This window comes from Phoca vitulina, unplaced genomic scaffold, assembly GCF_004348235.1.
Source record: "Phoca vitulina isolate PV1807 unplaced genomic scaffold, GSC_HSeal_1.0 scaffold9, whole genome shotgun sequence".
Classification (NCBI taxonomy): Eukaryota; Metazoa; Chordata; class Mammalia; order Carnivora; family Phocidae; genus Phoca; species Phoca vitulina.
Window position 1 is genome coordinate 39,914,953 of NW_022589712.1, and position 210,314 is coordinate 40,125,266.

At 37.1% G+C, this 210,314-nt stretch overlaps 1 protein-coding gene and 1 pseudogene across 7 annotated transcripts; one reads left to right on the plus strand and one right to left on the minus strand.

Moving 5' to 3' along the window:
- Positions 1 to 15,895: 15,895 nt before the first annotated feature.
- PKIB (cAMP-dependent protein kinase inhibitor beta) lies at positions 15,896 to 155,694 on the minus strand. Of its 7 annotated transcripts, XM_032407964.1 has the most exons (6): positions 155,346 to 155,694; positions 92,539 to 92,636; positions 56,242 to 56,309; positions 38,871 to 38,975; positions 21,741 to 21,917; positions 15,896 to 17,185 (listed from the first exon to the last, which is right to left on the minus strand). In XM_032407964.1, the coding sequence occupies exons 4-6, from the start codon at positions 38,953 to 38,955 to the stop codon at positions 17,118 to 17,120; spliced, it is 330 nt and encodes a 109-aa protein (XP_032263855.1). In that variant the 5' UTR covers positions 38,956 to 38,975; positions 56,242 to 56,309; positions 92,539 to 92,636; positions 155,346 to 155,694; the 3' UTR covers positions 15,896 to 17,117. The 7 variants fall into 7 exon arrangements, with proteins under 7 accessions (XP_032263855.1, XP_032263857.1, XP_032263859.1 ...); XM_032407966.1 differs by lacking the exon at positions 38,871 to 38,975; XM_032407968.1 differs by lacking the exons at positions 38,871 to 38,975; positions 155,346 to 155,694 and adding an exon at positions 115,011 to 115,121.
- Positions 134,396 to 134,833, plus strand: LOC116634534 (annotated as a pseudogene).
- Positions 155,695 to 210,314: the final 54,620 nt, after the last annotated feature.

The following is a 210,314-nucleotide window of genomic DNA, read 5'->3' on the forward strand; positions in this document are numbered from 1 at the left end:
TAAGCAAGTCCAGAGAACAAGGGAGTGGAAGTTTCTTTTATAGTGGAAAAGGAGGTGAAGAGGGGCTGTTTGGAATGAAGCGGTGTTCAAGATTGTGGCAACTTATTGGCTGAAATGTGGCAGTTTCTCATTGGCTGGGTTGTTGCTGGGCAAGGAGCAAAATCTCCCTTCCTCCTCTTGGGGTAGTAAACTAAGCTGCTTCCTGTTGGGTAAAATAAACTGCAACAAATAAGTGGTGCATGGGTGAAGGCTCTCCATCCAGAGCTTCCCAGCCCCATTTTGAATGAGGTTTTCCTTCACACCTTTTCACAAGGCTATAAAGTATTTCTCCACCACAGGCAACTGCTGTGAATGCTGTTACAATTTATAGGTAAAACTGGAACCACAAATTGCAGTACGAAAAGAAGCAAGAGACAGTATGTCTGGGATTGTGGGAAATGATATTTCGTAATGCAAGAATCTACTGCATTCTTACTACCTGTGAGAAACAATTTGACCAATTTGGTTTTTATCTTGGCTAAATGTTTCTCCTGCTCAAATCTTCCCTGCCCTTGAAGCATTGTTCGTCTCTGACAGAGGCAAAGGAACAGCCCACAAATATTCATGGCCATTAGACATAGTTGCCTTTCATTTCAAGTCTTTAATTTCCAATAGGCACAAAAAGAAGTGGTTCCCTGGGGCCTTTATGGTATTAGTCATGAGAGAGGATATGTGGGGTTATAAGTCATGCTTCTCCATTTAGGAGCACCAGATCCCTAAAAACAGACATGCACTTCTTTCCCCTAAGTAATATGGAAATGTTCACATGAACACCAATATAGAGAGAATATGAATCATCACTTTGCTTCCACTGTTACCACCATGGTCACACATTCTTTAAAAATGTGTGCAGTATCACAAAATATTTTCAAAACTCAGGAAAATAAGGTGTTTGCCCTTTGCTGATTTGCTCCTTTAATAAGTATAGGTATCAAAGTCTTCTCCTTCTATTGAATTTCACTGGGTTCATATGGGGCCAACCCTCTTTGTTCCTTGCCACAGTGGGGAGAACCAATACCCATCCAAGTACCTTCTTTCTAGAGCTAAAAGGTTCAGTAGAGGAGCATATCTCCAGTCAAACTGACGCAGTATCCCAGAAATTATTTGCTAGAACTGTTGGGGAACAACAGTCTCTTTCCTCTGTGAGATCTTTAAGGTGGGAGTCAGGAGTTTGGGATTGTTGGTGGCTTTCTTGTCAGTCACATGTCTAGTCCTAGAAAAATCAAGCCAGAGATAAGCAAAAGCAAGGGAGAGGGGCAGATCCCTGGTGACACAGCTAGAGCCCCTGAACACAGCCATTAATACACCAGACACAGAGGGCTAGGAAATATAGACAGAGAACAACAGCACTCTTGAAGGCTCTGGACTTCTTTTTTTCAGAAGTCATACCTCTGGACTCTAGTTACGTGAATCAATAAATTCTTTTTGTTTAAATTCAGATTGAGTGTCTGCATCTTGGAGTCAAAGAGCCCTATGAGTAATTTAAGTTCATCTACAATAACTTGATTAAGATAGTTAAATACAGAGTCATACAACAGATACAATGTAGAGATGACAAGCAGGGGCTGGAGGAAGGCAGACAGGAGAGTGTCTGTACTCGGTGGCGATCGGAGTGATACAAATCGCCCCATCATAAAAAGTCGGCATTGAAGATCCTTTCCCAACTAGTTTAGTAGTACTGAGTATCTGTGCAGCGAAGATTTATTGGTTTAGTGTCCTCAAATAAGAGACATTTTGAGGTTTGAAAACAGTGAAAGTATTCAAGGTGTGAATGATGTTTTGGGACATGAGGAAGAAAGTCTCCATGTCAATATCTCCACCTCCCCTGCCTGCTCGCTCCTGTTGGTGTATGTCTTCCAGAGAACTGAAAATCTGGAACCTGTGGGTCAAGTTGCAATGTTTCAGTTATTTTATTTTGAGAGATGGAGATTTTTTAAAAATCGTAAGAAAAATTGAGAAATTAATCATTGTTATGAAAAATAAAAATGGAATACTTGGGAAAATCCATGTTAATTTACCCATTTCTGTGACATAAGCATATATGAAAGAAATAGTAAAACAGGGTTAAAATAAAGCTTTTTCTCTCTTTTTTAAAAACATACTTGACTAAAAATAGGAAATTTAGAATAACAAATCATTAAGTTTTAAAATCCCAATAATCAAGTTGCCTAAGAAACCATGTAATCCCAACAATAAAGTTGAATTAGCTCATCACCAAAGAGCCATAAAAAAAGTACTGATTTGACTAAAGTCTTTTGTGACAGTATACTGAAAATCAAGATTAACATCTTTTCATTACCGTAAAGGAATTAAGAACCACCATAAGCAAAAGGTTTTACATTTAAGAGCATTATGATAGCCATCTTTTAAAAGATATGAGGTCATTTTCACCAAATATTAAAAACTATGGTCAAACTTAAGCTTGGTGTATCTTAATTACTGGCCATTTTTCATTCTGAATATATTCTCAAAAACTGTAGGATACTATGAAATGTATAGCTATTATAGATAATATAAATGCATTTATTCATTATCAATGGAGTTTTGTTTTATTATGTGTAATTCAATGAATAGAAAAGGTACTTTCTTAGCTAAAAAAACATGTTCTATGCTTAATACTGCCATACTTCTTGGAGATTAAGTAGTCTATAAGTTGTTACAGATTTATTGTAAATATATTAAAATAGAAGAATCTCTTAAGAATCTTTTATGAAAAATATGCAATGTGGTTAAATAATTCAGTTGAGTAGTGAAACATATCAGTACTTTTGCAAATAATTAAGTTTATTTAATTTAAGCATAAACTTGCAAGTGGTTGGGTTTTTAAAACTGTACAGCTAAGAATTTTAGAGACCTCTGGGCATTTTTTTTTATAAATTTTTTTTATAAATTAATATACCTGTGGAAAATACACCTGAAATAAATTCTTAACTTCAGTAGAATTTTATGTTCTAATTTGCAAAATAAGATACAGAATTTATTACACAGTGATGATAAAATTACACCCTTTAAACAACATTGATGAGTTTATAGATTTTTGTTGTTCTTATATATTTATATGCACATATAAATACATACATACAAACATATATCTGTGTGTGTGAGTATGTGTGCATGCATTTTCTTCTCATAAAATGAGGTGCTGAAACAAAACAGCTTAGAAGTGAAACAGTCTTTGTTAAAAGGACCATCTAGGAACATTTAATTCATCGTGGTTCCCAAACTAAGATTGCTAGATCCACTTTGTGGTGTTATTAAAAACTATTTAAAGCATGTTAAGGACTACTTAATATTTCATCAATACATCATCCAATTGCTTATTAAAATGTCTGTGCCACTGCACATTTCCACCAGCATGAGAGACACAATAACTTATTAAGATTAAACTCTTAACATATACTAGGAACTGTGCTGAGCACATTAAGCTCATTTAAATCATCACTCACCACTCTAGGAAGTCACTGCTATTGTTATTCTCAATTTGCTGTAAGAAGATGGAGACTTGCCCAGGGCTGGTAATCACAGAGGCATAACAGCCATTGTCTCGGGTCTGTTGGCCTCAGACCCAGGCTCTTAACCACCACACCATATTGCTTTATTTTGGCTAATTCAATAGTCGGAAAAAACAAAATATGTATTTTATTCACATTCTCTTATTATTTTGTCAAACATTTGTTTTTCCTTCTTTGTGCACTATTTTCTGGTATTGATGTGGGAAGCAAAGGCAGAAGAAAAATTATGAAATTTCTTTACTACTTACGGCCCTTTGACAAGTCCTTGGAACAGGCACCGTGACATTCCCCTAGGGACTCAACTGCCTGGATGTTGACACTTTGCTAAGGGCAAAAGGCAATCTTAGCCCGACCCCTAGGTTCCTGTAAGTCTGCTTTAACATATAAAAATTCTTTTGGAAACTTTCTTTATCTCTACCCCTCAAGATACATGTTGGCAATCATTTTCCAAGCATATGACCCACTGATATACACCTGAAGGGTCTCATTAAGTAAGGGACAGGCAGGGCTAGGTAAGGAGAGATAGGTAGGGGGCTACCTGATCAGCCTCACAGAAATTCCAGAAATGCTGAGGTCTAACTAAATCAGAGATATGGGAACAAACCAGACCACCCTGGTTTGTTCAGAGGTGGGGTCTTTTTATGGCAGTCACATTGTGACCAACAAAGAATAACTAGACCCCAAAGAAGAAGCCATCAAAGTGTTATCACCAGTCCTTACTCAAACCAAGATGTCACAAGAATGTTAAGGCCACAAGCTCCCTGGTCAGTTCTAAATAAAAGACTGTCAGTGGAGGCCCACATTGGCAACCCTGTCAGGATCCCTCTCACTCCTGAGAACTTTCTCTGTATCCCTGCTTAATAAAACTCTATCGCTTTACTCACTCACCTTTGTCGGCGAGATTCATTCTTCGACTCCGTGAGACAAGAACTTTGCTCTCCCACTTCAGTATCATCCCTTATTTATTTTTTAATTTGAATACTAATGCTTTTCATACTGTTTTGAGTTCTTTTATATTGTCTTAGGAATTATATTTTGCTCAATTTTTATCTTTCTTTTGTTTTATATAATGAATTCTTTCTTAAATAGTAAAACCTAGAGAATTTTTTCAGAATAGAATTTGTAAAAGAACTTCTGGGTCAGTTCCCTCATGTAATATTTGAGGAGACTGAAGGTCACAGACTCAGCTAATTGCTAATCTCTGAGTATAATCTGGATGGCAGCAGGTAAGAAATATACTATGTTAACATTATATAATACCAGAATAGATTAGAACTTCCAAAATTATTTATTTTATTACAATCATTATTTTTGAATTAGACGTCTTTTTTACCCTTTTATAAGATTTGCTTAGAATTGAAGTATGTGGCGGGGCTCCTGCGTGGCTCAGTGGATTAAGCAGCTGACTCTTGGTTTCGGCTCAGGTCATGATGATCTCAGAGCCTGTGGATGGAGGTGGGGCCCTGGGATGGAGGTCAGGCTCCCTGCTCAGCAGGGAGTCTGCTTGTGGATATTCTCTCTCCTGCTCTCTGCCCCTCCCCCTGCTGTCACATGCACTCTCTCTCTCTCTCTCTCTCAAATAAATAAATAAATAAATAGATCTTTAAAAAAGGAATTAAAATATGTGGCTATCTTGCTCAACTAAAACATAAAAAGACTTAAAAAATGTATGCAGAAATGATATAAAATATGCAGAGATGTAATATATCTGCTTGACTTTCTTTTCAGTGTTACCTAGATCCAGGAAAATAAATACAACTGAGAAAAATCCACCAGGCTTTTCTTGGCTTTCTCTACTTCATTCCTAGTTTGGAAAAAATCTTGACCTTAATCCAAATAGGTGGCCAAGGGTTGAGTATTACATTTGCTTTGCTACTGGTCCTGCTGTGAACTTAGATTTTGCTTTTTTCTCTGCTAGACGAAAGTGAAGAGTAAATGATTGACAAAGTGATTCCCAAGGAGGAAATTCAAACATTTGCCAAAAGCCAAAGATAATTTTATTTCATGCTATGCCTTTCTAATTTGTTGTCTATAAGCAGAAATGTTTATGATCTAGGATTCATTCTATCTCACAAGATAGCATATGATTTTGTAAGTTTTCTTTATAGAAACCTGTGTTCATATAAAGGCAAAATAGGATGACATAAGCAAAGTATGTTTCCAAACAACTGCAAAAATTCTCACACTCTTTATTCCTGTTTTTGCTTTAAAGAAAGAGATAGCATGAGTCATTATGGAAAACAACCGCTCTTATTATTCCTGTTACCCCAACCCCCTTCCCACACTACTGCAAACACACACACACACACACACACACACACACACACACACACACCAAGAATTCAGCTCCCAAAATACAAGGACAACTTTGTAGAGATGGGTTTATTTATAACAATGTAATATTAACATTTTCTGGAAAACACAGTAAACTGTAGGAAAGACAAATTCAAATAGGGGGTGTAAAGCATTTTAAAATATTCTTGTTCTTTATAATTATTTGATTAAACAGAAAACAGTGATAACAGGATCTGTAGAAGCTTCATGTTAATGGAAGACAAAAAATTGTCTTGTAAAATGTGACATTTTTTTGTCTCTACACTAAATGGCTTCAAGTGTACCAAACCCTTTACATGGAAAAATGCTTTTCAACAGCATCCTTGGCAATCTGTAAAGATGATCTCGCATTGCCAAATGGGCTTTGAGCTGCTTCCTAATTTACTTTTTTCTCAGTTTGTTACTTGATGTTACACATACTAATGTGCCATCCTAGGCTAATTTGACTTCCAAACCCTCACCATGTCTGTGTTTCAATGCTCCTGTTCTTCTTCTATTACCCTCCAAAATCACTGAAATCAACCACTGCTATTATTAGGAGAAAAGCATAATATAGAAAATATGGTGCCCATAACTAAGATGCCTGAAACATGTTTGTTTTCCAGCTGATGCTCGTGGAGCAGAAATTCGGGGCGTCTTTTAACAACTATTCAGTAGAGAGAGAACCACTCCTAGTTAAGTTGCCTAGGCAACCATTTGGAGCAAAATCTGCAGTTAAATTTTTTTCTCTCATGTTCTATTTTTCTAGACATGGCTAATTTTTTCCCCTTATTTTCCAATATCTATTTCTCCTCACATTTTTCTTTATACATTATTTTCAGCATTTCTTCTCCTCTTGCTTTTTTTCCTCTTATTCTTTTCTTCTACTAATTATCCAAACTTTCTTTCCCTTAGGAAAGAGATCAACAAATATTTGCCTTTAAAGTTGGCCAGTCAACTACCATCCGGTTACTATTTTGTTCCTTTTTAGAAAATCAACTGTAGACCTTTCATAAAAATGGAAATTCTGCTCACTTATGCCAAAAATCAACTGTAGACCTTTCGTAAATTTGGAAATTCTACTCATTTACACTAAAAATAAACTGTAGACCCTTCATAAATATGGGAATTCTGCTCACACTACCAGAGCGTGGTTGAGTACCAGCTTATTAAAATGCAGAAGTCCCCGTTTTAGAGACAACAGTGGTTCAGACTCTGATTTCCACATCATCCTGCTTTCTCTGAAGGCTGAGGGCATTTGAAGTGCTATTTCTTAAGCAACACCAAGAACAAACAAAGGGTGAAGAACCTTTGATCTGAGGAGAGATTGCTTTTGTTAGCAGACTGCTAGCTAGGGTGAGTTAGATTTGTAAGAATTAGATTGTTCAGGGAGGGGAATACGTGACTGCTGAGCAGTCATTTGTATGGACTGAGGTTTCTTACAGCTTCCCAGATCTGGCTCTGATATGGAGATCTTTTTGACAGATTCAGCTAGTTTGGGTTAATTGCCACCCATTTCTCATTTGACTGAGAATAGAGCATAAATATTTTCATTTAGATAATTTAAAATAAAGGTGTTTGATAACTTTCATTTTACTGCTTCACTACTCAAAACAACAAACAAAAAACACTTCTTAAAGTGAGTTGCTATTGCCTACAGCGTAGGGTCCAGATGCCTTGGCCTGCCTTTCCCAAGTATCTAGAATCTGTTCTGAATCTCATTTCCGATCTTATTTCCCATATCTTCCACCACTCTCTGCACCTCAATACCACCGCACCAGCCCATTTCTCTCCAAATACACCATGTCATTTCTGTCTCCTCTCAGCCTTTGGTCATAACTGAAATGTTCTTCCCATTCCACCAATCACATTGTCCATCATTTGCAGCTGGGCCCATATTCAGGGAGGCAGGAGATACTCTGAAAAGAGCATCCAGAAAGGCAGCTGGTGAGGTTTTCCCTCTTCTCTTTTCTGACGGTTGTTGCCAAAGACCTCAAATTCCAGAGCCATCTAAGAATAAGGACCAGATGAGGTGAGGAGTCATAGATTATTTCAAGGGGTGAAAGTCTTAAGAAAGAGAGAAGAATGTCCTTATGGTCACTGGCCACTCAGATGAGGTGGGTTCCTTCCCAAGTGTAACATGGTGTCTCAGGACATAAGGAAGTCAGACATGTATTAGTGGAGAGCTACCAATTTCTATATCTTGAAGAAGCAGGGAGGGGAAGTGAGGATAGCTTTAGAAAGGCACTCAATGTAATTAAATTGAATAAATGAAAGTTTTATATAGTATTACTTGTTAGGGAAACTCTGATCATTTCTTCAATTAATACTGAGAATTTATGTTTTCACTCCTTTGTTGAATATGTGGACACATAATGTCTGGTCTGCCTCCTCTTAGCTGGAAAAGTGAAATAAGTAGCCAGAAAAAAATTTTAAACAAACAAAATATGAATTTGTTTGCAAGCTAAAAGTATATATTCTACTATTGCTGATAGCCAGTTTCATTTCTCAAAGTATCTCTTAAAATGAGCTTGAAAATCAGAAACTATCAGATAAGATTTAGAGGACTTCTAAACAACTTCATTCTACATAGAAGAAAACTGAACTTCCAAGAAATAAAGAATGCTTGTATTTGAAAAGAACCTGCCAATGGAAAAGAACCATTCTCTTTTGGATTTTCTGTCTCTCCTGGTGACAGAATCATCCAGCCCACTGGTGCTCACTTTCTGCTAGTAGGTGAAGTAACTACTAAGCTATCTCCTTGGGTCTACAGCCTCCGATGGAACACCCTCCCCTGCAACAAAACCTCACAGAATTTCCTGAGCAACCACCTACATCCATTGCTGCAAGCTGTTCTCACCTGCAGAGTGGGGCCATTCGTTTTGTCAATTACCAGTGGGGGGGGACAAACATTTGGGGAGGGGACCCAAGGCCATCTTGGCTGTGGGGGGCAAGGGGAAGACTGGTAGGAAGATGGCATGTATGGAGGGCCGGCTGGAGGTGGGAGGAAGGTAAGCTTCTAGGAAGTTGCCCCAGAACCTTGGTGCGAAAGCAGCACTCCCTCAGCACGTACCGCTCAGCAAAGGAAATCAGTGTTTCTTGTTCTCCCTATTGAGGGTCATTGTTTTTTGGAAAACCCCAGCGGTGACAAGAAGCATGAAAAGAAGAAACTCATCCCCATGCCTAGACCAAAACTACCAAAGAGAGGCAATGGGACTTGGGGACAGCCTGGAGGCGGTAACATAATGGAGGTAAGAGAACCCCAGGAGAAAGGAGCTCAGGGCTCAATTCTGCAGCTGCTGAGTTGTCTTGAAATGGACTTTGTTTAATCTTGCCTTTAAGCACACCCTTGACCTCAATCATTATCTTAAACATTTTACTGGCCCATGCCTCAGTTTCTTCAGTTGTAAAATGGGGACGATAATGCCTACATTAGGATTATGAGAATTTAGAGAGCATATGTGGGCAAAGCACTTAGAAAAGTACCTGGCATATAGTAAACACTGGGTTTACTCTCCTTCGAGAAGATGGTATAAGTTAGTGGTTACAAGCACAGATTCTGTTTCCGATCTGCTTTGGTTTGAAACTTGACTTTGCCATTTACTAGTGTGATCTTGGGCAAGGACTTCTCTGGCCTGTTTTTTCATATGTTGTGCTGTTAAGGGAAATAAATGAACACACATAAAGCCCTAGTACATTAAGTGTTAATTGTTAATGCATATTAAGCATTATCTCTCCCTTCCCCTCCTCACTCACCCACATGTGGCCTGTCACTGAATCTGGAACTTGTGTCCAGTGACAACACTTCAGAGGTATCAAGAAGCTGTGCTCAGAACCTCTTACCTCCCACAGGGACCTTGCCAAAACTACTCGGCCAGCATCCCCTTTGTGCACTCAACTTTCCCACACAACGTGCAAGGGAAGTTATGGGAAAAGGTTTCCCTGTTTCCCTTCCTGCCCTTGGGAGACCAGGAATAATCACTTAGTTAACCCACATTCTATTTTCATGAGACCCATCTTTCTCCTAAGTGGAGGAGAAACTCTGAAGTGATAGAAGATATTTTTAATTAAATCAAGAATAAAGCCACATAGTCATATGCTATTTACTTGGGCTCAAGCTGCCAGGGGCTTTTCAAAGTCTCAAAGTCACAACTGAAAATAGTACTTCTAACTTTAAAAAACATCAAAGGCCAGTTCTGAATCTAAGACTGTAGAGAATTCAGAACTGTTTTTAACTTGATTTTAATGAATAAGGCATTTGTGCATAACCATCTTAAATTTTAAAAAAGAAAGAAATCCAGTTGACCCTGTTGTACAGAAAAAAGAACTCTTTGTTGCATGGAAGAAAAAGTTGTAGCCTTATTTCTAAGAAGTGTATTTTTAAGATGTATTAGAGCACCCTCTTTTGGTACCTAAGAACATAGGGTGTCTTAAAAATTCAATAGCCAGAGATTAGCGCACTTTCTTAGCCCATAATTTCCTTTCTAAACTATCTCAGAAAAATTGTGTCTGAAATACTGTAATTGTTGTTGTTGTTTTATTTTTGCAATAATCCTGAACAACACAAAGAGCAGAATTGGTAAAAACCAAACAAATCAAAACAAGACAAATTGGAAACCTTAGGAAAAGGGATTAAATTTGACCCATGTGAAATCAGTAAGAAATGTGGTGCTAGCGCCACCTAGTGTCGATTTTGAGTAATTCTTGCACATAAAAAAAAAAAAATTTACCCCAAAGACTATAATTTAGGTTACAATTAGGCCACAATTCTGCAACCAAATTCACATTTATTGACTGACATTCCCCTTCTTTTTTTTCTATTGTTTTCCACAATCTTTATAATATCAAATAACGGAAGTATTTTAAAAGTAAATTTTTTCTACTAATAGAAATCCAATTTAGGTGAAATTTTTTTTATAAAACTGGAATATTTGGATGTCTAATATGTCTAAAGCACCATGAGATCCTTCAAAGAGCTATTAAAGTACATTCCATACATTCTAAGGTGGGGCAAGACTTTTTCTCTAATCTCTTGCACTGAGAATGGTTCCCTGAGGCCTCCATAGCGATCCCCACCTGTTGCTTCAGGTGCTTCTCGGCCATCGGCGCGGCCAAATATTATTCAACCCCCGAAATAGATCTGCATGGAACAAAGGCGACCATTTCATTTGCCTGTGTGGCCCTACCTTTAAGATATTTATGGTTAGTTCATGACAGATTATTTTTGGGATTCCCACAGATTATCAGTGTGCCCTTTCCAGTCAGAGGCAGCCCCAGGACAAATGTAAAATGAGGCAAGTTTGGGTCTCCTTTTCAGGGGAGCCTGTATGCCCCTGCCTCATTTCCAGGGTACTACCTCCCGCCCGAAAGAGCCACAAGCTCCTCACCAGTTTCCGTTCCGCAGAGTCTGGCAAGTTAATACGAATTAAACCGCAATTGCACTTGCCATATAGAATCTTTTCTGCAATAAGATAAAATATAAATGAATGAATGAATAAATGCCAAACAAATAAATAAAATTCCTGGTGCTGAGACATAAATGCCTCATGATGGCTAATGGGCTACGCTGCCTATATACAACTTTTCAATTTTTTTTAGGAATCCTGAGTGGAATTCAGAAAAACTTAGTAAGACTGGCAGATGAGATGGTTTGTACAAAGGGCCTTTTTGTGCCAGAGAGGCAATGCATATCCTGGCTCTGAGAGCCTCATCGCAGGTCACTGTTGTTACTTTCTTATGTGTGTGAATTCCCAAAGGCACTTCCTGAATCCATTTTTTTCATCTGTGAAATGAGGAACATTAGCAACTATTTTGTATGATCATTATTCTGAAGCTTCAGGGGGATCTACTATGGTACTTAGTAAGCACCACTCAAAGAATGGCTATATAATAATAGTAATTATTATTATATAGTATATATACATATTATTATCATTATTCCTATTGGTATGTGCTCCATAAGAAATCTGTCCTAGAATTCTAACAGGGAGCAACAATACTTTTCCAGCCTTTTGTTTGAGCCAATGCTTCCATTTTTAAATAGCTGCAGATTTCCAGTGTTCAGTAAGAATTGTCATCAATAACTCTGGAAAAAAATGGAATCCACTCTGATTAATCAGTCCTGGTTTTAGCTAAAGAAGTGCTGCTCATGGAAAGAAAAGAGAGCAAAGAAATAGGAGGAAAATGTACTTTGGCAAATAACATAGAAAAGAACAGACATTCACCTTAAAGTCTCTGTCACTTTTTATGCTCAGGAAATTATTAATAATAATTGCTAATAATAATAACAGCTTTTCTATGTATCAGGCACTTTCCTTAGCACTTTACTAGTATCCACCATTTGATTCGCATAATTCACCATTTTACACATTGAGGAAATTGCAGCACAGAGACTAAAATAACAAAGCCATGATAGCAAATGGCAGAACTGTAATTTGAATTTGAGGTGTCAGATAAGGCAATAGGCTAGTGTGCTTTGGTAGCTCTTCCTCTCTCTCTCTCTCTCTCCCTCTCTCTCTACCACCATCATCTGCCCAAACTGGCCAAAGCCAACTGAGCTAGCAAAACTGAAGCTAATGCACCATTTCCTTTTGCAAATAGGACACCTTGCTCTGTAGTCACTCACATTCTAAGACAGTTCTAACCTCTCCAGCCCAGATCACAAAAGGATCTCTTGGCACACGGCATAGAATTTTTTGTTGTTGGTGTTCTGCTTTCTCCTCCTTTATAGTCAAGTTTCCAAATAACCACTTTATAGCTTTATCATTCCCTCTTGTCCTGGTTTATCTGACAGTACTAATTAAGACTTTACAGCTATTGACTAAAGCAAGTGGCTTATAAATAGACAATGGCAAAATGGGCTTGGAGACTTTCTTTAATGAGCCCCAACTAGATAGTTTTGTTGACACTGTCTTTGACAAAACAGCAAAGGTTCTCCCAAAAGAACCTGATTTTTTCAAAAAGTTGGTAGGCAAATTCAATTTTGCATTTAAACTACAATTGAACTCTCATTCTCCTTTGTCTGGAGTCCATTTTAGCAAAAAAATAAAAAATAAAAATAAAAATAATAAAAAATAAATCCTTTCATTAGTAAATATTCAACAAGCCTGATACCTTCTGTAACACAAAATACTTATAAATATGTGTATAATGGGGAACGCCTGAGTGGCTCAGTCAGTTAAGCACCTGCCTTCGGCTCAGGTCATGATCCCAGGGTCCTGGGATCGAGTCCCACATCGGGCTCCCTGCTCAGCGGGGAGCCTGCTTCTCCCTTTCCCTCTGCCTGCTTCTCCCCCTGCTTGTGCTCTCAATCTCTCTCTGGCAAATAAATAAATAAATAAAATCTTTTAAATATGTATACAATGGGACATGTATGAGTGCATTGTGATTAATAAGTGATTTAGGATATACATTTGGAATGTGTGTCATTATCAGCAATAGTGAGGAAGGACATGGCTTCATTTCTCATCTTCTAATTTTAGATGAGAAGTAAATACCATATATAATACTATGACCCAAGAGTTGTTAATTTTTTTTCTTCTACATTTTCATGGAATGAGTTACTCATTTAAATACTCAAAATTCGGTTTTGTTGCAGTAACTGTCATAAAACATTAGCGAGGTGACTCATTGTTAAAGGATAATACTCATCACCTATCAGCAGCTCATTAGCGTGTCTGAATTGGCACTAATGTGGTAATTACTATGAATCATCCACTTCCATTATAGTGTCTTCTCCCAGCACCAAGAACAGGGGATGTTTGTGAAATCATACAGGAAGGCAGAATATAGCCAAATTAACGAGTTCAGTTGCCCACTACCTCCACTACCAGAGAATAATGGCAAAGCATCTGGAATAAAAATGATGATGATGTTAGCCAATATTTATTGAATAAGTATTCTTTGCCAGCCATTCGTCAACTGTTTTACGTATACTATCTCATTTGCTACTTCCACTCACCCTACAAGGTATGTACTATTCTTAATACCATTCTACAGAGGACAAAGCTGAGACTTGGAAACGATGTAAATTGCCCAAAATCATGCAGCAAGTGAGTAGCAGAGATAGAATTCAAACTCAAGTCATATGGATCCAAAATCCACATGCTTATAAAACTCAACACTCAAAACAAATAATCCAACGTAAAAATGGGCAGAAGACATGAATAGAAATTTTTCCGAAGAAGACATACAGATGGCCAACAGACACATGAAAAGATGCTCAACATCACTGATCATCAGGGAAATCAAAACTACAATGAGATAGCACCTCACATCGGTCAGAATGGCTAAAATCAACAATGTTGGTGAGGATGTGGAGAAATGGGAACCCTCTTGCACTGTTGGTGGGAATGTACGAATGTAGAAAACAGTATGGAGTTTCCTCAAAAAGTTAAAAATAGAACTACCCTTTGATCAGCCATTGCACCACTAGGTATTTACTCGAAGAATACAAAAATACTAATTCAAAGGGATACATGCACCCCAATGTTTATAGCAGTGTTCTCTAAATAGCCACATTATGGAAACAGCCCAAGTGTCCATCGACTGATGAATGGATAAAGAAGACATGGTGTATACACACACACACACACACACACACGCGCACACACTATTTAATATATAATGGAATATGACTCAGCCATAAAAAAGAATGAAATCTTGCCATTTGCAATGACATGGATGGAGCTAGAAAGTATTATGCTAAACAAAATAAGTCAAAGAAAGACAAATACCATATTATTTCACTCATATTTAGAATTTAAGATACAAAAAAATGAGCAAAGGGAAAAAAAGAGAGGGAAGCAAACCAAGAAACAGGCTCTTTTTTTTTTTTTTAATTTTATTTATTTAATTGACAGAGAGAGAGAGAGACAGTGAGAGAGGGAACACAAGCAGGGGGAGTGGGAGAGGGAGAAGCAGGCTTCCCACCGAGCAGGGAGCCCGATGCGGGGCTCGATCCCAGGACCCTGGGATCATGACCAGAGCCGAAGGCAGTCGCTTAACCAACTGAGCCACCCAGGTGCCCCAAGAAACAGACTCTTGGCTATAGAGAACGAACTGATGATTACCAGAGGGGATGTGGGTGGGGGATGGGTCAAATAGGTCATGGGGATAAAGGAGGACACTTGTGATGAGCATGGGGTATAAAGAAGCGTTAAATCACTATATTGTACACCAGAAACTAATACTATACTGTATGTTAACTAGAATTTAAATAAAAACTTAAAAAAAAGAATGAGGCAAAAAATAACTATTTCAGAAAGTGAGCCTTTATAAATGTAAGAAAACAGGGGAGCTATGAAGATTCAATTTGATGGTTGGCCACCATGTTTTTATAATGAATCCAATGTGTATAATTCCTTCACCCAGATCAAAAAAAAGAAATTATTGTATAAATACTAAACATTTGGACAATAGGAATGATCTGACAATTCGTTGACAATAAAGTATTAATGCTTAATAAAAAAAAATCCACGTGCTTAACAGTTTAATTCTAATCCAGCGTTTCTTAAACTTAGCACTACTGACCCCCATAGCCAGATAATTCTTTGCCGTCAGGGTCTCCTGGTAGGACTGCAGGATGCTTGGCAGCTTGGCAGCATCCCTAGTCTCTGCCCACTAGATGGCAGTAACGCTTTCTCTCCCCAGCCCCCACCCTAGTCGCGTCAAAAATGTCTCCAGATACTGCCAAATGTCCTCTCTGAGGCCAAATTGTCACTCTCCCGCAAGTTAAAAACTACTGTTCTACTCTAATACTCTTTATACTCTTTACATAATAGCATGTCATTCAATAATTCTCTGAAATATAGTTTTAATGGCTATAATACATTTTATTGAATATTAATTTAGTGCTACACCTAAGATACTAATTTAGATTCTTCTATTAAAAAAAATTGTATTTGAGAAAACAATCGGGTTCTTTGAAATCTACCCCTCTGGTATATGTAAGATACTAAGTTAGACTTTGTCGATGAAATAATACATAGGAAGTGATTTATACTGTAAAGTTTATTAACTTCCTCCTTTAAAATGTGTCGCCCTTTTTCAGTTGGTATAGCTAAGATGATAAAAATAAGACTTGTACCAGTAACAACTTCCTTGAACAGTGAAGAGTTTATTTGATTACTGTATACAGACATGACCTAAGTCAACAATCAAATAAAATATAAGAGCATGCATATATATCTGAAAATGAAAATAAATTCATTAGTCCATTTTTTAAAAATTCAGAATTTTATTATTTTCCTAAAATGTCTAATAAATCAAAATTTACTAAAACTTTGGTTTTGTTTTTGTTCCTTTTAAAATATATGCTTAAATATATATTAAAAGCAAGTATTTTGCTATTTCTACCTACAACATTCACTAAATATTTATGTGTTATGTTAGCTACTTTAGGAAAGATATAAAAATTAAGGTCTGCATTCCTGAGGAAATCATTTTAGAAACAGGTCACAAGACACAAAAGCCCTAAGAATAAGAAAAGACAGTATAAAGCAATTATACAAAACAAGTGTTTTGTATAATTCATATTAAAGAAAAACATATGCACACACGTACGCCAAAGTTAAGGAAGATAGCGAAATTCATTTAATAGGCATGTTCCACATAAACGATTTGTCACAAATTTTGTGTTCTGAGAGTCCACATGAAAAATCACAATATGCATAGACTAGAAGCAAAATGAATCAAACAAAAACATCCTGGAGATACTTAGGTTGTCAAACTTTTGTAATTTTTCCAAATCCTTTTAGGGTTTGGGGAAAAGTGTGCATGTTTGGTTAAAAATAAATATTCTCTGTTTTTGACTATTATTCCTTCCCATCAAAAAAAAAATGCCCTACAAATTCCATAAAGTTTTAAATGAATAGTGTTTGCTTTATATTTACCAAGAAACGGGTTATCTGTTACCATAAAAATGGAATTAAAAATACATCTGGCCACGTAAATCCAAAAGAGAGCAGTGGATTTTGTTGGGTTTATAGATAATGGTATGTATTTAAGTGACCATACATTCTTAACCTTTTCCTTGGGTGCAATTTGGAAGTAATATGCCTTTTAATAACCTACATTGGACATCAATGGTTGCATTCCAAGTGAGTAGCATCACAACACAATTGTCTAATACACACATGTTGCTTAGGGCTGCAATGTTACCATAGTTACTACCAGATCAAACATCTCAGGAAAGCAGAGCCATTAAGTCTTTCAATGTACAGAAATTCAGTACTTTTGATAGTTTTTGAGCCTTCATTTTTCTTCTTTCTTTGGCTTTTCCAATTGCCTTTGTGTTGTTTCTTCATTTTTCTTTTTTACATCTAAAAAAAAATAAATATTTTCATTCACTTATAGAATATAGTGAAATATACTTCATATTATACTGGAATGAAACAGTTGGGATTTCCTTTATGCACCCTAATCATTTTCTCCTTGGTTTGACACGCTTTGCCCTCAATCTAGATATGGACACTACACAAAGGAAAGAAATACGGGTCGGTTTGGCAATCTACATTCTGCTAGTTACCTTTCTCTCCTATTCTCCAGAAGTATTACAAGCCAGGCAGTCTCCTGAGGTATTATTACAATCTCCATTTATAGACTAGTCCATCAAAGCATACACAGGTTAAGTGACCTGCTCCAAGTCACAGAGCTAGTAAATGACAGAGACACAATTTGGTTCCATAGCCCCACCCCCTTAATGATTTCCCCAGAGGCATCACACTCTCTCCGACTTCCTCACACTTTCTACCTCCTCTGCTCTTAGGAGATGATCTTTCTACTTCACAGGAAAAAAAAAAAAAAAATCAAAGCCATCAGATAAAAGCTCCCTCAACTTTCTGCCACCAAACCTCTAAAACTCCAGCATCTGTATTTATTCCTACTACCTTCCCTCCTATTACAGTGGAAAATGTGCCCCTCAGGACCGGCTGCACAATTTACTGGAGCCCAGTGCAAAATGAAAATGCAGCACCTCTTGTTCAAAAAATATGGAAAACTTCAAGACAGCAACAGTAGTGCCTGACACCGAGTGCAAACCTCTTCTGAGCCCAAGGGCCCTGTGCAGCCACACTCACCCAGACCTTTGGAGCCGGGCCTGGTGCTGCTCAGACTTTCCAGGTCTATTCCTTCATGATCAGGGATCCTATCTGTTTCTGCCTCATCAGGAAGCTGACTCTTAACAATCTTCTTCCACCTCCCTTTCACCTGACTTTTCCTCAAGTCACCACCACCTTCACACTAACAAAGGCCTTCTTTCAACCACAAATCTTCCACATACTGTCTTGTCTTTTATCCTTTCAAGTGTATCATCCTTTGCTGTCTCCATTTTAAATGAGAACTATTAAGTCTCTACTGCTTCCCCAAAAGTGCTTACTGAAATCATCACTGGCATCTCTGAAGTTAAATCTGATGGACTCTATTCAGTTCTTCAACTTTCATTCAGGAAATATGTATTAAGCGTGTATTATGTACCAAGCGGTGGAAAAAAAAAAAAAATTCCAGCTCTCAGGAGACTTTTAATGAGGGATGTGGGGAAGAAGCAGAACAAGTAAAATATGTGGTATGTGCGGAGTCCTAAGTGCTATGGAGGAAATAAAAGAATAGGAGTTGTCAAGAAGTCTTGGGGCCTGGAGGTTGTGGTTTTAGATAGGATTTGCTGGGGAGAAGGGGCATGCGAGTGAAGCCCTGAGAAGGGGCGGGGTGAGCTATGCCGGTAGCAGGGAGAGAGCATCCCAAGCAGAGGGAACAGCAAGGTCAAAGGCATCAATGTGCAGGAAGGAACTGCAAGTGGGAAAGAAGGGAGAAAAAAAAAGATTGGAAAATGGAGTCAGAGAGATACCAAGAGACCAGATCTTTTAGGTGAAAAATGGCAGCTATCTGGACAAATGTGAAAGCAGAGCTGACAATTTTTGCTGATAGATTAGATGTAAAGATGAGAGAAAGAGGGGAAGACAAGGATGACTCCAAGATTTTGGCTCTAGCCACTGGAAGTGTGAAACTGCCATTCACCAAGATGGAGAAGAGGCAGGAAGAGCAGGTGTCAGGAAGAATATCTGGAGTTCTCCCTATTACCCATTAAGTTTGAGATTCCTGTAAGATAGCCAAGCAGAGAGGTCAAGTAGGCAGACGGATTTATGAGTGTGAAGTCAGAGGAGCTTCTGGCTAGAGATAACAAATCTGTGAGTGATCAGGAAGATTATATTATCCCAGTGAAATTGGACGATATCTCAAGAGGAGGGAATGTTGATAGAGAAGAAGTCAAAAGACAGTTCTGGTACCATCTAATTCATTAAGAGATAGGGGACATTAAGAAACAACAGCAGGGGAAGGAACAGCGAGGGAAGCAGGAAGAAAACCAGGAGAGTGGAGTGTCCAGGAAGCCCAGGGAAGAACGGTGTTGAGGGGAAGGGGCACGATCCACAAAGACACAACTGCCAAGAGATCACGTAGGGTGGAGACTAAGAATGGACCACTGATTTCATCAGAGACAATGTCATTTGTGATCTTGAAATAGAGGGGTGGTGTGGTGAGGATCAGAGAAAGAGAGACAAAGGATTTGGAGGCATGTCCATTCTAAGAGCTTTTTACTAGCTGCTCCTTCTGCAAAGACCATGTTTACCTCTGATCTTCGTGTGCCTCCTGCTTTCTTCAGCTGCCACTCAAAACACACCATCGTCATTCAGGTCTCAGGAAGGGTTGCCCTAATTTCTCGGTCTAGAGTCACGCTGTAACTCTACCACAACATCCTATTTAATTCTCTGATAGAACATATCACTGTTGACATATATTTACTTGTTTATAATTTAACTCTCCCATTGGAGATAGAAGATCCATGACAGCAAGACTTTGTCTGATTCACCACTACGCTACTGGTTTTTAGAATGGTGCTTAGCACCTAGTGGGCACTAAACTGAACGATGGATCAAATAGTGACAGAGGGAGTTAAGAAAAGGCCCTATTGACATTTACCACTGCCACCCTCTGTCATTTCTTGCTGATATGTTACCAGGCATCATTGTCCTCCCTATCATGGTTATTAATTTATAAGAGATAGATTAAAACAGAGTATGAACCAGGCAAATTTCAGGCAGGTTAATTTTATGCAGAACGCAAGGCATTTGAGATCCTAGAGTTCTTCCCGCCTAAAAATACTTATCAAAAACAACGACAACAAAAACCAAAGAGGACAAATCTGAGGGAAACTACCTAAAAACCACTTAATAATCCACCTAATAATCCCTTTGCCCTTCCCTCTAAGGGAATGTGATCTTGCTTGGAACAATCCTTTTTCTTTTGCTAGTAAATTCCTTGGCTCACCCTCCTCATAAAAACCTTTCATTTTGTACAACTCCTCAGGGCTCCCCTCTAACTTGTTAGATAGGATGTTGCCTGATTCATGAATCCCTTAATAAAGTCAATTATATCTTCAAATTTACTTAGTTGGATTTTTGTTATTTAACGATATAAAAATAGTAACAATATTCTTTCAGATAACAGTCTCTCTAGTGACCAAAATAAAATGGTGAAGACTACTAATTCTCCTACAGTGTATTTTTTCTCTTTCATTTAGGTAACGTCAACAAGCATTAAGGTTTTGTGTGTGTGTGTGTGTGTGTGTGTGTGTGTGTGTTTGGGGCATGTAAACTTTAATTAGGCCTGTCAGGCTAATAAGTAACTTAGCTTCTCCACCTCTCTGGTTGAGGATGGCCCTTCAACAGCAATATCATGTTCTGGTAACCATATTCCATTTTCAAACTGAAAAGGCCGAAACCATTACACACATTTTTATTTATTTTCTTTCTTTCCCTTTTCCCATCTTATAATAGTTTGTATGTACATATGTACTTTTTTGCTATTATTTGTAGTGTCTCATATGAGAAATGCAATGACCTCTGGGACAGGTGAGGTGTCCCTGGCCAAACAAAGATATACTTATTTCATAGGGATCAAACCAGGAACATTTGTAACTTTACCAGGTAACAAATAATGTCCTGAGGCAGAGGACCAAGAGCCTTCTTCTGGGACTTGCATGAATAGGGCGGATGTGTAGAAGCTGCTAGCCTCTTGCCTCCTTGGCAGCAGGAATAAATTTATACACACATACTAAAGTCTACCTTGACATCTAAAATGGGGCACAAGGTACAGGTATCCTGGTAATGACTTGGAACTGAAATTTTCTTTAACCTTCATGAATGTTTTTTAAATAAAAAGACTTCTTTAAAAATTTACTGACGGTATGATTATATTTATTTCCAGAAGACCAAACTCCGGAAGCTAGATGAACTGTATGTAAGCAACGGGGAGACAAACCTAAGTTTTCCTTCATTGGTTTGACAGCTCCCCTTTGCCCTTAATTCAACTTTTTCCACTGAAGAATGGTTACCTTTTATACAAATACTCACCTTACAGATCTCATCTTCAACTGATAATAAACTGCTTTTTAGATATGAGAAATAGAAGGGCTTATAGAATACTAGAGTGAAGCACAAGCTTCCAAAGTGGTTTGCTAATGGATGACAGGAGGAAAACTATTCTATTTCTGAGTGTTTCTCGATAAATTTTTAAGTTTATTGAGGGAAGGGATTATATTTGTTCACATTTTATTCCCAATAATGAGCACTATGAGTGACTCTACATGTCCACCAAATACATAAATGTTCAGCTTGCACATACACATTGGGAGAGAAAAAGATGAAGCTGTTCACTTTCAGAAAGCCTAAAAACAATGTACTTAGCCTTCAACAAAAACTGAGAGATCTTAGTCAACACGTAAGAAAAAAGAGCACTTATAACTAGTTAAAAGTGACACTGTTCCAGAGGCAAGGATTGATTAAGAAGAGAGGGCTGCTAATTCGAAGGGAATTTGTGCGTTACCTTCCTTCATGGAGAGGGCCTCCAGTTTGAGGGGCAACTCTGAGGGCCCACCTGTCCCGGCTGAGCCCTGGATGTCTGGCACAGCATTCCGGCGGCCGGTCCTGGCCGAAGATGCAAAATTATTGACCACAGACTCCACATCAGTCATTTCTGATGGATCTGTCCTCATAACAACATCTGCAAATAGAACGTGCACATGAAGAAGAGGATGAGCCTATTTTGAGGTAAATGTTCACGGTGGCGGTGAAAGGCATGGCCAGATCAGAACCACGACAGGCTTGAGAATGGAATCACTGATCACACCTTGCATCTCTGTCTACTGTTACAGTCCTGCAGCTTCCATTCGCACATTCGCAGCAGCACTCAGTGTGAGCCAGCGTGCTATAAATAACCCCTGAGCCGAATAAGCCACTTGGATGCTTTAGGGTGCAGTAATCTCTTGCCTTTTGTTCTATTTTTCTGTGGATGGATCAGCCGAACCAGGGCTTGGAAGGAAATGAAAACTGACTTGTTCGGCCCCTCCTGTGGGGACCCTGCCTGCCAGGATTTGTTTGTGGTGCTTGTTCAGGCTGAAACCAAATCACTATAATTTGTAGGGCCCACACGAAACACACTTGGCTCTTACTCTTTAGAAATTCAACTTTATCTCAGAGGCGTTTTGCCCCAGTGACAGCTGTGTATTGCAGTCTGCTCGGGCCTCAGACCTAATTTTCAACAGCCTCATGTTCGTGTTTAGGAGAGGAGAACCTGTATTGCCTCTTCTTGCCTTTAAGTGGACCTGGTAATTCCTAGCGCTTTTCAAAGCATTCTTTATTGTCCTTGTAATTGTCTCTACGAAAGAATTCTCAGGAAATCATTTACCGTACAGGGAGGCAGGGAGGCAGCCGATACTGTTTGTTCTAAAACTAACCCTCTTTCATATGATGTTTTCTAATGAATCTTCCCAGGAAGTCAAAGCTGAGTAGGATCTCAAAAGCCGTGGTGGCAGCAAACATTTATTGAGAACCTATTAAGTCCTAGGCCCTCAGCTGGGCAACTGAGAGTACAAAGGAGTAATACACTCTCCGTTTTTAGGGGACTTTTACTCTCAAAGGGGAGAAAGAAGGTATACATGCGAGGACAGATAACATCATACCACAGAATGTGCTGAGTATCAACCAAGGGAGGGAGGCAATCAATTGTGGTACTTGAGGGCAGAAATATGTGAGTCTTGACCTACCCAAAGCAAACCAAGCTTTTCACTGTTGTTGGAAGGGGGCCCTTTCCAATCGGTTAACTTCAATTCAGGAAATGCTAAAAATAAAGTGAAACAGTCACAAAACACAGTGCGTTTCGTATTCGAAACACAACTCCTTTGGTTCAGCGGACCCAAGAAACGGCACGCTGAGCTTAGCGTGGGCCTCGGGAGTCCAGGAGTAGGCGAGGCTCCTTCCCCAAATAGGCTCATCTTTGCAGGAATCGTGGAAAATTTGAGAACGAGGCTAGATTTTCAGACACAACTTTGGAATCAATTAGACTTCTCACTGTTTAGTATTTGCCAACTGTCTGGCATTGACGGACAGCATAGAGTAATCTAAAGGGCACCGGGCTGTTAAGACAAAAAGAACTTCACCACATTATAGGCTTGTAGGTGATATTGGCTAATTCATTTAAGTTCTCTGAGTCACAGTTCCTCCCTGTGTAAGGGGTATAAAAATATTAGCCTGACTGATTCGCAGTATTCTTGGGAAGAACTAATGAGATAGAGGATATAGAAACTCCTCATAACTCTAAAACCATATGTTTGTTTATTGGCATCATCGTTCACAGCTCACAAAGTTTTATTTACTCCACCGCCCCTCTATGTATCCCTTTAATCCTACCAAGAAACATCTTCCTACTGGAAGAAGAAGCTTCCTAAGAGGGAAACTAGATTTATTCAATACAACATGAACATTTTCATATCTATTATCTCACTTTAAACCTCCCAATAATCTTATGAGGTAGTAAGGAATAACCCCCACTAGATGGATGTGGAGACCAGGGCTCAGGGAGTTTAAATGATTTATTTAGTCACACAGCTGCTCACATAGCAGAAAGCAAGCAAATCCAGTTTCCGTTCACTCTTAAGGCACGATGATATGGATTACCAAAAAATTACCTTCCCAAATCCCTGTGATATGTATAGACAGACATACAATAGTTACTTTCAACTCTGCCCTTCATTACTTTTTAAATAGGGAAAATTATATATATACGTATGTATGTATGTGTGTGTGTTTGTGAGGGAGAGAGGAAGAGAGGAAGAGGTTCCCTACCATTTCACAGGTGTTCTTTTCTGGCTTAAATGTTTGGTTATCTTGTGAGCCTCCTCCTTGTGCCCCCAGCCCCATGATACATGAATGTTAATTAGAGATCTCTTCTCTATAGCTTGTGAGATGTGACTGACACCAAGTTTGGAAAAAGACCCCATTTGCAGGCTTCTACTCTGTCCTCAGCCAGTTAACAGCGCATCAGAAGCTATGGGCATGATCAAGTGTTTATTTCTGTGGAGGATCTTCCTATGTCACGCAAATAAGTTAACTATACTAAGATTGGAGGACCAGTTCTATGAATACCTTGATTATTCCTGGCCTGATAGTCCAAAATCTTAAAATTGAAGATAACGATACATATAAAAATATTAAGATATGCTATTTAGAATATTTAAATGCTATATATTTTATGTTAAAGGTGTGAGTAAACTTCTTTAGTAAGATGCTCTATGTTAAAAGAAGTATTGAATTAGAATTTGTATATTATTGAAAGGGAACTTCCAAAAGGTGGCCTATAGAGTAGGCGGTCAACATGGAAGAAGAAATTCTGGTCTCCAAGTTTATTTCAAGGCTTCTTTGCTGTTGGCTGCTATTTTGGAAGTTTTTGCTTTTGCCTTTACATTATTATTTCAGACATAGGCTTTCTAAATGAACCCTTTCTTGTCAATTAGTGTTAGAAAACAAGATCATCACAAAACTCTCAAAAAGTTTGTCAAGTTATACTCATTAACTACCATTTTAAGATCAGAAACAGAACTGGATGTGAAGGGAGGCCAAGCCAAAACAGGCTGCTTTACTCGGGAGCTTTACTTAGTCATTTCCAAGCTCTCTCTCTTCCCGGGACCATCTTCCTTTCAGAGCCTGCCACCGACACCAGTGCTGAGTGACCAGGATGCCAAGCTCCTCCGCAAAACAGCAGTTCACCCAGCCCGGCCCTCCAGGGCTGTGGCGAGAGGGAGTTCTCTACTGTCAAAAGTCATCTCATCTTCCTGACAGAAGGTGTCGGTGACTTAGAGCTCACTGGGGGGTAGGAACACTGGAACCCACAGGGTGATTCTCAAATGGGCTCTTTTCATTCTCTGGCAAGGAGATTTATTGCAGCATTGGAAATAATCTGAAAGTCTGTGAGGGAAGAATGGTCGAATAAACTATATATATTATATTATGGAACATTATACAGCTACTATAAAGAATGTGCTAAATCCAGTTAGATCTACCTACAGAAATGTGTCCATGACACATTGTAAAATAAAGCAAATTTTAAAAGTAATACTTACAGTGTGGGGGAGGGGAAGTAATGAATATAATATGATCTCAACTTTGTAAAAAGAATAAAAAATGCTAGCTGAAAATATAAGAAAGAACAAGGAGAATATTAACCATTTGGTGGTACTTCCTTATGTATGTTAACTTGTAATAATGAGCATGTATTACCATTGTAATTTAAAAGTACTGAAAGACATTCACCTGGCAAAACTAAGAATACACAGATATTCTAGCACAGAAAGTCTCTAAAAGTCACACTTTGACAATTTAGCCAAAAATAGCGTATCTTTAAGTGTAAGCTTCTCCCTGTCCAAAGAGTCATCTTACGTGCCTGTCGTTATTGTCTTCTGCAACATTGATTGCATATGTCTGATTTTTTTTTTTAGAGGGATGATTATATACATAGTAAAAGAAGATCAAAATGGAGCAACCAAGTCTAGCTAAAAGAGTCTCCTTTAAAATAGGGTTGGGAGGCCATGAGGGAAGAGGAATTTATGCACATCCTCAACAGAGAAACTATGAACTTTTTTTTTTTTTTTAAAGATTTTATTTATTTATTTGAGACAGAGAGAATGAGAGAGAGAGCACGTGAGAAGGGGGAGGGTCAGAGGGAGAAGCAGGCTCCCTGCCGAGCAGGGAGCCCGATGCGGGACTCGATCCAGGGACTCCAGGATCATGACCTGAGCCGAAGGCAGTCGCTTAACCAACTGAGCCACCCAGGCGCCCGAAACTATGAACTTTTTGAACTTTTAAGCCAGCCGCAAGCCCTCAGCCTGGACTTAACTTCCTCCTCACCGTGGCAACTGGATCACCCATGGTCTTCGCTTCTAAAGGAGCCAATTTGGTTTAACAAGCTTCAATCCTTCGTTTGCATACACAACCAATCCCAGTTAACCCAACTTCAATCCCTCTTTCTCACACAGAGGACCTGAAAACTACACTCCTAACCTTCCACCTTTATAACTCTGCCCGCCCCCCCCACCCGCCTTTGTCTTCCTTGGAACACAATATGGGTGTCTACCTAAATCTGTGTTTCCCTAACTGCAATTCCAATTGCCCAAATAAATGTCTATCCGCTTTAATTTTCAGTGAATCCTTTCTTGGTCAACATTATAGAGAGAGAGAACTGCTCTCTTCAAATGCTTTGTGACATTTAAAAAATATATAAACCCACAGAAAGAGGAGGAAATAGTACTAATAAATAAAAACAGAAGAGAGATTAACATCCAAGTTCTTTTAATTTTCTGGGCTTAAAAAGCTAATTAGGTTTATGTTTGCTAACCAAGGCAGCTGACTCACTAGCAACTCTTCCTCTTCTTCTACAGAATTAGGTGGGGAATCTGGGTGAGTTCTGCTTTGTCAACTGCGGGTGATTACAGGAGCTGAAACCATTTGGACATTTGGAGATTTCACAGATGTCCTCGCATGCCCCCAAGAAGTTGATGTAATTTTCATCTCTTTTGAAAACACACCATTTTCAGGGTGCCTTAATCAAAGCCCGTCCCCCAGTCACATATACACACATGCCGGCATTTGCAGCGATGCAATATCGAAAATGCAACATCAGCACAACTGAAGAGGACAAAGATGTTCAAGCTAAATGGAGGAAGACATATATATATGTAATATATATGTACTTTACATATGTATGTACACATGTGTATTTGTATATAAAATCACTAGTCAGCTCCCAGTGGACTCAAAAGAGCCTGCTAAGAAAGGAGTGTGTTAGTACGTTTTAAGTATAATCAGAAACAAAAGTTTTTGCAACTTCTTTCTCTCCCAATGGAGATGGCCCACCCTCTTAGCTCACACTCATTCTTTTCTCAAGTTTCCTTACTTGAAGCCAAGATGGCAAGAAGGTGGTTACCTTCTCTCTAATCTCTGGATCCATATCACTCACTTCATCCCCCACAGTGAAACTCATTCTGCATGTAAGACTTGAAATACACTTCTTACCTGCTAAATTAGTTCTCTGGGGGTATGAGTCAGGCTATCTGAAAAAAAAAAACTTAAAGTAACAAAGAAGAACATATATTTTGGAAAATTAGTGCTTTTCCTGGTCAAAAGAAAGAGAGGATGAGATAGAGCGAGACATGGACTGGTCTCAGTTGATAAATTCCTCATCTGTCTCTCTCCCGCTTTCAGCACCTTAATACCTTATGCTAGATTTCTTCAATTCTCTGCCCACAGCTCGTATTTTGCAAGATTTTCTGTTCTGGAGTGCAAAAACTTCTTCCAAACAAGGTGAGAGAACTATAATAATTGCCTCTTAATGTGGACCAACAAAAACAGATGATTATTTATTCATCCAGTCGACATTTATCAAGCTCCTACTAAATTATTAAGTGCCAGGCCCTGTGCTAGGCCCACAAGCTACAAAGAGGAATCCACAGTCTGGTGAGATCAAACACATTTTGATCTTTTCAGTAGCTTTCTTGTCCTCAAATCCTGTTCTTTGGAAATAAAGTGTCCACCTCTAAAAATGGGAATCCTAACACAGCTATTCACCTAAGTACCAAGACCATTTTAGGCTAAACAGAGTTTACATGAAATGTATACCTATATAAAAACTATTTTTTTTTAACTTAGAGATCTTCCCTTTTTTTTTTTTTTTTTTGGTAATTCCTCCACATATGGAGTTTCTGTGCCTCAAGTACAAGCCAGAGGAAATTCTACCTCTTGTCTGTTGACACACATATTATTTTTCATGCTTAAATTCTTGCCTGATAATGATTTAAACAGACCCTTCAACATATATTGGTAGGCACATGAAAGCTATTTTTACCACCAGAATTTTTGACAACTTAAACCTAAAAATTCTAAATATAAAGTCAAATTGATTTTCCTATAATCTTCCAGATAAAGCAGTGAGCAAATCTGAAAACCTTTCTGGCGCAATAACATTCTTATACTAAGATAGGGTCACTTAGAATAACAATATGGACTGATGTGGATAAAGATAAGAACATCGAATTCATTAAGCATGTAATCTCCTTGAGTGTAGGGGTCACATTTAACTGGTCATCCTACTTTTTCTTTTCCTGCTAGAAAAACTTACCCAAAACACGTCCTCCATAAAGGATTGTGGGGAGTTAGTTTGCCACAGGCTGACCCCTACCCCTTGCAGCTTCCCCAAATAGTCAGTGATACAGACCCAGACAGCAGTGATGCATTAACGTGATACAGCCAGTTTGTGTTTGTTTGTGTGTGTTTTCTAAGTTCAGACAGTATTCTTTCTGCCATTATCATGACTCCCCCTGCTCCTCTCCAAAACAAATTTCCCTAATTATTAGTACGTTATCTTGAGCAGCACATACGTGTGTGCGGGCATTATGCATGATGGGTGGTATCCAGCACACACAGTGATATTTTCAGTTCTCCTTTAGATGAACGTAATTCTAAATGGTTTTAAGTTGTTGCAGAGTATCCCTCTTATTTTACATCTGACATAGTTTTGGCCTTTTACTTCCCACCTTTTTATTTCTATCTTTCTGAGTGATCAGAATTGAGAGCACTTAGCTTGAATTAGAAGGAACCATTCTCATTTTTTTTTCCCCCCGCTTTACCTCAAGCCCTACCTGTACGCCTTCATTCTCACGTATTCCTCACATTTTCCTTTCTATTCAAGGGACTCAAATATCATTGTTTTCTTATTTTATTAAGGTTCTGGAGCCTACTTAAGGAAGTATGTGGATTCAATTCAAAAAGTATTTATTTAACACCGACTGTGTGTAAAGCACTGTGCTATTTACCACAGTAAGTAAAGACTTCTCCTGCCTCAACTGGAGACCTGGAAAGGCTGCATGCCAGGCAGCTCCCCGACATGCACAGAGGAAGGAGCGGTTAGTTCCAAAAGAGAAGATGGGGCAGAGCTGCAGAGGGGGGTCCCAGGGAAAGAGCGAGCAAATTCCAGAGAGAGACTGCTCTCAGATCATTCACTTCTCATCTTTGCCTTTTCCAACCATTTTCGGACACAAAGTGTTCTTAGATTTCAAAAAAGGCACAAAGACTCTCCAAGCTCACAAAAGCCCAAGAACTGAATTTGCACAAAAATGAAATAATTTTGAGGATCCCATGATTTGCTTGCACCATTTCCAGAGTGAACACAACCTGTCTGTGCAGGGGGGGGGGGGTCAATGCAAGTCCTAAGAAGTCAGTTCCTTTTTTTAATGAGACGGTGGTTTTAAAATGTCAAGTGACTTTTGATGACATCAGTAGGAAGGAGAAAAAGGGAAGCTAATCTGACCAACATGGTCATGCTAGAAATGACTTTGTATCCCTCTAAATAGTACATGGGCTGGCACATAGTTGCCCAATAAATTCAATAAATAAATATTGAATTAATAGCTGATATCTATAAATTATGGGCAGGCAAACATAGCTAGTGAAGGTGCTTTTAATTATTAATATTCTCAATAAAGACTGACGTTCAATTAATCAAATATTAAAATGAATTTTATGACATTACCAATAAAGTAGGGCAGGATGTAAGCTAGTGGCAAATACAATGCCTTGGAGGTGTGGGTAACATCAATTGTCATATGCAGAGCAGAAGTTAATGCAAAAACTCTTATGGAATCACCCTCACCCAAGGCATCTGAATAGTTACACTCTTCAGACATCAGGTCTCTGGAAGGGATTCATAAACATTAAACTGTGAACAGACTGCACTACCTAAAGTCAGTTAACACACAATTCTATCCACTTTCCCTTGTGCAAATATGAAGTCCTCTAACACTTTAAATAGCCCAGATCCTATAGTTTTAACTCATTCAACTAATTCTCTTTCACCATTTTCATTCTCAACAAGGGGAAAAAATAGAGCCTTTAGCCTCTGGGCTTATTTTCTTTGCCTAAGATTATCATTGAGAGTGATACATCTATGACAAAAAATAGTCCCATAATTACTACTCCAGTATAAAGGTAATCTAAAGCAATAGCTTAAGCTTGGACACTTTAAACTGCCTGCTTTTATTTCCGAAAACTTTTATAACTTATATATGCTCATCTGTCTTCAAAAGGAAAAATGCAGTGATACAAAACAAAAGAACTATTTTTACTAACGTACACAAATTTATATATATAAATGTGTACCGTATTCATCAAAGCCATTACTTTAGGAAGCTACATTTGTATTCCACCTCTCAAAATATTTTTGTGATTTCATCAGTGCAACCCACTTTATACTCCTATATAATATAATGGAAGAATAATGCTACATTTAAAATATAACGTTATATTTTATAGTGAACAGTTTTTAATTAAAAACTATCCCAATTGATCACCCATTTCTTTGTACTGAAATGACTTCAGGTTTTCTTCAAAGCTTCCTTAAGTAATTTAGATTTGCATATATTCAGAAGAATTCTATTTCAATATTTCAGAGCAGAGCTTTGAGCAAAGACAGCATTACTGAACTACCTTAATACACCCTTGGAATGACTGCCCTTAAATTAGTCCTCATATTTATTAAGCAGTCCAAATGGAGCAATGGAAAGTTTGGTCACCTAAAAGTGAGCATGTAGCGGAATCTTGCATTGCCTTCTAATAAACTAGCAACTTTCTTTCCTTTTTTTTTTTTAATTTTATTTATTTATTTGACAGAGAGAGACACAGTGAGAGAGGGTACACAAGCAGGGGGAGTGAGAGAGGGAGAAGCAGGCTTCCCGCTGAGCAGGGAGCCCGACGCAGGGCTCAGGGCTCGATCCCAGGACCCTGGGATCATGACCTGAGCTGAAGGCAGACGCTTAACAACTGAGCCACCCAGGTGCCCCTAAACTTGCAACTTTCAACAAGACATTTAACTTCTCTGTTAATTAAGTTTCCACATTTATCAAAAGTAGAATTAATATTATCTATTTTACTACCTTGGAACCCAACAAACTAATGGATATAAATGTGCTTGGTTAATGACCACACAAATGAAATTTGTTTAGAAATCAATCATATTAATTTATAGGCACTATAATAGATTATCATTATAAACATTGATTATCCTGTTAAAGAAGGCTTTTCCTTTGGCTCTAGAGACAGCCTCTGACACTGTAAGTTACAAAGACAAGAAAAGATTAACACAGAGATATTTCCAGAAATTTGGTGTTTAGGAGGAAAACAAGAACATAAAAAATTTACATTCTGCACCCCGAAACCCCTCCAAGTTGGCTACCTTTCTGCAACATCTCTTCCAGATAAGCCACCTGTCACAGAAGACCGCATCTCCCTTACACCATTCATCATGGTTTCTTCCTAAGGGTAAACCGTTTGTATACTTTCAGCAACAAACCATGTTTGAGTGTTTCATTACTAGCTAAAATGGGATTGGAATTCTCAATTTCTTCATGAAACCTGAAAAATAATTCTTAATCTGAGTAATAGCATAACGACATTATATGGTGAGGAAAGAAGGATCACAAAATTCGTGAGAGAATTCTGCCTCCTCAGTAAGGCTCCTCACCCCGTTTAAAACAATGTCTTCTCCCGGTCGCTCCTAACCTCCCTTAACTTGCTCTACTCTCCCTTAGCACTTAGTAGCTATAACACATATTATAACTTACTATGATTGCACTGCTGTTTACTATCTCCCTATACTACAATGTAAGCTCCACAAAGGCATAGGTTTTTGTAGGCACAGGTTTTTATAGGTTTTTCACTGATGTATCCATAGCACTAAGTCATGCCTGGCACTCACTCAGTAGGTACTCTGATCAGAGTTTGTTTACTGAATGAAACAATTATCCTTCCACATCTCTTTCAAAATGAATTCTTTTCTTTTTGCATATGAAAATAATACATGCTCATTGTTGGAAAAAAAATGACAATTCTTCTGGAAGAAAAAAAAGGAAATTTCCTTTTACCCATTACCCAGTGATAGTACTATTATAATTCTGGTGCATATCCTACCAGAATTTTTTCAGTGTTCACATACACAGATGCACACAAACATCTTACATGTCTGTATTTTGAAGTTAGATTATATTTATTTAATATCATTTTGTCGTATCTTTTATAAATCATTTGATCATATCTTTTAAAATATAATTGTTTTCAGGCCAACACAATTCTGAATTTTTAATGAAAGTTTGAAAAAAGAAAATTTTCTAGCAAGCCAACATTTCAGGGCTTATACCAACTATGTAAAATAGACAGAGCCAAAAGCTCAAACATGAAAAACATGACTGAGGACTGAAATCATTCACAAACCTTTCCTTAATTAAATTGAATAAAGTTGATTTATAGGTAAGATGCTTTTAAAAATGTACACAATTTTAAAAGTTCCAGTAATGTCTTTTTCTCCTATTTCATCAAAGTAAAAAAAAATTCTTCGGGTTGTCTTTTAGTCTCTTTTTGAATAGATTTAATTTTCATTTTTTTTCTTCCAACTGAGAAAAATGAGGAAATGATTGAGACTTTTCAAGCTCTGATTTGTTTCCTAAGTTCTCTTTAGTATTTTATTTTTCTTTGCAGAAGAAGAAATCATTTTAGTGTTTCATTAAGCAAAAAATTCAATCAAAATCACAGTAGCAAAAATTTTAAAGTTGTTTTGAGGATTTTCTGGGTCATATAGGCAAAAAAAAAAAAAAAAATTCCCAAGCAAATAGCAAGTAACTTCAGAAAGAAAAGTCCTACCATTGAAATATTTTTGTTCTTCAAATTATGTGTATTTATGTTTGTCTACAATTAAGTTAATAGAAATGAAATTATTTATATGGATGCATCTAACTTTTTACAAAAGCCTTTTGTAAAAATAATACAGTCTGTTACTATGTTTCTTTAATATTATATAAGTTCATTAGAAAAAAATCTTCATGAAAAATGGTATCTAAAATATATTCAACAGACATAATAAAAAAACTCAAAGCCAGTATATATAATAATTTTCAAAACAGATGCTCAGAAAAGCATGATAAGGGAAATATCCAAAATTTTAACAGTAGTTCTTTGTGAGTGGTGTTATTATACATGATTTCTATTCTCAGAACTTTGTGCTTTCTAAATTATCTATGATGAAGATTTTCATTATGTGAAAAAAGGTGTAAACATGGGTTGAACACACACCATTTTAAATCACTTTAGTGAAATTCAGTGCATGTGATTCTGTACTGTAGGGTGATCATTACTATCTTCATTTTAAAGGTGAGAAAACTGAGGATCATAAAAATGAAATGATTTGGCTAAGCAATGGAGCTAGTGAATGGCAGAGGCAAGCCCAGAAACCATTTCATCTGACACCTCATACATTGCTCCTTCTATTACGTCTCACCCAATATTTGTTGAACAGAGACTCAGCCTTCATTCAGCCAACTGTTATTGAGCATCCTCATTCAGGACAAGATTCTAGAGAAATAAGACCAAACACTGTAATTACCAGAGTGGGGACACACAAAAAAAGCATAATGCATGGTCTTTACTCTGAAAAAGTATGTGACCTAATTGTACAGATGAAATACATGCACATTAAAGGGAATGTAAAAATAGAAGTCAACATATGATATATCCATGTAAGTGGTATAAATGAAAAATGCTATAGTAGTGTAAAAGGGAAATGGCTATTGAATTTTGGGGTGATTAAAAGAGACTTCATAGAAGCTATAGAACACACATTGGGCCCTAATATTTGGGAGGGATTCATACAGATAAAAAAGACATGAAAAGGCTTACCAAGCCAGGGAAATAATTCAAGCTAACACATGAAGTGAGTGTAAAAGGCAATTTCCAAGTAAAGGAAAAGGAAACATCTAGCTCTCATGGAATGTTAAGCCACGTAGAGTTGGAAAAATAAGTTGGATCATAGTCGTCACTGTAACCCAAATTGCAAAGAAAATGAATGCCATTAAAAGGAGATTGTGGGGGCACCTGGTGCTAAGTAGGTTAAGTATCCCCCACTCTTGATTTCAGCTCAGGTTTTGATCCCAGGGTCATGAGTTCAAGCCCGGTGTTAGGCTCCACACTCAGCAGAGTCTGCTTCTCTCTCTCTCTCTCTCCCTCTCCTTCTGCCCCCCCACCCCTCCTCGTGCACACAAGCTCTCTCTCTCTCTCCCTCAAATAAATAAATAAATCTTAAAAAAAAAAAAAAAAAAGGAGATTGTGTTCCTCACTCTGAGCACCGGGGAACCATGAACACTTCTAAGTCACATAATAAAAGTGTGCATAAGATGCATTGTCTGCAAATAGAGACTGATGTGAAGGAGTATTGTTAAAAGGCTATTAAAAATGGAAGTTCTGTAAGCAAATCCACCGTAACAGTGATATGCTGATCACAGAATTTATATGTAAATGCAACATACCCAAGAATAACTTCTTATTTAAAAAGGAAGGAAAAAGGTAGAAGGATTTACAATGAGAACTCATTATAAAGTTTAAGGACTTAGATCATCAGATATAAAGATTGATTACAAAGTTTTAGGTATTAAGATAGTGTGACATTCTTCAAGGATAGACAGAATAATAGAATAAAATAGAGATTCCAGAAATAGACGCATATACATATGGTCTTTGATTTGTGAAAAGGGCAAAGCTGGTGATGTGGTCACTGAAGCATTGCTGGTGATCTTGGAGGATTCATAGAGAGGAAACACCAGAAAACTAGGTATTGACATTGATGGGAAGATTGTTGATGATGGAAAAAACAGATGGGGCTTATAATAATTTGTGACAAAATTCTAAGATTATTAAATAAGTGACTTCAAGTTATGGTTTCTTCCCTTGAATTTTGTATTTAAATATTGTCATACAGATAAATTGAAAGAACAGTGTGTAACCTCCATTTGATTTCAACAACTGGTAACAGCTATATTTACTCTCTGTAAACATACAATTTTTGTCAGTCATTTGAAAGGAAGCTTCTGATACCATAACACTTCACATCAAATAGTTCAGCATGTATTTAAGAACTACATTCCTCTTTATGTCCATAATACTAATTTTTTTTTTTTTTGCACATTGCAATTCTGAGATAATTCCCCCTTTCCCTTAAAGTACAGCTTTTAGAAATTCCTTTGGGAAATTAGTGGGTTTTTATGTCTGAAAAGATCTCTTTTATCCTCATCTTGGTACACTACTCTAGGTTGAAGTTACCTTCTACAAGCACTTCACAATACTAACCTACTTTATTCCATTTTTGCTGTTAAGAAGTTTGTTGAATATAATAATTTTATGTGGCAACTTGGCTGAACCATAGGGTGCCCAGTGTGCCCAGTATTTGTTTAAACAATATTCTGGGTGCGTCTGTGAGGGTGTTTCTGGAATTAACATTTGGATCAATGGACTGAGTAAAGAAGATTGCCTTCTCCGATCCACTGAAGTCCTCAATATAATAAAAGACTAAGGAAGGAAGAATTTGCCCTCTCTGCCTGACTGTCTCACAGCTGGGGCACCAGTCTCTCCCCTGCCTTCAGATTCAGACTGGGACTGAAACTTAAACCATCGCTCTTCTGCTTCTCAGGCCCTCAGAGTTGGAAGGGAACTATACATTGTCTCTCCTGGGTCTCCTGTTTGCTGACTACAGATCTTGGAATTTCTCAATCTCCGTAATAGCATGAGCCAATTATTTATAATAAATATATACCCTATTGGTTCTGTTTTTCTAGAGAACCCTGATTAATACGCCGATGGTATAATTGTCATACTTGGTGGTTTGTGGAGTCTTTTTTTCTGGCTTATTTTGAGGGTTTATCTCTTTGATGTTCTGAAATGTCATACAAGGTGCCTAGGTACCTTTTTGTTTATCCTTCTTAAGATTTGTTAGTATTCCTGAATTTAAGACTTTCACCAATTCTGGAAAATTCTCAGGTGGTGTTTATTTAAATATTACTTCTTTTCTTTATTATTTCTTTGGGAATTCCAATTAGACACATGAGATAGACACTCTATTAACCATGTCTCTCAACCTTTCATAGTTTCCCTTTCTTTTGTTTCTCTGTGTTATATTCTGCATGTATTCAGATCTATCTTCCCATTCACTAGTTATCTCTTCACCTGTGTCTAATCTGCTACATAAACTACATATCAAGTTTTAATTTATATTTTCCATTACTAAACTATCTGTTTTGCTCTTTTTCAAGTCTGCTTCACTGTATTATAGTATTTTGTTCTTTATTTATAACTTAAATATCCACATTTATCTTTTCAAATATATGAAGCCTATTTTTTAAAATTCTGTATGAATAATCCTAATATCTGAATTCTTTATACTGTGATTATGTTATTTGTTTCTGTATAATCTATCTCATGGTGGCTTATTTCCTTGCATGTTTTATGATTTATGGTTGTAAACTTATATTTTTTTAAACTTTTTCCTTGAAATAACCTGAGACCCTAATTAAAGTGTTTTCCTTTATATAGGCTCTGAATTTGCCTCTACTGGGGTCTGGGAGCACTACCAAATTGGTTAGCTTTAAATTCTCAGCATGAAATTTTTCACACTACAAAGTTGCAAACCTGTGTGATTTCCACTTATAATAAATGATCAGGAGAATTCCCCCCCCTTTTCCACCTAAGTCAAGGACAACACTGGCAAGTGTCCTCACTGTCTTCCTTTGAAGGTTAGGGTTTTGCCACATTATCCTTGGACTGAGCATGTCACTCTTCAATAGCCTAAGCCTTACGCTGGGGACCCAATTTCATTTTCCAATTTGAGTGGTTCCTAAGTTTCTTTCCTTGTCCCCAGAACAGGGCTTTTTAAAACAGAAATTGTGAATTACTGGGGAACTCAGAGAAGTGAGTACACCGCTCACATGCCTCTAGATTTGTGATTTCTCATTGTTCTGGGCTTATGAAGAATTCTCTTATTTGACAACATGAGCATTAATTTTAAAAAATTTTTGTAAAGGGGACACAGGGGTGGCTCAGTCAGTTAAATGTCTAATTCTTGATTTTGGCTCTGGTCATGATATCAGGGTCGTGAGCTCAAGCTCTGCATAGGGCTTCATGATGGGCATGGAGCCTGCTTAAGATTCTTTCTCTCTCTCTCTCTCTCTCCTTCTGCCCCTCTCCCCAATGCATGTGTGCACATGCTCTAAATAAATAAATAAATAAATAAAATCTTAAAAAAATTTTTTTGAAAATACATCCTACATTGTAGAGTGTTGTGTACTAGGGCTTTCTGAAGGACATTAAGTCTTCCATTATTTTATAAAAAGAAGTTCTAGTTAAGTTTCAATAATTTTTTTTTAAATAATGCTCACTGTTTTGTTTCATGGTATAGTGGTGGAGACAAAGGAGTTTTGTTTTATTTTTATATTTTAAGTGATTTTTACATCCAACATGGGGCTCAGACTTACAACCCTGTGATTTAGAGTTGGATTCTCTACCAACTGAGCCAGCCAGGTACCCCTCAATAATTTTTTATCCAAGTAACAGCAAGATATTCATTTTAGTCAGTCAAAAAAAACAGATGTGCAATGATGTAAATGCATTATTCTTTAACAGAACTTATTTTAACTCACAGATCCCCATTTTTCCTTCAGAGAAGAAAATAGTTTTGTGATTTCAAGTATAATCATTCACTTCCACATTAAAATTTATTCTCTCTGGGGTAAATTTCCAACCAAGTCACAATCATACACAGAATTCATTTCTCCATGTGGTGTAAGGCCTAAAATTAAGGCTCAATATTATATGCTGCCTTGACATCTGGGAGGGCTTCAAATGGCCTAAATATAAGTTTCCCTCCCCACTCTGTTCTCATGGATAAGGTACGCTAGCCAAACAAAGGGACCAGGCACAGTTCCTACTTATCCATAAGTTGTGGTTTTTGCAAGCCTGTGGAATTATTCAAACAAACCAATCATATCATCTTGTAAGAACGAGGAGGCACCACACACTCGTGTTACTACAAAGTCTGCCTCCTATAGTCTCCTTGGTTGTTCACTCTGTTCCTGAGTACAATCCCTATGAAGCCCTGCATGGCCTTCAGTACCCTTCTTCCTGAGCTGTAAATATATGTGACTAATAATTTGCTGTCAATCGTATCTGTTCAGTGGCAAGTGCTGAATGTTTAGCTATTCCCATAGCCCCAGGGCAGGAATCTCTCCCTTACCAATGGGGTGAATAAGACGCAATAGAAACCACTGTGTCCCAAACCACATGATAAGCTCCACCATGACTGAGGACACCTGGTCAGCCTTAATTAATTGCTCTTGGTTAACTAACCTGATTCTGTGATATGGTAAGGCTGCCTGAGATGGAACAGCTAATTGCTGGCAGGCTTGGGCTATGTCCTGTGTGATATTCTGTTGTCTTTGCCAGGTGTTGCCATCACTTTCCACCCTAAAACTCTCTTGCCCCCAAGATGAGAATTGTTATTTCACTGTATCCTGCTATAACCTGGTGACGTCAGGTTTAGTCTGTTTGGCAGGTGGTCTCTGCTTACCAAGGATCAGCCTACGTCACTGTGTCTGGCCTGGTGACTATCAGCAGCTGCTTGGGGAAGCTATACAGACATTGTTTGTAATTGTGCACCTCAGGGACAGGCCCACAGATATCCTTTTGTGAGGTTTGTGGAAAGAAAGGAGATCACCCTGTAGAGAATTGAGCATAGCATCCCAGTTGTTCATGCAAGGGTAGTGACCTTGCTGGTTTCCTGTGCCGTTGCTTCCCTTGCCACTGTTGCTTGCGCTCTCCTGACCCTCAGAAGTATCGAGGTGCACATCCATCGTGGCCCGTGGCCCAGGGGCTGGTGAAAAAAAAAAGGTAGGGGGAGGAAGGAACATTGGTACTCAACTGTTCTCCCAAAACAAAACTCATAGCCAATGTACCTAGGCTTTGCTCAGTATTGCTGGCTACCAGCACACCAAAGGGCTAATCTTACAATCATTGGCCTTATGGTCTCCATCCAAGCCATAGACAAAATGACTTTACTGGATATGGACCTTGATCCCAGGAAGACTGGCATTCTCTGGACGAAGAGGCAACCCCCTACAAAGGAGGCTACCAAGGTCCTGAACCTTTCCCCATAAATACCTAAAGGTCTGCAGTACAGGTGATTGTGCAGACAGAAACTGAAAGCTACAACTTTATGTGGCTAAAAACCTAAAATATTTTCAGCGATTCTGAACAGAGAGAGAGAGAAAAAAAAAAGGAAGTCCACATGACAGAAGAGGTGGGGACACAGCAGAGGAGGGTTTTGATCCAACAAATCTGGTGGTAGGCCCACAACTCTTCCACTGCACCACTCTGCTCCCCATGTCTCCATTGCAACAAACATCCTAATCCTCAACAAAACAATTGTGGCACCCTTGTGGCATCATGAAGGGGTTAATTCAAATGGAACATAAGCCCATGGTCTATAAACCAACTACTGCTATTGGGGATACCCCCAACCATGATGATACTGATTTGAGGTTCTCTGGGGGAAGAAACTTATAAATATGGTAGGAGTGGAGAGCACCATTCCCCACCCCCACCTCAAGTATATCCAGTCACCAAACAACAATAATAAGATAAAGAAAAAAAGAAAAAGAATGAACCCTGAACACAGAAAGAGAAAACCAACAAGAAACAACTTAAAACAAAGGCCTATAATTTGACCTAATTGAAAATCCAAAATTTACTAGAAACATTTATATAGCAAAAGATAAAAGGACACTGATTGTCTTGTGTGCCTTTATAATCTAGATTCTGAATTAATTTTTTTTTAAGATTTATTTATTTATTTAAGAGAGAGAAAGAGAGAGAGGTGAGGGAGGGGCAGAAGGAGAGAATCTTTAAGCAGACCCCCCGCTGAGCAGGGAGCCCAACATGGGGTTCGATCCCATGACCCATGAGATCATGACCTGAACTGAAACCAAGAGTTAGAGACTTAAATGACAGAGCCACCCAGGCATCCCTGAATTAATTTTAGTATCTGCAGAAATTCACCAATTGAGCTTAATGAATACTAAGGCTAAAATTACAGTTATACCTTGAATCCCACTAAAGGTAAACATGGTATCCCCTATAATGAGGGATTTACTTAAGGGAGTTACTGAATATAAGGTAGAAGACAAATAGGTATGACTCTCCTTAACTATAGGAAATTTTGTCTAGCTTAAATTCCCTATGATTATGGCACTCATTGCCCTAAAACATCCCATAGTGAGTATGGACACTCTGATCCAATAAAAAATAAATGAAAATTACTGGCTTAACAAAATAAGAACTCACGACCCATCCCCCACTCCCTACCCTCCCCAACCCCATTAAATAGTTAACACGACTCAATGTAATTTAAAACAATGTCCTCAAGGATTAAAATCTTGTTATTTAACAGGTAATGAGTAAATTCTTCCCTGATCCCACTGCTATTCCATTTAACAGCCTTATTTGGCCTGCTCTTTAAATCTGGAACAAATGAATGGTGGCCTATAGTGGATTGCCGCAACTGTAATGCCATGGTCCCATTCCATTAAAGCCTCTATACCCAACGACCTAATTACTGAAATTGCTGACTCCATCCAATCAGCACTGGGCTCTATGTTCAGTGAGGAGTCTGCTTGGGATTCTCTCCCTCCCTCTCTCCCTCTCTCCCTGCCCCTCCCCACTCTTGTGCTCTGTAAATAAATAAATAAAATCTTTAAAAAGAATAAAAAGAAACAGGTATTGACCATTTCAGCACTCACATGGTTAAGACAACTTCAACATTTTTAGTCCCTTTTGGGTTCTGCAGGTAACATATTCTTCAATTACAAATTTTACTTAATGTTACTAATGTTGTTATTAACAAATTAGCCCACTTTGAAAGGGGATCCCACCAATAAAAGGCTCTAAAAATCTGTCCAAATTGAAATCAACAAGTACTCCAGTTTGTGCCCTCAGAAACCTCTTCACCATAGAGGCTTCAGTAACCATCTTTCATGGCTCCTAGAGTTTCTGGACCACCTATGCTGGCCATAACTTGCCCGTGGACTTCTGATGCAAGAAACTGCCTTTCTTGGCTTGGCACTATATACCATTAGAATAGCAATTACTGGCCATATAGTGGGTTTTTCTGGAAATAAAGCTCTCACAAACCTTGAGCCTGTGACCCCTTGTACCTGGCTAGCCGTTATGCCTTGAGTTATTAAAGCAGCACCCCAAAAGCTCAGCATAGCTTCTGAGCCTTCCATGCTACTGGATAAAGTCAAAGCTGGGCCCTCTGATATGATCCACCTGCAGAGGGGGTGGCTCTTCAGTTTCTCGACAGATGCCACAGTCCTGGTGGAGGCCATGCCTTTCCCAGAGCCTTCATCTACTTGGGGGGCCCATTAGAATCAAATGAATGACGAGCAGTGGGAGTTCATACATTTTACTGATGATATCATCACCATCATACATGATGGGACTCAGTGGAGAGCTGCTGTTTTTCATCCCTTAAGCAGAATGTCCCTGATAAAGGAGAAAACCCAAGGGTCAGCATGATTGGCACACTTCAGGCGATAACAATTGGCCCCATCTGTATATTTTTGTACATTGCCTAAGAGTTGCCTCCTTTGGGGTAAAGAACTCTGGGAATCTCTTCACAGATACCCAAAATAAAAATCAAGGTAACAGATTTCTCTACACGTACTAAGACTACAATACAAAGCTTCACTAGGATAACTCTTATCCCCTTTGGAGTTCTAGATACACTAATGGTGACCAAAGCACTCATTTCACTTGTCAGAATACACAATACTGTACCTCTGAAACAAATAATACATTATATGTTAAAAAAAAAAAAAGAAGAAGAAGATAGCAGGAGGGGAAGAATGAAGGGGGGGAAGTCGGAGGAAGAGACGAACCACGAGAGACTATGGACTCTGAGAAACAAACTGAGGGTTCTAGAGGGGAGGGGAGTGGGGGGATGGGTTAGCCTGGTGATGGGTATTAAAGAGGGCACGTTCTGCATGGAACACTGGGTGTTATACTCAAACAATGAATCATGCAACACTACATCAAAAACTAATGATGTAATGTACGGTGATTAACATAACATAATAATAAAAAAATATATACAATACTGGGATCTTGAAGAAAGCATTCAAACTTTCAGCTCCTCTATAGGACCCAGGCAGCCATCCCCAGGCAGCAAGTTTAATTGAGCGTCTATTTAAACCACCCTGTGCCCTTCTTGAGTTCATTTCAGTCTTTCTCCTGCACCCCTCTGGGTGGGGGTCTGGGAACTCCACATGGCCCATCTGCTGAGGCACTTCTCCTCACAATTGCTTCTCTATCTTCCTAGGGTTCTGCTAAATATGAAGCTTCTTTAAGATGCTATGTTTCCCTGAGAATAAAGTCATAGTTCTGTCTATACTTGGGTTTCCTAACCTCATTCAAATTTCTATTGCTTAATTCCCCTCCAGCTCAACCCAGAGAACTGGGGTTCTGGGCACCTTCCCAGAGACTCAGATAATACCTAGGACCTCGTCACATCTTGAATTCCTCTCTCACCAGCTAGTGAATGATTCAATTCTCTTCCCAGAAACAAAAACTAACTTTTATGTTGTCATATACTCTTTCCCACTCTAAAGTCTGTTCTCAATTTTCTAGTTACAGATAACTTAAAAAATCCTTTCTCTCAAAAAGTCAGGTTATTTCCAGAGACAACTTCGACTTTCAAGACTATGGCTCTTTGTTCACATTTTAAAAAACTAATGAGGGGTGCCTGGGTGGTCCAGTTGGTCAGTCAGGTTATGCATCTGACTCTTTGTTTTGGCTCAGGTCATGATCGCAGGGTCATGAGATCGAGTTCTATGTCAGGTTTTCATGCTCAGTGTGGAGTCTGTTTAGGATTCTCTCTCCCTCTCCCTCTACCCCTCCTGCTTATGCTCTCTCTCTAAAATAAATAAATAAATCTTAAAAAAAAACTAATCAGAAACTTAAGTGAACATGTATCATTGCACAACAAACAATGTCTCTGGAAAGCATGAAAGGAAGTGTAAAGGAGTAATTATTTTAATTATCAGCTAGACACATTTAAAACAGCTACTCTTAATTGAGCCTTTACTTACCTAGGTATAATGGATTGCTTTATATACATTATTTTATTTAATCTTTACCACAAATGTTAGAGATACAGGGTCAGGTGAGATAGGGTGGGAATTATACCCATAGTTCAAATGAGACAAACAAAATTGAATCTTCCAGATATTAGGAACTTGTTCCAAATTAGGATTTAAGCCTTGTTACATATGATTCCAAAACATGGTTTTTCATTTCATTTTATTGCCTCCCTTCTAGATTCATTGTCCCTTATAAGTTTAGAAGAGATTAGATAGCATAGAAATGCCCAGAATTATAAAGTTAGGGACCAGACACCACCTAAAATTCACCTCTATGCCATCTACCATACACATGAATCACCTTATCAAGAATATTTTCTTGATTTGAACCTCATATTCTCCATAGTGTTGAACCAAACTCACAACATTTTCAAGCAATTCATCTAATATGAAAACTTTCATTCAATTTTGAATCTTAAAAATAAAGATCATTGTAATAATATGCACAACTTTGAATAAAAATTAATTTTTTGTTCTCTTTATACTTCTAATTAACTATTACATGATATATATATACACACACAGTATAATTATATAATCTGTGAACACACACATTCAGATGTCTTAAAATTCTTTCCCAGAGTAAAATGAAAGCAAATTCCTACTGCTGGTGGTATAATCTTCTCTATAATTTAATTACTGTTATTTTCAGGTTGTTACTTTTACTTTCCAACTTATCTTACATCACAATTACCAGAATTCAATGAAAATAGTAAGAGGTCAATATAAACTTTTATGTAAAGACCATAAAACATTTTTTGGGGGGGTAATTTTAGACTATTTATTTATTTGTTTATTTTTCCTGTATGCTATCTTTGTGGTTCTAGTTTGCATTTTGTGGAAAGACATTTTCTGATTACAAAGGAGAGGAGGCCCCAATGAATGCAACAAAGGAAATTAGATTTCCTGGGGGTAACTGACCATTGACTGCAATGTATTTACCAGGCTTTTTAGTCATTTTTATACCGTAAGACAAATAAATATGCATTTTACTGTAAAATTCTGAACTTTCCCCTTGAAAGCTATAACTATGATTTGGTGACCTTCTCCAAGCTGCCCCACCCATAAACACCTTGGCTCGAAGATCCTTTAGCTCAGTAGCTGCTAAATGATCAGGCACTCTGTTTCATCCATCTGCTCTAACAGGGACCTCTTTGGAATTTTTTAATAAGCTTTGGATACTTTCTTTTTATAGCTTTGCCAACATAATCATAATGCATCCTGACACCAGGCAGTATAAATTAATTCCTTTTCCGTCTTATGAGCCACTTCACAGAGAAGAAGCAGATTTTTCACCTTAACACTTGATTAAATTGCGGAAAAAAGACGACCAAAAAATAGGTCTCTGGGAAAATTGTATCTCACTTATGCCAGCCTGGAGACTAAAAGTAAATTTAAAGCAAATTAGCTCTTCCTAAGATTTTTTTTTTTTTTTAAGTCTTGATAGGGGAGAGGGAGAAAAATAGATAGAGGAAGAGAGGGGGCAAGGGTATGGTAAAAAGCCTATTTACTTAAAATTAATCTTATCCCAGATGAACTAGAGCTTCCCAAATCTGCCTGCTCATAAGGATCACCCGGGTAGTCTGTTAACAGTACAGACCAGAGCCTCCAATTCAGTGAGTTTGACACCATGTGCATTGTAAGCACCCAAGGAGATTCATGTTGTCACACAAATTTGGGAATGGCTGAATTGGAGTAAAGGTTTGAGGTCAGATTCTCTAATAATGCATTGAAAAAAACCCCACAAACAAAAGTAAGTCTATAACTTATTGGGCTTCAGGGTCTAACAGCACGTATCACCCCAAAGAATGGTTGTTTTAGCAAAGTATAACAACGCACATGCCCAACCTTAGAGATGTATTCATCCAATTTCCAAGGTTAAATAAATCACAAAATTAACTTTTTCCATAGCTGTTCTATCAGGCTCTATCAGTCATCCCCTAGGCTTTTTCACCATTCACTCGAACAGTCAACCCTAAAGTCCACCTCTAAGTAAGTTTAATATATTTTTCATGAAAAGTTCTGTGTGGGTGACTTGTTTTGCCCCTTAGAAGACCCTACCTCCTGGGAGGCAAGAACAAATAAGTTCTACATGTGGACAGTGGATAGTAGTTGTTCAATGAGTGCTTTCCAAATGAACCTCACATCAATCTGATTTTGCAATCCACATCATCTGTAGATCCTGTCTGAGCAGATAGGAAGCTCAGGTTATTAAACCTAAAAGCACTCTTTGGCATTTCAAGTATTAGTACATTTAAACTCTAGGCCTGGCAATATTTCTGAACCAAGAAAGACATTTCAAGTCAACCTGCCACTGATCCATTTCACATTAGATTTCTTTTTATTTTTTTTTTAAGATTTTATTTATTTATTTGAGAGAGAGAGAGAGAGAGCACAAGCAGGGGGAGTGGCAGAAGCAGAGGGAGAAGCAGACTCCTCACTGAGCGAAGATCCCAATGCGGGACTCGATCCCAGGACTCTGGGATCATGACTGGAGCCAAACGCAGACACTTAACCGACTGAGCCACCCAGGCGCCCCAATTTCACATCAGATTCCTCATTGTTATCCTTTGACATTTGATTAAGCATGCTGAAGAATTTTAGTATAGAAAAATTCCCCCAAATCCATCATAATTAAAATAACCGAAGAAAATACTAAAAAGCTGACTCATTTGCAATAATCTGAAAATTAGTGTATCTATAGACAGTTCTAAAGATCTTCACTAGCAGGGGAAGCCAAGGAGGAAGGAAGCATGGAAACATGGATACATTGAATAGGGCAGAAACAATTGCTCACCAAAGCTTGTTTACCTTGGAAAGTCAGCCTGAGGGACCAGGACATTCTGGATGATATTGACCAAGATATCTTTGGGTCTTTCAAAGAGATTGTAAAAAACAATGGACTAAGAAAAAGGCAAGGTTGAAGAAGATTTCACTTAATTCAACTAATATTTGGAGAGCATCATTTATAGATGTGCATCTTCTGAATTAAAAAATCAGAAACAATCTTTTGAGATGTGATGAATGTAAAACAGCTGTTTGTAAGAGGACAAATACTGAGAATGAATATATGAAGACAGTGAAGTAAGGGAAACAAACATTACATGATTACATTAAAACACATTTAGAGCACAATTTCATTACAACAGTCAGTACAGCCTCTAGTCAATTGCAGTCTCTCCCAGACCAACTGCTTTGCACCCTTCATAGTCTTCTTTCATCAATTTTCTCTTGTTTTCCCCAGCCCCCACTCCTGCCATAGACCTTCCAGTGTCCTCTTCCTCTTCATCCTATTCAGACCAGCTTTTGGAAAATATTTGCTTAATTCATTCACAGAAATATGCTGTATGTGTTGTTCCCTACAAGAAAAACTCCAGACAAAGTCTTAGACCAAAGAAGCAAATCGTTAATGGTGGCACTTCTGCAAATTAGCTAATAGAAAAGAAGTGTTATTTGGGAAAGATGGGGGAAAGACTTTCCTGAATTATCAGCATTTTATCTTCTGCCCATGTTTAAGGTTGGGGCAGGGAGGTTGGAGTTGGATCTGTGTTTTTAGCAGCACCAATTACATAACATCAGGCAGATTCCTCAACCTCTTTCAGCCTCAGTTTCCCTTGACGCTGTCTTGTTATGTTTCCTCAATGAGTAAATCCCTTCATTTTCCATTTGCAGTGAGGGCAGTAGAACCTAGATCTTTAGAGTTTTCTTTAATTAAGTAGCTTTTAGCTGTCACCTCTTTCACTCCTCTTACCTTCACACAAATCTGCTTAAACCCACTAAACTTCCTAATCACTCATCAAAAATAACCAGAAACTAAAGAGGAAAGTAGTCATTAAATCATATTCTAATTATAAGCATTTATAAACCAATTTGTTTCACTTTTAAGACCTATGGACTAGATGCATTTATTGCAATAACCTCAAAATTTGTAATTTTTTGAACTAGATGGAATAACTTTACTAAAAATATATTTTATTTGTACTAAAAAGTGTGAGCTTAAAGAAAAACTAATCACTATGTACACGATAGCTCTTGTTTCATTTGAACGAGGAATGTTCTTGTTCAAGTCACTCTTGTGTCACCAGGAGACTGTCCCTGGCTCTTTCAGTCTCAGAAGAGATGACTCAAGTTCTAAGCTACATACTCCACCCTGGAGTAGTAAGGTTTCTGAAAACCATGAAGCCTTGCATGTTGGGGACTGCAGGACAGTGACAATAATCATACATCACATTGTGTGGAGAGAGGAATATTCTGGCATTTTCAGAAGCCCCTATTAAGAAATAATGAAAACAATACAGATGTTCATGGATTTTTTTTTTATACCTACCTGTGTGTGTGACTTTCCCCAGCAAATCATCCATGAGACATGGAGGGAAAGCAGAGCTGCCTATCTTCTGTTAACTTAAATAGTCTTCATATTTTATTTTTTTATTTTATTTTATTTTTTTAAAGATTTTATTTATTTATTTGACAGAGAGAGAGACAGCGAGAGCAGGAACACAAGCAGGGGGAGCGGGAGAGGGAGAAGCAGGCTTCCCGCGGAGCAGGGAGCCCGATGTGGAGCTCGATCCCAGGACCCTGGGATCATGACCTGAGCCGAAGGCAGACGCTTAATGACTGAGCCACCCAGGCGCCCCTAGTCTTCATATTTTAAAATATTAATTGCCAAAATTAAAATTCAAAACCTTCTATATCAGAAGGCTTTCTGTAGTCTGAAAACATCATGTTTCTTTGATGTGTTTTTAATTTAAGCTGGCCCAGTCATAACAATATTTTCACTGAGTATTTTTTTTCCATAGGCACTTACTCAACTGAGGCCAAGTTGAGTGGCCATTTTGCTGCTAGTTAATGCATGCAGTAAACTCTTTGGAGCCTAAGAATCTTCTTTTTCTTTTAATACTTTCTGTAATTTACCTCGGGAATTATCTGGGGAACATATATTGAGATTTTCTCATCTTTGTTTCCCATATACATAGTAGTAATTATAACTGTAAATAGAATTTTTGGTCTTTTTAAAATTGCATTTTTAAAATATTATCTGCACTCTGACACAGTCTCTTCCTTTAAATTATTTTAGTGGTAACTCTCATTTTTAAAATTAAGGGTAGTGATGGAAACATATGATTCAACTCCTAATTCTATCACCATCTATAACTGGGAGCAAGTGACTAATTTTTCATAACACATTTTTAATGACCTGTGAAGTTCAGTAGCTGAGTGAAAATAATAAGTGTGTTTTCTGCTTTTAAGGATATATAGAAATATTTCAATAGGCTAATTTTAAAAATTGAGATGTAACATTTGCACAAGGCACTCAAATGTCTATCTGACCTTGACCATAGCACACTTAATCCAGTTTTTTTTTCCTATTTTACCATGTCTTCTTTTTTTTTAAGACTTTATTTATTTGAAAGAGAGAGCGAGACAGCACGAGCAGGGAGAGAGGCAGAGGGAGAAGACCAGGGAGCCTGATGCGGGGCTCAATTCCAGGACCCTGGGATCAGGATCTGAGCCGAAAGCAGACACTTAACTGACTGAGCCACCGAGACGACCCCTATTTTACAATTTCATAGAGTTGATGCAAAGCCAAACTAATCAATGCTACTGAAAACAGCCAAGAGAAAAACAAAACAATAGACATTCCATAAGTAACTTGGAGATATCTGAGAGTTTTGGAGCTGGAAGGAGCTTTAATCATCAGCAAATAATAAACAAAAATTAAATTAACAAGAAAGGAATCCTGATTTCAAAGATGAGAAAAAGGAGACCAGATTGCTGGTATGACAGAGATCTCATTAATTTCAGAATCAAGTCTAGACAGCATGTCACTGGACATCCGGGCCGGTATTTACCTCACAATAATGATGGTTTCTAATTTTTTCAAGGATAAAACAATTTTGTAAACATCAGATCACCTATGGACATGGTGGATGTAATTTGCAATAGGAAAAGACCAAGCCTTTGGGTGTGTGCGGGAGAGGAAGGTAGACCTTTTGCTACCCCTTTCTATGAAGGTCATGCCTTCAAGTGCTTAGGGGAAGGTTTCTGATTCTAAAGTCTCTTAGGGAAAGACATGTCCATATCCTGACCCTGTGCCGTGCTTAGAAGTCAATCTATGTTCTTCTAAGGTTTTGTGAAAATAATCATTCACTCCTTTGATTGGAGAGCCCTCTTGCTTGGGAGTAGATTGTTGGGAAAGAGCCCTCATTAAATGATAATACTACCTGGGAATGATAATATTCAGACAATAACAGTTACTTATTGTTGTAATTTTAAAGTTGTATTCATTGGGGTCTGAATTGCATAATAACTTCTAGGATGTAAAATCACAACATATACTGATTTCTTTATGTGCAGGGAGAGGGATTCTAGCTTAGGGTCCAGGGAGGCAAGACAATATTGAAGCAACTTCGCCTGTGGAAGGAGGGTAGAAACCTGAAACAAAGCTGGACACTAAGGACACAGCCAACCAGTAGGGACCCCCCCCATGAATGGGCATAATTAATGGACTCTTGTAGTAAATGATGTTGAATATCTAATGCTAGGTTTCCCATCTCTGCACTATAATTCTCTCATATTATACTCCAATCTTGGGTAAAGTTTACTATGCACCACAACCATCTTAACGATATCTTTGCTTTGGGCAACAAAGAGAGGACCCTGAGGACAATCCTAGTCTAATTTCAACTAGAGAGAGTTGCAGCAGCATCAGAAAAGTTGTAGGAAACAGTAGAAAGTGGGGATCAGAAAGACCAGAGCATCAGATGAGAAAAGTAAAGGTAGCACTCAGGATGGAGTCCTGGAATCTGAAGATTCTCAGAAATACTAGATGTGGGGGAAAAATAGTTTGTACATCCCGTAGTATGGCAGATACAACTTGTTCATTGAGATTTAATGCAAAATGATGCCTCAGGATTGAAGAATTTAGATATCTGACTGAGAAAATACATAACAGATGAAAAGGTACTATGAAATAAATATTTTAAACCAACAAATTCTCATTTTTATAACAACAATCTATATACATTTGGAAAATGGTAATATATACGGTATATGACAGTATTTATTTAGACACATATGCATACATGGCTTGTGGACCCCTCTATCAATTCTGTAGAATCCTAGGAGACCAGGATCCCCATGTTGGTAAACACTGGACTATATCATAAATCGTCATCCTAGTGGCCAACAACCTGTCTCCTGTAACAACTGGAACTTTAATCTCTAGTATGTAAGCTCTCTTCCACCTACCTTTAATTCACCCCTTCCTCCATGTAGAATTACAGGCTATTCAAGCTAAAGAACTTTGTTCTTTCTTGAGCTCATGTAATCTAATCCTTTCAGTTGGCTCTCCAAGACTGAAAGGCTAGATAATCATAGTCAATGTTCATAGACAATTCCAGGGGGTCTCAGCAATGTATCTGTAGAATAGATTGCAAAAATCTCTTATGCTAGATTCCACCCCAATACAGCCCAATCATTTGTTCAGTCCAGAGTCCTGGTAGACTATTTTGAGCACTGAAAGCCCACCACCACTTAAGGGCCAAGGGCTCACACATTAGTGGCATTCTTCACTAGGCCTTATCCAAGCCTTATTTGTTAGACTATGATTGTCACATGGCAAAATATCATTCTTGTGTGAAAAAAGTAAAACGTCACTCCTGAAAATTCCAAATTATTTTCAGCAAGCCTGGGATGGAAAAGTCTCATTTAATTAGCAAGTGCAATAAAGATGTGACATTTACAAACTAATTATAACACATTTCCATTCTTCATTGGTACACTGAATGATGACATATTGTTCTTTTATAGTTGCCATTTCCAAGTTTTAATTGCTTTGGTTTAATTGGTTTAATCCCAAAAATGTCAATTCAGTAAATACCACTATGCTGTTGGAATTAGCTTCATTTATTGTGCAAAAGAAAATTGACTTCAGAAAGGGAAAAACAATTATAATATAATACCAGGGGAAATACTATATCATTAAGATATTAAAAAACAATGTTGTATATAACTGAAACTAGTTTATTTTATGGGGATAAAGAAAACGTTCTTTTTTCAATTCTAAATAATAATATACCAAATAAATAATCAAATATAACTTTTTTTTAATAATCAAATATAAGTTAACTAATCCAGAATCACATTCGTTCTTTTATAAATTTATTAATTTGCTTGGAAAATATCTATTGAGTGCCAATTATATGACTGGCAAAACAGTTATATAACTACTTTCATGGAATCTAATGAGAAAAAAATAATGAACACAAATCCATGTATAAATACAAACTGTGGTCTTAGGTGAAAAAATAGTTTATTTTGTGAGTGTATCAGAACCTGATTCATTGACAAGATAAGCTGAGATATTAAGAAAAGGAGCTAGCTGGTTGATATAGAGGCAGAAGAAGAATATTTCATGCAGAGGAGAAGAACATAGCACATTTCAGAAGCTGAGGGAAGGCCAGTGTGGCCTAAGCACAGAGAAGAAGGTGGAAAATGGCACAAGATGAAGTGGATCAGTTAACAGGGTCTACATCATTGGGGCATGTTAAGGATTTGTTCTAACAGCAATGGAAAGTCATCGACATTTTTGAAGCAATAGCATGGGATGATCAAAATTGAACTTCAAAAAGATCACTTCGGCGCAGATTGGAAAAGAAGAGTGTATTCAAGAGATGAGTTTGGAGACAATTGCAGTATCCCAGGTGAGAGATAATGACCAGTAAGAAGGTAGAGTTTATGCCTTCAATTTAACAATCTGTAAAGTCTAAAGTTATTCGTGTTCTACAAGTGACCTATTTTCACAGAATTACACGTATCAGACTCAAAGGGAAAAGGGAGTGATAAAATAGAAGCTGTGCCTGCTTTAGAATGAAATACACCTGGTTTGGCTCTGGTCTGAACTTTTGGCTCCACTACTTATTAGCTAAGGGACCTTATACAAGGCATTAAGCTCTCTGAGCCTCAGCTTTCACATCTTTTGAGCACAGAATACTACCTCCCACAGCTGAGAAGACTAAGTGTGACAACGTGTGTGATATTCTCAGCATGTGGAAGGTCAGTTAGTATGAAGAGCCCTGGGACGGATTGGCTGGTTTCCTCCCCTCATGTTAGAGATTCTCGAATTCCTTTTGAAACCGGTTCCTCCTCCTGGGTTTCTTTCTCCATAAACAGCACTAAAATCCACCCAGTTGCACAGGTCAGAAGCCTAGCAGGCATCCTTTTCCCTCACCTCCATGACCGTCAAGTCATATAAACTCTATTCTCTAAATAGCTCTTTAGTTGATGGACCAACTACTGCTCTGCTCACTTTTTTACTAACATAGTTAAGGGCACCACATCTCCAGATTGGATTATCCCCTTCACTATTTATCCTGCTTCAGTTTTCTTTTCCTCTTCCATTCTTAAATTCAGCCACACAAATCTTAAATCTCAGCTCTTCGACCATTCTCCTTAAGCCAAGAAAAAGTCACCCAGGTCCTTAGCATGACTAACAACACCCTGTATGATCTACATTCTGCTTATATTCCAGCCTTGCCTCTTGCTTCTCCTCCCCTGTGGTCCAGAAGCTGAGAGAAACTGTTCCCCACTGAGGATTTGTAGCTCTCAGAAATACTCCCTTCACGCCCAGACACAGGCCAATGGATGGACGCAGTTCCTCCTGGCTGAAGCATTCTCCTTCCAAAGCTTCTCTTTACCCAATCAATACCTACTCAAAACTGAGGCTTTGGCTCAGATAGCACTTCATCTGGGAGGTACTTTTCCTCCACCCGACTGTATCTCAGGAATGTAGGACAGCCTATAACTTGAATTTCATTATTTGAATGAACTGAGTGAACACTCAAGTGGGGCCTGAAGAGTCTCGCTGGATTGGCACAAGTCACATAGGTTGGGGTTGGTAGTGTGAGTAGAAGACCCCGGTCTCCTGCTACACGTTGCAGTGTCCCTTTCTCACCATCATGCCAACACCCACCTTATTCATCTCTGATTGCATTAGCTCTCTTCATTAAACCTTAGAAACATTCGCTTCATGCGGTTGCAAAAGGTTGTGTACTTATCCTATGGGTTATGGTTTTTTCACTTGAAACAGACTGATGTCACTTCCTTTCCCAATATTTCTTTGACTCTCCTGACATGGTGGCTACTGTAACACTCTCAAGCACTCCTGCAGATTTGTTATACTGATCTCCTTCCCCATGACACTGTAAACTCTTCTGAAACTAGGACCATGCTAGCTTCATTTTACATCTCTGGTACCCAAGACTATTCTTGGGACACAGTAGTATTTAATATCTGTTGAACTTAATGGCACTCCAGAGCTAAATGGTGTCCAAAGGAGGGCAACTAACATGATGTAAAGAATGCTAAGAGAAAATGATGCAAGAGTAAAATGACAGACAAAAGCAATGATGCCTTTGCCATCCAGAGATAGTTGGAGAAAAAGCAGATGACTCTGGCTAAGATAAAGAATCAGGAAGGTAACTGAGAAGATGGTACCCCTGCTGGAACAGGCTGCCTCTCCTGGGGAGTACCTTCAGTCCCTCAGTGGCCTTCCTGCCTCTTTGTTATTCAAGATAGAGAACTGGAGATGGAGAGGAAGAAGCTGTCACTTTCAGACAGCTGAACAGTTAAGTAGGAAAGCTGACTCATACAGCACTTTCTATGCCTGCTGGGAAGCCTACAGCCAGCACAAGAGTAGCTGGTTTCACAGGTTGCACGTTATTGAAATGGCAGAATCAAAGTCAACCGACTGCAATGGAAATGGAACTGAGCTGGGAACAGAAATTCAAAAGTTAGTTCTGGTCTTGTCCTGTGGCCTTCATCAGACCTCTGAGACTCATTTTCCTCCTCTGTGAGAAAAGGGTTTAAACTAGATGGTTTCTAACAGTCCTTTCTCACTCAGGGGTTCCACAATTTATGGGCTTGACTTGATTTACTTAAAGCAGTTACCCAACCAAGGTAGAGAAGACTGCCAATCTGGTTAATGTACACAAATGCAGACATCCAAGCTCATCACCCCTGGAACTTGAACTGGACTAGTTGAAGCATTGACAAATAATGATATCCCCTCATCTACTTATGGGAAGCACAGCTATAAGCTTTATCAATTAAAAGGCAGAGATATGTTGAGGTTGTAGAGCAGTGGTTTGCAAAAATCAAAATCAGCATGGCAACTTGTTTAAAACACAAGTTGCAAAGCCTTGCTCCAGATCTGCCAAATTGGAATCTCCAAGATGGTGCCCTAGGAATATGTATTTTGTACAAAGTTCCCTTGTGATTTGATAAATCAACCACTTTGAGGCTCATTTTTAAAAGAAAATTTGTGTTTCTCAAAGAGTAGCCTGTAGGTCATTTTCAGGTGACTTATCTGAGATGCTCTTTAAAAATATCTGGGAATTTGGCCAAAAATCTCCATTCTCACAATTCTTTCAGTGATTTTATAAATAATTTATATACACAGACAAATGAAATCATTATGTGGGCAAAACCTCAAAGTCTATGAAACAATATAGTAAAGATAGGAAATTTTGATTGCAGTAGGTTATTTCAGTATTATTATTTATATTGTATTGTTTCATCATTTCACTTAATCCCCATACAAGCCTATAATATAAGCATTTTTAACTTCATTTTACTGATAAATTGAAGCATTAAAGAATTCAGGTAACTTGCTCAAACACACAAGATTCAAATATGGATGCATTGGAACTAAAAATTAATGTCACGTGGCTAGGAAACCACCTATATTGTGACAGAATGTGTAATTAAGATTTCAGTACACCTTTTAATTCAACAATTTGCTGAGATCTTATCTGATGAAGCAAGCAAGAAATATGTCTTAGTTCCTGTTGGTTGGTTTTATTAGCTACTACACAAGTGTTAATTCCATTATAATAATCATAGATTACCCAAGATAAAATGACTATTAACTACTAAGCAACAAAGTTTCAGGGATGTCCTAGAATCATAAAATGATCTAAGGTAGTCATCAATTCTAGTCAACAATCTTCAAACACAAGTATTTACAGTTGAGAAGCCCAGAAGTATGCTAAGCTCTTACCACCTAGTGAAGAACCCACTCAGCTCCAGACCTTAGTTACCTGACTTCTTCATTAATCTCCCTTTACTCCATGGGCTCTAGACTCTGCTCTTAACTCAGTATGACAACTATTTGTCTTAGTGCTAAATAGGACTACATTAGATTTCAAATGTCTTTCAGGGAATAAAATATTAAATGCTGTTGCTACAGATACACTTTTAGGACAAAGCTTTTTTTTTTTTCCTTCTCATTGAGTCTTCTCAACTTATCTGATAAAATACATGCTTGTAAAAAGATGTGCTTGTCTTGACTTCTTGCTAAATTGAAGCAGGAAGGGTCTCCCTGATTCTCTGAGTTGGCCAGTTTGGGATCTAGCAGAGTAAAAGACATCTCAAAAATATGATGAAACTGACTGAACCTTAGCTATTATGAGACCTACCTTTGATCTTGTAAAAACTTTCACTGAAAGTGTAATTGGAAAATACAAAGTCGTCCGAAGCCATGTAACTTTTAACAGAATACAAATTCTTCCCTTTCCTGTGTTCACACCCTACCCTTTTCCTCTTCCTTCTCATTGATGTTACAGACTTCCCAAAATATGTGGCCACACAGATATTTTCACAAAGGGGAAAAAATAATGAAAATGACATCAAGAAATAGAAATTGCCAAAAAATAAGTCAAACATTCACTAGGTGTAGATAGATTTGATGACGGTTTTCTGACCGAGGTTTTGTTTTCTTTGTTTTTTGAGAGGTGATTTTCTGTGTGTTTTACTCTCACTCAAATTTTGCATGCCAACTCAGATTGTATAGCTATATCCTGTCAAGTGTATTCCTGAAGGAGCCAATTTTTCCATAAAATCAATATCTAATTTTCTAAATAAAGAAAAAAGGATACTTACAAGTCTCTGATTAAAATATGCTGTTATTTCTAAGAGGTTTAGGAAGAAATTCTGATAAACTTTCTTTCCTGTAAATTAATTAAAAAAAAAAAAGCTATTAAGAACCAGAAAAGGAATAAATTCAGTTAGATTAACAAATTTTATTTATTTTTTTGAAAGATTTTATTTATTTATTTGAGAGAGAGAGCATGAGCGGGGGGAAGGGCAGAAGGAGAAGCAGACTCCACGCTGAGCAGGGAGCCTGGGATCATGACCTGAGCTGAAGGCAGACACTTAACTGACTGAGCCACCCAGACGCCCCTAGATTAACAAATTTTAATCATTTTGTTTTTATAGAGTTACAACTGGTAAATACCATGACTTGACTTTCTTAAGAAAAGCAAAACCTCCAATTCTACAATAAAACTTTCTGTTAAAAGTCAAAAGGCTTTCATTTCAAATAACAGGTGTTAGTACTCTTCTAGGACTATTGCAGCAACATCTTAAATGACTCTTCTTCTTAGCATTCTTGCTTCCTGCAACTCCATTCTTTACTCAGATGTCAGATGGAATTATTTCAAAGTAAATGTGCTCATAGTCATTCTATACTTAATCCTTCACAGCCTTCCCATCACCTACAGGATCAAGTCTAAGCCCTTTTACAGCATGTATGGTGCCCTCCAGGAGTTGACCCCAATCCACCTCTCCTTCATTTTCACCCATGCCCAGCCTGCATTAATCCTAAAGTTCTGAGGTCATACCCAGCTAATGGCACCCCTTTGCCTTATTTATATTGCCCCTGTGACTGAGGTTCTTGACCTCGATCCCCTCCCTATCCCCTGGCTACCATGTATTTATCCATTCAGGGTTAACTTGGGCACCCCTTTCCCAGAAGACTTCTATGCCCCTCGGGCTAGTACATTCCCTCCCCTGTGCTCTGAAACACTGGTGTGTCTCCATTATTGAACTTATAAATTTCTGATTACTGTCTTCCCATCTCCACCTCACACAATTTTCAAAGCCTTTTGAGGACATTGGCTGTGACTCATTCCTCTTGCACAACATTTTGTACATGGTAGGAGAAATAAAATAAATATCTGTTGAATGTCAAGGTGCATGAGGTATTTTTCAGACTCAGTGCTGCCTGAATGCATACTTTATCACTGTGAAAGAATTTTAAAATCCAAAATGGACATCTTTTAACTTTGTTCCTGTACCCAGCTTCCCATATGGTTTGCACTGTTCCTCTTACTCTGTATCTGGGACTATTTCCCTTCCATTGAGTCTAATTTGTTCACGCCAAATATAAGGAACTGAGAAGAGGAAGAGAAAAATAAATGAAAACACGATCATGGGGGAAGTTGTAATAAAATAAAAATTTATAAGCTTCAAAATTTATGTAATATAATGTAAATATTCACCCCTAAAAACAAGATTACAAAAACATACTTTTGTAGTCCTAGTTTTTTTCAAACATCTGCATACAGCTCTTGGCAAAGATCTAATAGAAACTGTAAACAGGCACCCAATTTAAAGTCAGTTTGATAAAACTAAACATTGTTATTTGTGTCTTTCAAATGCACGTTTTAAAAAATCCCTATTGTATACCTTTACCAAATTAGTGTTTTCATTTTATGAATTTCCACTATTTCTGCCCATTGTAATAGAACCAAGAAACAAAAAAAGAAATAGTATGCTGACATAATTATTTTTCCCTCTCTACCTCTTTGCAGCTTATGTTACGTCCAAGTATACTTATGGGATGGACTTTGAAAATAATATTCCATACATATTTTTGATAACTCACACTCATCAAAATTTAGATTTATGAGCGATATGCTAAAGATTAAGAGACTGGGAGAGTCTCTACTTATCCTTAGTTATCAACTATCAACAATTTTACTAACAAAAGAGCAGTAATTTCTGAAAAGGTTTCAAGAACAGTGGCATGCCCCTAACAACAACAAAATTGTTTTGAGTATACATCTCCTATTTATGAATATTTCTTTTCATAAATTATAAGTATCACTCTACTAATAGACTAATATGTTATATGTTATATTATAAATTATCATATATATTAGATACATTGACAGAAATTTAAAATGAAATAAAAATAATATAACTGGGTATTCGACTATGTTCTTCCTGAACTTCAGTATAAGAGGCACAATCTGTAGGACATTGCTATTGCACAAGGTCTAATTCTCTCTCCTACCTCTCTTAGAACTACTATTAAATCTAGAGAAAACACAGTGTTATACACGAAGGCTAGGAGATATTCAAGGCAGTCTCACCAAAGGGTGTTTGTTGCATGCCTGACAAAGAGTAGCAGATCAAGGTGTGGGTAGATCAGCAGAAATCCATCATATCAGAACTACAGGTACACTCAGAATTGTGAATCATCTAGTCCAGTGATTCTCAAACTATTTTTTTTTTTTTTAAAGATTTTATTTATTTATTAGACACAGAGAGAGAGAAGCAGAGGGAGAAGCAGGCTCCCAAGGAGCAGGGAGCCCGATGCGGGACTCGATCCCAGGACCCTGAGATCATGACCTGAGCCGAAGGCAGACGCTTAACCATCTGAGCCACCCAGGCGCCCTCAAACTATTTTTTAAATATTTTTTTTCCAAATGAACTCTTTAGCAGATGGCCAATATGTAAGACAGATACACGCAGAACTGCTCCGGTTAAAGCAGCTCCCAGGCTCTACCCACTCTCTCCTCTTCCTCCTCTCCTCCTCCTCCAAAGATGTAGTCTGAAAATGACATAACCACTCTGCCATTAGAGATGAGGCTACCAGGCTAGAGATGGAACGAGAGCAGCCATTTCAAGACAGAATGTAATAAAGCAGCTAAAATTACTCAAACTGGCCACTTGTTCATCCTCCCATTTAATGCCCCTGCCTTGTTTTCATGGAGTGGTTTCCTTATGTATCCTGATCTGATCTCAGTTGTAAATGTAAATACTTAAAACTATGATGATCTGATGGCATTTAAGATAATTTTTGCTTCTAGTGTTTGGTAAAATAATGAGTATTTATTTTCTCTTTGAAATATATATCCTCACTTGAAAGTTTTAATGACTCAAGCAGCCAGCCATGTCGATATACAAATAATTTACATAAAGAAGAAGGATCCAGCGCACTTCAAACACAAGATTTCAGGAGGTCCCTGAATCCTCAGAAATCAAGATAAATAATATTTAACGCAATTTTTTAAAAAAATCAAAATTAGTGACTAAAACTAATTAGAAACTCTATGATGAAAAAAAGAAACATCAAAAATCTAAATAAAGATTTGACCCTGTATTTGTACAACTCAGCTTCATATACCTTGCCCTAGATCTGGACCTGGTCCAGCATCTTCTCTGAAAGAATAAAGAACTAAATATAAAAATAATGTCAGATTAGTTGTATTAAGTAAATGTCTGTCTCTATATTACCTAGGATTATAGAAAAGAAGAAAACGCAGTCTGGAAGACAAAGTCCAAACAAGGTGTGTTCTGTGATATACATCTTCACACCTCAGTCTGCAGGACTAAGCATGAGGTTAATGTGTTTGGGAACAAAGAAGCAACTGGACAATTGTTAACACATGAGGTAATCTTTAGTTCATGCTTGCATTTGAGCAATTTTACAATTTCAATGAGCTACTAAATCTAGTTATAGCTGCTTCAATAAGCATTCTTCTATTTTCATTTTGTTTTTAAAAGCAAATCATAGTTTTAAATGCATAAAAACCTGAAAGTTGAAAAATGTCAAGTGAACATCATCTGATTCCTAAAAGCAAATTAACCACTTCGACTGCAAGACCTCATTTCAAAAGGCTGTTCTTAAAATGTATTTAACCTCTCAATCATGACAATGGTGAAAACAAGCTTCAAAGAAATGAATCATTGTGACATTAGCAAGTATGTACATTCATGAAGATGTTTCCATCCACAGCACCAGTTTAGGAAAATAAATGACTCCGTGTCTGACACAGAGTCGGCACTCAACACATATTTACTGGATAAATAAATGAATCAATGAACTTTGAAAAAAAGATTAGAAACAGGTAGAATAGGACCAGATTACAAAGAGCTTTGAAGGTTAAGAGCAAAGTTTAAACAAGAGGGAAAAAAAAAGTGGCTCTTTAAAGAAAGAATGAGTGGCTTGATAATGAGCCATCAGTAAACCCAGCTAAAAGTCACCAAAAGTAATCTTGGCAATGGGCAATAAAGACCCGCCAAAAGGTAAAGACAATAGAATTGGAGTAAGGAAGGTGTAGCAGATGCTGCTGGTTGGCTCCCGAAGTTCTTCTCCTTGTCTTCTGTAGAAATAGGAAGTTTAGCTGGGCACATAGCTAAGGACCATATAACCAAGTCTCCCATGCTGCTAGATAAGGCCATGCAACTGGATTTTGCCATTTAAAGATGGGCTCTGAGAAGAAGTAAAGTATTTCATTTCTAGGTTATACCCTGAAAGAGAGGAGAATGTGGCTTCTGCCTCCTCTTGTCCCCTTTTTGAACATTGGTATGTACCTGTGGTGCTGAGCCATCGTTAATCAAGCAGACTAGGACAATCAAGACTTTGGGGATGACAAAGCAACAGAATCGAAGGAGCCTGCATTCCTAACACGGCCATGCCTCTCTTCCACCCCTGTACCAGCGACCTGAGCTGTACACAACACAAAACTACATTTACGTTGTGTTTAATCCAGCTAGTTTGGCTCTTTGTGATAACTGGTAAACTGATCTCTTAACTGATAAAGATGAATCTAAAAAACATTTCAAAATGGAAAAATCCGTGGAACGTGGGGATAGCTATAGTGAATGAAGGAAAGCAGTAAGCTGAAACAATTCCAAGGTTTTATGTTTGGGGAACCAGGAGAGTGGAACCACTAACAAAATAACAGGTGAGGAGGAGAGCTGGTGACATTTAAATGGTCCCAAAGGAGCCCAGGGGACGTGAACGGTAAGTCACTAGAACTATGAGCCTGGGACTCAGGCAAGAGGAGAAAACTGAAAATGGGAATTTCAGCAATTTTGTGTAGAATATAGTTGAAAAGATGAGAATTGATAGAATCTCAGGCTCAGAGAGATCAATGTGTCAAAAACTGAGCAACAGGTGTTCTCCCAGAAGGCAGGAAGAAGAAGCAGTAATCAGCAAAGGTAAAAAAAAAAAAAAAAAAAAAAAAGTTTGTTCTTATCTTAATAAGAGAAGGGTAATGATTTGAAATCATGGAATAACAGAATTAACCTTAATCCAAGAAGACAAACAAATTTAAGAGGGATTTGATGTAGCCTATACTTCTTAAATCCGTTTAAAGTTCTCATGAAAAATTAAAGCAAACATTTCTTGAAATAAAAAAGCATTAATCAGGGTTCTGAACAAGCCAGGTCTCAATCGTGCTTTAGTTTCCATTTAAACGTCCAGAATCCCAAGACAGAAAAGAACAAGCGACAGGTATGTATACCATTTTCTCTTTTCCTTATTCTCACAGTAGAGGAAGGAAGGAGATGAGAGGAGTAAAGGGAGTGGAAGCAGAAGTTTTGCTACTGTTCTCATCCTTTCTACGAGGCTGATGTTTGGAAATGACAAAATGAAACAAAAGCCTCCTCCCCAACTTTTACTAAGTTACATTCAAAGACGCAGTGGACCTCAATTTCACTTTGGATCTAAATTTAATTCACAGAGGATCTAAATTTATGCTTTGAAATTAATACAAGGTTGGCGACAGGCAAGGCAACTGTGACATCTAAGAGTCTGGGAATCTGTACCACTTGCCACATGCATTCCAATTACTGGAAGATCACCAGCATTCCAGAATATTCAGGCAGCGTTGTGTGCCACACTCTTAGTTAGTGCTTCCTCCCCACCTGGCCACTGCCACCCACCCAGGAGGACATTTTTTAGGGAGCCGTCGGACCAGAGATTCTGTTCTTCATTCCACTGTCCAGCACTATCCACTTCAGACCGATGACAATAACTATATTAGGTTTTCTTAAGATTTTTCTTAAAAAAAAAAAATTTTCTCCCTAGCTTTAGGCTGCAGAGTGTACATTGTAGTTACCCAAGGACATCAAAATTCCAGGATTCTTTACCATTATATTTTCACTGAAACCAATCATACGAATTCACTTTGTATGAAGAATTGATATTCCCCTCCTTTCCTTTGAAGAGAAGTCTGTTAGTAATCTCTTCCTCTTTTCCTCTTCACATACTGACGGCATTATCCATGGTCTTTACATGGGGGTTAGTTTTTGTCCTTATTGTTTCTAGCATTATACTTGAGTTTCATAATCTTTTTCAAAGTTCTTAATACTGGCTCGAACTGAGGGATTCTACCCTCCCCCCTTTTTAAATGTAACAACCAGACATTACTATTTATTCCTCTAAGTAAATCAGGGTAGAAAGGCTTGCCCTAAAATGACCTCTCTTTTATAAATGGTTGCAAAATACCTGAAGAAAAGTTACTGTACACCATCAAATTAGCTTGAGGCAAAAAAAAAAAAAAAAAAAGCTTTCTTTTAATCTTGAGCTGATAGAAGGGAAGAATGTGTGTGTGTATCAGGGGCGGGGGCAGGAAGGAGGATTGTGTTTAGTTGCATACAACATGCAAAATTGTTTCGCTCCCATCTGTCCTGCACATCTCCTCAGGTGTGGCTTGTGTGGTTCAAAAATTCCTGGCATCGAACATATAAACCGAAAGCCACTCTGCTCACTCAGGAAAGCCCCTTTCTCTACCTCCTTATCATATGTCATAGAAAAACCACCTCGCTAAAGCACCAGTTGCACATTTATTATAAACTACTCACTGTTTCTTAATTTTGCTTGCCACGCTTCAGTAAAGGAAGTTATGTTTTAAATTTTTCCAACAATATTAAACTTCTTAGCCTGTATTACTTTCTTGCTTCTGTCACAGTCCTCGAACACCAGGAAATAATTTCATAAGTCTCAGATGTGTTCCAAATGATTTACAACATCTTAATAGGTATAACTGGGGCTAAAGAGAACACTGTTAGGCATCACAGTTAAGAATGTAATTTCAATGTTAATTAAAAAAAATAGACTTAAAATTTTAAGTACTAACCCCAATACTCTTATATTCATACTAGCATATTTAGATCTGGCATTTATGTTCACAAAGAAAGCCAATGAAAATGATGTTATATATGAAAGTGAATATACCAACGCGGGAGGGAAGGCAGTTAACAATTGTGGAGTGTTCGTGATTTTCCAGATGTCTTAAACATTCTCACACTGAATCCTTACAAAAGCCCTCGAAAGTAGATATTAATACTATTGGATGCCTGAAAGAACCTGTGGTTATAATAGAGCCAGTACCAAGCAGTGTCAAGATTGGAACCCACGTCTGCCTGACACCAAGTCATACTGTCTCAAGGACAGCGGTGTCACTTGATTAATTCAACCCACAGGAGCAGCGAAAAGTAAGTATGTGGAAAATATGCCACATTTTTTTCAAAGTGGTTTTTATAGGACATTCTATTAGCATTGTATTTTAATACCAGATGCTCCACCCTCACCTTGATGAGATCAGTAACCTATTCAAAGGAGTCAGCTCTGTTTTTTTAGAAGCATAGCAATATCCTTGAAAGCAGTCAGGACAGCACTGGATGATGGACATGAAGGAGGGCATGTGATGCAATGAGCACTGGGTATTATATAAGACTGATGAATCACTGAACTCTACCTCTGAAACTAATAATACACTATATATTAATTAATTGAATTTAAATTAAAAATAAAGACAAATTAACCAACATAAAAAAAAAAAAAAGCAAAAAAACCCATGTTGCCATCCTCCCATATCTACCAGAAAGTGATTTCACAGACTCTTAGAGTAAGGGGTGCGAAGTGGATGAGGAGTACCAAGAAATAGATCCTCAATTTTAAATAATATATATTATTAAATATATATATTTAATAATATAATATATAAATATTATAAATAAATATAATATAATAATATAATATATAAATATTATAAATAAATATATATATTTAATAATATAATATATAAATATAAAAATTATAATAATATATAAATATATATTATTCTATATAAATACATTTATTATTATTTATTATTATTATTATTATTATTTAGTGCCTTTTTGGGTAAGACAAGATGCTTTCATGAAATGGACATAATGACCTCTTACAAAATAGTAAAGCCTTCGGACTGCAGTTTCTCTATCTGCATAGATAGCCTGTGGCAGCTTTAAGGGTTTTTGCAAAGTAACCCTTCTTGAAACTCGTTGAGAGGCAGTGTCAAAGGCGGGAACACTGGGCCAAGGAAGTCAGACCGTCCAAAAGGCTTGGTCAGAGAAGGCTAAAGCTGGGACAGATTCTAGTACTAAAGACAGTATAATGCTATGCACATGAGCTTTGGAGCCAGACTGTCTCTAGAACTTAATAGCTATAACTTGGATAACTTCGGCCCAACTTTCTTTATTTATAATGTGGAAAGAAAACTTCTGCCTCACAGAATATGTTATGAACATTAAATGAGACAATGTCTGAAAAGTACTCAGTATAATGCCTAACACATAGGAAGTGCTTAAGAAATGATAGTTATTATTAGGAAGTTCCTAGTACCCAAGGAGAAACTGTACTTTAGAAGGTTAAGTGACTAGTACAAGATCATAGGCCATTTCTTTATTGTGGGGGGAAGGGAATATAAACTCAGCTTCATCTAAAACCAAATTGCTTCTAAATAACCAATTACCAGGGCACCTGGGTGGCTGTCAGTTAGGCGGCCGACTCTTGGCTTACAGGTCAGGTCATGATCTCATGGGTCTTGCGATCAAGCCTTGGCTGGTGGTCGGCGCTCAGCAGGGAGTCTGCTTGAAGACCCTCTCCCTCTGCCCCTCTCCACATGCTCACCTGCTCCCTTGCTCTCTCTCTCTTTCTCTAAATAAATAAATCTTTAAAAAAATTTTTTAAATAAATAACCAATTACCAACATAGGACCAGAAAAGTTCTGAGAAAGTTTCAAATGAACTTTAATTATTTTTTTCACTAACAAAACTGACTTTACAGCTAACTCTTTTTTTTCTCTTCCTGACCTCCATTTCCTTTCAAATCTAACTGTGTGAATTCCTGTGTGATTTTGATTCTGTTAGTTCTTGGGCTAAAAAGGTCTCCTTCTTGCATCTACTTTGTCCTGATATTCTTAGTTATGGCTATTTCTTTCTCCTACAGTCTAGGAAAAACACACATGAAAGAGAAATATACAGAGGAACATTATTCAAAAGGCATTTATCTCTGCTCACTATTTAACGTGCTGCAGATTTAGATGTTTCTATCTAAATAAGATACAGAATGTCAGTCTCAGATTTTAGAATAATACTAAGAAAAAAACCCTGAAATAGCATTTTGAGATAAATCCATTCCTAAAGGGTCTTTCAAGAGTTACTCTTAAGCACCAACTGTAAAAACAGTCTCTGAAAAGCAAACTGACCAGGTAAAGACTTCATACTCAGTTCATCAGTAAAGAGACTTAGGCCATAATGCTCATTTCTGGTTTTCCTATTTATCTTTGCTAGGGGATGCAACCTAGTCTTTCTTGTTTCTTTTTGATATTGCTGTTGCTTGTTGTCGTTGTCATTTTAAAGATTTTTCTTTAACTCAGGTATGTGGGTCAACTAAAAAAAAACTTCACTTTTCTAATTTATGATCTGGCTAGAACTGGAGAGGTATTCGGAGCAGGCCTCTGCATTAAATGGCTATGTAGCCGGCGCTTCATGACTACCACTCACACAGTAGTCCCACACTCACAGCTGAATTTAAATTGAATTGAATTTAAAATTAAATTTAAATTTAATTGATGCCATTGAAGTATAAATTTATAACAAAGGAAAATCTTAATACACGTTTTTAAAGATTTATTTTTCCCCCCAAGTGTTGTCTACTAGACCCACACAATTCTTTATATTAAATACATTTGCTTTTTAGAAGATGAATTAACTTATTCACATATGCTTCACTTTAACTGATTTAGATATGCTTCACATTAAGACATTAAATTCAATGCACGGTTGTGGAAAGGACAAGAAAAGAGGCAAAACTCAACAAAAATATATTAAATGTCAAAATCATCCCCTTCCTTGCATTTGCGAGTGACTACATGTCTCAGACTTAGGCCAGTGACATTTAGTACTAGCTGCATTTACATCTCCAATAACAGCACCTCATTCATGTCAGGATTTATCTGGCTCAGAGAAAAATGGCAGCTGCAGTGGTGATTCACTAAAACCAATTCTCAGTGAAGCACCTGCTGCCAAAAGCTGCGCTTCTCACATCAGTCATTTGCTGATTGTCACAGCTCGTTGAGTCACATCATCTGCTCCATCTATTGATTTCATGGTTGTTGATATTTGCGCTGCATTGCGGTACTACTGTTGTCATATCGTGCTGCACTAGTTGAAATAACATCAGCTTGGGGACCCTTCAAATATGAGAAAATTCACATCATCATGAAAATACAACCATTTGGGGAAGGAGTTGGTGAAAGAGCAATCATTCTAACTGCTAAGAGACTAACTTATTTTTAGTAGAATGAGTCCCCCCACTTCTGGACTTCTCTGAGGGATTGGCCTCAATCAGTGACACTTCAGCAGTGTCACAAATACCAGATTTGGTGTCACAGGTTGAATTGTGTCTCTTAAAGAGACATGTTGAAGTCCTAACCTCAGTACCTATGAATGTGATCTTATTTGGAAATAGAATCTCTGTAGATATAACCAAGTTGAGATGAGGTTATATTGAATTAGGATAGGCCCTTAATCCAATATGACTGTGTATCCTTATAAAAAGAGGGAAGACAATGTGAAGATGCAGAGATACAGGGAAAATGTCATGGAAGGATGGAGGCAGAAATTGGAGTAATGCACCTACAAGCCAAGGAGTACCTGGTGTTACCAGAAGCTGGAAGAGACAAGGAAGGATCCTCCCCTAGAGGCTTTGGAGGGAGCATAGCCATGCCAACACTTTAGTTTCAGACTTCTGGCTTCTAGACTGCGAAAAAAATAAATTTCTGTTCCTTTTTTTTTTTTTTAAGATTTTATTTATTTATTTGACAGAGAGAGACACCACAAGAGAGGGAACAGAAGCAAGGGGAGTGGGAGAGGGCGAAGCAGGCTTCCCGCTGAGCAGAGAACCCAACGCGGGGCTCGATCCCAGGACCTTGGGATTATTACCTGAGCTGAAAGCAGATGCTTAAAGACTGAGCCACCCAGGCGCCCCAATTTCTGTTCTTTTTAAGCCATTCAGTTTTTGATACTTTGTTATGGCAGCCCTTCTGGGGCATGGATCTGGGGATGGTGAAAGAATCTCAGCTGCTCCCAGAGGGCATGGGTATAAACAGTGTTGACCCAGGGAACCATAGTGCCTACACAGACTTTTCTTACTGGCCACATTTACTCAGATTAGAGACTTTTCTCAAGTTAAAGCATCCTTAAGATTATAGATAACTCTGAGGATAAACAAAATCAGGACACGACTAACAGATCTTAGATTTTAAAATATGTAAAAATAGCTTGAGATGAACCAACTATCCCACAACACCTTATGCTTCTAGTGCTTCCTGGTGTTAATCTCATGACCTGTCAGTATTAACAGATGTCAAGCTGTCACCACATTTACTCATGCCTAAAAGTTCCAACACACTCAAAAAAATGAACAGATGTATTAGAATCACTAGAGTACCTATTTCCATGAAGTTTTTCAAAGCAAAGGAAGTGCAGAAGAAATGGCACATTGAGGATAAGGAAGACAGAAATACACTTAAGGGATTGAGCCATTAAATTAAATCTTCATAATTCTTAAGTTTTTCTCTTGGAAGGTAGAAAAACATAGCAGCTAGATTCAGACACCCTTGAGTTATGCTAGCCCCACCACTAATGAGTTCTGTGTCTTTGGGTGAGTTACATATCCTCTCTAAACTTCAATTCACTCATTAGTAAATGAGACTAATAATCCTACCAACTTTATAAAGAAAGCATTTGGTAATTATAGCAATTATTATTATTATTATTAATCTCCATGTTAAGTTGCCACTTCACTCACAGAGGAGATGTGCCTCCACACCTCTGCCTTCTATTTTTAATCCAGAAAGAAATAAAGCTAGCTGCAAAATGGGTCGACTCTAAAAAGTATCCATAGTGCCATAGCCTCACTTGGACTACATGCAATTGCACAGAAAGAGAAAATCTTTTGCAAATCTATTGTTAAGAATTTTTCTAAAATATTCTAATCCCTTCTCCTGTTTGGTAAATGGAAGATACTGGACTTGACACTATCTTTTTAATCACTGAGCCTCTTGCAGTTTTTGATGGTCAGTATGTATTCTGAATATCAAATATCATTAGGATGATCTTTTTTACATAATATTTTAATAAATATATCAAAATGGCCTACTATAATGTACAAAGCATGCTCACTGTGCTAAATCTATCCCCTTATAATGTTATCCTATTCTTTTGCTTCGTTTTGTTTCATCTTCCATAGGTAGAATTTCAGATATCTAAAAAGCCAGTTATCATGCCCTAACTCTTTTCTTCTCAAACTAAAATAAATATCAACTATATATAACTTGTTATTTTTAAAACCTCTTCCAACCTGTTGTTAAACAGTTACGTTTTTGAACCTAAATATAGTTATTTACTTTTAAGGCTGACAACTTTAATATTGTTGATTTCAGTTCACCAATCTGGTCGGAAATAAGTATCAATTCCACCAAATGCTGCCCCTTCCAATCTTGTGTCATCAACTAAGATGAAAAAGAAATGCCTTCTAATATTAAACAGAGCTCACCCAAAAACAGTGCTAAGGAGAATATCACTAGAGATTTTTCTCCACCTTGAAATGGGTCCATCCAAGAAAGGAACATAGAGTTTATAGATAGATTTTGGATCTGAAGACTTAAGATGGCTAAGATGGCAGTACTCCCCAAACTGACCTACAGATTCAAATATAAGCAACATTAAAATCCCAGCTTGCTTTTTTGCAGAAATTGACAAACTGATTCTAAAATTCAGCTGAAAAGTAGGAAGTGTAAAACAGCCAAAACAATCTTGAAAAAGAACAAAGTTGGAGGACTTCACATCTTGATTTCAAAACTTAACACAAAGCTTTAGTAACTAAGACAGTGTGATGCTGACATAAGGATAGACATGTAGATCAATGGAACAGAATTGAGAGCCTAGGAAAAAAAACACACGTTATGGTCACTTGATTTTCCACAAGAGTGTCAAGACAATTAAACGGGGAAAAAACAGTCTTTTCAACAAATGGTGCTGGGACACTGGATATCCAGGTGCAAAAGAATGAAGTTGGACCCATCTCACCATACGCAAGAATTAATTCAAAATGGATCAGAGAGCTAAATATAAGAGCTAAAACTATAAAACTTTTAGAAGAAAAATAAGTAAATCTTCATGACCTTGCGTTAGGCAATAGTTTCCTAGATGTAACACCAAAAGTGCAAGTAACAAAAGAAAAAAAAATAGATAAACTGAACTTCACTAAAATTAAAAACTTTTGTGCATTAAAGGATACCCTCAAAAAGTGAAAAGTTTATCCACAGAATTGAAGAAACTATTTGCCAACCATATATCTGATTAGCAACTTGCACCTAGAATATATGTGAACTATTACAATTAAATAATAAAAGATAAATAACCCAATTTAGAAAACGGGCAACAGGCATTAATAGGCACTTCTCCAAAGAAAGTATGCAAATAGCCAAAAGGCACATGAAAAGATGTGCAACATCATCATCCAATTGGGAAATGCAAATTAAAACCACAATGAAATACCACTTTATACCAGGATGGCTGTGGACAATGACAAGTATTGGCAAGGATATGGAGAAACTGAAAGCCTCATCCAGTGCTGGTTAGAATGTGAACTGGTGCAGCCTCTTTGGGAAATAGTTTGCCAATTCCTCAAATTGTTAAACATAGTTACTTTATGACCCAGCCATTCTACTCCTAGGTATACACCCAAGAGAAATAAAAGCATATACTCATGTGAAAACTTACACAGGCATAACATTTTAACATTGCTTCACAGCAATGTCATTCATAATAACCAAAAAGTGGGAACGATGCAAATATCTATCAATTGATGTACACATAAACAAAATGTAGTCTGTCCTTACCATTTAATATTACTCAGCAATGAAAAGGAATGAAGTACTGATACATGCTATAACATGGATGAAACCTGAAAACATTATGCTAAATGAAACAAAACACATGTATGTTTCCATTTATATAAAATGCCCCAAATATGCTAATTTATAGAAACAAAGTAGATTTGTGGCTTCCTAGGGCTGGTGTGGAGGGAATGGTTTGGGGAGAACTGAGGAGTCACACTGATGGCTTTAGAATTTCTCTTCATGGTGATGAAAATGATCTAAAGCTGTTTTTGGTGACACATGAATATACTAGAAACCATTGAACTATATACTTTAAATGGATCACTTTTATGGTATGTGAATTATATGTCAACAAAGATTTTTTTTTAAGTTAAATACATTTATCGGGGCACCTGGGTGGCTCAATTGGTTAAGTGTCCGACTTGATTTCGGCTCAGGTCATGATCTCAGGGTCGTGGGATCCAGCCCCACATGGCGTTCCACACTGAGCATGGAGCCTGCTTAAGATTCTTTCCCTCCCTTTCCCTCTGCCCCTCCCCTGCCTCTCTCCCTCCTTCTCTAAAAAAAAAAAAAAAAAAAAAAAGTTAAAATTACTGCAAAACATCCTCCAGGATGGTAATGTTCAGTGTGAATACTAATATGAGGGAGGATTTATGTGCAATGTGCAAGTTTATCCATACAGCCATTTATTCTTAAAGAATTTTGAAAAACAAATCTCAACTTGAACTTGATTCTTTTTTCAAAAAAGAGAATGTAGAATTAGGATGCCCACTTGTTACATTTAACATATCTTGTATATGTTCTCTACTTTTTGATTATTTTTCTAAAATAGTAAGAAATATCTAATATGAATATTCAATCTACGAGTATAAATGTTTGTATATAGAAAGGTTTATTTTTTTTTATTTTTTTATTGTTATGTTAATCCCCATACATTACATCATTAGTTTTAGATATAGTGTTCCATGATTCATTGTTTGTGCATAACACCCAGTGCTCCATGCAGAACGTGCCCTCCTCAATACCCATCACCAGGCTAACCCATCCTCCCAACCCCCTCCCCTCTAGAACCCTCAGTTTGTTTTTCAGAGTCCATTGTCTCTCATGGTTATAGAAAGGTTTATTAAAGGAGCAAGTGTTTTAGGTAAGTGGTAATATTGATTTCAGAAATGCACAAATCACTGAGATTTTCTCCTCTATTTACAAATCAGTTCCAAATCTGTTTTCCTGAAGAAGCCACACATTTCCATACAAAAGCATGCTCTCTTTGGTCTCTTAATCATAGACATAATCATCCTTTTGACCGTAAAATAGTATGGGGCCCTCCCATACTATTTGCCTTATCTTATTTTGATCAAGAATTTGCGCTTGATGGAACAGGAAATTTTTGGTGTAAATAACCATGTGCTTATTTAATTCCAAGATATTCAAGCCTTTCTTTCTCTTTTTTTAAATTTTATTTTATTATGTTAGTGCTTTCCAGTGATTACCGTTTTAAACATACAGCAAGCTCTTTTTGCCATGAAGCCTATGCAAGGAGGAAGTGACTACGTCTATGGTTTAGCTTCTAAGAGAACAACTGATCACAAAGCTACGGAATGCTAGAGTTGGAAGGAGCCTTAGAGAAGAATATATTTAACTCTTTAATCTCAATCCTCTAATTTCAGAACAGAGGCCCTCTATGCCTTAATTCCTGAACGAGTTGCCAAAATATGGAGCAGAGGCAGAGTTAGATCAGGTCTTCTGAGCGCCTCCCCAGTGTTCTTTTTACCACATCAGACTGTCTTTCAGTGCATAACACAATATGGGCTTCTTTGCGCTTGACCATGTTGTCAACAACAATGTGCATACAAGTATGATAAACCCGCCAATTTTTGTGGGACTTTTCTTACGCACGTCAGAATCCTCTGGGTTCTGCTGTGTTCAGAAAACACCTGCAAATGAGTCAGTGTTTAGCTTTCTCATTCATCCAGAAATTTGACATTTCTAACTCATTTGTAAAAAGCAAACTGAAGTACATAATTAATTTTCATGTTCTTTCAGAATATTTTAATATCATGCTGCGCAGCATAAATGTTTTTCTTTTTTTTCTTTTTCTTTTGTGCAGTGCTTTCTATTGTTGACTGTCATTCTCTGTGTCTTTTTATATAAAAGGTTCTTGTGTCTTACTTCTTTCCTTATTTGTGTCCTCTAAAAACAGTCTGAGCAGAAATCTCTCAGCTAATAGATTTTCAAATTACTTCACTTTTGCATTTACAGATTCTCCTCTTGCTATTTTATTTAATCAATGCCAGTCCATACATAGACAACTTTACCCAAAAAAAGTTTGAGACAGAGTGTTCACTAAATTAGAATTTTAGATGCTAGTTAAGAATATGACTTCTTTCAAACAGTGAAATTCTTGTCATGAGCCGTAAGGATGACAGGAGAATATTCTCTTCTACTAAGTTGAAGCTTACTCAGTGCTTATATGGAAAAAAAATAAGCCAAGTACCTATAGATAAATCATATAACAGTCAAATGGTCTTGAAGAATGATTTAACACTTTGTTTGATTTATCAAAAGATTCATGATTTACAATGTCTTTTAAAACCATAATTTAAATTTTGCATCATCTCTGAGGGAAACAGCATAGTAAGGGCTGAATATTCTTCATGCCAACAATTTTGAAAATATGTAATAACTCTATGGCTTGAAATTTAAAACTGCATTCAAGTATATTTTATGTGTATATATAAAGTCTCATTAATTTTGCTATGTACATTTATGGAGTAAATAAAATTCTAATGAAAAGTAGAGATCTTCAAACTTGTCAAGAAAACAAATTATTTTAAAGTATTGAGAAGTATCTATTTCCATGTAAATAATATGCAAATAAAAACATTTTTTCATTTAAACAGTCCGTATGACTTGTATTTGGTGAAGCCTAGTTTTTGTTCCTCATGAAAAAAATTGGTTTGATTAAAAATATTAAATGGAGCTTACTGTTTAATATTATTATAAAATGTTAGTAACACTAGGCTATGATTCTATTGTATTCAACACTATGTTCCCAGTATTTAGAAGAGTGCCTGGCAGATGGTAAGTAGGTGCTTAATAAAAATTTGTCAGAGTGCTAAATAAATGAACAAATATCATTGTTAATATAAACATCTAACATTACCAAGTGCTCTGAATGTGCCAGGAACTGTGCTAAGCTTGATTTTATTGCTTTCATCCGCTAACAGACCAACTGGAGACAAACTACTGTCATCTCCATTTTATAGGTTAGGATAAGTTCAGAATGCAAAGTCCATCCCCAGGGTTGCCCATTGAGCAAGTTTAAGGATCTAAACCCAGTTCTCCCTGACTGCAGAGCCTGACCTTCATCCCTACTCTGTAGTAACAATAATAGTACTAATAATATTAGCAATGCTGTAATAATAATAATAATAATATTGTTGAGCCATTCCTGTGTGTGTTACACATGGTTTTAAGCCTTTACACATGTTAATTCATCTAACCCTTATACATTCTTATAAATCAGATACTACAATTCTCACCTTTTGGATAAGCAGACAGAGTGTGTTATTCTGGTTTCCCCTCAATTATTTCCAATTATTAGGCTTGTTTTTATTATGGCTTTTTTGAGTAATAAGGCAAAGAAGAAAAGTATAGTTTTGGTCTTTCCATACTTTGTTCCAAGGCCTGTTTTTGGTGGGACTCTGGCTAAGGCATAAACATATAATAAAAATAACTTCTACTGAGCAACTAAAATATGCTAGGTAACTAATGTGACTTATTATCACAGTCCTCCTAACATCCTGAAGATAAATATGATTATCCTCATTTCATTCATGAGAAAACTGAGGCTAGGAGAGGTTGCCCAAACCACAAGCTGGTTAGTACCATGGTCAAGATCCAACCTCAGGTCTTGAGTCTAATCCAAACACACTGACCAAATATTGGTACTTCTCATCTTCTGGGGATAAAAACTTTCCTAGAACTTTGGCGAACTAAAATTGACCCATTCCTACCTTGCCCCCCAAAAGCAGCCTCTTCTCTATGAGCTTCACCACTGTGATTTCAATGATACATCAAAGCAATAAAGACAGTGTTAGGCTAGTGTGGTTGGTTTGGAGTCAATACTAACATATTTCTGGAATTCTTTTCCATAGTGGACCCACAGCAGTTCCTGGACAAGAAATACACTGATGGTAACCTGATTTGTTTTCACTCCACCGTCTCATGGAATATAAACTCTTCCATTTGTCTTTAATAATGTTAATGCCTTATGCTTGTAATACTACATTTTTCATGTTTTATTACATTCAAAGCTGACCAAATCCATTCATAAAAATATCTCATTAAGGGGCACCTGGGTGGCTCAGTGAGTTAAGCATCTGACTCGTGATTTCAGCTCATGTCATGATCTCAGGATTGTGAGATGGAGCCCCATGTCAGTTCTGCTCTCAGTGGGGAGTCTGCTTGAGATTCTTTCCCTCTCCCTCTCCCCCTGCCCCTCCCCCCACCTCTCTCTCTCTCCCTTTCTAAAAAAAAAATAGAATTATATATAGGGGCGCCTGGGTGGCTCAGTCATTAAGCATCTGCCTTTGGCTCAGGTCATGATCCCAGGGTCCTGGGATCGAGCCCTGCATTGGGCTCCCTGCTCCGCGGGAAGCCTGCTTCTCCCTCTCCCACTCCCCCTGCTTGTGTTCCCTCTCTCTCTGTGTCTCTCTCTGTCAAATAAATAAAATCTTAAAAAAAAAAAAGAATTATATACATATCATTAATTCTAACAGTTTTTCTGAGATAACAATACAATCTTTATTTTGTGATATAGAGGCAAATGCACAATTAGAATGAATGCTGAGAATTTCCCTATTGAAGAGACCCACAGTTTTTTCGCATACCTGTCTTCAGTGACCCCTGGTTCAGATTTAAGGCAAAAAGATGTAGGAACTAGTGATGGTCCTGAATCAGGTCTGCTCTTGCCAAAAACATGAGGCTCTCCCATGGCCCTAATTTAGAAAGAGCTCTGCACAGAGGTTCCCCATTACTAAGGAAAAGTCAAGCTTGAACTCCAACGTTGTTATACTTCTACAGTAATGTGTACATTACATCATAATGAGAGCAGTAATTGCAAGCTTGAAAAAAGAACAAATTAGTATATAAATGAATGAAGGCAATTAATGAAAAGTTAAAAGTCAGGCAATTGGATTTATTGCACCTCAAGGGATAGTATTTATGTCATAATCTTAAAGGATTCGGCAACCTAAACCAATACATTTCCTACTCTATGAGTAATATGTAACCAAAAATTTATAAATGTATATAAATATATATTATAATTATATTAATTATATTATAATTCTATAAATAAATAAATAATATATACATAAATATATATGAGTAATCACTTTTCTGAATTTGTAAGTCAAATCTGACTCATCATTTACTAAGGATTATTCAATTCTCATAATTATATAACTAATCCAGTGCCCATATTTGCAGGTGTCATCAAGGCACCATAGAAATGTCTTCACCCAAACCACTTCTGCAAATATAAGTTATATTTAATATTTCCTACTAATTACTCCAGAACCAGCATAAAACTAACATCTTCCAAAAATATTTTAGAGACCCCCAGAAAATTAAAAGTATATAATATTTCTAATTAGTCTTACTTCACAAACTAAGGTTCCAGGCCCATTTTTCTTTGAAGTTTTCATGCGATATTAGTAAATTTAATGCATATCCCAATCAACAGGATGTAAAGAACTTAATCTAGAGATTCAGGACAACATCAAAGAATTAGGATTTGTGAGGGGCACCTTGGTGGTACAGTTGGTTAAGCGACCAACTCTTGGTTTCTTCTGAGGTTATGATCTCAGGGTGGTGAGATCAAGCCCCATGCAGAGTCTGCTTGAGTTTCTCTCTCCCTCTCCCCCTCCTCCCTGCTCTCTCTCTCTCTCTCTCAAATAAATAAATAAATAAATATTTTTTAGAAAAGGATTTGTAAGTATTTCTTTAGGGTTATCATATATATCACCACAAATCTGATAATTGACAAGTCTCTTATCTTTAGTCATGTCCCTTAATTGCTCTAGCAAGAGCTGCAGATTCTGGCCTCTGTGAAGCTGGACTGAGAGAACTTATATTGGTTGTTTGAGTACATTGAGATGTGGCTGAAAGTTAGTGTTTAAGTTGAATTACTCCTTAATCTTTCAAAGCTTAGAAACACACAGCTGGAAAAAAAAAGAGCTCAATAAATATCAATACAGTTTGTTGAAAACATCAGTGTAAGAAAGATCCCAAGAAGCTCTTGCTTAACTATGAAGAAGGAGGAAGCAGCATGCAGATATCCCCAAAACAAGAGACAATCCAAATACTTCTGTAATCGTTCACTCATAAATTCCTTTCACTAAAAACTCTACATATTACCCTCAAAGCAAAGCTAAATTAGCTGCAAAATTACATTACTTTTATTAGCACTGTATTAAGTCTATTCTGTCTAGCAACTTACATTTTTTTCCATAATACTCGTCACAATTAGTAGCTGTATATTTGCCTGCTTGTCTATCTTCTCTGCTAGACTATTACTCCCTCCATGAAGGCGGGTACCATTTCCACTTTTGTTCCATGTCCTTAGGCCCCAGTAGGCCCTCAACATATTTTTATCAAATATATGGTATTTAGCTATAAGAATTTAAAATTCCTGAGTGAAATGAAGGAAAGGAAACATGGAGACCAAAAATTATTTAAATTTCTGACCATATTAGCAGTATAAACAAAAGGTAAACTGACATAAGACATATTTTTCTTGTACGTGAGAAAAATAAATTTAGATGTCAAAATTTCCTTTCCCAATACTAAATTATAAAACTTTTAAAAAGACAATGGTAATATATTCCAATATGTTATGAGTAAATCAACACAGAAAAACACAACACTAATAACTGGGAACAAGGCTTACATCTGTTTTTAGAGTTTGAGGATAAAATACCAAATGTAGGTTCCATTCTTAAAATCTACAATCACACAATAATGCCAGTTGGTATTTATGGTTCTCCTTAGCCTTGGTTAACAACCCTGAACATAGTAGACTTTCAATAAATGTCTGTTAATACAAATAACATCCTAGCGGTAAAAGGTAATGATTACGGGTTTACCTTTGGAATATAAATTATGGAGGCACAGCTGAAGGACTGGAGGAAATGTCTGGAATGACAACTCTCATCTCCACCCTTTGCGTATATATTTGTGTCCACACTTTCATGTTCAGAAGGTAGAGAGGGGGGTAGCAGCAAGAAAAACACATTCTGTTAACTGCCTATCTTGTACCACGCACTTCTCACACACATGATCTTATTCCAACATAATGTTCTGAATTATCTCCATTTTTCTTTACAAGGAAGCCACAATTTAGAAAATTTAACCTCTTAAGATATAAAGAATTCCAACCCTGGTGTAACTAGTTAGTCCCCAGAGCTTAAATTCCTCATACTACATCCCACTGCCAGAGCAGAACATCAGGAGTCAAGCTTGGGCAAGACTGGGAGAGGCGACAGAGGGAATCTGGTTGTCCTTAAGCACTAAAATAATCTGGTCTAAATTAAAGCACAGGTAATGTCCTGCTGATCATAAATAGAGATGGGGAAAGGCACCCAGTGGAAGAGAGGGCTGCTGATTATTACCAGGAAGCACCCCCCACCCCAACTGTTTTTCTTCAAACAATCCTTTTCAGTTGTACTAAACGGAACAGGGAGTTTAATATAGAGGGAAAAGTACATGTTTTGGAACCAGACTCCTCCTACTCCCATTCCCTCCCACTCCCCTGCTGCCTCCCCTGCCATCCCCCAGTTTGAACTGTAATGCATCAGATAAGCTGCCTTAAAAGTTTCCTACAAAAATCTCACAGCCATAGATTGCACCTGAAATCCTGTCAGAGCAATTTACGTATTACCTTTTGGGTACCAGAGCATATGCAAGAGCCCAGAATAGCCTAACACACATCATTATTCCAATAAACAAGTCATATGAGCTTGGCTAGAAGGTGGTAGTCACCTGGGAAAAATAATCCAGGAGGAGCTGCCACTTTGTTTTGTGATTGATAACCAAATGTTTTCTCAGGAATATGTGCCCCTTTCTCTCAGAAGAGATATCATTTTAGTCACATGTCAACCTTCTTTTTCTGAAGTACATTTTAGACATTTTAAACAACATACCAAGAAAGCTCAACTATCCATGGGCTACCAAATTGCCATGAGACCTGAGTTGCTTATCACAAACTGATTGCTGTCTGACCCAGCAAGCCATAAAGCTGGGCATGCACAGCAGCACTCCAGAATCAACTGGAAGACGTCTGTATGAGATTAGGTTCAAGCAGGCCCTAAAGGCATAAATAAATTACAGGATGAAGTGACGCAAATGCCCATGGCCCGTACTCCTGCTACATTACCTAATCTCTACCCACCCATACCTATTGTCTCAGGAGGACTTCCCTAAAGCTAGTTGATTGCGGAAAAGAAAAGTTGGGCCTGGTTTTCAGGTGGTTCTGTGCAGTATGCAGGTCCCACCTGAACGCGGACAGCTGTTGCAAGGCAGCCCCTTTCTCAGATATCTTGGAGGCACAATGGCGAAGGGAAATCCTCCCAGGGGGGCAGAACTTTGAACAGTGCTGCCAGGTGTCCATATTGCTTGGAAGGAGAAAAGGCCAGAGGTATAAAACTGTCCTGACTTCTGGGCTGTGGCAAATATTTTGAATGGTCAGTAATTTGGAAAGAAAATGTTCAGAAAATTGGTGACAAGGAAATTAGGGGAAGAGGTATATTGGTACTCAGACCACTCTGAATGGGCAGCAAACATGAAGATATTTGCATCCCCTGTGAATGTTTACCAAAGGCTGCCCTCAGCAGAGGAAGATTTTAATAATCAAATGGATTGAATGACCCTTTGTGTGGATACTGAGCCTCTTTCCCCAGCCACTGCTGTCATTGCCCAGTGGACTCATGAACAGTGGCTATGGTAGCAGAAGTGATGATGATACACGGGCTCAGCAACACAAGATTGTACTCACTAGGCCAACCTGGCTACAGCCACCGCTGAGTGCCCAATCGGCCAGCAGCAGATACACACTGAGTCCCCAATATGGCACCATTCCCCAGGAGCTTCTTTCCCTAGGGACCATATTTCTCCCAAAATTACCATCCATGGATTTATAGAATGTTTTCTCTACTATCATGATATTCCACACAACATCGTGGCTGATCAAGGAGTTCACAGCAAATGAAGACCAACAATACTCACTCACTGGTAACACCATGTCCTCCATCACTCTGAAGCAGAGGGCATGATACAACAGTGGAATGGCCCTTGAAGACTCTGTCACCATGCTAGTGAGGTGGCAGCACCTGGCTGGGCTCTGGCAATATCCTCCAAGAGGCTACATATGCTCTAAATACATATGCTCTAAATCAACATTTAATTTGGGTGCCTGGGTGGCTCAGTTGGTTAAGCGACTGCCTTCAGCTCAGGTCATGATCCTGGAGTCCCAGGATCGAGTCCCGCATCAGGGTCCCTGCTTGGCAGGGAGTCTGTTTCTCCCTCTGACCCTCCCCTCTCTCATGTGCTCTACCTCTCTCTCTCTCTCTCTCATTCTCTCTCTCAAAAAAATAAATAAAATCTTAAAAAAGATAAATCAATCAATCAACATTTAATTTATAATACTCTGTCTCCCACAGCTAGGATTCATGAATAGGAATCAAGGGGTGGAAATGGGAGGGGCATCACTCCCTGTTACCAATCACTCACAATTAGCAATCAACTAGCAATCTCATTTGATAAATAAATGCAAGGTTTCTCTAGACAATATTCATGATTAAAAAGAAAATCTTTTAGAAAGAACCATGGAGGGCGCCTGGGTGGCTCAGTTGGTTAAGCGACTGCCTTCGGCTCAGGTCATGATCCTGGAGTCCCTGGATCGAGTCCCGCATCGGGCTCCCTGCTCTGCAGGGAGCCTGCTTCTCCCTCTGACCCTCCCCCTTCTCATGTGCTCTCTCTCTCATTCTCTCTGTCTCAAATAAATAAATAAAATCTTTAAAAAAAAAAAAAAAAAAAAGAAAGAACCATGGATTTCCTTCTATTGAAAACAGTACTTGGGGAAATAATGACTGAAGCTTTGGAATTTCATAATAGCCGAGTTAACAAAAAAATAAAAAGTGAACATCAATGTGAGATTTAATTCAAAATCTAAGGAACAGGAAACTTTAACAGAAAGCTGTGAAAAGCTAAGACACAGACAAAAGACTCAATTTCCAATTTTCTCTTTTAGTCCTTGGAGGTAGACATCTTAGTTGGATGCCGAACATTTCCAAGTAACATAAGTTGGCCTGAATTCCCCTAAATGATGATTGCCAGGGAAAGGCCAGTGAACACTCTATGTCATTGTAAGGAAATTAATTTCAGCAACCTCTACGCTATTTTATCCTCCATTTTAAGTAAGTTTAGCCAAAAACAACCACCTACTTGCTAATCCTGTCATTTTTACACTCTCTTCTCTAATATATGACCTCTTAGAATAAATCCAAGGAGAGGAAGGAATAACAACACCTCTCTATTGTATGTTTCACTTAACCTAGGCCCCATGTGAGCAGTTCCAACTGCATGGAATTCAATCTTAACAGAAGGTTACTGCAAGCCTTAAAACAAAACAAAAACAAAAAACAACAATGGCAAGGTTCATTACATCAAAGTTGCCTTCTAATCTAACTCATTAGAAATAAAGCACAGTTTAGTAATTAACATGCTTGAGTTTTTCAGTTTTCAAAAGACAGTCACATGAGTCTATACTGAGGGCTATCAAAGTCAGCATCTGTAAAGACCTGCCTGGCTCCCTGCTCCAGCTTCCCTCCAAGCCATGCAACTCCCAGACTGAGGATGTCACAAGTCCTCTTTACTCTGAGGCCTCTCTCCCCTTCCCCCATAACAGTCTCTGCTTTAATGCCCTGCATAGTACCCTATTCCCTACAAAATGGGCCTGTACACTAGTCTACCCAGTTTTCCCAGGGCCTGAATTTCAGGCCCCAGCCCCAGCGCTAACCCTGGGGCCCCACTATCTGTGATCAGACCTCTCTGTTTATCTGCCTGGATATCACCTGCTTCCAGACTCTGTGTCATCATGGCACGCCCACCTGCTGGGACACCATCTGCTGCCCCTGGCTGGTCTTCCTGGACTCTGACCCCCTGCCTGTCAGGACAGCCTCCTGTAGCTGTCATCATCCTCCCTAGATAGTAAGCCCACTAGCTTGACTGGATTTTCTCCCATCAACTGAAACAAATTCCAATTTTAACAGCCTCTTTTACTCTGGTAGGCATTGCTGTCCTGTTAAAAAAAGAAACTAATCCATCCCTCTACCAACAAGCTCTTATTCTGATGTTAGACTGCTCTATGCCTATAAAATATTTCAATTTAATAAATTTCAAGCTTAATTAAAAGATAATGCAAGTTCTTTAACAAAGAGTTATGTATGTGTGAGAAGCTTAAAAAGATAGAAGCCATATACCAACCTGTACTAAAGAAACCTGAGAGATGGTGGAATATTTTCACTGATACTACAGAGGTGAAAAGCAATCATCAAATTCAGTTTTCCAAACAGCTTGCCATCTGCTAGCACATTTATAAAGACAGAAATTGAAAAATGAAATAAATGACATTAACCCTTTAGAAGGTAAACAAAATGTCTACACAATGCAAAAAACAAATTCTAAGCCCAGTTATAGAGGTGTCACCGTGTATACCACTATGAGATGGATAAGTACTTTGCCTAGATTTTAAAACAATTCTTTAGGTATGCATACGTGCTTTAATTTAAAACAAAGAACAGGGGCACCTGGCTGGCTCAGTTGGTGGAGTGTATGACTCTTGATCTCGGGGTTGCAGGTTCGAGCCTCACATTGGGTGTAGAGATTACTTAAAAATAAACTCTTCAAAAAATTTTTTTAATTTACTTTTTTTAAAAGATTTTATTTATTTATATTTAATTTTTTTAAAGAGAGAGAGCACATGCAAGTGGGGGGAGGGACAGAGGCCAAGGGAGAGAGAAAACTTAAAGCAGACTCCCTGCTGAGCATGGAGCCTGAGGTGGGGTTCGATCTCACAACCCTGAGGTCATGATCTGAGCCGAAATCAATAGTCGGACACTCAACCGACTAAGCCAACCAGGTGCCCCTAAAAAAATTTTTTAAATGACAAAAAAAAAAAAAATCAATGTTCAACCATGTAGCCACTAATACTCTGTACACAATGTTTTCAATAGCATAAGTTTAATGAGTTGAAGGTGTGTTGAAAACAAAGACAAGAAACAGAAACTTAAAATGATACAATCTTCCAATTGGAGATACTCTCATAGAAATCAAACCCAATGAAGTCCAATCACATTAAAATTTTATTAAATAGTCATATAGGCACTTAGACTTTTTATAAATACCAGTTAATCTTCTTAATAACTGTATAGGATAGGTACTATTGTCAGTTCCATTTTATAGATGACAACCCTCAAACAGAAAGGTTAAGTAACCTGCCCTAGAACAAACAGCCAATAAATGGCACAAGCAGGACTGAAATTTGGCAATCAATGATTTGATCCACTGCACGTGCTCTATCTCTGAATGACTTACTAAGACTCATGCAGCTAGAAAGTGGCAAAGCAAGGTATAGAATAAAGATTTCACTTCCAACGTTCAGTGCGCTTTCCACCAAATCTTTTGTGGTGTTCAAATGTTTGCCTAGCGTCAGAGAGACCTGAAATGACATATGGTAGGCTAGTAAATTGCCACAAGCAAAACAGCCAAAGAGTATTATAAAGTGTTGTTGAAATTACAATTGATATGATGAGATTACGTTATGATAGGCATTTAAATACTAACAACAGACTCTTCAAACTAACATATAGCAATATTAAGTGAAGTGGCTCCTTTTGGGGGCAGTCAGCTCACAAAGTTGAGCCATGTTCCACATAATCTACAAATAACATATAACCACAAATCAGACTAAACCAAAGAGGAGCTTTCATAGGTCGGCAGTGTGGATATGACTGAGAGACAGTGTCCTTTCAGCCACCCTGCAGCCGCCATGCCCACACATATGGAACTGTTATACACTGAAGACTTTAATAATACTCAGCAGCTACAATATTCATGATGTCTTCCAGCAATGTGAAGATACGTCATCTGAGACAAGTAACAATAATCAGCTCGTGTGCAGCTCCTGGACAATGATTTCATCTTTTTAAAAGTTATATCCCTGACCTTTTAGGGTTGTGTTTTAAAACAACCACAAGCACTTCCCTACTAATGGATTTTTTCATGACTATAGTTACAATTTCTATGCTATTCACAAGGTAGGATAATAGATTGATGTTAAATTAATAAAAAAAATAGTATGTGTTCTCAAGCATCTGTAAATTAGAATTTTACAGGCTGAACTTATTTGTAAAATAATCAAATTACCATAATTTTATTAAAAACCACTTAGGTGAAACTTGATACTTAACACATGATAAATCTTCACTTTCAGAATACCATATAATTTATATAGAGGACATTAGCAATTGAATTTTATTTCCAGCAGGTAGTCAAGAATACTGGTTTTATTTATCTTACGATTGTATAAAACATCTTGGAACAAGAAAAACAAATTTGAAACAAGTAAAATTTAAAAACTATTTGCAAGCCTTTAATCCAAGCTTGCATTAGAAGTTTAAAATAAAAATGAAATGATGACTTATTTCTCCTAACTCCATGTACTATAAATTATCCAATTCAATACCACCTTACTACGAAGAACGCCGGAGATGGAGCCTGTTTAAAGGGAACTGCAGACCTGAGTTGGAACTGAAAACCCTTGGCTAATTGGGGAATGAGTTCTCTGTTTCCCGTACAATCTTGGCACACCCAAACCTTGCAGCAACAGACATGTCATGTTCATTAACTTGCCAGTTGTTAACAAGAAAACTACAGGGTAAAGCAAAGCTGACAAGTAACTGGAAAATAAGTGACCTCTGATCACCAGTGAAACCTGATTTACCTGATCACATTCTGCTACCTATTGGGACAAATGGGACAGAGTGCTAACCCAGTGGAAAGAGGCAATAATGAGGTTTACCTGGGCAGGGGAGAGAGCAATCATAGGGAAAAAATGATGGATTAAAGCCATACTGTAACCAGCTATTCTGAAGGCAGGGTATCAGGCATTTTCCTGATGAGGTGGCCCTAAGAATCCATTACCTTCTTTCTTAAACATAAGAAAACATGATGAAAAGAACAATGGACTGGAAAGCTTTGTCTATTTTACCCCATCTTGTTTGAATTTGAGATTTGGGCTGGGTATTTTGAGGGCTTCCATTAACCATCTGTGTAACCCAGAAAGTCATTCTACCTCCCAGAGCCTGGTTTTGTTGCTGTTGTTGTTTTGTTTTGTTCTTCATTTGTGAGCTAATTCTCCATTGTGATTTACCTGGGAAAGTCTTAGTTTATTTACATTTTCCTGACTTCCCATCCGGCTTAGGTTTTGTCATTTTCAAAAGGTCTTAGTGCTGACAACATATAAAGACGTAAGTTAGAATGATGTTTTCTCCTAACTCATCCAGCAATAACATCCTGTCATCCATGAGCCCGATTTAGGAGCAAGGGAAGCCAGTAGATGTGAATAGCAAATGTCTTATCAAGGAAAACACAAATTTCACCAGGGAGAACAGAGCTAGAACTATATATAACTACATGGATCTCAAAAACATAGTGTTGGGAAAAGCACTCTGATATTATTTTTGTAAATTTTAAAAACACAAACCAGGACTAAATATTGAAATGGTTGCATAAATACATGAGTAAAGTATAAAGTGGATTGGAACAATAGACACTAATGCATAAGATGCTTCTGAAAGGAGATTGAAATAACTGTGGTTTTTTTAATTTCTTTAAAAAGAAAGATTAAGCAAATATTATAAAATGAGATGTGATAATTCTGAAGAGAGAGGAGGGATTTTATTCTTTGCTGATTTTATTCTCTGCTGATTTTATTCTCTGCATTACTTAAATGTCTCAATATATAAATTACATATATAAATTACAGAACATGGGCTACCAAAACAAAAGAAGCTAATCAAAGGCAGGCCTGGAAAAGCAAGCATACAGAATGGCTTGTTAATTGCAGCTGGTAAACAGAACTTGCAGTCAACCGGTCTGCTGAGTTGATGTTACAGGCAATCACTAATTGCTTTATTGGCTCATGTTGGCAGGACCTGACTGTAGGATAACCACCTGAGGTTCTTTTGGCCTTCTTAATGGGTAATTCAAATTATTCAGTGGTTGATACCAAGCACATAACTGTAACACAGAAACTGACTGCAACACAGATATAGATATGACAACCAAAGCCCCCGCAACTTTCAAAGTCATCCATTGTGCATAAGCAGGCTCTCCTTGAACAGGTCATAACACATTGTCCAAGGGCCTTTTTGATATAACAGAGGTTGACCATACGGGTCCCTTAGCATAATTCAGAGAGCTAGAGACTGAGCTAAAAAAGGAATCTTTCCAGCATCTAAGAACAGATAAATAATATTCAAATGCTAACAAAATGTAACAACTGACCCAACCTGTTTTATAATGTTGTATGTGTTTACCATTTTTCACTGCACATTTTAGAAAGATTTTGTTTTTATAAATCCCAGTATAGGGCAAGAGGGACTTTCTACATTAATGGGTATCCTTTTTATTTTCTGGATTGTTTAAGGCAGTCCAAGTGTTTCCCAAGATAAGACTCTAGGTTCCCATTATAACAGTACCATTTATCAGTGTCTATTACAGGCTAAACATTTTAAATTAGTTCATTTACACTTATTTTATTCAATTCTCACCACTGTCCTGTGAGACAAATACTAACATTATCCCCATCTGTCTGATGTAGGCATTAAGGCCCAGAGATGGGAAATTTGGCCAAGGTCTAGGAGTTAAGCACAAAGCTGGTGTGCCTGATTCCAAAGCAGTCTTAGAGTCTCTCACTGAGTTGTCTTCAGGGGAGCCCTTATTATATCAACGATCTCAATAACAGATCCTAGAACTTTCATCAGAGATAAGTTAACTAACAACCCTCCATCCCCAGCCCCTTACCATCCTATATATATATATTTATATATATATTTTTTTTTTTTTTTTTTTTAAGATTTTTATTTATTTATTTGAGAGAGAGAGAATGAGAGAGAGCACATGAGAGGGGTTAGGGTCAGAGAGAGAAGCAGACTCCCCGCCGAGCAGGGAGCCCGATGCGGGACTCGATCCAGGGACTCCAGGATCATGACCTGAGCCGAAGGCAGTCGCTCAACCAACTGAGCCACCCAGGCGCCCTTACCATCCTATATATTAATTCCTTGTGCCACATTCTTTCCTAGTGGTGGAACCATCTCAATGAGCAGAGTAGCTTATTATTAACTTCAGGGAGCTTTTACTTTGATTAAATAAAAATGGGTCTTCCTCTGATTCCCACCCACTCAACCTAGTTTTCCTTCTCAATCACGCAGAACAGATGATATTCCTCACATAACTGAAGAAAGTTAGCATGTCCTCCGCAAGACCTCCCCAAACTACTAAATAAATGTCAGCCTCTCCTCACAGTTCTGGCAGTTCACAGACCCTGGGGAATTGCAAAGTGTCTTCTGCTGTGTATCCTCAGCGCTCACAACAGAGCCTGGCACAGGGTAAATGGGGTAAGTGCTCAGTAAATACTCACTGAACCAAGAAATGAGAAAATGAGTTTTGCGAACACCACGAACATTAAATGACTATTATTTTGATCGCTAACAATTAGTGCTAAACTGTCAATGACCACCTCCATTCTATGAATGTGTTCCCTTTTCTCCCCCATTACGGGGGTGTCTGTGTGCTCTGCTCTTTTGTTGGTTGGTTGTTACTTGTTTGGTTGCCCATTTTCCCCTCCAGAACTAACCGCTTACAAATAGTTTTCTAACAATCTTCAAAGATGACAGTCCGGCTAGCATGAAAATCAACAAGATTTATTTCTCTGTCTTTAGGGCTGTGCTTGTTTGGGTTTTTTTACTCTTAACACAAAATGGTGAAGCTTCTCTTTTGCTTTTATTATGGGAAGAAAAAGTTCTATACATTTCTTTTGGCTAGTTCCAGGCCTTTTTCTGAGGATGGTCAATAATGTATACATACTAAGTGTATATCTATGAACAAATAAAATACATGCATAAACAAATATTTGTTTAGCAGGGTTATTAGAGCTAGGGTCTAAGCGGGATTATTTCTTTTAAGATTCAGACATTTCCAGGCATGTCTCATGAGCCAGCAGGATGAATGGATAAATCTGCCAAGGATATAACTTCATGAATACTTAAAAGTTTTTATAGGAAGGACACTGATAATGGCTTTTAGCCAATCCCCAAACCAAGACCTCTAAGAGAAAAAGCCACCTATTAACAGCCCCACTCTTATGTCAGAGAAGGAGAAACATCTTTAGAGTTGGTAGCTGAAGAGAGTCGAAGAAACAAACCTGATCCAAGGGCAATGGTCAGGTTAGAAAGGAGGGGAAAGTGGCTGAGTGTAGAACATTGGGCAATTTGACCCTGGAGTCAAAAAGCCATCACAGATGGGGAAGAGACGGCAGGAGGGGAGGGTGTCCATGTCAGCTGAGGAACCACTACAGAAAGGCATGGGGCAGGGGGAGTGACCTCTGGAGGAAGAGCAGTGGCCAGGTATCTACACACTGACCAGAGACACTGAGAAGGACTGGATGTGAACAGAAAAAAAGACCCTAGGAAGTTCATGAGCCTACTGCTTCCTCTTTCTCATGAGACATTTGGGACTCGGAGTTTAGCAATTTTTCTAACAGGTTCCAGGATAGAAAATTACTGTTTTGTTAGTATTAGTGTGAATTGTCATAGTCCAAGCTGATATCACCTGGGATATTTAAAATAAAGTAAAACTTTTTTTCTTTATTTCATTGTCCATTGATGACAATGAATTTTGCTTTCCCACTTGCTCTAGGGCCTCAGCATTGATAGAGCAAAGCTACTCTGGAGGGAGAGGAAGAAAACAATCTTTCTTGCACCATACTCTACAATAAAACAGGAAATACTTCTCTCCAAATTTGATCATTGTGACACCCCTCTGCAATTATCAACTATACCACAATCCAAGCAGGAAACTATAATGATTTCAGTTTTATTAGAGATAACATATTTTAACACATTATATAAATTCAAACATTACTCAGTGATGTTGTAAATTACTTCTATTGAAAGTAATTCTTAACATATTGGCATATGTTAAGAATTATAAAACTGTCTAGCTGAAATCCCTTACTCTCCTGGAATGTATAACTCAAATTTAGTTGACCTTTTTAGCTGGAATAATTCTAATTTCTATGTCACTATTTGGTCATCTCTGGAATCCCATCTTTATTTTTAGCTCAGACATACTGTATATTCCCTCTACAAAAATGTCGGTAATGCTCTGTGCCTACAGCGGGTACGATACCAAATGACTACTATTCCAGGATGGGTTCCGCTTTATTAAGCCTCCAGACAGTAGTGTATTTGGAATATTAGTCAGAACTTGCTGATCTATTAATTCCCAAAAAATCAAGAAAAAAGAATTTTCAAATTTCACATTGTTAAGCATGCTGCTTGAGTCTTTTTTCTCCTTATATGTACAGAAGTTTTGATATGTTCATATTCAAGTCTATCAAGCTTCAAGTATGGTTTCTACCTTTGATGTCATATTAGACAAGATTATAAAAGTATTCACCAATCTATTTTCTTCCAGTTATGTCTCACTGTTTTTTTTTTCTTCTTTAATCTGATAGATATTTGTATATTGTATGAATAAAAGATCCAACTTCAGAGTTTTTCCTAACATTAACCAACTATTGGAACTGTGTTCAGGTAATAGTATTTTCTCCACCAACATGAAATGCTGTCTTTATTAAACATCATCTTATATGCTGAAATCTGTTTGGGGAATTTTCAAGCTTAGTTCCTCTGAGTCTCTATTTTAGTAAAAAGTGCTATACCATCTTAGTAGTTGCAACTTTATAATCTTTTTTAATACTTGGAAATGAAATTCCTTCTTCATTATTCTTTCTCAAAAATGTGTTTTCCCTTTCTTCCACATGAATTTTAAAAATCATTTTGCGAAAATTTCGCTAAAAATCTCTTTGTTTTTAAATGGAATTGCACTAATTTTTGTAAATTAATTTGGGGAATCCAACACCATTACAATATTTGCTATTCTCATCCAGGAATACAATGTAAATCTCCATTACTGCTAATCTTATTTTGTGTTTCTCAATAAAATGTTATTATTGTCTTCATTTAAGTCTTACACATTTCTTATACAGTTTACTGATAGATTGTAATATTTCATTGCTGTTATAAATGGGATTTCTTCATCATGTTTCAGCTGTTATAGAAAAGTCAACGGATTTATTCACACTTATCTTTTGTATGGCCACTTAACAAAGTTTCTTATTCTAATAGTTCTTCAGTTAATTTTCTTGGGCTTTTTAGTAAAAAAATGTAAACATTTTTAAGCGAAAAAGATGTCTCCTCTTTTCTAATAATTATAACCTTTGAGAGACACATGAGTTAAACTGCTTTAGTTCTAATCAGTTCTACCACTTACTAGCTGTGTGACCTTGGCCAAGTTACTTAGCTTCTCTGGGCCTTGGCTTCTTGATTTATAAAATGAAGATGATAATAGTTCATATCCTAGGATTGTGAAGGTTAAATGAGTTAATATTTGTAAAGTATTTAGAATAGTTTCTAGCATATATAATAAGAACTTTAAAAATGTTAGTCATTTTTAAAATTTGTTGTATTGGCTAGAATTTATAGAGTGATGTTAACTGTAAATGATGAAATCGGACACCCAGTAAGCCTCTAACATTTTTCTGTTTTCTTGAAATTGCATTTTCACAATTTAATAATATCTCATTATTTCTAAATTACTATGTTGTATGTATGTGTGTCTTATTAAAAGAAATACAGTTGCATTTTATCAAATGTTATTTGGAATTCTATTAGGTAATAAAAAGGAGGAGTTCTATTCTTTAGCCTATGACTATGAAATTATTTTAATAAATTTCCCAATATTGAACCACTTTTACATTCCCAGAATAAACATCATTTGTTGTATTATTCTATTTTGTTGATTTCTACATTCCTATATCCAGTTGAATCAATGAATTTCTGTGATTCTCTTTTTTGTCCTACTTTTATTAGTGTTTGGGGGAGGTTTTTTTGTTTTTGTTTTTTTTTAGTGTTATGCTTTTTATTAAATGAATCAGAAAAATGTTCATCTCTTTTGTAGAGTTCATAGAGAATGGGATAATGTGTTCCTGAAAAAAAATGTGTATTTTCAACCACTGATTATAAATACCTGATGAAAACAAGATACTTTGCTCATCTAAACAGGATATTTTAGCTCCTGCCAAATTTTCCTACCCAAGCTGGTCAAGAACATAGGCTTAAGCATCAGACAAAATTAGGCTCAAATCCTAACTTCACCACCCACTGGCTAAATGTGTGCACTTGGCAAGGTGCATTTTTATCACAGGGAAAAATCATACTTTCCTTACCTTCCTCACATGGAGTTTTTTATGAGAATTACAGGAGATTATGTTTATAAACCACTACACACTCCACCCACAATAAAGACTCAATAAATTATTTTATGTTAGTCTCAATTTTTCTGAAATACAAAATTAAAGTTTACAACTTTATTTGCTATTTTTTCTTAGTATGGAAATTTTAGTTATATATATATATTTTAGTTATATATATATAAATTTAGTTATATATATATAAATTTTAGTTATATATATATATAGAAAGAGAAATGTTTTTGATAAAGTTATTGGTATAAATTGCTTCCTAATAAAAGGTACATTTCAATTAAGACATGTTACTCTCTGCAGTAATAAATTTAAAGGTGGACATGAAAGTAAAAATGCTCTGATAACACATGAAAATGAACATATTGCCACTGTCTACATGAAATTACTATGGGTTATTAAAAAAAAAAAGTTGTACTGGTTTTGAGAAAAACAAGCAATGAGCCTAAACCAAATTTAATGTCTTCCACTCTTTCCTGTTCCCTTGGAGCTTCTTGTTCTCATGGGAATCTGAGAGTGGGAGGAGAATGTTAGAACCTTCACAAAGGCTGAGGCTTACTCCATGTTTTCTGATCAGCCATCTGAACGGCAACAGGGCGGTCAGTCTCTCTCTCTGGCTGGCAGAACGCAGCACTAAGAGATTGAAGTGGCCTCAAATATAAGTCCTACCAACATAACAGAATTTTCGTGAAATATTAAGATTGCAACATGAATGTAGCCTCATTTTTAAAGGGCCTGTGATAGATGAATATAAGCATATACAGATATAAATATAGATACATACAATATATATACTATATATACATATGAGTATATGCAGAGATCTATATATATATTCATAGTCACCTGCACAAATGGGTGTCATATATATATATATATATATATATATATATACATCATTGTCATATATATGTTATTTATAAATATGAAATATGTGATATACATGGATATATAGACACATATCACCAGCACAAATAAATCTGTTTCTCAAAAAAAGAGTATTTCAGATTTATGTATACCAATCAGTGTCATCAAGAAATATTTGCTTGTATTTACTATGGTCTCTGAGGAGATTAAAATTGACCCAATAGGTAATATAATGACTTTCTCTTCTGTTTTAAAGGCTATAAATTTAAAACATTATTTTGGTTTGCTGACTTCCTCTGCTAAGAACAACTTAAATAAGCACAGCTAAGAATGTAAATATCAAACCAAGCTCGGTCTCTGTACTAATCACTGGTCTCTGGCAAACACAAGATGAAAATGTCTATCTCAAATTCTCAGCATGCATTATTTGCTATTAATTTGACAATAACAATAGATTCTATTAAGCTGCGATTAAACTGTATTGATTTGTTTTCTAAAATAAAGACCTACCACCATACCTCTTGTTGGCTGTCCTCTGACTTTATAGTAACAAAGATATTTTTAGGGACATCCTCAACAGCAGGATTGATGGATCAAAAGCCTACCTACCTCTGTCTTTCTGCCCCCTGTGTGGCCTCAATAACTTGATGGTTCCCAGCTTCCCCCGGAGTTCTCTTGATCGAGTGCCTTTCAGTATACTGTGATCCCTGAAAGAAACAAAGGGGAAAAAAGATTTATTAAGATTAACATCTCTCATTCCTTGTCTCTTTTGGAAAAGAATAAATGGTCCCTGAGGCAATAACACTGTCTAATTTAACAACACAATGCCACACAATTTTAAAACAACATTCATTGTTATTTTTTCATTCCTCATCCTGATTTCTTTTTTATACTCTTCTGATTTATAGCAGGAAGTGGATAAATTTCCTTGAGTAAGCAGTTCAATACTCCCTTATAAATGTGGAGTGTTTTTCTTCTTATTTGTTCACTGTTCAAACTCATCAACTGTATTCTGAGCAATCTGTCTTCTGTTTTGCTTCTAAGACTGGGTAACAAGAGCAGTCACACACATTCTTACTAAATGGTAAAATCAACAATACAGGAAGATATATATTTTTATTCAGCTTTTCAAATTTCCATTGAAAATAGATTCATGAGCTGAGTGACAACCTTTCTCAAATGTGTGATTTTTTTTTTTACTTTTTTTTTTTTTTTTTAAAGATTTTATTTATTAGACAGAGAGACACAGCGAGAGAGGGAACACAAGCAGGGGGAGTGGGAGAGAGAGAAGCAGACTCCACGCTGAGCAGGGAGCCAGACGCGGGGCTCGATCCCAGGACCCTGAGATCATGACCTGAGCCGAAGGCAGACGCTTAACGACTGAGCCACCCAGGCGCCCCTCAAATGTGTGATTTTAAAAGCAATAAATCCCCACAGCAGTCCATCTTTGAATTCCAATGCCAAGGAGCAAGGACATTGTCTTTCCCATAATATTTGGAATTCTGGAAGAGAAAACAAACCCCATAAAATTCAGCCTGCATGTAATGCCTTGAAATCAAGAGGTAACTTGAAAACTTGCTGTGAATAGGCATCCAACCCACTTGCTTGGTTTTCCTGTTCATATCCTTTTCAGTACTTATATATCAAAAACCCCTATTTTACAACTAATAATACAGAAAACAACTTGGTTATTTTCATTTCCACATATATTCCTGATGGAGGTGGCTACAACTGATCACTGGGTGAACCAGATCCCCTTTTGCCTGGGCAGTCTACATATGTGAGCACATGGTAAATGCCTAGTTGTCCTAGATGAGAGCACCATGTTTCATGTTACAGAGATTTATCTGTTCCTTTTTCTACAAAATGTGGGGCCAGGAGCATCAATATTCCTATGCTTGTATGTGCCGCCTAACTTGACGAGGGTTATTCAGGGCAGGAAAGAGTCCAGGGCTGTCTGCTGTTTTCTCCTCTCCCCTCTTCCTCATAAACCACCAAGTTCTGTCTACTTCAGGCTCAGAATGATCCTCAGCTCACCCTTCCAATTCCATTCCCACAGGCCCACACCTTCCTCCACCCGATCAGTTCTTAGAGATGTTAAGACACCTCTCACTAGGTTCCCTCGTTTGACACATGCCCCTTCCAGTCCATATTGCACAGATCATTCATGTTGGGACACTCACTGAACTTTTCATTTGTATGAACCCCAAGAATTACACATAGTGGAAATACTGAATCATTATTCTCAAATAAAGTATCTTGTCTCCCAAATGCCAACAGCATTATGCTAGCCATCTATTAAGGTAGTTTTCAAATAATTTCACTATTCTTCTCTTTCCTTTGCTTTCCATATTTCCTCACAGCTTACAAGTAACCCAGCACAAGAAAGCACTAAGGCATTGTAATAAAGAGGCAGAAGCAGTGACCTTAGTTCTAGTTCCAGCTCATCCATTTATCAGCTGTGGACTGTGACGAGTCATCTCCTTTCTTGTTAAGTAAATGGCAGAGCCTTGTTTATCAAATGGGGATGGAGATATTCATCCTGCTTATCTCTCTAGGTTGTTCTGGGAATCAAGGGTGATCCCATACAATAAAATACCAAATGTGCAATACTGCTATTACCCTCCCTGAAGAACTGCAGAGATAAAAACTGTGCTTCTTGTGTGTTAACTCTAGATTCAGATTGGGATCCCAGAAAAGGTAGCTGTGATCACACTTTTAAGTCTTGCAGCTTCCCTTTGGGACTGTGATGTTCTAAAGAGTTTTGTTTTGGCTTCCAAAGGGGGAAAAATACCAAAGGAATCATACTCTAACATATTTGGATTTCCAAGACACGCTGAATCTAAAGAGGAAAGAAAGGGAGAAGGGGCTCAAAACAGTGACAAATTTTAATTGGCTAAAACTACCGGAACTAAAATAACCCAACTCTCATTTGTGGCACAAATGTTCATGCAATCTCCTTAAAACCCAGGTAATTCCTCCAGACATTACTGGACCCTTTCCAATATGAAATATTTGCCTATTCTCTATCATTGTGTTGTAGGTTTTAACTGGAGAATGTGGAATGTGTATAACAGGATGAGTTTGTTTGGCTTCTAAAGAGGAAATACAAAATATCAACCCAAACACCACTTCATATATAAACAGCACTGCAGCCTCAGTTCAAGGATGTTTTTATTTTAGACTAAAAAAAAAAAAAAAAAGGAGGGGGGAATATATTTGAACTCATACACCTAAACAAACCAAAGAAAGTGTAGAAATTAAGTATATAGAGAGAAGTGCAGAGTGATAGGAATAAAGACCACAGCTTTATTTTCCTAAAATTTGGTGAGATGAATATTAATCAGAGTTTACAAAGTTTAAATTTTCCTTTGAATTGCATAGATATAATCAGGTAAAGAAAATAACCCTCCACGAAGTATAATTTTTCTTGAAATTATTGTTGCATATTAAGAAGGATCTATAAGTGTGTTCATTTATTCATTCAGATACTCAAAACCAACATTTACTGAGTGCCTTCCATGCATGAGACTTTGCACAAGATGTGGTAAGATGTGCTGGTTTGAACCCCTTGGCCATATTGGGCTAGCAACAAATGACAAAAGAACGGCACAAATAGGACATATAAAAAACACCCTGCTCTTCTGCCTAGAATGCATATCATCCTTTGCTCTCAGTAGCAGACTCTGGGCCATCTTTAAAGGATCCCAACTCAAACGCTGCTCCTTTTGTAAAGCTCTTTGGAATTGCTCTAGTTTGATACTAATCATAAGCCCTGACACTAAATCACTTCGTTCAAAACTCTCTGGTGTGCTAACCATGGTCAGCTTTGCATTAACAGCACTGTGTGTGACAATCTTCCCTAGCAGCCTGTGAACATCTTGAGTGGCAATGTTTTATTCATCCATCCACAGGACTTAGCACGACATACTGTAAGTACTCAATTAGTGATTACTGAATGGAAAATTCATACATCTTTACTTGCATAAGAAAAAGATACATCATAACTTTAAAATAAAGCTTTGCAAATGTTTTATGTTCACTCTTGCTCTATTTCTAAAAAGATGAATTTATACATGAATGTGAAAATATGGAAAACTTGTATATTCATTTATAAACATCTTTACAATAAAATTAGCATTATTCTATTCAAATTCCTTTATTTACTTATTCTTATAAGTTTCCCTCTCATTAACTCAACCTATTCTCTCCTATTTTTCCTACTATATATGCTTGATTTCCTTTTTTTTAAGATTTTATTTATTTGAGAGAGAAAGAGAGAGAGCGTGAGAGAGAGAGCACGAGAGGGGTGAGGATCAGAGGAAGAAGCGGACTCCCCACTGAGCAGGGAGCCTGATGCGGGACTGGATCCTGGGACTCCAGGATCATGACCTGAGCCAAAGGCAATCGCTTAACTGACTGAGCCACCCAGGCGCCTTATATGCTTTATTTCTATAACAGCTTTATTTTATTTTATTTATTTATTTAAGATAGGGACAGAGAGACAGAGATAGCAAAAGAGAGGATGAGCGGGTAGGAGAGGGAGAAGCAGGCTTCCAGCCGAGCAGGGAGCCCAATGCGGGGCTCTATCCCAGGACCCTGGGATCATGACCTGGGCCGAAGGCAGATGCTTAACTGACTGAGCCACCCAGGCGCCCCTCTATAACAGTTTTTAAACCAACCTGCTAACCAAATCCTTGGCAACTGCTGTACCTTCAAAAGCTTTAGTAGCTATTGTACATACATAAAATTCTAAATAACCTGTTTCATCCACTCATTCAGTCAACAAACATTGTTGTCTACTATGTGGGAGATACCACAGAAGAAACACAGACCCTTTCAGGAGAGAGAAGGTTACAGCTAGAGTAGTTGATAAGAAATATCCACCAATGACCAAAATCAAAATGCTACCTAAATGTCATATTTTTAATTTATCTGAAATTATTAAACATTTTTTGAATGAAGCCTTGGTAGCTGAAGAATGAATTAAGAGGAACGGATGAAAATTACTAAGAATCAGAGATCTACTCATGTTTCCCTCTCAGTTAAGACAAATAGTTAAACAGCCAGCTGTCCTCTTAGATTCAAGTCAATGTTATAAACATTTTTAATAGGCAAAGTAAAACCAAGTTTTCTAATTAGAAATGTACTGCCTGCATTGTACAACTGCTTTTATATAGGAATTTGGCAAAGTTGATCAACTTTGTCTTAAAAATGTTGACACACTCTGCCCCCATAATCCCACTGTGAAATTCCCTTGACCCTTCTGGTTCCCAGGATAACTCTCTTTTCATTTCATTGTCAATGTCACTGCTGCTGGGAGGAAGAGGAGACAAAGGGATTTTAACATTTAATAAACACGTGTTCTGTGTCATAAGCCTTGCTAGACACTTAGCATTTTATTCCATTTCATCATCACAATTAATCTACCACCTAGCGGACTTTTTTCAAAGCTTAGAAATGGCGAGATACCTCCCCCCAAGGTCTCATAGCTAATAAGTTACGGAGACAGGATTCAAATTCAGTTCTATCTGACTCTAAAGCCTATGATGGATCCACTGTGCACCATGATGCCTCACAATATTCTTGGGATATTTTCTTTGGGGACTTTTTCCCTATATTATTTTTCTCTTATGGCTGAACAGTAGTTCCAAAATAAAATAAAATAAAATAAACAGTAGTTCTTTAACACTTATTGTTTTGCTTCAAAGCTCTAGGAAATACGAATTTTTTTGGAGAATTGATCCAAAAACAATTCACTTATTCATTTCCTTTCATTTTTCTTTTAACCACTTCCCAGTCCTGCACATCTCGTACACACACACACACACACACACACACAAAATATATATATATACCTCACATCTCATACTGAAGAGAAACAACCTCAATGCCAAGTGCCTGCTGAATTTATCTTACACATTCACAGAATTTGGGTGGATGTAAAGAAGCATGATTAAAAAGGCTCCCTTCTGTGGACTATAGGCCCATAGCACAAAATAAGCAAACTTAGTTATATAAATGATTTCATAGTTTGCGCTCTCTTGCATTCTCTCATCATATCATTAGAACCTGAAACAAGTCTGTTGTGAATACTGACTGAGTTGCCCTCATGAAATAACATGGAACTTAAAGTATTCTGTAATGATCGAGAGCACAGATTCTAAAGAAAAACTTTCTGATCATAAATCTTCACTGTGTACATTTGGCCCCATTACTTAACCTTCCTGGGCAGGCCTACACTTCCCCACAGGTAAAATAATCTTAATAATAATACCCATCACATACAGTTACTGGGAGGTTTAAATGGCATGGGTACTTAATTGAAGTTAAGAAGAATAAAGCCGGGTACATACTGTGCTTAATGTTTTAGATTTATTACCACTCTTCTATAACTTTGTATAAAAATAAATAGAATGCTCCTACCAATGATACATATGATAAAAAGAGCAAAATGATCACATATAAATGGTAAGTAGCTATAAATAAGGCATCTTAGAAAGACATTAAAATTTTCTATGTAGTATTGATATAAATATCCAAGTAGTCCTCTAATTGACTGGCTTAGATACATTAGTGAGTGTGCATTATGAGTGTAAAACAAAAATCTGTGTGAAATTCTTGAGAGGAATTTTTAAGCTTTTAAGTTTTTGTTGTTGTTGTCGTCATTGTTGTTTTTAAAGAATATAGTTCCCTGAAGGAATATAGACCTAATGCCACAAAGAAGCTTCCCCTTTGTCCCCACGGCAGCAGGCAGTTACAGCCCAAGGCCAGAAGCACTAGATGGAAACGAAGTGGGACGAAGGGACATAAGGTTCATACCACTTGCCTCTAGCTGGTCAGTGTTAATTATTTCTCAAATCTGACAGCTGCACGTTCCGTTGCTTCACACTTTAGCCTTTGATGCGACCATGTGCTATTCCAAGATATTGAAAGGGCTCAATTCTGGCCTTCAAAATATGTGCCTGGATCCTCAGGAGAAGCCGGTGTTCAACACAGGCAACTTTAAATCCTAAAAGCAGAACTCAGCCTTCTTAGGAAAGCTGATTAGTTTTGACATTTTATTAACTCTCCTGAAGAGTCATTTATGGACTGTGTCAAATATTAAAAATAAAATAAGATGTGGGCCTGGTGAATGATCTTCTGACTCGACCAGACCAGAGTCAGCTTGCTGATTTTTCTCAAATGTAAGTATTTGCTTTGGCTAAATAATGTTAATAGGGAAAATTACATATTCCACGAGGCATAAAGAAAAATTATTTTTCCATTACCCAGAAACTTACCTGGCAACTAAGCCTGAAGGAGGAAAAAAACTGGAAAGAACGTATTTGGAATGAGAACTCTAGCTGCGACAGCTACCGGACTTGCTCCCAGTTCATGTTTAATTAAATTTACATCAATAATTCCATAAATTGCTTGCATGTTCATAGAACATAAATTATCATCTTTGATTCTAAGGTCAAATACTTACTGCTAACAACCCTTGTGCCTCTTAGGGAGGCTTGGCCCCCTGCCAAACTGTACTACTTCGTCCATGGGGGCGGGCCCACTACTGTAAAACTCCATGGGGGCTGATGCACCACCATGGCCCCCAGGTTGCTCGGCAACAACCCCTTATGACTGCTCCACGGGGACTGCTAGGCAATAGTAGGGCTGAGTCTGACCCAGCTGCTCCCAGAGCACTGCTTCTCGAGAGGGCAGGGTAACAGGAGGCCAGGGGCCCTAAGTGACTAATTACATAATCTACACATTTCTCAGAATGCTCTCCAACTGTCGCTAAATAAAAATCAGAGCAGAGCTAGTTCCTCCCCTGAAGGGTACTCTTGAATGTATCCTTAATTTAAACTCTATCCCTGGATCTTTAGAGAAGCTGACAGAAAACTAATGCATCAGAGCCAAAATCTGTGGCCAAAAAAGTCTATTTAAAAAAGCGCACACACGCATAAAGGAGGTCATTCTTTTTTCAACCACATTTAAAATATGGCTTTCAAAGCTTTCATAATTTCAAAGAATTTTGCTATTTAGATATCGTCTGTTAACAGACCAAAAAATGGGAAAAACATAAGAATTTTACAAGTCTGTTCCTAACATATTTTAACACATAACTCAAAGTACAGCAATTTCTAGGAAAGACTTTCAATTATAATCAATAGTTAAACCCACATTTACATCTTCAGTTTCAGTGTCTCCTTCTACATTCAACAAATCTAAACTGTCGTATTTTTCCATCTATATCCAACCTACCTCTTAGGACAAAGGCCTAATCAATCTAAAAACCTTAGGACAAAAGCCTAACCAATCTAAAAACTTACACATCAGTGCATGAGTACAGCTTTGCCCCAATCTTCCCTACTGTCCCTTACATCTCTATTGTAGAGGAAGAGGTAGGTGCTCCGAAAGACATGGGCTTGCAACCAGGACACTATAGATACAAATAGGATTCTGCTACTCCACTAATTCAAAACCATCAGTCAAGTCCAAGCTATTTAGCATGATATGTAAGGCATTTCTGAATCTACTTCCCATCACACTTCCAGCCACATCTGCTTAGTCCACCATGTGATTTAATTGTAGTTCCCTGAACACCTCACGCACTCTTAAGTCTCTTTCCTCTTCCCAGGACACATTCCCCTTTGCCTGGCAAACTACTGGTTATCTGTCAAGATGTAACAATAACATCACCTCCTTTGAGAAACTGTCTCTGATTTTAGCATGACTCATAACCACCTCTGAGCATCTTTATTCCTGATTCACACTGCTATGATGGCATTGGTCATACTGTTTCACAGTTATTTACCTACTTCACATTAGCCCGTTGTTCAAAGGCTAGAACCTTATTCTATTCAACCTGCTTTCCTCAGTGCCTGGCATATTCCTTAGCATTAAGAATGAGTTTATAATATAGTTTAATAATGAGAAAATTGTGCTCCTGGGCAAAATGGTAAAATACATGAGGATTAGGCATTTTTAACCTGTTAATTAAACAATTTACTAAAAACCAAAAATAAACTAGTCTCCTGACTTTTGGGCTAGTCTTTTTCTCCCTAAACTATGATGAATCATTGAAGGTAAATAAGCAGATACCTCTGCATTGATACAATCCATCCAGTATTATGGCTAAAATAATCAGATTGCATGTGCCCCTTTTGTTATAATTATAATAACATGAAACTCAGTGGAGCTACATGGTCTGGCAACCAAATCACTAAAAGCTGGTCTGGAGCTGGTCTCTGGGAAGATAATTTCCCATTCAGATTAGAGACTCTTAAAACAGCTTTCGCAGAGGGGCACCTGGGTGGCTCAGTCGGTTAAGCATCCAACTCTTGATTTCAGCTCAGGTCATGATCTCAGGGTCATGATCTCAGGGTTCTGAGATTGAGCCCAGCGTTAGGCTCCACACTCAGTGGGGAGTCTGCTGGAGATTCTCTCTCTTCCTCTCCCTCTACCCCTCTCCCCACTCATGCGTGCTCTCTCTTTCTCTCTCTCTCAAATAAATAAATAAATTTTTAAAAAAGTTTTCACAGAAATCTTGGAACTAAAATACAGAAGAGAGTATAAAAGAAATTAACTAACTAAAGGACAAATAAAAAGCAAGGAAAAGTTATTCTAATTTTAAAATTTCCTAAATAATAATTCACAAAATTTTATTTATTCAACATCTCTGTTTATCAAAGCACTAATTTTAAAAATAGGAACATGACCAAACAAAACACAAAAGCTCACAAATGTTGCAACCAGTGTAGTATCTCAAAGCCTCTCAACCTCTTACCTCAGCACCACCAGAGATACAGGCCTCCATTTTCGAATATAACAATGCTTTTATGATTTTTCCATAATAAGTTCACATATATGTTTATGCAACCATATTGCCAAATACTTTGATATTAGCAGTAACATGACTGTCTAGGTTAACCCATGCAACACAAACTCTAATCAATGGAAATCTGAATTGTGAGCCTATGAATTCTTAGTCTATTAAAAGTTTGTGGGTTCCACACACTGCTAAGGCTGTGCACTTCTGAAACTAGGAAACTTGTATTCTTGGAAGTATTTATGTGTCAGAAAGTACTCACAACCACGTGATAAATTTTGTATATCAAAGCAGTCTTACTTGATAGTATATATATTAAAGCATATTTATATATTAAAACAAAATAAACACATTATGAAGTAGAATGTGAAATTAATACTTGTCAGATGAGTATAAAACTTCAGAGAAACTGCCCTTTTCTATGGAGCACTTTGAGTTATGCCTCTAGATTTCTGGGAATTTTTTGGTGGAGAAGAAGGAGAACAATTTGACCATGGCAGAGCAGAGTTGGGCCATCACTTCCTTTGTTCTGGATAAGACACTGCTATTAATACAACTTACGAATATATTAGTTTTGTTGGACAAACACTTGACAATACCAATTCATATTGAATTGGCTATAAACCAGAATCCTTTAGTATTTTTTAAACCAATTCTACTAATAACCATTTTTTCTCTATCTGGTTTCTTTTAAAAAATGCACACCACTCTTGTATTTATCCTCATCTAAAGAAACTGTCAAAATAATTTTTGACTCAGAGTGCAGCACTGATTATATGACTCCCTACTCAAAAACTTGTGAGAATGCAAATTAACTATAAATTTAAGTCCAAAGTCTTCATGCCAGCATTTAAGATTTTTCACCATAGCTCCAATGTATCTTTCCACCCTTATCTTCTCCCAGTCCCTAAATAATTCTACATAGCTCTGTCCCACTCTTTTCTGTATTTGTACCTTTGTTTATGCTGTTTTCTCAATCAGGGATATCTTGCCCATTCGTTGAAATTCCATCAGTCTTTCAAGGACCATCCCAATTACTACATATTCTATAAAGTCTTTCTGATTAATCTTAAAGTTTATCTTTCTCTTCTTTGAAACCCCACAGCAATTTTTAGTTCTTTTGTGGTCCTTACTACTGTCTGCCTTGCAGGAAAGTTGTGTATATTATCTTCCCCCACCTCCTCAAAACAGATGTAATTCTAAGCTTCTTTAGAAAGGATGGAGTCTCATTCATTCCTGTATGCACTATATCACTAACCACAAGTACCTGAATCCAAGAGGGTACTTTTTAATAGATACTTGTTTATTTGAATTTAGTTAAGTATTCATATCAGAGATGCATGTGATGGGTTCCAAAATTCGTTAAAAGCTTTTTCTATTATTATTTATTTTACTTTATTTGAAGATTTTATTTATTTATTTGACAGAGAGAGAGCACAAGCAGGGGGAACAGCAGAGGGAGAAGGAGAAGCAGTTTCCCCCACTGAGCAGGGAGCCTGACTCGGGACTCGATCTCAGGACCCTGGGATCATGACCTGAGCTGAAGGCAGATACTTAACCAACTGAGCCACCCAGTCACCCAAAAGCTTTTTTTTTTTTCTTTTTTAAATACCATAACACTTTATTTATTTATTATTTTTAAGTAATCTCTACACCCAATGTGGGGCTTGAACTCATGACCCTGATTGAGAATCATATGCTTCACCAGCTGAGCCAGTCAGGTGCCCCCATAAAAAGCTTTAATGAAGGACATCCATAAGCATCCAGAGAAATGAACCTGAAAATGAATGGGCACATGCAGCACTAAAATATGGAACTATAGACTCTAATAGAATAATTCAGGTACTTTTTTCAATATACTGATTTCATGATGAAGAACTGAAATCATATTATTCATATTAGTATAATCAAGTTGACAAAAAACTGAAATCTGAAAAGATTAAGAGACTTCTTCAGGGTCACATGACTAATTAAAATCTGAGTTGGCCTTACAATCAAGCTTTTTAATTTCTAGTTTAGTTATAAATTCTACTGTTATCTCCCAAATCATGTGTCAATATGTTTTCTTTTTTTGTTGTTAATATGTCTTCTTAAATGTTAGCTGCAAAAATATTTGTGTAAAGAAGGATTCCCTTATTTATTATTTATCTTCAAAATATTATTTTAACAGGCAGAATTTAAAATAAAATCCATTAGTGATGATTAAAGAGGATTACAACAAACAAAATTTATTTATACAAAGCTTAATTATTTTGTAACTTAACTACAAAGAATAAAGAATGAGGATATTAAAAATGCTGCTAAATAAATGTCATAAAATCTATGCACTAATAACATTTACAGTCTTTATTCACAAGACAGTCTTACAAGTTTAATCAGCACCCGTTTGTGCTTCTGTTTTGTTTTAACCTGTGTGTCACCAGTTTGACGGATAGTAAAAATTTCATCTTCTCAACATCCATTTCCACTTTGAGAAGCTTTCCCTCCTATATTTACTCCATGTGATTCAGTTGTTTCCAAGAATAAAGTTGAGACTCAGATCTTACAAATCTGAGCTCCAGATGCACCTAGCCACAGTGATTCGTTCAGAAGTGGTACATGACTCAAACCTGCCCCAGAAGACTTACTACATTTTTCCAACCCAGCAATGCTTAAAGAGTGAGTTCATGATACAAGTTAGTCCATCTTAGGACTGGTGCCAAAGCTACTAGGTAAAAATACTTTTTTCTCCTTGAATTTAAACTTGAGAATTTAGGCCAGGAGCTGTTGATAACTATTTTGTCACCAAGCAGAGCATGAAGATGAAGACAGGTGATATATAAAAAGAAACTAAGGGATTTCAAAAATTTCAAAAGTGTAGACTCTTTAAAGTCATTGACTTACTCTACATAGATAGCATAGATAGCATCCTGGGAAACCTCTCAGGTCCAGAAAAGCCAGGAAATTTGCTCATGTTTTTTGGGAGTATAAGGATCCCTCCAGTAATTTGCATAAACAAGAAGATAGGAGGACATTAGGTCATGAAGGACTCAAAATAGATGAGGCTGTGAAGTTGCTGTAGTTATAGGGGAGAAGGTGGTCAGGGACTAGCCAGAACCACACAGAGTTCTTAGGTTCTTCACTGACTTGTGCTGATGGAAACATGGAATCCACTGCAAAACATCTTACTCCAAGCAGTAAGAGTATGGAGCGTGAAAATAGATGGGTCAAAAATCAGCCATCCCAGTGAAGCCACAGGACAAATGTAGGTATAAATCTTTGGATTGGTGTTTAAAAAAAAAAAAGGAATATAGGGTGCTATGCCCAGAGAGTTTCTGAATTTAAAGTTGTAGGAAGGAATAATTTCATATGATAACAAGTCCAGGGTGTGGCTACAGAAATGGTTGGGTGAGAAGTAGTAAAGAAAAGATTACTGATTGGGTTGTAGAGATCAAAAACTGAGAGGTCGTGGTGTTAGATGTAGATATGAAGTCACCCAGATTGAGGACAGAAGGCTGGGAAAAGATGACCAGTCACTAGAGTGTTCAGTGAAGGAAGGGTTTGTTCAAGTGGAGAGTTGATGATAGGAATGAGCAATGGTAGAGGGCAGTATAGCCAGATGGCTCAAAGAAATTGGGATGAGTAAAAGAGGGTGGAGAAATAATGGTTTAGAGGTGGGATATGGATAGATGGAGGGCATGTGACCCACCTCTCTACCCTGAGATTCATGAACTTTGGAATAATAAACAGTCTCCAACAGAAAGAGCTCAGAGGAAGTGAGATACCAAGTTTCATGGACAGGGCAAAAAGTGGAGGTAAAGAGGAGTTTACTGTGATGGAATAGGTGTTCCAGAGGGCATGATCAAATGGTTTTGAAGAAGAAAAATAGCAGAGATTAGGTTAAGGAGAGACAGCACAAAGCATAATAAAGTTTCAAGGCAGAGAGAAAAAATGAGTAGACAAAAGATAAAAACAGAGGTTTGAAGCATTAGAAAATTATTTGTCTTTCAGGACAAAAAAAAATTTTATGTTCCAAAACTGGTAATATGGGAATTTAGTAAGAGCTAGCAATTATGATATGGGGCGTGGAATTCCTTTTCCTTCTGGGGTGAGGTGGTGAGTGACAGATGTGGATCAAGGCATCTTAGGGAGACAATCAAAGAGCCTGCAGTCATGTGCAGGAACAGTGGCAAAAAAAAGTGTGTGAGTAGAAAGTCTGTGGGACTTCACAATAGTAGGGACAGCTATAAGGAAGGTGGGCTCCAAGGAGGTACAGGAACGAGGAGCCATGGGATGGAATTCAAATCAGTGGAGAAGGAATCAGTTATAGAACAAATGGATTCAAGACAAGACTGGCCATTAAAAAAAAATAATAATAATAAAGGCATTTCCCCTAGTTCAGTACCTACTAAAATAAATTCCAAAGGATTAAAAATTTAAATTAAAAAAAAAATCCAAAGTACTATAAAAAAGTAGGTGAATATTTTATAAGTGGGAAGGTTCTTCTCAAGCTTAACAAAACAAGAAACTATACAAGAAGAAATGATAGCTTTGACATCCATAAAATGTTTAGTATTCTACAAAGCAATGTTCCCTAAATAACTAATGGCAAAAAAAAAAAAAAAAAAAAGAAACTGATTTAAAAATTTCAGTGTAAGGGGCGCCTGGGTGGCTCAGTTGGTTAAGCATCTGCCTTCGGCTCAGGTCATGGTCCTGGGATGGAACCCCGCGTTGGGCTCCCTAGGAGCTCAGTGGAGAGCCTGCTTCTCCCTCTCCCTTTGCCCCTCCCCCCCGCTCATGCTTTCTCATTTGCTCTCGCTCTATCTCAAATAAATAAATAAATAATTTAAAAAAATAATAAAAATAAAAATTGCAGTGTAACAGACACACAAGGAGTTAATAATCTTATCAATAAAAAGTTCAAAACAAACAAAAAAGGATTAAAGGTAGGCAAAAAATATAAAAAAACAACTCAGAAAAATTAAATTAAAATATCCAATAAACATATTAACTAACTAAAAATAGTCAAAGAAATTTGATCAAAGAAATACAAATATGAGCTATCTTTTCCCACTGGTTTCTAAATTTTAAATTTTTGAAACACTATTAGTATATTAGTAAAAATGTTATTTAGAGTATAAAACCTATAGGCCCTCTGAAATTTTGCGAAATGTATCAAGTCTTTAAAAAGTGAATATGTTATGACCTACCAATTTTATGTCTAGAAATTTATCCAAAGGAATTAATCAAACAGGTATGTAAAGTGTGTAAAAATTATGAACAAAGTTATTTACTATGATATTGTTAATAAAACCAAACTTGGAGACATTCTGCATATTTACCAATAAGGATTATTTAAAAATGTAACAGAACACTATGCAGCCATTAAAAATATAATTTGTTGCCTAGGAAACATATATTGAGATGATATATTAAGTGAGAGATAGGGTGTCTGTTACATCAGTTTTGGTTTTTTAAAGCTACATATGTGCAAAGGATTTTATAATTCTTGGTGGAAATACCGGTAGAGACTATTTTCTTCTTAATGCAATTCTGAAATTTCTTGATTTTCACTGCAATGTATATTACCTCAAAAACACTTTAAAAATTTTAAAGTTTAAAACTTAGTAGTATTTTAAGTGGCAAACATCACCTGATCTGGAAATAACATGCACAATAACTCATTATAATATAACAAGGGATAATTGACAAAAAAAGATAAGATTGAGTAAGAATCTGTGATTCTTGGTAAAGAATTTACAATAGCAAGCACATATTGTTCTTGGAAAAACTGAATTCTACATTTGAACATTGCTAATATTTAAAGCAATGTATTGTAATGGATTGGGTATGTTTTTCTTTTGTTTTCTCAATTCTCAAATCAATGATTACCACAGGATAGAGCAGAATTAGAATGTACCCATTTGGTAAACTGGAAAGTGAACTATAAGTTCACCTAGCCAAAAACTATTTCATGGGTCACTTTACATAAGAAGGAAAAAATGCTAGTTTTTAAAAAATTTGCAATAGGTTACAATCCGTATCCCATTATATATAAAAATATAACCTTATAAATGTACCAAGACTGGAAGATAATCAGTATTGAATATTAAAACTTAAATTTAAAAATCTTTAAATGTTCTTAATTACATAATGGCTTTATGATAAATAATATCTGAAAGAAGTTAACAAATAAAGTAAACTTTTAACAATCTTTTTGTAAGATAATTTGAGATGTTTTTAGATAAAACCTAAACTGTTGTCATTATACAAAATCCTGATTTCATTAATCCATATTTCAAGTGGATCATATTGAGATAAAACCAACAAACTGAAGAAATGAACCCATTGACTATTAAGACCAATAATAATTATTGATACATATTATAAAAAGTTTTCAGCAAATTAGGATAAAATAGGGTACTTATTTAAAGTTGGTAAAAATAAACATCTATGAGGAAAAAAGTGCTTTGTTTCCCCCATTTTGCAGTTAAAACTGAAAGGTTTATATGTCTTTTCAAAAGATTCAAACTAGAACCCAAAACACGGACTCCTCAGAGTTGGAACAACTTATCCTGGGTTTTACCTGAATCTTAATATTTTTTGGCAAAATTCCACAAACATCTCAGGGAGCGGACCCATATCTACCCTGTGAGGAAAATATGTCTCACTTCCCCCTGAAAACCTGCTCCCTCTCTCCCTGAAGCAAACAAATAAAAATTTCACCCCCCCCACCATGTTGTAGACTGGTCCCATTTCTGCACTGTCAAATCCATATGGTACAAATGAATGGAAAACCTGAAATGACCTGGTGTAGACCAAACCTGGTTCAGTGGTACAGGACTTTGACTATGTCAGGATACAGTGGATACACTGCCGAAGTTATCACATTGCTTTTTTGTAACCATCTTAACAACTAATACTGAGGAGGGGCACAGGACATGTGTCATATTCAGCAGTGACAGTTAAGAATGTCCAATATGGAAAAAAAAAAAAAAAGAATGTCCAATATGAGGGGCACCTGGCTGGCACATGTGACTTTTGATCTTGGGGTCACGAGTTAGAGCCCCACATTGGGTTTAGAGCTTACATTAAAACAACAACAACAATTAAAAAAGAAAACTAATAGGGGGCTAATTTAGGAAGATTGTAAAATGAATAATATATTAATGAAAAAATAAATGTTTTAAAAAAAGAATGTCCAATATGAGTGAATGAGCTGAGTATTTCAAGTTAGAATGGCAGGCTGTGAATCTAGGCACCAGTCAAACCTGGCTTTTTATCTCAACTCTGCCACTTTCTTCACCTACTTATTTAGAAAATAGAGCCATAAAGCCAACTCCACAGGTTGGAGAATAAATGAAATATGTGAAAGCACCTAGCCTGGGCCTGGTAAGCTGCTCAGTAAATAGAAGTTTCCGTCCCCGGTGGGCGCCTGGGTGGCAAAGGCAGTTATGCATTGTTGGTTGTTTGCAACTCTTGGTTTCGCCTTAGATCGTGATCTCTGAGTCGTGAGATTGAGCCTGCATGGGGCTCTGCACTCTGAATGGATTCTGCCTAAGACTCTCCCTCTTCCTCTGCCTCTCCCCACTGTGCTCTCCCTCTCTCTCTAAAATAAATAAAATAAATCTTTAAAAAAGAAGTTTCCATTCCCTTAACGTGTATAATCATTTCCACTGAAAGAAAATATAATTATGGTCCCTTAGAAAAATTTCAAGCTTGTGTTACAAATTGAAAAATACATGTTGAAGGCCTCTACTTTTGTTCTAATCCCATTACCTCCTTTGGAAATCCGCTCCATGAATTATCTTTTCTGTACCTTCAGCCTCTTCCACACTAATTACTTCTTCATGGCTTCTAAAGAGAGAACCAAGGCTCTCCTTGAAACGGTAACTAAAAATTAATTTGACCCTATGTCCTCACCCCCACTACCCACCCACTTTTTTCTTCCGTCTTTTGGCTATAATCCTAGGATGAGTACTCAACACTGGCTGACCCCATTCCCTTACTTTCCATTTCTTGCCCAATAAAATCTGGCTTCCACCTCCCGATCATAAAACTGTTCCTCTGCCTTTCTACTTGTCAAATAAAAAATCCTTTCAGCCCTTCTTCTACTGGGTCATCTCATGAGTATGACCTATTGATCATGCCACACATTTTGACGCTCTACATACCCTTGTTGCTATGACAATGCCCTTTCCAGTTTCTCTTTTGGGCTCCCAGGAGGTAGCTGCAAGGGACTTGCCAGCCACCACCAGAAGCAGGAGAGAGTCATGGAACAGATCTCCTCAGAACTAGAAGAGTATCTATAGCCACAAATACACAGTTTCATGGCATATTAGAAAGATGTAGATTATTGTAGATCTCTTTCTGAGTCCCCCCAGAAAGAATCAGCCTTGTTGACACAAGATGTAGAGTTGCTTTTTATTTTTGTTACTTCTTCTGTACTGCAATGAACACAATTATGATAGATATCCTTTTTCAGGGATGTAGAAACTGAGGCAGAGTGGTTTCTGTGGAAGCCTTGGACTTTATAACATCTTTTGGTTTGATGGACCCTTTATAAACCTTTAGAATGTGAAAAAATCCATCATATCTACAATCTAGCTTTTTATTAGATTTCAAGGCCTCTTTGGGAAAGGCAGACAAGAGGGGTTTATTTCAGTGTTTTGAAATTTAATAGTGTATCTGGCTTCAGAGACTCCATGAGAGAAACACTTATTTTCATCTTTTAAATAAATAAACATAATAAACTAATATAATTGCATGAGTTGTAAGACATCCTTAGTTACACGTGCACATGTGTGTGCACACACATACACACACTGATTTCTAAAATATTGTTTTCAGGGCACCTGGGTGGCTCAATCGGTTAAGTCAAATCAACTCTCGATTTCAGCTCAGTCATGATCTCAGGGTTGTGAGATCAAGTCCCGCATCAGGCTCTGTGCTGAGCATGGAGTCTGCTTAAGAGTCTCTCTCCCTTTCCCTCTGCTCCTCCCCCCACTCACACTTGCCCTCTCTCAAAAAAAAAAATAAAATAAAATATATATATAGTTTAATATATATGTAGTTTATATATATATATATATATATATATATATAGCTTTCTTTTGAGACATATTAGCCCAGCCCATAAAGATTAGTCTAGAAGTCTAGAAGTAAAGAACGATATAGTCATTTAAGTAGACGCATGTTTGGGAAAATTGCTTAACTCTTCCCTGTTTTCCATGGTTTTATTCCTAAAACTATCACACTCGACCTCAGTTTCCTCCTTTATTTCACTCAAAAAAAATGAAAGCCTTAGAGTTAACCATGATGACTTCCATATTCCCAAATGGGGACTCTTTTTCATCAACGTGGTAGATATTAGGGCTTAGCAGAAAGTAGGGACTGTGGGAAGGAAGAATTTAAGAGGTAAAAGAAAAAATTTAGCTCCATTTATTTTCCCTGTACATTCTCCTAACAGTTTTCGAGCACTCTTGGCTCCAAGACTACATAATCTCAAAGTGTCTCCATATCCTTGACCTTCCTTGCAGTCTGAGAAATCCTATTCTAACTGATCCAGGATTCTAGGTGAGATTACCTCCTCCTGTTCAGGAATATATACAAATCCAAATTATTTTATTCTTATTTAGACAGCTCTGAAATTCTTTTCTAACTAAACATTCCAACTCTTGGACACCATCATATTTTAAAAATAGGAGTGAATGGAGGACACAAATCCTCTCTGACTTATAAAGCCTACAACATACACCATTCCTGGGCATAACACTGCTTTTGCCATTGAGAACTGAAATAATTTATCTTACTTCAGTGAAAAGTAGACTATTTGATTTCTCAAAATCAATTGTATTTCCAATAAAAAAAATTAATAATAACCACTTTTGGCTTTCTGAGTATGTTCAAATTCTTAACCTGAATTCTTTTTATGGAATGTCACTAACTGATAATGACTTATAAAAAGTACATACAGCATATTAACATGAAAATTTCTGAGACCAACAAGATTCAGAAGAGCACTGTACTAATGGCAGCTTTGTTTTGTTTTGTTTTGTTTCGGCGGGGGGCGGGGAGGCAAAGGAGAGGGACAGAAAGTCTTAAGCAGACTCCACACTGAGTGCAGAGCCTGATGCAGGGCTGGATCTCATGAACCTGAGCTGAAACCAAGAATTGGACACTTAACCAATGCCACCCAGGCACCCCAATGGCAGAAGTTTTAAAACAGGAATACAGGAGCCCTAGATTTATCCTTAATACATGATTTTTGTACATATCACAAATCAATCATGGGCCTTAGATCTCTATATCTAAGAATAGACTATGTTTAATTATTATTTAAAAGAATTATGAGGCATCATGGCTAAGGAAGCTTATTTTATTACAGGATTTATAGGGGTTTTTTTTATATTCAGAAAGAAATGATCTTTTACTCAATTAAAATCTTGTATTGAAGGAATAGAAAACCATTGAATTTACTACCAAGCCATTCAGGTCTGAGTCTCATCAACATTTAAAATGCAATTTTCAAATTGCTTTCTTTTCCATTTTCAATGGACACTAAAGGAAATTTAGTCTTCATTAAGCCTGATTTACACTCCTTAAGCATTAAAACAAAAGAAATCGGGGAGAGGTATGAATAGGCAGAGAACAGAGGATTTTTAGGGCAATGAAAATACTCTGTATGATATTATAATGATGGATGCCTGTCATTGCCTGTCATTACACATTTGTCCAATCCCATAGAATGTACAAGAGTGAATCCTCAGGTAAACTATGGATTTTGAATGATTACAATGTGTCGATGTAGGTTCATCCATTGTAACAAATGTACCACTCTAGTGGGGGATTTTGATAATGGGGAAGGCTATGCATGTCTGGGGGCTCAGAGTATATAGGAAATCTCTATACCTTCCTTTCAATTTTGCTATGAATCTAAAACTGCTCTAAAACAACTGTCCTTAAAATATTTTATTTCTGAAAAATACTACTTCTTTTTCAAAATTACTTGAGCTCTAAATTTGAAAGGAAACAAAGTGTTTCCTCTCCCAAACTTCTCTCTACATATGTATCAAATAATATATGATCTAGTAAGAAACACTTATTTCTCCAGAATTTTCTACATTTCATAAATACATAACTTCTACATAAAAATCATTCTATAATGCTCTTTCAAAGTTAGACATGTTTATCATACAACCCAGCAATTTCAAGTCTAAATATCTACCCAAGAGAAATGAAAACATATATATCCACTAAGATTTGCATGTAAATGTCATTAGCATCATGGTTCATAATAGCCTCAAACTGAAAACAATCCAAATGTGCACTCACTGATGAATAGATAGACAGAATGTGGTATATCCATACAATGGAAAACTATTAAATAAAGAGGAATGAAATACTGCTACATGCTACAACCTAGAGGAATCTCAAAAACATTATGCTAAGTGAAAGAAGCCGTAAACAAAACACCTCATATTGTATGACTCCATTTATATGAAATGTCCAGGAAAGGCAAATCTATAGAGACTGAAAAGAGATTAATGGTTGCCTGAATCTGGTGTGAGAACAGAGATTAACTATAAATGGACATGAGGGACCTCTTGGGTGTGATGAAAATGTTAAAACTGAATCATGGTGATGTTTTTACAACTTGGTAACTTTTCCTTAAAAATCACTGAAAGGGGTAAATTTCTAAATATCTAAATTTCTAGTTTAAAATTGACTAAAGAGGAGAAAATTTGTTTAACACAAATGAAATGTGACACATTTTTAAATATCCTGCATAAAGCATTCCATTAGCCTTCGATATTTTGCTATAGAAAGATGTGGTAAAGATAAGACTAAAATCAACTACTGAAGACTTTCCTCCCTCCAAAAAATCATACTTTACTTCAAAATTCAATCATTTTATCTTCCAGAATATCTTTTTAGAAAATGAACTCTTTTGAGATAGTGTGAACAGAGAGGCATTGACCAGTATGGCTTATATTAGCAGGAAACAAAAAAAGATTTTCAAAAATGCTGGTCTAACCAACCTTGATCCAGAATCTATCTATTCCATTACACTACTTTCTGTGAGCTATGTGGCCATCACATCTCATTTTAATAACCCAAATTCTGAGCTTTCTGAATACTAAATCCCAGAAGGATTTTTTAAATGTGTAGCAATGTCAGTATGAAGAAAGGCATCTTGTAAAGAGTGGAGAGATGGATTTTGAATCTACATGAACACAAAGAGAAATGCAGTGCTCATAGTAATTCTTATCCAATACTTTTTCGGTATCCAAACCATTAATTGTTTTTAGTTTTTGATTATTTTCTAAGTGGATGTTTAAGTGGTCTTCCGCCTTGGATCTCCACTTTCCAGTCCTGCAGACTCTGACTAATAATACCTGCTGGGTTGAGGAGGGGGGTTGTTTTTGGCTTTTGTGGGTTTTTTTAAGTGTGTTTCCCGTTTGTCCCGCTCATGCCAAGCGCTTTCCAAAGGAACCGAGTTCCGCTGAGCTTCCTGGGATGAGTTCTACGAGGATGGGCCTGGCCTGTCTCAGCCTCACTCAGCAGAGAGCCGGCAGCGGCAGCTGGGCCATCTTCCCCAGAAGACACTTCCAGGTGCTTCCCCAAGGGATTGCAGCAGCAGCAACGAGGACCCACGCCCTCCATCTCCTAAGCCCCTGAGACCACTTTACACTCGGGTCCCTCGCGGGCAGGGGTCCTAGGCTTGGGGAAATCCCAATAGCTGCAGGGGACCCTCAGGATCATCCGGTCTAATCAGTCCCATATTTTGCCAAAGAATGAACGGAGACTAGTGGAGTGAGGCAAGTTGGCTAAAGCACAGAGCTCGACGCTGGCAGAGCGGGTTAGGGCTCGGGTCTCTGCCGAGCGAGTGGCCGCGAGTTTGGAACGCGCAGCCCAGGGAAAACGACGTGGCGTTGCGGGTAGAGAGACTAAGGGCTCAACAACTTATGACAGGAGGTCACTAATGTCCACCTTCAGAGCAGAGCCGGCAAAAAGCAGGTGACCCGACCTCCCTAGTTACCCCTGTTGACCTAAGCACCCACTTCCACTCTAAAGGTACCTTAGTTTGCATAGTAATGATGTGGTCGCTCTAGCCTACGGGGCACCTGCTTTGAACTCCCCCGTGTTTGTGCAGACTGAGAGGCAAATGGGAAAGTTGCACTTACCACATCTTCTCTCATCCAGTCTCCCCCCCCGACTCCCCAAGTCCTTTCCCTCCTTCCTCGCACCAGCCACACTCACGCCCGCTACCCCTCCACCTGGTACGTACCACCGGCTCGCAGAGCTTCCCGCCGAGCCTGGGCCAGGTGTCTTCGCGCTCCGGCTCGCCCAGCCTCCCTGTGGCCGAGAACAGTGACGCGGGCTCCAGCTCGCTGCCGCCTCTACAGTCCACGGGGATGCGGCCGCGTCTGAGCTGCCGAGCTGGGGCGCAGCCAGGAGGTGGCAGCGACTCGGGGGCGGAGGGTGCGGCCGCCGGGACCCGCCCCCAGAGCAGAGCGCGCACTCCCTCACCCCCCCTCACCCTTTTCTGTGTCCACTTGCGGTGCAGCCCCGGGCGACTTGGGGCTCGAGGGCTAGCGCAACGGAGGCTCTTCCTTGTTGGCTCTCCTGCGTGCACGTTAACAGACAATTAATCGTCGGGGATCGTCACAGCACCGATGTCCTCCCCGCCTGCCACTCTCAGTTCCCTGGGTGACTGTTCAGGTTCTAAGAATTCGCTTGATGTAAGTGCAGGAATTTCGCTTCTCTCTCTCTTCCCGGACGCTACAACTTGTCGGTTGACCCATCTGTGCGCGCCCGGAGGGTTTGTGCTCCAAGTGTCATAAGGTTGCCTTTTGATCTAATCGCGGCTGTTTGGAGAAGGTAGGAATGTGCATAGTTTTCTTATCTGCACCTGGAATTTGGGTCTTCGTGTTTATTAGCAGATTATTTTAACAGATTGGGAAGCAACATGCAATAGCCGACCACTTTTGGACAAAGTAAAACAGAAAACAATGCATATCCAGTTTCATCTAAAGGTTCTCACTAAGGAAAATGAGGTCTGTATTATTAGGGTTTCATTGTGTCCTTTAAAAGCCATATTAAATGGATGACAATACTGCTGAAAAAAATTAAGGTACAGTTCTCTGCTTCCTGAGAAGGTAGTTTGTCCTCACTGAAGTCCTGAGATCACCTCTGTTTTCCTGAAAGTCATTTTTAGTGCTCAAATCTTAATACTTTTTAGTTTTTAGGAAGGTACTGTGCTCTGGTTTCCTACCCAGGCCTATGATACCTGCCACTTCACTACTGACTACTTCTAAATTCCCTTTCTAGGCAAAGGCTATATGAGATATGAAAATATAATCGGGGAAATAATTCATTTAAAGTATCTACTAATGGTGCTACAATCAGGCCCTTTAAATTATGTATTTCTACCTCCACAATGTAGTAATAATCATTGCTTGCCATTTTCACTTAATAAGCTGAGGCCCAGCAAGGTGAGATAAGGTTTGAATGAAGTGAAATAGCTAACAAGACTGCAAATCAGTTTTTGAACTTAGATCTTTCTGCCTTTAAGGTTGATCAACTTTTGGGGCACCTGGGTGGCTCAGTCAGTTAAGTGTCCAACTCTTGATTTCAACCCATGTCATGATCTCAGGATTGTGAGATTGAGACCCAGGTGGAGCCTGGGCTTTGGGCTCCACAATGGGCGTGGAGCCTGCTTAAGATTCTCTTGCTCTCCCTACCCCCCTTAAAAAAAAAAAAAAAAGGTTGCTTGACTTTTTTTTAAACCTACACTCTTGTTAATAAAGCTTGTGATTTTGCTAGAAGCCAACCTGTACATTTTATTTTCTAAAAACATAGTTACTTGTGTGGTCATACAAATATTAATTAAAGAGATTCAGAGTTATTTATATTTTTAATGTAACTTCAAAACTTACTATTTGACATTATCAAATATATTTGTATATCAAATATATTATAAATATTATTACTAAGGGAAATTATTCTAAGTTTTAATTATTTTGGATAACCTATAATAGAGAATGATACTAAAATGTTTAGATATGTGAGTTACACTACCATGATTGGATTTTTATGATTCTGCATCTGTATTCCTTATACTCATAAAATTTGTTTTGTAAAACCTGTATTTTCAGTTAAATTTGATAAAGTGATTAGTCCTCATTGATATACTTTTAAATTATATATTTGAAATAATTAGAACAACTTGAATGTATGTTCCATGAACACTGTATCTTTAGTAGCTCGAATAATACCTGTACAAAACAAGTGCTTAAAAGCAGTTTTTAAATGAAAAAATGTAATCTCATTTCCTTCAATTAAGACAAAATAATGACTTAAGAAAATGCTATTTATAGAATGCTTTGGTCTACTTATAGTGGATTGAAGATTTTTGGTAGTCTCTCACTTCTATCAGGTAAGTAAGGGAGATGATGCAATCGTAAACAGCCTAAAGGTTTGTCGTAGCTATTGCTAGGAATGGTGGAGAGAAGCTGACCATAAGCCCAAAGAAATACTTTTGAGTCGAGAAATTGGTGGAAGTAGTAGCACATCATTATGTGAATTTGAATAAAATATATGACTCTAAATGCAGAAAGGTTAATCAACTTTGGGGTTTTACCAAGTGATCTGATGAAAAAACAAGGAGAAAACTTGACTGCCATTACTAAGAGAGTAGTTGAAGGACAGAGCTATGAGATTAATGTAATATGACATAGGAGAATAGGTGAAGACATAAATAAGGAGAGAAAAAGAAGTCAAGGAACTACAGATATAAATCAAATGAAGGAGAGAGAAAAATAAATTGTAGTCAAGGTGGGATAGTTTTCTTGAAAGTTCTAGTAGTAGTGATGACATGGTTTATGGAAGAAAAGTGGGTGAGGTTAGCTGACATAGAATGAAGATCAAGAAATTGGAGACTAAGGTACTGAAAAGGCCATCCACGTGGACACGGCAGCCACCCACAGTGATAAGAAGCCATGAGATAGAGAAGGAGTGAGTCAGATACCAAAGATTCCCATGAATGTGGTGGAATGATCTGGAACTGAGTGGATGACAGTGCAGAGTTGGGGCAGGAGGTACACATACAGGGAGCAAGAAGCTAAACAGATCAAGGGCTGGTATAAGAGGTGGAACACTGTTCAAAAGCAATACTAGGGAGCTACAAGGATGCCAATGCTGCCTCCCATTGGGGTCCTGGAGAGTTAAAATAATGAGTATTTTATACTGAGGGAAGATCTATGGGAAACTATTCTCAGAAAAAAAGCTGATTTTTCACATGAAGCAAGAAAATGGATAAAGCATAGTGTGAATAAGTTATGAAGGTAGTGGGATTTATCAGTATTGAACAAAGACTCTGCCAAGCCAGAGTGGATAAATTTAGGAGGCAGAGCTGGCCCCATGGGTATACAACCTGTGCAGTAGCACAGGGCTCTACTTTTAAGAAGGCCCCATGCTTGGCTCTTCTGTTCTTGTCTTGAAATTCTTAATTTTAAAATGAGCCCACATTTCCATTTTCAATGGTTCCCTCAAATTATGTAGCCAGTCCTGTTTGTAGGAAGTAGAGAAGTGGAAGCGTGGTGAAGCAAGAAGCAGTGCAATCCCACTGAAGATTAAAGTATAGAAGAGACTAAATCAAGAGATTGTATTTTGAGGGGAAACCAAGAATGGTGGAGGAAGAGGTGGGGCTTCAAGGTTTCATATGACTTCAGGTTTTGCTGTCTTCAGGGCCAGGCTAGCTGAGACTTGGGCAGGAAAGGCACACAGCAGTCCCTAACAGCCTGCTTTATGTTGCCATCGGCTAGTGTGCTCATTTCCTAGGGCTGCTATAACACACCTCCACAAACTTGGTGACGAACCAGCAGAATTTTATTTTCTGACGGTCTGGAAGCCAAAGTTCAAAATCAAGGTGTTGGCAGGACAATGCTCCCTCTGAAGGCTCTAGGGGAGAATCCTTTTTTGCCTCCTTAGCTTTTGGTGGCTATAGGTCATCATTGGTGCTCCTTGGCATGTAGCTGCATAACTCCAATCTCTGCCTCCACCTTCACATATTCTCTGTGTTTCTTCTCTGCTGTCTGTATTTTTCTAAGATAGTCATCTGATTTAGGGTCCACCTGGTTAAACCTGGATGATCACGTCTGGAGCTCCTGATCTTAATTACATCTTCAAAGACCCCTTGTCCAAATAAGGTTACATTCACAAGTACTGGGATTAGGACTTAAACATATCTTTTCGGAGACTGGCATCCAGTCCACACAGTGAGGTTGGCTGAGGCCACAGGAATAGCCAGTCTGAATGACACTGGGAGCTGATAGTTTTTCAGGTCTATTTGGAAAACCAAGATATCTATAATAATGTGAAGTTTATCAATGTTTCTAAAGCTTTCCAACCATGAAATTTAATACATATGAACCAGAAGATTAAAACTGTCTAGAGAGACTTTACATCCCTAGGAGTGGCTATCTATCCTTCGGAACAAAATGCACTGAGGAGAGAAGTCATGTACTTGGTTCAGTATCCTGACTGGTTATAGAGAATTGAGCAAATGGTACCTTCCACTCCTCCTCTTCAGCCGTCTTCCATTCTGGAGGACATATGTGGTCCCCTGGTACTAAGGAGAGCCTACAGGATGACTGCATTTCATCCCTCCCTGAAAAAATAAGATTTAGAAGGACTGGAAGAGTGATCTTGTGAATCTGTAGCAGAGGCTGAGCTAGCGTCCCAAACCATGACTTATAAAGAACAACCTTAAAAATTCCTAGGGGAGGAAGAAAGAAATGTTGAAACTGATTCTAACTGTGCTACCCCATCCTCCTCCTCCAGCTGACAGGCACTCTGAGAAATGGTTGAGTAGCTATCAAAATCAAATGGACTCCCCTTAAAAGGAGTCACACTCTTCTGCTTAAAATAGAACAGGAGCCATAAATCCCATCAAAGGTCCCACCCATTATATTCTGGGTGAAAACAGTGAGAGGATCCCAAGTTGTGGCAGGAGGGCATCAACATAACTGGGCCGAGATTCGCAGCAGGTTAGAGGAGCATCCATCTTTGGTTGACCTTGAAGGAAGTTGCCCTGAGACAGAGCTTGGATGACATAGTGGCCTTGTTAGAAGGGAGTGGAGCCTGAACTGCCCAGTGGTGACTCTGCTCCTATTGTGTGGAAGAAATGGTATCACAGACCCACATACATCAAGGGCTGGTAATCCATCCATCTGAGGCTATAGAGTAAGGCAGAGGGAAGAGGAAGAGAGTGCTTTCATTATAGTATTTAGAGTAGAAATTTCCTAACAAAGTATTCCCAATGATCATTATAGTCATATGTTTCTCTTGCTCCTAGTCAAAGGAGCATCATTTCACAATGTAGTGGGGTATATGAAAACAACAAACACTGAAAACAAGAAATCTTGGATTCTGATCCAAAGTGGCAATGCCACTAATAGTTGTGTACTCTCACTAACATAAGTTTTCTCTGAAGGGACATGGAAGGTATATGATCAAATGATTGTCCTGCTCTAAAATTCTATAAAAGTCTGAATTGGCTTTCTTATTCATTCCAAACTCCTCCACTCAACATTTAGAACACCGTATGGACCCATCTCCATCTCACTTCAATTCTTAACATTTCCCAACACAAATCCTTTTTCCAGATAAGCTAGTCAACTTACCAGTCCCTGTGACTGACTTTTGTGTTCCAGGATTTATAATTGGTGCAGGGAATATGCTTATTTTCACCACCTTCTACTCTTAGGCAATGTCATTTAATTTCTTTAGACTCCTGTTCACAAATAATCTACTTATGGAGACCTACTGATGAATTTTTTCCATCTCTGATCATTTGTTCAAACATATGCTATGTGTTGGGGAGTATAGCAATTTTAAATGAAAAGAAAAATAGTATTTTTCTTAAGTTTTTGGCACCTCCTTAAAACACTTTCATATGTATTAAGTCTTCTAATTATACTGCAAGTTTCTTAGCAGGAAGTTCTTATATTCTGTAATAGTATTTTCCAACTTCATCCAGTAAACAAGACAATGTTTTAGGACTAATAAAAATAAAATTGCTAACCATGGAGCCATCCACTGGTACAGCGTCAACAAAGTTCTTGGCCCAGAGTTGGCATTCCATAAATATTTTTATGTAAATATATAAGTAAATCAATCAACACCTTTCTACTCAACCATGATTTTATACACACACACAAGCGCACATTAAAAACACCAACCATTCTTCCTCTTTTCAATATGATGACATTTCCCCAGTATGTGGTAGTTTATTTGGCCAAATTAGCTTTATTTTTAACAACATATTTTAGAAATAGTTAAAACATTTTAATAGACTTTTAGTTGAATTGCTTCTGTGTACATTCATAAAATCAGAGATGAGAGCTTTAAGAATAGATGATCATAATTTTAAAAAATTAATTAATAACTTCTAACACAGGGGATCTCAGCATCTCTAGAATTTTCTTTGTCTCTGTCTCTCTCTCTCTTTTTTTTAAGTAAGCGCTACACCCAATGTGGGACTTGAACTCATGACTCTGAGATAGACAGTCACGCGTTGTACCAACTGAGCCAGCCAGGCCCTCTAGAATTTTCTCTTATTACACATTTTATCAGAAGTCCAATAACATTTGCATGATACTTATTATATTATTCATAGTAAATATTATTTATTATGGCCCTGAATTACTCAATAACTGTAGATAACTATATTCAATCTAAGTTATCTTATAAAATGATTTGGGTCTTTTTTGATTTGGGGCAAACTGTAACATAACTTAAATGTCACTGATGGAAGTTAGGATGGGTGGGGCCTCCTAAAAAGGGAGGCCTCTGAGATGTTCCTGGGGCATTGGACTTGAATGCTACCCTCTTAAAAATTTCCTTGGAAACAATTTAAACAACTCAATTGCAGCCCTCTTTTTTTTTTTTTTTAATTTTCCTTACACAATACAGGAGTTAGAAAAGCTGTAAAAATTAACATTAGCCCATAAATCTCAGGCAAATGCGATATTGTGATTTATAAGAAATAATATATTTTGGTCATTCAGATGAATGGTGACCAAAATATATTTCTCATTTGTATTTGGTTTCCTTCCATGGTTTCTGGCTCACAGTTCCTAAAACCTTTGGAACTTCCTGTGCTGTGTGATAAAGGTATCTTTTGTTATGTTAATGAATCACTTTTGGAAAGCTCTTTAGGTGACCTAAGGACAGGGAGCTGATTTCTAGAAGAACCAACCATGCAATTAGAGGTTTGGAACATTCAGTCCCAGCCCCAGACTTCTGGGGATGGGAGAGGAGCTGGAGGTTGAATCAGCCAATGCCAATGACTTAGTCAATCATGACTGCAATGAAGCCTCCATAAAACCCCGTAAGTACAGGGTTGGGAGAACTCCCAGGTGGGTGAACACATGGAGACACCTGGAGAGGTCATAGATGCTCCTCACCCTTTCCCCATACTTCATCCTATGTATCTCTTCATCTGGCTGTTGACTCATATCCTTTTTCATATCCTTAATAAACTGGTAAATATGTTTCCCTGAGTTCTGTGAGTCACTCTGGCAAATTAAAAGAACCTAAGGAGGAGGTCACTGGAACCTCCAATCCATAGCTGGTAGGTCAGAAGTATAGGTAACAGCCTGGGGTTTGCAACCGGGGTCTGAAGTTGAAGAAGGATAGTTGGAAGAAAGCCAGGCAGGACAAGGGGGGCACCCCACCCTAAGAGGAAACCACCCTTAAAAGGATTTTACATCACCCTGGAAGGAGCCTTCCACCCCTTCCCACATGATAGATGATAAAAACCTGATGGGATGGGAGGGTTAATCAGATTAAAACAGTCCACCAACTAGCCCATAAAAATTCCCAGACTTAGAAACTCCAGTGGCAAACCTCTTGGGTCCCCTCCCTTTTTGGGACCTTTGTACTCTATCATTCAATATACTTTACTATCGCTCAATATAAAACCTTGCTTTGCTGTCCACCACTCTGTCTGGTCTACCTCTTCATTCTTCAGAGTGGCATGACCAAGAACTGTGGGCACCCAAGGAGAAGGAAATCTTGTAACAAATTGGGGGTGGAGAATAATCTTGTAGGACAGAGCCCTTATCCCGTGGAATCTGATGCTACCTTCAGGTAGACAGTGTCAGAATTGTGTTGAATTCATGGACACCTTACTGGTGTCTGAGAATTGCTTGGTGTTGTGGTGGGAGACCCCCTCACCACATTGGAATTGGGTCCAGGAACCCAAAAGAGTTATTGTCAGCAGAGCAAATAACAACAGAAAATTGTATGCCTTAATTTAAAGTATCTTAACAGTTGAAATATAATCTTTAGCAGTAACGTTTGTCTGGGTTTCTTGGATTAGATGCATCTTATCCATGATTCTCCTTATTAGTTGTAGCCCTAGACAAAAATTTAAGTAAGTAAAGCTTGTCCCCTTTCTACATCTTTTTCATCTTCTCCTTCCCAACTATTTAAGTTCTCCTATGAGCCATGAGTGGGTTTATAAACATACTGGCCCCCTCAGTAGCTTTTTGTGCAACACTCTTTGAGGTCAGCAGTGAAGGAGTAGAGCAGAGTAATTGACATTGCAGAAGAGAACTTTAGAGAAATAGTAATATCTGAGAACAAATACTTGATTTCCAAAGGTTAGAGTTTAAGCACCGCTCTGATACCTATGAGGGGACATCTTCCTTTACAAATGAGAACTTAGCATTACTAATTAATAGATATGCATAAGATAAATCTTTTCTCCAACCTTGTATTGATTTAAAAAAAAAAGAGGGGTGGGGGGGAAAGGTTTGGAAGGAATAAGGAGTGACTACAATCAATCCCCTTGAGGACTTATCAGATAAGGCCCATACTTTCCTGATTCTAAGCTATTTAATGAAGATTCCTTTTCTTAAGTAATAAGGAAAATTTTGATATAGAATTCTATATTGGTCGATATGTTCTTTTTCCCAATACTTTTTAAAAGTTGTTATACTTTGTCCTACATACAAAATATGTTTTTATTCTGTTTTTAAGATTTTCTCTTTGCCAGTGGTTTTAAGAAATTTTATTATGAGGTCTTTGGTGTAGGTTTCTCCATGTTTCATGCACTTGAGGTCCATTGCATGTCTTGGGTTGGAAACGTTTCAATAATTTCTTCAAATAATCTTTCTGCCTGCGCCCCCTACCCCCTGCACCTTGAGGATTATAAATAACACATATGCTTAAGCTAGTTAAAGTTTTGCCACAGACCACAGTTACTCTGTTCATTTGTTTTTGGTCTTTTTCCTCTCTGTGTTTTATTTTGAATAGTCCTTTTGCTATCTTCAAGTTCACTGATTTGTTTTATTCTGTAGGTTTACTCTACTGTGAATTTTATACAAGTGTCCATTTCATCTCAGATATTGTATTTTACATCTCTAGAAGTTTGATCTGGGTCTTTTACATATCTTCCGTGCCTCTACTTACTGTGCTCCATCTCTCCTCTACATGGGATGTAGCTGCAATAACTTCTATAATGTCATCACCTACTAATTCCATAGTCTGTGTCAATTTTGGATTGTTTCTATTGATGGCTTTTTCTCTTCATTTTAGGTCATATTTCCCTGCTTCTTTACATGTGTGGTAATTTCTTATTAGATGCCAGACATTGTGATTTTTGTCTTGTCAGGTGGGTGATGGATAGTTCTGCATTCCTATTAGAATTCTTGAATTTTGTTCTTGGCCATAGTTAAGTTACTTGGGAGGAGTTTATCCTTTTGAGGCTCTCCATTAAATTTTATGAGGTAGGATTAGAGAGATTTCTTTAGTTTAAGGCTAATTTTGCTCCACTACTGAGGTAATAACTTTTTTGAGTACTCCATCTAATATGTTTTGAATTATGACTAAAATTCTGTGTAAGAACATGAACTACTCTCAGCTCTGTTTGAACTTTGGTGATTGGTCTTTATGTTTCTTCATGTGGTTCTTGTTTCCTTACATGCATAAACTGATTTGTACTCAACTGAAGACTTGGGGGTATCTTCTGGAGATTTCAAGAGTTATTGGTCTGTGAAGTTCTCTCTGTGCAGGGACTCTGCCCTGCAACCTCTAACAATGCCTTTCGCCCCAGATGACCAGTTTCATCTCTTCAACTCTGAGATAAGACCAGATTTAGCCTGGGTTCCCCCTCCCTGAACTATTACCAGGAAATCCTCTTCAAACACTGAGCTGAGGCAATCATAGCGCTTACCTCATTTGTTTCCTCTTTCTCAGGAATCACTATCCTGTGCTGTCTGATGTTCAATATCTGCAAACATTGTTTTATCTGCTTTTATAATTGTTTCAGACAGAAGGGTAAATCTGGCCTCTATTACCCCATCTTCACTAGAAGCAGAAGTCCATATAGTAATTTGTTTTTGCTTTTTAGTTTTAGTGTTTTCTTTGTTTTTTCATATAAATCCTTTCCATAAAACATTTAGTAATAGTTCACTGCACAAAATGGACTTTTTATAAATGTTTTAGAGTGAATGAAATAAATATTAAAGAGAAAGGAGAAATTCTATTCACTTACGTGTTGCTCAGAGAAAAATTTATCTGGAGAATTCAGTGAGGGACATGATTCCAAGAGGACAGTTCTGTTCTCAGCTCTATTTGTAACAACTTCTCTGGCCTTAACTTTTTATGCCTACATTTTCATATAAAATGGTAATGGATGTTGACACTCCTCTCTAAAATTAAAAAGGTTTTTCTACATTATATTGAAACAAAGACGGTCTTAACTAGGATTATATTGAAATTCTATCTATATTGCCTCTGAAGTACTTTAACAATTGCGAATGTTATCTGTTTATAAGTTATTCATTATCAACAAGGGAGCTGACTCCAAGTCATGCTCTGGAAATCATCTGATAAAGTCACCATTAATAGCAACATTGATGATATATCTTAAGGAGGGGGAAAAATAAAAATTATTTCTCATTTCAACAGTGATAATATTCTCAGCTTTCACATTAACTGAATGACTTAATGGGTCTTTATTAATAAATGTCCCCATTTTTCCACAAAACATCTCTATGATGGTTATATAAAAGCAGCTTATGCAAATTTCTGCTGTATTTCAAAAGTAAAAGCATTAAACTTGCCGCATCCAGCTCTTTTCCCATCATTCCTCCTGGTTCATATCAAGCCATATCAGGCATTCAAAATAAAGAAAATTAAATAGCACAAATACATGGAAGTATTCTGTATCTACCCCGAAACCCATGTGTGCAGATCTATAGACACATTTGACCTAATGTGTTAGAAGATTTAATTTCATTCCAATAAACAGTAAAGGGACAATTTATGGCTGAATATGTTAGTTTGGCAGCACACACCTTTACCATCAATGATATTTTTAGTCTGAAAGTTCATGACGGAAAGTGACCTCCAAACATTCTTAGATTTCAAATCAAAAATATTAACCTTACCTGACCCTAAATATCAGAGTTATGTAAGTCATTGTTATGCAAGATCCCCAGACCAGTAGAATTCATATCAGCAAGGAGCTTGTTAGAAACATAGGATCTCAGACATCACCCCAGACCTAATGAGTCACAATATGCATTTAATAAGACCCCCAACTGATTTGTACTCACATTAAATTTGAGAAGCACTGGTGTACATCACTTTGCATCCCTAACTCAGTGGCTAAACTCAGGGTTTTACTCTAGATAAACTATATTTTTCTTACTCTAAGAAAGGCCATGCCTCTCACCATTGTACAATAATCCTGGTGTTGAATTCAAATTCTGTAATGACAAATGCAACTTACAGGCAAAGGTTCAGGTGCATGAGTGAGGTGTTGCAGAAAATCATTCAAGAAAGCAAGGATCTTTCTTTCCTGAAAATATGTCCCAGATCTCTTGATTCTGAACTATAAGACACTGCATATAACTATAAAATATTAAAAATGCAAATCCTTCATGATTCTTTTAATGATTAGAATTTTCCAGAATTTACTCAAGCCCCTAATTTAAAATAAAAACCAATTTTCATTGTTCTTATAGAAAGGTTGGATATAGTTGTTCAAAAACCCAATCATAATAATAGAAATTTAGATCAAGAAAGTATACTAGAGGTTATTTAGTTCTCCTATTTTAGACCACCTCCTGTTATTTAAAGGTAAGTAATCTTCAATAAAAAATTGCAGAACTTGTTAATTATCCTCTATATAACTGACCCTGCCAACTTCCAAAAAGAACTTATTATTATAAAATACCACTATGGGGCACCTGGGTGGCTCAGTAGGTTAGGGCTCCCACTCTGGGTTTCCTCTTAGGTAGTGATCTCAGTGTCCTGGTATCAAGCTCCATGCTCAAAAAGGAGTCTCTTGAAGACTCTCTCCCCTTGCCCCTCTTCCTCCTCCCCCATATGCATGTACTCTCTATCTCAAATAAATAAATCAATCTTTTAAAAAATAAAGGAAAATACCACTATATGAAATAAAACTGTTAAACTAGATTTATTTTTAAAACTGTATAAAGGAATGAAATAAATATATCAACCACCTGGCCTGTGTTTACTGAGATTAAACATTAAATTTGGCTCTCCACTTCCTGGAAATTAAGTCAAAAAAGGGACGCAAAACAGAATATATAACCAGTTAGCATTTGCAATCCCATGTATAGAATCTCAGTTGAGGATATTAATAACCACATAGTTCATTTTGCTTTTTAAAACCTTCTATACAGATGATCAATTTTTTGAACCAGACTTTTATCTGAAGAGTTATATTTCTACAGTAAATGAAAGATGGCTATATTTGGTTCCATGTCATTCTAACTGTTCAAATACTATCTTGAATAAGTTCAGATCTATGAGAAGTTATTTTACAAAGGATAGTAAATGGATATTTTTCATTTCTAGTAAAGGAAGCAGTAGAAATCAGTCTATTGAAGAAGAAAAAGGGCAAAGCAAAGCATTAATTTCCAGTAGTCATTCAGTTATTCAGAGGAAAAGCATATAGTCATTAAAAGTTTTTCTACCCTGGCAATGTGTGTGTACGTGGCAGGGTGGCGGGTGGTGGTGTGGGTGTGTACGTGGCAGGGTGGTGGGTGGTTGTGGTATGTGTGTGTACGTGGCAGGGTGGTGGTGGAGGGTGGTGTGTGTGTGTGTTGAGAAACAGAAATTAGATGAAATACCTTCCTAACTATAGAATTATTTAACAAGGAAAAAGTGGAGCATGTGGATTTCCCACCCACTTTAGTTATCTCTAAAGTTAGGGATAACTTAGATAAACCATAACCTGCTCATATAGCTGAGATCTACATGTTTGTTTTGTTTTTTGCTTGTTGTGTTTTTGTTTTTTTTCTTAAAGTAAAGCTTGTGCTAGATATGCCCATGAAGGGAAGAATCAATTCTAAAAGAACCATGCAGCTGGGGAGTAGTTTAGCATTGGCAGACCATCTCCATGCTTTTATCTACTTCCATCTACTCCCCCAATCCTTGTCAATTGAAGTCAGTTATCATCTGTGTGCAGAGGACAGCCCTGTAGGCAGAACACTGAGCAGCTTCATCTCCCCACTATCACTTTTATCTCCAGCCTCTCCCTGGCCATGTTCTGACCTACTGTCCCTTCCCCTTTGGCCACACTAAACCAAGAAAAATGGCTGATTGTTCCGTCCTTACGAAAACCCTGAAAAGCTTGCCACAGGGTTTAAACTATCATATCTGTAAGATGTGTGTCTATATTCATCAAATTAACTAAAAAGCTAAATAATCTATACTTTTTTGTAGAACACTGATAAAAAGCTATCATTTTTAAAAAAATTAAAAAAAAAAAAAAAAAGCTATCATTTTACTGTCTGCCTACATTTATAAACTTCTACTGGAAGGAGAAAAAAGTAATTCCTCTCCAGCTTACTGAATACTCCTAAGCTAAGTGCTTTTCTTTCATTACATCATTTATTACCTCCTTAAAACAACATGTGAGGTATACAGTATCATTGCCTTTAACAAAAGAGTAAACTGAGGCATAGATAGATTAAGTAACTTACACAAGATATTACAACCTGTAAGTAGCAGAATCAAGTTTCAAAACTTAGGTATGTCTAAACATTAGGCCCGTGATCTTCACCTCCTTACTACCTAATTTTCCATCAACAAACCTCACAGAGTTTTGTTGTGAATCATCTTTGATATAAAATAGCTATTCATGAAGTTCTTCTACCTAAATAATGCTTTAAGATGACATATTTCTAGCAGCTGGGTCATATCTCAGAAAGATAAATATTTTAATGGATACCATTCTTCCTTAGCAATAATTTAGCATTTTTATATAATTCACTGTTTCTTCTCTAAATATATGTTTAAATATCCCCCTTTTTCTTCTCCTTATCCTGATTTTTACTCATTTCTTCTGATATCCATTGATGTCAAAACATATGTAATAATTAAGTGCAGAAGCAACAAAAGATAAAATATTTCAGAATAGCTAAACCCTGAAAATTCTGATCTTTTTCAGAGACTATGACGTAGTGAATACTTGAGTATCTGGACTTGAAAAAATTGGTTTCTTATTACTAATGAAATGAATTCTGTTAACAAAAACATGATCAGTTTCACTATCTTTTTTTCACTACTGCTCCCTATTCTTTGTGATTTTCCTCATTTTCTATAATAATTAGATACCAGTAACTCATTTATCTCTTTTATAGAACACTAGCTGGCCTAGAATGACAACCTCCTCCTGCACATCTGCATATTCTCTCCCAGCCCCTGGTGTAAGGTGAGGTCAAAATAGAGGCATACTGAGTTTTTATTGGATCCTGTGATTTTAAAAACTTTTCTTATATTACACAAATAATTCATGAATACATTCTATTTTTTACAAATTAAACATGGAGATGAAATCAAGCCACCTTTGAAAGCCACCTTCAACTTTTATTTTTTTATTTATTTATTTTTAAAGATTTTTTATTTATTTATTTGACAGAGAGAGACACAGCGAGAGAAGGAACACAAGCAGGGGGAGTGGGAGAGGGAGAAGCAGACTTCCCGCTGAGCAGGGAGCCCAATGCGGGGCTCGATCCCAGGACCCTGGGACCTGACCTGAGCCGAAGGCAGAAGCTTTAATGACTGAGCCACCCAGGCGCCCTGCCACCTTCAACTTTTAGTCCTACCTTCCCCGTAGGTAACTGTCTCTATCACAAATTTAATATATTTATTTCCCATCTTTTCTTAATTCTTTTATATACATGTCATGTAGATCTGGAACTACTTTATATATTGTTTTTTTACATGTTTGTGGTGTTTTACATACTGTAGATATTCTGCAACTTTTATTTTTATTGTACAATGTCTTAGAATTCTGTTGCTATTACCAAACATAAGTATGACTCATTCTTTTTAACTGTTGCAAAGTAACAATTTTATTTCATAGAATAAAAATATTAAGATTCATTTAACCACTCCCCATACAGAAACATTTAGGTTTTTTCCAGGATTTTATTATTATAAACATTACTGGAATAAACATTTGTTTTTATGAATCCTTATATACATGTATTATTCTAGAGTAGTTACTGAGAAATAGGATTTCTGACTACATCTTACTCTAAGAGATATTTCTGTGGTAGGAAGTTATACTAGGATCATAAAGACTCAGACACTAAAGTAAGAACCTCCTCAATCCTGGAGTCAAGAGTTCTAAAAAGTCTAGCAACTTAGCAGCAGTTATATTTTTACAATGGAAAACACAATGTAGTGGGAATCAAAGGAAATGGACACTAACCACTCCTTCTGCTAATTAGAAGTTCTGCAGCCTCTCCAGACTTCCATATTCTCATTTATAGTACTAGTGGATGGGACTAGATGATTTATTTCTCAGAAATGTTCCAGATCTATTAGGTATATTTCTGTTCTTCCTTTATTCATTCAACAAGCATAAACAATGCATATATAAGAATCTACAGTGTTTCCATAAGGACAGAAAAAGAAATAATACCAGGAAACAAAGCAATGTATAAACAGATGTTCCTTAAACAAATTTATCTAGGCCACAAAATATGTGCTTTCTAAAAGAAAAAAAAAAAGTACAAAAGATAAACACTTCTCATTTATTTAGTTTGCTCTATTTGTCTGAATAAAGCAGCTGCTTGGTATACCTTTATCTGCAAACAATAAAATCTGGAGGAAAGTTATTGCCCTCTCCTCCCATCCTACTCAGGTGGAAGCATAAGAAGATTTGTTCTAACAGGCGCTTAAATGTTTCCTGTGGCCCCAAAGTGGTAATTGCCCAGAAGAGCTATGGCCAATACTGAGACATGGAGTTCTGGGGGCTGTTTCTTGTGTTCTCTAGATTTGTAGCTGTCCAAATTCAACTCAAGGTCCATCTACTGGATTGTTCTCCTAAACACAAGGCCTCCCATCTGCTATATCATAAATTGCACATAGCATGCACACACACTGATTTAAAAAAGGGGGTCAAGAAGGGGAAATATGGGGCAAGGACTTCTCAAGAGAGACTATTGAATTTAATACTTATGAAAAATGAAAAAGAAAAATATAACCACTTTTTATCCAGGTTTTTAAGATTCCTCTCCTTGAGCATTGAGTCTATACGTCTCTTCATTTATTTAAGTTTCTTTGAAGTTACAGTAGCTTCAAAGGCAAAAGGACTATGTGAGGACACAAAAAAAGATGAATCACAATAGACAGTGTAGAGTAAATAATGACACTGAATTATCAGTATGCTGAGAAGACAGCCAAAAGTGAATTATTATAAAGTGTAGCTATATTAAAATGAGGAAAACACACGACATATCAAGACTGCATCTAACAATTACAACATAAATAATGAAAAACCTAACTAGGAAAGCACCATAAGCAAGTTCCTGTTTGTCAATGCCATCCTTGGTTAAATAGATCAGTTTATTTTCAACATAGACAGTGTCTACCCATACAAAGTGGGAAATTGAAACACTCTCTGAGTAAGTGACTTCAAAGCATGACTTCACTAATCCTTGGTCGATTACATCAATTTCATTAAGCTTAATTCAGTTCAGAGAACATTTATTATGCACCAGACATTCTATTAATTGCTAGGAACATAAACATGACAATGTGATTCCTACAAAAAAGAGTTTAACTTCCATTGGAAGTATTTCAAAGTTCTCAAATCTCAAAACCAAATTAATCTCAAAGTGTGTCATCTTTAAACAAAGAGAAGGAAAACAAAGAAGAAGAGAAACAGGTTACATATGTATTTTGCAAGGACTCAGCATGATTAACATCCTAAGGAAGTAATAACTCCAAAAACACTAGGAATCACTATTCCGGATAATTCAAGAAAATATATTTTTGCCCAATTTTAATGGGAAGCAGGATAGTAGGGAAGTAGTAGGATAGTAGGGAAGCAGGATAGTAGCATGGAAAGAACACTGGACTAGAAGCTAAGAAACTAGGTTTTAGCTATGCTCTTTCATTAACTGGCAGTGTGTGCTTACATTATTTAATTTCACTTGTATATTCTTACATTTCTTTAGCTGTGAGAGAGGGAGGAAATTAAATAATGTATGGACACTTTCAGCTTTAGCCAGCTATTAGGCTTCCAGTTGTTTGTGTAGGAAAGTAGCAAATAAAGATAGGTCAGATAGGTGAGTTCAACGAAAGCCAAGTAAAGTTGAAAGGTATTCAATTATTCAGTAGACCATCTGCTGCTCTTTGTATATCTTACCTCACTGTATTGGATAAATATTCTTCCATTGATCATAATACTTTGCGATTAAGGTATTTACTGAATTTAATATTTTGAAACAACGGTAAGTTCATCAGACAGCTCATACTTAGTCTCAACCTTCCATTTTAAAATCCTTTCTTAGTAGACTAAGGCCACTTTTCTGACTATGAATAAATAATGTGGTAAATATAATGTAACATTTCCTTGGTTCTGTTCACTTTTTAAAATTATACTTAAATCTCTGTGATGTAAAAGTTAATAATATCTGAGATAGGAGATATTTTTACCTAATATTTTTAATCTTTCCTCTAAATGTGGAACGTAAGGGGAAAAATCCACTAGATTGTTAATCAGTGTATCACAGGCCTCTCTAACTTGTTGCTATGTGATTTACTTATTAAATTCATTTATGCAAAAATAAAACACCTGGTTAGAATTCTATTCATGGTTGAGTTAATCTAGAATTTATTATAATTTCCAAATGATATTTCACTTTTGTACAGACATATTTAAACCCTGATTTGTAGATGTAAATTTTAATTTAACTTATGCATTTGCTGTTCTCCTGAGATAAGAAAAAGTGGTTCTAATTTGGGGAACTATGTACCAAAAAGGTAGGGAATTGTCCTAAAATCTTGTACATATAACCATTCTTACATTCTTCCCATTCCTGATATGTTTTCTTAATGATGAACTGTAAGCATTTTGATTAGATCTTCTTTATACTAATTGTCAACCTATGCTTTAAATAGCCATTTACCTCATTCATAATTATTAATGATGTATAATCTCTTATAGGTAAGATTAGGTCCTTCAGTTCTATATATACTTTGTATGCTAAGTGGTTCCTCATATACCAAACCTTACAAAGAATTCCACTCAAATCATCTTTCATCTCTTCCAAGTCCAGGACTGGGCCCAGCATTGTGCATTCGAGTGAGTGCTGTACACTCATCATCCAAAAGCTCATCTCAGGTAGACAAGTAAATGTAGCACGTATAATTCAAGGCATAAATGCAATCTGATGTCTGGCAGGGGCAGGACTGGTGACAGCAGTCTTCTTAGATCTATTCCAGCAGCACTGCCATCTCTTCTCTCATTTCTCAAACTTCCCAACAATCCTCTAACAAAAGACATTCCAAAATGGCTGTGGAAAAGCTATGAAAGGTTTAAACTTAGCTGACACTCGCCCTAATGTCAGATAGGATACACTCATACATTTCAAAAGAGTGGGGCAGGGTATCAGGAGGCCACCAGAAGAATAATAGGTAATACGATCCTCCCTTCATTCCTCTGTGGCTTCCCAAGTTAGACTCTCCCAGAGTGCAAAGACACAAAATACTAACTCTCCAGCTCTCCATCCACATGAAACATTCATCTTACATCCAAATGAAAGTCTGATAATCCTAACCGCTGGCCTTTCTGCTCTATACTCCCGGGTCTCAGAGGATCTGAAGGAACTGTTTACCTCTCAAGTTGAAAAAATAATTTAAATTTAAGTTTGTGAAAATAAATAAATAAATAAACTAATCCAGAATGGTTTATTCCTATTGTTATTAATATGATCAGCATCATTGTAACTAGAATAAAACTAAAAAGACACATTAGGATTATAGTGGCAGAATGCATATGTGTGTGATACTGTGTGTGTGTGTGTGTGTTTTAATTAAGTAAATGGTGGGAAGGGGTGTAGGGCTAAACTAGCATCCTAAAGTAATAGCAGTAAAGATTTAATGGAATAATCTGGTAAACAAAGGAAAATGTTAAAGAGGCATTTCAGGGAATCATTTGTGAACAATTGTATTCTCCAAGATGAATTATGAGTCAAATCTTTAATATATGTCATACTGGTTTATTACCCATGTCATTATTAGAATAAAAATTCTCAATTCTAAGAATAATTGAAAATTGCTATTAAGAATGTGTAAGTCTGTCTTTTCCTCCCCGGCTGCTTGAAGCTTGGCCGCCATCATGAACGACACAGTAACTATCTGGACCAGGAAGTTCATGACTAACCGACTACTTCAGCAGAAACAGATGGTCATTGATGTTCTTCACCCTGGAGAGGCAACAGTACCTAAGACAGAAATTCGGGAAAAACTAGCCAAAATGTACAAGACCACACCAGATGTCATATTTGTGTTTGGATTCAGAACCCATTTTGGTGGTGGCAAGAACCGGCTTTGGCATGATATATGATTCCTTGGATTATGCAAAGAAAAATGAACCCAAACACAGACTTGCAAGACATGGCCTGTATGAGAAGAAAAAGACATCAAGAAAACAGCGAAAGGAACGCAAGAACAGAATGAAGAAAGTCAGGGGGACTGCAAAAGCCAATGTTGGTGCTGGCAAAAAGTGAGCTGGAGATTGGACAACAGGAGTAAAGATGCTGCAGTGGCTTTATCTGTGGAGGTTGTGCAGATTTTTCATGAGAGGATCAATAAACTAAGAATGTTAAAAAAAAAAAAAAGAATGTGTAAGTCCTTCCACAGAAGTGCTTTAGCACTCTTGTCTCACCCTTTGTTGTCTGCATAATGTAGAAGATACTATTAATATTTCTGTTTTAAGGCTAGTAATAAAATGTTCTGAAATATATTCTCAAAATTATTAAATACTCTATTAATTTGTTCAAAATAATCTTCACCAAAGCTTAGTTTGTTTGATTCCTAAAGTGTATTATGCAATGAAATCAAACAGCAACCCATATAATCAACCCATTTGAGAAAAATAGCCAAAAAGAAAAGAAAAATATTAATGATGGGAGTATTTTTCTGTCATGATTGCTAAGACTATTCCATATCTTAGTCTCTCCATATTATCTAGTATTAATACTAGTAGATGATTATGAAGTCAGGAAAACAAAACACAACTTGCATAGTGAAAGATGACAAAACACAAGAATAAGGTGTCCAAATTTCTACTACTTTATTCAATAACTGTCTCTTTCATAACTACTGTGTGTTAAGTACCATTTTAAGTCTTAGGATATATAAAAACAAAACATGAAAATCTCTGACCTTGTGGAGCCTATATTCCAGTTCTATTTGAAGATATTTATATAGAATGTTATGTTAATAGGACCATCATTGCCTTTATCACAGAGATACAAAGATATTGCACCTTCTACAAATACCATCCATCACCATAAAGAAGGCAGCTATCATCCCAGGCACATAGGGTAGAAAACACGTCTGGTCATATATTTCTCTGTCTAGCCCCTACAGCAGGTAACACATCCCTAGCTTCAACTTCTTTGAAAGACATATTTACAAACACTAGTAAGAGTGACATTTGAGGGGGAAAGAAAACAGACTTTATATTCAGAATCTGTTTGTTTAATAATATACTGTGGTATAAAACTGCCTTTTGGCCTTTGGAATCATTCCCACTCATTCGCATCTGAATGAAAGCCAAAGTCAACAACTGAGTGAGCTGTTGGAAGGTAACCACATCTCCTTATTCCTCTGTTAATGTTCTCTTATTCACCTCTTTTTTTTCATGGCAAATAGAAGAAAGTAAAGAGAAGCCCAGTGGCATGACTGGTAAGTTCTGTTTGCTGAAGAACATGTACTGAGGAGAGACAGTAAGGCTCAAGGATGACCTGGAAGACTGTAGGACTTTAACTTTTTTTGTATAGAATGTTAACTATTATAGTATTAGTTCCATGGAGGTGACAGAAAATAAACAATTATAGAGTCCTATCATCTATCATCAAGAGGCACCAACATTTTTGAGCATCCACTGTGTATTACCCATGAAACATATATTGTATGGTTCATAGTGTAAAAGACAATCTCTGCACTCAAAGAAAGAAAACCCTCTCTCTCCATATATGTGTGTGTGTGTGTGTATATATATATATATATATATATATATATATATATATTCTCTCTCCATATATATATATATATATGGACATATATCTATCTATATGTATCTATCTATATAGATGGATATCTATCACCTATCATCTATCTATTACCACCATGAACAATGGATGATTCATAGTTCACATGTATATATTCATATATATAAATGTATGCATATGTACACATACATATATCCTCATGTATCTGTATGGTTCATATGTAAAAGGAGGGCATAAACATTTTTAAAATACAGAATGATGGGGCCACCTGGGTGGCTCAGTTGTTAAGCGTCTGCCTTTGGCTTAGGTCATGATCCCAGGGTCCTGGGATCAAGCCCCACATCGGGCTCTCCACTCAGCGAGAAGCCTGCTTCTCCCTCTCCCACTCCTCCTGCTTGGGTTCCCTCTCTGGCTGTCTGTCTCTGTCAAATAAATAAATAAAATCTTTAAAAAAAAGTACAGAATGATGTCATATTTTACATTTCACACCCACTACCTGCCCTATATGCAGACCATTCTTGCCCATAAAGATAGAAAGCTAGAACAAAAACTTCGTAATTGTGATGTATAGAAAGATGCAATCATGCAAACATATCCTCATGGCTCAATCAACTAATATTTACTCAGCAGTCAGAGACATCTGGCACAATCAAAGATCTGCAAGGATCTCTGCCCACAAAAAGAGATTAAGATGTAATAAGGAAGAAGAACAAAAAGTATGATAAAATGCAAACGCACATGGATAAATCACAGAATTGTAAGAACAAACACATTAAAAGGAGGATTAAGTTTGTGTAAGAGAGAAAATGAGTTTTTTTTAAGCCTTTAATCTTGATCTCGAAATTTTAAAGATTTGGCCATTGTTTTTCAACATTTATTTGGCGAGTCAGTTACACTTAAAGTCTTGCATCTTCCATTCCTGATCTAAGTCCTTTGAGAGACTCTCTGACCAAACAATTTGCATTACTTCTTTTCTGTTCAGTTTTTCCTGGTCATTGCCTGATTTTGATAATAACTAGCAATCATAGGTCAAGATGGAAAGGAGTATCTTCCACTGTTAAGGAAATGTTATAATAAAAACAACTCTGACATGACTGATAGGGGGAGGAAATTCTCTAAGCAGAAATCTGCATTTCCTAGGAGACCTTAAATTTCAATACCAAGAAATTGCTTGAGACCTGAAAAGTCTATTCTATCTTTTGTATAGAAAAATTATGATAGGATTATAATGGTTCAATTCTTCTGAATCAATGTGATATAGTAGTTAAATTTGTATTTCCACAAAATTACTAGTTCTATTTGAGGAATGAGTTGATATCCTGGCTGTGTGATCTCCAATGGTCTTTGGCTCTAGTGCGATCCTAGGTATGTCTCAAGCCTGTGATTAATGGACGATCCTCAACATTTGGCAACCTAGAGTCTGTAATATAGATCAGCGGCACCCACCTAGTGGTAGCCAAGACAAGAATTGATGATAATGATTGTTTCTCCATCAGCTACGGTTCACATGTTTTCTCGAGGGAGTAAAAAAGCAGATTTACCACAGGTAGTGTCAGACAAGCTATTGCGCACAATCCAGTCATAAGTAAACCTTACTATTCCACTTATCCTTTATTTTTTTGGTAAAGATTTTATTTATTTATTTGACAGAGAGAGAGAGAGACAGCGAGAGAGGGAACACAAGCAGGGGGAGTGGGAGAGGAAGAAGCAGGCTTCCTGCCGAGCAGGGAGCCCGATGTGGGGCTCGATCCCAGGACCCCAGGATCATGACCTGAGCCGAAGGCAGACGCTTAATGACTGAGCCACCCAGGTGCCCCTCCACTTATCCTTTAATTTTTCATTTTGGAAGCTCACTAAAACAGATTCAATTGAAAAAAAGAAAGAAAATGCTGGTGTGCTAGGAACCAGACCAAATAATATCTTCTGCTTCTTGTATGATACATGCAGATATGATGCAGGAAAATTCCAGTGCCAATGTTGCAGCAGCATGAAAACCCTCGTGTTCAGGGAGACCTAACTATCAGTGTGAAGCTGGGCAAACCCTGCCCAGGCAAACAATTCACTTCATTAAAGGACTAACAAAGAAATTAATTTTTAAGAAAGAAAAAGAGAATGAGGAAAAATGTGATGTAGGAGAGCTATATTTCTAATTCACTTAATAAATAACATACTAATGGCAATAGGTTTAATAATGATTTTCATTTAATCAAAGAGATGAAAACAGATAATGATACATGCCAAAAATATTTTCCAGAGATCCCAGTTTCCCATCAAAATCAACCAAATTCTAATTTCTAAAGTTTGGTTTTCTGTAGTTCATAATTTAAGATACTACGAGAATGCTTTTCCATGCTTAGATTCCACTTGAAACATTTCAGGCTATAGAAGAATCTTTAAGAAAATGATTTTAGTGTTTGAATTTAAATGCATTCACATAAAATCCCTATTCTCAAAGAGGGAAAACAAATTTTAAAACCTTTAACACATTGGACTAGTAACACTGGTCAAATATAAAATAGTTGTTACATAATTTCAGTATAAAGTCACTGAAAAATATTTTTGTATTATAAAAATTAAAATAAAAATGTGTTAATTTTACTGAATAGAAAGCACTTTAAACCGACTTTTAATAATTTCAGGACAAAGCTGACGACATTCTGTCTATACATGCTGTCTTTGCACTTGAATCTCTCTAAATGGGAAGCATCTGGTTGTGCTTAACATGTATCATTTATTCAGTGGGGGTCCTTGTGTAAGAACAATTCCAATTTCCCCAAGCTGAACTACAGAGAGGTTGACACTTTATTATCAGCAATAACATTCATTATTTACAAGCTGATCTTGACATAGGGGGCCCAGAGAAAACACCAGAAGATAACTCTTATTGTGTGGTATAATACTTTTAATTAAGAGATGATATGTCTCAAATTTTAAAATTTGAATGAATAAATGATCAAATACTCAAATACATCATATTTTTGTAAATAGTACTTTGCTTTGTTACTAATTATTGATTGATACTCATTCACTTCAAGAAATATGTACTGAGTGCCTAATTTGCTCTAGAGCCATAAAGATGAGTAATACACAAATCCTGCTCTGTAAAAGGCTATAATCTAGTACAGGAAATAAAAATAACTCATATATTCTTATAAGAGAATTTTGAGTAAAGGAAGTGGCACAAAAAATAATAGGAAGAGAATTTAAACAAGAAAACAACTCCAAGGAATTTGATGTACCAGGAAAATCTTCATAATGGGATATAAAGATGGCTTTTGAAGAACAGGTTAAGGCCTATGGACTAGAAGGAGAAAAGGAGGATATCCCATGCAGGGAAAGCACAAATACAAAGATATAGAGATGAAAAAGCATGGGTTGTGTCAGTGCATCAGTGAAAAGTCCAATTTCATTAGAATATAAGATGTCTATAAGGAAATAATTGGAAATAAACCTGAGAAAGTAGGTTGTAGATCAATTGTGGCAGTCTTGAACTCCTGACTATATTCTGAAGTAACAAATCATGGAAGGGGTTTGAGCAGGTGGAGTGATGTGATCAGATCTGGCCAGCAGATTACATCATCAACCATGTACGTTGTAGGAAAGAGACGGCAGGCTCTGAGAGCCCAGGCAGGAAGTAATAGAGACCAAGATTAGGGTAGTGACCTTGGAAATGGAAGGAAGTAAAGATTCATTAGAGAGAGGGACCCTGGACAACTAGGCATATAACTGAATGTAGGAAATGGAAAAGACAAAGTAACAGTCTGGCATCTCAGTGACTACAAAATCAGTGTTGTAATTGATAGTAACAGCTAAGGCCAGATGAAAATGGATTTTGCATGAGGAATTGATGGGTTCCATTTTGAACGAGCAGAATTCAAGACTTTAGAAAGATGTCAAGAGAGAGAGGTCAAAAACTATATTACCCTTTTTTCCCCACATAAATAGCAACCTTGCGAGCATGAAGGATCATACGTGATGCTAATTCATTTGCCAGATCCTCTGAAAATATCTTGCTTGAATCCTGATTTTATTTTTGTCCATATCTCCCTAGTCTCCTTTCACTCGCATTTGAAGTAGAATCGATCTTCCTGGCTCTTATTATTACTATTCACATTTCCTTCTAACTCAAGCAGTATTTGTTAATTTCTCACCAAGCACATTTCTCCTCTCTTTTAACACCATCCTAAAATAATTCGTGCCCACAAAGTTTTATACCTTTACACTAAATTTAAAATAAAGAAATTATATTTTCCCCTGAACTATGCTCTTTTTTGTTTCACTTCAGTTAATGCATTTTAAATAAATGTATGGCTTCCCCATTTAAAATAAATGCATAAATGCAATATGTTAAATATATCTTTTTAAATCAGTGTTGTCAGCAATGTTTCTTATAATGCACTTATGTTTACATATAAATTAAATTGTATTCCTTTCCATCATATTACCTTTTGTGATTTTTTATGTTTATGAAAGTAGTGCTGTTCGTGGTGGAAAACTTGGGAAATACCAAAAAGCATAAAGAAGGGAAAAAGTCATTCATAATTCTACAGCCTAGAAATACTACTGTTAATTTGGGGTGCACTTTCTGCATGTTTTGATACATGGGATTATAATTTATGTACAGCTTTATGTCCTGCTCTATTTTTTTTTTGTTTAACATATTGTGAGTACATTCTTTGTCTTTAAACATTTTTAGAAAATATCTTTAATGGCCACATACTGTTCTCTCTGAGAACAGTACCATATTTTTGCCTATCCTTCTATATATTAGGCCTTTGGATAATGTCTAAATTTTTAGGATTATATATATTGCAAAGAAACAGTGCTATCATAAAAGAGCTATCAAGTAAATAACTCTAAATGTTCAGCCCTACATCATGTTGTTAATTGCATTATTTAATTTAATCTTCATGATTTTCTATTAGATATAATTATCCACATTTACAGTTGAGGAAATAGGTTTAGTGAAAAAATAAATAAATAACTTACACTAAGTCACACAACCAGTAAGAAGTAGAGGAGTTATTTGAACCAAAACTTTTCTGATGCACAGCTTCTCTCTGACCAGGAAAACCACAGCTTTGATTGGACCTTTAAAATTAAATCCAAGAAGACAATATTGAGGCAAAGGGACCAACATTCTAAAATGCTGCGAACACATTTGAGAATGTGTGTATCTCCTAATGGGCATTAAGAGTAATTAAGTTTTAAACCCTTGCCATTTTTAGAGATGAATATTTTAACTCTTATTTATTACCCTTTTCTTTGATTACTAGTGAAGTTAGCTAAAAACTGATCAACTTGTTTCTTATGACTTCCAGCCATTTTTGTCTCCTGTTGGAGAATTGCATGTTCATATACTTTTGCTATTTTTCTATCAGGCCTTTGTGTTTTTCATATTGATTTGTATAACCTCTATATACTAAGGATATCATATTTTTCATATTTGTGGTAGTTTCCTAGTTCAGACAATTTTGTTTCAATTTTTTGGCATATAAAAATTCACTCATTTTTTGGTTCATTTTAGTATACAAACTTTTATAGCAGTTTTAGATTCACAGCAAAATTGAGTAGAAGGTACAGAGATTTCCCATATTCCTCCTTCCCCCACACATGCAAAGCCTCCCCCATTATCAACATTCCCCACCAGACTGGTACATTTGTTACAAATGATGAGCCTACACTTACATATCATTATCACCCAAATACCATAGTTGATATTAGGGCTCTCTTAGTGATGTACATTCTATCGGTTTGGACAAATGCATAATGACATGTATCCACCATTATAGTATCTTAACATTTACATTTTTAAAAGTCAATTCTATCAGACTTAAATTTATTTGTCTTTTATACTTTGTAAAGGTTTAATTAACTATTAGATGAACATTTCTTTACAACTATTAGGTGAATTTTCTTTACAAATTTTTTTTGTTTTACTTTATTATAGTTTGCATAATCATTTTTATAATAACTTATTTTAGACATACAAAAAACACATGGAATGATGTAAATACACAGAGCTACAATATAGCTTAAAAAATAGAACATTACTGAGCCTATGTAACCCTCCCAGTAACATTCCCTTTCCTTCTCTCTAGAGGTTTTTGCAATTCTGATTTTGACTTTATCTTTCCCAAGAATTTTTTCTTATATATTTTGTTACATATTTTGTATCATTTTGCATTTATGCAATTTTTGCATATATGATATTGCTTTGTGTGCATAAAATTATTTTGAATATGCTATGGTTTCACAATATTACCCTACTTACGAATTCTCTAAAAATTGCTTCTTTGATTTAATAATATGTTTCAGATTTACCTATATTGATTCAAACAATCAGTAACTGATTTCCTATTAAGTTAGCCAATTTAAAAATTAAGTGAACAATTCACAGTGCTCACCATAGCTGTGAATTGTGCAAGACTGTTGAATCACAGATCTGTACCTCTGAAACAAATAATACATTATATGTTAAAGAAAAAGAAGAAGAAGAAGATAGCAGGAGGGGAAGAATGAAGGGGGGGAATTCGGAGGGGGAGATGAACCATGAGAGACGATGGACTCTGAAAAACAAACTGAGGGTTCTAGAGGGGAGGGGGGTGGGAGGATGGGTTAGCCTGGTGATGGGTATTAAAGAGGGCACGTTCTGCATGGAGCACTGGTGTTATATGCAAATAATGAATCATGGAACACTACATCAAAAACTAATGATGTAATGTATGGTGATTAACATACCATAATAAAAAAAATGCAAAAAAAAAATTAAGTGAAGATAACCAATCTTAGTGTTTTATCTTGGGTCCTTCCAAAAGTAGACTCTTGAGATGAGGCTTCAAGTGTAAGAAATTTATCTGTATAGTACAAAGAAACTTGGCAGAGTGGGGAAACAAGACAGGGAAGAGAAGACAGCAGATTAAGAGTGTGTTATATAAGTTGGTGCAGCCACTATGGAAAACAGAATGGAGATTCCTCAATAAATTAAAATTAGAACTACCATATGATCCAGCAATCCCCCTTCCTGATATATATCTGAAGGAAATGAAATCACTATCTCAAAGAGATATCTGCACTCCTGTGTTCATTGTGGCATTATTTACAATAGTCATAGCATGGAAACAACCTAAGTGTCCAATAGTGAATGGATTAAAAAAATGTTGTATATATATATATGATAAATATTATTCAGTCATAAAAAAGAATGAAATCCTGTCATTTGTGACAACATGGATGAACCTGGAGGGCATTATGCTACTTGAAGTAAGACAGTATGATCTCATTTTTTTTTAAGATTTTATTTGTTTATTTATTTATTTATTTATTTGAGAGATAGAACACAAGCAGGGGGAGCAGCAGAGAGAAAGGGAGAAGCAGGCTCCCTGCTCAGGAGAGGACCCGTCACCAGGCTCCATCTTAGGACGCTGAGATCATGACCTGAGCCAAAGACAGACTTAACTGACTAAGCCATCCAGGTGCCCCTGTATGATCTCGTTTATATGTGCAATCTAAAAAAACTGAACTCATAAAAACAGAGTTAAATTGGTGGTTGCCAGGGGTGAGAAGGTGGAGGAAATGGGCAAAGGTGGTCAAAGGGTACAAATTTCCAGTTATAGGATGAATAAGTTCTAGGAATCTAATGTACAGCATGTTGACTATAGTTAATATTGTCTTGTATACTTGAAAATTGCTAAGAGAGTAAATCTTAAAAGTTCTCATCATACACACAATAAAAGGTAACTGTGAGGTGATAGATGTGTTAACTAATCTTTTGTGGTAATCATTTTGCAATATATTCCTATATCAAATCATCATGCTATACACCTTAAACTTATATGTTCAAGGTATATGTCAATTATATCTCAATAAAAATGTGGAAATGAAAGACTGTGTATGAAGCCAGCTACCACCAGTGGGTGGGTGACTGGAGCATCATTCTGTAGATACGGGCATAAAACAAGATGCCTGAAAGGATAGTTATTCATCAGCTCCCATCAGTCATCATTTAAGGGCTGTTCCTGGGATATGCTAATTCCCCACCATTTCTGATCTGCAGCACTCACTTGGACAGAAATCCAGGCAGAGAAATACAGATGTCACCCACTGGAAGTCACCTGAGTACACCAAAATGGTACAATCCAAGGCAGATAAGGAAGACAACTGTAGCATCTACTATAGCCAGGGAGGGCACAGTGAAACTTACATCTCTGTTCCTTTCTAGGAATGATGTAATTTGCCACAATTCTTTTAGAAAGATGGCTGACTATCTATATATCAAGAGCCTTAGAAATGTTGGTACTAAGGTCAACTCCATAAAAATAATATAATTACATATATACACATATATATGTAATATATAATTACATATAATTACATACATATATATTCATCACAGCGTTACTTATAATGTTAAAAAATAAGAAATAATTTAAATGTCCAACAATAAAAGAATGGTTAGGAAAATTATGTATGTCTAATGGATGAAATTTTGCCATTAAAGCTGAGAATTATGAAGATTATATAGCTATATGAGAAAATGTTTTTGAGGGAGAAAGAAAGCAAGAAAAAGAAAGAAGAAAAATGAGGATGTAATATTTAAGAATGATAATAACACAATTGTGCTGGGGGTTGGGCTTATGTAGTTATTTTTATGCTGAAAATAACATGTTTTTAAAGCAATATAAGTATTGCTATAAAGATCATCCCAAAATATTTTAATATGTGCTTTCTATCTATAACTTCTGAGGTTCTATATACAATCTCATCTTGCCATCACAAAAATTTTATGAAATAATTCAACTTAGTATTAGTGTCCTTTATTTTACAGATGAGGAAATTAAATCTCAGAAATGGCCAAATGGCTAGAAAGTGATGGAACTGTGATTAGACCATATTTCTTCTGACTCCTGGCCCCGTGCTCTTTATGACAGTGGTACATATCTGTTATGTTTGCTTGCCCAGCACCCTTTTATAGTAACTGGATTTCTTGTTTTATTTTCAAGAACCTTCTCATCTTCCCATCTTCAAGGGTGGGTAGTAGACCTAAGCCTGACTAGTGGGAGTGAACAGTGATTGGTGAAGAATTGGGCATGTGACCCAAGTTAGGCCAATCAAGGACAGCCCAGGACTTTTGATGGTTTCTTCCACTGACCTTACTACACTGCTAGAAAATGGAAAGCTTGGAGTCGCCCATGCTTTGTCAGCTCATGAGAGAGTCTGCCTGAAAGTGAAGGAAAACAGAGCTAGAAATGGAGAGAGACCGATTTCTTATGCAATTGTTAAAGCACCTGGATATTCAGATCTGGCCATGCCTCGAGCCAAGGTCTACCCTTGGCTTGAGGCATATAGAGATCACTTGTTGTTACTGACAAATCTTAATAATGTTGAGTTGGCCAAGTCCAGATAGGCTGCAAGGTAATGAATGTTCCCCTCATACTAGCTAGAATGTGGTCCACCTGTGCTATGCAGTAGTAAAGCAGATGGTTAAACTGTTACCTGTCACACCTTTGGACTCAGGTTCTGTGTCTACTGAGGTTAGAACTTGAGAGAACTTGGTAAACACATGTCAGGATCCTGGAATATTATAGCCAATTCTCAATACTTTAATCTTGACTGTTTAAAAGCAAAAAAAAGAAGAAAACACAGTCTTGCTCTATGGCTACATCTAACAATCCAAGACAGCTGAGATTCAAATAAGCCCTGTGCTTTAAAAATTGAAAAAGCCAAATTCCCCATCCTAAGAAAAACTTAGTGCATGGAAAGCCAAGGAATCTGACAACAACATTGCAGATAAGAAGAGGATCTAGGAGAAGCTACAATATGATTCTCTAGGCCCTTTCCAAGAACCTCAACTGCTACTCCCTGCCTGAAGAAGGTGTTAGGTAGAAGTTTTTCAGGTGGAAATGACAGAAACTCCAATCCAATGATCTTAATTAAAAGACAGTGGAAAGCACTTTCCCTGTCATGCCACCTAGAGATATGGAGAGGATTAGTTATGACTTCCAATCCCAACCAATTGTTCTTTACCATTATAAACCTTTAAGCTAAGAGTTGGAAGGTGGGTAGAGCATTGAGGCCTACTGCTAAGAAACAGAAACTACAGTCTCAGATTTCTCTTGAAACTGATTCAACATGATCTCAGTTTCCACTTACTAGTTACTAATCTATAGCATTAACCAAATGCAAATTAACTGGATGCCTATCAAGGTTTTAATGATGTTTTCCTTCCAGAAAAACTCCAATCCTGGCAAGCAAATGCTCATGAGTACTTAACCCCTAAGCATTCCCTCCACCATCAAAACTTCACCAATAGGAAGTATGTTGCTAACATATGGCAGCCACCAAAAACACATATCAAATATATCCACAAGAAGATAACTGCCAAGTAAAATCCACCATAATGCAGATTCCTTACCAAGGGACTCACTGTCCTTCCAGGGTAGTAAGAACTTACGATCTCTAATGAGTAGAACAACTGTTTATTTACTTTTTCCCTCTTCCCATTTCCAAATGAGAATTTTATTGAATTTATCTTTTATTTACTCCATCATTGTCTATTACATTTGCTGTAGGTGGTTAAACAAATATATCATTAGTCATGGACTGCCAGGCAATAAGAAGGTATATCTGAGACTGACAGGCACAAAGCAAAGATCCTGATCTAGAGGTAATACGGTAACTGTACAACATTCATTTTTACTCTTTAGACAGGAGGTGAATGTAGTATTTGTTGTGCATAAAATAGTTGTTTTGTGTTACATAGGAGCAATGTATGTATAAAAATAAATTTTGAAGTATATGAATTAAAAGAAAGTGTATGTGTTTGCTGGAAAACTATGTGTGCTATAATAGAGATGTATTGATTTTACCTATCAAGCATCCTTGGCAATAGAACCCTTCTTTTTCTTACAGACCCCTCTATTTTTCAATGCATGATATTTGGATGAGCTGCTCCAGATCCAGGAGTATACTCTGACCTTATCATTCACAATCAGATTCAATAATTACTTCTTAAGAGATGGCACATGACCCAAGGCAGGTCAATCAAATTAGCCTGAAGATTTTTGCTGGGAATGCCTGGGTGGCTCAGTTGGTTAAGCATCTGCCTTTGGCTCAGGTCATGATCCCAGGTCTTGGGATAGAACCCTGCATCTGGCTCTGGGCTCAGTGGGGAGTCTGCTTCTCTCTCTCCCTCTCCCTCTGCACCCCCCCTCACACTCTCTCTCTCAAATAAATAAATAAAATCTTTTTAAAAAAAAAAGATTTTTGCTAAAAAGTATTGGGAAAAGAGCCCTCCTATTCTATTGGTATTGGCAGGTTGGTAGAATATAAGCCTGGAACTACCAATGCTCATCTTTGCTAACACTTAGAAAGCTTTTTGGGGTGGGGGGGGCATAGGGAGAGGGAGAGAGAGAATATTAAGCAGGCTCCATGCCCACTGCAAAGCCTGATGCAGGGCTCGATCTCACAACCCTGTGAGATCATGACCTGAGCTGAAATCAAGAGTCAGACGGTTAACTGACTGAGCCACCCAGGTGCCCACCATTTAGAAAGCTTTTGAGGTGGAAACCACCCAAGAAAGCAGCTTTAAGAGGTGCAGATAAAAAGGGAGACTTTTGATAATGTGTGAGCACCTAAATTTGGCCATGGCCAAAGCCCATATATACAACCTGCATTTCTCAGTTATTTGAGCCATTAAATTCCATTCTCTGCTTCAGTAAGTTCAAGGTGTATTTCTGAAACTTGGAAGTTGTAATAAGCATAAATATATTTCTTGTCTTACCCTCCACTTCAGCAATCAAACTTTTAATTCCTAAATCTTTCTGACATATAATATTTATTAAATTTCTCAAGAAAGAACACTTGTACAGAAAAACTTCCTAATTCCTTAAAATTCACTTAGTCAGTTGTCTTAAGATTATGAAGATTTGAAGAAAATCATGGGCTTGGAGGACATGTGTGGTTCAGTCACAGAAGTAGAGTCACAATGAGTGCTGCAGGATAAGTGATATATTGTAGGAAGTAAAGCTTATACAGTTGTGGGAAGAGCTAGGGAATTGACAATGCAGAGGGGGAAAGTAGGAGGATCAGAGAAGGAGTCTCTAATGAGTCCTCCTGAAGCACCGGTGGAAGTAAAAATGTCCATAATTTCAGGGAATTCTGAAAAGACCAGCACATCTAGCCACCAAAGTGGGACTATGGGGTTGGGGGAAGGTCTATGAAAAGCTTCCATCAAAGTACAGCCACACATCTGGTGATAAGCCTGGAACTGTTCTTTTTTTTTTTTTTTAAGATTTTAAAATTTATTTTAGAGAGAGAGAAAGGGCAGAGGGAAAGAAAGAACCCTGAAGCAGATTCCACACTGGGCGTGGAACCTGACATGGGGCTTGATCCCAGGATCCCAAGATCATGACCTGAGCCAAAATCAAGAGTTGGCTGCTTAAGCAACTGAGCCACCCAGGCTCCCCCTGGAACTGCTCTTAATCATGAGAGCCAAGACTTGGGAAGAAGAGCTCCTCTCTGTCACTTTATCTGACCACAAAGACCTCCAGAGTATAAAGGTTGCTGTTTCACACTTGTGCCTTCCAGATCTGATGCATGTTCTCTTTTGGTCAACTTTAACTTGTAATCTCACAGGGGATAGGATTCTGGGAAATGTGGTTCTTAGCTTAACCAAGTTGACACAGCACAATCCAAAACCATTCTCTCCTAGTCAACTTGTCATCAATGCATACCTTTTTAAACCATATTCCATCTAAAGCAAAAGAAAAACCATGCTTCTGCCTAACATCATGCAACTATCTCTTGCTTAACTGAAAACACATTATTCTTCCCCCCCCAAAGAAGAATATGCAAAATACCATCTTAGAGTGATTTCTTCTCCACATTCACTTTTTGATATCCTATAACTAAATACTGAGCCATCAGTTTAACCACTATCTTACTTATATAGTAGGGAAATAGAAAAAGGAAAGAAGAAAGAAAAATGATCAGTTAGTATAGTTAAAAATAAGTTCATGTCATAATAAAGAAGAAATACTCATAACTACAACACTCCTTATTTCACCAACTGGTCATATAATTATAGGTGATATTTATGACCTTCTTTACCAGCCATTCCATAATCTCTTTGTTCTCAGCAAGCTTCTCAGTTGGTGGTAGTTTCTTCATAGAGAGATCATCAAAATTTTCATTTTGAAATAGTCTATACCTTTACCAGTCCTGCCTCTATTGATTAGTTATAATTCTCCCCCCCCCATTCCAAATATAATCCTAGTTCTCCATTGTATAGGAGTAACCCAATTTCCCCTCCATAGTCGGGAACAATCACTCCAATAATATAATAACCCCCCTTCTTACCAATTGGTAAGGTGACATGAGGAGCCCACAGTGGCCAGTTAGTCTCAACAATCAGTTTAGTGAAACCCTTGCTATGTCCCCTAGGGGAAGTATCTCTCCCTTGGGAACTAAGACCTTCAAACCAGTAGAGTCAAAAGTTCCAGAAATAAGAGGGAAATACTGATAGATAGACACTCCCATTTCTGCCCCCTTGAATCTTGGCTGTGGGGAAAACACCACCATCTTTTGGTCTCCAGATTCAGATAATATAACTAACCCTGGAAGACATCACTTCAGCCCCCAAAGGTGTTACTGTCCAACGGGCACCACAGCTGAGTTTTCACACAGCTCTATCAGGCCAGCTGCTCCAGGGAGATAGGGAGCATGCTAAGTTCAGTGAATTCTATGAACACAAACCCATTGCCACACTTCATTTGTTGTAAAATACGTTTATTAGTCAAGGGTAATTCGGTGGAAATCTATGATGTTAAACAAGGCATTCCATAAGTCCAAGGGTGATGGTTTTGGCAGAATTTACAGATAGGGAAGGCAAATCCATATCCAAAGAAGTATCTACTCCAGTGAAAATAAAGCAGCATGATGGAAGAGTTCAATGTAATCATCCTGCCAGCACGTGGCTCGCAAGACTACCAGGGGAATAATGCCATATTAGATTTTGTCTATTGGCGGGTTGGACATTCAGCACTGGCTGTGGCCAGATCAACCTTGTGTTGCTGAGTCCATACAAAACCTCCATCCTTGTTTCCCTGGCCACTTTCTGTGTTTATTTGGCGAAGACAGCAGTAGCCAGGGATAGACTCTCACTGACAGCCACAGAATAGCAACTTTTCAAGTGATTATTAGAATCCTCCTTTGCTGATGTCATTCTTTGTTCACCCTTAACATAGATCACAAATATCTTCATATGTGTAGACATAGTCAGAGGTCTATCTATATATCTCTTCCCTAGATTATCTTGTAACCAATTTTCTGATTGTGTTCCTTCCAAGTCCCTGACTATTATTCCAAACATTAAGCACTGTATATGGATCAGGGTAGACCCATGTCTCTGGCCAACTCTTCTTCTAGGAAGAAATGAACAACCATATGCACTGCTCTGAGTGCTGCCCATTGGAAGGATTTCCCTCACCACTGCCCCTTAGGGCTATCACTCAGTGGAGCTATAGTCCTGCAGCTTTCCTCCTTAGAGTCCTGCCAGCATATTGTGCAGTACCACATGTAAACCAAACCACAAATTTTGTTCTTCCTTAGTAGGTTGGTCATAGGGGGCTCCCTATCAGGCCATAGGTACAGGTTGAGATAGAGGAAGCAACGTAGGCAGAAATAGGAGTCATGAGCATCTGTGACACTTGCTCTGCACTAACTTTTGCCTTCAAGACCTGCTTGATCTTGATCTTCTATATACTAGTTTCATTTGATGAAGTGCTACCCAATATACATGCTTAATATTTTAGCTTAGTGCCAAATACCTGGTTCATGGTAGACAGCTCAGATGATTTGGTGACTTAAAGGCCCAGGATCCAGCTTTTAGTTTGATCCTACTACTTATGACTTGCCCAGTAACAAGTCAGAAGCTGCTTTTCAAAAAGGGGAGAGTTCTCTGCAGAGAATGCAAAGCTTTGTTCCAAAACTATTAAAGCTCTGTGCTATTACTCACTTGTAGGGACTGCCAAAGGTTCCATTCAGCATTCCAGTCCACCTCTGACCCTTCAAGAGCCATCAGATCTACACAGTATGGCAGCCCGGACCTGATACAGAGATTTCTCTTTCTCTGGTTCTACTCAAAACTGGCACCCTTTGGAAATATTTAGTAAATAAGTTGGAATAGCATACACATTGTCTCCAAAAATCCAAAGAGGCCTACAAGGGGTTTGTCTCTTTCTTAGTGTTAAATGAGGCAGGTGCGGTAGCTTGCCCTTCATCCTCAAAGGGATGTATCAACATGCCTCAGACCACCAGATCTCCAGATATTTCGCAAAGGGGACAAGCCCCTGAACTTTCATGTGGTATTTCTATATCATACAAGGGCTTACATTTCCAAGGTGGTGAGTTTTTCTCTTGTATGTTATGATAAGATTAGCCTTCCGAAAAGTATCATTACTAATAAGGAAGAGCTAAGTGATAGGGAACAGGATCTTCAAACCAACCATAAGTAATGTTCTGAAAGAAAGCAGAACACTAAGATAAGAGGGGCGCCTGGGTGGCTCAGTCGTTAAACGTCTGCCTTCGGCTCAGGTCATGATCCTGGGGTCCTGGGATCGAGTCCCACATCGGGCTCCCTGCTCGTCGGGAAGCCTGCTTCTCCCTCTCCCACTCCCCCTGCTTGTGTTCCCTCTCTCGCTGTCTCTCTCTGTCAAATAAATAAATAAAATCTTTAAAAAAAAAAAAAGAACACTAAGATAAGAAATGAAACCAAAGACTAAATCCTAATAGCAATTTGGAAAAAAAAAAAAAAAAGAGGGCCTACAGGGTAGGAAGTCACAAAATTAGAATATGAAATTACTCCTCTCCTACCATCAAAAAGAGAATGTCATATTCAAGAGGAATTCTGCAGGTCCTTATCTTCTTTATATTTTGTCCTTGCTTTAAGCATTTGGTATCTCTTTTACTCTCAACCTAATGCTGAGTTCTATCAATTATCCCTACCATAATCTATCAGTTTCCAATGCCTCCTTGCTGCCTATAAGATAAAATGCTAAAAAAACTCATAGCCAAAGGCTCCTTCAAATATGACCCTATGTATCCTTCCAGCCTCAGCTGCCCACACAATCTATTCTCAAACCATGCTGAATTCTTCACCTTTCCTAGAATACATTGTATGTTTTCACAACTACCAGTCTTTGTGTGTACTGGTAGCTCTCCTAGAAATGACCTCCCTCTTCTTCTCCTGGATTGCTCAATTCAACCTCAAGATTCAACTCAAATATCATTTCTTCTCTGATTTTCCTTACTTCCTGGATTCCCCCCAAAAAAGTGAATCAGTCAGTCTTTTCTCTGGGTTCCCCACAGCATTTGGATCATAATTGTTAGAGTGCTCACCACAAGAAATTGTTGTTTTTCTATCTATATATGCCTATTTCAGTGAATAGAAAAAAGAAGGAGCATAATAAACATTTGCTCAACAAATGAATGGATGGATTTATTACCTTCTGGTTTGCCAAGATCCTCCACTGTAGAGCCCCATCTACTCACCTGCAATTTGCTGTTGATTTTATTTTAAATCTTTAAAAGGAAAGTTATTTTTCCAAAACAGCTATGTAAGCAATTATCTAAAGTCATTAACAGAATGTTCCTTTGAAATAATTTGTTTAGAGGTCATTTAGAAGTCTGCTATTCAATGTCTAATTTGTTGATATTTTTGGTGGTCAACCTTTGCATGAATCTCTATATAAGAAAGAGAATTGACCAGGTATTTAAAAATTTGATCTTTTTATAGTTTACTCTAAGTTACATACTTATCTCAGCCAGAATAGTGGACAGAGACCGTTATCAAAGTCCTTGTTTTCCAATATACTGTGACATTTGACAGATAATCCCTCTACTGCTCAGTTATCTTTCCACTGCAAAATGAAGATAATTCTTGCCCATCTTACAGATTTCTTGAAAATGACAGTTTATTAAGTGAGTACAAACACTAGTCAAATGCAAGCATTATGAGTATTTTTTGTGCCTAATAAACATATTGGTACATTTAGTGAGTACCAATGATTTGTGTACTCTATGATTTATTTATTTATTTTTTATTTTTTTTTTTTTTAAAGATTTTATTTATTTATTTGAGAGAGAGAATGAGATAGAGACAGAGAGAGCATGAGAGGGGGGAGCATCAGAGGGAGAAGCAGACTTCCTGCTGAGCAGGGAGCCCGATGTGGGACTCGATCCCGGGACTCCAGGATCATGACCTGAGCTGAAGGCAGTCGCTTAACCAACTGAGCCACCCAGGCGCCCCACTCTATGATTTATTTAATATTATATCTCTACCAACCTGCACAATGTCTGAGCAAAATAGAAACCCAATTAACATATATTTAAATATCTGCATTTCAAAGAAAATCATTGAGACAGTACCTGGAAAATTCAGAATTTTTTTTCAAATTTTTCAAAATTTTTTCAAATTTGCTTCGTAGTTGGAGTTAATAATTTTTTTTGTCACTATTGTCACTAAAATCTTACTTTCACCAGAAAGAAACAAGTAATTTGTAGTCATACTAGTCTGGTATAGTAGTCCTTGTGTCTAGTTCAAATTCCAGCCCAGGTAAATCCCAACACAGTGGTATAGAGTTTTAAATTGGTAAATTTAAGGAATCTATGAAATGCTAACTTCTGAATTTTTTTTTTGAGAACTATAGATTTTCAGTCATTCCTCCTGACCTATAAATGCAAATATCCACCAGAATACCGAAATACACTGATAATTTGTTTTACCTAAATGAGAAGTGTTACTTTGCTCCAACTAAGTTAGAAGCACCTGTGTCACTTTGCACCAGTCCTGTGAGTTGTGAAGAGCACCAAGCTCAAGCTGGTCTGCCAGCTGCTTTGAAAACAGTGGGGGTGCCTGGGGGGCTCAGTCAGTTAAGCATCCGACTCCTGATTTTGGCTCAGGTCATGGTCTCAAGATTGTGAGATTGAGCTCCGAGTTGGGGCTCCTCTCTGGGCATGGAACCTGCTTAGGATTCTCTCTCTCCCACTCCCTTTGCCCCTCCCCCACCCCTCTCTAAAAAAACCCCAACCAACCAAAAAAATGAAATAGCAGGTTAGTACAGCTGTAATTGTGACAACAGCAGTGGAAGTAGGGCTACACACCAAGGAAGAATCATCCTACCAGGTACTAACTATTTTTCCCTCTCCTGAAATTTCACCTTGATTTTGCTTTACATTCGTAGTTCAGCTCTCTATGGAAGAAATTCTAAATTAGATTCCTTACAAATTCAACACATTGATTCATTCCGCATAGATTTATTAAGTTTTTACTATGTGACAAAATGGCAACGTGCTAGGTCTGGTAACAGAAAGAAAGATAAAGGGTTCACTGTAAACTCAGGAGTTCATACCTATGAACAGCTTGTGCCGTAAGGGAACAAGAGATAAAAACAAACAAACAAACAAAAAAAACAAACAAAAACAAATCTCAAGAGAGAGAAAAGATCAGGGAAGTCTTTCAGAAAAGGTGGCATTGAACAATCTTGTGAGATGACTGCTGCTGAGTTAAGGTAGGTCTAAAGTAAGGGAATTGCACACACTTAAGGCCCAGGAATATTAATCTGCTTTGTGAATTGTGAAACCTCGAGTAATTTAGCATTCTTAGAAAGAAAAAAAAAAAAAAAGGAGTATTTAGAGATGGGGAGCAAAGTACAGGGCATTCAAAGATAGCCAGGGGGTATATGCATAGATAGATGGTCAGGGCAGATACCATGCCATTCCCCTGTAGGTGATAGACAGTCTCTTAGGAGGCTTGAAGAGCAGGCTCACAGTGACGGTAGCAGTCAGGACTGAATCAGAGTAATTTGAACAGGGATGGGTAATTTAAAGAATTACTAACTAGAACAGGAGGTTACTAACTATAATACCCAGGGATTACCTAGTAAGAAGTAAAAAGAACTCTAGAGAATATAGGAATAGCAGCTATAAGAAGCAGCTACTACCTCTTAGGATGAGATAGAGCCCAAGGACAAGCCTACCTCTGTTCCCAAAGGCTCCGATCCAGACCTTGTTGGAGAGGGCACGGAAGTGGCTCACTGAATGCAGAGAGGATGCTGTGATGCTGCACTGGTGGAACTTGCTGGAAATATACACACCAGGGTGCCAGTGAAAACTATTCACAGAGAGATGACTCACTGGAGGCCTCTTGTTATAAAACTGCCTTAGGGTGGAGATGCTGAGGAAGCTGCCGGCTGCTGGATTCTGCTGCCCAACGTGAACTGCAAAGCTGGGTACTGAGAGGCTGCCTGGTCTGGAAAAGTCTGGGGCTGCAGAAGCCCCCCAAGCTGCAGGAGCCAGACAAAAGGAACACACTGGAACTAGGAAGGAAAGCCCCTTCCTCCTTAAATGTCTTTCCAGCACCCTCTAGTGACAAAGCTGAACGTTGTGCTACCTGCAAAGAAAATATTTCATTGGGCCATCTCCATTTTCACAGAGCAGGTGAAAAGGGTGAATTTAGAGTGAGAGAAAGCAGTGGAGAAAGCATAGAACCAACATGATTTTGTATCAGGAATGCACAAAAGGCTTAGCAATGGGTCCACCTCTAGAACTGGCAGGGAAGACAGAGGCTAAAAATGGAGGATTGGTGGAATACTGTTTAAGTAGTCAGATCCACTGATTCCTTCCATCACCCTCTGCAGCAGGCTGAATGCCTTCCTTCAACCCAGAAGGAAGACCGGAGTTTTAGTCTTTGAAGACAAACAGAAGGTCTCTGGGCTGGGACATGCCAGGCACAGTGTGAAAACTAAGTGAAAAAATGAATACAGAATGCTGAATGCTGAATGTTGAGACCACTGTGTTTTCCTTCCTGGTTTCCAGAAGCTGGCTCAATGTTGATAACTTTTAGTTCCAAACCCTTAAAATGAGAAGATAAGACCAATAGGACATCTGAGGAAGCCTCTATCATGAAGGATAGAGACAAAAACAGTAATTGGAACAAAGACCTTAAAAGGAGAAGAAAGCAAAAAAAAGGGGAGGGGGGAGAGAAAGCTCAAATATTCTCAAATAAATCAGAAAACATTGCAAGACTTAAAGAACATTTGGTGGGACGGCTGGGTGGCTCAGTCAGATAAGCGCCTGCCTTGGGCTCAGGTCATGATCCCAGGGTTCTGGGATCGAGTCCCACATCGGGCTCCTTGCTCAGTGGGGAGCCTGCTTCCCCCTCTGCCTGCAGCTCCCCATGCTTATGTGCTCTCTCTCTCTCTCTCTGACAAATAAATAAATGAAATCTTAAAAAAAAAAAAGAACATTTGGGAAACGAAGGACATGATAAAAAGTAGGAGATGAAAAACCCAATAGTAGTGATGAAAGATTATGTCAAGGAAGTGATCCAGAAGTTGGAGGACAAAGATAAAGAGATGGGAAATGACAGAAAGATGAGAAAATAAGAAGATGGTTCGGGAGGCAAAATATTTGCATCATGGATGTTTCAAAAAGGGAAATCAGGTAAACAGTAGCCAGGGAATCACCAATATTATTTTAAGTAATAATAATAATTTAAGAAACTTTCTCAGTACTGAAAGACATGAGTTCCCAGATTAAAAGGGCCCACTACGTGATAGGGGGAAAAAAAAAGATGAAAAATAGATCCAACTAAGGCCCATAAGTACAATTTCAGGATAATGAGATACGTTTCAAGAGAGAAAAAAAGAACTGTAGTATGTCATGCAAAAATAAGGAATAATACTGTTCTCTAAAAGGAGTGGAGCAGCACTTTCAAAATTAAGAAGAAATAATCATTTCAGTATAGAAATTGATGCCCAACCTTCTAGCGTTATGTTAAAATAAAGATATTTTCATGTATGCAAATTTTTAAAATTGTATTTCCCATGCCATGCAGCCTTTCTCAAGAAATAACTGGAAGATGTGCTCCAATAAAACAAGGGAGTAAAAAAGAAAGATGAAAGAAGATATCAACAAAACAGGACACTTGGGGCACCTGGGTGCTCAATCAGTTAAGCCCCTGCCTTCAGCTCAGGTCATGATCCCGGATTCCTGGGATCGAGCCCCACACTGGGCTCTCTGCTCACAGGGAACCTGCTTCTCCCTCTCCTCCCTGCTCATGCTCAATCTCTCGCGCGCTCTCTCTCTCTCTCTCAAAGAAAGAAAACAGGACACTTATATCAGAAGAAAATCAAGGGTATTCTCAGCATAGCAAGGAAGAGAAATTCCTGGACAAGTGCTTCGCAGTATCCCTAAAAAGAATAGAGGTCTTCAGATGGATGACTCCATAAAAAAATAATTGGAACTGATGGATTACCTAAGAATGATCTTGGGGAAATGGCCCTAAAAGGTTATTGTGAAAAGTTAACAAAAGTTTAAATGAAATCAATCTAATGAAAAATCAAGGCTATTATTTTCAAGAAAGATAAAAGCATAAAAGGAGATATAACTTCAGTAAATTCCTAAAATGATCAACTATAAATATTGACACAGTCATAATAATGTCAGCAATTAATTAAATCTAAACAAAACTTTTAATGTAACTTTATTGTGAGAAGTGGGGAGGGAAAGCAAGGAGATGAAAATGTTGGAGAGAATTAATTGTTTTCTTCCCTTCAACCTCCTTCTAGCTGGACTAAGAATCAAATTGACATGAGACAGATTAACAGGAGAAAATCAAATTCAGTTTTGTATGAACGGGAAATCCACACAGACATGACATTCCGAAGACAGTCAAGCAAAATGAGATACATATGTCATCCTGAACTAAGGAGAATGGGGTAGGGGTTTGGGACTTCAAAGGGAAGGAATGCAATTCATAGGGCAATAAGAAGAAGAATAGAGGTTTGATAATTAGATTTTTGTCCCACCATACAGATGGGTCACTCAGATAAAATTTATCTCTGGTAATAACCCCTATTCTGGAAAAGACTCTCAATTTAGATTCTCCTATATAGTTAGGGGAGGAACAGAAGTTTCTCTTGAGCCGTCAGGGTCTTGATTGCCTTCAACTCAAAATAGTCCACAGGCCAAAGTGGTGTATTTTGGGGTGGGCCTTGGGCCCTACAGAAGTTTCAGGGAGCTAAATCCTCAACAACCATATAAAAATTCAATAGATAACATCTAAAATTGAATGATAAAAATATAAGAGTATAGGCATATTATTTAGAAATATAGATATGTATGAATCCGAGAACAATTTGACAGAAAATTATAATATTTTGTTACATATATTTGACTTATAAACTGTGTAAATATTACATTTTCAAAAATGACATTAGCCTAAAAAGGAAAAAAGAATATATTAGTTAAAAATGTTTTCATATTCACACTCATGGAACAAATTTGTGCTGAGAATTCATTGTGTGCCCAGCTCAATGTTCTGCACTGGGGATTAAACTGAAATAAGATAGAGTCCCTAAGCTCAAGGAGCTGACAAGTTTAGACAGGCTAGAGGGGTGGCGAGAGAAACATGAAACAAAGAAATTAGAAGACATTGCCATCAGTGCTAATTGTAGGGTATGAACTGTAGCATGGAGAATTTAATTATCTAAGAGAAATATGAAAAAAAAGTCTTGAAAATAAATATTTTCCACTTAAAACAAGATTACTGTATCATCTCATTAATAATAATCATAGCTGCTTTTTTTTTTCTCTTTTACAGCCTCATATGTATGAGATACTCATACGAGGTCTTTTACCTACACCTTTTGACTTAATCCTAATTCTAATGGGGCAAATCTTATTAGCCTCATTTTACAGATGAGCTGAATCATAGTAGCTTTAAGAATAGAAGAGATTCATATCTGTGCTGATGGCTGACACATGATTCAGACTCAAAGGGAGGGAACGAACTAAATTATCTTCTTGGCTTACTTCAAGTACCGTGATTTTACAGCGTATTTCTTTCTGTGTGTTGTAGTTGAGAAAGTGGAAAGTCACTGCCGTAGGTTATCAGAAGCTCATAATAGTATTGAAATGGACCTGGTGCTAGAACATGGAGAGGTCTTTGTTATGCAAAACATTCCTTTAAAATTCAACGTTAACTATTTAACTATATATATATATATATATATACATATAATATATAGTTACCTAAGAAAGTATTTTGTCTTTCTCTTTAAGTAAATTTCTTAAAATTTCCATGTGAATGAATTCAAAGTACAATCAAAATATGCCTAAATGTTCTCTTCTTTTGTAACTCCCAAAATGCTAATATTGTTAATTGTACTCTAATATATTCTGAATAATATAATTTAAACTCTAGCTACTTCATTTTTCTGCCAATTTAGTCATTGTTCACCTGCCATATTTGTCTCTCTTTGTAACCAAAAATAAAAGATGAAAACTGAATAATAAATAAAATGCTTCATTCTATTTTGTATTCATTCTGCCATCCTATTACTGAAACTCTTTGAATAATATCTACAGATGACCCGTATAACTATCACAATACTGTATTCTAAATTGAAATTAAATAATAATATTTGATGTCTTTTCCTCCTATTATTCTCTATGTATGCTTTCTATCTTGATGTCAGATGTCCATTCTAAAAAGAGTAGGATGAAATTTCATATTTGCTAAGAGATTTCTTTGTTTATGTTTCAGAAATGCTTGTAAACTCAAGAGTTCAGCTGTTGAAAGTCTATATACCTTTGAGAAATTATAGAAGCTTTTAAAATCCTTCTCATAAAAGTCTCATAAGAGGTTATTTTCACATTTAAAATGCACTGTGGATTTCTTTTTTGACCAGAAAATGAGTTGAGAGTTGTCTGTAAGCTACTGTAACTCCCAGGTGTGTTTTCAATTAATTAGAGTCATGTCAAAACAGGTCTGTTGAAATTAAATTACCTTTGTTCTTCCTTTACAACACATTTCCAAGTCCGGGAGGAAAGAGATTCAATAAACTAGCAACCAGGTTCCTATTCTCTGAAATATGAATGGTAAATAAAATGTTCTAAAGTTACACAGAGATTTATTTTATGGATTTAGCTTCATTATTCACTGATCTAAAGCTGACCTGTATGAATTAAATGGTAAATAAAAAATGACACCAGGCAGCAGTCATAATCCCTTCTGTCCCTTCCTCTGTGTGGCGCTTATTCTGAGCCCTTGTTAACACATGCCGCCTTCTACCTCACATTGTGTTGTGTATGTCTCATCCCCCTACTACAATATAGCGTGTTAAGAAAGCCACCTTTTCTTATTTAACTTCTTATTCCCACTGTACCTAGCTCTGATTTTGTACATATTTAGCACTCAATACATTATTTTTATTAGTGCTTTTAAAAAAATACGATTAAAGAGTATTTGAAGAATACAGTAAAGCAAAAAAAAAAAAAAAAGAAAAGAAAAAGAAAAAAGAAATCAAATGAACAGAGTTTCTTCCTCTAAATATACAGAGATAATGTTTTAAAATATCCCTCCCCTTACTTTTTTCCTGTTTGTGGCCATTTTTATATGGTTATAAGCATGATAGCCACTTAATTTGTACATAAAGTTAGACAATGACGATGAGCAGTCTCCATGTTATTTTAAAATCATAAAACAGTTCAATAGCTACATAGTATTTCACCTAGAGGGTATTAAAACATAAAATTATTCCACATTCTTCTATTGTGAAACATAAAGGTTGTTGCAAACTAAGCTGAGTCTCTAAACGCCCAGTGTTTCTGAAATGCATCATTTTGAGGATAGAAGTGGGGCCAGTGATCTGGTGATAAGATCACATCTTAAAGTATAGGTTTTAGGATGAATTGTATCCAACTAAGGGATCCTTGTATTAGCCACAGCTCTGATGTATGACATACTGGGGTCATCAGACATTATTGGCAATTTTGTCCCCCTACTTTTCTACCTTGGCCACTCAAAAAACTGACCTTCTCAAGAAGAGAAAACTGTTTGTAGCTTCCAGCAGCTGAGGACCTTGTTTCTAGTGGACACTAAGTTACCCCATATTTATACTGCTAATTAGAATGCTTCCATTAGGGGTGCCTAAGTGGCTCAGTTGGTTAAGCATTTGCCTTTGGCTCTGGTCATGATCTCAGGGTCCTGGGATCCAGCTTCGCATCAGGCTCCCTGCTCAGTGGGGAGTCTGCTTCTCCCTCTCCCTCTGCCCCTCCCTGCCACTCATGTTCTGTCTCTCTCTCTCTCAAATAAATAAATAAAATCTTTAAAAAAAAAAAAAAAGAATGCTTCCATTAAAGAGAAATGAGCCTTTAATCTGAGAAGACTCCTGTTCCTGGGACTTCACCACACATTAACAAAACCTCTTGACTCTATTCACGGACCCCCAGGGCAATCTCTCTGGGCTCTACCTCTTACCCACACACTTAATCCCAGTAACTACTCTGTTGTCCCAGATACCAGTCTCTGCTCTATACTTATATTCACCTCTCTGTTTGGTCTTTTTAAAGCTGGTGGTCCATTCAGATAATTTTTTTTTTATTTAGGAAAGAGTGGGAAACCTCCACTAAGTTCTACTATGGACCCTCCCTTTTCTGGCATACTCTGTTCCTACAGCCAGGCCCAGATCTCAAAAGCCCCTTCCAAATTAGATCCCTGCACCATCTTCTTGTTCAAGGGAAAAATCAGTATCTGGTTTTTTGAAAGATTATTTTCACATTTCAAAAGTTTGTAGGTTTTACTTAATATGCTATGTTCAGACCTGAATATTTGGCCTGAATATTTTTAAGGTTTATAAAAATTTATTGATATATTTTCTTTAGAGCCAAGATTAGTTAAGAACTTTTCTCAAAGTGACACCACTAATATGCAACTCTTGCATATGCATGCAACTCTTGATCTCAGGGTTGTGAGTTCAAGACCCATGCTGGGTGTAGAGATTACTTAAAAATAAAATCTTTAGTTATATATAAGTGATGAACCACTAAAGTCTACTTCTGAAACCAATATTACACTATATGTTAACTAACTAGAATTTAAATAAAAAATTTTAAAAATAAGGAACACCTGGGTGGCTCAGTCAGTTAAATGGCTGCCTTTGGCTCAGGTCATGATCCTAGGAGTCCAGGAATCGAGCCCCACATTGAGCTCTCTCCTTAGCAGGGAACCTGCTTCTCCCTCTCCCTCTGCCTGCTGCTCTGCCTACTTGTGCTCTCTTTCTCTCTCAAATAAATAAATAAATAAAATCTTAAAAAAAAAAGTTTAAAAATAAAATAAATCTTAAAAAAAAAGACTGAAAAGTAAGTGCTAAAACCATAAAAGTCTTAGAAGAAAATATAGGAGAAAAACTTCATGACATTGGATTTGGTGATGATTTATTTGATGTGACACCAAACGCGTAGGGACAAAAGCAAACATAGACAAATAGGACTACATTAAATTTAAAAACTTCTGTGCAAAGAACACTATAAAGAAAATAAAAAGGTAACCCATGGAATGGGAGAAAATAACTGCAAATCATTTATCTGATAAGGAGTTTTTATCCAGAATGTATAAAGAACTCCCCAAACTCAACAACAATAAAAAACAAACAAGGGGTGCCTGGGTGACACAGTCAGTTAAGCCTCAGACTCCTGGTTTCAGCTCAGGTTGTGATCTCAGGGTCATGAGATAGAGCCCCGAGTTGGGCTTCACACTCAGTGTACAGCCTGCTTGAGATTCTCTCTTTCCCTTTCCCTCTGCCCCTCCCCACCCTTGCATATATGTGCACACTCTGTCTCTCTCTATTTTTTTTAAATGGGCATAGGACATGAATAGATAGTTCTCCAAATAAGATATACAAATGGCCAATAAACACATGAAAAGATGCTCAACATTATTAATTGTTAGGGAAATTCAAAGCAAAACTACAATGAGAGATACCTCATGTGCATTAGGATGGCTACTATTAAAAAAAAAAAAACAAAACAGAGAATAACAAGTGTTGGTAAGGATGTAGAGAATTTGGGATCCTTGTACACTGTTGGTAGGATTGTAAAATGGCACAACCACTATGGAAACCAGTATAGAGTTTCCTCAAAAAATTAAAAGTAAAACTACCACATGATCCAGCAATCTCACTTTCAAACAAACTAAAAATAGGGTCTCAAAGAGATATTTGCACACTCATGTTCAAAGCAGCACTACTCATAATAGCTTACAGGTGGAAGAAATCCAAATGTCCATCAGTGGATAAGGGGGGGGTGGTGGAATGTGGCATATACATGCAGTAGAATGTTATTCAGCCTAAAAAGGGAAGGAAATTGTGTCATTTGGTACAACATGGGATGAACCTTGAAGACATTATGCTAAGTTAAATAAGCCAGTCACAAAAAGATAAATCCTGTATTATTCCATTTATATGAGGTACCTACATTATACAAATTCATAGAAATAAAAAGTAGAATGGTCATTACTGGGGGTATAAGGAAGAGGAAAAGGGGAGTTGTTTTTTAATGGGTATAAAATTTCAAATTTGCAAGATGGAAAAGTTCTGGAGATCTGATCTACAACATAAATGTACTTACCACTACTGAACTATACATTTAAAAATTACTAAGATGATAAATTTATATTATGTATTTTTACCACAATAAAAAAATAATGTATTCCTATCCTGTACAGTAATGTGTATACTTCCAATAATGCTTCCTTGAAGGTAAAAGATGATGGTAAGAAAAATTAAGTCCTGTGTCTGAGGACAGAGATAAATTTTATTTCAGATTCAAACAAGGAAGGGAGAAGAAACTTGTGATTATAGTACATCAACTTTCTAACAAAGAATTAACTGTTGAAAGATGTTTTGAAACTGAATATGGAATTCATGGGAAAGAACTCTGATGGGAGAGCTTATGTTATAATTATCCACTTGTAAAACGCTATGCAACAACACTGTTGATACTTAATGAAGAAATTCTTAAAGATAAATGCATGACAGTAGATAGTAGCCATGGCAGAGATAGGTCCTGTGTGCTTCCTCCTGTGGAAATAAGTATGTTCAGTTTCAGCAGAAAGATTTTGACACTTTCCTCATGAACTTAGATCAGTTTGAAGAAAAAAGGCCAGATTATGCTGAGGAAGCAACAAAGGAAGTCATATATCTACAAAGAGTCTGAGAAGAAACAATCACTTCTACTAGAGAAGAGGTCTAGCATCAATGCAGGAGGAAAAACCGGATGAGAAAACCATGTGCACACTTAGATACACGCTAAAGATCTGAATTTTAAACTTATAAAGTATCATAAACACTTAGTGGACATTAACTATTCTAAGTGTCAGGGACATGATGATTAACAAAAAGACATCACTCTTTTCCTTTAAGAGCTTGAAGAAACTAACCCATACATCAATAATTTCAATGTAATATAACAAATGCTATAATAAGGTATGAGTAGAGTGTCAGGAAAGCAAACTAAAAAGGCACTTGGACCTGCCTGACATTTAGGAAAGGTGTCTTGGAATTGATGCCTGACCTTGGTCACCATGGATGAGTATGACATAGCTGGGAATATTAAATTGCTTTGGTAATGAATGGTATTGCAGGGAGAAATTTTTGAGAGGTAGGAAACTGCATGATAAATGTGGAAAATGCAAATAGTTCAGCACAAGGGTGGAGAGAGGAGATTAGCATGTCATATCTGGGCTATGGTGGACCTTAAAAGCCTTGCTAGTGTGATGTCTTCTGCTTCCATCTAGGGCTGGTATAAGAAATGTTGCTTCCTCCTGCTTCGAAGGCATCTCCTGCAGTTCTCCAACTGCTGCTCTGTCTCAGTCTTTAGTTCTCGGCTTCAAATGATTCCCCCTCAGAGATGTCCTGACAACCTCTGATTAAAGCAGAGCCTTACTCCCTCAATTTCTCTGATGAAATCTCCCCGAACATACTTGAGCAGTTAGTTCCTCTCACTGCTAAAAGACCTGCATATGCTACTCTAAAAGACTGTATTAAAATAAGAGTATCTGTTTATTTTCTTCTATCTCCTTCTAGATTGTGAACTCTTAAAGCAGGGTTGGTAACATAGCCCCACAGGTCAAATCCAGCCCACTCCCTGTTTTCTACAGCCAACAAACTAAGAATGGTTTTCATATTTTTTAATGGTTGGGAAAAAACTCAAAAGAAGAATATTTCATGACATGCAGATTATATAGAATTCAAATTTCCATATCCATAAAGTTTTATTGGAATACAACCGTGCTCATTCATTTTTTATGGTTGTTTTGCACAACAGCAGAGTTGAGTAATTGTGAGACAGAGACCATGTTATCCTGCAAAGCCAAAAATATTTACTCTTTTGTCCTTTACAGAAAAAGCTGGCCAATTCCTATTTTAGAGGGCAAAGTTGGTATTTTATTCTTTTTTAAATCCCTGTTGCTTAGTGTATAGTAAGTGTTTAGTGAACATTTGTTTAATATTTGGACATTTTCTAGAAAGTGTTAAAAAAGAAAATATTTTAAAAAATTTTTTTAATAAAAGTCAGAACAGTGGTTACTTTGGGTGTTGACTGATGCCTGGGACTGAGTACAAGGGAAGTTTCTGGGGTTCTAGAAATATTCTATAACTTGATTTGGATGGCCATTAGGATGTGCTCATTCTGTAAAAATTCTAAGAAATATGCACTTACTTGTGTGCTTTTCTGAATATATATGCTATGTTTCAATAAAAAGTCAACAACAACAGCAAAAAAACCAAAACCTCTGAGTGATTGGAAATATTTCCAACGACCTTTTTACTTCTAAAAATTCTGAGATTCTAAGACAAAATCCACCAAATAAATATTCAGATGATCCATATGGCCAGGTACCTATATCATTCTGGGCCATGGGTAGGAACAGGGTATCAGCACAGAGTAAGCTAGGATGGAAATTAGAATCAGGTATCTGTTCATGCCCATTCCTTAATAGACACATCTTTCAGATGTCCCTGGAAGAACTTAAAGGACAGACCAGGAAAGAGCATTCCTTGTTCTAATATTCAATGGGGATCTCTCATTCTTCCACTACTCCTTGTCTCTTCTCCCTAATTTCATTCCTTGGCTACTCCCATTCACAATACATGTTTCAATATTGCCTTATTGGGTGGAACTTCTTCACCTGTTTTCTGATACTGTTCTGTCTTACTTGATTCTAAATATTCTATATCCCCTCAATTTCAGTCAACTTGGTTCTTACTACAAGCTAGGTCTAAGTGAAAGATGATGCAGCTGCAAACTAGGACACATAGCAGCTAGAGAGGCCTTCCCCAGCACACACACTAATGGAGGGATCTGGGACACAGGAAACTACATATGGATTACAAACATGAAAGCAGGCCAGGCCTGGGGTCTGTAGCAGAACAATCAGAATTGGGAATTCAGACAAAGGTTATGGAACCAGTTACCTATAACATATTAAAATGGAAAACATATTCATAATCCAAGAGTCTATCTTAGCAGTAGGCACAAAGAGACTTGGAAGTTGAAGGCAAGAACGTGGGCAAGTGACTGGACATAGTGATCAGAATCATGAGTGATGAATGTGTTAAAAGGCACAGGGAACTGAAAGTCAGCTTTTTTTTTTTTTTAAGATTTTATTTTTAAGTAATCTCTAGAGCCAATATGGGACTTGAACTCACAACCCAGATATCAAGAGTCACATGCTCTACCAACTGAGCCACCAGGCACTGAGAAAGTCAATTTTTTGATTCATCTTGAGATCTCTTATGGGGTTATATGAAAGCAAAACCAGTCCTCAGAGAAGTTGGTCTGAAGCCTGAAGGTGAGGATGAGTGGAATCACCTAGATGATATGAAGACCAAATGACCAGAAAAGAAGATGGCTCAATATTTACACTATGTCCTCCAGGGGGCCAGATACAGGTTTGCTCCTTAACCATAAGTAGTTACGTTTGTGCTCTTTGAGATTTATACTTTCTGTTGCAGGACACCAAAATTTTATTATACTAGATTCTACAGGGAATTCACTAGTCATTATACCTCCTTTAATTAACAGTGATTTTAAATATGAGCCAGGAATCATAAAAACTTCTGAGGAAACAGTTAACTAAAATTTTAATTAATAAACAAGATCTCCAGTGAAGATTTTTGACTTATTTAAATGAACAAATGAACAAACATGTAGATGGCACTCATTTATATGTGGTAACTGATAATCTGTCATTTGTTCTTAAAGCAACTTCTTAAGGGCATCTATTAGAAAATAATTTGTTCTTCAAGTTTCTGTGTTGTATATCAAACTATGAAAAGACCTTGTTCTTATTCTCAAGTATTATTTAATTCCAACTTTATCTTGTTTAGATTAACTTGATCTTCCCATGAATCTGAATTAATAAAATTTTTCTAATGAAAATTAGCTGTTTTGTCCTATGAGTTATAAAGTATTTAAAAATACTTTATAAAATAAAAGTAGTAATTTGAAAATCTTTTATTCTCTGTAAGTGACAACCGTTGATGCTTACTGAGCTCAAAGAGGTCAGAAATCAAAAACTAAATATAAAAGACATTTTTTATATTTTATTGTTTGGCTTTCAAAATAAGATGTTATGCCTGGAACAAATAGTTCAAATCCAGAGATTTATCATGAAATGATAATTCTGTGAATAGAAAACAATTTAGCATTGCGTATTAGGGTTGAATTTTTGATGAGTTCGTTAACGTCCATTTAAAGTTTTTTTCTTCACAAAGAAGAATGTAAATTTATAAGAAACTACATTAATACCAATTATAAGATTAAAATACTTTTACAGTTGGGTTCTCTCTATAAGCATACCACGAGAGAAGGAATTGTTCAAAAACTTTACCATTTACTTTTGCAAAGACCTCAGTCACAGAACCATAGAATAAATGTGATACCAAGGCTGAATAAAACTACTCTCTAAAGCAGGATTTCTTATCTTGGTATCCACAGAAAGAAGATTGGTAAGGACTCTGAAACTGTCTTCTTTAAGTCCATTAGAGATAATAAACACTTACATTGCAGCTTTCAACATCCGTATGTGTGCCAGCTTTGTGAGCCTGACTCTTCATTTTATTGTTCTGCTGCATTTTGCTAAAGGTAGCTTGTTTTTCCAAGTGTGTTTTAAATATTCTTATGAGCTCCTTAAGGTTTTATGGAACTTTATCAGTGGGACTTCTTTGAGGCCTGGATAAGATAGTTCATCCCCTTAACATGTTCCCTTTGGGATACCTGGATTGGCCTCTGCATCTCATTCCAATCTCTCAAACTGCAGTGTTCCTGACTTTAATAATCTACCCACTAAAATAAAATCTAAACTGCCGGGGAGCAACACAGACCCTCAGTACAAATGTTGACTCTAACACTGACCTAGAGAGAGACTTATGTCTTACTGTTTTTGGTCTTTGAGGATTCCACCACTTTCCTTACTTACACATTTTATTTTTTAAATATTTTATCCAGCAGTTTAATTGTTTTTTACTTTCACTCCAACACCAGGTGGAAGGAGAATACCACCTCTGTAATTTGTTTTTCTCAACGTACAGAGTTAAGAGCTGGTGAAACTACACATTGCAAATGCTTCTGCTCTTACAGGTATGCCGTCACTTTTCTTCACATTTCACTGGCCAGAATGTCATATGGCTGAGCCGAGTCTAAATGCTGTGGGAAGGTATGTTCTATCCAAGGAAAGCACTATGAGCACATGGCAGCTGATGGAGGTATATTATTCTCTTAGAGGGTAGGAGAGAATGAATAATTGGAAACAATAATACAATCTGCCACAACAGAGATCACAGGTGGAAGAGTGAATGTGGGGAGTGAGATGATGTGTTCACATGAGACATGTTACGCTTGAAATATCTGTGAGACATTCAAGCACAGATGGTGAGCAAGCAATGGAATATATGGGTCAGAAGTTGAGGGAAAAAATCCGAATGGGGGATATATAGTTTCGAATCATTTATATTAAAAATGGTAGCTGCAATCTTACGGAAATAAATGAAAATTTCCAGAGATAAGAGAGTAGACTTGCTGTTTGGACATTAACATTTGCATTCTTCCACTTTTCCTTAAAACACAAAGCTCTCTTGGTCTTTCATTTTCCAATTTTTTTATGGAAACACAGAAATCAAGAAATATTTCTCTATTATAAGAAAAATAACAGTCCATGTGATAAGCAACAACCGAAGCTTAGACTCAGTGCATTAAGAATATCAAAGACAGTGGTTGGTGGAGGAGATTGTGCATGTTTTGTCCAAAGGGGCCATCCAGCACACAGCTCCAGCTAACTATCACCAGGTGGAAATACTAGCTTGGGTTGTCCAGACAGTCCAGTTTTCCAGGAAAAGCTGAAAACAGATTTCGTATGTAATCCCCCAATTTTTAAATTGGATACATTTCAAAATATTTCCAAGGTCAAATTATTGTTATTATTACTATTATTTTTATTAAGCTTTTTCTTTTAATTCCAGTATAGTTACTGTACGGTGTTATATTAATTTCAGGTGTACAGTACAGTGATGCAACAATTCTATACATTACTCAGTGCTCGTCACGAAAAGTGTACTCATTAATCCCTGTCACCTATTTCACCCATTCTGGTAACCATTAGTTTGTTCTCTAGTGTTAAGAGTATGTTCCTTGGGTTTGTTTCTCTTTTTCTTCGTTCATTTGTTTTGTTTCTGAAATTCCACATATAAATATTGAAATCATACGGTATTTGTCTTTCTCCGACTTATTTTGCTTAGCATTATATTCTCTAGCTCCATCCATGTTGTTACAAATGGCAAAATTTCAATTTTTATGGCTGAATAATATTCCATTGCATATATACCACATGTTCCTTATCCTTCATCTATCAATGGACACTTGGGCTACTTCCATAATTTGACTATTATAAATAATGCTGGGAAAATAGAGGTACATGTATCCCTTTGAATTAGTGTTTTTGTATTTTGGGGGTAAATACCTAGTGATTACTCAGTCATAGGGTGGTTGTATTTTTAACTTTTTGAGGAACCTCCATTCTTTTTTCCACAGTGGCTGCACCAGTTTGCATTCCCACCAACAGTTCAAGATGGTTGCTTTTTCTCCACATCTTCACCAACACCTACTGTTTCTTGTGTTGTTGATTTTATCCATTCTGACAGGTGTGAGGTGATATCTCATTGTGGTTTTGATTTGAATTTCCCTTTTGAGCATCTTTTCAGGTGTCTCTTGGCCAGCTGTGTCGTCTTTGTAGAACTGTCTGTTCATATCTTCTGTCCACTTTTTAATTGGATTATTTGCCTTTTGGGTGTTGAATTGTGTTAGTTCTTTATATATTTGGATACTAATTTATCAGATACGTCATTTACAAAAATCTTCTCACATTTACTAGGTTGTCTTTTAGTTTTATTGATTGTTTCCTTCACTGTGCAGAAGCTTTCTATTATTATTAACTATTTGTAGGCAGATTTGGCCTATAGAGTCACTAATTTCCAATCTCTGATAGAGACTGACAAGAGGACAAAGAGAGAAACTTGAGAACACTTAAGGAATGAACAGAAAGAGAAAATGCCACTGAGAAGAGGACTGGGGAGTAACATAACCCAGAGGAAAAGAATGTTTCAAGAAGACTCTGATTATTTTAAGGCATTGATGCTTTCCTATTTCTCAAAAATGCACAAAATAAAATGTATCTTACATTGCTTGAAGTAAAGATAGAATCCTGAAGTGCTAGTGTGTTAGGATACCACCACATTTTTAAAGAGGTTAAGACATGCCCTGAAAAGTGTCTGCAATGCAAATCTTTACATATTTCTAAACCAATACATTTATTACCTTTATGTAAAATGTCCTTCAGTGGATAAAATATGTAATTATGTCTATACCAAAATATGAGAGATGTGAAAAATATTATATAACATGGCAAATATTTAGTTTTCAAAAAATTTTTATTTAAATTCAATTTAATTAACATATACTGTATTATTAGTTTCAGAGGTACAGTTTAGTGATTCACCAGTTGCATACAACACCCAGTGCTCATTACTTCAAGTGCCCTCCTTAATGCCCATCACTCAATTACCCCATCCCCCCACCTACCTCCCCTCCAGCAACCCTCAGTTTGTTTCCTATAGTTAAGAGTCTCTTATGATTTGCCTCCCTCTCTGTTTTCATCTTATTTTATTTTTTCTTCCCTTCCCCTATGTTCACCTATAGTACAGTTTGTTGGAAATGTGCTAAAATCATTTTTCATGCTATGGGAAATAACTCTCTGTGCATCCATGTGTCTCTAACAAACATACTGAAATTAGACAGAAAATGCATTCAGAGAAACTAACATCAACTTTCAAGGAATTTTAAATGAAGGGCAGCATTGTTTGATTCAACTGCTGGACACTGATCACTTAATGGCTTGAAAATTATTTGAACCATAGTAAATAAAGCAGTGTTTCATTAGCCTCACATGTATTCCAAGTTGTTGAGGCCCATACTCCTCAAGACAAGGTGAACTTTATAGTTAAATGAATTATTTTATCAAAAGGAAAATGCATTTAATAGATGGTAAAGATTTTAAAATAAGGAATTACTGAGATATTAAAGATTCCTAAAGCCAGGATGCCCAAGATCAAAAGACTTGACACCCATTGACCTCAGAAAAGAAACTAATTACTCATTGCTGCAAAGTCTACCTCAAAAGACAATAAATATAGGTCCAGCCCACTGAATTAGGAATGAAAAAATGCTTTTAAATATATCCCTCATTGGCATCTTTCCAAAGAATATGAATAGTTAAAATACATATTTTAACCCCTAGAAAATATTTGAGTAACTGCCATAAAAGGCACTGGACTCAACCCATTATCGTTATTGGAAACTATAATGTAGGTGGATGTTTGGCTAAATTGAAATCTTTTTGAATTTGTTTTGGTCTTTCCATATTCTTTTTTTCTTTAAGATTTATTTATTTATTTTAGAGAGAGAGCATAGGCGAGCAGGGGTGGGGGGCAGGGGGTGTGGAGGGAAAGGGAGAAGCAAACTCCCCCCAAGCAGGGAGCCCAGAGCAATCCCATGATAACATGGCCTGAACGAAAACCAAGAGTCTGATGCTCAACTGACTGAGCCACCTGGGAACCCCAGTCTTTCCATATTCTTTTCCTCTCTTCTATATTTGTTTTGTATCGTAATCCCTATTTTCTTTGGAAAATTGTCCTTCCTCAACCCTGGTCTGGAAAGTGGGCTGTTAAAAAATCACAGTGCCTCATCTTCACAACCTAAGACATGGATTTATGACCAAGGCCTAACCAACCATGGTTGTCCACTGCCCTGCTATAGGAAATAGGAGAGGAATAGGCAAGATTATAGGTAGGTATTTAATCTGCCTTGTAACATCCCCAAATAAACAAGTCCTCTCTTTTGGGGTACTTAACTGAACTGACATGTATCCTTTTGAAGGAAGCTTATGGTAGTAGAAGAGAATGAAGCTACAACAATAAAAGAAAAAAGATAAGTGATAGAAAAAGAGAAAATCCTGAAGACTTTATTTAAATACCTGGATCTAGTCATCTTGAAGTATAAGATAAATTCCTTTATTTCCTTAAGCCAGTTTGAATTGAGTTTTAAGAAACAGAAACATTTATATAAATTAACATCAAACACCAACTATCCATAATAATAGTAGCATTTGGATTAATTTACAAGTAATACATAGGCCTCTTATGAGGCATAATTTTTACTTCCTCTGTGACTTTTAAATCTCTACAAGAGTTGCTATGTGAAAATTTCAAAGACTCACTACCCGTGCCTGATTTTTTGGAAGATATGTAATTAGCTATGAAAAATTACTGAAAAGTGATCTTTAACAGAAAAGAAACCAGGATCTACATAATTCATGAGCTGCAGAATTCATCTCCAAAAAGTCTGGAATTTGCTTTATTTAGTACAAAAAGAAAATATTTTTGGTACTTATCTCATAGCAAATAAATTTCCCCATATCTAAGAAAATGTAATATCTATTTATTTTATAGAAATTGACCATATCTAAGAGTCCATGCATGTGACGAGGGGTAAATTCTTAATTCTCTGTAGCAACCAGAATAATTCTAGAGATAATCTCATATAGCATTTTTGTGTGTGAACTCCCAGCTACACGGTGTAAAAGTTTACAACTACCAATGTGGAAAAAGACTCAAAGTTATTTCTTGTGCTGTATAAGTTACTGCAAACAAAAATTTAAAGAAAAGAGCTAAAATAGAGAGGTAATCTTCTGTTTCCTTCCTCATTATTACAATTCTATTTCATTAACATTTATTGAGCACCTAGTGTGTCCTGGATAGTGAATATTAAAAATGAACATGAGGGGTGCTTAGGTGGCTCAGTCAGTTAAATGTGGCTCAGTCAGTTAAGTGTCTGCCTTTGGCTCAGGTCATGGTCCCAGGGTCCTGGGATCGAGCCCCATGTGGGGCTCCTTGCTCAGCAAGGAGCCTGCTTCTCCCTCTCCCTCTGCTGCTCTCCTGCTTGTGCTCTCTCTCTAATAAATAAATAAAATCTTTAAAAATAAATAAATAAATAAATATGAACATGATATAACCTCTGCTGCCTAGAAATACAAGGCCTATTGAGGAATTTTCTTCCATTATTCCTAATCTCATTGGGTGGGCTATTAAGGCAAGAGCTTTCTCTACCATGGCCCAATCTGGGCACTGTCTCAATAAATACGCCAAAAAACGGATTTATTTATAGAAGCACAGTTGAAAGGATTAGGTTTGTATAGTCTTATTTCTGTGGTGCAAAGCTCAGTCTCATTCTCTTAGTTGTATTGTTTCATCCCACTTACCCACTCTCACCAAAACCACCCTGACTAAAAGTGTTCAAAAAACTTTAAAAACTGGGTTCAGGGTATACATGAAATACATGAACTTCCTGCATTATCTTTGCAACTCTTTGATGAATCTAAAACAATTCTAAAAATTTTTAAGTTTATTTTTTAAAAAACTGAATGTGAGGATAATGAGCTTTTTATGTAGGTATTTTGCCAGCAATTATCAATCAATAGTCCAAGAATCATAGGACATTGAAAAACAATATGAAATGCTAACACTATTATCTTCTGTATTAAGTATTTTCCTGAAATGAAAACAGAATTGAGATTTATTTTAGAGGTAATTTTTTTTTTTACCTTTCCTTTTCAATACATGGTTTTGAACCAAAAGAACCAAAACACATTAAAGAAGCTTAGTGGAGTTTAGCAATTATCTGCCAACGTTTCCCAAAGGAAGCATCATCGACAATTTGGTTGGGACAATTTTCTATAGTACAACAATATCCCATGAATTAAAGGATAACTAATATTCTGCCCCCTGCTCTGTAACACTCTTTAGTTATTGTGACAATTAAAATAAATACAAATATTTCCAAATACCTTCTGGAAGGCAGTACCATCTGGCACCACTAGCTTAATCTCTGTTTTTAGAAAGGGGAAAATAGAAATCCAGAGTAGTCATATAGGCTTGATTAAGGGTGACAAAACTAGTGAAGTTCAAAATGGCAGGCAGGCTTTTCTTAATCAATATTCCTAAAAAACAGTCTAATGTTTTTTAATGCTATAGCATTCCTTTCAAGTTTTCTGAATTTTTGATCTTTGGACTCAGTGTGAACTAATAAACCAAATTTTCAAACAAGAAAACTCAAGGCCTGTGTGGAGTTGGATTTAGTAACTGATTTTGAATTACTAATAGATTTTTTTATTTTGTTCTCTATTAACATGAGCATATGCTTCATGACTCTAAAGGACAACTTAAGAAAACAGTTAAAAATTAAAAGCAGGCAATAAAGCAAACGGTAGGGATAGGAAAGATCTTATTCCTTTCCAGCAGAGCCACAGAAGATAAATGACTGCAAGAACAGGATTCGTGGGAACCTAATCCTGCAACCTGGCTATGGATCCAAGAAAAGAATTCTATATACCTAGAGTAAAGAGTACAGACAGGAAGGTCAAAGTCAAGTCAGCAAATATTAGACTGGCTAGACCACCTCTTATGTAAATATAATTAAGGAAATTTAAGGCCCAGGAAAAGATTCTGAAGGACGAGAGAAAGGAAACATAAACCTAAATCTCAGAAAAAGGACGAGCACGTGAATGTTGTATTCTAATGAAGGAGAAAAACATTTTAGAAAACTCGGAGTTCTTGGTCTCAGGCAAAGAGACAAAGCAGAACTTCAGGCTAAATATTCTATTTATGAGACACCACCAATATCAAAGTTACAGGATAATGAACACTTATGTGCTAAAAAAGCACAGCATCAAAATATACATAAAATCTAATAGAAACGTGAAGAAACTGAGAAAAATAATCCCACAATTTTCCATATAAGATTTTAATACTTCTCGTGCTTTGACAGCTCAAAAGGATTTATTTTTTTAAATTGAGAAAATTTTGGAAAGCCTAATTAATGAGGTTGAGTTTAGATATACAAATAGATAACTTATCATGGGAAATATATCCTTTTCAAGAATGCATGAAGCAAAAAGTAATCAACTACTGGGACACAAAACTTCAATTTTCCCAGAGTAGAAATGACAATAGCCATATTCTCTGACTACAATGTAATAAAAAGATAATTTAATGATAATAACTTAAACCAAAAGGCTTACCCTTGTGGAAAATGGAAAACATGTCCTAAAAAATTGTTGGGTTAAAAGAGAACCAAAGCTACCAGTAAAAAATTTTGAGAAAATTTTTAAAAATAAGAACTCCTTCTATTAAAATGTATAAGATATGGCAAAGCTTTAAGTAGGCAAACACATAACTTTTTATACATCAGTTATTATTAATATAGAAAAATAAAAAGAACGAGCACTTCAACAAAATAAAACATAAGATGTTAGAGCAATGAAAATTATAATAAAAGTCAAATTAGAAACTGAAAGAAAAAGGTAGTTTAATCTATAAAAGCAAAACCTGATTCGTTAGGGGGGAAAATTATTTGAAAGAATGTCTCTGAAACCCCTACTCTAGTCCAGGAATTAGTGGAAAAGAAATATAAATACATTTCTGGAAAAGTCTTTGGTCTCATATTATTTCTGGGTGCTCAATGGTAATTCTGATTTAGAGTCCAGAGGTGGCCCTAGGTCAGAGACCCAAAAGAAGCACATACTTCCTGACAAGCTCACAGCTTCCCTATGACCTGGATTCTATTTGCTTTTCCTTTTTCAGAGTTTTTGTCCCATGAGCACTACACATGAACAACTGGTGATTCTCCCAGTATGCTTATAACTGATGCTTCTTAAACCCAAGCACTACTTTCTGTATTTAGCAAAAGTAAAACACTATTTATTTATCTGGATCTCCAAGACCAAGCTAGAATCAGTATCCTCACCAAGTTCCTGCGCCTCTAGCTCACTGCTCTGGTGGCCCTCTGCTGCCCCCTCTTGGTTCTAGGCAATACTGTCAGGCACTAGGTACAAATGGCTTAAAGCCTCAGAATAAAACCTCCGAACTTCAGAAATACCTATGTAAACCAATACACAGCTAGTGGGTCTTTGCTTTTAGTAGTGTAATAAAATTACAAATGTTTTTTGTTACTCATAATCCTCACATATAAGTAAAAGAAATTTGCCTACTATAAAAGCACAATATTTTTACCAAGTAGTTTCAGAAATTAACTTCAGCTCAAAGCTTTCTAGATTAACTTTAGTTTTCTAGATTAAAACAGTCAAGATATACACTAATGAATCTGCCCAATAATTCAGTGATTCTTTACATTTCTGAGTCCTGAACAGATTTGAAAACTACAGCCCAGAAGGCATCTACCAGGACACCATGATATAGTTCCATGATTCATTTTCAAGAAAAGACTTGTTGCACCAGCTTGGGAAAGTGCTTCCCTGACCAAGGCCACCATACCCCTTCTCGTGGCCGGTATCAACAACTGATTGATGTCAGGGCATAAAGGCCCCACTCAACTCTAAAGGTCATTCTGGCTCCAGAGGTTCCGCATGAAGTCAGTTGAGGCTACGGGTAGGCCTGTATCACAGCACAACCTCTCCCTCTGCCTATCCCTGCTTCCTCCTCATCCCTGCTGCAGGTACCAATCCCAAGAGCACTACTTATCCTTATTTACTTAATAAGGATATTAATAAATATCCTCATGCTAAACTTCAACTCAGAGTTTTCCTGGGGAACCCAACATGTCACAACTATATTCAAGCCTGCATAAAGCAGCATTTTCCCCTTCTCAGGGGAATTATTCAAAAGCTACAAGAAGAAGCTTTTATAAGTTCACAAACCATTTTTGGAGAACTTGGAAACACATATAATTCCCAGACTCCATTTTATATCAAACATTGACAAAAGCAGATGACATTCATTGGGAGCAAAAAGGAGGCAGTGGAAACAAGAATCTGTAGAGAGAAATCTTAAGAGCAAGGAGCCAGTGAAAATAGATCTCCAAAAGCATCAGTAAAAATATACTTCCTGAAAATTGAGGTACATCTTGAAGTCAAAAAGTAATATTCCAAGGTTATGATCCTTGGTGCAAGGACTAGCTAGAGTTGGCACATCTTTCTTCCTCTGAAGAGGTGGGTCTATAAAAAGAATTATACAGAAAAGTCATATTGCAGGAAGCAATATGACTGTGTAACAGAAAAAGAGAAAGCCTATGCTCTATGAAAATTAGCTAGCCTAAAACCCGACTTTGTCATCTTCTCCCAAAAGGAAAATCTTACAAATGATGAATTCAAGAAAACGTAACTCATTCAAAGATGAGTAATAGTTTAAAAGGACAGAATTGATTTTTTTAAATACCACTTTTTTAAAAGTCTCTTCTCCCTTCCACTCTTTAAAAAATATTTATCTATTCCTTTCTCTTGAGGCAGCCAAGACCTGTGAAACCTATAGGGCCAAGGAGACCGTTGAGGCTGTTGAAGTAGGCAGAGCAGAGGAGGAAACCAGCTGGGTCAGTAGTTTGATTACATATAGAAGGAATGAGCAAATAAGTAAATGATTTAAAAATAATGGGACCCAGATTTTTCACTATTAGAAAAAGGCGTTACAAATATGGAAAAGCCAAAAGCCAAAATCAGCCAAATTCAACAATATTGAATTGTAATTGGAATTATCACTGTGAATGCATGGTATTTATTATATAGATGTAGATCTAGAAATAGATACAAATGCTTGTATGTAAGCATAGATGGATGATTGGATGGATGGATAGATTAGATAGATAGATGATATAGATAGGTAGATAGATAGATAGAGATAGATGATAGATGATAGATGATAGATAGATAGATAGATAGATAGATAGATAGATAGATGGATATTTCCTCTGCCTGATGGGAAACCTTAGAAGCCACTACATACCAGAAGCAGCGAACAGACCTAGTGGTCAGATCTTGGTTTCTAAATAGCATTTTCCACTATATAGAATGAGAACTCCTTGGGAAAATAAAAGAATATGAACCTGGAGATCTTGTGCCAGAAAGTAAGAAAGAGCTGAAGAGAAAATGATGGGGAAATGTCAAAAAGACATAGGATTCAGCTTTGGGAAAGGGAGATCTCATTTACCAAACATAGTTGTCTCTCCTAATCTGTGGGGAATATATTCTAAGACCGTCAATGGAAGCCTAAAACTGAGAATAGTACAGAACCTATACATACTATATTTTTTTCCCATACATACATACCTATGATAAGGTTTAATTTACAAATTTGGGTGCCTGGGTGGCTCAGTCAGTGAAGCGTCTGACTCTTGGTTTCAGCTCAGGTCATGATCTCAGGGTCCTGGGATTGAGCCTAGTGTCAGGCTCCACAATCAGCGTGGAGTTTGCTTGGGATTCTCTCTCCCTCTTCCTCTGCCCCTCCCCCCACATGCACTCTCATTTTCTCTAAAATAAATGAATATATCTTTAAAAAAAGTTTAATTTACAAATTAGGTACAGTAAGAGATTAACAACAATAATACAGCTAGAATAATTATAACAATATACTGTAATAAAAGTTATGTAAATGTGGTCTCTATCAAAATATCTTATTGCAGTGTAGTTAAACTTCTTGTGATGGTGTAAGATGATAAAATGCCTATGTGATAAGATGAAGTGAGATGAAGTTAGGTGAATGATGTAGGCATTGTGATATATATAGCCTTAGGCTACTATTAACCTTCTCACATACAGCAAAAGGCAGATCATCTGCTTAGAGGATGATTGAACACAGGTAACTGAAACAGCAGAAAGCTAAAGCATGGATAAGAGGGGATTACTGTATGAAGCAAATTGAGCATCAAAATAAATAATTATAGCAAAGGATTATCAACCCATTAAGTAGGATACTATAAGTGTGGGTGTATGTGTGTGTGGGTGTATGTGTGTGCGTGTGTATACATAAGAATAAAGAAAGTGAGGGAAAGCTATTACTTCCAGCAGAACTCAAATAAAATCTAGAAATAATGGTGAGGGGCACCTGGGTGACTCAGTCAGTTAAGAGTCGGACTCTTGGCTTTGGCTCAGGTCATGATCTCAGGGTTGTGAGAAGAAGCCCCAAGTTGGGCTCTGTGCTGGGTGTGGAGCCTGCTTAAGATTCTCTCTCCCCCTCTCCCTTTGCACCTCCCTGGCCCCTCCTCTTGCTCTCACTCTCTCTACAGAAAAAAAAAAAAAAAATGAAATTAGAAAATCACAATTTGGCACTCAGCAGAGTAAGAATATATTAAGGTAAAAACCTTCAATGGATACAAAAGTGAATGGGTAAACAATTACTGACTAACAGGATATTTACATAATATCAAAATATCTCTCTTCAAAATACTTCTAATTACAAAGAGAATGGAGAAACTTGGCAGATACCACTTAAACAAGTGATAAAAGTTATTATCACCAATAATGAAACAAATTGATATCATATGCTTACTAATGGGGTACAATGAGAAGAACACAGCTTTACTTCTGTAATATTCCTGCCCCAAATGCATAACCTGAATCTAATCATAAGGAACAACAGACAAATCCAAAGATGAGAGGCATTCAACAGTTTAACTGGACTGGCATGCTTCAAAAAACAACAAGGTCCGTGTGTTATATGCAAACAATGAATCATGGAACACTACATCAAAAACTAATGATGTAATGTATGGTGATTAACATAACATAATAAAATTAAAAAAAACAGGGTCATGGAAAAAAAGGAAAGACTGAGGATTGGCTCTAGATATCAAGATAACAAACAGGTATGACAACTAAATGCAACATGTAATCCTTCACTGGATCCTGGACCAGATTTTTTAAAAATCTATCTACCTATCTAATTATCATAATTAGGTAGGTAGGTAGATATAGGTAGGTAAGTAGATAGATAGATACTGCTGAAACATAGAAGATAAAATTAAAAAATGAACCAGTGAAAGAGAAATAAATTTAAAATTGATAAAGACAAATTTATAGATATAGAAGATGAAGAGGGTGGGATCAAGGAACTATGATTGGAACCTTCAAAGAAAAAGCTAAAATAATGAAATACAACAAATAGTTAATCACATAATTTGTAAAAAATGTTATAGTTGTTATTCTGGAATGAACATAGTAATTACTTGAGACTGAGTTTAGGGGGACTAAGATGACTGCAGGACTTTTCATATCTGAAATATGACCCAAAATGATGAAACCAGATCAAGATTTCTTCCATTGCCACAGGAAGAAGTAGCATCATGACTTAGACAAAAATAAAGTGCTTTATTTCTAACTTTATATGTTCAATCTATCAGTTACATTTTTATGTGTGTCTCTGAATATATTCTGTCTAGAAGAGAACCATAAACTGGCACTAAAGGTTGCTGCTAGGGAAAGAAATTTGTTGGGGATTTGGAGGACAAAAGTGGAAGAGAGGCTTAATTTTGGTGACCAACATTTACTGCCACACAAAAAAAAGAAAAGGCAAGAAAGATGTAGGGCAATATCCAAACCTTATACTGAATCAATCCATACTGCTCAAGTGTACTCATTTTTAATTCATGATAAAGAAGACATCAACAGATCCAGTTAAGGATTCCATCCTCAGGCACATTTCAGTCGGCTGAGGATTTCTTTCACCACCCTTCAGGTCAGAAACCTGAACTTGATCTTTTGTTTTAACATTGCCTTTGATGTTTCCGCTGTTAACTAACCATCCTCTGCTCTCTTCAGGTTTTGACTTGGAAGTGTGTTAACCACCCCTTTGTTTCTTAATTTGTTTCTTGTTTGCTATGTGCACTTCCCTTGGATTCTAATTTCTGTATTCCAGTCACATACTACTGATTTTATCCTGAATCTTAATAATTCCAGAAAATTTAATGTTGTTTTTATTGCTGATACTTCTGCCTTTTATCTGGAGGATGATGCTACTTTGAAAAATTAGTTTGTTCTAATATTTTAACCCAAACCCCCAAATAAATACTTTATGGATGACTATCTGTTCTATTTGTAAAGTAAGATTCTAATTTTCCTTTGGGAAGTAAATTCAGTGCATAGATTCTTACTTAGAACTCTTATTTATATCCCATGTAATCGATTAATCCAGTTTTCCTATTTTGTCTCATTTTATTCTCAATGGAAATATAAACCACCTAGTTACCATGTTCTGAAAAAGAGTATATTTGAACAGTGTGTCCCCAAGCCTAATCCATGAGATGTGATATATGTTAATTGTTTTGTTTTGTTTTATTTTGTTTCAGGAGACAGAAAATCCTGAGGTTGTATAAATTAAACACTGGCTTAATAGGTTTAGCACAGAATTTCTCAAAGGCTTTAAAAAATAATGTGTGCTGTGAATCTCTAACAGAGAAAGCACTTATTTGAAAAAGATCTCTTTACTTTGGCCCCCCTTTTATTTCAGAATTCTCCTTTCTTAACAGAACTACATCAAATCTTCCCATAACCATTCCTCAGTATTTTCCAAAAATTAAATCATATGTATTCTTTGAAGTTGTCCATATTCCAAGAGTTGATGGGAATGATTCTCAGTTAAGATATAGAGCTGGACTCTGACTTCTAAGGCACAATCCTACATCTTTTAGCAAATACAGGGACTGAACATGTGAAATTATTTTATATGATTTGGTTTGTTTGTATCGATTAGGTTTTAGGTATTTGATAAAGGCATTTTTTTTTACCTCAGATATTTATTTAAAAGTGTATGAATATGGGGGGAGGGGCAAGATGGCAGAGGAATAGGAGACCTAAATTTCATCTGGTCCCAGGAATTCAGCTAGATAGTTATCAAACCATTCAGAACACCTACAAACTCAACAGGAGATGGAAGAAAAGAATAGCTGCAATTCTATGAACAGAAAAGCAACCACTTTCTGGAAGGTAGGATGTGGAGAGAAGTTAATCCAAGGCGATATTTGGGAAGATAGACCATGGGGGGAGGGAGCCTCCATCAGCTGGCTACTGGCACGTAATAGAACAGCAGAGCACAAAATCAGAATTTTTAGAAGTCTGCTCCGCTGAGGGACATTGCTCCAGTGGCGAAGCAGGGGGGTGGAATCCTTGCTGGGACAGTGTCTCAGGACGCTCAGGATCACAGAAAGACCTGGGGTGCCTGAGTGTGGCAGAGCTCCCAGGTATCAGAGTAGGGAAGCCAGCTGCAAAGACGGAGCTGAGGCGTAGACTCTCAGCTCGGGGTTGCCATAAACTGTGATTGGGGCACAGTCGGGCCACTACTCTTTGAGCCAGGACCCAACAAGCAGCAGATCCGGGGAGACTCCCCTTCTTCCCCCCAGGAGGAGTGGCAGGAGAGCACACCACAGGAATCTGCTGGGTTTGGAGACTCCAAACAAGGTTGTGTGCAAAGACATTTGAGAATCACTGCAACAGGCCCCTCCCCCAGAAGATCAGCAGGAACATCCAGCCAAGACCAAGTTTACTTATCAATGAGAATGGCAAAACCCCAGCGCTAGGGGAATACAGCACATAGAATTCATGGCTTTTTTCCCATGGTGCTTTAGTCTTTCAAAGTTAATTTTTTAAATTTTCTTTATTTTTTTCTTTTTCTATTTTTTTAGTTGAATTTTTATTCTTTCCTTTTTCAACCAACATCTTATCAATTCCATTTTTTTTTTTAATTTTATTATGTTATGTTAGTCACCAGACGATACATCATTAGTTTTTGATGTGGTGATCCACGATCCATTGTTTTCGTATAACACCCAGTGCTCCATGCAGTATGTGCCCTCCTTAATACCCATCACTGGGCTAACCAATCCCTCCTCCCCCCTCCCCTCTAAAACCCTGCTTGTTTCTCAGAGTCCATAGTCTCTCATGGTTCATCTCTCCCTCCAATTCCCACCCCCTCATTTTTCCCTTCCTTCTCCTAATGTCCTCCATGCTATTCCTTATGTTCCACAAATAAGTGAAACCATATGATAATTGACTTTCTCTGCTTGATTTATTTCACTTAGCATAATCTCCTCCAGTCCCATCCATGTTGATGTAAAAGTTGGGTATTCATCCTTTCTGATGGCTGAGTAATATTCCATTGTATATATGGACCACATCTTCTTTATCCATTCATCTGTTGAAAGGCATCTCAGCTCTTTCCACAGTGTGGCTATTGCGGACATTGCTGCTATGAACATTGGGGTGCATATGGCCCTTCTTTTCACTACATCTGTGTCCTTGGGGTAAATACCCAGGAGTGCAATTGCTGGGTCATAGGGTAGCTCTATTTTTAAATTTTTGAGGAACCTCCACACTGTTTTCCAAAGTGGCCGTACCAACTTGCATTCCCACCAACAGTGTAAGAGGGTTCCCCTTTCTCCACAACCTCTCCAACATTTGTTGTTTCTTTCCCTGTCCATTTTTGCCATTCTAACTGGTGTAAGGTGGTATCTCAATGTGGTTTTGATTTGAATTTCCCTGATGGCTAATGATGATGAACATTTTTTCATGTGTCTGTTATCCACTTGTATGTCTTCTTCAGAAAAGTGTCTTTTCATATCTTCTGCCCACTTTTTGACTTGATTATTTGTTTTTTGGGTGTTGAGTTTGAGAAATTCTTTATAGATCTTGGATACCAGCCCTTTATCTGTAGTGTCATTTGCAAATATCTTCTCCCATTCTGTGGGTTGCCTCATTGTTTTGTTGACTGTTTCCTTTGCTGTGCAGAAGCTCTTTATCTTGATGAAGTCCCAAAAGTTCATGTTTGCTTTTGTTTCACTAGCTTTTGGAGATGTATCTTGAAAGAAGTTGCTGTGGCCGATGTCAAAGAGGTTATTGCCTATGTTCTCCTCTAGGATTTTGATGGATTCCTGTCTCACATTGAGGTCTTTCATCCACTTTGAGTTTATCTTTGTGAATGGTGTTAGAGAATGGTCGAGTTTCATTCTTCTGCACGTGGCTGTCCAATTTTCCCAGCACCATTTATTGAAGAGACTGCCTTTTTTCCATTGCATGTTTTTTCCTGCTTTGTCAAAGATTATTTGACAATAGAGTTGAGGGTCCACATCTGGGTTCTCTATTCTGTTCCATTGGTCTATATGTCTGTTTTTGTGCCAGCACCATGCTGTCTTGGTGATCACAGCTTTGTAATATAGCTTGAAATTGGGCAACGTGATGCCCCCAGCTTTGTTTTTCTTTTTCAACATTTCCTTGGCGATTCGGGGTCTTTTCTGATTCCATACAAATTTTAGGATTATCTATTCCAGCACTTTGAAAAATGTCATTGGAATTTTGATCGGGATGGCATTGAAGGTACAGATTGCTCTGGGTAGCATAGACATTTTAACAATGTTTATTGTTCCGATCCATGAGCATGGAATATTTTTCCAACTTTTTGTGTCTTCTTCAATTTCTCTCATGAGTGTTTTGTAGTTCCTAGAGTATAGATCCTTTACCTCTTTGGTTAGGTTTATTCCGAGGTATCTTATGGTTTTTGTTGCTGTTGTAAATGGAATCGTTTCTCTAATTTCTCTTTCTACAGTTGCATTGTTAGTGTATAAGAAAGCAATTGATTTCTGTGCATTGATTTTGTATCCTGCCACATTACTGAATTGCTGTATGAGTTCTAGTAATTTGGGGGTGGAGTCTTTTGGGTTTTCCACATAAAGTATCATGTCGTCTGCAAAAAGAGAGAGTTTGACTTCTTCTTTGCCAATTTGAATAGCTTTTATTTCTTTTTGTTGTCTGATTGCTGTTGCTAGGACTTCTAATACTATGTTGAACAATAATGGCGAGAGTGGGCATCCTTGACATGTTCCTGATCTTAAGGGAAAGGCTCTCAGCTTTTCCCCATTGAGGATGATATTTGCTGTGGGTTTTTCATAGATGGATTTTATGAGCTTGAGGAATGTTCCCTCTATCCCTATACTCTGGAGAGTTTTAATCAGGAAAGGATGTTGTATTTTGTCAAATGCTTTTTCTGCATCAATTGAGAGGACTATATGGTTCTTCTCTCTCCTCTTATTAATGTGTTCTTTCACATTGATTGATTTACGAATGTTGAACCACCCTTGCATTCCGGGGATAAATCCCACTTGGTCGTGGTGGATGATCCTTTTAATGTATTGTTGGATCCTATTAGCTAGGATTTTGTTGAGGACTTTGGAATCCATATTCATCAGGGATATCGGTCTGAAATTCTCCTTTTTGATGGGGTCTTTGCCTAGTTTGGGGATTAAGGTAATGTTGGCCTCACAGAATGAGTTTGGAAGTTTTCCTTCTGTTTCTATTTTTTGAAACAGCTTCAGTAGAATAGGTATTATTTCTTCTTTGAATGTTTGGTAGAATTCCCCAGGGAATCCATCAGGCCCTGGACTCCTGTTTTTTGGGAGGTTTTTGGTCCCTGCTTCAATCTCGTTACTGGTTATTGGCCTATTCAGGTTGTCGATTTCTTCCTGTTTCAGTCCTGGCCGCTTATAGGTTTCCAGGATGGCCTCCATTGCATCCAGATTGCTCAGTTTATTGGCATATAGTTGTTGATAATAATTTCTAATAATTGTTTCTATTTCCTTGGTGTTAGTCGTGATCTCTCCCCTTTCATTCATAATTTTATTAATTTGGGTCCTTTCTCTTTTCTTTTGGATAAGTCTGGCCAGTGGTTTATCAATCTTATTAATTCTTTCAAAGAACCAACTTCTAGTTTTGTTGATCTGATCTACTGTGTTTCTGGTTTCTAATTCATTGATTTCCACTCTAATTTTAATTATTTCCCTTCTAATGCGTGGCTTAGGCATCATTTGTTGCTTTTTCTCTAGTTTTTTAAGGTGTAAAGTTAGTTGGTGAATTCAGGATTTTTCTATTTCTTTGAGTGAGGCTTGGATGGCTATGTATTTCCCCCTTAGGACTGCCTTTGCGTATCTCATAGGTTTTGGACCGATGTGTTTTCGTTCTCATTGATTTCCATGAATTGTTCAAGTTCTTCTTTGATTTCCTGGTTGACCCAAACATTCTTGAGCAGAGTGGTCTTTAGCTTCCAAGTGTTTGAATTTCTGCCAAATTTTTTCTTGTGATTGAGTTCCAGTTTTAAAGCATTGTGGTCTGAGAATATGCAGGGAATAATCTCAATCTTTTGGTATCGGTTGAGACCTGATTTGTGACCCAGTATGTGGTCTATTCTGGAGAAAGTTCCATGTGTGCTCAAGAAGAATGAGTATTCTGTTGTTTTAGGTTGGAATGTTCTGTAAATATCTATGAGGTCCATCTGGCCCAATGTATCATTCAAAGCTCTTGTTTCCTTGTTGATTTTCTGCTTAGATGATCTGTCCATTGCTGAGAGTGGAGTATTGAGGTCTCCTACAATTAACGTATTGTTATCAATATGACTCTTTATTTTGGTTAACAGTTGGCTTATGTAGATGGCTGCTCCCATGTTGGGGGCATAGATATTTACAATTGTTAGATCTTCTTGTTGGATAGACCCTTTAAGAATGATATAGTGTCCTTCTGTGTCTCTAACTACAGACTTTAGTTTAAAATCTAATTTGTCTGATATAAGAATTGCTACCCCAGCTTTCTTTTGAGGTCCGCTGGCATGGAAGATGGATCTCCATCCCTTCACTTTCAGTCTGGATGTATCTTTAGGTTCAAATTGAGTTTCTTGTAGGCAGCATATGGATGGGTCCTGTCTTTTTATCCAATCTGCAACTTTGTGCCCTTTTATGGGAGCGTTTAGGCCATTCATGTTGAGAGTGATTATTGAAAGATATGAATTAATTGTCATCATGTTGCCTGTGAAGATGTTGTTTTTATAGATTGTGCCTGTAAATTTCTGTTGTATATCACTCTTGGGGTCTTTCTCCTTTTATAGAACCCCCCTTAATATTTCTTGCAGGGCCGGCTTAGTGGTCACATATTCTTTCAGTTTCTGCCAGTCGTGGAAGCTCTGCATCTCTCCATCCATTCTAAATGACAGCCTTGCCGCATAAAGTATTCTTGGCTGCATGTTCTTCTCATTTAGTACCCTGAATATGTCTTGCCAGGCCTTTCTGGCTTGCCAGGTCTCTGTGGATAGGTCTGACATTATTCTGATGTTCCTCCCTCTGTACGTAAGGAATCTCTTCCCCCTAACTGCCCTTAAGATGGTTTCCTTGGTTCTAAGATTTGCAAGTTTTACTATTACATGCCGGGGTGTTGGCCTGTTTTCCTTGATCTTGGGAGGGGTCCTCTCTGCCTCTAGGATGCGAATGTTTGTTTCATTCCCCAGATTAGGGAAGTTCTCAGCTACGATTTGCTCAAATACATCTTCTAGTCCTCTCTCTCTCTCCACTCCCTCTGGGATTCCAATTATTCTGACATTGGAACGCTTCATGGTGTCACTTATTTCTCTGATTCTATTTTCATGGATTCTGAGTTGTTTTTCCCTGGCCTCCTCTTTTCCCTTTTTATCTATTATATTGTCTTCCAGGTCGCTTATTCACTCTTCTGCCTCAGTTACCCTAGTTGTTAGATTATCTAGATTGGATTGGATCTCATTGATAGCATCTTTAAGTTCTGCCAATTCACCTTTCATTTCTGCCCTTAGAGACTCTATGTTGCCATTAATTGATTTCTCCATTCTAGCCATTGTCTTCACAACTGCTAGCCTGAATTCCATCTCCGACATCTTGGTTATATCTGCATCCATTTGTAAATCTGCAGCATAAGTCATAATCTCTGAGTCTTTTCTACTTTGGGGGCTCCTCCTCCTAGTCATTCTGTTGATGGGTGTTTGAGGGAATGTATAGAGTCCAAATTATTGACCAGAACCCAAATAAGATGCACCCTGTTTTGTAGGGACCTTAGGGTTGCTGGCCTCTTGCTTTCCCAGCCTGTCTTCTGTAGGAGGGGCCTGCCACGGTGTTACTCAGGCAATCCTGTTTCAGTGGAGTTGCCCTGCCCCCCTGTGGCGAGGGATGGGCTCAGCGGGAATCAGTTTTTGGGGCTTTTGTTCTCTGGTGGCTCTCCCTGGTGGCTTTCCGCATCTCTTCCATGAGTCAGAGCAGAAGAGACCGTTTCCAACCCTCTGCCTCAGAGCAGAGAGACCACAGTCTGTTCTTCAGTGAGCTCTCCAGGCCACACTGTCTCTGTTTCTGTCCGTGCTGCTATAAACTGCAGCATCCTGGGTTGTGCGCCCCTCTGCAGCGCCCCCAGTCCTGCCTCCAGGTCGGGGCACGTCTCTACCATTTGTGCTTCTAAAACCACCAGCCGCTCACAGTTCGCCCGCGCGACCCCACCACTCTGGGTTTCCACCCCGGGGGCTGCCCTAAAGTCCTTTCCCTGCCGCTACAGGTCTGTGAGTCTGTGCCCATCCCCAGCGCGTGAGGCTGTCGCTCACGGGCGGTGTAGGATCCCCATGGCCAGGCACCCTCCCACTGCCGTTAACCCTCCGGTATCTGCCCGCGGAATCATGGCTCCCCACTTCCTACCTCAAAACCAACTGCCTGCGATATTCTGCTTGTAGAGATCCAGATCTTCTTACATCTCAGGCTGGTTTCGTGGGTGCTCAGAGTGGTCTGGTAGATATCCAGCTCAATTCCGGGGACCAGTTGAAATAGGGTCCCCTACTCCTCCGCCATCTTTCCCCCCTCCATTATCAATTCCATTTTTAAAATCTTTTTTAATTTTCATTTTTACAGTCATATTCTATCTTTCATTGTATTTAACCTTATTTTTGGATATATATGTTTTTCTTTCTTTAAAATTTTGGGATACAGTTTCTTCTAACAAGCAAAAATATACCCTAAATCTAGTGTATGACTTTGTCCTAGTCTCCTGCGTGATCACATTCTCTTTTTTCTTTTAATATTTTTTCATTCTTTTTTCAACAAACTTCTTGTCAATTCCTTTTTTAAAATCTTTTTAATTTTCATCTTTACAGTCACATTCCATCCCTTCATCCTATTTATCCTAATTTTTGTATATATAAATTTTTCTTTCTCTAAAATTTTGGGAGGCTATTTCTTCTAACAGACCAAAATACACCCAAAAACTAGTGTGTGACTCTGTTCTATTCACCAGCCTGATCATATTCTTCTTTTTTTTTTTTTTCCTTTCTTTTCCCCTGGTTTCAGGTCTCTTCTGATTTGTTTAGAAGATTTGTTATTTTTCTGGGATCCTTGTTACCCTTTTAGCATTTTGTTCTCTCATTCATCTATTCTCTGGACAAAATGACAAGACAAAAACTCACCTAAAAAAAAGAATAAGAGATAGTACCAACTGCCAGGGACCTAATCAATACAGACATTATTAAGATGTCGGCACTAGAGTTCAGAATGATGATTATAAAGACACTAGCTGGGCTTGAAAAAAAGCATAGAAGATACTATAAAATTCCTTTCTGGAGAAATAAAAGAACTAAAATCTAACCTAAAGTCAAAATCAAAAAGGCTATTAATGAGGTGCAATCAAAAATGGAGGCTCTAACTGCTAGGATAAATGAGGCAGAAGAGAGAATTAGTGATAATAGAAGACCAAATGATGGAGAATAAAGAAGCTGAGAAAAAGAGAGATAAACAACTACTGGATCATGAGGGCAGAATTAGAGAGATAAGTGATACCTTAAAGTGAAACAACATTAGAATAATTGGGATCCCAGAAGAAGAAGAAAGAGAGAGGGGAAGAAGGTATATTGGAGCCAATTATAGCTGAGAATTTCCCTAATTTGGGGAAGAAAACAGGCATCAAAATCCAGGAGGCAAAGAGAACCCCCCTCAAAATCAATAAAAATAGGTCAACACCCCAACATCTAATAGTAAAACTCACAAGTCTCAGAGACAAAGAAAATTCTGAAAGCAGCTCGGGACAAGAGGTCTGTAACCTACAATGGTAGAAACATTAGATTGGCAGCAGACCTATCCACAGAGACCTGGCAGGCCAGAAAGGACTGGCATGATATATTCAGAGCACTAAACAAGAAAAATATGCAGCCAAGAATACTAGATCCAGCTAGGCTGTCATTGAAAATAGAAGGAGAGATAAAAAGCTTCCAGGACAAACAAAAACTAAAGGAATTTGCAAACACAAAACCAGCCCTACAAGAAATATTGAAAGGGGTCCTCTAAGCAAAGAGAGAGCCTAAAAGTAACATAGACCAGAAAGGAACACAGACAATATACAGTAACAGTTACCTTACAGGCAATACAAAGGCAGTAGATTCATATCTTTCAATAGTTACCCTGAATGTAAATGGGCTAAATGCCCCAATCAAAAGACACAGGCTATCAGATTGGATAAAAAAAAAACAAGACCCATCGATATGCTGTCTGCAAGAGACTCATTTTAGACCCAAAGACACCCCCAGATTGAAAGTGAGGGGGTGGAAAACCATTTACCATGCTAATGGACACCAAAAGAAAGCTGGGGTGGCAATCCTTATATCAGACAAATTAGATTTTAAACCAAGGACTGTAATAAGAGATGAGGAAGGACACTATATCCTACTTAAAGGGTCTGTCCAACAAGAAGATCTAACAATTGTAAATATCTATGCCCCTAACATGAGAGCAGCCACTCATATAAGCCAATTAATAACAAAAGCAAAGAAACACATTGACAACAATACAATAATAGTGGGGGACTTTAACACCCCCCCTCACTGAAATGGACAGATCATCTTAACAAAAGATCAACAAGGAAATAAAGACTTTAAATGACACACTGGACCAGATGGACTTCACAGATATATTCAGAACATTCCATCCCAAAGCAACAGAATACACATTCTTCTCTAGTGCCCATGGAACATTCTCCAGAATAGATCATATCCTAGGTCACAAATCAGGTCTCAACTGGTACCAAAAGATTGGGATCATTCCCTGCATATTTTCAGACCACAGTGCTTTGAAACTAGAACTCAATCACAAGAGGAAAGTCGGAAAGAACTCAAATACATGGAGGCTAAAGAGCATCCTATTAAAGAATGAATGGGTCAACCAGGAAATTAAAGAAGAATTTAAAAATGAAATGAAAACACAACTGTTCACAATCTTTGGGATGCAGCAAAGGCAGTCCTAAGAGGAAAGTATATAGCAATACAAGCCTTTCTCAAGAAACAAGAAAGTTCTCAAATACACAACCTAACACTACACCTAAAGGAGCTGGAGAAAGAACAGCAAATAAAGCCTAAACCCAGCAGGGGAAGAGAAATAATAAAGATCAGAGCAGAAATCAATGAAATAGAAACCAAAAGAACAGAACAGATCAACGAAACTAGGAGCTGGTTCTTCGAAAGAATAAGATTGATAAACCCCTGGCCAGACTTATCAAAAAGAAAAGAGAAAGGACCCAAATAAATAAAATCATGAATGAAAGAGGAGAGATCACAACCAACACCAAAGAAATACAATTATAAGAACATAATACGAGCAACTATATGCCAGCAAATTAGATAATCTGGAAGAAATGGATGGATTCCTAGAGATGTATAAACTACCAACACTGAACCAGGAAGAAATAGAAAACCTGAACAGACCCATAACCATTAAGGAAATTGAAGCAGTAATCAAAACTCTCCCAACAAACAAAAGCCCAGGGCCAGATGGCTTCCCAGGGGAATTCTACCAAACATTTAAAGAAGAATTAATACCTATTCTTCTGAAACTGTTCCAAAAAATAGAAATGGAAGGAAAACTTCTAAACTCATTTTATGAGGCCAGCATTACCTTGATCCCAAAACCAAAAAAGACCCCATCAAAAAGGAGAACTACAGAACAATATCCCTGATGAACATGGATGCAAAAATTCTCACCAAAATACTAGCCGATAGGATCCAACAGTACATTAAAAGGATTATTCACTACGACCAAGTGGGATTTATTCCTGGGCTGCAAGGTTGGTTCAACATCTGCAAACCAATCAATGTGATACAATATATTAATAAAAGAAAGAACAAGAACCATATGATCCTCTCAATAGATGCAGAAAAAGCATTTGACAAAGTACAGCATCTTTCTTAATTAAAACTCTTCACAGTGTAGAGAGAGAGGGTACATACCTCAATATCATAAAAGCCATCTATGAAAAACCCACAGGGAATATCATTCTCAATGGGGAAAAACTGGGAGCTTTTTTGCTAAGGTCAGGAACACAGCGGGGATGTCCACTATCACCACTGCTATTCAACATAGTACTGGAAGTCCTAGCCTCAGCAATCAGCAACAAAAAGAAATAAAAGCCATCCGAATCGGCAAAGAAGAAGTCAAACTCTCACTCTTTGCAGATGACATGATACTTTATGTGAAAAACCCAAAAGACTCCACCCCAAAACTGCTAGAACTCATACAGGAATTCAGTAAAGTGGCAGGATATAAAATCAATGCACAGAAATCAGTTGCATTTCTACACCAACAAGACAGAAGAAAGAGAAATTAAGGAGTCGATCCCATTTACAATTGCACCCAAAAGCATAAGATACTTAGGAATAAATCTAACCAAAGAGGCAAAGAATCTGTACTCAGAAAACTATAGAATACTCATGAAAGAAATTGAGGAAGACACAAAGAAATGGAAAAACGTTCCATGCTCATGGATTGGAAGAACAAATATTGTGAAAATGTCTATGCTACCTAGAGCAATCTACACATTTAATGCAATCCCTATCAAAATACCATCAACTTTTTTCAAAGAAACGGAACAAATAATCCTAAAATTTGTATGGAACCAGAAAAGACCCTAAATAGCCAGAGGAATGTTGAAAAAGAAAAGCAAAGCTGATGGCATCATAATTCCGGACTTCAAGCTCTATTACAAAGCCGTAATCATCAAGACAATATGGTACTGGCATAAAAACAGACACATAGATCAATGGAACAGAATAGAGAGCCCAGAAATGGACCCTCAACTCTATGGTCAACTCCAACAAAGCAGGAAAGAATGTCCAGTGGAAAAAAGGCAGTCTCTTCAACAAATGGTGTTGGGAAAATTGGACAGCCACATGCAGAAGAATGAAACTGGACCATTTCCTTACACCACACACAAAAATAGACTCCAAATGGATGAAAGACCTCAATGTGAGACAGGAATCCATCAAAATCCTAGAGGAGAACAAAGGCAGCAAACTCTTCGACCTCAGCTGTAGCAACTTCTTCCCAGACACATTGCCAAAGGCAAGGGAAGCAAGGGCAAAAATGAACTATTGGGACTTCATCAAGATAAAAAGCTTTTGTACAGCAAAGGAAACAGTCAACAAAACCAAAAGACAACTGACAGAATGGGAGAAGATATTTGCAAATGACATACCAGATAAAGGGCTAGTATCCAAAATCTTTAAAGAACTTATCAAACTCAACACCCAAAGAACAAATAATCCAATCAAGAAATGGGCAGAAGATATGAACAGATATTTCTGCAAAGAAGACATCCAAATGTCCAACAGACACATGAAAAAATGTTCAACATCACTCGGCATCAGGGAAATCCAATCAAAACCTCAATGAGATACCACCTCACACCAGTCAGAATGGCTAAAATTAACAAGTCAGGAAATGACAGATGTTGGCGAGGATGTGGAGAAAGCGGAACCCTCCTACACTGTTGGTGGGAATGCAAGCTGGTGCAGCCACTCTGGAAATCAGTATGGAGGTTCCTCAAAAAGTTGAAAATAGAGCTACCCTACGATCCAGCAATTGCACTACTGGGTATTCACCCCCAATGTACAAATGTAGTCATCCAAAGGGACACCTGCACCCCAATGTCCACAATAGCCAAACTATGGAAAGAGCCAAGATGTCCATCAACAGATGAATGGATAAAGAAGATGTGGTATATATATATAATGGAATATTATGTAGCCATCAAAAAAGATGAAATCTTGCCATTTGCAATGACGTGGATAGAACTAGAGGGTATTATGCTAAGCAAAATAAGTCAATCAGAGAAAGACAAGTATCATATGATCTCACTGATATGAGGAATTTGAGAAACAAGACAGAGGATTATAGGGGAAAGGAGGGAAAAATGAAACAAGATGAAACTGGAGAGGGAGACAACCCATAAGAGACTCAAGACTTAATCTCAGGAAACAAACTGAGGGTTGCTGGAGTGGAGGGGGGTGGGAGGGATGGGGTTGCTGGATGATGGACACTGGGGAGGGTATATACTATGGTGAGGGCTGTGAATTGTGTAAGACTGGTGAATCACAGACCTGTAACCCTGAAACAAATAATACATTATATGTTAATTTTTTAAAAATGTAAATTAAAAAAAATGTATGAATATGTTTGCCACAGAAATGTCATGTGGAAAACATTCAAGGCACAAGGAAATGCATTGATTCATTCAATAGTTATTAACTAAGTCCCTGCTCAGTATAGGGCACTAAGCAGATGATGGTAGTAAAACTACAAGGAGGATGAGGTGTGTTTCAGAGAGAAGAACCAGTATGAGATAAGGCCCTAGAGAGGAAAGAGTTCAATGTCTCAAGAGAAATAAATAACAGGGAGAATGTTGTGGTTCTGTGTGGCAGAGGGCCAGGGGCTGTTAAAGAGAAGTTGTGAGTCATGGTACTGTCCATCTTAATCATTTGTTTAAATCCTAAATATTTAAATATTTAAAATTTACCTCAGCCTAGCAATATTCAGTAGATCTTTCTATTTTTATTTTTTAAAGATTTATTTGTTTATTTTAGAGGGGCTGGGGGGAAAGGGGGAGAGGGAGAGAAGACGACTCCCCACTGAGTGCAGAGTCCCCTGCAGGGCTTATCCCGTGACTCTGAGATCATGACCTGAGCTGAAATCAAGAGTTGGATGCTTAACCTACTGAGCCACCCAGGCCCCAAATCTTTTTCTTTAGATCATAAATGCTTGTTTAAGACTGGAAACTTCTTGAAGGTAGAGATAATCTCTTAATCATTTTCAATTCCTCCAAGTACTGGCACATTTAAATCCCAGCCAGTGAACATTCACAACATTGTCTCAACCATATCCTCAGCGGTCTGGGCATGCACTGTTCCTGGTATTAATGTATGTCTGTGAGTAGAGGTCATTTACAGTTCTGAATTTCAATGAAATAAATATAAATCTGACATAAATATAACCGTTGAGCACTATTAATGACAGCAGAGTCAAATATGTAGGATCAAATTCTCAATAATAATACAGGACTTATTAACAGGTAAGTAGTTATTTAGTAGCTACCTGAAGTTCTGCCACTTATTAGCTGGGTGTCCTTAGGCAAGTCACTTGATTTCTCCAGGCTTCAGATTTCTCATCTGCAAAATATAATACTATTTTCCTTATAGAGTTGTGATAAGGATTAAATGAGTCAATACATGTAAATACTTATAACAGCTTGCATACAGTACAAGTTTTGTATTATTATTATTATTAATGATGGTGATGATGATGATGTTAAGAGTCATGTAGCAACTAGGCGATTATTTTTCCTATCCTGGAATAAATGTCTGTGCCTCCAAACTGAACATGAAACCAATGAACTAACTTGGAAAATGGATAGACAGTCAACTAAAATATTCTTGTTGACTTTTACTTTTTAAATGGAATATCACTCAAGAGTGTCAACTCTCTTAAATTGATACTCATGTTTTAAAGTAAATATATATTATAAGTATATCAGAGTCATCAACGGACAAAAAAAATTGCTTCTGATAATTCAAATGCTGCCTAGATAGATTATTAAAAAGAAGACAAATCTGGTAATAATTTAAAACCACAATTCATGTCAAAACTGTAAGATTTTTAAAGTGCATCTATTCTAGAGTACTACATTACCTTGCCTTGGGCAGGACTAAACCTTACTACTGCTGAGAGACAATATATACAATCTCTTTTAAATTGCAGGCTATTTTGCACTCCATATATTTCTCCTCTACCCCAGGACATAATCAATAACCTTATAAAATAAGTCAGGATTCTTAATCTTAAACATTCTGACCCAAGTCCCAACTGTTTCAGTGTGTAGTTTCAAGATAAAATTTAAACATCAATATAGAATAAAACTCTTATTTGGAACTGAAATACTAATTTAAACATAAATATATACAGAATCAATAACCTATTTTTAAAGAGGTAGTCAGCTGTTCTACTTTCTCAGACAAAACGTTGGTTATATTTATATAAAAGCAACCATAGTTATTGGTTGGCATAAATAATGCCTACACAAATCTCTCAAGCATTACAATGCCTGCTGTTTATGAAGCCTACATTCTGGCTTTACATACAAAAGCAAGATCAAGCTGTGAAAGTCAAAAGAATTTATGACATTGTTCTACTACTAGAGACTACAGAAGAAGGTATTATTGAAGAAGCACTGAAGAGCTCTTAAAGATTCAAAAATCAATCCATTTGCAGCTAACTGTTGGCTGCAGGCATTTATGGAAGAGGGAACAAATGCACTAGAAAAATCTTATTTTTACTTATAAGTAAAGACCAAATTAAAAATCCTCTGGTAGTTTGGGGAACAATAAATGACAAATTTTAAAAATGACAAATAAGATGTGCCTGTAATGATGGAATTATTTGCAATCACACTATAGGTGAGGTGTTTTATTTTTTATTCACTTACATAATACTCACAATCAAACCTTATCCTTTCAGTTCAGTTTGTTTTTCTATTTCTCTCCTCGGTGACTGGAAGCATCTCATGGGTTTTGTTGTTAAAAGCAATCATATTTTCTGTAAGACTTGCTGCCTTCTCCACATCTTTTAATTCCAATTCTCTATGTCAGGACTCATACCACCTGGAAAAGAGGATGAATTGAATGCTGTGAACCTTTAAATTAGCTTGATATTTCTGGGGCACCTGGGTGGCTCAGTCATTAAGCGTCTGCCTTAAGCTCAGGTCATGATCCCGGGGTCCTGGGATCGAGCCCCACATCAGGCTCCCTGCTCAGCCAGAAGCCTGCTTCTCCCTCTCCCACTCCCCCTGCTTGTGTTCCCTCTCTCACTGTGTCTCTCTCTGTCAAATAAATAAATAAAATCTTTAAAAAATAATAAAAAATAAAAAATAAATTAGCTTGATATTTCTAAAAACTAAGAGGAAAAGTTTTTAAATTCTTCAAGGTTGCAAGGTATTTTTTTTTCAAGGTATTCCTTAATTAAAATTCATAGCATACCATATTTCTTGTTTTCTAAATGTTATAATTTGTGGCAACATTTATTTCTGGCTTTTTAAATTAAATTCTAACACAAGCCATCGATTCCAAGTTTTGTTTCCAGGATAGTCACTTATTCTACCCTCTCATGTATAAAAGAGGTCAAATGTTTTCAGGTCCCATTCATTAGACAAGGGAAGTTTTGTTGAGATATTTCATTAAAATATACCAGCTTTATTTCTGTAACTGAGGAAGAACAAAATCAAAAACAAAATTTTGCTTTGTGAGCTAGAGTTCAGCTTAATATTGTTTTACATTAAAGCCATTATATTTACTGGAATTTGGAGGAAGGGGATAAGAAGTAGGAAGGAAACCCCAAGAGATTTTCTCAATAGATAGTATTATAGATTGCTTTTCTCTAGATTCGTTAATGTTCTAAAATTTAGTAGTTCTTACTCATTTAGGACTGTCAACATACTTGCTTGTCTTTTTTCATAGAAAATAATCATCAATCTGGGAAAAATAAATATGATTTCCAGATTTTGATATTATAGATTATTTCCAAGAAAATAATTTTGAGAAGTATCAGAAATTTTGAGTCTCCTAAAGAAATACTTTCATAGCAGGATCAAAAAAAGGTGAGGGATGCCTGGGTGGCTCAGATGGTTAAGTGTCTGCCTTCAGCTCAGGTCATGATTCCAGGGTGCTGGGATGGAGTCCCACATGGGCTCCTTGCTCAGCGGGGAGCCCACTTCTCCCTCTCCCTCTGCCTGCCTCTCCCCCTGCTCTGCTCTCTTTCTCTCTCTCTGACAAATAAATAAACAAAATCTTTTTAAAAAGGTGAAAAAGGGACCTTAAGTAACTACTCACAGTCATCCAAATCCTCTTTCACTTATTTCCCCCTGCTATGAAATTCACTCTTAAATTCATTCATTTATAAATATTTACTGAATGTACACTATGTGCAAAGGCATGCCCAGTACCATCAAAGCATATAAAATAATCTATGACCTTATGAAATTTACACTATATGGGGCATTCAAGGAGGGATGAGTCATGGAAAGAAAACCAAAGGGAACTATCAAATTCATTTCACACCAGCTCCATAATTTATTAATTAAAATAACATTTATTTAAAAACACTTCCTATGTAAAAGGCATGCTTTCATTTTGCAAATACAGTAAATTGCATAGGTATCATGTGATTAAATTTTGAGTATAGTGTTTGAGGCACGGTGAAGACCACACATTATTTAAATGTGGTAACAGTATGCTTCTTCCAAGGTGACCTTAAGGAAACAAACCAGATTATTCATTAAAATTTTCATGTAAATACTTTGCAAATGTGTTATTTATTTTTCAATAATATTAAAAGAGGGGTGCCTGGGTGGCTCAAGTCATTAAGAGTCTGCCTTCGGCTCAGGTCATGATCCCAGGGTTCTGGGATCGAGCCCCGCATCGGGCTCCCTGCTCCGCGGGAAGCCTGCTTCTCTCTCTCCCATTCCCCCTGCTTGTGTCCCCTCTCTTGCTGTGTCTCTCTCTGTCAAATAAATAAAATATTTAAAGAATAATAATATTAAAATATTTCTTAAAAGATTAGGTTACTTTCCACAGACAACAATTATAAAAGATTAAGGAGAATAAAAACTCATTAATCAAAAAATGACAAACTCTACAGTTATTGCCAAAATCAGAGCACCTGTGCTAGGCTGAATAATGGACCCTCCAAAGAGGGACACATCCTAATTTCTAGAATCTGTGAATATGTCACCTTATAAAGCAAAGGGGACTTTGCAGGTATAATTAAGATAAAGATATAGAAGTGGAAAATTAGCCTGGATTATCCAGGTGGGCTCAATGTAATCACAAGGGTCCTTATAAAATAAAGAGGGAGGCAGAAAAATAAGAAAGAGATATGACAACACAAGCAGAGGTCAAAGTGATAAGCATCTATAGGCCAAAGAATGTGAGTAGCCTCTAAAGCTAGAAAAAGCAAGGAAATGGATTCTCCCCCAAAACTTCCAGAAAGAATGCAGTCCTGCCAACACCTTGATTTTAGCCCAAAGAGACCTATTTTGGACTTCTGACCCACAAAACCAGAAGATAATAAATTTGTGTTGCTTTAGGCCACTGGGTTTGAGCTAATTTGCTACAGCAGCAATAGAAAAATAATTATAGCACCTTTTGAGCATTTACTATGTGCAACTACACATTTTAAATGTATTATATCATTTAATCATCCAAAGAGCTCTATAGAGTAGATACTGGAGTGACATCACCAAGGTGGTGTCATAGGTCAATTTTCTCACAAGAATAATAACTATTCAAAAACAAAATACCACTGAGACAATCCTAGAACAGGAAAGTGAGACTTAAGCACCCCTTGCACCGCAGAGCCCAAGACAGACTGCATTACAAGGGTAAGAGAAGCAGCTACATGTTGACCACACTGCCCCTACACCAGGCCAGTGCAGCACCACATGAAAATGTCTCTTCTGGGTCTCCAATTTTTTTAGTGGGAAAAGAGAACACACAGGGGACAACCAGCTTCCCCACAACATTGTGGATTGTTTTGTGGGAGCCTCTACTCTGATCTTGCCCCAGGGGGATTGCAGGGGAATTTGCAGGGCTCAATCACTGAGAATTTGACTGTGACAGAGAAGGGAGGATGGGCCTGTAACAACCAGCATAGGGATCTTGGCAGACTGAGTTCATACCTGCAGTGCACAAGTACTAATCCAAACAGTAGTTTTGCTCATCTACAGAACCAAGTCAGGGATACACTCGGATCAGGGAACTCAGTGGGGTGCCTATATGCCTGGTTTGGATCCTCAAACAAGAAGTTTTGCTGGCCCTAGAGCCTAGTTTGCCCACACCTACGCAAAAAGCTGAGTGACACACCACCCACTGTGGAGAGGGTCTCTTGGCCACATCTGACCATAAGGGCTGGTGAGAACACCTGGAATCTGTGTGGCCCCCTGATGCTTGAGATGACAGAAATGCAGGCAGAGCCAATTGTTTTCAGAGCAGACAGTGGGCCTGTTTGGCCAGGGAACTTGGGGCATGAGTCAAGACAACAAAGAGCTTTACTAGCTTTAAAGCTCCTTCTCCCACTGCACCTAAGCAGAGAAACTAATTCATAGCCCCATTCATTACTGACTATGGCCTCAGTCTTCCTGACCAAGGAACCCAACCAAAACATTCAGGAAGCTGTGAAGCCCATTCAACAGCTCTGCTTATAGTAGCACTTAAACAGAAAGCATAGCATGTGACCTTCTCCATCTGCAGAGCAAAACCAGGGGCCTCATCTGGCCAGAGAATTCAGTGAAAAATCTTGCTTGATTTGGGTCCCCAAACAAAGAGCTGTACGGGCCCTGGGACCTATCCTGCTGTCCTGAAACCCAAATAAGCTGACTTGTGGAGAACTGTCATTGCCAAAGCAAACCTGTAAAATCTAGAAGAGGAACCCAATTACTCAAATGCACAGATAGCAATATAAAGAATCAAGGATCACAAAAAACTAAAAAAAAAAAAAAAAAAAAAAAAACAAAAACAGAAAAACAGGTAAACCATCAAAGGAAACCAACATAGCTCTAATAACTGATCTTAAAGAAATAGAAATCTATGAACTGTCAGACAAAAAATTCCAAATAATCCTCTTAAAGTTTAGTGAACTACAAGAACACACAGACAACTAAATGAAATTAGGAAAACAATGCATGAACAAAACAAGAAGTTCAACAAAGCAACAGAAGCCATCCAAAAAAAAAAAACCTAGAAATCCTAGAGTTGAAAAATAAAATAATTGAACTGAAGAATTCAGTAGAGAGTTTCAAAAGCAGACTTGACCATGCAGAAGAATGAATCAGTGACCTGGAAATAATACATTAGAAATTACCCAGTCAGAGGAACAAAAAGAAAAAAGGATGAAAAAGAGTGAAGGTCTATGAGACCTATAGGATGTAATGAAAAGAAACAATATTCACATTATGAGAATTCCAGAAGGGAAAGAGAAAGAGAAAGGCACAGAAAGTATATTTAAAGCAATAATGGCTAAAAACTTCCCAAACCTGAGGATAGAAATAAACATCAAGTTAGCACTCTGGACTCTGAAATAAACATCAAGATCCATGAGGCCCAAAGACTCCAAATAGGTAGAACCTAAATAGGGTTACATTAAGACACATTATAATTAAATTGTCAAAAGTCAAAGACAAGAAAGACTTTTAAAAGCAGCAAGAGAAAAGAGAAGTTACATACAAGGGAAACCCCGCAAGACTATAGGTGGATTTCTCAAAAGAAACATTCCAAGCTAATAGAGTATAGGATGACATTTTCAATATATTGAAAGAAAAAAATCAAGCAAGAATACTGCAACTGGCAAAGCTTTCTTTCAGAAATGAAGGAGGGATAAAACTTTCCAGAACAAACAAAAGCTGAGGGAGCTCATTATCACTAGACCTGCCTTTTAAGAAATGCTAAAGGGAGTTCTTTGAGTGGAAATAAAAAGATGCTAATTAACATCATAAAAATATAAAAAGATAATCTTAAACTCACTGGTAATCTTAAATATATAGTAAAAATAGATTCTGTAATTTGGTAGTGGTGGCACATAATACACTTACAACTCTAGTTTAAAAAATAAACATCACAGGGGTGCATGGGTGGCTCACTCAGTTAAGCATCTGACTTTTGATTTTGGCTCAGATCATGATCTTAGGATTGTGATATTGAGCCCCACATCAGGTTCTGCACTGAGCACAGGGCCTGCTTAAGCTTCTCTCTCTCCCTCTCCTTCTGCCCCTCCTCCCACTTGCACTTGCACTCTCTCTCTCTCTCCCTCTAAATAAATAAATAAATAAATAAATAAATAAATAAATAAATATAACCATAACTACAATAATCTTATTATTTACACAATATAAAAATATGTAAATTGTAACACCAACAGCTTAAAATGTGAGGGGAAGAAGAAGCAAAAGTGTAAAGTTTAGGGATTGTTTTGAAGTTGTTATCAGGTTAAAATAGGGTGTCATAATTTTGAGGTGTTTTATGTAAGCCCCATGGTAACCACAAGGGAAAAACCTTTACCAATGACACAAAAGAACATGATAAAGAAGTTAAAGCTACTGATACCAAAAGACATCAAAACATGAAAAAAGACAGCAGGATAAAAAACAAGAAAAAATGAATCTACAAAACAACCAGAAAACAATAAAATGGCAATAGTAAGTCCTTATCTACCAATAATTACTTTAATGTAAATAGATTAAATTCTCTAATCAAAAAAGAATGGCTGAGGGGCACCTGGGTGGCTCAGTCAGTTAAGCATTTGCCTTTGGTTCAGGTCATGATCCTGGGGTCCTGGGATCGAGCCCCACTTCGGGCTCCCTGCTCAGCGGGGAGTCTGCTTCTCTCTCTCCTTCCCCTCTGTGTGTGTGCTCTCTCTCTCTCTAGTTCTCACTCTCTCTCAAATATATTAAAAAAAAACAAAAACAAAAAAAGAATGGCTGAGTGAATTAAAAAAAAAAACAAAAAAACCAAGATCCAACAATATGTTGTCTATAGGAGATTCACTTTAGCTTTAAAAGCACACAGACTGAAAGTTAAGGGATAGAAAGTCATTTCAAGCAAATGGTAACAACAACAAAACAGGGTTAGCTATACTTACAACAGACAAATAGACTTTAAACTAAGTATGATAAAAAGAAATAAAGAAGGGCATTATATAATGATAAAGGGTCAATAATAAGACATAACAATGGTAAAAATGTATGTTCCCAATATTGGAGCACCTAAATATATAAAACAAAATTAATAGATCTAAAAGGAAAAATGAATGGTAATACAATAATAGTTGAGGATTTTAATCCCCAACTCTCAACAATGGATAGGTCATACAGACAGAGAATTAATAAAGAAAATAGAAGATCGGAACAACACTATAGACCAAATGGATCTAACAGACATATACAGAACATTCTGTCCAACAATAACAGAATACATATTTTTTTCAAGAACACATGGAACATTTTCTAGGATAGACTATATGTTAGGCCACAAAAACAGGCAAATTCAAGAAGACTGAAATCATACCAAGTATCTTATCTGACCACAATGGCATGAAGCTAGAAATTAACAGCAAGAGAAAAATTGGAAAATTCATGAACATAGAAATTATGAATAACTAATGGATCAAAGAAGAAATTAAAGGGGTAATATAAATGTTTCTTGAGACAAACAAAAATGGAAAACCAACATTTCAGAACTTATGTGATGCAGCAAAAGCAGTTCTAAGAGGGAAGTTCATAGAAATAAGTGCCTACAATAAGAAGCAAAAAAGATCCCAAATAAGGCACCTAAACTCCATGCCTTAAGGAACTAGAAAAAGAACAACAACCTGAGCCCAAAGTTAGCAGAAGAAAGGAAATAATAAAGATGAGAATAGAAATAAATTAAATAGAGAACAGAAAAACAATAGAAAAGATTAACCAAACTAAGGGTTAGTTCTTTAAAAAGATAAAATTGATAAAGCTAGACTAACGAAGGCTAAAAAAAGAAAGGACCTAAATCAATAAACATAAATGAAAAAGGAGACATTACAACTGATACCACAGAGGTGGCGCCTGGGTGGCTCAGTCGTTAAGCGTCTGCCTTCGGCTCAGGTCATGATCCCAGGGTCCTGGGATTGAGCCCCGCATCGGGCTCCCTGCTCTGCGGGAAGCCTGCTTCTCCCTCTCCCACTCCCCCTGCTTGTGTTCTCTCTCTCGCTGTGTATCTCTCTCTGTCAAATAAATAAACAAAATCTTTAAAAAAAAAAAAAAAAAAAAAAAACAACTGATACCACAGAAATACAAAGGATCATTAGAGGCTACTATGAACAACTATATACCAACAAACTAGACGATCTAAAAGAAATGGAGGGGCACCTGGGTGGCTCAGTCAGTTAAGCATCCAACTCTTGATTTCTGCTCAGGTCATGATCTCAGAGTCATGAGATTGAGCCCTGCCCTGAGCTCCATGCTGCGTGAGGAGCCTGCTTAAGATTCTCTCTCTCTCTCTCTCTCTCTCTCTCTGTCCCCACCCCACACTCTCTTCTCTCTCTCTCTAAAAAAAGAAGAAAGAAAGAAAGAAAGAAAGAAAGAAAGAAAGAAAGAAAGAAAGAAAGAAAGAAAGAAAGAAAGAAAAAGAAATGGAAAAGTTCTCAGAAACACATATCACTTACCAAGACTGAATCAGGAAGAAATAGAAAATCTGAATAGACCAATTATACCATTTAACAAGAAGTTAACACCAATCTTTCTCAAATTCTCCAAAACAACTGAAGAAAAGAATCATATAATTATCACAATAGATACCAAAAAAGCATTTGACAAAATTTAACATCCATTCATGATAAAAAAAAAAAAAAAAACTCTTCACAAATTAGGCATAGAGGGAATATATCTCAACATAATGGTCATATAAGACAAGCCCATAGCTAAACTCATACTCAATGGTGAAAGGTTGAAAACTTTTCTTCTAAGATCAGGAATAAGACAAGGGTGACCATTCTCACCACTCCTCTTCAACATAGTACTAGAAGTCCTAGCTAGAGCAATCAGCCATGAAAAAGAAATAAAATGTATCAGAATTGGAAAGGAAGAAGTAAAATTTTCTCTATTTGCCGATGACATGATTTTATATGTGGAAAACCTGAAGACTCAGTCAAAAACCTGTTAGATCTAATCAGTGAATTCAGTAATGTTGCAAGATACAAAATTAGCATACAAAATTCAGTAGAAGTTCTAAACACTAACAACAAATTTTATGAAAAAGAAGTTAAGAAACCAATCCCACTTACAATAACATCAAAAACAATAAAATACTTAGAAATAAATTTAACCAAGGAGGTGAAAGATCTCTACTCTGAAAACTACAAGAGACATTAATGAAAGAAATTGAAGAAGACACAAATAAATGAAAAGCTATCCCACGTTCATGGATTGCAAGCATTAATATTGTTAAAATGTCAATTCTACCAAAAGCCATCTATAGATTCAATGTAATAACTTCCAAGATTCCAATGGCATTTTTTTACAGAATTAGAAAAAAACACTCTTAAAATTTATATGGAACCACAAAAGATCCTGAATAGCCAAAGAAATCCTGAGAAAGAAGAACAAAGCAGGAGGCATCACACTTCCTGATTTCAAGCTATCCTATAAAACTATAGCAATTAGAACAGTATAGTTATGTTGTAAAAACAGACAAATATATCAGTGGAACAGAACTGAGAACCTAGAAATAAAACCTAAGCATATGTGGTCAACTAATATTTGACATGGAAGCCAAGAATATTCAATGGAGAAAAGACAGTCTCTTCAATAAATTGTGCTGGGATAACTGGATATACAATGTAAAACAATGAAACTAGATCTTATCTTACACCACTCACAAGAATTAACTTGAAATGGATTAAAGACTTAAATGTAAAATCTAAAATCATGAAACTACTAGAAGAAAACACAGGAATAAAGCTTCTTGACATGGGTCTTGGTAATGATATTTTGGATATGACATCCAAAACACAAGCAACAAAGCAAAAAATAAACAACATCAGACTAAAAAGCTTTATACACCAAATAAAACAATCAACAAAGTGAAAAGACAACCTACAGAATGGGAAAAAATATTCGCAAACCATATATCCAAAATATATAAAGAACTCCTATAACTCAATAACAAAAAAACAAACAAAAAAAAAAAACAAAAACAAAAAATAATCCAATTAAAACATGGGCAAAGGACCTGAACATTTATCCAAAGAAGATATATGAAAGGCCAACAGGTACATTAAAAATTCTCAACATCACTAATCATTAGGAAAATGCAAACTAAAACCACAATGTGATATTACCTCATGCCTAGTAAATGGCCAACATCAAAAGGACAAGGGATAACAAATGCTGGTGTGGATGTGGAACCCTTGTGCCGTGTTGGTGGGATTGTAAATTGGTACAGTCACTATGTAAATAGTATGGAGGATCCTCAAAAAATTTAAAAAGTAGAACTATAATCCAGCAATTCTACTTCTGGGAATATATCCAAAGGAAATGAAAACACTAACTCAAAAGATATCTACACCATTCTTACTTACATGGAATCTAAACAAAACAAAACAAACAAACAAACAAAAAAACCCACCACACCAAATTCATATGAGTTTCTATGAGATCAGACTTGCAGTTACCAGAGGCAAAGGATTGGGGGATGAAGAATTGGAAGAAGTTGGTCAAAAGGTACAGACTTCCAATTATAAAATAAAAAAGTACTAGGGATGTAATGTACAACATGATGACTGTAGCTAACACTGCTGTATGATACATAGGAAAGTTATGAGGATAGTAAATCCTAAGAGTTCTCAACACAAAGAGAATTTTTTTCTTTCTTTTTTCTTCTCTCTTTCCTTTATATTGTACCTATATAAGATGATGGGTGTTAGCTGAACTTATTATGGTAATTGTTTCACAATATATGTAAATCAAACCATCATGCTGTAGGCCTTAAACTTGTATAGTGATGTATGTCAATTATTTCTCAATAAAACTAGAAAAAAGTAGTTACTATAATTATCCCAGTTTCATATATCAGAGAACTAAGGCAAAACTGTTTAAGCAATTAGCCAAAGATACTGAACTCTTCTTAATCATCACTAGGTTTCCTCCCGCCTAAGCAAGATAATATATACACATGAAGGATACCCAAGTAGTAGCAATTTTACTATTGAAGACTTCTACCAAAGCTAATAGTTTCCTTAAATTTTATTTTGTACCTTGATGAGAATTTTCTAAGTTTATAATATTACAGATTTGAATGATTACTTGAATTTCATAATAAATTAGTGACCTTTATTTATTCGTGATGACTGTATTCCATTTCTAACGTTTTCCATTTGTTTCACTTCCGGGAATTCTCATTTTTTCATTGAAAACTTTTTCTAGAAATGAAAAAAAAATATTCTCTAGCATATATATTGGTACTCCTGTTTAAATACTAGGTATACTTTATCAAACATAATATAAAACACCCACAGATTTACCTTCTATTTGTCCATACACAAGTAGAGAAAGTACCTGTGAATATATTAGAAATTATCATTTATAACTAATTATCATACAACATAATTTTGATTATTCCTAACAATAAGTATGTATTTAACTTATTTTATTATATCTTTTATTTGGTTGAACAATAAAATGTGCTCTTTTATATTTACTATTTATAATATATACTCTATTTAGTACTACCTTCTCTTCAAAACAAAAAAATAAAGAAAAAAAGAAATATTATATGATGCCCTTTTTCATGTGTCTGTCTTTATTTCCAAAAGGTTTATAGAACAATTAAAAAACCAAGTTCAATGAAGTTTTGCTCATGCATAAATGAGAAAGACATAAGTTAGGTTTATATTGCTAAATGTCAGAGATATATTTCCAAAGGGGTTAAAAGTGAAATACTATACCCTTAAACTTGACATTAAGATATCTGATGTTAGATTACATGAAAGTAATACTTTTTTATATTACTAAAAGGCTAACTTTACCAGTCATATATTGCAGAAAGAATAACAGGATGTTTCTCTTACACTGCAGAATAACAACTGTCAGCTAAGATCCAATTGCAATAATTATTACTGATGAGGATGCAAAAAACAGAAATAGCATTACTTGCTGACAGATCACAGGTGGATTGTGGGTTACTAGAAGCAACAAAAATTACATTTCCAGGTGAATAGCAAACTTGCTATGGAAATGTCGCTGAGAAATGAATAGGTTCACTCACTGTAATCTTATTCACACAAAACGATATTGCCTGAGCTGAATTGCTAATTTTTATAGTTATATCTATACATGTAATTATTTATAAACGTTTTAAAAACTAAATTCTAAATGAATGCATTTTTTTATGCTCAGGAATGTTATGTTACTGGTCACATATTTTGAGAGTTTTCTCTCTAAATAAAATGTGTATTTATTCATTCAACTAGCTTTATTGATTGTTTATCACAGGCATAACATTTTTTTTAGCCTGAGGATACAAAAATGCCTAAAACAGTCACTGCTCTCAAAGAAGGCTAGTATGGTTGGGAGATAAAAGCACAACAGAATAACAAGTAATGCAGGTAACAATAAGATATATGTAGGCATGCAAAACTGCTCAGGCCACATAGAGAGTAGATAAATCGTCATACTTAATGTTAGAGATTAGCCAAGGAAAGGAGTGTCTGTCAGGGAGATTTCTTGCAGGAGCTGCACCTGACTATTAGCTGATGAATTGGTATCAGCTATATAAAAGCTTTTATGAGAAATGGTGCTGGGAATACTTCAGGTAGAAATACATACAGAAGCAAAGACAGGAAGATAAAAAAGTTCATGGCATGTTGGGTAAACTCCAAGCAGTGTGGAGTGACTTAAGCGTAAAATAAAACACAAGTCACAACAGTGGACTTTCAGTTCTAAGATGGAAGTGGAAATTGACATTTTGCTCATTCTATTCCTGGAAGTCATCCAAATTGAATGAGGAGAAAGAAAAACAAAAATACAATCTCATTCTCAAAGTAAAATCAGGGGACAGCTAAATCCTAGGTGAAACTGAAAAAAAGGCTGACAAAAATTACTGGAGAAGAGATGGGGATACATTCAAGAGGAAGAAAAGAGAGGATGCCTTGGATGTAGATCCCCAAAAGAACCAGCAAAATCCACTTCCCAGTGGATGAGGGCACACTTTGATGTGAAAAACTAAATTCCTTATTTGCAATCATGAAAACCAATAGTAGACAATGGTTATGTTTCTCTGGGCCTATTTTGGGTATGAAAAGCAGAGGTAGGGTTACCTAAGGATCATGAAAATAAGCTCATATCTGTAGATAGGAAGCTGTGGTAGCAAAAGAAAAAAGAAAACAGAAGAAAAATAAAAGAGAAACTTTTGTGGGATGGTAGGGGATAGAAATAATTTCCCACTGACTAAGGAGAAATAAAATATAAATAACACCCCTCATACTGCCCCCCCCCCAAAAAAAATCCTAGGTCAAAAGAAAATTTCAGATAGGGTGGAACATGGTGCTGGCCATTTCTCCACATGAATCTCCTTTAATCACCAAGTCCAGGACAAAACTCATCATTTAAAGATGAGAAATTAAAATATTATAAGCATAGGATCTATATAAGAATATTATCAGGAATGATGAGAAAAGGAAGAAGAAAAACAAATAGCAGATGATTATAAACCAGAAAAACAATACCATGCAGCAAATAAAATAGTCAACCATGATCTTAAAGATGCAAACTGACTTCTATGAAGCAATAGATCAAAGCAAGGGCAGAGAAAAGAACTCAGGGAAGAAATGAGGAAGTAATAGGAAGAGAGAAATGTTAATAGCAGAGGTGAGGCACTAGGTGGTAGAAGCTGAACAACATAAAACAAAGAGTTTAAAATGATTAGAAAGAAGATAATATGTATGGAAGGCAGGCAAGAGAGCCAACATATAAATAATTGGTGTTCCTATAGAAGAAAAACAAAGTAATGGAAATAAGCAAATAATTTACAATTATATTTCAAGACAACTTTCTTGAAAAAATTAAATCTGAATTTTCC

Excerpts from the sequence above, each read along its gene's own strand:
- PKIB (XM_032407964.1), bottom strand. The coding sequence starts at position 38,955 with ATGGATGTGCACCTCGATACTTCTGAGGGTCAGGAGAGCGCAAGCAAC. Across the intron at positions 21,918-38,870 it reads CGGCACAGGAAACCAGCAAG|ATGTTGTTATGAGGACAGAT; the intron begins GTCACTACCCTT and ends TTCTATTTGCAG. Across the intron at positions 17,186-21,740 it reads GGCCCTCTCCATGAAGGAAG|ATGTAAAAAAGAAAAATGAA; the intron begins GTAACGCACAAA and ends ATTTTTTTTTAG.